At 31.3% G+C, this 227,093-nt stretch overlaps 8 protein-coding genes across 14 annotated transcripts in view; 5 read left to right on the top strand and 3 right to left on the bottom strand.

Annotated features, from left to right (window-relative positions):
• The window catches only part of LOC108911534 (G1/S-specific cyclin-D2-like), a 28,605-nt gene extending 20,433 nt beyond the window's left edge, over nucleotides 1-8,172 (top strand). Inside the window, exon 4 of the mRNA XM_018716506.1 lies at nucleotides 7,819-8,172. Coding sequence (XP_018572022.1) covers nucleotides 7,819-8,087 — 269 coding nt within the window. The 3' untranslated portion in view covers nucleotides 8,088-8,172. The remainder of the gene's footprint in view (nucleotides 1-7,818) is intronic.
• Nucleotides 8,173-11,031: 2,859 nt separating this feature from the next.
• Nucleotides 11,032-13,985, top strand: LOC108911303 (neuronal membrane glycoprotein M6-a). Of its 2 annotated transcripts, none has more exons than XM_018716219.2 (6): nucleotides 11,032-11,185; nucleotides 11,567-11,723; nucleotides 11,775-11,934; nucleotides 12,226-12,376; nucleotides 12,434-12,582; nucleotides 12,874-13,984. In XM_018716219.2, exons 1-6 carry the CDS (start codon nucleotides 11,182-11,184, stop codon nucleotides 12,997-12,999), a joined length of 747 nt encoding a protein of 248 aa, XP_018571735.1. In that variant the 5' UTR covers nucleotides 11,032-11,181; the 3' UTR covers nucleotides 13,000-13,984. The 2 variants fall into 2 exon arrangements, with proteins under 2 accessions (XP_018571735.1, XP_018571727.1); XM_018716211.2 differs by lacking the exon at nucleotides 11,032-11,185 and adding an exon at nucleotides 11,282-11,503 and having other exon boundaries at nucleotides 12,874-13,985.
• A 3,996-nt stretch (nucleotides 13,986-17,981) lies between these two features.
• LOC108911320 (integrator complex subunit 6) lies at nucleotides 17,982-23,628 on the bottom strand. 2 transcript variants are annotated; one of them, XM_018716239.1, is made up of 15 exons: nucleotides 23,486-23,628; nucleotides 23,270-23,418; nucleotides 22,996-23,211; nucleotides 22,817-22,936; nucleotides 22,593-22,738; nucleotides 22,236-22,452; nucleotides 21,977-22,182; nucleotides 21,771-21,917; nucleotides 21,552-21,660; nucleotides 21,347-21,498; nucleotides 21,028-21,258; nucleotides 19,934-20,134; nucleotides 19,544-19,752; nucleotides 18,946-19,306; nucleotides 17,982-18,257 (listed from the first exon to the last, which is right to left on the bottom strand). In XM_018716239.1, exons 1-15 carry the CDS (start codon nucleotides 23,533-23,535, stop codon nucleotides 17,994-17,996), a joined length of 2,778 nt encoding a protein of 925 aa, XP_018571755.1. In that variant the 5' UTR covers nucleotides 23,536-23,628; the 3' UTR covers nucleotides 17,982-17,993. The 2 variants fall into 2 exon arrangements, with proteins under 2 accessions (XP_018571755.1, XP_018571747.1); XM_018716231.1 differs by having other exon boundaries at nucleotides 21,971-22,182.
• Nucleotides 23,629-24,715: 1,087 nt separating this feature from the next.
• Nucleotides 24,716-38,049, top strand: LOC108912041 (eukaryotic translation initiation factor 5B). The gene is made up of 14 exons (XM_018717191.1): nucleotides 24,716-24,875; nucleotides 24,927-24,995; nucleotides 27,091-27,863; nucleotides 27,962-28,333; nucleotides 29,009-29,191; nucleotides 29,352-29,530; nucleotides 29,616-29,834; nucleotides 29,992-30,334; nucleotides 30,917-31,260; nucleotides 31,530-31,793; nucleotides 31,875-31,951; nucleotides 34,032-34,335; nucleotides 36,612-36,773; nucleotides 37,021-38,049. The coding sequence occupies exons 1-14, from the start codon at nucleotides 24,832-24,834 to the stop codon at nucleotides 37,126-37,128; spliced, it is 3,441 nt and encodes a 1,146-aa protein (XP_018572707.1). The 5' UTR covers nucleotides 24,716-24,831; the 3' UTR covers nucleotides 37,129-38,049.
• Nucleotides 38,050-47,161: 9,112 nt separating this feature from the next.
• Nucleotides 47,162-116,048, top strand: LOC108912155 (protein sprouty). Of its 3 annotated transcripts, none has more exons than XM_018717336.1 (3): nucleotides 47,162-47,530; nucleotides 69,978-70,065; nucleotides 113,290-116,048. In XM_018717336.1, exon 3 carries the CDS (start codon nucleotides 113,353-113,355, stop codon nucleotides 114,106-114,108), a length of 756 nt encoding a protein of 251 aa, XP_018572852.1. In that variant the 5' UTR covers nucleotides 47,162-47,530; nucleotides 69,978-70,065; nucleotides 113,290-113,352; the 3' UTR covers nucleotides 114,109-116,048. The 3 variants fall into 3 exon arrangements, with proteins under 3 accessions (XP_018572852.1, XP_018572861.1, XP_018572845.1); XM_018717345.1 differs by having other exon boundaries at nucleotides 69,981-70,065; XM_018717329.1 differs by lacking the exons at nucleotides 47,162-47,530; nucleotides 69,978-70,065 and adding an exon at nucleotides 106,780-107,014.
• Nucleotides 116,049-127,405: 11,357 nt separating this feature from the next.
• LOC108912199 (cytosolic carboxypeptidase Nna1-like) lies at nucleotides 127,406-150,602 on the bottom strand. Of its 2 annotated transcripts, none has more exons than XM_023455404.1 (17): nucleotides 150,559-150,602; nucleotides 147,005-147,268; nucleotides 145,265-145,482; nucleotides 143,293-143,445; nucleotides 142,675-142,904; nucleotides 141,900-142,046; nucleotides 141,152-141,407; nucleotides 138,312-138,584; nucleotides 135,842-136,009; nucleotides 135,230-135,457; nucleotides 135,014-135,105; nucleotides 133,224-133,401; nucleotides 130,874-131,014; nucleotides 128,331-128,461; nucleotides 128,101-128,247; nucleotides 127,891-128,044; nucleotides 127,406-127,786 (listed from the first exon to the last, which is right to left on the bottom strand). In XM_023455404.1, the coding sequence occupies exons 2-17, from the start codon at nucleotides 147,033-147,035 to the stop codon at nucleotides 127,745-127,747; spliced, it is 2,589 nt and encodes an 862-aa protein (XP_023311172.1). In that variant the 5' UTR covers nucleotides 147,036-147,268; nucleotides 150,559-150,602; the 3' UTR covers nucleotides 127,406-127,744. The 2 variants fall into 2 exon arrangements, with proteins under 2 accessions (XP_023311172.1, XP_018572898.2); XM_018717382.2 differs by having other exon boundaries at nucleotides 135,842-136,001; nucleotides 138,304-138,584.
• A 1,934-nt stretch (nucleotides 150,603-152,536) lies between these two features.
• Nucleotides 152,537-160,263, top strand: LOC108912174 (probable glutamine-dependent NAD(+) synthetase). The gene is made up of 11 exons (XM_018717357.2): nucleotides 152,537-152,682; nucleotides 153,032-153,287; nucleotides 153,439-153,547; nucleotides 153,943-154,229; nucleotides 154,464-154,667; nucleotides 155,186-155,336; nucleotides 155,636-155,804; nucleotides 155,973-156,299; nucleotides 157,120-157,395; nucleotides 158,242-158,389; nucleotides 158,553-160,263. The coding sequence occupies exons 1-11, from the start codon at nucleotides 152,537-152,539 to the stop codon at nucleotides 158,658-158,660; spliced, it is 2,181 nt and encodes a 726-aa protein (XP_018572873.1). The 3' UTR covers nucleotides 158,661-160,263.
• Nucleotides 160,264-161,101: 838 nt separating this feature from the next.
• Nucleotides 161,102-183,258, bottom strand: LOC108912210 (transcriptional regulator ovo-like). Of its 2 annotated transcripts, none has more exons than XM_018717398.1 (5): nucleotides 182,893-183,258; nucleotides 167,339-168,109; nucleotides 166,135-166,940; nucleotides 165,374-165,683; nucleotides 161,102-162,529 (listed from the first exon to the last, which is right to left on the bottom strand). In XM_018717398.1, exons 1-5 carry the CDS (start codon nucleotides 183,038-183,040, stop codon nucleotides 162,234-162,236), a joined length of 2,331 nt encoding a protein of 776 aa, XP_018572914.1. In that variant the 5' UTR covers nucleotides 183,041-183,258; the 3' UTR covers nucleotides 161,102-162,233. The 2 variants fall into 2 exon arrangements, with proteins under 2 accessions (XP_018572914.1, XP_018572909.1); XM_018717393.1 differs by having other exon boundaries at nucleotides 166,063-166,940.
• Between the last annotated feature and the right edge of the window lie 43,835 nt (nucleotides 183,259-227,093).

Genomic DNA, 227,093 nt, shown 5'->3' on the forward strand with positions numbered 1-227,093 from the left:
CTTACCCTTTTTGAGTTATCTTGAAAAAGCCCTTTGTTTTATCTTTTTCCACCCTTGGCCGGGGGTTGAACAAAAAATTACTCTCACTTATTGTTATAATATACCTTAAACTAACTCATATCAAAAATTCAGCCAAGTTGTCAAAATTTCGATTTAAAGGCTTAGTTAATTGGACTATATCTGGCATTTTGCATTTCAATTAGAAATGCGTGTATAAACACATACAAATGCCAGACAAGTGTGCTGTTCGAAAATGTATAAATGAATTAAAAAATTACAAAAAAAATAACGAAAACTTGTTGGAGTTCTAATACAATTGAAGTTCTAATACAATCTTGTAGTTTTAATAAAGTACCAACACCATTAATCTATTATTTCACATTTAACAATCACAGGAACACTTATTTCATATAAATTAAAATTAGTACTTTATCTATAAAGCAATAAAAACCACCGAATTTCTGTTTTCAAATTTCAAATTTAATTGGTGATTACAACAGCATAAGTTGCAACATAACAGAAAATATGTGCAAGAAAATGTCAGACACACATTTTATGAAAATATTTTGCACGCCTATGAATTATTTCGAGAAATCGATTTTTGAAAATTATTTTTACCAGTACCAACTCACGTTCAAAAATCCACAAATGTGTAGATGTATTTTCCAATAAATTGTAAAATCAACCATGTTGTCTTGGGCCTGGTATCAAATAAAAGAATATTGCAGCTGTTCCTTATCAAAGTAGACCCTGTGATTAATCGTGAGACAAACATACCGAGTACCGCCGTATATTTTCTTGTCCCACTACATTCTCATTTAGGTATAAGGTTTCCTTCTTTCGCCTTTCATAAAGTCTTAGGGTACATCAGAAATTTCAAAGTAACGTTCTGCCACGAACGGCATTGTTATTTCTTCTATTGTGCCTTTCGACCTACCGACAAATGATTTATTTCCCTTGAAGGGCTCGAAGCCAGTGCCTAAAATCAGTGCAATAACTGAATACACACTTTTACTTATTTTATTAATAATATTTGAATTTGAACGAACACAGATTATAGTAAAAAATGGGAAGATTATATCGAAAGGGGGAATTTGAGAAATTTGCTGTCACACTTGGGAAAACGGTTATATTTGAGGCTCGACCAAAATTTTACAAGAGAATATAATACGATTAAAAGAAAATATTTGTTTATTTGTTTTTTTTAGATGGTACTAACTTTAATTCAAATATTCCTAAACTAAACAACTGTTCCATCTCTGTTTATTTCACTTACATCCGCTTTCTATTGTCCTTTGGATCTTACAAACTAAATGAGTATTAGCTTCTGGTTAAAATTATTTAACGTCATGAGACATATATTCTAATAAACCAGTCTGAATTGGTGTTTCACACCTGCTGATTTAAGGCTGTAGATATTTATCGTACATTGATACTGATACTAAATATATTACTAAAATAATTGTTCAGTTCGAGGAACTGACCTGTAACATAACCCCTAGATTAGAAAACGATAAGAAGGGACATGCTTTTCCTCAAATTCGTCCTGCCTTAAACCCCGTCCAGGTGCTTACGACTTAATTGTTGATGTCATTGTACCCCCATATGCAATTGTTTTCTAATCGGGTTCCTTAACTCCAAGGAGCTTCACAGTAAACATAAAGGTGAAGAAACTGCCCGGGAGCACATATGCCGCTGTTTTATGGTGTTTTGTGTCCAAGTGCATCGTCCTGTTAGAGGCAGGTGGCTGTAAATTCGCTTCTAAACCTGCTAGAACAACCCCCTGAACTATGATCTAACATTTTTTACTCTTATTATTTCTTTGACGTCCCCGGTTGCATCGTTAAGTATTTTTTAATTCCTGCCTGCATGTCGGTCAATCCCCCTAGTTTCAAACTAGTTTTTTGTTGAGAAAAAAATCGCCGCACCTAATGGTGCAATTTAACGGATTTGTGTTTGAGGAACTGATTAATTTCTAACAAAGGGGGGGAAAGGAAAAGTACGTTATTCTACGCAGATTTCACGCGTGTGATTAAAGCGTAAAATCTCTTAAATCGTAGGTATCTATTTATCTTTAGATTATACAGGGTGATTAAGAATTTATAAAAAAAAAATTTTAGAATGTACAGGGGACTCTTACAAAGATAATTTTGTAAAAAAAAACAAAAAGGGCAATTCCAAAATGATTTCAAATACATTTCTGCGCGGCGCTGGAAATTGATACACTGTAAAACTTGATCTTACGCAAGGTAAAGCTTAAAAAAAGAACGGAGAAAAAATTTTAAGAATTTCTTTCCCAAGGAAAGGAGTAAATACAATTTTATGTCAGCAAATTCAACTGCTTTTGCCGCTGTTGTTATTATTAATTAATAAAATTAATTTATGGTTTTAATTAATAAAATAATTTGACATACCGGATGTTACAATTGTTCAAAATTTTGTCCACTGACGTGTAAACACATTTGGGCCCGTCTTACCCCCAGTTTCTACGAACTAACACAAATGTTCTTGCTTCCTCATAACACAAATGCTTCACCATAACAAAAATGTTGTCTTGCTTCACCATAAATTAAAATATATTCATCAACTCACGTTGGGCACGTGGGCGAATGACGTTAGAGACTACAGTAGCCCAGCGATGTAAAGATTGAAAATACTGCAACTTTAGTATTTTTTTCTCGGAAACTATAAGGATTTTACAAAATTTTTTTTACGACATTGACTATATTCTTCATGACGTATCTATTCCTAATTTTTTTTTGATAAGTTGTGAATCACCCTGTTTACAATACATTGTAGAGGTAAATACAATGAAGATACAATTTAAATTGGAAATAAAATTTCTGCTAGAGGGCATCATAGAACAATTGATTTTTTCAAAATCTATCAAAACAAATGCTTTTTTGTAGTGATCATAAACTGTATGTTTGTTAACTGAAATTTGAAACGCTGATATTTCTAGATAGATGTCGCTTTCTGCTTTCTGAAGTGTTATTTTTGCAAACTTCAGTATTCTGTAGCAGCTAAACTAAGTTTAATGAAATCGTTGTTTGATTGTTTCTGGCATCTGTTTAATAAAATTAATTTATATACAATTATTATAATTAACTATTGTTACGTCGTCGCAGACATTGTAATAATATTCTCTAAATAAGTACTGTAGGATATAAAACTCTGTGACCCATTAATATAATAATACATCTGACCTACTATATTTCGTGTTCAAGGTTAGGCTGCTACAAGACCCAAGAACAGTTGTCACAACGTATTTCTTTTTCTGTTGCCCCAGGGTAAGTCGTGCAATGTGAAATTACATTGACAGGATATTTAACGTTCTAATGAGACAGAATTAAGTGGGGTTGGTTGTTACTAACTTTTGTATTCGTGTTCATAAAGTTGATCAATCGATGATCAACTTTACTGATTCAGAAAATTCAGTCAGTTAAAATCCAATCATGAAAATCCACTTACGAAGTTGCTATCGACAGGTTGTTGCAAATTATTTAAATTTATTTGACAGTTATTAAGATTTATTTCGATAGTACTACTTTAGTAGCTGCGATTTGCGAAAAAGTAATTATTAACATTTGTCAACTTCGTCAGGAAGTTAGTTGAATTTTCGATCCAAATCTCTTCCAAAATCAAAATTTGAATACTTTGGTCCACCGACGAGACTGGCTTTCCTCGACCTGCGGCGTCCCGGCCGACAGATGTTCACCGGCTGAAGATTTAATGTGGCTTAATCGGCTGCTCCATCTCGCGAGCCTGTGCAAGGTGCACCATCGAATGACGGACGTGGTACTGCGCAGCGCTACCTGCCTTATGTCTGCCACCTGCTCTGACGCAATTACCACCGTGCCTGAAATTACCTTTGACATGAACTTTCCATTAAAAGACTGAAGGACCACGCGCGCTGAATCCGCTCGCCTGGGAACCTCCCGGCTCCTGGTTCAGTCACTTTTCATGTGCTACATGAAACGGCGGATATAGGCACGGGGATGTAAAATGGCTTGCAAAACTGAAACCGAGCAGGGATCGTACCACTAGCGAAGGCGGTAGTTGCAAATTTTGAGTAATACCCTTGTTAATATATAATATAGTTAGACAGCCAATCAAAGTTAGATAGGGAAATATTATATGGCGACTCTACCATAAAATCCCTGTAAATTTAACTTTGTAATGCCTCCTTAGAGGCCTTGTGTATGGAAGCTTTATGAGCTTGTGTTTGTGAGGCCTCCGTAAAGTGGAATGGTATGGAAGCTTTAGAAGCTTGTGTATGGAAGCTTTAGGCGCTTGTGTATGGAAGCTTATCCCTTAGGATTTTCACCTCACGTTAGGACAGTGCCTGGGTGGTAGATGCTACGTGAGCTATGGGAGATTTGATTGAAAATTTTTATCTCGGTTTTGAATTATGATTTTTTTGTGTAATTTATTGTAACTTTTGTATTAATTTACTATAAATGGAACGATCTAACATATGCATATAAGACAGAAGTATAACAATTTGGAGCTATTTGGTTATTGACGTGTATGGTACATGGGTGGACGTCCGAACAAACTGCGCTGGCTTTGCAAGGATTCTAAGGTCTTGCTTTGTTTCGAAGTTCGTAAAATTTGGATCAGCATCATCTGCTTGCTGCAAGTTTTCTTGGCAATCTAAACTTCATAGGGGGATTTTCCGGAAATTTTGGAAACATGCGTGAAACTCCGTTGTTCCTCGCTATGCCTTCCTATAGACTTCATAGATCGTCTTCGACGTTCTATCTACGGTTTTGTAGTCTTGGAAGGATTTGTGCCCCGTTAAATGCTTTTAGGTGTTTTCTTCAATGAATTTCAAAACATGGGTGAAATTTGAACAAACAAATTCTCTCAATTAAAAATGTATATGATCTTTTTTTTAGGTTTTTTTTCTTCTTCATAATGCCTGCATTTTGGAGTATTTTAGAATTTTTTTTGTCTTGGTGATAATACTTGAAAATGTATTTATGACGATAGTTTTTTTAGATAAGTTTATATTATAAAAAAAGTAACTAATCTTTTTCCGTTGGAACAAAATTAGGAATCAATTACAGATCGAATTTTTAAAATAATCGATTTCTTTTCAAAATGATGAAAAAAAATCACCTCCTGACATTTATATGAACTTAGTTACATCCAAGTACAAGGCAAACTTGAATCCACCTATGACCAAGTACGCTACCAATATTTCCGGAACACTCTGTATGTCAAGTAAAGAAAGAAAAATTGACATATTCGCATATTGTAGATATTACTCCATTACCTGTATAATCTAAAATAATTTTTATTTCCTACCGTGGTATTTCGTCTTTATCTTGTACATATATTATTAGTTTTAACAAGGAAGGAACAGGTGCTGGTACGGCATAGAACAAGCGTATTTTCCCCACTACTGGCTGTTCAGGAAGAAATTACAATTATAAAAACTATGACCAACTGACGTGGCACAGAGGGTGAATTTTGTTATAGTTAATAACGACGCAGGTGAATAACACATTTAAATATTTATTTAATCGAACCAGAAAATAAGTAACATGTGGTCGGCTTATCTGGGCGATGAAATTTTTATACCACGAATCCGAAAATTATTTCATGTCGAAGAATTATAATTTTGTTTAATTTTGACTTCGACATGACAGAGTTGCGACGTTAATGTAAGTGCTACCGTACTATGGATTCCACACTCAGAAAATACATATGCCGGGTGAAAGTAAACCTTGATGCGAAGGCCGTAACTAACTGTGTTTAAGAATTCTCTGGATTGAAGAAATCGAAATATCAAGTTTCATCTCTATCTGACGAATAGAAGTGTAAAAACAAGTACACGAAGTAAACGTTAAATATATAATTATTTCTCTAGTTATAACGGGTTTCAATATTAGTAAGAATTCTACGTTAGGGTTACGCCCTGTTGACTTTCTTCGCAACCTATCGTTTACAATTTCTAGACATTCATATAATTTTCAAGAAGCGGCAGTTATTTTTACCGTCAAAGGAATATGCCAAACGGACTGCAACCGTTTGTTTATTCAGTGTCAAAAAATTTCTAAATTAATATTAATTAAGACAGTATGTAGTAAATATTATTTTAAATTAATAAATTTTAATTTTGTACTTCAGGTTTTATATTCTAAATATTGCAGTTTGTGCTTTATTATCTGTTTTTTTCGACGTCACGGTTAGATCGCACTCTGCGAAGGAAATGCAAACGATTATTTTTGTTTTAAATGACATTTTCTACAATATGGTGTAGTTCCAATTTTTTAAATGCAAAAATAATGTTTTTCATAAAATTCTAAGAATCGTAAAAACATATTTTAAAGAAAAATTAATTTTTCCCATATACCCGAAGATATTAACATTTTTGCCTTTTTGTTAATATATCCTTTGTTTTTAATTATCAAATGAGATATTTGATATCTCCACCTGATTTCAAATTACAGAGCGATATTCATTTTTGTGATATGTCCAACCACTTTGTGTGACTAGTACATATAAAAATCAAACATATTACGTATTTACAGTAAACATGCTAGTCTATTCCATGTATTACATGCTGTATAGTTATCATTTTAACATTTCTAATCTAATCACCTAGTTAAATACCTATGCTTTTTATATCTACTATGCGCCAGAATTAATTAACATTGTCACAGAGGTAATCTGTGACATTATGATCATTGTGAGATATGACTTCCTTTTTAGTGTATCCTACAGGGAAGTTCCGCAGTTTTTTTCCATATTTTTACTAAACACTGAATTATATTGTCTATTATAAAATGTGCAACTACTTCCTTTACTATCGAAGTACTGTAATGTGTAAAAATAAAGCTTTTCAATTTGAATATGGATAAGATTTGAAACATTTAAAAATAGTATCAGGTATATTGCAAACATTATACTTTATAAATAATGGTTCAATTTTTTATTAAACATATGCGTAGTGAAATTTTAATGGCAGATTTTATGTCACAAATTAAATATTCCTTTATGTATAACGTTGTTCGACTTAAAAAAGTTTTTTCTACTTAAATTAAAAAATGACACTGCTCCAGCTCCAGCAATTGTAATCAAGTTTGTAATAAAATAAATAATGCAGCTTTCAGTCGTCTACAAACGTATTATAAGTTATTCGCTATTATAATAGAGCACAAAAAGGTTCTTGCAATCGAAAATATTTTTGTTAGTTTTTCAGATTCTTATTTTTTTTTTGAAGAATATGAATTTTCAAGACGTCAGTCATACCACAATTATTAGATAACCTCAAATTATTGATTTTCTAGGCAAACAACTTTTATTTTTCAAAGGCAAATAAAAGGAATAAAATCACAAATTCAATTGCTTTAGGATACATTCATTGTGTGTTAGTAAAATTATAGTATTTTAGAATGAAGCTGGACAAGCATGAGTAAATAAATTAAAATATTAAATTACTTACCTACTACAAGTAATGATTATTTAATATTGAAGAGAAGGAATCTAATAACGGTTACAGACGATGGCAACATTTATTTGTCAAATAAATGTTTGACAATCATGCTTACGAATGTATCGATTCACACGATATAGCATTTGTTGTATGTATGTATGTTTGGCAAATATTTGACAAAAAAACGCATCATCTAGAGCCGGCTTAATAGTGCAAAAATATTAACTGGTTTGAATTAAAAAAAAATTAAACCCATCATTGCCGCTAGAGTTAAAACTGACACTGGAAATCTGGTTCTATTTTCTAATAAATATTCCCTCAAAGTTCGTGCACTTCTACATACACTAAATGTACTTTTATTTTTATTACAGAACCGCGCTTGATAGAAACATTTCCTTCCCTCATTGCAGCAGCCTGCATCTGTTCTGCAGTCAGAGGGTTGAAATTGCCATCTTCTGATAGGGCTATCGTGGATATCTGCACGATGCTGAAAACTCGACCTGCGAGGATGGAAGTTCTGGCCGCTATCATCGACAATAAAGTAATAAAACTTTCCTCGAATAGCAAAGATTCAGAGTCTCTCAGTCCGCAGTATCTCCAGACTGAGACTCCTACAGAGGTGGAGAATATCCTCTTTTAACCCTTGTTGCCAAATTTAGATTGTACGGGGTGGATCAATCTTAACACTTGGCAGATTTCTGGTAAAATTCAATGGTGAAAATCATATCCTGATACCTTGTTTCGTTTAACAGATACAGAGCATTTTTAATTTTGGCCAATTAATTAATCATGAAACTGCTGTTGAATTGCAATAAAAAAAAATATGTTGATATCTTAATGGAACGTTTTGTGTAAATATGTATATACATTATTTGAAAGCAAATTTTATGCAGATTCAAAAAACTATATATTTGTGTTGTAACTGAAAAACCGGAAATCTTAGAGAAATATCACGAACGTCACTGGGTTCTACGCAAAAAAACTGTAGGATCCACTAAAATAAAAAAATTCTCGATAAGTTTTTTGACTCCACAAAAATGTATCTTTTAAACAAGCAACACATGAAATGAGGTTTTCACCAGGTTTTTTTTTTTTTTTTCAGGCCTTATAGCTACTTTTTATCTTGACACCAATATTAGAATTCTGTGTCAGAAAAGAGATTGACTCACTCGGTACATATTTATTTATCGTTGATCTTTGCGACCAGCAAAATTGTTATTCATTTTATGGATTAATTTATTAATGGAAGTTGAATGTTTATAGTTACAAATTGCTTAACCAAAAATTAATTCTTAAATGTCAGTATGGTTTTCATATCATAAATGATCTCTTACCATTTAGTATTGTACTTAGTTTTTGCCTCTTGAAACAGTGATTTTCACTTTATAATTTTCTCGTGCGATAACTTAATTTGAAATTGTATTAATAGAATACAAAATTGAGTAAAAGTGAAGTGCACTGTATATCAAGATATGATCATGATCTCAATCACTTCTGTACATTAATGTATGTATTTTATATAAGTGGAAATTTCACATAAACTGAGGAAGTGGAAGTGATATTGATTACATCACAGTTTAGTGATATATTGTATTTTAGTTTATAACAAAAAAATTCTGTGATCTTAAACCTCTCAAAATTTGAAATTTCAATGATTTCGGTTAATTATTTATGAAATTTGTCTTTGGAATATTTTTGGTTATTATTGGTTTGTTATCTAGTCTTTAGTTTGGTGTTTGTAATAGTTTAATTTTATGTAGATCTTCGAGCAGTAAAACATTTTACGCGTATTTTGTCTTAATTTTTTGAGTCTGTATTTATTACTCGAGGATTTTATAATTTATTTTATATATATATACATAATTATAAGACCAAAGTTATTAAGGAACAGCAGTGTTCATGTACCTATTTATTTTTATATATTTGACATTGTCAATAGACTGTATATACATATTACATATACATACTACGTTTAAATATAAATTATTTTAATATTCGGTATTTTATTATTTTCAAAAAAAAAATTAATATAAACAGTCCAGTCATGAAAATTTTTAGGTGCTAATTTATTGAAAAATTGTATCATCGATATTTTTATGCCCCTTACTTAAAATACTACATTTTTTCTTTCAATTGTTTCATTGTGTAAAAAGAACAAATAAAAAGTAAAATAATTGAAATAAATTTTATATCTAAAAAAATTAAAAAGATAAACCACTACTGAAATTAAGTCATTTTAAAGATAATCCCTATATATTACATATTTTTATATGAATAAAGCTGTACAGTTGTACAGGGTGACCCAGAACTGTAAGTAGGTAGTAATTGTTTTAAACACTAGATATTGTGATTCACGTATATTTAAAATTTTTACACTAGGTAATATTATTGGACGTTATTCGTTATAGTAAGTCAGTTATATTAATAGGTAAACAATGAGAAAGCATCCACGAAACATACAACAGAGATAAATACTATGTAGTATAAACGTAGAATGAATGAATCCTGAAAATGGCTTCACGCTAAAATACTGTTAAGCTGTATTATGGTTTGTGCGCTAAACCATAGATTAAAGGTATGTTCACATGTCTCAATATAGTCACTAGCAATGATCGCAGCGTCACAGTTACCAATATTAGTCGCCCCGAAGATAACGTACCTTAAAATATGCACGTCTGGAGCCCGCCACATGCATGAGTGATCACGGATCCGTTGTCACCACTTAATCATTAAAATCCAATTGTCCATCAGTAAAGCGACTTTAGACTACCATCAAGGTCAAAACGGAAGAAAGTTAATGGTTAATATACGTATGTGGTAGAATGACAGAGATAGTACAAACTATCACGGACATTTCACGTGGATGGACCTAATTTCTGAATTTCGCACATATATGTGATCACGAATGCACGCGGATCTAGGCGCGCCGTTATTTTTGGCTTCCCGTCCATCGTTTACCCCGACCACAAGCATGGCCGGTGTAGGCGCTTTGTAGGACCTCCTCTTGCCCTGGCTGACCGCCGGCAGGGGAGCCTCTTCTGGCGCTCTTCGTATCTTGATTTTTCTTTCTTCGCTGACTTATTTAGTCCTCCGGGGGTAGTCGTCGTGAGGAGTGTGTTTTTGGGAATAGCTTGTAGCTAGGGAATGCATGCGGCCTTTGAGTTGGAGACTCGCGAGCTGGTGCGGGGATAGGGTACTTCAGGCTCTCTTGAATTCAGGCTTATAAGTATTTAGTTAGAGTTGTGTTTTGGTTTTGACAGAGAACGGTTTTGGGACTGTTCAACATAGGTGACCATTTCAGTCATAAGAACATCTAAGGCAAGATATATATTTGGGTAACTATTCTAAACTGTTTTAAAACTGTCCGCTAACAGAACCTAAACAAGCCTTTAGAGTTCACAGTTTACGTCACAGATCATGTTTAAGTTTACGTTGTTTCGTTGTAGTCTACTCCAACTAGAACTTGTTTTTAGAAATAGAACATGAATAGGGAGCTTTAGGAGATGTCACAAAACCATAGACCTTACAAACCACTAAACATATAATAGTTTTTAAACCATAAAACATATAAACTATAAGGTCTATGCATAAAACAGATTTATTTGTAATGGTAACATAGCACGGAAGTTTCTATGATAATTACTGTATGTTTTGTAGTTAATTCATTGAAATGAACGGTTTATAATTATTTAAACAACTCCCAACTTCTAAAAGACTGAAATTATCGAATCAAAATGGGTAAGTACTTATTAAAGGTGTTACTAATCTATTGTTTGTAAATAATCTTTTATCTTATCTCAAGGTGTGGCTTATCTATAATAATTTATTGAAACCTTAATCACTTCGCCAAGTACCTACCTACATATATCATTAGTCACACGAATTAGTTTCTCTTATTAATTTCATGGGTGTTAAATAATCAGTTAATAAATATGACTAGAAATCAACGTGATGTGCCACTAAGACTTTTAGAAACTAATTTAGATCATGAATTTTCTAAATCTAAGGAAAGTGTATATTCCATGCAGTCAATGTTAGAATCATTAGATGAAAGAGGTAGAGTCTACCACTAATAAGCAAATTAATAAGATGTGGATAATCATGAAACCGTCTTTCCAGGTTGCTGTGACAGGTGCCTTACACGAATTCCATATGCTACTCTCATTGCAACGATTATGTGTGCCTTAGGTGTTGTCGTATTCTGTGGTACTATGTACAGAGGTGCGACACTTGCCGTATTAATGTTTAGTGAAGTGTTTAGTATGCAGCTATTTTGGTAACATTGCTATAATAATAAAAAGTTACATTGTACATCGATTGTTTTTAGGGTAGATGCAGTTAAAATGACATTTGTCTTAATTGGTGCCTGTATGGGAGCATTAGGATTGATGATTTTAACAGTGGGATTTTTAGCTACTGGTGCCACCAGACATAAGGTCTATAGAGGCTGGGGATCAAGAGTTAGTGGACGGCTTAGTTGCGCTACGGTAAGTAGTCGCGAGATCGAATTCTAATTTGAATTGTTATCAACTTCTTAAAAAATTTTCAGTGTTCGGGTAATTTTGTTTCAGTTTCAATTTTCAAATTAATCTAAAACTTATAGAAAATGTCACTGTTGTAACTCATTGTAAGAGGAAAACATGCAATCAGCTATTTTGGAGTTATTTAAAAACAATGCCTTTTTAACTTCTTTCGTTTTGCTTAAAATATTTCCTGTCCCCTCTTTGTTTGGCATCATGTTTTAGAAACGGCCTGTTACAAGTAATTTTTTTTTTCAGTTCATGTGTATCACTTACGTTTTGCAAATAGCCTGGCTGCTGATGTTCTGCTTCTTAGTAATTGTAACTTTTGTTTTTACAATATTTTGGAAAATGTGCGAAAATCCCAGAGTTGCTTCATTACAAGATGACATCGATTTAACACAATTTTGTAAGTCTTTTTTCATTATCCTGTTAAAAACAAAATAAAATTATGTTCCTTTTCTAGATTTCATGTTCCCTGCTGGTACCAGACAAGAGCATATGAAAGTGTCTGGAGAGAGCAATGTAAAAGCATTCTGTAAAGATTATGTAGAAAAAGTTGAGTTAATGTTTATATTGGCAACTGTTGCTTCTGTACTGGTCATTCTAAGTTTGGTAAGTCAAGTTATTTCAAGAGTATGTACTGGTTTATTATTTTAAAAAATATCAAGAAGCGGTTTTGTAGAGCAGGCAGGGAAAGCTAAGCCTACTAAAAACATTTCAAGAAATGCATTTTTGATGTATAACTTTTACATTTTTTGTACACTTAATCCCTTAATATTTTGAAAAATAATTTTTTTATCAAAATCTGTTAGTGGCAGTTTTATGTAATAAGTTTGTACAATTTCAAGTTCAGTAATTGATGTGTCAGTTTCGTCATTCTTTTATTTAATTTTTTTGTTATAGGTACATTACCTTATGTGCCTTTCTGCGAATTATGCACATATCCGCGATCAGGAAAAATTTCTACAGTTCCAAGATCTCCAAATGTTGAATGATAATGACATGCTTACTGGGAAGGATAGATTCTAGGATACAGCCCAGGAAATTCACATGCCTGAAATAAGGTGGCAACATGTAACATGACATCTACACCTGCACCTACAACTATGTTGGACAAAATGTTGCAGTCGATAATTCTCAAAATTATTTTAGATTGAATCTTATCGAAGCGTTAAAAAAATCTTTATAACAAATCAAATTTTTAAATCTACTTACTAAATAGTTTTTTGTAATAAACACTAAAAAAAAATGTTTCTTCAATTATAAAGGTTTCTTATTTTTGTCCAACATAGTGCTCAGGTTTCTGTATTTCCTGGGAACTTTTTGCACATACACATTTAGAAAAATACGTACTATTTCCGTCCAAGGGTTTTTTTAGTAAAAACTTCTTTCCGATTATATTTATTATATTATTTCAGTTGAAGAAATTATTTAATTGCTTTATGCAGGATAGAAAACTTTTTTGTTAAATTGGCACAAAAAATTCATGTTTTACTTACATCTCTTGAAAATGATTCTGTTTTGCATTTGAAACATTAAAATTCTATTCTTTATTTTGAATTTTTTTGCCAAGAGAATTCTCTACGTGAGCTTTGAAATCAGCCCCTAAAAACCAGTTGAGGGTAAAGTGTAAAATTTAACTTCACAATGTCTATGTCAACAATCAGTTTTAACATAAACTAGCCTATTTTTGAACAGTAGGCGATTAATGCTCCGTGTTATACATAATATTGCTTGAGTAGAGCTCAAGTAATTAATATCAGTATTTATTTAGAGAAATAGAAAATGGAGACAAGGACTCTAGGAACGAATGTTTGTTTAAATTCTAAAATATTTAAAATTTATAAAGAATGTACTCCTTGAGTAAATAAATACTATTTTACTAAGTACCCTTTATACAAGCATCTAGTTATATTATAGTAATAAGTTAAATGTACAACTTTAGATACAATTTTTTTGTTAATCTACTCACATTTTTATTTTATATTGCACAGATTATTGATATAAGTACTTTTATATTGTGTATTAATATTAATATATTTTCATAAATTGTCCTTTTTTTACCCCTTCACATAATTAATTAGTATTAAAATATTTGAAAACGTATTAACTAATGATATTTTGGAAACAATTACATTGTTCTAGTAGTAATATAGAGCTAAAATCAGTCGATTTTCTAGATGACATAAACGATTTAGATATTTGGATGTCTATCTATGAATCTACAAAGTGTCATATTTACTCAACGCCTATTGACGTGAAACATTTGTACCTACTGTCAGGGAGCAACCTGCTAATCTATAGGTACTATTAAAGTACTACTTGTTTCCTACTAGGCAAAATAAGCTATACAGGATGTTCGAGAATAACGTGTACAACGGAAGACCACAGATTCTTGTAGACTCAAAATAGGCAGATTTAGGCTAATTCACCCATATCCGAAAACGCTTCGTTTTGCCGCTAGATGGCCTCAAAGTTCGTGAGAATTTTTTGAGTTTTGTAAATAACTCGAATACGTATTAATCGATTTTAATTATTTTTGGAGTGTGGACGTTTGAGTTAAACAGACACATTTTGATGTTATAGTGTTTTTTAATAGTGACCTGGAATACCGGGAAGTTATGGAATTCATTATTCTTCATAAAAAACATGGAATAGTCAGGGAATTATTCACAAAAGTCAGGGAATTTAATGTTTGCAACTGGAAATTTTGTGAAAACCGGCTCTGGGTTCTTAAAAAAGAAAACTATTTGTGATTTTGAAACTTTCATAAGAGGTATAAAAAAGATTATGGAGTCCAATCTAGAAAAAGTGTAATGCATAAACACCAAAAATGACCTGAATTTTCTTTTATAAGAGAAAACCTGGAAAAGTCAGGGAATTTTATATTAATTTTGAACTATGAACCCTGTAATATTCGTTCATAACTTTTTCTTCTTTTGGGCAATAATGACAACTATTTTTTATTTGATAAGTGATACCATTTGGAAGTTTTTGGGCCTCTTATAGAATTTTGATTAGATGGGTGGTTTGTGTACAAAAAAATATTTTTTATATGTCTACATTATCTTGCCACCCATATTACAATCCTTAACAAAGTGCTAATAGTCATTGATTTTGTAGGTTGACTGTAATTTCAGTTTGATCGTTGATATGATATTTCTTTTCCAAGCAGACGACATATTAGAGAAATTAAAACAAATTAAACAATAGCTTACCTATTAACACGTTGACTGCGGTACATACCTCGGAGGGTATGTACTCTTTATAAGAAATATGCGAATCTCAATAATCACATTTTTACTGTATCTTGTGGAAGTTGCAAAATCTGTAGTTTTTATAAATAATGATTTTTTTATTATTTTCTTTTCAAAACTCTGCGAATGAAAACGTTAGTATCCTAGGATATATAGTTACAGATACATGCAAATTTATAGCAATAATTGTGTTATTTTTAATTTTATAGGGTCAAATATAAATAAAATTACATATCCCCAGGGATATGTACCGCACACAGAAGAAATTTTGTTACATATCCCCGAAGATATGTATTGCAGTCACGGACAAAGTACATTGAGGTTATCTCGCAGTCAACGTGTTAATTACTAGTAAAATTATTGTGCATCCCATACTGACAATAAGAATGGAAGCTGTATACATATTTATATAATTATTTGTTTTTTCGTCATATCTGGCTATTTCTATTTTTTTTTTAATTTGTATTTTAATAAATGCGAATGAGTCATTACTTAAATTGATGAATGTAGCCCGACAATCGCAGATCAGCTATATTCTTAGAGGAATTAAGGTAGGGTAGAAGAATGTTGGTTTAGATCGATGATTGATACCAATCGGTGTTTGATCATCTCTCTACTTAATGAGGTTTTCCAGTTTTTCCTCATGCCTTCACCGAATGGTGATTAGGGGTTACCAACATAAGTTGTTCCTAAGTGCAAATGTGGCCTATCGAGTAATATGCCTCCCCCTCTCCTGTAGTAATATCTGATTTCTGGGATTTCTGGGAATCCTTGCAATTAAAATAAGGTATATCCTAAGACATATCATAAGAATATTTGTTCTTTTTATGATTTTAGACGGAGCATAACATACATATATTTTCCACAAATGTAATATAGAATTTATAATTTAAAAATGATCTTTTAAGCATTTATGCATAAAAGTAATGTTTCTGAATATAATTAAAGCCCCAAGTTTTAAAATATAAATAAAATATCTCAGAAGAATTTTAACACATCACAGAAACCATGTTTATTTTGAGAAAAGAATGATAAAACTTGAAATTAAATAAGGTTTTTCGAATAAATATTTTGCCGTAAGAGCCTCCCTCTTCATGATGCAGGATCATAAAGTTAAAATAAAAATAGAAATCTACTGCTTTAATTTGTGATATCAAGTCTCCTAAAGAATTGTTTTAATTCAGTTTAAAATATAGAACAGTCCAGCTAGGGCTGGCTACAAAGGAGGCTACCAGGGGCGCAAACTACAATTGGGCGCACTCGCAAAACCCGCAGCCTGCTATTGTATTGTTCCTCTTCCTACAATACAAATTTTGCGGGGCGCCAAATTAAAATCTTGCCCAGGGCGCTTACGACTTAGCTACAATACTGGTGGTAGAACATGTTATACTTTCTTATTGAATCGTGTTAGTCATGTAAAAACAATGTCAAAAATCTGCAAATTTTTGTTTGCCAAGAAAATATAGATTCAAAAGTATATTTTCAAAATTTTTTCTCGTGTCTCAAAATTGGAGCATTTTTTGAAAAATGTTTACATAAAAAAACTCCTATTTATTTTCAAACATACTGTTACATATTGGTCCTGACTTTAAATCCGAGTTATTCTGTATAAAAAAAGAAAAAGGACCATACCTTTACTTTTTAATGTTCCGAAAATATTGGGAGAAAACTTAAGACCACTCTGTATATGTGTCGCACTTTTATGTGCTTGTTGAAGATTTTCAAGTTAGGTGCTTCTTCTCGGATTTGCTATTAAATCAGCTGTTTTGGGTACTGACTATTGCATACTATGTTACTTATGTAAAGAATGACCGCAAAAATCGCCCGTTTTTTCAGAATTCGCAGAGAACTAAAGAAAATAGATAAAAATATGTTTTTGGTCTCATATTACTCGTTGTAAAAAATTAAGATGAGCTGAGAAGATGATTTAGGGGTTGAAAGGACACCCAAAATGAAGAATTGAATATTACCAATAAATATAAAAACTAATAGCATGTGAATTTTTCTATCGAATGATTCTTGATACAAAGATAGATTTGCATGTTGAATTAGAAAATCCAGCCTTAAGCGCGCTCAGGGGGTGGAATCAAATAGACAATCAAACCAAAAATAGAGAATATCAGAAATAATTGTAAAAATTCCAAAAAAAATATATATTAAAATAATTCACATGCTAATAGTTTTTATATCAATTGGTAATATTCAAATTCTTCATTTTTGGCATTTTTTCAACCCCTAAATAGGGCTGATTTTTTAAATTTTCAAAATACTAAAAGCTATGCTCATTTCAGTTGTTCATGACAAGTAATTTGCAACCAAAAACATATTTTTATGTATTTTGTTTTTAATACTCTGCGAATTGTGAACAAACAGGTGAAAATCACAGGTTTTTTGCGATCACTCTTTGTCTAAACAATAATCTTTAAAACCTATTTTCCTAAAGGAATAAGGGAAGTAGGATAGGAGGAATTACAGTTGCAGAAAACCTGTTGAATTTAAGTGCCAAAAAAAAAAGAGTTCCCATCAACTAATAGTGTTAGTTAACACTCAGTGTGGAAAGTAATAACTTTTACATTGAATTTAAAACTTGCAGAAATCCAAATAATAAAAAGCTGTTGTAATTTCAAAATCTGTTCTCAACATAATTTTCTCAATATACAAATAGTTAAAAAAGTAAAATGCACAACTTTATCCATATAAATTTTAAATAAATATTAAAATACGTAAATAATAGCGGAAAAATTACCTACTTAATAAAAAAGTTAATCATTTATTCTCAATATTCAATAAATTTTGTATGTGTTCCTCAAGTAAACTTGCTAGATGATGTCTTTTGAACCTCAGCGACTCCTTAATGATCAGTTTAATTACCTGCACTTGAATATCGGCTTCACCTTTCAACGTTTTTATGGTACCGAAAAGTTCTGTAAAATTTTTTCCCGGTCTACGCACTAGTCTATTTAAATTTTTCCTAATTTCAAAGTTCTGATGTTCAATTTCCTTTTCATCTTCTTCATCTTCCGCTTCAACCTATACAAACAAAGCGATTTTATATTAGACTGTAATCAGTAAACAATACAGGGCATTCCAGTATTCCGTGTAGATGCAACATAATAAATTCTTAAAGTTAAAGATGATTTTAATTACTTACCTTTATCCAAAGCCACCTTGCTTAGCCTTTAAAGGGTGTCAACATTGGAGAAAATATGTTGTTTTTAAATAACTTTTCAGAAATGTGAAAAATACAAAAAAAAAATTAAAAAATCTTATGAAATGAAGTGGAATGAATGGATGTGGCCATGTCCAAAGCTTCTGAACTGTCGATTCAAAATGTAATTTCATTGTAACAGCTACCTTTAAACTGGTGCGAGAATGGAATGAGTTACTTGTCACTTATCCTGTTCTTGCACCACATATGTCCTGATTTTTTGAACACGTCATTTGTTCTTGACAGTTTTTGGATTTATTTATGTTAATAAATCATAAGTATAAACCCAGCTAATAATTTTGTATACGTAAAAATTGAAAGTTACACTTATTTAGCCAAATGGTTTGCTAAATTTGACACTCTCTAATGAGTGAACAGAGCAACCTTGGATAGAGTTAAAAGTTAAATCGTTTTAATTTGACTTCAACAATCTACGGCTGGTCCTTGTACATGAAATATTGGAACATCGTGAATCATTAAGAAATACAGTAGAAATAGTTTCACACTTACCTTAACTACCCCCTCTTCTATATTACGATTATTTACCGAAACACTATTATGATTTATGTTCGCTTCTTTAAGTATCTGAGATATTTGTTTATCGTCGGGTGCGGAAAGACTCGGATAAAAGTCATTTAATGAGTTAGGTTCTATGGTGTTCAACATACTGTAGGTAAAACTGTTTGCATTAGCCCGAACATTATAGATGACGTCACTGATACCGTACGATGGCACTTCTTGAAACTGTTGTGTTGGTGAAGGAGATCTCGACCTTTCACTTAAAGGACTCGCAGAAGGGCTTTCTAAACCATTAACAATTAAGTTGGGAGGTTCATCAAACCTTGGCAGTTCTTTCTCAATGGCATTTAACCTGAAATTGTATCATTATTATTATTTGTTAAACCTTTCATTGCGGGAACTGCAAAAAAAAATTATTATCGACAACCATGAATATTAATTTTAACGGATTTATTGAAATGTAGGGAAAAATCGGTCGTTTAAAATATTCGAATATTATTCTTGATTGGGACTGGTCACTTACGGTTATTCACTTTGCAGTCGCAATGAAAGTTTTAATGGGTACAGAATATCGATTAAATTTACTTACCATGGTACAGGGGACGGAAGCGGTGAAGATGTAGGACTTTGAAGAGGTGTTGAATCGGTGCTAGGCCTAGTATACCTGAATGTCTTTGGAAGAGGACCAGGTTTCTTTTTAGTGGGCAGGCGCGATAAATTATCACTGGGATTTGGTCTTTTATTGTTTCTGTTTGTCCCAGTTGGAGACCCTACCAAATCTATATCGGCTTCATCGACCTAAATAGTACAGTTATTAATACAAATTTATACCATTATTTAAGATTTTCTTCGTTCAGGTGACTAAATAAACCACCTTTCATTTCCATTATTTTAACTCTTTAATCTTATAGAAATTTTTTAGCATTCCCGAATATTGATAAAAATTTTAAATATGAAACAAAAAAATTATTATTCCTACCATCATCCTCTTGTCAATTTTGAATGGATTTCCAAACATGTGCTGTCGTACTGGCGTTGATTCGATCTCCCGCAGTTGCGGAGTTTGTTTCTTGAGGTACTCCTGGTAATTGCCCATCTGAGATATTGGCAGTGAATGGGCACTATCTTGGTCTAATGTTGTGCAGTCTGGTTGTAAGAAATTATTCCTCATTGTAATAACCTAGAGGTTGGATAAGAAAAGTAAAACAAAACTGAATTATGCAACTTGTACTTTTTCCATTGTACAATTCAATTACCATTAATAAAAATTAAACAAACCAAAATATATGTGGTTCTACATAATAGTTCCAAGAATTTGAATATAAAAAAATTATTGATTACAAGTCTGAACTTTCAGCATCAGTTTGAGCTTTTATGAAATGTAGACAGTAATTTTTCAATGATTGTAAGCACCATAGAAAATCTCCTGGTGTTTATATGTTATTGTGCTTTCATCTCTTCAAGCCAAATAAGCCAAAATGACACCTTTTTCATTGAATTTTCATATTGGAGAAGAGAAAGAAGTTGCAGGGAGAAATGTCTATGGGGGTGAGAAACAGTAAACATGTTGTTCTTTGTTTAAAAACTGTAGCACTATGAGAAGGTGTTATCAACAACATGTTTTTGATAGTTTTCTTTTGATACCTAAATAATGCACAAATAGTTTATTCCACTCGGTACGATTGTCAACGAGAAGTTTTTGAATGTGATTTAAAAAGGATTCAGAGAAAATTTGAGGTGTGGGACCTGAGATTTGGATAAACGAATGAATGTTGCACCATGACAATGCACTTGCGCAGACTTGGCTCGTAATGAGAGTTTTAAAATAATCACTGTGGGATACTCTTTATTTGCCAGATCTTGCCTTTTGCAACTTTATCCTCTTCAACAAAATGAGGCTTGTTTTGATTCTATTGAAGAGATCAAAGCAGATTTGCAACACAAACACATTCATACTTATGCTAAATTAAAAAAAAATATATATAATGGTTAATTTAAAATCAAACGTTAACCAAGGACTGAAAAACCTGTCTCAAGAGATGTAAATTTTATAGTACATATTTTTATACTTACTTGATGAATTAGTTTATGCCTGGGTATGTCAAACGGATTTTTAAAGCTTACATTTTGTCGTTCCTTGTCTAGCGTACATGTCCAACTATTACCTTGCTCTAAAATTTGATCCCTATGGGAAGCAAATTTATCGACTAACAGCGGGTGACTTATCAAATCTTTATTTAAGGTCACTTTTGGAATTACTCTAATTTGCTCAGGGTTGTTGAAATTTATTTTTAAACCATTCATCTAATAAAAAAAGGGATAAAAATAATTTTAGAAACTGATTGATTTCCATCTTTAATAAATATACTGAACGGGAGAAGCTAAAACTCACATTTGTTTGTCTCTGTATAATTTCACTACACATTTTATCATATTCTACTTTTGCCTGATTTTTTAATCTCTTCAAATAATTTGAAACAGAATAACTTAGGCCATTTTCAGAGTTTTCAGGTATCAAAGTTTGAGCCAAAGCCACAGGTGTACCTAAAATTACGATAGTAACTTCTTCGTTCAATAAAACTGTTATAATAACAAACCCATTTTGGTTAAAGCTCTCCTCAATGGTACCGCATAGTAAGCTGGTAACGTCCTAATATAATTTTGAAATTGGGCTCGCCATTCATTAGTTGGTTTCCATCTGTGAATCTAAATTTGTTTTCATGAATTTTTACTGAAATTTCAGACTGACGAAATGATAAAAATGATTTTTTCCCATTTTTAGATTGATTAATAAACAATTTGATCTTAATGCTTACCTTAAAAAGTTCGTCTAATAAAGGAAGAAGAACTGGATAATTATAAGGCATGACAAATAGATTGACGCAGGTTAAATTCGTACTGGCTTTCAGATAACCGAATGGGTGTCCCACTTCAGAATTTTTATAACTATTTGCAACGAATACCTAAAAGCTTTAATTATGTAAACTATATTTGAAAATTCAAATTAGAATCTTACACTTACTTGCCAACAAGTTTTAGGTTGCTTTCTGGACAAAATGTATTGCGTTAGTGGAGACGGTTCTAGCTCGTACTTATCAAAAGGTAAATTTTCAATAACTAGCGGCTCAGAATTTGAACAAGCAAATTTTATATTTGGATGTGCAGATCGAGGCGGTAAAACTGAAATTGTTACTTCAGGCCAAAATGACTCCGGAATAGGCCAGTAACCTAAATGAAACATGTTTAGACTTAATTAGCCTCATATGTAGATATATACATACCGACACAATATGCTTTATTTGTTTTAGGTACATAAATCATTTTTCGACAATTGTACCAAGAAGTATTTATCGGAACATTTAGAATTCCAATTCTCTCATTGCTTTCATTATATTCCCCTTCTTTCAATACCTCTTCTTTGCCATCTTCTTTTTCGAACTGAGGAGGAGGAGGATCAGGACCAATTTTTTCAAAATTAATCACAACACCATTTTGCACCTAAATTAAATCTGTCAATTATATCTGAAGTTTAAATTGTTTCTATTTATGTAACTTGTTAAATGACTTCCTAGGCAAATAATGAAAAACTAACAAGGCCTTATTTCATAAATTGCAGTAGGATCCAGTAATTAACTTACCTTTTGAACTAAACTATCAATGCACTGATTTAACATCCGATGTGAAGTAATACAATAAGAACGACCACCGGTTACTTCACACATTGCATCTATAGGACTACTATCACTAGGAACTAAGCCTGTGTCCCTTTCAACAGCTGGTGTACCTGTAAATATAAGATTAGAATATCTTATTAAGCACAATTGAAAATATAAACTATTATTTATATTTATTTCTTAACAACCTGTTAGCCTTAAAACTAAAGCAAATAATCTTTGATCCCATCGAAATGGTTCCCGAGTCATTTCAGAGCCAGGTATAGGAGAATTCATAGGTAAATTAAATTCTTCTTGTACACCTCCAACTATAAAAAATATGTTTCACCTCCACATCAAATAATTAAATACATGTTTAAGATATTACCTGTAGTCAGTTTACCACCGTCAGTTATTAATACAATAACAGCTGTCTCTAAGAAAAAAGGACACCTTCCTTGCCCATAGGTATCAATTCCAGAAGTCATTCTGTTGATATTTAAAATATCAAAAGCTTGTTTTACAGCTACACCCATTGTTGTTAATGAATAGGCCTGTAAATTTTTTAATTCATTCATAAATGTGGCTAAATTTTCTTTCCATCCTAAAATATAGTAAATAGTTTTGAACAAAATTAATCACCGTTATTCAGAAAATATAACCTGCTTTGATATTATTAGGTGATTCTTCGAATGTTAACAACATGTATCTATCAATTCGACTATCTATACTTCTTTGCCTAATTTTAACAAAAGTTTCTACTGCAGACTTGGCGACGTCTAATAGTGTAGTTCGACCACCTATGTAAGTTCTACAAAAATACATTAAAAGATAACCTTTTTATTGAAACGTTTCATAGAAGCAAAAATATATTTTACCTTTGTAACATAGACGCCGAAGTATCTATTAGGAACACAATTATAGTCATTTTGAACTAAACTATCAATTTTTACAATTTCTTAAAACTATATGCATAACATAATCTTAACTAACATATAAGTAATAATTTATACAACACCTATATGCCTGTCTGTGGCCCAAGCTGTCAGCACAACCACAGAACCAGGAACCAGGGGCTGCTCACTCTCTCTTCTTTAACAAGTCTGTGTCCTGGTACAGCAACGCGTCGTAAGGCACGCTGATGATGTTATTACAATTTAATTTTCGTCGTTTAAATCTGTGTATTCGTGTGAATGGTAGATGTTTTCATAAAATCTGTCTCCGAATTATTAAAATACAGATAATAATATAACCACGATAGTAATCTAATCTTATTAATACATACTATCTTTTTTTGTAGTAGATAAGTTACTTAATCATTTTATACCTACAGCTCTTTTCGTACATTGCTGTAAAGTTTGAAATACAAAATAAGAAATTTCCCCGCTCTACGCAGTTTTGTTTGACGTACACCAACTTAATTGGAGTATTTCATCGGCGTTCGTTTGAAGCCGAGCACAAAATCTATGTTCTTATGCAGGAGTATTTCACTCTGATCAATAAGATCATTGCTCTGGTTACTCTGTCATTTGTGCTGGAGCAAAGGGAGTAGAGTAACCAGAGCAAGCAGCTGATTTTATTTTTATTGGTTGATATATCTGACGTATGCCGGTAAATATGGGAATACCCTGTCGATTACTTAATACAAAATCTTTATGACATATTCACAGTCTTCGTCTAAACATGTTGATACATTTTCCAATCCACTTTCTCCTTCTTCCACTAATAATTCCGCTAATAAACCTAATAAGTTTTCTTTCATGGTGGATAACAAATTTACTTTTTGTATACCTAGACAGAAGAAAAACTGCTATATACCCTAGATAAAGTAAACTTAAAACACACACGTATACAACAAATCAAAGCATAGGTTATCATAGAAAATTTTCTATGATAGATTATGTTCAAGTCGTCTTAACGAACACAGGCAAATTACTCCAAGATCTGATTGCTCTACTTTGTGATCCAAAAGGATCTGGTGGCGTCACTGCTCAGTACTCTTCATGATCCAAGATCTCTTGAAGCCACTAGGTTTAGCTTCTAACGAACAGGGTTATAATAACTCTATGGGTCAAAAATAAAGAATTGCCAGATGACATATCCAATGATGTGAAATGTGTGTAGGGTGCCTGTCTTTTAATAACAGATTGTGAAAAGTAAAGAAGTTAATGATATATTTTAAACTAATATCTACAAATATTTACTGTAATTTTCTAAATACAAGATGGGAAAGTCAAGAAAAATACGAAAAGGGAAAGGCGATGAAAGGTAAATATGGAAAGAAAATAATTTACGAAGCTAATTCTAATTATTTTCTAGTGAATCCGAAAATGAGTTGAATACTGAACAGTTAATAGAAAAATCAAATAAAAAATCTAAATCGCTCAAGTAAGTATGACAAAAATTCAAAAAAATAGGTTATATCAGAAACATTTGGCTAACCGCCAGAAAGTATATATAAGGCTTCTTTAACAAACTTACCAACATGCCAGGGAAATTAGTAATCGAATCAAGAGAGAAAAATTATGCCATAGATGATACAAAAAATTCTAGTAGACAAATTTTATTAACATGTCAAAAAGAAAATGTCTGGAGTAGCTACTAATGATTAGTGGTGAAATGAGTAAATTTTAGTATGTTATATTTTTAGCAAGGTTTGGTATGAAAAAATAAACAGTTGTCGTTTTATAAGTGGGGTGTTGGCTACCTTTTCAGATATTGTCGTAAAATAATGTGGATTTTACCCGTATTTCTTATTCTTGCAAGATATCGTTATTTAAAAGGCAATTTAAAAAACATGTAAATGTGAATCGAAATTGACAGACAGTTGTGACTTGCTGCACCATGCTTTAATTGTGCCTTCTGTTAATAGGAAGCTCAACTAAATCCTCCATTCTTTTATTTAGTAATAGAGAAGCAGAGACGAGTTGCACAAATAAGAAGTTTTCTGTAATAAAATGTCTATAGTCTAATCTAGACTAGAGCAAAAATATCTAAAATATTCAGGTTTAGCTTTAAGGATTTCTGCCAATTTCTATGTGAATTCCTTCTACTGATTTGACTATGATTTTCTGTGGCTTCCCCTGAATTCCCTTCGCCTGTTTTATAGAAGAATCTTTAATTTTTCTGTGTTATAAATACGATTAAAACGTGTATTCAGTAACTACACAATTATTGGTGTATTTCAACTAACCAAGTAGAATAAACTCTTAATTATTGGTCTATTTGCCAATGATATTAGCACACTTGCCTTTTGTCCAAATAAACTGCTCATATGATTTATATATTTATCAAATTCATATTTGAAATTGTTCTGCATTACCTCTTTTTTTTCTATTTTCTCTCTTGTATCTCTCTTTATCTCTACATTTCACAAATGTAGTGACCACTGGATAGCCATTGCGCTGAAAACTTTATGGCTTCCACTGCATTCATGATTATAGCTTGGTGTTACTTGAAGATATTATATTTAAAAATGTATATTAATTAATACTTAATAATGCATTAAATATAAACAATACGATAATAAGGTGAAAGTTGTACTTATTTCTTTGTATAAATGTGAAACTATAGAGAGAAAATAAGATACTCTCTCATGAATTTGCGAAAATGTCTGAACTGAACTGAACTAATATTAGACATCGTTTAATAATTTTTAATAATTATTTACATGACATAATATTGTATGCGTGACTACAGTTTTCTCTTCAACTGAAGATATGATGGACGTTAAAATATCTGCAAGAGTTACAGAAACACGACATTTTTTGTAATTAAAATATACAACGTAAATTGCAATATCAAAACAATATGATATACAAATTACTACCATAACGTTCGCATAACTCACATGAACAATCATCAGTTAATTTGTTTTGCCTATAGATTTGCCAGTTCTCGCTATAAAAATATAGACGTGTTGTCTTCTTTTTTTAATTACTATTTAAACTTTTTATAAATGAGGAATTATAACAAAATTAAAAATATTAAAATGACAATTGTTATTTATGGTTTTATTAAATTTAAATGATGGTGTATTAAAGGTATTGGCCATGTTTTTGGCCACATTCTTAGTCCTTATACAAAAATTCTTTTAGGACGTGTTTAAATCATATAGTTACTAAACTACGATTTGTGTAATAATTTTTTTTTTAAAATACAATTGGGAATGCACTGATCAAATTTGCTAAATACTTAGTAGTGTCGAGATTCTGGGATGGTTAGTGGCAATGTATCCTGAATTTGCTAGTTTAGATTTTATCACAATTTTTTATTTTAGCATTTCTTGGGTTTATTTGAATAGCTACACGGAAATACAAATTGCATTTTTAAGGACATTTTTGCTCCATTTGAATATGTAGTTAGATTTTCAATGCGATATTATTGCTATAACCTGGTGTTCGAATTCTTTTTGCATTTGGTATAAATAATCTTGTCAAAATTTTATAATAAATAAGTAAATTTATTTATATTGTGTTTTAAGAACTAAACCAGCCGATGTTGAATCAGAAGAACAAAAGGATGAAAGTAAAAAGCCGAAGGGGAAGAAAGAGAAAAAGCCTGCTGCGACTGATGAAAGTGATAATGATGTAGGTGTAACAAATGTTAAAAAGTCGTTTTCCTTATTACAAGTTGAAGATAGTGGTTCTGAGAATGACAAAATGCTTGAAGATAATAGTGAGAGTGAATCTAAATCATTAAAAAAAGACACTAAAAAGAAATCTAATAGTGAGGAAAATAGGACTAAAGATCAAGGTGGTAAAAAAGGTAAAAAAAATCGAAGGAAACGAGATGAGAGTGATGAAGATATAGAAAAAGTATTAGCCGAATTAGAAATGGAATATTCAGGTGTTAAGAAAGAGGGTGTGCCGATTTCAGAAATTACCGCTCCTGCAGCAGTTCAGGTAGATGAAGAAAAAGGAAAAAAAAGTAAGAATAAAAAATTAGAGAAGGAATCTCTTGAAAAACTGCCAGAAGTAGAAGAAGAATCTAAAACGGAAAATTCTGGAACAGTGAAGACTGCAGCGCAAAAGAAAAAAGAAAAAAAAGATAGAGATAAGCAAAAGAAGTTAACTTCAAAGAGCCAAGATGACGTCAAAAAGCAGAGTAGCCTGGATGAAGTATCTACAGAAGAAAAAAATGAAAAGGAGAAAATTGAAGAAGACAAGGTGCTCCCTGAGGGAGACAAAAAGAGTAAAAAGAAAAAGAAAGGTGCTAAAGATGAAGAAGACAAAGAAGCGAAAGAAACCAAGAAAGGTATTAATTTTCCTTTTGTATTTTAACCAGAAATTTAAAATTGTTATACATATATTTTAAGAATCTTTTTAGTTATTTATTATTGTATTTATTGGTAGGTCCTGGAAAGAAAACAATTGCGGCGATGCAAGAAGCACTTAGAAAATTAAAAGAAGAAGAAGAACGCCTCAAGCGTCAAGAAGAAGAACAGATCAAGAAAGAAGAAGAAGCTGAGAAAGCAAGATTGGAAGCACTTAGGTTAGAGCAGGAGCGCAAAGAAAGAAAGAAGCAAAAGGAAAAGGAAAGAAAAGAAAGACTTAAAGCAGAAGGAAAATTGCTCACTGCAAAACAAAAGGCTGATAGAGCAAGAGCCCAGGCTCTAATAGATAGTTTGAAAGCACAGGGTGTTGAGTTGCCAGATGTGGGCGAAAGAAAACCTAGACCTGGTACCAGGGTGAAGCCAAGCAGGCAGAAAAAGGAACAGAATGAAGGCAAGTAGTATTTAAATTTTACATAAAATTTTGAAAAATGGTAATTTTTTTCTGAAACTTATGTCAGTGTAGTCACAGGAATAATGGGAAGGTTTGAATAATATGAAATGATGAGCTCTACAATATTTAGTCTGTAAGATCTGTGATGCAATTTTTGTTTAACTTTAGCAAGAACTCAGTTGTGAACAAAAAATAAAACAATTAATCGTGGTTACTTAAAATTAAAATATGCTCTTTCAAATTTCAGTCTGATTGGGGAAATAAATGCTTCTGTTCTAATTTAAAATTAGATTTTTTTTATATTTTAATTTCTAATTTTTATAAGACAAGAAACAGTTATAGTGGATAATGTCTTTGTAGCCAAAAATAATAATTAGTAAAGATTTCGTTAAATGTTTGTGTCGAGAATTTTAGAAATTTTCTTTTACTTAATTTGAATTAGCTTAGTACCTTTTAAAATAGAGTAGGAGTTATGTTAATAATGTATAATTAAAATAAATTAGAATTTTTTTGAAAAAAGTAGTTTTTAAGCTGGTAAAAACTGTTTTTAATTTATGTATCAACATAAAAATACATGTATGAATTAATTCGTATTAGGTTAAAACTATTACACTATTATGAAACTGTTTGATATAATAATTTTCCAAATAATTAATTTATGTTATACTTTCTCAGCTACTACAGATAATATAAGTACTAATAAACAGGAAGAACAGAAACCAGAAGATACTGTTCCTGTTAAAGTTGAAATTACGGAACAAAGCCAAGAAAAAGATGAAGAATCGGGAGATGATGTTAAAGATGCCTGGGACGCTTCTTCTGAAGATGAGGATTCTGAAGAAACCAAGCCTGCATCAGGTGAGCACCTTTTAAAAGGAATATTTGTTTACGTATATTTTTTTCAATTAAGAACCAGGCTTTGTGTTTCCTGTTAAGGCTAATTGATCATAACAAATAAACAAATTTCATGAAAGTTTGGTATGTTTCAGACGGTCCTTACAATTTATTTTTTTTTCAGAATCTAAAACTGATGCAAGCGGACGACAGAAAACCTCTCTACTAAAAGAGGAAGAAGAAGATGAGAGTAGTTCCGAGGAAGAATCTGAAGAAGAAGAAAGTGATTCAGAATCGGAAGATGAAACCGACGCCAAATCCTTAGTGGAGAAAGCCCGAGACAAAGCATTACAAAGAATAAAGGTACGCTTTTTAATTATTACAATTTTACAGCACAGTATTTGGAATGATTTCTTATTTATTTCTGGATAAAATATTTAATTTACAGGCAAGGAAAGAAGAAGCTGTAAAGAATAGAACCACCGATAATCTTAGAGCTGCAATTGTATGCGTATTGGGTCATGTAGACACTGGGAAAACTAAAATATTAGATAAATTAAGGAGAACTAATGTTCAAGACGGCGAAGCTGGTGGAATCACTCAACAAATAGGAGCAACGAATGTACCTATTGATGCTATTAAAGAGCAAATTAAGATTGTAAAGGAGGTACGTATTTTTTTTATATACAAATTCATAAAACCTCATTTATCTGTACTGTTCAGGTACGGAATGAGGCACAAATTATTCTACAATAAATTGAAAAGTTTTGTAATCAACGTAGATCTAGACCTATTTTTTGTAACATCCTGTAAATATTTTTAAGGTGAACGAACTGGAACTGAAAATTCCCGGATTGCTCATCATAGATACGCCTGGTCACGAGTCTTTTAGCAATTTGAGAAATCGCGGTTCATCTTTATGTGATATAGCGATTCTAGTTGTTGATATTATGCACGGATTGGAACCTCAAACCATCGAGTCGATAAACTTGTTGAAGAGTAAAAAGACACCTTTCATAGTTGCTCTCAACAAAATTGACAGACTTTACGATTGGCAAACAATTAGTAGAAAGGACGTCAGAGATATTCTCAAGAGTCAGGCGCAAAATACTCAACTGGAATTTGAGCAAAGGACTAAAGAAGTTATCGTGCAATTTGCAGAACAAGGTCAGTAATTTTTTAAATATCTTTTTGACTCATCTAAAAAATAATCATTAAAATTACTTTTTATACAGGGTGTAACTTTAAGTGGGGGTCATATTTACACAGAGGCTACCTTTGATTGTTAGAAACACGTATCAATAGTTTATTTTTTCAAATTCCATCGTAAAAACTAAATTTTGTTTTTAAACCTTTTTTAATAATTTTCCTATCCCGTCTTGGGACAAGTTCGTGTGATCTCAAACAACAGCATATGTTAATCGCAGCGCATGCACAATTGACAACTGAGCTGTGCATCGTTTCCAAATCTCATAATTTAAAGAAAAGATTATTAAAAAGCAAATTTCACATCACCTGTCGTGAGATACTGTTCTGGTGCTGTCAATTGAAAATCCCTAAATCTAACGTTAATGATTCATTTACAATGAACAGTAACAAACTGTTGCGTCTTCGTTCAATGGGACATACTCTCGATATGCACGAAATCTATCTCCAAGTAAAATTAATCGAGCGCCTAGTGCTTAAACAAAACGTAGATTTCTAATTTATTTCCCAAGTTCCTTGATAATAAATAGAGTTACTCCTTAGGTTTAAATGCTGCCTTGTTCCATGAAAATCCTGACATTCGGAGCTATGTTTCCCTTGTGCCAACTAGTGCCATCACTGGAGAAGGTATGGGGAATCTTTTGGCTTTAATAGTTGAATTTTGTCAGACGAAACTGGGACCCCGGCTTATGTACTCGGACGAGCTTCAAGCTACTGTACTGGAAGTAAAAGCTATTTCTGGTCTTGGGACGACCATAGACGTAATATTGGTTAATGGGACGCTTAGAGAGGGCGATACTATGCTATGTGCCGGCACTGACGGCCCTATCGTCACACAAATTAGGTCATTACTTATGCCACAACCCCTTAGGGAGCTTAGAGTTAAGGTGAGTAAATAGCTTATAAAAAATTAAATAAGGCTTGTAATTAAACGCCCAATATTTAATGACTATCTGCAAAATAAATATAGATTTCCGATTTCATTATAATGTGGGTTAAGCACTTTTAAGACGTTTCTGGAAATATTTTCATATTTTTGTCATAGACGTCAGCGTGTAAAATTTCCACCGAATTATATTATCGAATTTAAAACTTTATATAATTTTTATTTGCTATAAACGTTTTCTTTCTTTTAAAAATTTATTTTTTTTGCTAGAATGCATATGTAGAATATAAGGAAATCAAAGCAGCTCAAGGTGTAAAAATAGCGGCAAAAGAGCTGGAGAAGGCAATAGCGGGTCTAAATTTATATATAGCTCAAAAACCTGATGAGGTTGAAATCCTAAAAGAAGAGGTAGCAAGGGAATTGCGATCGGCACTTTCTAATATAAAATTGGCAGAAAGAGGGGTATACGTTCAGGCCTCGACTTTGGGATCCTTAGAGGCACTTTTGGAGTTCTTACGTACTAGTAAAATACCCGTAAGTAATAAATTATAATCAAATTTAAGAAAATTAAATCATTTTGGTGTTGGTAATTTCAAATTCTTTCTCTTGTTTTAGTATTGTGGGATTAGGATCGGTCCAGTTGTTAAAAAGGATGTAATGAAAGCATCTATTATGTTGGAACATGAAAGTCAGTAAGTAATTTATGTTATTATTATTTTTTTTAGTCTTTTGTTCCCCCCCCCCACAATTTTTTTTTGTTGGTAGAGAGAATGGATGGTTTTTAAAATGCTACTGTAAAAAAGATTTATCTAGTGCTACAACGATAGTTTCTGATATAAATTCGTTGTAGTGAGCGACAGGCGAATTCTAGTGTAAATAAACTTCACTTTTACACCAAATTTGCACTAAATTATTTATTTACAATTTTGACGAACTTATCACTATTCAAAGGTTAACATCTGTCAAGATATAGCTCTGTATGAATGCGGTTTTGCAGTATTATAACGAGCGTTCAAATAAAAACGTGGTCGAAGTTGGCTCTGACACATTGGACGTAGGGAGTAGCTTATAGCAACCAACTTAACCTCATTTCTCAACGAGCTGTATAGCAGCTGTCAGTTTCAATAACGTTAATGACTATATAACTTTATTTTAAAGAATAATCGTGATAACAATAACAAACAATTAAAGGAGCTGCGGAAAGTGTCCCCCTCCTTGTTATAACAATAAATTAAAGCAGCTGCTGAAAGTGTCCCCCTCCTTGTTCCAAGCACTTTTCACACCTGTTCCTCAAAGAATTAAAGACATTTTCTAAGATGCTCGGGGTATTGTTAATTTCACGAATCTTGTCTATAAGTCGAGCCTGCAGATGGTTTAAATCAGGAATAGGCAGTTCAAAAATAGTGTTTTTAAGGTAAGGCCACAAAAAGAAATCACACGGCGTAATATCACATGACCTCGGTGGAAATTCATGTTCAGCATTGAGACTTATTAGTCGATTTTGGAAAACTTCCCTCAACATATTCATCGTCTCGCCTGCCGTATGTGCCCTTGCGCCATCTTGTTGAAAGTAAAAGTTTGTAATTTCGTTTTCTTCCAGCTGGTTAACAAAAGGAGCGATAATTTCTTCTCTATACCTTTGCGCAGTAAGAGTACCATTAAAAAAAATAGGTCCATAAATCCTCCTTCGATTGAGAGCACACCAAACTCCAATTTTTTGAGCGTGTAGAGGGCCCTCGACAAAAAAGTTATCTGGTTTTTCAGAAGACCACATTCTCATATTCTGTGAGTTTACGTAACCACTTAAATGAAACCAGGCTTCATCAGAAAAAAAGGTGATATTATGAAGTTCACCGTAGTTGTTTAAAAACCATTCACAAAATACAGCCCGTCGCGGAAAATCAACTTCATGAAGTTCTTGCTGACAAGTTAAACGATAGGAGAACAAACGCAAATCTTTTTTTAACACTGTGTGGCAGGTACCGACTGATACTCCCACCATTTGTGATAAAACACGTACAGAAGTTCTTGGCGCATTTTCCATTATTTGTTGGACATTTTCTTTTAATTCTTCAGTCCGCTTTTTAGGTCGGCCGCTTCCTTCTTTTCTTGTTACACTGCCCGTTTCACGAAAAACATTAACACAACGCTGAACTGCACTTTGAAAAATTTTGTACTCAACAACGCCGGGAAATTGATTTTGAAATTCTATGAAACATTCCTCAATAGAATACTTCCATATTCCATCAATCTTGCGTCCATTTCTAAAGTAGGACTCTATGATAAACACTTTTTGTTCTTGAGAAAACACCATTTTAAAAGCTTTTTAAAACGAAAATATTCAAATTGATAGCGGCGATATAGCGCTTTGACAGATGACGTTTAAGTTCATTTGCTATACGCAACACCCTACGTCCAAATTTTCAGAACCAACTTGACCACGTTTTTATTTGAACGCTCGTTATAATTTTTTACACTATTTTAAAGGTAAAGGTAACCATAATATGTGTTGCTATACTTATGCACCTGGTTACCACCTACTTATCAGACTTATATAGTACTTCCTTAGCTAGGAATCTTTGACTTGCCCTTGTTGTTCTCGGGATAGGTTCTGTGGGGGCCAACCATTATCAGAGCTTCTAGGCTGGCCCTGATGTTCATTCCTTACATAATAGAGGAAAGAGCCTCATTTACAACATAATGATAAAATAAATAATTATTCAAATAAAATATTGTGATACAAGTTTTCATTTAACAGCAACATTATTTTAGGTATGCCACGATATTGGCGTTTGACGTAAAGGTGGAACGTGATGCTCAAGAACTTGCAGACAGTTTAGGCGTCAAAATATTTCAGGCTGATATAATTTACCATCTGTTTGATAAATTTATGGCCTACAGGGAAGAATTAAAACAGAAGAAAAGAGAGGAGTTCAAACATATTGCCGTATTTCCGTGTAAACTTAAAATACTACCACAATTTGTTTTTAATTCACGTGACCCTATAGTGTGTGGTGTAATGGTAGAGGCTGGGATTATCAAAGAAGGCACGCCTATTTGTGTTCCAAGTAAAGAGGTACATAAATATTTTTACTACTGATTTCAAACTGTGTATGTAAAATATAAAGGTACTGTTTTTTTTTAATGAAATGAAAATTATTCAAATAATAGTTATTATTAGCAATATGAAAAATCATATACATTGTTTTTTTAGTGGATTTTTAATGAAATATAAAAAACATTTTCCTTAAAGGTAATACTATTAAAATATCTTCGGAAATAAATTAAAGATATTGTAACTTGTTTTCATAGTAATATATAGGGTGTCTAGATATTTCATCTACATTATTTCTATGGGCTAAAAATGCTAAAATTAAGACGTTTTAACTAAATATATTTCTATCTACAGTTGCTTCGTTTAACCGCTAGAGGACATCAAAGTCGTCAAAAACTTTAGTTTTTAAGGGCAATCATTTATCGAAAATCCTTACGTTATTTTAAAAATATTGTCAAAATTTGGAGTGAATAGAATGAAAATTGTTATAATTTAGTCTAACCAAATTACACTTGGAGAAAAAAATTTGTTACCTGGACTTTTTTAAGTGGAAATGGTAAAAGGGCTTATAAGAAACCTAAAAAAAATTAATGCGTGAGCAGGGGTGGTGGAGGGTTGATTTTGGGGGGTTGAAAAGTTGTGAAAAATTGTATCATTGGGATTTCTGGCGAAAGTTGATGTCAAATAAAAAAGTATCCAATGCAAAAGTTGTAGATCATGCAAAAATCTACAACTTTTGTAGAGGTCACTTTTTACGATAACCTCAAAATTTCCGAGAAAAATGCGAAAAACGGTTTTTTTTCTGATTTTTCATTTTTTATTTCTCATTTCTGCAAAAATAACTTAATTTTGACGAAACTTGGTGAAAGTATACCTTTCTGTGTCTTCTTCTACTTCTACTTCTAGTGGTTGGTCCTAATAAGTCCCATAGCACTGCGGCCTGATTAGGCCTATTGTGCGTCCCACTACTAGCCCTATTCAGCAAGTACATTTGTCCTTTTTACAAAGTCCAAAAGCTTCCTTGCTGACACTTCTCTCAGTTCCTTGGGTTCTAAGTAGGGTCTCCCAAGGAGCGCCATTCTGCTATGTGCAAATCTCGGGCACTCGCCCAGGATATGCAGAGAAGTTTCATCCGCCGATTCACATCCTCGGCAGACCGAACTGTCTACAAGCTTTAGCTTATGTAGATGTTTCCTAAAGCGACAGTGTCCCGTTATGAGCCCTGTCACTCTCCTGAGCCGTATTCTGTTCAAGCTCAGTGTCTTAAATAACTGTACATTTTTTTTTTTGATATAAACAAGATTTTCAAGGAAAAATTCTACTTAGGAAAATCATCGTACAGAGTTCTGCCGGTGATAATTTTTTCGTTTTGACATACTTTTTGGTGAAATAAAAAAATCACAGTTCAAAAAAATGCTCAAAAATGCAAAAAAAAATAAAAAATGACGCAAAAATTAATTTTTCAGTAATTGTTGATAATTTGTTTAAATTATAAAAAATTCAAAAACTACTTACACCATTCAATTGTACGGAAAAAATACAAAAAAAAAACTGTCATTGTTTGACCCAAAACTTTATTTTTGTACAGAATTGCTATAAACATATTATGTTGAATAGTGAATAAATAAAATAAATAATATTTTTTTCTGTAGGATTAGTATATTTATTTTTTTTAGAAAGTTTTAAAATTCCAGGTAGTTCCGGAGGCATCCGGAAAATCCCGTAATTTTGCAAAATTGTTTAATTTTCTTTCTGGCTTTATTTGAAAACTAATTTTAAAAATAAATAAATTATAAATTATAAATTGCATATTTACAATGTCACTTTTTTCACTCTATACAATGGCTTCAACATTTTTGCAATCCGACGTTTCATCTTCGAGGGGCCATCATCAGGTACATTTTTTAAAATATGTCACTGCTTGTTTTATGACCAAATCTAGTCATTTTTAATGTCAAAACGAAAAAAAGAACTCTGTACGATGATTTTTCTAAGTAGAATTTTTCTTTGAAAAAAAAGTGTTTCATACTGGAAAAAATTAATATCTCGTAAACTTCTTGATTTTTTTTATCTAAAAAAATTTGCGGTTATTGAAAACAGAAAGGTATACTTTTACCAAGTTTCGTCAAAATTAAATTATTTTTGCGGAAATCAGAAATAAAAAACGAGAAATAAGAAAAAACCTGTTTTTCACATTTTTCTCGGAAATTTTGAGGTTATCGTAAAAAGTGATATTGCGTATATAGAAATTTCTACAAAAATATATATTAAATGCAAATAAAGATATATTTTTTCAGTTTGTTGATTTGGGAGTGGTAACTAGTATAGAAAATAATCATAAACCTGTCGAAAGTGCCAGAAAAGGAATGGAAATCTGCATAAAAATTGAACCAGTGCCTGGAGAATCTCCTAAGATGTTCGGGAGACATTTTGATGAAACTGATTTTCTTGTTAGTAAGGTAAATATATTTCAACAAAAAAAATCTATGTCCTTATTTCTTTTATTTCATTCATTTTCTCCTATTTTATAAAAGTGGACTATAAGTTTCTTAAGTTTTGCTTACAGAAAAATTGCAAGAAAATCGCTAAAACTGATTACATAAATTAAAAATCCGCGGTTACTAAATAATAAATACCTATGATATGAACATTTTTAGGAAAAATTAAAAAAAAACGCAGAAGAATCAATTATTGTTTTTTTTGCAGATATCACGTCAATCTATAGATGCATGCAAGGATTACTTCAGAGATGACCTTCTGAAAACTGATTGGCAACTTATGGTTGAATTAAAAAAACTCTTCCAGATTTTGTAGCTATATTTATATTTTTTAATAATATTTTCTATATATATATATATATATATGTATACACACATTATTTCCATATATTTATACCATGCCTTAATTCTCATTTAGTAAATAAATCAAAGCAGAAACAAAAAAAAATTAATTATCGATACTGTTGATTTTTACTATCAACCAGCTTTTACAATTAATTATACCCAAATAAACGGATGGTGGAATAAGGTCGTTTTAATTTTTTTACTACTTTAGTATTTTACAAATATTCCGTCACTTTTTGATTTCCTATCTTTTTGTGCACAAAAATTGGGTACAAAATATTTAATTTCCGATTATCGTTTCAGGTGACAGTTTGTGAAAGTTTGTGCATGGAAACTATTTTTCTCGCAACTGCAAAGAAAAATACACAATCGATCCTATGATTCCAAAAAAGTGAGATACTTGCATTGACAATTTGTTTCAGTTACATCCAGTACATCCGAACTTTCACTAAAAATGTCATCATTCTCGAGCATCAATATTATTTTGAGTAATTTCAATTATAATACTATATTGACTTAATTTTACTCTTTAATACATTTTATACAGAATTTTACTTACGGAAATCAACTGTGAAGGCCAATAGTTTAAGCTTTAAAAATTTAGACAATTCGTGGATTTAAAGTGTTGTTTTAGTTTTATATTTTAATTTTTGTGGGTGTACTGTTATTTGAACCCTTTCATTGCGGGAAACCGATTCATAAGCAAAATGAACCGATATCTAGGCAGGCCGGGAGTCAAGGTTTGTTGCGAGAACTGTTCTTATTTCTATACAGGGTGTCCACAAATTTCACCAACAATGTTTGACTGCATCTTCACGGCGATAAATAAATACGATCTATGGAAAAAAATTAAATAAAACTTTTTGGTTTTTGAATTACAGGCCATCAAAGTTGTCAAAAATAAAACTAATTTAATTAATAACTTCATAACCCTTTTACCGATCACGTTAAAATTTGGCACATTTGTTTGGACTAATATGGCATATTATTTCTTGAAGCTTTAGTCAAATTGATATACTAGGTGATAGTTTTCTCCAGTTACCTCTCTCTTTTTGCGGTCAAAACTTATGCAGTGGTCGTATTTTTTTAATACGGGCAGCTACATTGAAAAGGCTGTTTCATTTAAAGAAAATATTGCCTCTTGAGAAAATCGCGTACAGAAAGCCATTCTTGAGAAAAATAGCATTATTTGCAGGTCTACTGCTACATAAACCGAAATGCACAGACCTGCAAATAATGCTATTTTTCTCAAGAATGGTTTTCTGTAGGCAATTTTCTCAAGAGAAAAATAAAATGACCTTTTCAATGTTGCTGGCGGTTTTAAAAAAATACAACCACTGTAAAAGTTTTGACCGCTAAAAGCTATTACCCAGTATATCGATTTGACTAAAACTTTAATAATAGTCCAAATAAATATGGCAAATTATAATGCGATCGGTAAAAGGGTTATGAAGTTATTAATTAAATTAGTTTTATTTTTGACAACTTTGAAGGCTTATAATTCAAAAACCAAAACTTCTTTAACTTTTTTTTTGTAGATCGTGTTTATTTATCGTCGTGAATATGCAGTCAAACGTTGTCGATGAAATTTGTGGACACCCTGTATATAAAAATTTGTCATTTAGACATTTTATGCCATGCCTCCAAAGTTTGTGCATAAAGAATCAATATCAAATTTTGTAACCAATGTACATAGTGTGACAAAACTGCAAATATGGAATTCTTAGAATATGAGCCTAATAAAAAATAACTGTGGACTCTGTATATTGAATACTAAATTTGATATTCATTTACATAAACTTTTATTGGGAATAAAATTTTATGAGAGATCAATAAAAAAATTCAATGTCAAGCATAATTATTGCATACACTCTGTATGTGGTTTAGTTATATTTTCGAAAAAAAAAAAGAAAATTTGTTACGTGCATAATTTATTATGTGGCATGACTTAAATGACAAATTTTTGTATAAAAATTATATAATTATATCAAATTTTGTAACCAGTTTAACAACTGCGTAAAAGGAACAAATATGAGGTTATTAGAATATCAACTTAAATAATAACAGTTACTGTTTATTAAAATTTTTCAAATGAAGTAATTCTAAACCAGAAATTATTGAACTTAAAAAAAAATAAAAAAACATCGTGTGCAAATTTATTTGTACAATTTTTTTAAAACATGATTTTTATAACGAAAATGTTATTAGAGAATGTGTTGTTTCATTGGAACACAGTTATCCTGTCTAGTGTGGGAAGTAGCCACATCTGTGATATAAATATTTTATTTGGGAAGTTATGTACCCGCGCATCCTGCCCGTTTCATCACAGCGGAACTGTCATTTGAAAAGGTACTGCAGTGAAAGGGTTAAGGGATTAAATTTACTTTTAACTGTCAAATTAAAAAAAATTGTTTATAGAGGTAAACAGCCGTAATTCCATTTTTTTACAATTTATTGTCAAACTGTTTTTACTCAGCAACTATTAAGATCTTCCTATCAGATAATCATACTTTTTCATAAATATTTAATTGTTGAATATATCCTTACTATAACAAAAAAAATATATAAACTTTATTTGCTTGCTTTGAAAGTTTTGACAAAATGGAAATACGATCATCTACTTCTGGTATAGAAATACAAGTTAAATTGTTACCACCGCAAGTTTCATCCTACGTGTGACTGATCACTCTTTAGGAAGGATGTACTTTTAGTGTATACATAATAAATGATTTTTGATACATATCTTTTGATTTTTCACTTTTCAGTAAAGTACATATTTTTTGAAGCACTAAAAGTCAATGACGGCTTGTGAAAAATGAAGTGGTCATGTTTTCATAAATAGGCATTATGACACACCTTTTCAGGTAATGATTTCTAGGCCCATAAAGAGACCTTTTGTGATGGAAAGCTTTTGAGCAAAATTTCTGAAATAATATATTAAAATAGGGGATGCTACCGCAAAGGGTTGCAAATTAATGTAAATCATAATCAACTAATAAATCCAATTAAGTGTTTTATATTTTGCGCAAAATTTTCATATAGGTATAACTACGAAAAAAAATTATTTTTTTTAAAAATAAAAAAGAAAACTAATTTAACTATTTTGAAAAACAAATTTTTCCATGTGTACGTTCAATCCTTTTGAGATCCCGGCAAATGCACTCCTGTTTTAATTTCTTATTTCAAAAATTGCAGTTGAAATATGTAGTTTTAGCATGAAAGTCCTTTTTGTTGGCGTCTCGTAAAAAACAGTATGGCCTCATGCTTCTTGATACGAATATTGTCACTCCTTTTTTCACCAGCTCTCACTGCTAAAATAGCTATTAAAAATAGACTTTTTTGTAAAAACCAAGAAAGAAATTTAATTTATATAAATTTAACTTATTTTATTAAATAAAATACTTGGACAAATGTTAAACATTGTTTTATTTAAAAGAGTTTACCCAAAATTTACACCTAATCAATAGGAGGAATTCAAACCTTTTGAATGTGTGTTGAATGTTACAAAAAGGTAGGTAGGTCAAATTTTTCACCACAATACTCTCAATTTGACATGTCTAATAGTTAATATTATGTAATAAAGGGGACGTAGTAGAAGAAATTTCTGAAATTGTGGGGCAGAAGTTAAAATTGTGCAACTCCTTGTAATGTTTCCCATGGTTTTCTGTTTACTCCAGATCGGAAGGATCAACAACATTTCTGCTTCCAACTATAGTCACAAACTTAAACAGTTTCTAATTAAACTGGTGAATTTATTGGTTACGTATCCATCAGATTCATTTTGGTTTCTCTGATGAATTGATGGAGGGGGAATCACATATTAAACTAAAGTGACTATTCCATTATGATGGATATTTCAATTATCATTTATGCTGTTTAGTATTAGTTCATTTTAAGAATGTTTTTAAATAATTTTATTAGATAAAATAAGACATAAATGTCATTGCTACTTCATCTCTACTAGCACATGTACCTATTGACGTACTAACATGTTAGGTGCTTTGAACACATGGCTATAGTACCGAACTAGCGTGAATAAATTTTTCGAATAATGTTAATAATCTCACATTAGAAGCAGCAAAAGTAACAAAACTAATATTAAAAATTAAATTATTTGTTAACTAATGATATGAGGAATAACCTCCTCACGGGCTGTATGCCTCAACTGGCATTGAATTACATCCCAAATATCTAGTAAATTGTTAAGATCGTTCATCAGCAGAATCACAAGTTCGAAACCAGTCTATGTCTTCTTCTAACATTGCTTTCCAACAATTAATATACAAAGGTTTCAGACACCATACACCCGCCCTCTCCATCTATTTTAAGGTAATATTTTAATCAGTTGGACTGATATGTCACCTAAGTTGATCAATGTCAGAAATAGTTGACACTGGGATTTACAAACTAAACAAAGTGCTTTAAAAATATGAATAGCATTAAAAACTTGAAATGATCTTAAAAAACATTTCAAACTATCAGATTAGTAATTTTATTTATATTTGTCATGTGCGTTTTATAGAACAGCAACAATAATTATTTTAAAACATAAATAAGTTTTCCTTATTACAAAGTAATATAATTTTTAATATTTTACGCTTCCTCCACATTATTATCATATAAATATACGGTGACTTTAAAATAATATCCAAAAGTCATACAAAAGCAATTTGTTGCTACAAAATTATTTCCCATAGCAGTTTCGCTCTTTCCACTCCGATAGTTTTACAAAGTTGATTTAAACTGGTACCAACAGGCGGCACTGATAAGCGAGCGTACATTACCGAATTCGGGTGCTGCTCAATGACGGCGTAGATAAGAGTTTAAGTGCAGCTTGAAAAACAAATTAGAACTGAAATAATTATTAAAAAAAAACTTAAAAGTTAACACACAATTAAAGTTACACCCTGTAAACACTATTTCACCAGACTACACTTGGAGACATCGATCTATAGGCCTTTTTGAATTCAGATATGAAAGCTGTTGCAATAAATGTACTTATATATTTGTGTTGATATAAAATGTCCAAATGTCTGCGAATTTTTAGTAGGAAATTGTTAACTTCATACCTATATGTCACAATCACGGCGATGTCTATAAGCTGTGTCTCTAATGTGTATATCATTACAGTGAGTCTATACATTTGTGCGACACGGTATTCAGATGATTGTGAACCTTCAATATTTACCAGCTATCGAAAAAAACCTTTATACATATTTTTATAAAATTCTCTACCCACTGTAATGGATTTTTAAAACCTTATTAATTACGTAGATACGATACCTTGTTACTAACTTATTTTTAAAATCAAAATTAAAATATTCTTCCACGAAATTTAAATGGAAAAAAATCTTTTTCCTCGAACAATGATTTAAATTATAATTTATTAATTTAGATTAACAACTCACTCCTACGCAAAGACGTCACAGCGGAAGTTCAAGCCACAAAGATTTAAAGCGGAACGCTAACTGCGTGGGTTATTTTCCAATTTCCTCACTCAACATCTACATTTCTACAGTTCCCCCGAGTTATAATATTTGATATAGAGAAATGAAAAAGTCTATATAAGCATAAAAATACTGACCTTGTAGAAAAATTGGGTATAATAGAGTCTTCTAGTTAAAATAAACAATTTATTCAACAACTCAATTGAAAATCGCCAAATATTCACGAAATATTTTTTTAAGTGGAAAAAAATGTAAGGTACTTTGAAATGCATAAACGAAACTATTTCTAGTGGCAGACAATAGATGCTTAATTTTTGAAATATAGGGTATTCAAGTCGGAATTTCTGAAAATGCTTTATTGAATACGGGGTGTCTTAAATTATCTCCCGAGATTTTTACAACGGATAGTACCTACCTTTTTACATAATTTTTTTAAAGTTAAAATATGGATGTTTGATCTGTTACCCCTTATACCTACATTTCTCATGTTTACGCAGTGGAAAGAGTACGAATGGGATTTTTTAATTATTTAGCTCTAAAGGTTGATGGTGAATATCCTGTAAGACAAGTTGATTATAATAATCATTTAACAAATAGTTTTAAAGTTGATTCTTTAGAGTTAAGAAAATGTATTTATTTAAAGTTTTTGTATAAACTTGGGGAAATGAGATGGATTGTCCTGAACTTTTAGGGGAAGTTGCTTTTAAAATTACTAAAAATCACTCCACTTTATTACTTTCCATACTTTTAGAGCGAGAACTAATATTCTTCTGATGTTCTGCGTAGCTAGGATTTTTGCCTAGAGTGGGCCCAGGGCAATATTAATCTATGGTGAGGACTAAGGCTGCAAGCTCTATGGAGGCCTCTAAATAAAAAAAACACAATCAGTGACTTGCCGATGTAAAATTTCAAACGCTAAACACTTTTTGCTTTCATTCTAAAAAGAAAAGAAAGGCTCACGCAATCAGTGACTTATCAATATAAACATTATAAAAAAAAGATCGCGCAGTCGGCGCTGTAAGAAAAATGACCCTTGTGCCCTTCTAACTACGCCCATGATGCTTAGTAGTTGTTCTCATGTTCTCATAGTCGGACTGGTTGGGCTTGCTTTTACTCGAGATCCAGAGGGTCTCTGCTAGAAGAATAAAATTTTTGGAAAAAATGGTCGGGAAAAATAAGTACCAAGAGGTTTGTGTCCAATTTTATTTTATATATATTTTTTTCAGAATATGAACATTCACACCTTATAACTTCCTTATTGTCTTTATTACGTCAATAAAGAAGTTATAGACTTTTGATAAAATATTTTAAATTTTTTTAGGTAATTCAAATAAATTCAAATCTAAAATTCCTATCAAACGAAGTTAAACAATGTCCTTGATACCATTCTGACGATTCTGAGAGGAACAACTATTCTATAAGCTACATATGCTTCGACTAGCAATATCTAGAAAAAGCTAGTAATTAATATTTATTTAAAACAAGCATTAAAAATGTCTAAATGGTATTAACACAAAAGCAAAAGCACATACTTCTCAATTGATAGTTTTAACTATAATCTTTGAAATAAATATCTTGTAGGGATTATTGTTGTTCTAATATTATACTCGCAAAAATCATTGAAATCTTATCTATCGTGGCTATTTTTATTTTGTTTTAAGATTAAAATTCTATTTATATTTTATTGTAACTTGTGATGGTAATAGTTTAACTAACTAGGTAGATTTCACATGGTCTAACGGCATTTAGAGTGTACGATAATTCAAGAAACAGAAATCTTAAAAAAATATATTTAAAGGAAAGAATACAATGAAGATAAAGTTTTAGAGACAAAACCTCTGAATTTGGTTCGAACTGAAGCAGTACAGTATTGGGGGTCATGAAGGCTTGCAAAAAAGTATTAAAATTTCCAGGGTCGTATTTAAAAAAAATTAAGTTAGGTGGTCCTGGAGAGACGAAACGTTTCATATAAAAATTGATTATGCCAATCGATAGAGGGTAAAAAGTTGCCATGAGAATGTGTTCTTCTTTTTTCAATATCACCTCAAACAAGGCTGAAATGAAACAAAAACGGATTTCCAAAATTTTGTTTTTTTGCAAATATTTCAAAAACTAATCATGTTATTCTTGATTTTTTACAGGCATAATGGTCCCGTGATTATGTAACTTTGCCCCCATTTAAGCTACTTCGTATCTCTTACCGTTTCCGAGATCTCTGTAGTGAGAAGCGAATTTGTAACAGCCTGTATGTATATTCTATTATTAATTTTAGAATTTTTACTTTATTTTAAAGGCCAAATCGAATAAATTCATTTTTTTTTCTAAAAATTCTATCAAAAGTTAGCGTCCTGTTTAGAAAAGTAAAACAAAAAATGGCTTTTATCTCGAAAACAGATCTTTTTTATTTTACATCGTTTTTACTTTAATTAATCGATTTTTGATATAACTTGTAAAGGCTACAAATTAAAGATCATGTATATAACTTATTTTTATGTAACTTTAGGGCAAAAACTATTTAAAAAAATAATAATTTGGACTTTACTGGAAATTCCCATACCTTGGGAAATTACTCTTTAACTTTTAGATTTACAGAAGCTGTCGATTGGATGAATTAAATTCAATTTAACTAATTTAAACAAAAAGGAATGTTCACAATATGTTTTCCAAATTGTTGGCTAAGTGGAGGAAATGATTGCGTTGATTTTGTATTCACAAATGTCTCAATTTTTTTTATTGTTGAGTCAATAGGTAGAGGAAATGACATGGTCTGATCACCACGTTCCTCCGACCTAAATCCACTTAATTTCTGTTTCTGAGTATCTATTAATATTTGCGCTGAGTTGTAGCAAATAATTCAAAATGCAGTTACCTTCCTAGAGTTAAACAAACCTTTTATAAAGGAATAAACTTATGTATTGAATGAAATGGTAATCGTAATGGCATAAAAAAATAATAACTGATTTAATTTGTTCCCAGAAATAAAAATTAAGAGGATTCAGGTCAGAGGAACGTGGTGATCAGACCATGTCATTTCCTCTACCTATTGACTCAACAATAAAAAAAATTGAGACATTTGTGAATACAAAATGAAATGCAAAACTACAATAACTACACAAACTGCCAGTTTTATTTCCTTAATTTTGTTTTAGTCACTAATATACTTATTCAAATTAGATAAAGTATATTTGCTTTACCCTTTTCACAGTCTATTTGATAAAAATTACATAATAATAATATAAAATCTGGTTTGATTTTTTTAAATTCACGTATTTCGATAACGGTTGTTCAAGGCGCATATTACAGCTAAGTATATTCTTGCTGATAACAAGTTACACGTTCACATTACGTACTTTAACATCAATGTATTTTTTTTCATTCAACGCCTTAAAGATGTCCCTGCCCCCTTTCAACATAAAACCCTATTCATGTTCTGCTTCTGCTATATGCAGTGGGGCCTACAGTCGAATGAATAAAGTATAAAACGTAGTTCCGTTTGGAAATATCTATACCCAGATGTTTCGTCTGTACTTCCGGTTAGTTTGGGTCTTTATTAAGTGAAGTGTGTAAATGTGAGTCTTCCATTCATTCATTCATTCATTTGTGAGCTTCTAATTCCGTATATGTTAGCGGGGCTCGTTTTGAACATGAATGAGAATGAATGGCGGGCTGTACCATACCATCCCGTGCAGGGTGCGTAATTTCATTTTGTCTTCCAGCAGTTAGCAGTTATAATTTTTGTCTGGTAGGCGAATAGTAGTATATGAAGATATCTTTTATACTACATTTAATAATGTTCAATAGTAATTAATAAACACAGCACCTGTTTATGTTATCTTTTCAGCAGAATTACCCTACTTACGTCACACAGTGACATACCTACTGTGAATGCAGTAAATATTTACTTATTTTGTCACAAATGGGTGACTGAAAATAGCAGCAGTTCAAAGTTGAAATACCCACGAATTATTGAATCCCGTGAAAACCTCTTACTAAAGTAACATAGCATGCGTTTTTCTAATAATGAAATTTAAATTCGTTTTAATTTAGCATCTAAATTCTATTATATTCTTATATTCTTATATATTATATTCTTTACCTTACTATTATGGGAATAATTTACATTATCCTACGTTAGGGATATAGATCTAATACTATAGTTCTATGATTTGAGAATAGGAATAGATGACAGTTATGACATGCATAATACCTACGTATCTACATTCTACTTACTATTAATTGAAAAGAAATTGTGCTATCGTATCGTGGCAATTTGAAATAAATTCTACACCGCAAAAAGAAATGTGGAATAACTAGAAACACAGAATAATTTGAACAATTTGATGCCCACACAATTTATCAGTTATGGTTTTACTCGGCAATGTTTAGCAAAAAGGGGAAACACATACTGTATATTAGGCTGACATAGGATAATGAAAATACGCATACCAGGAATTCGAGAGAGGCAAAAGCATCTCAACCAAGCGAGGTTGATAGCTGGCGCATGCGTCCTAGGGTATTGGCATCAACTCTGTTCTATGCAGAAAGGTTTAAGATTCATTGAAAAGAGCATCCTCGTGAATTTTTTTTTGTTTCAAAGTGCAATAAAACTCCCATTAATAGTATAATATTATAAGAATATCACAGTGTAGGAAAGGAGGATTCTCTAAAGCATAAGTTTCGGTCATAAAAAACCGAAAACATAGGTTAAAAGGCCGTCGACACTAGCTGACATGGCCGCCAAGTAAACTCTTGTGTTCGTGACTGACTGTGCGCAACAGGCGGCCTTGCGTTTCTTCACCCTCTAAATATATACAGTGCCACCCTTGATGTGCAGTGTCAATTCAGAGCCAATGCGACCCTTTCGGCAAGGATTAATGAATGCCTGCATCCGAACGGACGTTATCCCGGTAGATTACGGTAGCCGAGGTAAGTGTACTTTATTTATATTTATAGTGTCTTCGGTGTCTTGGCATGAGTGTGGTAAACAAATAATTTACGTTTGTCGGGGTCAGTATGCATTCAGATATGCAACGTAAATTGGCGAGGGACGTATCTAGTAAAAAAGCATTCATTTTTATTTAGTGAATATCTAATTCATTTCTGGTGACCCGAATATATTTTTAGTTTATCTTTGGGAAAATGAAATGTAAATTGCGCCTTTATTACGAAATAGATACGTACTACCGAGAAATATAAATACATTCAGAATCGGTGAAAAATACTAATTAAAAATACTTATTCTTAAGAATCAAGAATGTTTAAACAAATTGGTTTTAATTTTCATAAACATACTTATCTTATTGTTACGTCATCTCCATTTTTTTAAATGAATGATTTTTTTAATCAGAATTGTAATAAACAAGTCCGTCGTATTAACTCATTGAAATATTCATATGCACTCATCTTATAGTAGGTCTACTAATACTTAATTAGCTTAACTTAAATTTCTTCCTCATCAAAGTAGGTAACTAATTAGACCACTAAAAAATGAGACTTGAATATTGCCTACCTAAAGCCCAAAGCTAAACGTATATATACATACCTACTTACCTAACATAAGTGTTCAATGGAATATTTAGAAGATACACGATTTCTTGGAAGATCTTATTCAAAATTAAACGGTTATTTACTAGGTACCTACTTAGTTAAATATATCTACAATTATTATAGTTTTGAATCATAAAAAAGAGGGTATGTTCTCTAAATGTACAGGAATGATTACCTAACTTCTTAATTTGTAGTCACAAATTCAAGGGAATGATGTATATATGTCTCCAATAATTCATTCATTTATTATCAAATAGTTGAATTAGTTTGATGTCTTTTGAGGGCTTTCCAAACATATTAATGTTTTTCATCTAATATTTTGCGACAAAATTACAATAGTTACCTTACAGGAACTATATTGACTTTATATTTATTTTCGAATCCACCGCCAAGTTTGTATTTGATTTGATGCCTCACGGTATATTTTATTGATAAAAATGGGTTTCTACTTTCCTCTATACATGCGCTCATCGTAAATGTAGCATAAATAACACTTTCAATTGTCGAAGAATTACTCAAATAGTACTCAATATTAAGTACTCGAGGTATTACTTAAGATGTACTCCAAATTATTCTTGCGGTTTCTCCTTCAGGTATAAGGTTAAGATTGATTTTAAGATGTCCTCTCTTTAACGGGGAAAATGTCCCATTTTAGGATAAAGTTGAAAGTCAGAATGTCAAAGACAAAATACTTACATATACCTACCTATTTAAATATTGATTCCTTTTTTTATGTATGTTAAAAAACAGTTGGTATGTCTTTACAGTAAGATCTGACAAGTGGCATATTGAATTTCTGAGAAGAATAGGTATGTTGTATTAAAGAAATGGGAAATTATTGCGCTCCAAAAAATTGAAGTTGCTGTAATCTCGGAAATATAGATGGAAAAGTTATTTTTTGATATTTGCTGTAATTAAACAAAAACTCATACATAATCACTTGTTTTCTCCATGTTTTTTTAATAGTCAAATGTAACATGTTATTAATTTGGCAAGGAATTATCTGTGATTTAATGATGACCTGCTGGAAGTATTGCTGTTGTACTATCTACAAGCATATCTGATTATATCTAAAAAATTTACAACAAAACTTTTTTTAACTAATTAAAACGAAAATTTGAACATTTTGCTAAGATATAAATACAAATTTTCTGCATTGTATTCTAACTGTATGTCGTAGTAAGTGCGCTAAAGGTGCTCCCTGGGGTGCCGCAACATTTTGTCTACATTCATTATCTATCAATAATATATTGACCGATTCGTGATAATTGTATTATCCCTCTTTTTAATAAAACACGAACTCATCTCATTTAATTGCAACAATTTTACCAATGGTAGACTAATACTGAAACATGAGTGATGCGCAAGGATGACAGTTAAGAAATAAGAGCTAACATCTTCTTCACCCTAATAAATTATGTTTCTTCTTCATCTTCAATATTTACGAAGTTAGAATTTCTAAAATTTATGGAGTTTGAAGTTGGGTTGGATCGTATGGGTATAGTTGTTAAAGAGTAAATTACATTGTTGCGACTAATGGGCTAGGTAATTTAATAATTAACAATTTGGTTGAGATTAGAAAAAAAATGTTGATTGTCATTTAGTTAATTGTCATCATTGATAATTGATATTGGTTCTTTTTTATTTTTTGCTTCATTTGTCATAAAATTATGCCTTTAATTATATTGCATATTGCATCGGTAGTACCTACCACCGTTTCAGTTAGGGAATATCAACGACGATATCCAAACCACCCTCTTCCAGACAAGTAAACGTTCAATAGAACCTTCACAACTCTTCGATTAACAGGTGCGTTTCCTAAATCGACTTGTGAAAGACAAAGTAGGATGGATGTACAAGACACTTTGCGAGAAAACAGACTGCATCCCTATCGTTATCAACTGGTACAAGAATTTCTCCCAACGGATCACCCCAAAGAGTCCACCTTTATGAATGGTGGAGCAATCTACTGGATACTCTTTTAAGAACCCTTTTCTGCGACAGAGCTACATTTACGAGAGATGCAACAATTTCCACAACGATCATGGTAGACAATCGAAAACCCTCATGCTATTAGGAAAACGCATTTTAAGAGAAGTATCGGTATACGTTTGGGCTGGAATAATTAATAATGAAGTTATCGGACCACATTTCTTCAATGGAAATTTGAACAGCGAGATGTACCGGGTTTTTTTGGAGAACAATCTACCTCTACTACTTCCGGACATTCCTCTTCAGATGAGAAGAATGATATTACATGATAATGCTCCGTCCTACTATGAAAAATGAAAAGTATCCACTCTTTTTTAAGCCCTCTAGTCTAGCTTTAAACCCCGATATTTCAAGAACTGTCGGGAATTCGGGAAAAGTGGATAGAATCATTTTTGCTTAAAATTAGTCAAATAATTCATATACGAAGTAACTCGGATACCTCAGCTGCCAATTTTGAGAACGAATACTGATAGTTTTTCGAAATTTTATCTTCAGTAAACAACATATAGTAATATACCTAATAATGTGTTCATTGCCTTTTATTAATTATCTGCATTTTTGAATAGCTCATAAAAAATTGATTGATAATTTCGGCGCAATGATTTAAGACGTTTTTCCAGACGAGACTAATACACAACTAGGGAATAATTCTGTTTTTAAATCATAACAGAAACTGATAGATATAAAAATTATCAGATACAGAAAAGTGCAGGTATGTTAGTTTTGCGTAGCAGAACACCACTTCTTACAGACAATCCTAGAGAAGATTTTTTAAATAACACTTTATTTTTACTCTTTACAATATTCTATGTTCCAAATTAGTGAAATTAGTATATCAGTAGTTAATATGGGTGGGTACCATTATTTTTTGGGTTGTGTGGGTGACTTACAATGCACTTCCTTAGCAGGAATCCTTGACCTGCCCTTGTTGTTCTCAGGCCAGGCTATGTGGAGGCAACCCGCTATCAGAACTTCTAGGCTTACTCTGATATTGATTTAGTAACCTCTGTAACTGGCGCATCAAATATTTCCATATATTTCGCCGTTCGTCATTGTCAGCATCTTCAGCTGTGACTTTGCCGTTTACTTGCGGTCTGCTATAAGCTCAACGTGTTAGAAAGAGATTCATATCTATTTAAATTGAAAAATAAAATACAATTTGCAGTGTTGACTGGCGGAAACTAGTTATTAAAGAAGGGTAAAAATTTGATTTTGGCAAAATAAATATTCATCCAAATACTTTAAATTTAAAAAATGCGTAAATTATAACCACATATCATTGTTGATATTCAAACTCGGGACACACTGTATGTAACGGTTCTAAACGAAAATAAAACGTAATCTGGCGATTTCTAAATGTGTAGTTCAATAAAAAATAAAATCTGTTTACGTCGTGTAAAATGGCATCTAAATATAAAGATAGTAAGACATACATATCTTCGAGAAAAAGTTCCCCCACTGAACGGAAACGGACTATTTAATATTGAGTTTTTGTTGCTGGCTGGAGTTGAATGAACTTATAACTAAATGACTTGAACAAATGGCTGACATCCTACGTTGATATATTATTATTCAGAAAACACCAAGAGGGCTTACTTTAATTTTTTGCAATGTACATATAAGCTTTATATAGGTATTTGCAAGAATAGAAGTATGTAGTTATAAATAGAAAGTTTTGCTTGTATAAAGTACACAAACATGTATGGCTCCAGCCAGTATTTCAAAATGTTAGTGTAGAAAACTAGTTGAGCTTGTTTTTTTTTTGCATTTACTGTGGGTTGTAATATTTATGGGATATTAGGTATTATTCTATACAACGTTGGTGTGGGTCAACGGATGTAAAATTCATTCATAGCATTTGTTTTTAACAATACTAGATATATTCTGCCCCTCATGTACTAATTTTATTTCAAAAACGCATTTTTTAATTTTTCATAATAGAGTCAAAAAACGTAACAATTTACTTAGTTTTTCTGTCTCGATTGCTGGTTTTAAAAATCATATATTTTATTATTAGCTCTCTTCTTTCTTTTACTTTATTGAAAAGGTATTGAGTTAATTCACTCATTTTTTTTTTGAGAAATCTTATCAAATGAAGTCAAATAAAATGTTCTTCGATAACAGAAATCTAGGTATACAAAAGATATTTATCCTAACGTATGACTCCTTACTACTGAAATTGCGAGAAACAACTAAATAATAATAAAATTAAAAAATATAATTAATTAAAAATATATACCTATCAGCTATGAATCTTGAAATTGTGAAATAACGCTCACATTCAAAGAAATATCCTGTATTTTTGCAGTACTAGTGTCGCCCTTTGACAAAGACTAATCACGTAAAAAACAGTTACAAAGATATATCTTTTCATATTTTACTTGGGATTATTTCATCAGCTCCCTTCTCTTATAAAATTATAAATATTGAAAAAAATCATATAACTATAATTCATGGTCAATATATAATATACAAGGTCGGAAAGTCCCCATGGTTCATCGGCTGTTACGTGAGAGCGATAAAGAAAGTAATAGAAATCCGTGCGATAAAGATGGCTATAATGAAGTTGTCTAATAGTCACCGCCCAAGAAGTGGATCTTATTTGCGGAAGGGCGAAATGGGCGGTGACTATTAGACACCTTCAATATAGCCATCTTTCTCTATCGCACGGATTTCTATGACTTACTTTATCGCTCTCACGTAGCGGCCGATGAACCATGGGGACTTTCCGACCCTGTATAAACAGCAAACAGTAAAAGCTAGAAGTGGAGGGGAGGTTGCAGGCCAGTAGGGGGTTCGGAGCATCATGGGATCGAAGTTATGAATTAAAAAATTTCACTGACGCCAAAACCATTCATCAAGAATGTCAAAATTCGGATCTGGAATTACTAGAGACTAAAATATGACTATGCTTTAAAAAAATGTGAACGGTTTAAGAAATACACTATGTAGAAAATTAATTTATTTTGACATTCAGTAATTTTGAAATTTTTAACAGTATCAACTTAAAAAATTTAGGATTTTTTGGCAGAGCAAATAATCATTTCCGACATAGGAGGTGCCAGTTGTATTCTATGACTTAGCTAAATGTATAATTGTTGGAATATAAAAGAAGGATTTTTGCAGCTGCCAAATAAAATTAGTCTATTAAATCTATTTTTGTCACTTATGAAGGCAGATATAATTGGACAGCTAGGTATAGATTTTATTGACAAATAAATTTATTAGGAGGTAGAATCATTCATTCAAATCTTTAGTGTCTGTTCGATGATAAGATAACCGTTTTTATATTCAACAGTTCACGCATCTGAAATATTAGCAGTATTTTAAAAGTTAACTGCTTTCAGTATGTTATATAGATATATTTATTACAAAATTTATTCTGAACAAGCTATGCAAAAAAAACTGTTACTCGTGTATATCCTATAAATATAAATGATGTTTGTCATGTTATTATACACGTAGACGAATTTTTAGTTTATTTTGATAAATGAACTGTTTTCTCTGTTTTGTTTGTCGCTTCCGTTAATCGTATCTTACTTCTCTTATATACCTAAAGAAATTTATTACACCCAAATAGCATTAAACAACTGTACTATACAGGGCTATTTATTTAAATATGGCAAAAGTAAAATGAAGGATATTTCCTCTAAGAAACGTTTATAAGTGGAACTTGTAATCATTTATGAAGGCTTCGTACTTAGTGTAATACATCCACTAAATTTGACAAAAACTACTCGCAGAAGGATTTTAGGATTTATTAATACGAAAATTCATTAATTATTTCTCACAGGGATCATCAATTTAGTATTTATTTTGGAACACCTTGTATGTATTCAAATTTTTTGTTTATTTATACAACAGACAGGGAGGCAGACGTACTGCTGCGTTCATTCAGTTTACTTTCATTTATTATTATTTTATATCTTGTTTTTGTTTATAATTCTCTGAATTTAAATGATAAAGTTTAAAATTTCATCAGTGTTCTGCTTGCTACTTTAATAGATTAATTATACTTTCAATTATTTAAAGGCGTCACGTATTTTTAAACAGCATACCTACATAACATGTTTATTGTAGACATTCATTAAAATATTTAGTGGCTTATGAACAGCATGTGTGTGGAATCAGTTTCCGGCAATTTAGACGTAGATGGTAAGATCTTCCTGTTCTTTAGGTTAAATATAAGGCCACATCCGGTTCTGACATCCTTAGACTATCCGGTGGCCTTTTGCATATAGATTATGTTACTTCCTTTCTGGTATGGTGTGATTACTGAAAAAAAAACTCCTTGGAATAAATATATAAGGAGAGGAAAAATGATATGGTGTGCAATGTTAATTATTGTTTAACGCAATTAATTGTTTAGTTGCTGCTATTTTATTTGTACTTGCCATATTGTTTTTCTTATAAACTTTCATGTTGTCCTAAAATTGTTAGGACTGTGGAGCACGAAGAAAACTTACTTAACTACTTAACATAATTACAGAAAACTGAAACAGTAGTCTAGAAAAATTTGCGTTGAGATAAAAATGGGACATGCTTGGAGAGCACTTCTCGAGGAACAGTTCTTTCCGTTTTATGTTCAAAAAGCGCATGCTCTTTACGAAGATAATCGGCCAAGGCATCTTGGAAAAATATCAGCACTCGCGACGGAATTATATGAATTTGCATAATATGCACACATCTGCTTATGAAAATCCACAAACGATTATTGAAACAAAACATCAGCGTAGNTATGTCATCGCTGCCGTAAGTGGATTATCGAAAAAAAATTTTTTCCACATAACAAGGTGCCCTGGATCAAATAAAAGTCGACGGGTCTCACCGTTTTTCGAAAAAAAAATTGTTTAACGAAAATATGAATTTTATGCAGAACTTTTTTACCACGCTGTATATCTTCCGAAAAATGATTGAGAGTGACTATTAAAGAGATGACAGTATAAAAAAATCTTAGGGGAAAAATTTTTAATCTTTTTAAGTTTTTAATATAAAAAGACTTGAAAATAATAATAATTGTTGGTGGGGTCATTCTCTGTTTCAGCAATTCTGGAAAATAACATCCTTTGGGTAAAACGGACTTTATTTCTATCACGAGTTAAGCCTTGTAATTTTTTGATGTTTAAAGCATCTTATACATTTCATAATTTAGAGGATATCGTAGAAATTTAAACCAAAATTTTTTAGCATGACTTCATTTATAATGAGAATAATGAGTCAGAACCTAAGTTTAAACCCTCATTCAAATCTTTAGTGTCTGTTCGATGATAAGATAACCGTTTTTATATTCAACAGTTCACGCATCTGAAATATTAGCAGTATTTTAAAAGTTAACTGCTTTCAGTATGTTATATAGATATATTTATTACAAAATTTATTCTGAACAAGCTATGCAAAAAAAACTGTTACTCGTGTATATCCTATAAATATAAATGATGTTTGTCATGTTATTATACACGTAGACGAATTTTTAGTTTATTTTGATAAATGNATAGCCATCTTTCTCTATCGCACGGATTTCTATGACTTACTTTATCGCTCTCACGTAGCGGCCGATGAACCATGGGGACTTTCCGACCCTGTATAAACAGCAAACAGTAAAAGCTAGAAGTGGAGGGGAGGTTGCAGGCCAGTAGGGGGTTCGGAGCATCATGGGATCGAAGTTATGAATTAAAAAATTTCACTGACGCCAAAACCATTCATCAAGAATGTCAAAATTCGGATCTGGAATTACTAGAGACTAAAATATGACTATGCTTTAAAAAAATGTGAACGGTTTAAGAAATACACTATGTAGAAAATTAATTTATTTTGACATTCAGTAATTTTGAAATTTTTAACAGTATCAACTTAAAAAATTTAGGATTTTTTGGCAGAGCAAATAATCATTTCCGACATAGGAGGTGCCAGTTGTATTCTATGACTTAGCTAAATGTATAATTGTTGGAATATAAAAGAAGGATTTTTGCAGCTGCCAAATAAAATTAGTCTATTAAATCTATTTTTGTCACTTATGAAGGCAGATATAATTGGACAGCTAGGTATAGATTTTATTGACAAATAAATTTATTAGGAGGTAGAATCATTCATTCAAATCTTTAGTGTCTGTTCGATGATAAGATAACCGTTTTTATATTCAACAGTTCACGCATCTGAAATATTAGCAGTATTTTAAAAGTTAACTGCTTTCAGTATGTTATATAGATATATTTATTACAAAATTTATTCTGAACAAGCTATGCAAAAAAAACTGTTACTCGTGTATATCCTATAAATATAAATGATGTTTGTCATGTTATTATACACGTAGACGAATTTTTAGTTTATTTTGATAAATGAACTGTTTTCTCTGTTTTGTTTGTCGCTTCCGTTAATCGTATCTTACTTCTCTTATATACCTAAAGAAATTTATTACACCCAAATAGCATTAAACAACTGTACTATACAGGGCTATTTATTTAAATATGGCAAAAATAAAATGAAGGATATTTCCTCTAAGAAACGTTTATAAGTGGAACTTGTAATCATTTATGAAGGCTTCGTACTTAGTGTAATACATCCACTAAATTTGACAAAAACTACTCGCAGAAGGATTTTAGGATTTATTAATACGAAAATTCATTAATTATTTCTCACAGGGATCATCAATTTAGTATTTATTTTGGAACACCTTGTATGTATTCAAATTTTTTGTTTATTTATACAACAGACAGGGAGGCAGACGTACTGCTGCGTTCATTCAGTTTACTTTCATTTATTATTATTTTATATCTTGTTTTTGTTTATAATTCTCTGAATTTAAATGATAAAGTTTAAAATTTCATCAGTGTTCTGCTTGCTACTTTAATAGATTAATTATACTTTCAATTATTTAAAGGCGTCACGTATTTTTAAACAGCATACCTACATAACATGTTTATTGTAGACATTCATTAAAATATTTAGTGGCTTATGAACAGCATGTGTGTGGAATCAGTTTCCGGCAATTTAGACGTAGATGGTAAGATCTTCCTGTTCTTTAGGTTAAATATAAGGCCACATCCGGTTCTGACATCCTTAGACTATCCGGTGGCCTTTTGCATATAGATTATGTTACTTCCTTTCTGGTATGGTGTGATTACTGAAAAAAAAACTCCTTGGAATAAATATATAAGGAGAGGAAAAATGATATGGTGTGCAATGTTAATTATTGTTTAACGCAATTAATTGTTTAGTTGCTGCTATTTTATTTGTACTTGCCATATTGTTTTTCTTATAAACTTTCATGTTGTCCTAAAATTGTTAGGACTGTGGAGCACGAAGAAAACTTACTTAACTACTTAACATAATTACAGAAAACTGAAACAGTAGTCTAGAAAAATTTGCGTTGAGATAAAAATGGGACATGCTTGGAGAGCACTTCTCGAGGAACAGTTCTTTCCGTTTTATGTTCAAAAAGCGCATGCTCTTTACGAAGATAATCGGCCAAGGCATCTTGGAAAAATATCAGCACTCGCGACGGAATTATATGAATTTGCATAATATGCACACATCTGCTTATGAAAATCCACAAACGATTATTGAAACAAAACATCAGCGTAGGTCTTCTGTTAATGTGTGGGCTGGAATAATAGGGGATTACCTTATTGGCCCTAATTTTTTTGATGACCTATTAAATGACGATTTATACCTACATTTTCTCCAAAATCAACTTCCTCTTTCTTCGAACATAAAACAGATATGTGGATGTGCCTCAAGACGGCACACTGTGACACTTTAGTGTAGCTGTTCGCGAACATCTGAATGCTGGATAGATGGATAGATCGAAGCGGACCTTACTGTGGACACTTCGGTCAACCGATTTAAATTATATGGTTTTCTTCTTCTGGGGCCGCTTAAATTAGTTCATACTATCGGATATCTTCAATTTCATTGAATTGAAAATAATACAGGGCTGCCAAACTTTTTGGGAAGTAGCGGGAATTTTCATCGAGTTAGGAGGCATTTTTTAAAAAGCTTTATTTGAGAAAATGGAAAACAACTTTTTTACTTTTAGTGTTTGTTAATGTGTTATTTAGTTATTTAATTAATTTAGGTTCGATTTCCTGCCAAACGGTTAGATTTAGCGACTTATACAGGGTGTGGCGTGTATAATACATAAAAATTAAACTACAGCTTCCTGATGATATTTGTAATAGAAAAGTCTTATAAAAGTTATATTTTTGCGTTTTTTTTTGTAAATTAAAGTTCAATTATAGATCAAAATATTTTCTCTGGAACGGTCCTGTCCGTGTGCTGTACGATGAGTTACGTGCTGTAGACCAGCCGCGTAAACAAATTGTTGTTGAAAGATAGAAAGATACTTCTCTATTTTTGGGGAATTTTTCAATGCAAAAGTATAAATTAAGAAAATTAGATATTTAAAAAAAATGATATTTTCTAATAATAATAATTAATAGTAATTACTATCTTAAATGCATTGTTGTTACTGCAAGAGTTCGCAAACAAAACCACATCCGTAAGCATCTGTAGTTGCCAACTGCGTGCACTAAACAAACTCCATTAAAATATGGAACAAAATGAAATAAAACTTACCATTTCTAGAGAAAATGTTGAAATTGATCCCCATTAGCGCGGATACAGGCATGGCACCGACGCACCCAATTTTGGCGAATATTTTCCCAAATTCCAGGTATTCCCCTAATTGTGTCAGCAGCTTCAAGTATACGGTTTCGCAATTCTTCCACCGTAGCAATTGGAGTATTGTAAACCAATGACTTCAAGTGACTCCAAAGATAAAAGTCCATTGGAGTTAGATCGGGTGACCGAGGTGGCCACGGTACAGGACCAAAGCGTCCAATCCATCGCTGAGGAAACATTTCATTTAAAAGTGTCGTTACTTCTCGAGTACTGTGTGGAGGAGCCCCATCTTGAAGATAAAACATTCGTGCCCGAATCCACATCGTCCAATAATTCAGGCAACCGGTTCTTCAAAAAATCAGCATATGTTGCTCCATTTAGTCGTCCTTCAAAGAAATAGGGACCCACAAGTACATCGCCTATTATGCCAGCCCAAACATTTACCAAGAACCGATGTTGAAAATGAGTTTTCCTAATCGTAAGGATTTTCATCGGCCCATATGTGCATATTATGGAAATTCACTTCATCACGGGTAAATGTCGCCTCATCTGTTACACAAACATAAGCAGGAAAGTCTATTTGATTGGCACATTGCCGTAAAAACCATCTACAAAAACGCATTCGTTGATCACAATCCGGGGATAAAATCTGTTGAACTGGTTGCAGATGATAGGGGTGCAATAGCTGGCCCCTTAAGATGTGACGTACGGTACGATATAAGGTTCCTACTTGCTGTGCGAGTCGTCGAGTACTAATTGTGGGGTCTTCGTCAAGATTTTCCAATACTGCATCTTCAACATTAAGGTTCACTTGCTGACCACGTCCTTCTCCTCGAGGATAAACACTTCCCGTATCTCGCAGCCGCTGAACGCAACATAGGATTGTATTTGCACATGGGGGGTAACGTGGCCATCGTTCCCGGTACAACCTAGCGGCCACGAGCACATTTTCTCCAGCTGCACCATACACTAACACCATATCGACACGTTCGGAAATAGTAAATGCATTGTTTGTGCACAAACTAAAAAAATTAAGCAAAAGCAAGAAATAAGAACCTCGTTTTTAATGTAATCGGCACGCTATTCTTATGTTTTACTTCTATATAAAAATTGCACTGTCACTAACGTGGAATTACAAAATAAAAACTTTTGTCTGGAATCTTTCACTTTTTAACACTGACGGGTCGTTGAACGATGCTTAATATTTAATAATTAAGTGAATAATGAATTCAATACAAATACCAAATCAGTTGATGCACACATTTTCTGACAATGTAATCTAACCTTCCTTTAGTATTACTAGTATTAGATTATACCGACTTAAATTATAAGGTTGCATCTCGGGTCGCCTAAAAACATTTCCAAAGTTTTTAATAAATAACACAGAGTCGGCCTTCATTTTCGTTGAATAAATGAAGCTGTAGTTTAATTTTTATAGATTATACACGCTACCCCCTGTATAAACAGTACCTTTTTTAAAGTTTTCTTTATTACATTTCAAATAATATCAAGATCAGCAATAACCACTAACGCTAAAAGGTTATGGCAAATTTTCCTCTTTTCGATTGTTGCTAAACTGCTTTCTAGCGGCGCTTAATGAAATTTTTCTCCAATTAGCACAACAGTGCTCAATCTTCGTAGTGTACGTGCTAAATATGAGCTATAACTATTAAATTAAATCAATTATTAATATTATATGTATATAGATTACAAAATATGCTTTTTGGATGTTACAAATAACACGTTTCAATTCTGCAAGTGGATGCTGCGATCACCGCAATACTAAGTCCTCTTCTACTCAAGCTGGCCATATCCGGCCCCCACTCAAGCATTTCCTGTGTTGCAAGCACGAATATAAAAAGTAAAGACAGTGAACACGCCGTTTAAACCTTAACATAGAACGTTGACTCGCTATATTTTTATTCCTGTAGGTTTCTCTGCGGCATAAGCGTACTACACATTCGTTTATAGCTGTAGTTTTGAAAGTCATAATTTCGTGTGAAAATAAAAAAGCAGTTTACTTTTATTTATTTAATCAATAATAAACAAATTGGTCCAAAAAGGATTTTAAAGTATTATTTTCCAATTAAAAAACAAGAACAAGAAGTTAAAAACTAAATGAATATAATTACCTAAACTAACTAAGGATTGAAATTTTTAAGAAGCGGCAATAGATACCTACATGAGATATATGAGAAATTTTCAACAGATATACTTACGGAAATTGGTTTAAATATCCATTTCCTATCAGTAATCATTTATATTTTTCCAAATTATGGCCAGTTTGTGAATGTTTTATTCAAACTGTATTATCTGAATTTAGTGTACGAAAATTTTATTTGTATGCAAGTTTCTGCCAAGTATCGGACATTAAAAAACTAGAATAAAAATTGAAAAAAAAAATAGTTTTCAGTGTGTTGCCTTGTAGAAGATTACAAACATTTTTCTCAAACAGAAGACATTTTTCCGAATGTTATTTTGCAAATCCAACAAGTTCATAATAATTATTTGACATTTGACGTACATTTTTAGTCTCTAAAATTATTTTATATGCGTATTTTCGACAGTACAAATTCAGTTGCGTTGTTACGGAAATTAAAATGTTTTTACTTGCATACTTACTTTCAATTTACATTTATTAAATTTCCAGGTATTTTTTTATTTCTAACCAATACCGTAGGAAAAAGTATACAGGGTGTTAATGATAAGTTTTGACAAACTTGAATGGCGTATTCTACCAATAAAATAATCAAGTTTTTCCCTATAAAAATGTTTGATAGGTCGCTTCCCTACGGACATACAGGGTGTTAAAAAGTTTCAAATATTTATATTATTTTTCCTGCAACTTCACTGGCATAAAATATTGAGTGATAACATTTGGGGGATGACATTTTTTTAGTAGAGACTATTTTTTTCATGGATAACTTATGTCATCCTGCAAATTTTAACACTCAATCTTTTTTGCCAGTAAAGTTACAGGAAAAATCATATAAGTATTTGAAACTTTTAAAACCCTGTATCTCTGTAGGGAAGCGTCTTATCAAAAATTTTAAGGCAAAAGTTGATTATTTTCATCGGTAGAATACGCCGTTAAAGTTTGGCAAAACTTATCATTAACACCCTGTATAACTAAGGAAACCATAGTATGTAAGGTAGGACTGTCTGTGCATTAGTTTGTTGCTAATTGGAATTGAAGATTTGTAAGGAAATTATGTTATATATACATTTTTAAATATTTAGGACAATCCCTCTTTTTTTAATAACAATCTTTTCTTTTAATATATTTTTAAGGACCGCCACAGACATGCAGAAAAGTAATGCTAAATGATGGAACTTAAAATTCTACCAATCAAAAGACCTTTTATTATTTATAAGTTGTACTAAATTTCATTCAAATCCGTGTACACAAGAGACATACATAATTTACACGGTTTTTCTTTGTAAACTTTGAAATGTACCAAACATTAGCCTCTATTATAAAGACAATAGTCTTGCATATTTCAGGCCAAGCAATAGTTTCAAGTGTTTTTTTTAATATAGACATATACGTGCACATACTCTTATACGAGATGGCAGTTAATTCCCGGGAAACAGTCTATTACAAATAAGTAGGATGTCCGCCATTGTCGCCTCATTGTTGGTACGAGGGATATGAATACGCTTTTTGTAAAAAATGTCGCTATAAATGTATCAATATATTTTAATATCTGTAAATGTAAATCGTTATATTTACTATATTTACATTAATACGCATAAAGGGCAACACAAAATATATCCAAAAATATGTTATATTACCAAAATAATTAAATACTTATACATGCATATATGTCAAGTCGTCAGTAATAAAAAAATTAAACTATTTAGTTGGTATTATTGCATATTAATTTACTGTTGTACAGGGTGAGTCTGATTTAATGTCGGACAGGGAGTTAAGTAATAGTGCTTTTATCTGAAAATTTTTTCAATGTTCCCTCTTAGAGATAAAAAAAAAATGTTTATATTTTTCGGAGTATCGAAGGAAATAATCAAATTATATTTTGTACATGTCATACCTGAATAGATTGTTGTAAAGTTCCCCAAACAACCAGTGGCTGAGATATGGACAATCATTTCATTAATTTAATTTTAAAAAAGTATTAGGAAGCTTACAGTTTTAAATGAAAAATGTTCCTTGAAAGTGTTTGCTTCTTATCACGTCACAAGTTCAATTTTTTTATTTTTTATTAAAAGAACTGTAATTTTGATAGAAAGTGTTAGATAAATGTTATTTGATATATTTTTTCGGGATAAATCCAAGTGTATTTTGAAGAGTAAGTATAGTACTTTAGAACCCCATTAATGGTTTCAACAAAAAATTTACCTTTCCATGTGACATAACCTCAAATATGTCAAAAAATCGCAATTTTGGCACTTTTAGGTTAGGATATCTAGAAAACCAGAGCCAATTGAGAAATTTGGACCTCGGATTCGAATTCAGCGCACCAAAATCCTTTGGGAAAGTATATTCGTGTTGTTCGGTTAAAATTTTATCGGCCTGTGTAATCATTTGACGAGGTTATTGAGAATCTTGGAAAATGTAAGCTTTCAAATCAACAGATAATTTGTTTGTGATATTTCAGAAGAGGAATTATTGTATTCAACCACACAACTGATTATAGGAAGGAGTATAGTAGGTATTATGAATGAACTATTATTTTACGTAATGATACTTTCTATTTTAACTTAAGTGCTCATTCTTAGGCGTGTCAAGTATTTACTATACTGTGATGTTACCGCCTACCTAAAAACACAAATTCAAATAAATATCTAATACAACAAATAATAACACCACGAAATATTCAAAGGAAGTGATTATTTTTAGATTGTTTTGAACATGTGACGTTGTCGAAAACATACTTCAAATATCCGGTGAAAAGTTATTTATAAATTCTACAAATTTAGATCACTCTCCTTGCAATTCAAAGACTTACTACTTTTCAGAAAGTGCTATTCTCGACATTAAATTTGTTACGGAGATCAACTTTTTTTTTGTATCATGGAACAGCTTTGAAATCAAATATAAAAATATTTCATTATTTTCACCATATTTTTTCTTCATTTAACTTTGGTACAAAGTATAGTAATAAATACCGATTCGCGCTTTTTCTTAGTTCTTTTAATTTTTGAAATAGCTACGTGTTGCAGATATATATTAAAAGTAGTTTTAGGTAGCATTTCACTTTTAATCCTTCATTCAGGACAAACAAGTTAATTTAAATCGATACCGTTATTATTTTTTATTCTATTTTAAAGATAAGCTTTGAATAAAGGTTTGGATTGGAAGTTATTTATAAATGTAAACAATGTTTCCATTACGGATTTTTTAGAAATTGTACCACTAACTGTATTTTTCTTTTTAAAAGTCTTAAGATGTAGAACTAAAGATGAAGGTTGTAAAGCATTGTAGAACTATTGAAGTACATTTTAGAAGAAAAAAAAATATAAATTGAAGTTTGTTTTTGGGGAGGGGGGCAACTTGAAAGACAGATGCAGCTATATCATCCGATTCAGTTCTTTCAGCAAGTCGAATATACAATAAACACGCATACCGTGTGATTTTGTTAAAAAATGTTCGGTGTGTTGGTCTGTGCGCGCACGACGCTTTCAGTTCGTTCGGAGTAAAATGCTCAAGTCAACAAGTCAATACCTGCATTTAATCGACTTTTGTTTTTTTTTTACAATATATTTCGTTCTTGTTTGAACTTGAAACCATTTCACCTCTCAAAAGTTAGTATGGTACACGCAAAAAAGTAGTAAAAATAGTATTCACTATGCTCCGAATAAGCAGAACAAACTGAATTGGTTTTATTCTTATAAGAAATCAGTACGATAACGATATTAAGGGAATTAAACCTTGATGTGTCAAAAATATATTGCAGCTGCTCTTCATCCACCTAATTTCAACAATAATAAACAACTGTTCAACTGCGATCCCCGATGTCCTAAAAATATCTAACGATATATAGTTTTAAGAAGGCGAGAGCTGTTCTAAACGACCCACTCACTTCGTAGATACATGTAATGTTAAATGTAAGGTGTATATCAAACTGTAGTAGGCAGAATGTGATTAGGCCCGTGGGTTGGATATTAGGTGTAAACTTCATTCACTGGTTGTTGTTTAACGTAAAAAAGAAATTAGTCCGAGAAATATGTAAACACCAGCTGTTGTGTTAAGGGGCTGAATGTTACTAAGTAACGTAAATAATTCTTCGGATTCGTCTCAAATTATTGTTTTCCTAGTATAATGTAAAATCCCCTCAGTGTTGTAACCATTTCGCTGGGAACAATTTTACCCGACAGGTGAAAACGTCAAGGATGAACGACGTGTATAGTTTCAGAAAACAGGCCTTTCTGTTGCTTAACAACTCTTGGGTACTGTAAGCTGTAGAGGCTTTACTCTTTCTCGATTATTTTGCCCTTCGAGTATTGTTCTGATCAAAATCGTTACGAAACTGAGATGTATTGGCGAAAATCGACATGTTCGCCTGTAGTTTTCGCCCATACGTTTCAGTTTTTGAACTAGCGAGGAGTTTAAGGCTGGTATTTATAGACAAGAAATCGCGCTTTTAGTAAGACAGTGACAGAACTTGTTACTAAAATTACCATCTGAAACAGCTAAAATATGCCAGGTTAATTAAAAATAAAGTAAAGATTAAACTAATGTCCTATCAAATCGAAAGTTAAAAATTAATTAAACATTTTTAATACGAAATCTGTTCAGAAAATAACCGAACTTTTTGAATTACGCGCGATATTTAGTGATTGGCAGCATTGTGCTGCCATAACCTCCTCTGCAACCACATGTTGATATCTCATTTAGTTCTCGTGTAATCGTTATTTGAGTGTAACCTGTTTAAGTGTTACTGATAATTTTTGAAATGTGCGATTTTCTGGAACAACGTAAAACTTTGCGTAAAATTAGGAAAAACTTTCTTTCGCGGAAACGTTTCAGTTTTTGAAAAAAGCTTGCGGATGGTTTTCACGAAAGTGGTCGTCAGTCAATTGAAGATGATTTTCGACCAGGAAGACTTTCGACTTAAAACGAATAACACCCTCACGATTAGAAAGTCAAAGATTTGGCGCGTGCAAATTGCAGATTGCCTGACAGAGAAATTGCAGAAGAAATCAGCATCTCAATTCGGTCATGCCGTGAAATTATGATTGAAAAATTGAACATGCATCAGATTGTAGCAAAATTTATTCCTCGTTTGATGACCGAACAAAAAGAAAATCGTGTGGACATATGTCGGCAACTCCTTGAACATTCCAATGACGATGAAACATTCATTTGAAGGATCACAATGGATTGACAAAGGATCTCCACGCTCCAAGAAAGCACGTCAGTCTCGATCCAGCGCCAAAGTGATGCTCACTGTTTTTTAATGAAATTGTACATTTTGAATTCTTGCCTCAAGGTAAAACAGTGAATCGTGTGCACTAACAAAGCGTTTTATAACGGTTACGTGAAAAAAAAAATCGTGAAAAGAGACCAGAGTTGCGCGAGACAACTCATTCTCTCACCATGCCAATACGTTAGTTTTATGCTATAAATCAAATTATATCCTCCGTCACCCTCCTCACTCGCCAGATCTGACTCCTTTCGATTTTTTCTTATTTCCGAAATTAAGATCAGTGTGAAAGGTCTCCGTTTTCAGACTATTGATGACATCAAAGCATATTCGTCACAAACTTCAAATGCCATTTCAAATTCATATCCAGGAAACACCGCTGGGAAAAGTGTATGGACAGGGGAGCGTTTAAAAAAATAAAGGTCGGTTATTTTCTGAACAGACATCGCATGCTCGTATGTCACTTTCTGTAAAAGTGCTTTTATGTTAGAAAATACATTTTTGACACTCGTATCGTTTTTACATCGATGTGTGTTTTTCTGATTGTATATTCTGATCCAAAGGGACTTTTTACGTGTTACTGTATTTTTATCTCAATTAATGTATTAATAAAAAAGAAGTAAACCCAAGTAAAAGACTAATTATGGATCAACGTGTACAGGAAACAGGAACGTTATAGTACAGTAAGTACTATGATGAAGACTTCCGTAGATACTTATGAAAGAAATATGCAACAAGAAATTATAATTATTGTCAGTACTAGTTATTTTTTTATACTCGATGGTTAGGTACTATAAATTAATCTTATTTAAAAAACTAAGGAGTAGGCCTAATATATCTATAATTTATATTTTTTACTTTCAGAAACGAGTTTTTTAAAATTCTTACTTGATCAAAACATGTTTTTGCTGTTTATAAACAGTTAGCATTAACGAATTTTATTAGCATTTGAAATTGGATGCCTTTATATTCAGATACATAGATACATGATTCTTATTTTTATTATATTTTTGAATTTATTTTCTTAAAAGTTCCTCAGTAGTGCATTTTGAAGTGCATATATTTTATTTTAAGTCTAACATTAATTTTAATTTTAAAACAAAACTATTTACTTAATTCTTGCAACTTATCGGCGTTTACTTTGCATAACTGATTAATCGTTTACTAAATAAAAAAATGTATTAAAAGCAATGCGGTTTGTTTTCACGATTGCTTGATTTACACTTTTTCCGCTGCACACATTCCCGTAATCATCTCTTCAAATAAATAGGAATGTTGCTGTTTCAGTAAATCTGGTTACGTCGTTGATTCCTCATTGTACGTTACAACTATGAATTATTAGAAACACAAACGGATGGACATTTGTTTCAGTAACAGTTTAAAAATCCACTATGCCTAGCTTTATTTCGTTTGCCCCGCGGCATGATACTGGATTGACCGCATGTCCCCCTCGCGTACCGGGGCCCACATCCGTGCCTTGCGTAGCGCGGTAGCCGAACCGGTAGGTAACAGGTCACTATGTTTTTCTCTCTCCACGAGGATCGTCCTCTGTCTTCTCTTTCTAGAATCTGAATTTTATCTCACCTCTTGCTACAGTAGCGTAACCTTGGGCAGGGAAATACTCGGCGAATTCCGATATGCCATACTAATAAATTTGCGGGAGGATGATGTTATTCCACAATTTAATCATTAATGTGTAATTAGGTATCCAGGTACTCTACCGACATACGTCAACGGCTTTTTGCTTTCTTAAAAAATTGTGAGAGCTCAAATAATATTTTTTTATCTCAATAACAATAACAATTGAAATAACTTAAACTCTGCAGTCTGGTGAACGTTCAAATAGAAGTTGCTAATGTTTACAAGGTAAATTTTGAAAAACATTATTTGAGCGCGTCTTTGATAATAAACTCCGTAAAATATTAGTTGGCTAAAAAACTGTTCTAATGTTACATTTGTTACCTATTTTCCTTAATTTTTCCGACAGTACAGGTATATATATGAAATTTTTGTGTGAATGTAATTTCTCTTTGTTATCTAATAGAATTTGTGTTATTTTCAATATTCCTAAAGACTGTTTCAACAAAATTCTCAGGGTATTGATTATTTATTAGTACATTCTCTATGAATTTTAACTCATTATTAAAACTTTGGTATTTAGAGGAAATCAATTTGGCTCTATCATACAAACATTTAACTACGCCTTTTTTTATATCAGTATGATGCTTTGAATTAAAATTTAGATATATCTTAGTGTGGTTTTCTATAAACACTTGTTTGACATTCTTTAAAATACTTAAAAATATTTGTATCTCAATGAAACTTGATATGGGGAAGTTTTTGAGGTCGCCGGATGTGAATGTAAGCTATGTTTTTCTGTAAAACACAGTATTTTGTTGATACATATTTTGAGAACCATTTTTTGCTATATGACAAGATCTTATACATGCGTTTGTTATTAATATAAATTTGTTATATTTTGTATAATAATGAATAATAAATGTTTATACGTTTTCTTTCATAATTGCTATCTCCTGTATTTAAATGTTAAAAATTGATATTTTAGTAATACTTGCGTTATGTATCCAGTTAAATCTACGACACTGGTAGAGTATAATGTTTTGGGTTTGTCTCTTTTATACACAAACATATAACAGAGCGCAAACGTTATTAGTTAAGGTGTGGTTTTAAATTGTGAAAAATGTAATTTATAATTTACGTATCTATATAATTATAAATTCATACTTATTTGGTAAGAAATAGTGATGTGGTATTCGTAATATTTCAATCAGACGGAATGTATTTAAACTGTATACTGCTAAATAGTTGATATATAAATGAAAGCTATTTGTGTAGGAGGAAAATAAAAAAAAACAAATTAAAATAATAATCTAGTCCTATATTATTATAAAACCGTAAAATTTGGCAAAACATTCTTAAATATTTGGTCAATAATTTAGCAATAATTTGTTAATTTGGCTTTCAGTTGAAAGAATAAGATTGAGAAGAAAAACGGCACTTCTGCTAATCTAGGTTTTATGGTTTAGAGACTTTGCAATATATGACTCTAATCACGAATTTGGCCTACATATTCAGTACAGTAAGATAAAAAGAGTAATATTTAACTAGAATGAGAAAAATATTAAATATAATTACTTACATTATACAATATGGAGAATAAACAGTATCGAGATAACTTACATACATTATTTTCACTTGAAAAAGTAGGATGGTGTCCCAAATCGGTTAATTTAATAAATTTATTATAATAATAACAAATAACATAGTTTTTATCCAAAACTATCCAAATTTAATGCTAAATGAAAACGGAAAATAGATGGTGGTGCAGCTTATGTCGTATGTCAATGGTAATAGTAGTTTCAGGAAGATACCGTTTTGTAAATATTATAACTACCTACTAACTGTCAATGAATGAAGAATTGCTAAGAAAAATATAATTGAATTTGTTACAACAGGATATCGGTTATTGATTAGTTAGACCTAAAATGAGATTGCGTTTGGAGATATTATTCTATAAAAAAAAGTCTAAAACACAAGCAAGTAGTGCATTTCTTTCTAAAGATCAATGACCATTTTTTTAAATTTGAAAAAAAATGGCTATCACTTTAGTCTGTTAAATAAAAACATTTGCCTATCAAATAGTAATCATTTATTTCTAAGGCATGTTTATGGCGCATTTTTTGGTCATGTTATAACTCCTGTACTATCAGAAATAGACTCTTACAATAAATGTTTTAAAAATATTTACTATATTTTTTATATTTGTTTCTCTTTACAGTCATTTGATTAGTTATATTTTGTTTCAGAAGATATTTTCCAGGAATTTAAAAAACGTTCGATCTTCAAAAGCAAGAGGGACATTTATTTCCAACACTTTTCAGGAATGTGAAACAAGTAAGTGATGCCTTTGTGTAACCATATAATCTACATATTTTTAGGTTTAACCCTCAATATTCAAGATGCATTACATTGATATGCAAGTCGATAAAAGTAGTAAATTACATTTTTATTATAGCAACATAGCAACGTTTAAAATGAAATTAGAAAAATAATAATATTAGTTGCTAAATTTTAATTTTGTATTTTTAATACACACCAATAAAAATTATTAAAAAACTGCAATGTCTGAGGGATAGAGAGAAATTATTTTCTTAATTTTTGTATCTAGGAAAAAATAATAAGGTCTAAAGATATAACTTACTTATACTACTACTTTATTATAAAGGTATTAATCTATTTTTTTTCCTAAAAAATCCAAATGAAGTCAAACAAGATTTTTTAGCATTTTTTTTATTTTGATTGCTTAGATATGCAAAAGCTAATAATAGAATATATGTTCTTCAAAAGTAATTACAAACATAAAGTTTGAGGAATCTGTTTCTAGTAGTAAAGGAATACTCGCAGTTAAAATTTATTCACCCTGTATCGATGAATTGAATTTGAATAATACCCCTAGTAGCACAAGATATGGTCCCAATATTGGGGTCATTTAGTCCCAATATTTGGAAGATTTAGCCAGTATTGGTATCATATTGATAAAAGATGTATACAGTCAATATAATTCCTATAAAGGTCCAATAGCTTACAACCAGTAGATTTAAAAAATATTCTGGTAATGTCGGATAATGGGGTTTATATTTTCTATAATATATATGATTCATAACCAGTATTATATCAAAATCTGTCGCTTACAATATTTGGCCAATTGTAGAAAAAATATTTTTCTAATATGGATGAAATTGTTGAACAATTAAGTAAAATAGGAACAGGCTTTTGTCGACGGTCCTGCAATATTCTGAACATCTACTAAAACTAACAACACAAAAGTTTTTGTAGAAATGTCTATTCGAATACGTATGCTTTTGATGTCATATAGTTTTTTTTCTAACATTAAAGATTATATTTCAAAATTACATAGTCTTTTAAAGGACTGTAAAATCCTTAGGGATTATTTGGGAAAGCCGATTACTAGGCGAAAAAATGTTTGAAATGTTTATATTGTTTGAAATTATTTATTTATGGTACACATATAATTTTTTTTTCTGTGAACAAAAATATTTGAAAAAGAAACTTCAATGTAGTGTTGAAAACGAAAATAAGTATTTCGATTCTCGTAACTAAAGTGAAGTGCGTGATATAGTGGGCATATTTTTTTATTTGTTTGTTGTTTTCACAGACTTTTAAAATAACTTTTGACTAATCCTTTTGGCTCAATAGTTTACTTAATAGTGTTTTAATTTTCACTGGATCAAAATTACATCTAGAATATTTTACTTATGCGAGCAATAAATGACTTGTTACCAGAATTTTCGGTGTAAATTTTATGTGTTATTGACTTACTGATATCAAATTTTTAATCATGATTGCTATGAGATCATCACTTGCGTTCCTGTTAATGTATCTGCTTTCATGAAAACTTTATATTACTATAGGGAATTATAAACTCGACAATTTTTATTTTAAATTTAAATTTAATAATAATTTTTAAATTATTTTTAATCAATACTTTTTATATAACTTGAAATATTTGCATTCGCATTCGTATTACATTGTAAAATATTAATGTTGTCATGTAAAATTGTAATTCTACAACTTAAAATTGTAATTTTAATATGTAAAATTTTTGTTGTACACACCATTTTTACAATGGTGTTGTAAAACTATTTTGTGTTTTTTAGGTTCACACAGTAAAATTGTATTATTTAGGCCCGGTACTTTGAGTCTCGGTTAAAGCTGGATTAACTCATCAGACTGATTAGACTTTACATATACTGATTTANGTTTACTTAATAGTGTTTTAATTTTCACTGGATCAAAATTACATCTAGAATATTTTACTTATGCGAGCAATAAATGACTTGTTACCAGAATTTTCGGTGTAAATTTTATGTGTTATTGACTTACTGATATCAAATTTTTAATCATGATTGCTATGAGATCATCACTTGCGTTCCTGTTAATGTATCTGCTTTCATGAAAACTTTATATTACTATAGGGAATTATAAACTCGACAATTTTTATTTTAAATTTAAATTTAATAATAATTTTTAAATTTAATCAATACTTTTTATATAACTTGAAATATTTGCATTCGTATTCGTATTAGCGAATATCGAAGACAAGAACAAGAGAAGAGAAGACTAATAACTTGGCCATTTTTGGATCAAAGATGGGCGTTAATTGCTCTAACTATACCACAATCTATCAGTCTAACTTAATAGACTGATGTATTGTTTTTTGTAAATATTATTTTTTCTTAATCCAACGATTTACGACAACCTGATTTTCGCAAAAAGATTACTGAAAAAATACACCAAACATTAATATTAATTTGACCGCTCTAACAAAATTGTCAAGTGTGTCATGAAAACAATCAAGTCATCATAGAGATAAATGCCATTAAAGTAAGAAAACACATTATCATGACGTCACATGACAACACGTAACCGTGCCAACGATGTGTTTTTGTTTTTAAGTTTCCAATTTAAATTGTCATATATCGTTGGATTCAGAAAAGAATTCTCAATTAAAATAAGTAGAGCAACATACATATTTAAAAAATAGCAATCGCTAGGTGTTATAAGCGTTGAAAAAAATACATTCTCAGTTTGTAGAATAATTATTAGAGTCATTAAGACCAATCGTGTTTTTGGTACCAAAAATTGCGGAATATTGCGGCGTTTTATCAGGTATGTGTCACATACTGTTTTGACCAACTCTGTGCGAGTAATAAAAAACACAGTTGGGTGGGCCCTTATTGTATGACTATGGTGCTGCCTGATGTTTTTAGATCGTCTGTACGTACGGCCTCCGAAAGGTCAGTCAAAGTGTAATGTTGAGCATGTCGACGGGTAGGAGGAGGTCGGTTATAAAGTCAGTGGCCACGTTCTTACTAATAGTGCATCCTGTCGTCCAGGATCGTATTTGGAGAATCACGGCAACTGCTTATTGTAGTCAAATGTTTACTCTTATTATTATCTTTAAAAATGCATCCTAGAATGTCTTTAGAAAGTAGTTGTATTGCAAGTGTTTTAAAAGTTCTGAATTGTTGTATGAAGTAACCAAATTTGTTCCAAATCATTTTAAATGCCATTTTAATTGGAAATTTAAACGAATATATCTCCAACAATAACCAACTTAGCAATAGTGCTACTTAGTTTGAAACACCCTGTAGATGTAATGTATTTTTTATTTATTTATTTATTTATCAATACAATATCCAACGAGCGATAAAGCCCAGTTACAGGATAAGGAGAAGAAGCAAGAAGTCAGTCATCAAAATGATGTAAAACAAAAGAAACAACAAAGAAGAGTGTCAAAGATACATACATAAAAGTTAAAAAACATTAAAAAAGAAAAAATAACAGTCACTAATTAAAAACAGACAATAGACAAAACTAAAGTACAATAAAAGTCACAAAATAAAATCAGTTGCGTACATTATAAACCTGCTTAATACAACTGATGGTAGAACAGAATAAATCTAACCGTGATTCAACTTCTAGGTAGCTGGCACACATCTGATGAACAGGCGCTGCTTTGTACAAATTGGTTCGACCTTTTTTTAATTCCAAAAGATGCCTATTTCTAGCATTCACTCGAGGAACATGAAAATCTACTAGCCTCAACAAGTTCTCACATTTTATTAAATTATTGAGCAATTTAAACAAAAATATAACAGAATACATTTTTCGGCGTTCTGCGAGACTGCACATGTTGAAGCGTTCGAAAAATGCCTCCTGCGGAAAGCCCCTCGGCGGGTAGTGACCATCAAGCGCGAACACCGCTAGTTTAAAAAATCGACGTTGAACTCTTTCTAAGCATGACACATGAATAGAATAAATAGGAGTCCAAACCAAAGACGCATACTCCAGTCTAGATCTGACCAGTGCACCGTATAGCAGTTTAAAAGTGTTGGGATTCCGAAAACCCGCCATATTCCGCACGACAAAACCCAGGTTCTTGTAGGCACATTTAACTATAAAATCCATATGCTGCCTGAAAGAAAGTTTTGGATCGAAATAGACTCCTAGGTCTTTAATAACATTTGGCCGAACTAGGCTGGACCCGTGTAATCGGTAGTCATACGAAATTTGCCTCAACTGCCGACTGAAGGACATGACATTACATTTTGCCACATTAAGAGGTAATCTATTGTCAGCGCACCAGGAGTTTACCAAATCCAAATTTCTCTGCAGATTACGTGCATCACGTTCATTGGCTATGGGACAAAATATCTTCATATCATCCGCATATAATAGGAAACGCACATCCAGATCCAATGCTATATCATTAATAAAAATCGCAAACAACAAGGGCCCCAGGACAGAACCTTGTGGAACCCCTGAGGATTGAGCAAATTCCATTGACCTTTCTCCCATAATCTGGACAAACTGAGTTCTGTCAGATAAGTAAGAGGCCATGAGCTCCAACAATGAAGAACCCAACCCCGCGGAATCTAGTTTCGACAATAATAAACCGTGGTCAAGACGGTCGAAAGCCTTCGAAAAATCCGTGTACAAGACATCCACCTGACCTCCCCTATCAATCACCTCATGGATATACTGCGCCATGCACGCCAAATTGGTAACCGTGGAACGCCCTTCAACAAAACCATGCTGCTCTGGTAGGATAATATTTCTAAGGTGAAATGACAAAATATTATGTAGGGCTATTTCAAAAATTTTGCCGAAATTACATAGTATTGCAATTGGTCTATAATTTTTTATGTCATTCCTGTTATCTTTTTTATATATGGGACAGATTTTCGAAGTTTTCCAACGATCGGGAAATGTATGAGTGGACAGTATTCGGTTGAATATTATAAGAAGAGGCTTGGCAAACACAGTAGCACAATCTTTGATAAGAAAGGCAGGTATGAGATCGGGACCCATGGTCATTTTAGGTTTTAGTTTTTTTATGGAATTAAGTACATCGTTGTATGAGAAAATTACATCCGAAATAGCATTGGTATTAATATTAAAATTGGTGCTTCTCAAAGGATCACTATTGTCCCTGTTTACGAATGAGGAAGCAAAGTAGTCAGCAAAAGAATCGGCAATTTGTTTAGTATCATTTAAGGACATGTTGTCGTATGTCATAATATTTGGAATGGTTGCATTACCTTTCTTAGCGTTAACAAAAGTCCAGAATTTATTTGGACTGTGTTTTAATTGATGTTCAATATCAGCGATATATGTGTTGTAGGCCAGTTTACTTTAGCTTTTTACAGCTGATCGCAAACGTTGGAAATTTATATGATCCTCAGCATTTGAAGTGGAACGGTACTTCTTCCATGCCCTCGCTTTTTCATTAATGGCAACAATTAGGTCTCTGTTAAACCAGGGTGGGTAGGATCTTTTTGAATGTATCTTTTTGGGAACATATTTCAGAAGAATGGAGTTTGTTTCATAAAAAAAAAATATTTTTTTAGTCCATGTCCATTTTAGAATTAAAATTTAATATAAATTTATTCATTTCACAATTATTTATTTCAAAATAAGTTTTTTAGGGAAAGAAAAATTGGAAAGGTTACCTGGAAAATAGGAAAATTCGGGAAAAAAGTGCCTTTTTCTATGGGATTTTTGTATGTACTCAAGATCATAACTCACGATTCGAACGATAGATATGTGTAATTATTTTTTGTTTTGTTCGTTATCGTCCCGGAAAAGTGTTCAGGAAAAAAAAAATTCGTAACAATTACAACGGAAAATTCAGAAAAATGCAGAAACCATAATTTTTGTACGCACTCTCGATCATAATAATTGGCGATAGGAACACATATTTGGTTGATTCCTTTTTTGTTTTGTTCGTTATGCTCCCGGGATGGAAATAACTCAATTGAATGTTTTCAATCGAAAAAAAAAATCTGGAGAAAACGTAACCTAACGCATGAAAAATTTTCCATTGGCGTACTTCTGAATGTACTCCTCCTCAAATTGAATATCCATGACCACAATCGTGAATAGACACAATGATCACTCAGAAATGCGTTTTTTTTTTCTCATTTTTACTTTGTTTACACATTTCCATTAGCTTTTCACAAACTCACAAAACGATCACAAACAAATTTATTGAAATTTGGACAGGAGAACGTCTGTCAGGTCAGTTAAAAAGTAGACTTGACAAAGGGTTTATTTTGAAGGTATCTTCTCAAATTCTCAAAATACACAGTGACATCGAAATTCTAAGGTTTTTAGTGATAGTGTCTTCCAGGGTCCTCACCTTTTATTGATGCATTTGTAAACTAATTTTTATTTTATTTATTTTGTTATTGCTTTTTATTTTTTTTATTTTGTTTTTATTTTAGCTTAATTCTGTCGAAATATACTACATATACTGTGTATACTACCCTTTTTAAAAAAAGGTGCGTCTGTTTAAAGTGGAACACTACGTTTGTAAATATTTTAATACAGAGGTTTCCTTTCCGAAATTTCTTTTAAAGTTACGAAACCACTACTTCCGTTGTGGTGTAACAGTGATGTGCCACATTCGATATTTTTTTATTATATCTAATATTGCGGCAATCTACATCGTCGATAAAATGGACGGAAGTCAAACTGTGTCACTAGTTTATTTTAGATAACCATCATTAAATGCTGTATTATTATATAACGAAGGGAAGTGTAACAAGTCCGATAATAAATAATTTATCACACTTAGATAAAACTAATTTTGTAGCACACAGTATTTATTCGTTTATGCTAATACAAACAAAAATGGTTTTATATTTTTTTTTCTCTAAATCTCATCAAGTGAAGCCATATATTTATTGAAACTAAATGTCTAGGTATGCTAGAATCAGAAATTACTACATACATAAGTTAGTAAATAATTATCTTAAAATAAATTAGTATATTTCATCCAAATTGTACTAATGAGAGCCATATTTTTTAATTATTTTTTTTTAAATATTAAGTCATATTTTTATTTTAATATATTAAAAAAATTAAAATTAATTCTAAAAGTTTTTTTGGATATAGCACCATATAATATTGTTAAATACCAAATACGTATCTCTAGGTCTAAAGAATCTAAAGGTCTAGTATCTAAAGAAAAACAATATACGAAATTCGCGGACACGGACTGTGAGATCATATTAAGCTAGATAAGGCGATAAAAAAGTGTATATGATTCTTCAGACCAGTATTTTTTGGGATATAGCAGTATCAAATATACAAAATAATAAAAATAGATATCTATAAATTTCAATTTTCAATCATTAGATAAACAATTACGACAAACGAGTTACAACATTTTTCAAAATTTCCACCGTCTGCTGTTAAACATGCTTCAGCACGTGCTACTGCTCGAATGGAGTAGCGTATAATCTCTGGTGTTATTTGTTGTGTTGATTGAAATAGGGGGTTCTGCAATTCATTCAAATTTGCCACTGGTTTTAGGAAACCCCCAAAAAAATCACATGGCGTTAGGTCTGAGGAACGAGGTGGCCAAGCAAATGGACCGCCTCTGCCAAGCCCACGTCCATGGAAAGTATTATTTAGGGAATCACGTACAATTAATGCGAAATGGTCTCCTGTGCCATCGTGAATAAAAATCATATTTTGATGCACATTATAGACACACACTACAAAGTCGTCCATTTCAAACAATACAACAAATAACGCCAGAGATGGTACGCAAATCCGTTCGAGCAGTAGCACAAAGCGTTGAAGCATGTTTAGCAGCACACGATGAAAATTTTGAACAATTTGTGTGTCATAATTGTTTATCAAATGATAGAAAATTGAAAATTTTATTATTTTTAGATATTTAAAACTGCCTTATCTCAAAAAATATCGGTCTGATTGAAAAATAATAAAGACGTTTTTATAACCTTATCTAGCTTAACATGATCCCACAGTCCGTATCCGCGAATTTCGTAACACCCTGTATAATCTAAATAAATAGTACAAGGGAGAAACCAAGTACTACTGTATTAAAAAAAGTTATCTAAAATTGCGAATATTTTCTATAATATTAGAGATATACCCAAATCCTTAATAAAATAGAAAAACAGAAAGATAAATGGTGATATCTAAATAATGAAAAAGGTATGTCTATTTCAACCTCGATTTAAACTTAAAAGAACAGCGAAAAAAGCAGTAGATATTCTACATGTTCTTGAAATTACTTTATCACATTTTCCATAAATAAAAAATAAATTAAAATAATCCTCATTATAATTTAAACGACGATCCCCAGGCATTTTTATTTAAATATTTCGGGAAAAACTATTCAGACACAACAATAATTTGACAACTAACTTGACAAATGTCATGTTATTTCAATTGTTTTTGGAATGTCTCTGGTCATGGCCAATTTGACAACAGATCTAATACGAGAAAAACTCCAAAAAATAGAAAATTGCAAATATCTCTAAAAGTAGTAACGGCAACCTTAACAATGATTATGGCTTGAACGGAAATTTCAATCTACATACGACGGAGTAAAAAATATAGTGTGTTCCATTTAAGTTAACAAAGTGTTTAAAGTTATCAGAATGTAACAGCAAAAATGAAACAACTAGTATTAAATGTTTTAGTTTGTTAGTATACCATAATGTAGTGTTATCTATGCCCTTTACAGGTATCAAAAATCCCCTTGACATCACGCTCCTGAAAAGAGTTAGTAGCATCTCCGCGGACACTGTCATCTGCCAAATTTTTTCTTTCAAAATTAATATCCCAAAATCTATAACTCCTAGGTATAGGGAATATTTAATAAAGTTACCCTCAGATTTCACGTAGAATACGAAAATGCAATAATATATAGGGTGTCCTTTTTAAAATAACGAAGTTACAGGGACATTGCCATGTTGCCAAATTTTCAAATTTTTCGGATCAGTACTTTCCTCGATATCGATCGACGCAGTTCCCGCTCGGACACCCTGTATACATACTTGTATATGTATAAAAACGTTTAAAATATTCATATTCATAAACATAAAGTAATAGTATTAAACAGTGCACAACACACGTATAAAAAAAACTGGCGAAAACCAGAAGGCTCAATTTAACCTACCATTTGATAAAGTAAATAATAAAACATTTCATTTCTACTGGAATAAATAACGGATTCCATCCAGATTGTGGAACCTATGGCAACGATGCTAAAACAATTTACGTGTTTTCCAATGATACAATGAATAAATCTTATAATCACGTTCATATTCACTTTATTTTATGCTGATGATCCGCACGCCTTTGGTACGCGGCCAATTATGACAGCTCTAATCATCACTACACATTTTTTTACCTTAGACATTTCGTTTCAAAAAAGGGAAGTTAGGTAACTTCCAGAAATAATGTCACAACTGTATAATTGGAAATATTGTAAACTTGTGGATAATTTGACAGTGCGATATTTTTTATAAAACCATAAGTTGAATTTTAATGGGAAATTAGTCACGCTGTGTACGCGTATTTAAAAAACTATTAACTTTGAAATTTTGGGACAGGTTATAATACATATATGAGAAGTATACATATACAATTTTGTGTGGGATGTGAATTTGTGTTTCATTGTAGGCAAATTAATATCTAACTCTTCAAATGTAATCTTTGGAGTACTTCCGGCTGAATCGTAAATGACGTCATCTCAATATCAATAACTCCTAAAATTAGTTGGAATTGCTTCTCTAAATCATTATTTTTAATCCTTATTTGTTTTATGTCAAAGCAGCATAACTAGATTTTTTGATGAAGATTAAATCAGACTCGTATCAAAGATGCGTTGGTTATGATTAATAAATAGTTACGAGAAACACATTTAGAAAAGAAAATTATAGGAGAAAAAATTTGGAAAATGCCCGTGTCTGACTGGCCATTCTACAGGACTTTCGACTATCTTAAAACTAAATTGGGTAAAATGAAGAGCTGTCCAATCTTGTTGGAAGAAAATAGTTGATTGTTGTTAAAAACAAACTATGTATGGAACACGGTTGGTTACTGTGAACATTTCATTTAATTTTGTAACTCATTTCTTTTTTCAACTTTAGAGTAAAAAATCTGTCAAAGAAAATTTAAAAAATATATAATTGTGTGACCGAAAGACGCTTTGTGGGTTTGTCCATTGATTCCATTGTCATTTAAAACTCTTAATAGGGTAATTGGAGGGTAGGGGTAAAGCGAGATTTTTCAGTACATATTCAATTAAAATGTTTCTGTTTTTAGCTATACTTGACGCATTAGTTGCTTGTTACATTTTTGCATAAATAGAAAAACAATGTTTTTCTAATTTCTACGCCACTGGATTTTTAACGAATTTGATGTTATCGTTGATTTATGTTAATATTTTTAACTGAGTTGTTTATAAATAATTTGCAATTATGTATTAATATAAAACAGGTAAATTTTTCAGAAAAATAGTGCCTTTTACCGGAATTATGTAAAAAACGAGTATACGTAAGTGATGGAATTAGAATAAAAATGATCATAAATTAATATAATTATTATAGAATATATTAAACAACTTATATTGTTAACAATTTAGTAATCACCAGTCCTGTTACGAGTAAAGTTAATTTGTCGGAAACGGTTTTACGATTCGCGCGTTTTAACAATTTGCTGTTCATTTAATTTTTGACATATCGTATAAAAAGGAAGTGTAATGCAAAATATATGCAATTATGCAGGAATTGCAAAATAGTTTCAGATAGGCAATTAATTCTGTCGACAATGGCACTATTTTGACGGCGACACATTCTATCACGGAAGTACGTACAGCGGAAAATGGAAATATGTCCAGATGTGTTTTTAATTTTAAATACATAGTAATGTATTCTGTTGCACTTATTTTATTTTGGAGGTCACTAAATATACTCGAAACAGTCTATCGTTTTAGTTTCAGCTAAAAATATATTTATATCATCTTTAGCCCTGACAATCAGTTTTCTCAAATGCCGGTATGTTTTATGCAGGGCCGGCGCCAGGGTATTTGGTACCTGAAGCAAATATTTGCTTGCCGCCCTAAGAAAAAATATGTACAAGTTACTGCTGGAACATATAACAAATTTATTAATAAAAAGTTATCAAAAATTAAAAAAAAACATTTCAATAAACAAAAACAAATAAAAAATATTTTAGCAAAAAAACAAACTGAAATTATAAGAAACATCCTATAAAAAATAAAACAGATATTCCAATAAAACCAAAAATAAAAAATAGTTAATAAATACAGAAAATAAACTGAATACTATCAAAACGGGATCTTTACACAATCATATAACATATCAACTTTTTTAAATTTTTCATTAACAAAGTCTTCAATAATATCCTCGTAAACCAAATTATTTGTTATATCTTTCTCGATAGCAAGAATGGTTAAGTCTGTTAACCGTTCTCGGCCATTATGTATGTTAGAAACAATATAGAGTCATTCAACTGTAATCATGAAATTCACACTTATAATATCCACAATAGGAACTACCTCTCAAATAAACATCTACGACTAACTAGAACACGAAATGGTACAGGATATTGGGGTTTAAAATTCTTTTAATACTTTCCCTGACTATGTAAGGATTTTAAATATAAATATAAATACATACTTTCAAAAAAAGAATTAAGAATTATTTATTGAGAAACGCTTTTTACGATTTTAATCAGTTTTTATCAAGTGACTTAAACAATATTTAATTTGTTAGTTTTAACTATTTGTTTGTTCTTATCATCTGTACCTATCTACATGTATTGTTTTGTATGTTTGTAGTATTTTTAATGATATTGTTAGTCTGTAACTATTTTATATTGATTGTACCTATCTTTGTATATTTTTTATATAGTAAGTGATCTCAGCATACTAAGTTATGTTCTTTTCCTTTTCTTTTGACGTGTGTAAACACTGGTGTGTATTGACATGAATTGAAATAAATAAATAAATAAATGGTCGATCATAAATAATTTTTTATAATTTTTAATTTTGAAAAAGAACGTTCTCCACTGGCCAGAGACACAGGAATGGTTAACAAAATTCTTAAAGATACTAGGATGTTAGGGACATGTTAGCGTTGACATGTTTAGTGCGAGTAAACCGAGTAAACGAATAAATACGAAGTATGTATTAAACTATGTGACGTTTCACAATAAAGCACAAAGCATTCGGGGTCAAAAAATGTTTTTTTTTCGGATTTTTGTGCAATTTTCAATTTCTGAAATTTATAAAAAGTTAATAATCAAGTCTTAAAATGCCGCCCTTAAAAAATGTCGCCTGAAGCATCTGCTGTTTAACCCCTTCCGCCGGCCCTGGTTTTATGGGCTTCTGAATGTATGATGCTTTTTCTCAAAACTCATATTATTATTACTTCAATGTTTTTTTTAAAGTTGCTTTCATAGCAACACATTCACTCATTTCAAAAAGCTTGCTATTGTTACATTCACATAGACACATAGAAAATAACTACCTATTTTCAAACGAAATCGTATCAATTTATTTTAGTTTTTTAAATATTGTTCAATAATTGTACCATTAAAATTAAATTAATTGATAAGAAGGTCCATGCAAAAGTTTTATTTATTAAAGTTAAAACGATTTTATGGAATTGAAATAGAGATGACTATGCCGTCATATTGAAAGAACTCTGGCACGTAACTTTATTTTATATATTTTTTTAATCTTAATCCGAGGCTGAAGAGGATAAATAGATTTATTGTTTGTTTTTATTAATAATCTATGCAATCCTTGACATGAAACCTAAACTAGGAATCCCATTTTCATTTAATCTTGAATTATAAGATATACATTTTTTTCATTCAGCTTTAAAATTATCAAGTAAAATTATTACATTAAATACTAATAATATTCATAATAATTCTTAAAATATTATTTAATTAAAGCAAATATTCAATATATTATACTTAAAAATTCGTTGTAAAAGCTTAAAATTAAATTTTAATTCCGTAAACAGATTTTGTTTTGTAAAACAAATAATTTTAAAGTTATTTTGGATTTCTTAAATATGTGGTAAGATCACTTCAAAAAACTGTTGGAACCTTAAAACGGATAGTTCTTCGAACAAAATGTAGGGAATATTTTTTTTATGATTGTTTACATCTTTTCAACTCATTCATTATAGGAAAAACCAATTCAAAAAAAAAATTAGATTTTATCTACTTCTATCATCAAAATAAACTTATTATTTACCCAGAATTATTCTGTTGGTATATATTCTTGTAAATACATCGAAAAATCCCTGCTTACATTATAGCAGATTTACACAGTCAAAGAAATTGTTCATTTTTTTGGCCTTGAATTAATTGTTATGTGTAATATACATAGAATTGGCTCTAATTTTTAGGTTTTTCTCTCCTTATCATTCTCAATTTCGTTCATGTAAAACAAGAAGGTACAGTACTACACTGAATAACCTCAATTATTAGCACTTAGTATGAAATAAACTTTCAAAATTGGACTAATTACAGTAATAAATTTGACTGTATAATTCGCTTACATAAATTCACTAATTAATTCATGAATTTCTTTGATTGTGTAAAACCGCTATTAGACATGTATAATCTATTATTTGTCTACCTTGAACTATTACATTATATTTATTATCAAATGGAATCTCGTAATATTACCTAGAAGTATTTAAATGTACATATATGTTTATATCACTAATCAATTTGTGGTCAAGGCCATTATCTAGCTTTATATATATCATTATTTTATTATGTTACGTAAATTTATGGAAAATAAAATAGTATTAGAACTAGGAATACTGGATACTGGCGATTGAAAAATATTGTATCAGTTATACGAATCATATGTTTTATAATTATTTGTTTATAGTGGTTCTGACTGCATTCCTTACAATTTAGTATAAATAAACATTGAAGTAAGTCCGGAATAAACAACAAGGATTTTCGTCAACTAACCAAAAGCCATGGTTACTGACTGACTTAAATGATTTAGAAAATGAAAATATTGAATTCCTATTTCAGTACCATGATTTTGCTCTACAGAGGCTTATTGTGTTTGACCTATTTATAATGTACACGATTACTTTACAAGAATGAAACCATTCAACCACTTCCTCTCGTCATTGAGTGTTGCAGGCGTAGGTGAACGATAAATTTGCAATTGTGATATATTAGAAAATAATAATTACCATCATTAGTATAAAAGAAAAAACGACACTCGATACCAACATTTTTAAAACTGTAAAACTGATGTTTTATTTTCCACACCTTTGTCCACCTCATAACTTTTTTATGCGTATGTCAATGGCTATCCAATTTACATTTTTTTTTATTCTTCCTAAAGAACTTTTGTCTCACATAAATTTTGTTTTTTTCCTACGGATTTCGAGTAAAACAGACTATGAATGTGTAAATATATAAACGGTGTTCGAGTATTTTATTTTGGCCGAATATAGAAGACATAGAAGTCCTTAAGATCCTTTAAACAGTTTCTTTTGCCATATTTTTTATGTTAAAGTTTGGAAAAACATTTTTTTTATTTTGTCATATATATCATATATCTTTTTAACGAAACGTCCTAGATAATAACTTTATACGAAAGGCTCCCCTTAAAATTCACCAAACAATTCTGGGTTTCATTCATTTTTGTTGCCGTTTGTGAATCACCCTGTATAATACTACAAGAGTATAACAGTTTAATAAAATAACACACTGGATCATAGAATGGCACTAAGTTATTTATATAGAAGTTTATTTTTAAAAGATTGACGGTGTTGATAGATTTCACTCCTTTTTATAACATTTTATTTTTAATCACCGTAACCAACCACAATCTCAATAAACCGTGAATTAATACAGCCGTCGATGAAATTGACCTGTAAATTGATAAAAGTTGCAACAACCTTTCTGCACGTCCTCTTTCGAAATAAAAACGAGGTATCCAAGTATCATTCGTTGAATAGGAACGTTAAACAAGACGTCACTCAAACATTTTATCACATGAACGCTTAAATGTGTACTAGTGAACTTAGTTTTCGGGGAATTTAGAGAAACAGAGGTTCTGTATTCGAGAATACAGAATTCCGTTGATCCAGGTTCTTTGTCGGTTTTATTTTGATAACAGTTATCAATGACAAAATAATTTCGAAGAGTCCAAAATAGTGTCAAAAGCATATTTGTCAGCTCAGGACACATGTTTATTTAATTAAAAAAATGATCTAATAGTCCAATTATTAAATGGCCCTTTAAATCGCAATTTTGGTCAACTTGCCTGATTTTTTTTTATATAAGTTAGTTTGAGGTGACAATAAGTGACAGTATTTTTTTTAACCCCCGGCCAGGGGTGAAAAAAGATAAAATAAAGGGGTTTTTCAAGATAACTCAAAAGGGGTAAGAGCTAGAAAAATTAATCGTAGAGAATTCTACATAAAAATGGTCTATTGACTTTTTCTTGTACTATTAAAATAGACAGAATTAGGGAGACTAGAAGTTAATGGATGATTTTAGAAATTTAAAAAATCGCAACATGCAGAAAAATGAATGAATTTTATAATTTTTATTTTCAATCTGCTCTAAAACATGTAAACTTTCTTTTTAGAGAAATAGATATATTTTTTAATTTTTAATAAAAAAGTTATAACAATTTCAATTTTTTAATCGTTAATTTTTATAATTTAACACAACAATTTTTTTCTATGTCATTCGATTGATTATTTAAAATAATGAAAAGTTGCTTTCGAAATTTTATTTTACGACAAAGATAAAATAAAAGATATAAAATTCATTAATTTTTCTGCTTGTTTTTTAAATTTTTGAAATCATCCTTTAATTTCTAGTATCCTTAACTGTTAAGTTTAGGTAATAGTGGAAGAAAAAGTCATTATTATGTAGAATTTTATGCTTTTATAAGAAACTTTTTTTCTAGCTCTTACCCCGGTTCAATTATCTTGAAAAACCCCTTTATTATTTATATATTTTCTCACTCCTGGCCGGGGTTGAAAAAAAATTACTGTCACTTATTGTTTATATAAATACCTCAAACTAATTTATATCAAAAATGCATGCAAGTTGGCCAAAATTGCGATTTAAAGGTCCATTTAATATAAACTGTGAGAAATAAATTCTTATTTTAACATTTTATCCGCAAGTTTGTTAAAAAAAATCTTTAATTTAGTGCGATACAAATTTTTAAAATTGAATTATTACCCATCTTTGATAATCATGATCGATTTCCTCCTGGAAAATATTCAAGGGTGTTTTTTCATCCCGAACAAACTTTATCTTCAATAACAACAATTTTCAAAATAGGGCGATTACAAACTTACCTTTAAGTGTAGGATGGTTGTAGACCTATGTGTTCGGAAATAGTGGTACTTCATTTTGAGGGTAGATTTGCGACTCAAAATAAGACAAAAATTTCATATAAACGTGGATCCACAAATTCATCCTACGGGGAGGTAGACGCGTTTGAAGATGACTTTAAATAAATGGGTTTTTGCCAAATTTGCTAGGTAGTACAGAACATTTTTTTTGATAATGTGGCTCTAAAACAGCTTTTACGTATTTTATGAACAATTTTACAAGCTGTTCCACGTCTAACGTGGTAAATACTCTGTCAGACTTAAAATATAATTATTGTTATTATTTATAGAGCAATTTCAAGTATTCTCTGCTCTAGATAGTAAACGTCGACCCCTCAGTATAAATTAAATAAAATTTATCCATTTATCGGCATTCTATTATACATTAAATAACGAAATATTTGTCTCTGTTGACCCGAGATCACCATAACACAAGATTGTTAATTATCACGATCGAATAGTTCCGATTCCAACCGAATCAGATCCATTCATAATTTTGCCTATTTATTTTACGACTCGCCGCAGTAATTCAACCGAAACAGTTATTTTGTCAAAAATCGTGTTTACTATCCGTACTTCCTGTTGGTGCTAAGTGCAATTTTTCTTCGTGGTTCTTGTTTTTCAGTTGAAAGAGGATATTTATTGTGGAAATAAGAACGGGCGGTAAGTCCATCCACGTTATTTCATATAAAATGGCAGTTCGTGTTACGACGATCTGTTTCTAATTTCTCTAAGTTGTTTACATATATGTAAATATTTTTCGCGGTACTGATATTTCTTTTCACGTACACACCATAATCTCTAAATAATAGTCTTACCTGAAATTCGTGAGATTTTTACGAGGAATATTCAATTGAAATGCGAAACAATGCTGAGCTTCAAGGAATTCTTTTGCAGTTTTGGGACATTATAAAATCCTCTATTATACATAATTAGGTAATTTAATTCTACGTTGAGGCATCTTGTGTGATATAAGTTTATTATTAACTTTAAAAATATAACGTTGAGAAATTAACTGTGCGTGTAAATTAGTAAAATTTTATTTTTCGATTTATTTTTTAAGTGCTTTATTTATATCTTGGCAAATGTACCTAAAACAAAACACTTGATAATTAGTGATAATATAGTAATACTCAACTAACGCGAAAAGTAGTAATATGCATTTACAAGGTGTCTAACTTAAGATGGATATTTCCTTAGCGTTAACATCAATTATTATTAATTAGCATTAATTAGTAATTAGTATCAATAGTACAAAAAAACGTCCTGAATTAAAGTTACCCCAAAATAATTTCTTTAAATTTGAAAATTATATTCGGTTATGTAGGGTCATAAGTCATTTAAGAAATATTTTGACAAAAAATATTTGGTGTAAGTACTATCATTTCGGTGCTTTTAAACTAAACATTAACTATGTTGTTTTTTATTTCAGGTTAAAAAATAGATACCAAACTAATAGCATATTTCTCGGAGTTTTTAAAGTCAAAATTGACGATTAATTAATTTATAATTTAAATTAGTTAAAACGTTAGATAAATATTTTAAATATTTTATCGGAAGTATGTAAAATGTGAAATTTTTGCACTAATGATTTCTTTTTTACTTCATTTTAATCAATTAACTGTCTTTCAGACGTCAGTTGAACATGTATTAAAACGTCTAGCAATAAAATTTAATGAGTTTCATAGGTGTCCCTAATAAGTTTTCTGCTAAAGGTAAAAAATTATATTAATTTGTATATAATGTGTAGAAAATTTCTATTATATGTTCATTTGGCCAACAACATATTTTAATTATTTATGTCCTCAAACCTTATTATATCCTTATTATATTGATGGTAAATTTTGGTTATGACATATCAAAAAACATTTGCCAGGAAAGCATGAGGAAAGGTTGTTAGTTTAAGTTAGAAATGTTATTAAATAAAAATAATCAACAATAAAATAATTCCGTATTGCTGCACTGCACTGCTAGGTAATTTGTCAACAACTGAAATTTTTGGTCCAGTCGCCCAGTGCGACTGTGTTTGTGCGGCGTTTGCCCGCTCGCGCATTTTTCAACTGGTCATATACATTTCTACCACCTCCACGTTTAATTCGACCAGACGTGTATTATGACTAAATAAATATGGAAACAATTTTTTCAAATATTTCAGTGCCGAGTTGCTGTGTAGCGACCGGACCTGGCACATACTGCCTAGCTCTTTGGTTTTAAATTGAGATTGAGAAATTACCTTGGTACTTGTTTTCTTTTTTGTAGAATCAGGAGAGAAGTGAAATAAAATTTATTTGGCCAATTGTCAAATTTGAAAGATAAAGCCTACTACTGACTTTTTGATTATTTTCTAATAAACACTGTTAAATCCTTGTGTCAGTTAATACGGTTTTTCTTGAAAACAATAAAGTATAAAGTTTCTTAAAATTTAGGAGTAAAAAAATTAAAATAAATTCTGCTGTGAATTAATATTACTATTTTTCAATTCGGTCAATGAAAAAGAAGTTCTGTACAATTTTAGGAGTGAGTCATCCCTAATATAAACACCTTGTTGTGCTTTAATGAACTTTAAATCATAGTCAAAGAAGACCAGTAATAAACCTAAATCATGTATCAAATTTGGTTCTTCTACGGTAAAGTTTTGCAGATATTAATTTTTTTTTCGAAATTTAGGACCCCACTTTGGGGGCTAATAATTCCTCAGGGATGCAACTTTGTATATAGGTAAGTTGGGTTCAATTACAATATTTTGGACACACCTACATGCACCTGCCCTGTGTCGGACCTTATGCGGGACACCCTGTATATTTCCACCACTGGTTAACGTATCTATATTTTCCCAAAACTTTTTGAAACAATTTTACCATTTACTATTATTTGTAAATTTTTTGAAATATAACTTAAACTTAAATAAGTGTAAAAAACAGTAAAATTAATCTTGAACAGGTTTTTAATAATTTTTTAAAAAATACATATACTACTACTTATTGTACTGGTTCAAAAACATTAACTTTACAACCATAAGTTTTTTAAATAGGTTCTTAATATTGTAGGTCTGGTCTTAAACTGAATATACATATTATTATAAAATATCTTTGTTTGATATGACTACGAATTTCATTAAAAAAAAATATTTTTTACTAATGAAATTGCCTAAAGGAATTTACATACCACTTTGATAAATAAATTCTAGTTGACCTTCATTTTTTCTTGTGTATCTATAAAAAATGTACTTAATAAACTTGAATTTGTATAATTAGAAGTAACTTAATTTTTGTTCCATTTTATAAAAATACCTACCCATTAACAAGTATGATACTAAAGTAAGTGCGACATGATACTAAAGTAAGTGCGACAAGACAATATATCAATTCACTAGATGTAAAAATTCAAGTACCTAGCTATCAAGTGTGTTCATTTATTAAAATTTAAAATTTCATTTGTCAGTAAAAGGTTATTTAATTACACCATCGAATAATAAACCCCATCAGGTGAGAATAAGAAATCTAATGGAACGGCGTTTTGGGGTTTGGAAGATTAGATTTCCTATGTTTGCTTTAAGTATAAGGAAAATTGAAGAGATTGTAATAACTTCAGTTGTATAATATGGCAAGAAATATGAACGATGAAGTACCAGAACTAGATGAAGTTGAGGTCGCACTAGTGATGGTCATTATTGATGATATTATTTTATAACAAAGAATTGCTCTTACAGAAATATTCGTGACAAAATTATTTTTTTTTTCTAATAATAAAACTAAAACTATTTAGTTCATCTTATTGGTTTCCTGCAAACAAGGCGAGCGACGTGATGTGCCTTGCATTACTAAACCTCATAACAATTTTTAAATACTTTCCGTGTAATTAGAAATCCGAAAATTTACAGTCAAAACGACCTCTTAAACTCAAAGGAATAATGTTATTCCTCTAAGACCCTTCTGCATTTTAAAGTAAAATTCCCGTTTATATTTATTTCTCCTTATTACAGTAAAATAATCAATTACCGATACAATAATCGATAAAGTTTATCATCCTACGTACTTCCTCTTTTGGAGGATAAAAATTATTTAAATAACTAATACCGGAGTTCTCAAAAACAATACCATAAAATTATGAATTATCTTATCTCACAGATTACATCAATCTGAACACGAACAGGAAACACGAAACAATATATAATTTCAGTATTTAGATTTTTCACATGATAAGAACGGTTAATATCATTTGTTTTATTTGTGTTTTCGTAAGTGTCCGCCAGTTATCAGTATCGTATTAAATATGTAAAGGATAAATAATTATTGTCACAATTTGTATAACACAATTAAAAATTAAATAAAATAGAGAACTGAAATTATCAACTTATAGAAATTAATATCGTTGTCTCTGTTGACGTAGGTAACATAAGTGAGTTAATAAATAATTATAATGATGTGTTCACTGTCGTACATTATCTTAATAAAAATATAGGCAGCTATTAGAAAGTTGTATATTTAGAAATAATCATTAATAAGTTTCTAGTTTAATACCTGTAGGTATTGAATGGGTAATAATTTCTCGTGGCATATTTTGAATGAAACAAAATTTTGTATATGTATTTTACAATTTTTTTTTTAATAATACATAGTTGTTTTAAGTTTAAATTTATTCTTAGGCCAGGAAAAAGAACTGGGAAATACCATTTCGCGACTTTTTGTTTCGACAAGCTGAATTTATCACTATAGATGCTAAATATTATTACATATTAGTTTCCACAGTCATAAAAATGGGGGAAAGATTGTTTACAGAGTAGTTAATTGTATAATTTTTACGTAAATTCACGTTTTTCGCTTATAACTTTTTTCCGTTCATTTCCACGAGAAAACAGTAAAACACCTTTTTTTTCATCTTCAAAAGACCTAAAAAATAGCCCTCGAGCGTCAAAAAATATTGATTAGATCAAAAGTTATAAACAGAAGAAGTTTATTTATGACTTTTGAATTAAACATTTATAAACTGCGTTATTATTACAAGAACGTTTTGGCATCGCATCCTCTCATTCCTTATCACTGTCTAATAACTCACACGAAATCTGGAATCGGTAAGATGAATAGTTATGGCATATAAACAAATTAACTAATTATTAGTCTGGACGATTCCACAATCGCACTGATTTTTTTCATGGTAGATTTCATAATAATACATTGAAATCTATAATTTTTTTTTTAATTTCAAATTTGCAACCTGGATTTTTTTTTATTTTGTAGCCTTAGTTGCAAAATGAAATATACGACGCACGCGCGTGATATAGTTATATATTATTACATATTCGGAAAGCTTATGAAAAGAGCTTTAAGTTAAAAAATCGTCAATTCGTTGAAAAACAATGGAATAAAACAGGCTTTAAAGGTTATTTCAAATGAATCTGTCTGCTCTGACTGCTTTGACCGCTGGGAAAAGTGTGTGATTAAACAAGGGGGGTACTTTGAAAGAGACAATGACTAATAATGTTTAAATATAAATAATAGTCTTAAAAAAATAAATTTCGGTTATTTTCTGAACAGACCTCGTACACTTTAATTTTTTTACAACTTAGACTTACTCGGACCGTTTTCATAGTGAACTTTTTCCTAAAATAACGTCTCCTACCACCTGTTTCAGTTTGGCACCATATTTTAGGAATAACATGTCTACATTATTTGGGTTATTTTTGGAAGCGATAACAGCCTTTAAATAAACTAATAAATAGGACACACTGTATAGACGTCTTATTGGCCTATTTAGTAGATACAGCTGTATTTGAAAAGAGAAGATAAGTACCCACGTCTCGACATCAAAATTATGCTGATAAAATTGGTTAAGTAGCATCTATTACCTTGGGGAATCAACTAAAACATAATACCTTCAATTTTTTTAGTAACTGTAATGATAACACTTAATAGAGTTGATTTCAGTATGGTATTTAATCTCGTATTTAATAGACCGTCGTATTTTCTCAATTTTTTTTTCACAATAATTTGCTTTATTAGTGTATATTGTGTCTTTCTGGGAATTTTAGTAGTTTCCATAAGTAAAATTCTACGCACATGTGGTTTCAAATGGATGAGGCACCGCCACATTTCGGAATTGCTGTCCAAAATTGGATTACCGTCAATTATCCAAGATGGATTGGTCTAGGTGGTCGTGTTACCTGGTCACCTAAATCACTCGATCACAATTCCCTTGATTTTTGTTTATGAGAACACATGAAATATTTAGTCTACGCGCAAGTTTCAAATACAAGAGAAGAATTAGTAGAACGTATGCAGCAAGCTGCGCAACAAATACAACAAAATAAGCGCCAAATACGGGATAATTTCGTGATCTTTGACTTACGAGCATAAGCCTGCATTAAACAAGGAGATGAACATTTTGAAAATATAATTAATTGACTTTTTCTTAAATAAAATCATTTCTTATTTACTTTAAGAATGAATTTTCATTAGGTATTTATTATCTGCCAATTAATAGGCCTGTACTTTGAAACAAATAAACATGGAAATACAAGTTTTGCGGTTTTTTTACTTGAAAAGAAGTGTACTTTACGCTCCCAAAATTTGAACATAACGATACGGAACACCTTGTATAGCTACCTAAAATGTTAGATACTTAAACATAAAATACTAGTGAACTACTTATTTTTGTTTATCATGTTTCGCTCTTAATATTAAAGTGGGTAAATTATGACGGTTTTTACTAACAATAAAACCTTCAGAATTAGGAATTGTGTTAATGTATTATTATGTTGCTAGGTTAGCAGTGCCAACAACAACCAATAGTGACTAGAAGCAATGCTATAAAACTATATTTAAATCCTTAAAAATTTAACCATGTTCTGAGTATTTACTAGATTTAAGATTTAATCGCAAAGAAATGCAATGCAAATATCTTACTCTTGGCGAATTGTAAGCTGAAGCCATTTAGAAATTCAGGACAATATTAATGATATTAATTAGAAGAGTCCATATTAAAAAATTCAATTTTTATGAGATTTTTTTAAATGTAACGGAATTTTAAAACTAAACGAATGGTTAATGAAAACTGTCTATGACATGTTTCTCAAACTTTTGTTATTTTTTTAAGTACCTTATGAATTTTGACTAAAACTGAAAATTTAGTTCAAAATAATAAATTTTACTAGAAATTGTGAAATATTATAATTGAAGCAAGATCTTTTGCAGTTAAAAAAGTATTTGCTTTTAATAGTTACATTGAATGTTAAATTTACAGTTTTTGTGTCAAAATTCAACAAAAGTAACAAAAATCTCAAACACATAGGTTTCATCCTTTTCTCTAATTTTAAAATTTCAATTTGCATAAAAAACTTGCATGGTGAACTTTTTCTTCTAATGAAATTTTTTAAGACCAGTCCTGAAATTTGTAAACATTTGAGAATGTCAGTCGAATACCAGCCAACAGTGTACAAACCCTTCAATTGAAGCAAAATTTGTAAGACATTATATGAAGTATTTCCGACTTCCTTTAGACAATTTTACAATAATCTCGCGGATAGGACTTTTTCGAGTTTCTCTTTTATTTTCGCTAATTTTCCTGGTGTATCGTGGCTTTAACTGATTACGATGCATATGTTGACAATACATACATATTTGTGTGGCTATTTTTTTTATAGTAAGATTAACTTAAAAAATCAGTGGTAGTCTAAAAATAAAACACGTATTCTGTAATAATGACATTTCTAATTAAGAGTACAAAAAGCTCTTAATGAAAAGTTATCATACATTGTTGGCGACATCAGTAGATTATTATTAATATATTTTTTGTTTTGATTGTCTACAACTCTTTACCCACTTATATTTTTAATCCAGATTAAACCAAACATAATACCGAGATTTGAAATTTGAAGTATAGTGACGTGCTTACATTGCGTAGTATTAATTAATAATTATGTGAATAAGGATAGCACCTATAGCACCACTTTTAGGAAGTTCAGAACAGCATCATTATAAACAGAACCTTTTCTAGGACAAAGTGTTCATGAAGTTTAATGGAAAATATGCCTTAATAGGCCATTTTCAGTTTACAATATATTTTTTTTTTAATACAGAGTTTCATAAATGATTACAAGCCACCTGACTAGTAATTTTGTTTAGAACAGTAATTTTATTTCCTTGATGTTGGCAATTCAATTTCGATAAAATTAAAAATTATTAGAACCAAAAGATCAAGATTACATTAAAACAGAACATTCTGATTCAACGGCTGTGGTTGGTGTAAAATTATACGAGAATCTGATCAACTAATCAGCGATCGCATTATTTTGCGCGTAGACGTAACCGTTTGTCATTGTTCATTGTAAACGAATCAATAATATCGGTGACGCCAAAATTTGTGAACTTGTTATTTATTTTTAGCTCAGCCTCATGCGAAATACATATTCGTTGTCCCTCTGGTATTCTTAAGAAAGTGTTCCTTTAGTCAACTGAGTGTGTGGTAAACTTACTTTAAATTAAACTATTATTCGTGAATACTTCGTTTTTCAGATAAAATAAAATACATTAAATATATTTATCGAATTTGAAAATAGTCGGTGGCATCGAAATTCTGGGGTTTTAATGACAGTATCTAATATCACCTCTGCCACTGTTTAACATGTACCAGTTCCGCTGTTAATTAGTTGTAAGTCTTTAGCCCATTAGTTTGATCAACTTATGCAACATATCTCCTGACGTATTTAGGTAGATGTGGTATATATTTTTTTAATATTCGACACCCTCCTTCTCGCACACCAGTGCCTTTTGAACTCAATACACCAAAGCTTTTTGGTCTAAAAAAAATCCAAGGACCAACTTCTTGACGTTGTAACATGAACATGAAAAACGTCTTGTATGTAATGTGTAGCTTCTAACTTCAAAGAAAAACAAAAAATATTCTCCAAAAAGGATGAACATAGAAAATCTAACATGTCTTGTTCTTTGTTCTTGTTCTTGTTCTTGTTCATTGAAATCATTTTATTTAATCAAAACTGGGTGAAATAAACGATATACATGTAATAATAAAATACGTATTTTATATTAGGCGTTTTACCGCTGTACGGTATCGTATCCGTATTTCTGTTGAATCCATTAGTTACAGCGGAACCGGAAATGTGCTTTTATTTTGATGAAAGTAGGCTGTCACTAAAAGAGTCTAATCCGGAAGTAGTAAAGGTATAAAATGTACAAAAATAGGCCAGCACAAACATCTCATGAACCTGAAATTTTTACCCACTAGCAACAGATGTTGAACATTCACGCTTGTAGTAGAATGAGCTTATAGAATATATTTTTACGTCAATATGGTATGTATGTAGTGTGGACTAGACGCGCATAGAAATAGAATAGATATAACTGTATGCAAGTGTATTTATGTGCCCAAGTATATTTTTGTGTATGCTATTATAAAAACTTGTATTATATGTATGTTGTGTACTACCACTGGAGATAGAGTAACATGGGTATATTCAACAATGTCACTACTGATTATAGACATTGTTCAAAGCGGTAGAATATCAGAACTTTCGAAAAAACAGTTGAATTTGGATTGGTTCATTTTAAAAATGAGAAAAAATAAAAAATTATTGAAATCATTTCGAAGTGGTTTCCAATGGTTGTAGTTAATTATTTTTTATATAGATAATATTTTCTGAGCAAATTTATTTTTTTAAACGTTAAAAAACTTGTTCTAGCACAGCTTCACTATTTTACCAAAAAACGAAAAAAAAATATCGACCTCCGGTTTGTGTATTTGGTTTCCTTAATAAATGGTCTATCAAGCAATGGAAAAACTATATCGTTGCATTTAATTGTTTTAGTAAACGGAGACAATTACAAAACTTGTCTAATTAGCAGCGTCTACCGTTGCGCAGAAAAATAATATTTTTATTCCCATATCATAAATATAAATTTTATTAATAGTTCTTTAAAATGAGCCATCATTAATTCAAATCGATTAAGGCATTTAGAAGCTATGACAATTTAAAAATTTCAAGATGGCGTCCTCCATACTGGCGTTGCTGTGGTAATAACAAAAAAAAGTTCAAACAAAATTTGTGAAAATATTTTAAATCAATTTCTTTTACCCCATCATCGTAGCACGTTTAGTTTCCTATATACAGCCGCTCCGTACCATTAATGGATCACCCTGTATATTTTTGCTGCTATTTCATTTAACATATTTTTTTCGATTTATGAATTAAAAATTAGATTCTGATAACCACACTTACTTTTTTAATCAGTTTTTCAATATTTTTTGGCTATGAAAAGAATTAGAGCTAATATTGGGAACATTTTTATTCATATTTATTGGAAAAGTTTCTCCTTTATATTTTTCCCGAAATTTTTTTGATTTTTAATTAGTTTAAAAAAAATGAGGAAAAAGATGTTGCCACTTTAAAAGTGTCTTATTCTTCCTATTTGAACCTTCAAAACCTGTGAGAGTACAATAAGAGGGTGTGGTACTATTGAGACTGATTTGAAGTATGAAATTAGCTGTTTTTCTTAAAATAATGTGTTGATTAAAAATAAATATTACCAAAATTTCATTGTTAATGTAAAAGTTTAGCAATGGGTGACAATAAAATCATATGCATGGTTTTTCATATATTTTCAGGTCCTGAAATTTTAGAATTCTGGCTTCAAGTTTCTGTTAGCTTCCGGTTATGCGTGTTGTGTAACAAAATTAATTGTATTTTACTTTTACTGGCATAAAAAAATTAAAGAAATAAAAATGTGAATATCTAACTTTCGTATTATTCCATTATTGTGCTTTTTCATAACTGTTTCTTTGCTCCTTAAGTTTTCACTCAATTATTAATATAAAATAAACCCAGATATATCTTTCATGAAGTAGAACAACTTCGTTAACCTGTTACTTGTGGTCTATGAGCACATTGTTAATTTTTACATCTTCATATTTTTGTGGATTAAATGTACGAATATGTCTTATCGAATTGTTTTCTAAGTCAAACCTTGGGTTATCTATAAAGTAACTTTTAAATATTTTTAACCGATAAAATATTCGAGACTTCGCGTTGAACGTCCCAAACATTGGGCAATTTGAACACATAACTCGTGTGAAAGAACTTATCAGTTAAGAAGTACATAGAAACTAGTATTTTTAGTGACTAATAATTTCCCTTTCAAGCCGGTAACTAGGCATTTCAAATAAAACACGAACTCTGGTTTTTAATTACCTTTTAGCTATATGTACTTGAATCTTACAATTAGACATTCCGGATACGCCGAGACTGCAGTTTTTTTTTAATAAACCTTCATCAAAGGCATCAACTAATTTTGCATATGTCGAATATTTGAAAAATGGCCTAAAAAATTCGGGGATTCAACGTCTTTGACTATTTCTAAGACCTTTCTGTCTCTTGAATTTTCCGAGAAAATCCGCCTTTTTCGAGTAAAGCCGTTGTAAAATAAGGTTCAGTCGCCATTTTGGTTCATCTAAATCGACTGAATAGATACCACACATCATGAATTCTTTATGTTGAGCGATTTGATGCACCTTTCCATTGGTTTTAGGAACGTACCTTACCAATAAAGTCCAAACACGATATTGAAATTGAAAATTGGAAAAAAATGCGGTGTTTTTCAATTTGGAAGTGCGTTTTCGTGGTCCGAATGATTTTTTCTATGGGCACTATCTGAAATAGCATCCCCAAAAATATAAAGTGTAGTAGGTTTGATTTTATATCTCGTCTGGTTGATGGTGCTCGTGGTTCTCGAAAATCCGATTATTCTTAAAAAACGCAAATTTCTAGAGCCTTTCAATACTGGACAAAAAGTGTCTAGTGGTATTATTTCATTGAAATTTAGTCTAAAAGGAAAACACGATTTTAAAAAAATATGACATGATAATGACAAGGATAATTCTAATCAAGAAAATAAAATATCTTGTAATTGTTAGACCTCTTTCAGGCACTTCTGCCTTTTTTCCAATTACGTAAGGATTTACAGATTTAGGTGTAATATATTTTGACATATCGGGCATCGATATGGTCCAAAATGCGTATAGGTATTCTAACTAAATCTCACTAATTAGGCCTAATTACTCATGAATAATGTTATATGGTAGGCCGTGATATTGACAGGTAATGTCATGATAACATTGTTATTGATTGACAGTTTATATTATTATTTAATTAAAATTGGTTATACAGAAGTATAAAATTGAAATATTAAGAATTAAAATAGAGTATTAAGAAGATCTTTACGCTATTTTAATTCCTAAAATATTGTACCTTCAAAAACTTACTTGAACCAAATTTTAAGTCAATATATTTTTTTTAATTCAAAATTTGATTTAAAAGAAATAATCTGATGACATTGATGTCAAGAATAGGTCATAGAAGGAGATCGCTTTATTTTATGTTCTACAGCCTATGGCATATTTTTCAAAAACACCCCGTATAATTTGTTTACACATTGTCTTTGATGATTGTAACATTCCTTTCAGGAGATCATAGGTCTATTTGATTTAATAACTTACATTTTTTTTTATTAAATATGATACAAGCAGGTGTATTTTCGACTATGTATATTCGTAGAGAAAAATTTATTTGCCAATTTATACTAAATACGACTAATTGCTATTTAATCACTTGAAATTGTTATCAAATATTTACAAAGAGTTTTTAATCTTTGGATTTTATAAAAATGTAGGAAAATACGTATATATTACATATTCATTTACGATTACCTATAGATAAGAGTTATTATCTACATATTGATTATTTCTCAATGGTTTAGAAGTAATTGATTTAGTTTATTGGAGCTCAACTGAAGATACGTAATACTGATAGGCGGAATTCATAAATTTATGTTATTAATATCTTTATGATTACCGCACTTGTCCTTTTTCCTGTGCGATAGATAAAAGAGCATACGTCCGGTGATCAAAGTCATCGCTAATAAAGCTTACATATACAGGGTGATTCATTAAGAACGGGCAGTCTCTACAAGAGATACTAGACACCAAAATATGATGATTGATGCCTTATACAAATGTTGCATGTTTATGAGATACATGGTATTCAAAGTTAGAATTATAATTTGAAATTTCTCAATAATTGTGAAATTCTTAGCAAAATCAACTCGAAAATTGGTAGTTTTTTTGGTATGAGAATTACGAATTCGATGCTGAACATTTGTATAAGGCATATTGAGCTCAAGTATCAAATTTTGGTGTGTAGTGTCCTCAGTTTAGAGATTGCCCATTCTTAATTAAACACTCTGTACATTCGAAATTTATATACGTGCATATACATGTCGGGCGTTTCACGTCAACGGGCACAGTGGGCTGCCCAGAACAAAAATGCATCAAAATTGACGCTCGACGTGTCAAAAGCTTCGTATTTAAAAACTCTATCGAAAGCCGTCTGGTGATTTTAAAATTGATTGAAAAAGCATAATGGCGGTTCTAATATGGCGTCCGCAATCATGGAAAATTCTGTTTTCCTGTAGCTATAACTATTATAGCTTTTGAGGTTAGGTACGACTAATGACTAGTTGGATTCAAACGGATGTAGGAATTCGATTCAGTGACTCCAAAAATATAAAGATATTTGGTTACACTTCATTCCTAAACGGAGAAAAATGTAATCTTAGCAATTTGCGCTACTTTTTTGAGGTTAGGCACGAACTCTGACTAGTTGAAGTTGTATTGATATCAGAATTGGTTTCAGCGATCCCGAAAACATAAATTGTGGTGGTTAGACTGTGTTACTCATCGTAGAAACGTATTATTTCAACGATTTGAAGTATTTTTAAGGTTAGGGACGAACAGTGACCAGATGGGGTTTAATGAATATTGAATTCGAAATCAGCAACCCCAAAAACGTATAGATATGGTGATTCAGTCTACAATACAGTATTTTTATGTTTCTTATCTAAAAATATTGCTCATTAAACAGAATTTTCCATGATTGCGGACGCCATATTGGAACCGCCATGATGTTTTTTTAAAATCACCAGACGGCTTTCGTTAGAGTTTTTAAATACGAAGCTTTTGACATGTCGAACGTCAATATTGATGCATTTTCATTCTGGGCAGCCCACTGTGCCCGTTGACGTGAAACGCCCGACATACATAATCTTTTGCAAGAAATATCCTGTTTTCTTATCTAATATCACCCTTGACAAAAAACAACACTCAAAAATAGCCACGATAGGTAAAATCTTACTATTTCTGTATTTTACTTAAGGATTGCTTTTTCAAAGGGCCTTCTTGCAAATGGTCTGCTATACACAGTACCTAACTGATTTGTCAGGGATGATTTGATTAAGCACTTGTTTATTTAATTGTAAGTAAATAGGATAAGTAAGTAGCGTTACTTTGTGCCTATAACTAACAGAGAGTCAGTGGAATATACAGGATTTTAATGAGATACTCTGCATTTGTGTTAAATTTCTTAAAGCCGAAACGACATATCAGCCCACGATCTAAATACCAGCAAGAGCTAATTTTCACAGATCCATTCTCTTCCCACGTATTTCATAGATATCGATTTTATACGCTCTACTATGTGCGGTTTAACCTTCTGCCACATATCTGTATAAAGAGATGTAATTTCCTGGTGTTATATTGATCTTTACTGCAGTGGCGGCGCTAAAGGTGGGCGTGCGTAGGAAGGAGCCCAACATAGCCTGCCCACCTGTTCGCCCACTCGCTTTGCTTTTAGAAATTGTTTCCTTTTTTTTTAAATGCACGGTAATCAAGAAGCCCATGACAATTGAACGAATATTTAATTAAATCAGAGAGAAAAAGAGAAAAGAAAGAGCTTTCAAAACTTTATATTTATCTGCTTATTATAATTATGTTAATTTTTTTAATTAAACATTTTCTGAAAAATTCAATTTTTTTCATAAAAAGACTGTCATACATCTGCAACCTGTGAAAATTAATTTGTAACATTTTAAATTTGCGTTGGTCTTTTCTTAACGAAGATAATGGCAGATTTTTTTTTAATGGCGATAAAAGACAATAATTTAAATTGATAAAGTAGTACTTTTAGGGAATAAAAATTTAAAAAATGTGGAAAATCATCCAAGACATGTATCCACACTAGAAAATATCTCCATATTTGTTCCCTAATTCTGAACATAAAAACTTGAGTTCAGTAATATTCCTTAATGCACTCTTTTTAAGGGTGTTAATGTTACTAGGCTAGGCACAAATGTATTTCTAAATTAGTTTAAATCTTTATGCAGCAAAAATGTTCTTTTTCTACATTTTTTAACAGTTTTTATTTTTAATAAAATTTTTGTTGTACTTAGATCAGACAGTTTCATACAGTTGTGTTTTGAAGTAATTAGTCTAAATTTCGTGTATCTTGAAAACTAAAACATCCTGACACTGACATGCAGTTATTAAAATAGGAATTATCAATTATTTTTCTACGTTAGTGCAGTGATTTTACTGAATTTGCAACAACTCGTTTGAGTTCGACATTAATATGCACAAATCTCAAATATACAATTATTTGAAATCGCCAGTAATAAATAATTGTACTAGTACAACACAAACACAGCATGGCAAGTATGCCCAAGTGAAAAATAAAGCCAAGTCGTTTGGGTTTAGCTTTATAATCATGGCACTGTTTTTCTTTGGTCTATACAAAGTGGCCAAATGAAAACGAAACAGCCATTTTCAGGAACTGCTTCAAGATTGTAGAAAAACGCTCAGATCCGTCGATTTTAGATTAAAGGGGGACATTCTTTGCTGGTATTTTTGAATCCGCCACTTTCACCCCCCAAGCAAGGGTAAACATCACCCCAAAATATTTAAATGGCATTGGGGGTTGAGTAATATTTCTTTTGAAAGCTCTTACAATTCTCTTTACAACAGACTTTAAATTTTATAATTCCGCCCAATACTTTGAAAAAAATTTACATTTTAAAATTTAAATTATGTTTAGTTGCTTACTTACTACTTAGTTGATTAAATGTTCAAACTGATGACCGCCCGCTTCCATACAAGAATAAAGATTTTGTTCGAAACGTTCGCGCACATTCCGAAGCATTTCCGGAGTGATTCGACGGCATTCGTCGACGATTCTTTGACGCAAATCTTCCAGCGACGCTGGCTGTGTTTTATAGATTTTACTTTTTAGGTATCCCCACAAAAAGAAATCAAGGGGCGATAAATCCGGTGATCGTGGAGGCCACTCAATGCTGCCTCTTCTCCCAATCCAATTCCGTAGAAAACGTTGGTCCAAATACTGACGGACAATTAACGCATAATGCGGAGGAGCACCGTCCTGTTGAAAAATCAAATGATCTTCATCATACTCTGGAACATTTTCAATAATATCAGTCAAGGCAGGGTCAATAGCGTCTTCCAGTAATTGCAAATACATTTGGCCAGTCAAATTACCAGGTAGAAAAAAAGGACCCACCAGCCGGTCACCGAAAATTCCAGCCCATACATTTAATTTTTCCGGTTGCTGTGTATGCACCTCGTGAAAAACTCTTGGGTTTGAATCGGACCAATAGCGGCAATTGTGACGATTTACCGTCCCGTTCAAGAAAAAACTGCATTCATCAGAAAAACAGATGTTAAAAAGGAACTGTGGATCGTTCCCTGCTCGCTCACTCATTATTTCGCAAAATTGCAAACGGCGGTCATAATCATCCTCATGAAGTTCCTGGACTAAATGTATTTTGTATGGATGGAATTTATTCTTCTTCAAAATGGTTTTTATGCTAGTTCGATTGATCCCAGATGCCTCGTACTTAATGTAGGATCAAGATGAACCTGTTCCAAAACTGCAACTTCACTAGTTTCTAAAATCGACGGGTCTGATTGTGAGCGTTTTTCTACAATCTTAACGCAGTTCCTAAAAATGGCTCTGTTTCGTTTTCATTTGGCCACCCTGTATATGTAACGTGTTATAATTTTAAACAAATTTGATATAAGATTCTTATGATACAGATAATGAATCTCCCACAGCAATTTTAAATAGATAGTTAATGTTTAGCTAGACTATCATAAAAATTCAGTCATATATTTTAATTGTATTATTCAATCGCTGCACTTATTCTCTGTTATTTAGTATCATTTTCAGTAACTAGGTGTAACCTGTTGCGAATAAATGCCATTAAGTATTACTATTATTATTTTTTATGAGTATTATTATTATTCTTGTTGTCATAGTAAGAAATTTAAGCGCTATAAATAAGCTTGTAGGTAGTTTCTGTTATGGTCAGCAAAATTTCCACTAGTAGTTTTGATGATTTAAGCAATCTATGTCTGGTTTCCAATAAGTCTGTCACTTTAGAAATAAGTTTTGGTATTCAAGTCATTGATTATTTCAAAACTTACTTTCATATGATGATTCTGGTTGTTAATTTTTTTTGAAGAAATAAAGTTAAATTTGTTTTATTTCTTATGGGTTAGAGCTAATTTTAATAATCGTCAAATTTTGAAAATATATATTTCGCCATTAATAGAGGAAGTAAAAAAAAATATTTTTTGGTTTGCGAATTTATTTGAGGGGCAGATAAATGACGTCGAATTTTTCTTTCATAATTAATGATTTGTTGATTGTGGATACAATTATTGTTGTCAAGTAAATTTTCCTAAAATTAGTTATTATATAAGCAACAAATGAGCTTAATAACGTAAATAAACTTACATTCATTACGAAATATAGTTTATATTTTGTATAGGTACTAAAAAAAAAAAATAGTTTAATAATTTTTCATGGAAACAATCAACCCACCATAGACATAAACGCAATTTAAGATTAAGAACACATCATATCACGTGACCTACCAACATGTATTTCTGTGAAATTCAATTTTATAAAATCACCAAAATAATTCTGTCTATGCAGTGTCGTACCGAGGTATTTATCGATTCCATATTAATATATTTAATAATTCGTAATAATATTAAATTTCATGTAGAAACATTTTGTTGGCACGTCACATGTTGTCACATGACGTGAAATGTGAAATAATGTTTTGTACCTTAAATGAGATTTATCTGTATAAGTATTTAGTTGTGTTCATGGTGCATTTGATAATTTTTGTTGAACGCTCAAATTAATATTAAGGATTTTGCGATTTTTCTCGTCAATCTTACGCATAAATGAAGTTATCCTAAATCATTGGATTCCGGAAAAAAATAGACTACATAAAAATATAGATATACAGGGTGTATCTAAAGGATCTGTACAACGCTCCACCAGATAGAGTACGGTTTAAAATAAGTCGAAACTTGCCTTAGTCCAAAAATTGATAATAACAATAACGGAGCTATAGCGTGACAAAGTTAAAAAAATAAATAACATTTTTCTCAATATCTTTCGACTACTCCGAGCTAATTTCGTGAAATTTCGTATCCGGAGGTTCTTTGGAAGAAATTCGAATTTGTCGACGATTTATTTAATCTTCCAGAGGGCGCCAGAAGCACCATTAGGACGCATTTGAACTGCCAAAACTTTTTTGTGTCACGGTGTATTTCACTCGAATAATCTTTTCCCCCAACTTTTTTGCTTTAAAAATTTACCTATACTTTGAAATTGACGAAAATTAGAACATGCTCTATTTCGTCAATAACTTGATGAATAAATTCATGAACTTATTTGACAGCAGCTTTGGTACATTACACTTGTCCAATTTTTTGATGAAGCGATTTCATGAATTAATTGATCAATAAATTGTCAATGTAAAATAGCTATAACACGATTTACATCTTTAGATATACCTAATTGTATACTTCATCAATGCGCAAAGGGTGCAGGATATGTTTTTCCATTGAAAAACACATCTTTTAAGACGGGTAAATAATAATAATAATAATAATAATAATAATAATAATAATAATAATAATAATAATAATAATAATAATAATAATAATAATAATAATAATAATAATAATAATGGTTACATTGTTTAGATTGTATTAGATGGATTAAATTGTTTTTAGAAAGAGTATTTTTCACTCTTGTCAATTCTGTTTGCAGTAAAATTGTTAAATAAATGAAATTTAAAATTGGAATTGCGTTGTTTCCTTTAAGGGCATATTTCTACATTTTAGGCACCTCTGTTCTATGCATTGACTGATTATATCGTTTTCCATTTATGCATCGTTCAGTTGAAAATTTTAGATTAAACATTTAATATCTCAAAAACTCCGAACTTTGGGTATAGGGAAGTGTTCATAAAAATGATTCGAAATTGCTTGTAGAATACGAATTCTCAATTAGTTGTAGGGCATTCCATAAAAATTATTGCAGTTACTTGCTATTAAAGATGACTTCCGGTATTTTCCGGATTTGCCGGAAGTGCGACACTTTTATGATATCAGACTTTAGTACTTCTAAAATAAGTTAAAGATATCATAATAATGACTTTGTCCCTTTCTTCGTTTCTTTTCTTTCAAAAGGATTTTATAAATGACACATTTGACATTTTAAAGTGCGATTTTCTCGGAAACTGTCAAAGATAGGTATAGGACATAATACATATTTTAGTGTTGGTTTCTTCAGCAGAATTGAAAACAAAAATAACATACAGGGTGTTCCATATGAAATAACAAAGTTTAGGGCATTTCCGGTCAAACAGGAAGTGACAGTCAGTTGTTTTTATGATTAAATTTTGCATCAAATTCAATGATACGCATGCCCAAAATTTAAATCGATATCTTTTTTCGTGCCTAAGCTAGAGCCTGGGTAGTAATCTCGTGGTCACCCGGTAGATAATTTGTTTTTAACGCGTTGTTTTGCAGTAGCGTGTGAAGTTGGTACCTGGGTAGTTGGTATTAGATATAATGTCATATCATAAGGGACTGCTTTTTAGTACCACCACGAATCTTATTATCCAGATCATTACTTCACGCGGCCCAATTTGACCATCTGCGAACGTTCATGAGATCCATGTAAGGAAAATGTATGTTGAATGGATAGTGGGCCGATTGTCTGGGTGTACATTGCGTTGGAGGTAAAAAACAGTGATATAGCATTTAGACTTTCGTTTCTATAAATAAAATACAATTTCATTGCTTTCCTTAATATGCAGCAGTGTACAAATATTTCATGAAATTAATTCAATCCCAACGGATTGTATAACTTACTACTTTCACCATGAATGGGGCTCACTAAATCTACGAGCTACTCACATAAAGCATACACGTCGTTCGCGAATAGTTCGCTCGTTTCCTTGAATGTACGTCGTTTCATTCATGATGGCGACCTCTCATTCATAAAAAGCTATGTTAACGTTCGCGGTTTCTCCGTTAGGCGCGCCACCATCGTCCATTCCGTTCTCTTCAACCCGCGCGCCTTCAGTATTTCTCGTCATGTCGTTTGGAGTAGATGTTGCGCTTGTGTTTTGTTTGTGGCTTTCTAGGATTACTTACGTAAATGTTGTATAAAATCTAAAGTGTATAAAACCAGTGATAAATACAGTGTGGGAAAGTCTGCAGTTCCATTTGAATGAAATACAAACGGGAAAAATGTTAATATATAAATTTGAAAGTGGAATTGTGCTTATACGGACTCTTCGACCCAACTTCCGCTCCTCGACAGTGCATACATCAAAGTGAGTTTTTCAAGACCATATTGAGACCCTATTCTTTACCTGTACATAGAAATATATGCCGCGTCCTCGGAGCGCGACCTCAGTCCAGCGTCCACCTGTATGCGTGTGACATTGAAGTGTGTGGGTGTGTTTTCCATTCACTAACATGTTTCCAACAATCTGCGACTACACTATTTAACACATTTCTACGAGTGCTGCGTTGCCCATTTGAGCACATTATTAGCTTTCTTTAATATTACGTAGGCTGTCGATGTAGTCGGCTGTGCGGAAAAGCTATGATATTGCCGCGTGTACCTTTTTTATTATTTAATGCGTAACTGTTATTCCACGGCCTACGTTTTTTTTTTATGTTTTGGGCCGCCATTCGAACATGTTATCCAGTTCGCATCCTCACACTTTACAATAAAAGGTTATCTGTCTTATTCATGGCTAATATATATTCTATCAAAACACAATTTGTTTTTAAAATCTCTTATTTAATAAATAGATACATTGTTTGCTCTTCCTCCCCTTGACAAAACAAGGGATCCTTTAACTGTTATATCAGAGTGATAAAACTCTGTTCACTTCCGGTGACTTATTAACAAACAACTTATACCGTATATACTAAGTGTTCACGTTCTATGTAAATATATACTATATTTTTATGTTTATAAAATATACCTATAGGTAGGTACCTATATATAAAATTAGATATACACGCCTATTTGTATGTGCATATTATATATTTATTTACGTATATGTTTAATAATACCTAGTATAATAAAACAACGGGTAAAGGACAGAACAGAAGGAACATGGGCGAACGAACACCAGGTGCGTGCTGTCGATTCAGGCCCCGGCGCACCCACTCGCCGCGTGGGACGCTGCCCACTTGCTCCAACCACAGCCAACTCAAATGTACATGCATATTTAATGAGGTTATACGTGGTGAAGCTGCAATAAACACCATGTGTAGGGCGGCCATCGTACTGCCGCCCATGTTATACCTACTCCACCATGTGAGAAGTACCTACCATAGGCAATTAGATCGTTCTAGTCATTCATAGAAATATCAATAAAATCTAGTCGCAGTGGCGTCCTACAGGTATCGGCGGCTAATTAATAAGGTGGTGATTATTCCATCGAGCCATCGTCGGCCGTTAAAAATCGTAATGTTTTCTGTTTCACATAAATTAAGCAAACAGCACATTAAAGACAATCGGTTGTTAAGGGGAGTTTCTCATCAATCGACTGAAAAATAATGTGAAATCTCGGTTGAATTTCATGAATTTTTTTTTCCGTAGACCAAAGTAAATAAACGACTCAACGTTTTTGACACTTATTTAATAAGTCTTAAGGTACAGAAAAAAAATAGGAAAAAATTGAGGCATATAAACCCATATCAATAAATAGTCAAAAATAATAAAAAATTGAATGACATTTGAATTGTCGGCAGCGTTGTTTTCGCATTTTTTTTTTCGCTCTTGAAAGAAAGTACTATAAAGAAAAAACAACAAATATCACATAAGTTCATCATTGGGAAACTTGGTCGGCTTCTTTCGAGGATGCAGCTGCTCTTGCGCAGTCTGTCATATTGACGTAAAACACGCGCTACCGCGCGAACTCAATTTTCCCTTCTGATGTTATACCTAGGTGTCTTTTTTATAAAAATATTTTCGGTAAAACCGTTTTGGGAACATATTCTACATAAAAGTTACCAAACATTTTTTTGCTCAACCTTGATTCCCTGAAATATTTTTTATCTGTAACTTTAAACGCCTCCTTGATTTTGGTAAGTACTTGATGTGGTTCAAAATTGAATATTTGTAAGAGTTACTCAAGTACATACCTACTGTGTTTACCGCGTTGTAAATTGTGATTTGTTTTTTTTTTGTACGAATTCAATCATTTAAATCGAGGAGAATGAAAAAAAATCGAGGTGAAAGCACTTTTTTAAATGTACCTAGCTTAAATTAACAAACTTTGCAATTTAAAGCGGCTTTGAAAATTTTTGTTTTTAGATTCCTTTTTCGTTTGAAGACTCTCTTTGGCGATACATAAAATATTACATATAGGGTATTTCAAAATAAGGGGTCTTAAAGTAATTAAATAAATAAGAAGAGGTATGTTTAAATTTTATAAATTATAAAATAATATGGGCTATTAAATTAATTATTATCAGAACTAAGTAATCTATTCACACATTTTTATTATTCAATCAGTGCAGAAGGTGTACGAAACAAAAATTTAGTAAATGGATGTTAAAAATTGATCATTTAACAATAAACGAAGTAAAACCAGTTACAGCAGATGTTTAAAATAACTAGGTACTATTTTTGCGAATGAATAAATTCTTTTTTTTTTCGTAAGAAAACATCTTGTTCATTGGCCCTGGATAATTTTAAAATTTATTAAAAACATGAACAAATCAATCATCTACAATATTTACACATACTTCTTGTGAGTAATTTTTTTTTTCTTGTAATGTAATTTACATTGTGTTGCACAAATATTACTCAAGCTTGTATACCAAATTACTCCTACGGTTTCCTCCTCGATTAAATGGCACTAGATATGTATTCTCATAAAAAGAAACGCATTGAAAAATAAAACTGCAGCATGTTTAAAAAAATATAACTAGGACTTCATAAATAATTAGTATTATTGTGTAATGAGATAAAGTATGTTTCATCAAATTTAAGCAACTGCGATCTATATCGATTTTTGAAATTATTAGACTTACGTATTTAATTATTGCAGAATGGCAATTTTATTTAAGCTAATAAAATTATAATCATTTTTGATTAACATTGTTTCTGATTTTGGCATTTCGCTGTAATTTAATTTTACAGCAGCGTAGTGTGTTTCGCTAAGAATAAATTCTCTTCTTTCTTTGCGGAGTGGTTTAAATATTGATTCCGTTGAGGACCAGACCCCTGCTTTAGACTAACACCACATATTTCCTGGAAGTTCCGAATGGGCTATTCACCCGCGCAGTTTGCACGGCCTTTCGAAAGCAGTGTTCAAAAATGTCCATTTAAAAGAAAACGTTAATCAATTACGATTGTTCCTTATGAAAAGGATACAATGGATATTTGTGAATAGAGTGGTCAGTGAGATTTTTCGTACCTTTCTAAAGAGACGTGGAGATATAGACACAGAAATAATACCTAGTTAACAAAATTTTGTTTGCATTCGACAGACATTTTTTGTTATTGAAACAAACAATAAAAGTTATTCCCATCATTTATTGGCACGACTTTATTTCTTTGGAAGAAACAAGTACCTACCTACCTACCAAAAGTAAATTTTTTCACAATATTTAAAAGGTAAAACACGAGCGTGAACTAAAATGCTTGGTGAATCTTTAGTAGTGGATTCTACATCACAAATTAAACAAAAATCACATTAAAGTTGAATTTAACATAAAGTTTTTTTATACACATTGTAACATATTGCTGTGACAATGCTTTAAGTGGAGCTCCATTAAATATAAACAATATTTTAGTTTATAATGAAATCGGCTCTTAACTATCTAAAATAGCTTCATTTCTCAGATCCTTTTTTAAATAAACTGAAAAGTTATTGCTTTATCGATTTTTTACGAATATGATTATTTCAAAATGTTTTAAAATTTTCTATAACGTTTTGAATTCTGTGCTATAAGTGCAGTACAATTTGTCTAAATTCATATTATATTTAAATATATAATATAAAAACATCATTAAATAACTAAAAAAATTTGCACAGAAGGTACCTGCCCTACTATTGAAGTCCCCTCTCTTTGTCACTCCTATCGCATCCATGAAAAAGATGAGTTTGGTTAGCTTCTAAATTAAATTGACTGACTCAACACTATTTTAGAACAAAGTGCTATAATGTGCTATGATTTTTAAAGGATAGTAGTAAGTTGTAAAAATATGTATGTTACCGAACAGAAATATCGCACGATTTTAATAAATCAAAAAAGTAATTTTCAAAATGTGTTAAATTTAGAACTTGAAAACTAAATATAGAACTTTATTTAAAACTTTAATTGTGAGAGGCTGAATATGACATTAGTTTGAACAAAATAAAATTGTAATTTGATTTGAATTGACTTTTGGGACAAATTTATAAATGACGTAATGGAGTATTTTTGATTAAATATAGACAATATTTTTCAGAATCCGAAATTCAAATTATTTTCACTGGTGTAAAAGTTACAGCATGAAATTAATATAAATTTCTCACATCGAAAAGTGTAATTTAATGGCCGTAATTACGTGACCAGTTTGTTTTCTTTTAACACCATGTAATTTCTAAACAATTAATAAATTGTCATGGATTTATAAGGTATATTTGTAGTATCTAGATACCCTATCTGATTTTTTCTACTTATTGCGAATCGTCTTGTATATTAGTGACACAACAAATGTAATTTTTGCTTCTTTACCAACACGTCTCTAGAGAGAGCTCAACTTATTATAAATATGAATACCTAAAGCAAAAAAAAAAAATACATTTTTCCTCGATTTTTACTAGTTTTTATGCTGAGAAAAAAGAGGAATTAAAATCAAGTCAAACTGATTCAAAAGAAAGTTAGAGGAATTCAAGGGAAAGTCAAACGAAGTTGGAAGAATATAAGGGGAAATCAGACGAAGTTAAAGGAATTTGAAGGAATTCATGTAGAGAATCTCTTGAATGGGGGAATTACTAACATTAAATTTAATTATTTTTTTAATTTAAGTAGTATTCAGTTTTATTTTTGATTATCCTTGAGAATAACTAACTTGGAAATATATTTGTCTGATCGGTGAAAAAATAGTTGGATAAAAGTTAAAACAGTCTATAATTTTATACTGATTAAAGATTAGATACTTAATACAGTGACCCAATATTTCGCGTGTCTTCATAAAAATATGAAAAATTACACATTATATTAGTTATTTTGAAGTCAAGTTAAAGTAAAATTATCTTTTTTGAAAAAGGAAATTGTACAATAACCTTTTTTTGATGTGTAATTTTTCTTCCAATTTTAAAAGGTGCTACATTTTTTTAAGATCAAAATAAGCGTGCTTAGCCTTATCAAAGTTGGTAAAAAGAATTCTCCTTGTGAGTATATAACTCTAAATCTAGTTCGATTTAAATGAAATTTAGTATGCTAGTACTTGTGCAGATGTTACTTTTTTCATCGATTGGCAACAAACAGGTTTTTTCACACTTGTATTTTTTTTTTGTATTTCTAATGGTTGTCAAGGGGGTTTTTGCATAATTAATTAATTATTTTATTAATTAGTATCAATGCATTTTCTATGGAATCCTGATTTAATTGTCATCAGTAATAATTTATTTGGCAATAAAAAGGAAGGACAGAAATTTGTAATTAAATGTTCTTTCTTCGGTTCTTTAACTTTTACACTGTAAAAATGAAGTAGAAAAATTTATATGACGAGCGTTCAAATAAAAACGTGGTCGAAGTTGGCTCTGACACATTGGACGTAGGGCGTAGCTTATAGCGACCAACTTAACCTCATTTCTCAACGAGCTGTATAGCAGCTGTCAGTTTCAATAACAAAGCGGCGATACAGCGCTTTGACAGACGACGTTTAAGTTCATTTGCTATACGCTACGCCCTACGTCCAAATTTTCAGAACCAACTTGACCACGTTTTTATTTGAACGCTCGTTATATTATGTTCTCATTCTCTAGCACTAGATTTCTGTTCCTTAAAGTATATAATTTTCTGTAAACTTAAAAATCATTTTCCCCTATTAATTTCTAAGAAAATAGTTATTTCATCTTCACCTATCAACAATAATGTGCAAATAGAGATAAAGATATAGGTATTTGTGAATTGATCATTAAAACTACGTTTAATCATTATCTGTAATGATTACGTGGAACGCACCTCAGTCATGGCATCATTCTGTATCGTCACTAATTTATCAATTAATTATTTGTAGGAATGTAGTCAGTAGGTGTTTTACCCGATGTTCAATGGGATATGTAAATATTTTATAAGTGAATTGTTTCTTTTAAAAAAAATATACGGAGATACCACGAAACGGCTTTATTAACATCAAAATTTCTTGATTTAGCGACATGTTCCTTAGACTAAAACACATGGACAATTTTGCGTCAGATCAGATCTGTTAATCGGCGGTGACGGATCCGTGACGGATTCTAGAACTTCGCGCATATGCCACCATATGCGTCGATCGAACGCAAACTTACCCTGATGTAGCCTAGCATTATTTGCCGAATGGTTACCGGAAATATTTGGAAGTAATATTTTGGAATTTGTGTTTCAGTTGGAGACGATGACGGACCAAGGTGGAGCCTGGTGCGGCCCAGGCCGCTAGCTACCTAGCCATATGGCTAGTCATGGAGGCCCCACATCCTTGCCGCGCACCCACCGTCCGCGGCCGCCTATCATGAATGTTCCCCCCATCACGGCCCCCCTGGCTCCGTTGCGGCCTGCGCCACCCGTAACCCTCACACTTCCTAGACCTGAGAATGAACGTGCCACCAATGAATACGTCGAGACACCCTTCAGGGCCGCTCCGCCGTCTCCGCCGCCCCTGCAGCCTCCTAGGACGCAGAGGCCCACGCGGTTGGTGCTGCCTCCTCCGCCTCCTGTACCCGTCACCAAGCAGCCCGCCGCCGCAGCCAGTTTCAGTAAACAACCGCTTCCAGAGTGCGCGACGAGGCCTTCGATCATGTGCCCGGAGTGCGGGAGATGCCGTTGCGAGTCATGTCAAAAACCTAGGCCGTTGCCGCAAAAGTGGGTCTGCAACAATTCGTGTTTGGTGTCCGCGGACAGTGTCATTGACTATGCGTCCTGTTTGTGTTGTGTCAAGGGACTCTTCTACCATTGTTCGGAATCAGACGGGGGCGAGAGTTGTGCGGACGATCCGTGCGGCTGCGGACCAGACCGAAGAGCCGCACGCTGGGGGTGCCTCACGGCACTGTCGTGCGTTTTGCCCTGTTTGTGGCTGTACTGGCCTCTCCGAGGATGTAAAAGAGCAATCGAGGCATGCTACGCCCGACATTCGAGGACTGGATGCCGTTGCGGACCACCCCTACCCACTCCCGAGAAGAGATTGTTGGACTCGAGTCCTGATTTTTAGAACGCGAGTGCGCTCGACTGCCTTTGTGTACCTATTATTATAACTATATTAATTTATTTTTTGTAAATAAGTGTAATTTCTAACTGTTCATAATAGTGATATTCCGAGCTTCTTTACTGAGTGCCCTCGTCTTGGAATTCGGTATGGACTGCGAAGATGGACTTGCGACGCGTGATGTGCTGTTGTAAATAGTTGCGCTTTGTTTGGGGGCACCAGTGACCGCAGCGGGTCTCCAGTATTATCTAGTCCAGCGTTGAGAAATGGCCATTTTCAGTTGGTCCCTATGTGAACATAAAATATAGCTATTTTCTTAATTATCACACTTAGACTTCCGAGATTATGACTGTTGCACGTAGACCAATTGGAAGTGACTACATCTGTATGACTGAGGAGTATGAATGAATGATAATGTAGGAATGTGTATATACATATATAAGCCTATTTCCTCTGATATTGTATGGTTGTTGTTTTCCATTCATTACCGTTATCTGAACCAGAAACATGAAAACTATTCGAAATGTTAAAATAAATAAAAGCAAACCCAAAAGTATGTAATGATTTTTAAATCCCTTTTTTTCAGTTCCTTCAATTTTATATTTACTTTTAGAGCGTCGCTCTTCAAGCGGTGCAGAATAATAGAAGTATAAGCAATTACTGCACCTGTTCCCGGCGAATCTTGCACACTGGCTCTAGTACTGACATATACTTCAGTTTTAAGTACATGACGTATCTATAATGAGAAAATTGAACACGTCATGATGATTTCAGAGGAAACTAGGTAGCATTTTTATATAAAAGGTTTTAGTCGCGCTATATCTCTATATATATTACTTACAAAACGTACATGAAACATCTATCGTATAATAATCAACGCGGATGGAAATCATAAAGTTAATTCACATCGTAAAGAGCCAAGTTTATCATTTCAATGAAATATAAAAGTACATATTAATAAAACCAGACTGTAAACGTTAGATTCGTAATATAAAAATTGGATTGTATTATAATTTGTCTGGTTATGTGATAAGAAAACGGCGATAAACTTGCCTTGTCAATGTGATCTTTATTGACGCAATCTATTCAAATTCTCAGGCATTCGTTCATAAAATTATCGTTCGACGATCTTGATTTAAAAAAAAAAATATGTTTTTACTATCAGTTTAAATAATGGAAGGGCTGTATTTATATATCTATACACACCGTGACTTTAGAGCCCCAAGGTCAAATTTCATATTAAACTGATTTCAAAATTCATCCTAAGCTCCTCTTTATTTACTCGTATAAAATTTCGTATATTTCAAATTGTACATCATAAACGTTATCGAGTTTTATGTGAAAACATTTTCGCAGTTATTGTGGAGTACCTAAATTAATAATTTGACATACAAGTTTATATCGCAGTTTTTATTTTTTTCCATATTGGTACCATTTGGTCTGACTTATACATACAAACATACACACACATATATATCATTATCTTATAAGCATTCTTTATTATATAGTTAAATATATATGATATTATATGGTGAATATTTTCAACCCATTTAAAGTGTATATGTTAGAAATACAATTTTAACGGAATTTCAAACATTTCTATCTAAATTTAATCTACATTTGTTTCATTGAAAGTAGTAATTAAAATTTGGCATGCTGTTGTAATTTTCAAATGTGTCATCTCTATTCTCGAATAGATTGCTCTTTTTGTAAGTATGTATATTAGTCTGCAGATTTTACGATAACAAAGTTTTTAAATTCTATTTTCTAGTTACGCATTAAATGCCAAGGAAAGTAGGCGCCCACTTGAAATTTTGTTACCGTAAGTCTTGTGTGAAAATGGAGGGTAGTACTCTCATGAGTGCCAAACGGCGCTAGCTATATAGCAATTGTATACATGTACATATAAATTCTGTAATATTATTATCTAATATTAATAACAAAGACCAACAAATTTTTTATAGTGTTTTTATTCCCTACCTTTTTCTTTAAATATTACACTGGACATTTTCTAATTTAAATTTTATTGAATTAGTAAAATAAAGAGCTGAGTGTAATACTGCAACTTCTTAACTGAAAACCTGATTTATCTAAAAATATTTACTATACTTTTATCTCTAAACGTTCAGCTCAACATTTTGTAACAGATCAAATGAAGAAATCCACATATTTAAAAAAAAATTAGAGCTTTACAAATAATATGTTTCCTATCTCGCACAGAACATGGCTTTTAGGATTTATACAAATTTCATAACTAATCCTACATTTTGCCACAATCTTTTTACATAATTCTGAAGGAAAAACGAATGTAGTGTTCAGTACAAGCACATTTTGTAGAAAAAGAAATATGAATATTGTTATATTTGGTTTTGTTTGATTTTCTTTAAAACTAAAACAAATCTTATTCAGATCCATATTATACCTATCAGACGTATAAAAAATGAGCTAAAAATGCGAACAATTTTTAAAGTTCAAATTTTTTATTGTAAATTTGTGCTGCTTTCAATTTGGCAAAATAAAATTAGTTCTTGAAACGTGAACTATTTAAAAATTTATAACGTTTTTAATTTGTTTTAAAAAACGTATTAGAGTAATAAATTATTCCCACATCTCGAGTAAATATGAAATAAATGAAAGGAATTTTAAATAAGAAAAAAAATACTAAAATTCCATCCATTATTTTTCTACCTATACGCTTGACCCCTTTGGCACGGGACGGCACTGTTTTGTAGATGAGTTAGAAAGGAATCGGCTTGGAGGACCACGTGTTCCATCGGAAACGTCAGTTATAAAGCAGGATGACTTCCATCTGGCTACATGCTACATCCTCATTTGAATTTTAAAAGAATTTTTAACTGACAAAAAAACTATGGTTCGGCCACACGTTTAACTTAGCTGTTGATACATGGTGAAATTAACTCCTGGAGAATTATTTTATTTTAAAATTAAATTAAATGTATATTAATTTATTCCGTATGTTAATAACACACCAGAAAGTTAATTGCTGAATTAAATTACGTGCCTATTACGGGAGGAATATAAAAATATAAGTATAATTTTGACATGTTTTTCAACCATTTTTTGTTGCTATTAACGTAAAGCTTGAATTAAAATTTTGAAAGTGCCTCTCGATGTCAAATTATTTGTGTTTCGCCTGGCCATTTAGAATTATCTCCTAATCAGTAATTTTATTAACGCGTTTCCTGTCATAATCATATCAGTTTTCTAAAATAAAACGTGCTTTGTCAGTTTATATATAGCATAATAAATTTTTTACGCTATAGATTAAGAAAAAAATGTCCTATGGAAGTGATTCTCGATTCGTTGTTGTTAAAATGCTGCAATTTTACAAAATGTTTCCTTTGTTGTAATGTTAACTGTTTAAGAAAGGTTTTTGGAGTGTGTTTGGTGTGTTTCATGACAAAATTTGAGAACATTTCAAACTATTATTTCAACCTTCGAAGGTTTAAAACATATACTTTTTTTTCTTATTTTGACTACTATAACTTAAGTTTATTCGTTTATAGCAGTATTTTTTAAGCACCCGGAATATTGTAAATTTAATATCTTTACACTCGTCTTTCTTTGCACAAACCACGTCATACAGTTTTTTTTTTGGAAATTCAATTTACTGATTTCTGGAATATGTAATTTTAATGCTGTTACTTGCATAGGTTTCTCAATTTCTGATACACCAATTTCCGTTTATTAAAACTGCTTACTGGGAAAATAATTCTTTCAAATTTTATTTTTGTTAACTTTGATCCTATTGGCGCAAAGGGTCATTCATTCTTTTTCGTGGGGCAGGAATACCAATTAAATAAAAAAAAGGAATTGGAAATGCCAGGAACAAACAATTACAGATAATAGGAAGAGAAGGTAACTTTACACTATTATTTCCAAATATTTAGGTGTTAAGAAAAATCTTTATTTTCGCACGGGAGAAAACTATAGCCTGGGCCTGGGAAAAAGTGGAAACCGATTGCAAATCCATTACTGCTGACGGTTGCTACAGAGATGCTGCAATTTCAAAAAAGTTTTATGTTGCGTTTTATTCCTTATACACCTTTATCTTATTTTTATGTGCAGAATCACTCATCCAAAAATAAAAAGAGAATTATTGAATATCCTGTGTTTCAGTATATGTAACGCCAATGATTTATCTGTTTACTTGAATTCCATAGGTAGGTATCTATCAAAATTTCACCAGTTACAAAAAATCTTGTAAAATAGTTATCTAGTGGTTATAGGTAAATGGTCTCAAAAAAAACATACCCTACATACTACTCGTACTGTCTTATACCTATATTCAAAAAATATGTTACATTTGAGATAAGTAACATGTACCAAATAAGAGGTCTCTAACTAAAACAGTTTTAGAAGGGTATTTTCTGGTCATCCTCTAGAGGTAAATTTAGTTTTAGGAACTCATTTCCGGTAGAAAAGTGTCACTTTTTAGATGTTGCATTGTTTTACTTGGCCTCGGTACATAAATAACTATTGTTGACTCCATTGTTTCTAATACATTCAGATGAAATTTATTTTATTTTGTCAAAGAAATTTAACGTGCAGAGGAAAGAGGGGTTGCATAGGAGCTGCTGTTTGGATAACCATATGGTCCAAATGTATTGATCTTTCTTACTTTTACCACTTTCGACATGTGATATTGACTCGCTGTTATTTAATCAGATGTTTATGTAATGGGAGTTTTCTGCAATCTGCAACATTCAAAACTGCATCCATACTCCATACTAAAGTCATTTCTAGTACAATAGGGACCAGATGGCTCGAAAGGGAGGCAGGTATAATTCACAGGTACGCACTGTTAAAAAGCGTTAACTGTTGATTGCCTACGTTGAATGAAAGGTGAAGAGAACGGACGATATTGGTGGGTGGTACAGATTACTGATTCTGGGCTATTCCGAGAAACTCCCCTTGTGCCTCTTGTACCCACCGAGTTATTTCGGGAAAGTCGCGACTCCACATGTCTCAATGTTTGCTTCCTACTTCACGAAATTGGATTTTGGACCATAACTTAAATATCAGTTAAGGCTTCGGGTGGATAGATTGTGATTGATTGTATAAAAATATGGGGTGTTTCGGAATAACGTACCATAAATTCTAGGGACTGTCAAGAATTAAATTTATTTTTTCCTGTGAATTACGGACTTATCTTTCATTTTCGAGCGTAAAAACATTTTCTTAAAGAATTTCGCCAGTCCAAAAGTAAGCAATGTATTGTATTGTATTGTATTGAAAAGTAGATACATTTATTTTCAAACTAGCCCTAAATAAGTTGTATTTACTAGTTTTTTAATAAATATTTGTTATGCTGCAAACCAGGAATATTTTAGTCACAAATTTTGTAGTTTTGTAATGATTTTCTTATGTAGTTTATAATTCTACACAAAAAGTGTATTACCTATTGTCATTGTCAAAATACAACAGGTTCGTTCCCCTAAGTTTAATTTTTTCACTTAATGATTAATTTAATAATAAAACATCTTTATAATGTACATACTGTATATAATATATAGGTAAATTCGCAATTTAATTATTGCAGTGGTTAAAAAAATGGTTTAACCAGTACTCAAACTAATAATTCTGGATAATATTTTATTAAATTAGCAAGACTGCATTGTTAAAGTAGTAGACTATCCCAAAAATCATAAGATATATCGTAAACACACAATTTGTAATGGCTAATCAATTTAAAAAAAAACAATGTGTTTGAATATTGTTCATATTCAGTATGGAATACAGAAAACAATGTCTTTGACTTATCCTTTTTTTTATGAAAGAAAATATAGTAATAAAATTTAGTCGACATTAAAAATAGTCACTTTAATAAAATTTTCAAAATATGCGATGATCACAACGTAATATTTACTTCGACTAAAGTAGTGACTAAATCAATATGAAACTTTATTCTCGTATATATGAAAATCCTTATCTATATCACGTTAAAAACAAATAACAAATATACATAACCTCTATAAAAAATTAAAATATGTAATAAGTTATGCAATCAGTCTATAATAATTCAACGATAACAAAGTTAACACCGATATTTTTAAGTCTTCGCACATTAATATCTAAATTGAGAAAATTACGAACTGCTCCCATTGATTATTGTGCAATTCATTCATAGTTTTACCTTCCATGCGCATGCACAGTTAAAAATATGAGCAATTTATTCCAGCCGGTAAAGCTTTCCATACACTATAAATATTGCTATTTTTCAGAAATTTGTATACAGAAATTCGAATCATATTTTGTTAAGCTAGAATAGTACTTATATCGCGCTAGTACACAGTTTATTATAATATATTTTTTTTTTAATCAATCTCATAGAGGTTTTTTATTTTTGGATCCACTAACACCTATTTTATTTTAATTGGAGTTTATTTATGTTTTAATAGAATGGTTTCCTACGATTGCAGACCAGATGGGTATGTCTCTAATAGCATCTAATATAACCAAAAGAGCATACCATAAGTGTCATATATCAGAAAGACACTACTTTAGTTGTAAGGCAGCCCGGTCTTTGTCTGGTCCATCAAAAATATTTTTTATTATAGATCTTAGATTTATTTCTAGGTGTACTTGTACAATACTCTGGTTGGCAATCCATGGCCTGCTGAGAGTTTTTTTGAGAAACGATTTTTCAGAAAATCACTAAAGATTCTTATTTAATATCTGGCGGCGTCGGCGTCGTCGTCTTCAGCATCGTTCATTTTTCTTATATCGTTATTTGTTAACTAACGACAAGCAGTCAAATAAAAAGAAAAATATTATAAATTCTTATTTTTCTTCACCGTTTTAAATGCAAATGTAAAGTTTAATACATTAATGTTTCGCTATAGTTCCCAATTATAACACTTTTATTTTTCGTTTTATCTATAAATTCATATTTTAGCAATCGAAATTTTTTATTAAATTGAAAAATGTCCCTACGTTTTATTGAGACTTAAAGAGACGTAAAACGTAACATATATTGTTATTTATCTCACACCAGTTTTTTATTGAAGATCAATATTAAATATCTTCCTGCCTCCACAGCTTTAAACATTCCTAGAATTAATATGTTTTACTACTTTCGTATAAGAAATACGTCAACTTATAACTCTTATAAGACATTTAGTTTCACGTTTATAAACTCTCAATATGATTTCCAAACATCCTCTCGTTTATATTGTTCTAAAAATAAGAATTGTTTAGTAAATTATCTGCTAGATTCTAAACACCAGATTCCTGTTAAAAGTTTTTTATCTCAGCCGTTAACATGTTTTAAAACATTTATCCATTTACCTGTTAATCATTCAAGAGTATCAAAATAAAATAATCAGAGCTACGTCATAGAAGGTCACATTGTAGATTGTAGGCCATCTAAAGCAAGCCCGTTACTACACGTTTTAAATCTTTAATGATTCCAATTATCGGAAAGCAGCGGGTATTAATTTTTCTATGACAATATTACCTCTGTTGCGCGTAGTGAAAATATTTGGTCATCCTTTTGCACTTTATTACGTTCTTATAAAGGCGTACGGGTTTTGGACAAAATATCGGAAGTGGTAAAGTAAAACATGTAACAATCTCGCTTTTATAACAAATGTTTATCAAAACATTCTCTTCATTCTGTGTCGTTTTCTTGACAAGAATAACACTCAATTTTTATAATATTAAATTGTCATATTCGAGCAGCAAGTAGAAGGCGTGGTTCGAAAAATAACATTTTCAACTAAGTGTCAAAAATTTGTGTCGAACTTCTTTACGAAGATCACATCCACCCGCAAACACCAAAGTTGCAGCAGACATTGCTAGAGGCCGATGCTATCAGCAGAACAGACGCCGAGGACACTGCAGAAAATAGAAAATTCACCTCAGTTTCGAATTTCGGAAAATAAAAACTTCTCTGAAATATGCGAAATTCTAACTGGGGAATCGCAATGCAGAATCACAGTACTACCTTAGACTACTATCCGGTCCAGGCGACTAGAATACAAATATGGGAAAAATCCAGAGAGGCCAATTGTCTAAATCTAAAGCGGACTTCGTTACAGGATCTCTGAGGACCCATCAAATAATGGGATCGAACGTCGACCCTAATACCTTGTAGTTCAGTATTCAGGCCAGTACGTATAGTACACTCTAAATTATTGACATTTTGCATTGTATAATCTACCTGGCCTCCGGCCAGGGCGACGTTCAGTGTACGTTAAGGTTGGCGTGATGAGGGAAACGTCGGAACATCCTATTCGTCTCTTTGTCGGCGAGCAGGATACGAGAATCCCAACAGCGCATGCAATACAGGGGTATCTCAGTAAAAACGCCAGTAGTATTAGCGGTAATTTACTCAGTTAACGATAGAGTATAACATGGCGCCCAACGTGGGGCGCGAACGTCCGAAACTCCAAGGGAATTTGGTATATTTTACAACTTTTTTCACTACTTTTACTAGAGTTTTTTCGGACATAATATTTTGCAAAGTTAATCGCTATAGACATGGCATCATGCAGCGATAGACTTGGAGTATGTGCAAGTGATTCACACAGCCCTTTCTTAAATTTGCTCTGTTTTGCGGCACCTTTGCGGCTGCTTTACGGTACTAGTCTCAAAAAAGATAACAATACCAGCCGGAACGCGAGGAACAAAGCATACTTTTCCTATATTTATTGTATAATAGTTGGAGATGTTTCGTTGGTAAGGCATAATATTTAGAAAAATAAGTAAGTACTAAAAATTATGTAGTAAATATTTTATATAGCAATAAAGTTGCACAAAATATTTTTATATTTTGCGTCTATAATAAATTACGTGCCCAATAAATTGAAAGATATTTGTAATTTTTATTTTAATTATACATCGATTTCTTTTCTATTTGTTACTTAAATAATTGAGATCGAAACGGATCTTCAAATGTTTTCTGCATATTTATAAGTTAATAATTAATAAATAAATACAAATTCATATTTAGGAGAGGACAGAGGTAATAACGTGGGTGAGTGGTGGGTGGGTGCGTGTGTGTGTCTATGCATGCGTACGTGTGCGTTGCGATATAATATACAGTATGAGTACCTATACGTAAAAATGAGGGTGTTACAATACGTCACCTTCTGAGGGAGTCGACAGAGGAGTGAGAAAGAATAGGGATGGATTTCTGGCTATGAGGAAATTTATAATAAAGTTACTGTTTTGAAAACGTGTAACTTTCTTATTTTTTATACTTTAGTTCAGTTTCAGCTTCAATATATTTACAAGGAAATGGGAACAATACAACCGATTCTAATTTATTGGCCAATTTTGGGAACTTTTAATGGCTCTTATTAATTTTTGTTCAATAGAAACAATAATTACATTTATAAATTTTACCTTCTACACAATTCTTTATGTTATATTAGGTTAAAGAAAATTGTGCAAATTGGATCCTTATTGCCCTCAGCCTGTGGCTAATATCGATTTAAATTATGACTTTTAGTTACTAAGGAATGGATGGAAGGAAATATTAAAAGACACATCCTGTATACAATCTTAGCACTGCTGACTGTGGATTATGTAAAAAATACTAGTAGTCGCAATTTGTGTGATTTGAAAAGTTATATGTATTTAAATTTAATACAAATATGTGAAAGACATAAATTCTACTTTCTATTTTAGTAAAAGATACACATAATTATGTCAAATAAATATTACTAAAACCTTAAAATGTCATAGATTTTGTATGACAATTTCTACATACATATTCTAGATTTTACTATCACATTGGTATAGAAATTTTTATTTCTGTAAGTGTTTAAAAACTGAAAAGAGGTAGTTTCGGGATATTGACACACCATTGTTGCACGTATCAAATATAATTTAAAAAAATGTAGTCGCAAACGGTACAAATAGTACGCACTAAATAAAGTTAGATTAAGACATACCTTATGGGTTATATAAATAAGTAACAAAAATACTCTTAATTTTAAAATCAAATCTACTCCGTCCTACCGCTTCCGCTTTAATCGGAAGTGGTCACAATTCTTGAAATATAAATGGAAGGTAGATTCTACATTTTTCTACATATCTCGGTTAAAAATTGTATTTAAAATACATATATGTTGTTTTAGTTAAAAAGATATCAAGGTTAAAACTTTTGAATATGGATATTGGGCATAAATCGATTTGGAAAAACTAATTTAGTTAACTTATTGGTCATAAACCATCCGTTTGTTAGGGAAAACGTCATCTGCTTAGATTTCATTTTTCTGACAAGTAACTGATAAAAAAACAGTTTCAAATATTAAATTTCTTTTGCCTTATTATTTTTTAAAATGTCATATCTAATTGTAAGGTTAGTATTAATAATAAATTATTTGGTATTCATATAAATAAAATACCTATGCAACTGTTATAACTTTGCGATTTATATTCATTATAAAAATTAAAATTCAAGCAATACTTTTATGCAAGCGACAAACGTTCGAATCTTAGATAATGATGAGTCAATCCCGTGCATAGAAAGGATGCAACATGAATAGACCGGAAGTTAGCTATCCAGACATCGCCCCCCAACGGAAGTCGGTATTACCAGATAAAATTATAAATAAGATCTCATTTATTCATGGAACAAGTCGTAAGCATTTTTTATTAGAAAACCGTCTTGCCTAAATTAGAATTTAACACCTAAACTACCTCTGGATTCGATTTCATATCTAGTCCATGCTTATTCATATTTTACAAATTTTAATAGAACTAATATTTAAGAAAAACGTAATATAAACATTCTAAAAATTGGTGTCGCAATAAAATGTTATTTAATATTTAAAAATGATGATGTCAAATGTTTTAACGAAAAAATACAAAAACGTACAGGGAAGCAAAAAAAGATATACAAACTCTGCTCCGTGTATGCTCAATTTTTGTGATATGGCATCTATTTTTTTTTTTTGAAAAAAATAAATCAAATTATTTAAATATGAAAGGTATCGAGTCCATTAACAAAGAGAGAATAAAAAATACACCGGTTTTATTTAAACAAACTTGATGCTGTGACATTGTATGATACATGAATACATGATGTATGAAAACTATAATGCTGAGTAAGATTATAGTACGACTAATGTTTAAGCTGTAACCTGTAACAACAATATTTTATTCCTTTCAATCCTTCTAAGTGTATCGAACTGTGAAAACGTGAAATAAATTCAATGACTACAGAGTGTTTCCTTTTTGTATCCAATGCTTAATAGGTTATGGGCGCAGGGAAATGCGAACTGATATTAAACAACGCGTGTGGTATGGTGATTGTTTCAAGTGAACTAATTTACTTATGTTAAAGAAAATAGACATATTTGTAGAAGCATAATCTTATACATAACAGCGACATGTAGGTAAAGAATATGATTATTTTTTATCGATAATTAAAAAATCAGGTGTTCCTTGAAATCCCTGATGCTTTATTCAAATAAATTAAAAATGTTGCTTAGAGTTTCTTTGCTACAGCGCAAAGGCACAGTTTATATATTGGCCGTGGCAAAGGTGTATCAATGATATCTTTAATGATTTAAAATATACCTACTTTATGGTTTTATTTGTAGTGTAGGAACATCAATTTTGTTTATTTAAAATTAATTTTTCGTGATTTTTCGTGAATGAAAATTTAACCCTTGAACTCTTAATTTTCTTTAACTCTGCAAGTAATAAGTAAATATTACTGTCTAGTAATGTAATAGTATTTATTTGACACATTTCTATTTTTTCATTTTTTTATTTACGATGCGATAAAATAGAAAACAGAAAAAATATTCATATTCATATTCTATATTACAAATCGCCAATTATAATATTTGATTTCTTATTTCCTTATACACTGAAACAAATCTTATTACTAAAATTGAACTATGTTGCTAAAAATGAATTACCTACCATAAATGTTTTTTTTTACTGTAAAGCGTTTTATTGAATTTTCAAATTCACTTCCAGGAAGTCATTAGATTACTTTTTACTATTTACTTTGTGGTTTTCAATAAGATTATTAAAACTTATTGTCACAACATGCAATAGTATTGACGGCTAGCACAAGTAAACATGTTACTGTATTAATGGCCAATTCCACCAACTTTCGATTAGACAAAGAAAAGGTAAGATTTGTTTAACTAGGGAATGAATAAACATTAGAATCTTTCGCATTTACTGTACAAATGTAGCCCTTGTTGAACCTAATAAATACATACATATAAGACTAATGGGAAATTTAAGGTCATCAAAATCATCTTTAGGCAACCAGTTAAACATGTCAGAGAAGTTTAATATAGGTAAAAGCAGTGACTATATTTATAGTCACTGGTAATAGAGTAATTTTTTCTTAAGTCTGTATTAGTAAATAAATCCGAAAGAAAATTAAACTATTTTTGTGAGCTAAACATATTTGTCTTTAATTATGTTTTATAGTTTTTAGTTTAAATTATAGCGACAAAATATAAGTATAATAGGTACTGTTGTTGCTGCAGTTACACGTACATGATATTTCAAAAAATATATATACTTACCACCAGTCGTGAGGATATTCCTCTATCAAGAATATTTATTATTGGTAGAAGATATGAATGACAGAATTTAATGAAATTTATTGAGCTTGTATCTATTTTAACTTTTCCAAATGTTTTTGTCATTATACTCAGCTGAAACAACTTCGGTCTTGGTAGGTACTGTCTATGATTACTAATACTCCTAAAAAAGAGCCCCCATTTACGCAGTAGGTAGAAAAACATTTCCCAATATTTTCTTTTGTAAACTAGAAATTACAAGTTTTAGAGGCAGAAGAAGAAAAAGAAGAAAAACGAGTTCAGAAAAACGTCTGGACACATTCAAAGGGAAAGTTCAAACAGTTAAGCCTTTAAACTCTTTCGACATCTATATTGTCCTTAAATAATATCCACACGTTGTACCTTGAAGGAAACTGCGAATACAATTTTTGCCAGCTGCTGTTGGAGCTCGGTAAGTTGCTCGGGTAGGACATGGTCATATGTAGGCAAAACTTACTATAGTTTCATTGTGCAAATCATTCTCCCATTAACTGTTGGTTTAAGGTTCACTGTGGTGAAATAAAAAGTAGACGAAACACTGTGTGGCGAGCAACACAACTATTTGAGCTAGCGATGGTGCCAATTGTTGTATCATGTAGGTCTCAAAAAATTAATTTTGCTAGAAAGTGTTAAAATTGCAATGAGTTTCCGATGAATTAATACAGAAATGCCATTTTTCGATGAAGGTTTTATATAAATAATGATCAACACAGTTTCAACGCTAAAATGGTTTATATTACTGCAACGTTTTGTTATTTGTAAACAATATAAAATATATATAAACAAATAATCGGTTAGACTACATTATCACATCTAAGGCAGTACTGTTGATTTTGTTAAAACTAGAACAAAATGAAACCAACTAATCCGATATGCATTTAAAGAGTCAGTCTTTCCGAGTAAACTGCTTAGCATTACTAATAACTTTTGCTTTTTTAACGAACTTCCCACGTTTTTTCTTTTTCTTTTTGTCTTGCTTTTCTTCGTCACCACTAACTGCAGTTTTGCTTTTACATTGCACCAATTCGTCGCTTGGAGTTTCAGGAAGGCTTTTAGATTTTCTTATTGATAATTTTTTACCTTGAGTTGGATAATCGACAGCAATCTGTCGTCTTAATCTGGAAAGGAAGATTTTAGAGTTACGGTTTTTTAAATAAAGTTTTTATTTTTGCGTAAAATTTCAGATTATCTAAAGATCCAATTGCATTATTTTTAAACTAACTTGAGCAACAGAAGCGAATGTTATAGTGATAATGTTATACCCATTTTGGTTTTTCGTAGATTTTTCAGTTTGATCTATTTTTGATTTTGTTTCCTTGTTATTGACCTTTTCTACTTTTTCTTGTCTCTTCTTCTTCTTCACAATGCACTTTTTCCTAAATGAAATTGTATTATGCCTTTTGTTAAATTTGAAATATTACTAGTTACATACTTTTTAGGTGATGTTGAACAATTACCCCACGATATAGGCGAGTCTCCATTTCCAGTGCCAAACCACAGCTTATTTTTCAAAGTAAACAATTTTGCTTGTACTTCGGTGAGTTGTCTGGTGGTCTGACATTTTTTGTCAGTAATAATCCTGTAACGTTTTTATAGATTAATAATATGGTTTGAGATAGCAAAAACCATTTGTAATAAATAATAAAATAATGGACTACTTACTTTGGTTGAGCTTTAGGTCTTCCTGCGCATAGATCGGATCGTAAATTGTCTCCTGGTATTAAATCGAAAACAGTAATCACCCTTCTTGATTCATGAGTTTGAATTTCACTATCGGAATAATCTTGAAGAGGCTGGAAAAAAGAATCTTATTAATTCTCCAAATACTAGTAAAACTCCGTGTTTGTTACTATCTCCAACATATAGTTTTACCACTTTTCAAAAAAAAATTAAGAAGAATAAACGAACTGCAGCCAAGAAGATATAATATGATTTATTTATTTACTTTTAACTCATTATTAAATAAAAACCGACGCTGTGCAAATTCATGACACATAAATCTAGAAACAATTCGTATCGGCACACTAAGTAAGGAGCATCGGCTTCTTGCACCTGCAAATGTTTATAAAAACAAGTAGAAAACATTATTTTGCTGTTTCCTGGACTTAGGTATTATTGATGATTTTTATTCTAAAGCTTAAAAAATTGTTGTAACATTTTTCAATTCACATGTCAATAAATTATTCTCTAAAATCAGATTCTACTCATTTGTTGAGCCAAAATAACATTCTTTTCTAAGAGTAACACATATTTCTCTAGAATCAGCTAATGGGGAAGCCTTTATTTTACTTACTTTTCAGCTTGTCTTTATGTTTAAATAAAAATTTGAAAATCTCGCTACAGGGGGTGATTCACAACTTATCCAAAAAAATTTGGGAATAAAATGCGTCATGACAAATGGAGTCAACATAGGAAAAAAAATTGTAAAATCTTTATAGTGTCTGAAAAAAAAATATTGAAATTGTACCTAGTATTTGCAACCCTTACAACGGTGAGCTACTGTAGTCTATAGCACTAGAGATAAAAGACAGCAGACTCATCCGTCATTTTGGAGCCCACTTCGTCATGTCATCATAATCATAGATCTATTGTAAACTCGCTAGTGAACGGTTTTCAGCGGTTGTTTCCTATGGTTTCAATTAGAATATTGTATTAAAAATGAATGGGTATTCGGCTGTATCATTAATTTATTCCTGATGTCGAATATGCGTAGTCAAATATACAATCTCTCCTTGAACATTTCCATGAGTTGTATTTTTGATGATTTAAAAAATGTCAAAAAAATGGCAAAACGATACACTTATATAGGTAACACCATCGTAACCCTCACGTTCACATATTTTTTATAACTAAATAATAATTAGGTACATTTTGTTTTGTAATTCATAAAATGTGTACACAATGTACCTACACTTAATTAAGATGTAGTAATATTCTGGTGTCTATTTTATTTGAATATTCAGAAAAATTTAACGTGAAGCTTTAATAAACAAACGGTGTAAAATCGGCGGTTATTTTCAAGGGGGCTCCAAAATGGCGGACGAGTCGGCTGCCTTTTATATATAGTGCTTCGTGCTGTATTGTAGTCTCTAGCGTCATTCGCATTGTACGCTGTACGCAGTGCGCTCTCTCTCTCTCTCCACGTGACCCGGCAATTTCGAATACTGAAATTCGATTTAGTATCAACGTTTTTGCGATAGTGTTTACATTAGTTTTAGTTCATTAGTTCTACATCATTCATCATCAACATCTACACTACATCATCAAGTCATTAGTTTTACATTAGTTTTTCAATGGCAAATATTGAGAAAGAACTTTCAATTTTTTGTCCGTTCATTTTTTATTAGAGTAGTTTCAAAATCTCATGAGCCGCGAAATGCGCGAAAGGCGTGGCGTATCCACACAATTCTTCTAATAAGCATGTTGTGAAAACATTGACTCAGAATTAGACCACGTGGCTCATTACAACCAGAAATGAACTAAGGAGCTCGGGCATCAATAAAGTCAACTGGCGAACGTTCGTTATATATATTTTTATTGCTTAAATTAAAATAATAATAATAATAATAATAATAATAATAATAATAATAATAATAATAATAATAATAATAATTTTATTGTCCATAAGATAAATGCAATGACGTGGGACACGTCAAAAATGGCAAATTACAAATATAAATGTACCTAAAGACTTATAAAAATATAACATGCATACAGAAGAAAATGACAATAAAATACAAATAAGATGTAGATAAAGAATAGGGCATTTTATTATGATATTTGTAATCGGACCTTAGGCTTGTTTACGCTACGAGAGCTCGAGATAGACTGAATAATGGATGTAATGTTTTTAGGACGTAGAATAATTTAGCCGACGGTCGGAATTATGTTTCTGCGCATATGAAGGTCAAAGCTCATAAGATTTTGAAACAACTCTACCATTTGCGGTCGTGCCAGTCGCCTACTCCATATTTTGCCTTACGCAAGGTAAGCTTTTACAGTGAACCAGTTTCCAGTGCCGTATAAAAGTGTATTTTAAAATCATTTTCGAACTGCCCATTTTGATTTTTTTGTAAGAGTCCCCGTATATTAATTTTTTTTGGATAAGTTTTGCATCACCTTGTATTAAGAATACGATATTTACATACAGTAATGGTTGAATGATGTAATAAATTGAAAATCGTGTATAAAACTCTCATATCTACCTTTTTATTTTTTTTGGAAATCTGCTTGCGCCGCCGGCGTAAAGCAGCAATTTTTTCAATTTCCGTTTCACTGCACGAGGAGCTATCACTGTCTGTACATTCCTTTTCTGAGAGGGACAATTTCAGAGTTGCTTTACATATCTAAAAAAGATTGTTGATGAATTTGACATAATAAAATAAGTAAAAATAATTAAATTAAATATGCAAACGACTCAAACTGAAAAGATTGGCTAAAATAAAAGCATTTGTTAGCAGCAATTATCCTAGTTTATATTTCCTCTAATTATCTTATATTTAATTTGATCGCTTATTATTTTAAAGCAAAAATAAAAAACTTATGAAACAAATAGGTAGACAAAAAATACTATTGCCTTCCTTAAAAATAATTGATGGTTATTAGGTTAAGTCGCTAGCTCAAGTTTGCTTAATCTACGTCAGATATATTTGGAGATATATAATTGGTCTTTTTTGATATTTTTCAAACATGTTGTTACCCCGTACATCGAAAACTAGACCGGTTAAAATATAAGTTCATGAGACCAAGATAAAAGCAAATGTTAGAATCAATCTTAAATCACATAATATCACATCCTGATTTGAACATTCCAGTTACGATTTTTGAAAAAGCTTTTGTTAATTCAATTTGTTAGCTATGAAATGTGCTTTCGAAAATGTTAAAATAACAACCATTAGAAAGCTGTTATGTAAACAACTTATATATAAAATACCTGTTACATCTCTCTGTGATCCGTTGTTAAAAGCAGTGACGCACAAATAATGTTGCCAGGGGGGAGAGGTAAGGCTTTAAAACTCGTAAAGCTTCAAATTTATATTATTATATTTGATTTTGCAAATAAAAAAGGGTTATGGGAATCACTTGTAATGGTGGTTCTCATCTTCCAACCCACCTTGCGTAGGTCAGTTATACTATTAGATCAAACTACATAATGTTTGTTTGTACACACGTCATATATATTATATATTAATAATTTTTAAACGGCAATACATTATGTTTGTATTTTTTTGCAAATCTTTTATTTTATTAATTTAAATAAAATATAAAAATCATATGTAAGAAATCATTATTCTCTTTAAAAGAGATAATCAATGAAGTAATGAATTAAAATTATTTGTAATTCGTATTCGGTAAATAACAATTCACGTAAAAGCAATGTCGTGTTACATATAACATCTAACGCTGAAGAATGATTGAAAAAGTGATTATATCTTAAATTAATATTAAAACATCCCAAACAAAATTACAATACACCATTAAACCATTTTCACATTTGGATCATGTTCTACTAATGAACATTTTACTTAAAGTAGGATTTTAAAATTTGGTGTTAGCAAACAAGAAAGAAAAGGAATTCATTTTCGATCATTAAAGCAAATTAATAATTATGTAAATAAAATAAAATATACAGCAGATATGTCGAACACATGCTTTTCAAAATACTGATGTATTAAGGTGTGAACAGCTCGCGATCATTCAATAGTCTGTTCGCAAAATGTATGTGATGAGATTGCGAACAGCTGATACAACAGCATCTTTTTGTTCACCTCCAACTTGTGCTTCACCGGCAAACGTAAAACGAGCAATTCATACACAGTTACAAGGCTTGCGCGCGATCAGCTCGCGTACGCTTCGCAAACAAGTCGCGAACAGCTACATACCGACATCATCGTTCGAAACAGATCAGATTCTCGCTTGCGCCGACCATATTGTTTATCTTCTAGACTATCTAGTCTAGACGACAACAGGGTCATCCGAGGAACTGCAAAAGCCAGCCTTGAAAACAGACCAGGAGATGTAAGTAGATATACATATAATGCTTTTGTCGTATGCCAGTTTTCGACTTTGGATAATCTAATTCTTCCACACACCATTCTTTTTGTTTTATTTTTACATTTAGTTAAGTCAACATTCTACAAATCTTTCTTTTCCTAATATTTTTTCTGTAAGCATAAGTAGCTACAACTTTTTCATATGTTACTCCATAAATGGGACAAAATAAACAACATTTCAACCGTCTATGCCAAACCGAGATTCGGCGAACATATCTTTTAAAAATACAGACGTTTGGCGAGCTCCACGTAAATAGAGATAAATGACGCTAACATTACAAGAACTGTTCGCGATCTCAATATTTTGCAAAAAGACTGTTGCACGTTCTGATCGCGAGTAGAGCTTATAACTGCTTACTGTTACACAATATGTTTGCCGGCCGATACGCAGGTTATACAAAAAAAGTAATTTAACATCAATTAAATTATGTTGATTCCACTAATTTTAACTACAATACTACTCAACAAAATATAATTTTGAACTAATAATTCAGTTATTTACGGGTAAAGGTTTTCTCTTGGCAGACGAACTCTTGGTTAGTTTCGATTTTGGAACTGACGACAGTTTCGGTTTTAATTTTTTACTATCGATCGCTGGCGAAGGAGGTGGCACATTTGGAATAACGATGTCATCGTCACGTCCTACTTCATCGCTTGTACTTGACGACGCCCCTTCGTCACTGAAAAATAAAATCACATATTATTCATATAAAAATGAAAATTTGACTACATTACTATATAGGATGTTACTTCATAACATCCTGATCAAAATCCTTCATGGGTCCAACGTCTGAAAATGGTCAGTTTTAGAGATAGATATTATCTCGAGCGTAGACGTAATGGTTTGTCATTGTTCATTGTAAACGAATCATTAATACTGGTGACGCCGCGATTTAGGGAATTTCCGTTACCAGCACCGCCGTGCGATGTTGGGTTGCCTAAACTCCGCGGTCACGTGACTTGTAAACATTGATGAAGACTCTGTACACACGTATGTGTGAGTGAGAGTGTGTTTATATGTCCGAATACATTAGAAAAATAACTTTGCTTGCTCTATTTTAATTTATGACACTAAATTTTCGTTGATAATAGCGGTAATAGCGTTCTAAGAAAAAAATGTCACATTTAAATTTGTTTTTGGCAACATCCCACATTGCCAACTTAATGCAGTTGTTTAGATTACCTTGATTGCGCGAGGGTTGAGTATAATAAAATAGATGTATGAAGAAAAAAATAAGTTGTTTCTTTTTAATAGATTTAGTTAAATATTTACGCGAGAGGTAAGAATGATTCACATAAAACTCGCCGGCTCAGTAGATCGTACTGCTTTTCCTAACTAAACATTTATTTATTAATTTCAAGTGTATTTAAAATATACAGGATGATTCACATAAAACTCGCTGGCTCAGTAGCTCATAATGCTTTTCCTAACGTAACATTTATTTATTTCAAGTGTATTTAAAATATATAGGATAATTCACATAAAAGTCACCGGCCCGATAGCTTGATAATGGAAAGAGATTTTTTCATTCTGAAAAATGCAATTTATAGACTCTTAGACCTCTTTTATGCACGCGTTTTTCTCCTCTCAACGCGAAATTGAGAAAAACGCGGTATATTTCTGCTCCATTTTATGCACGCGTATTCTATCAGTTGTCGCCAGTTTCATGCCACACAGTAGTCAGTGAAGTACATGAAAATGGATCCGTGTATATTGTATTTGTGCTATAAAAAAATATGTAATAGAAAAAATAAGAGGCGATGGGCAGTACATCCAATTAATAGAAATAGAATTCAATTGCGTCCATTGCATCCATGTCCCGCTTGATCAATAGCTAAACTAAAACTAAAACAAACTGTGCTAAAACTATTCTTGACAGACAGAGCCACTGGACTTGCGACAAAGAGCGCTTTGCATAAAAACGCCGATATACTTTCGTGCTTTTTCCGAACGCGTGTCGCTAAGCGTTCTGTAAAGCCATCGCGACAGAATTGAAAACGCGAGAAGAAAATAGAAAATTTATTCGAAGAGCGAAATCGCTGTTCTTCCGGATAAATCACGTCATAGGTATGTGCCAAAATCTTGAAGATAGTAATGCTGCACCCTTTATGACGTTACAAGATCAATGACCACCATAAAGATCAGTAATCGCTGTCTGCTGTGGCAGATCGCGGTTTGTGTGCTGAAACCTTTAATGTCCAAAGCATTTTCATAAATGTGTTTTTTAGGCAGTATTTGTGAAAAATAAGGTTGTCACTTTCAAACTTTTACCAAATTGCAACGGTACTTACCTCGAATAATCACTTAGCCTTATATTTGTGGGTTCATCGGCATTTGAACCTTCTTTAGTTAACCTGTCGATTATTTTGATCCTCAATTTCTCCTAAGAAAAACACAGAATCAGTTAAAACATGTATTTTTAACTACATTAGAGTATTATGAAAAAAAAGGCAAAATGCAATGACAATTAATGTAGTAAATGCATATAAGAGATGTTTTCGATGTACCTTTCTTGGATCGTCATCATAAAAATCTAACAGAGTTTGACAAAACGATTTTCCCATCTGTTCATAATCTTGAGTGGTAAAATGGGTTTCCGTTCTATTTCCAAGTGTCGATCCTGCAAATGAAGCTTCTATCGTATAACTGTTAGCAATGCCCATCATCCACATTACCACTCGACCGGTTCCCTCTTTCGATTTCTGAACCCGAAATTTACAACTTTCAAATGAAAACTAAAAAAATATATATGATTCAGCATCTGTCAAAGCAGATAGCACAGACATATTTCCCAATTTACTACTATAAATAGATTAAAATTTTTCTAAACAGTTAAACAGAAAAAACTAGAATATGCCACAATTTCAGAGAGTAGGAAAGTTTTTTTAAGTGTCTTGTGAAAGAGCAGTTCCTACTGGAAATGAGCTTGAATATGAATATGTTTCAGTAGTTTTATTTGAATAACGTTTTTAATTAATAAAATTAAATGGCAGAAACTGAAAAACTCTGAATGTGTTTGTGTTTGTTACTTTTTTTAGGTTCCTTGGCCTAAGATCATTTGCTAGTAATTTTAATTGTCGTTTTCTAAATACGTATAATACATTTAAAAAAATATTTACCTTATCAGCTGTATTTTTGTGCAGCATTAATGGAAAAACTTGTTCTTGCAACCTTCTGTCCCCACCACGCCGATTTTCGCAGCCATATATAAATATGTTATGTTTTCTCGAATGCGCATGCAAGTCGCAATACATGGCAACCCCGCATTCTTCTAAAAGCCTAAAAAGCTGATGATCACTAACAAATATACATTAAAATTCATGCATAAAAATAATTAACAATTGATTTTATGAGATTGGAAACTACTAGAAAAATTTTCCAAGAAATTTTATATATGAGTATATTTAAATATAAATTCTGAGAATTTGTATAAAGTTATCGGAACATGGGGTACCTACTGAAAGGACACAGCAACTAGCTTCATGCGAATTCAAATTTATTTCATTTTCGAATTTTACTAAAATTTGCTAAAACTGATCGTTTACTTTTCTATGCTGTATGTATGTATGTACTAAATTATTTTTCAATATTTTCATAGTGGGTAGTAGATTAAAAAATGAGAATCCCTGACCAGAATTTGGTTTTTATAATATAGCATCCTGTATATACATATTCAGGTGGAACACCTTTTCGCAATTACAGAGATATAAGGTTTGATGGGTCTATCTCTAATAGTAATGGAGATGTGGTTAATGATTGTGCCATATAGATATTAGGCCTTTTAACTGTATCTCTATTAGAAAAGATCCCACTAAACTTTATGAAAATGCAATAGAAATAAAGTACCTATCCATTTACATATATAAATACAAGTCGTTTCTCACAATCCTTTGGACATATCTTCCATATTATTAGAAATACAACCGTCATCCAACAACATCAATACAATGCAATACAATCAACACCATAGAGGTTGTCTCAAACTCGATAGGATACTGTTAGAATACAAAAAAAATAAATAAAATTTGGGACACGTGGTGTTAAATGGGATGAGGATGAAACAGACTTAATTTTACAGCTCAAATTGTAGTAAATGTTGATCATAACCTTTTACGGCACGTTATTTGGACGGACGAAAGTCGGTTTGTCAGTAATGGTTTGACAAACAGGCGCAACGAACACTACTGGTCCATTGAAAATCCCCACATTGTAAATCCAGTTCAAAACCAAGGCCATTTTAGAGTAAATGTATGGTGCGACATCATCGGTAGGCACTTAATTGGGCCCTATTTTTAAAAATATACATCGAACAGCGTTAGTTACCTTTTCTTACAAGAAGAACTTCCTGCACTTCTGGAGAATGTGTCTTTGCAGCTAATGAGATACCTATGGTTTCAGCACGACAAGGCCAGGATTGTGCAGCAATATTTAGATAAAACTTTTCCAGAAAAATGGATTGAGCTTAATGTACCTATTCAGTGGCCCGGAAAGTCACCAGATCAAACACCCCTCCATTTTTATGGGGGGGGGGGGTGGGGGAATTATAAAACAAGGCTTGCACAACACCTTAGCGAGATATTAATCATTTGAAAGAAAAAATCACAAACGGCGAAATGTTAATAAACTCAGCTCACAGTTTATTAAAAAAAAGGAGAACTTTTTAATAGGAAAAACATTTGGATATGTTTCTGGAAAAAATATAATAGATCACGTTATTAGTCGTTTCTGACAAATCCCAAAGATAACACTCGATTAAAAATGAAGCTTATCTCATCCCAATTAACACCACGTGTCCCAAATTTTATTTAATATTTTTGTATCCTCACATGCACAGTAGGCCCGTACTATCGAGTTTGAGACACCCTCTACATACCACTATAATCGCAAGGTCTTGTAGGTATCTAAATATGTCCAAATATACAAGGTGTTCTATTTACAAAATAAAGGTCTTTGCAATGTTCATTTGTTTGATATGAAAATTTACGCGCATACCATATTTTTTTATCATACAGACTATAGTCACAAAGGTGGACCTTCATTTGTCACAATATAAATACATTTCTGGTATATCTTGCTAGTATGGCAATGTTTTTGGGATAAATTACCGCAATGAAAAGGTGGCCAAAATCTTGTTTTAATTTTGGCCTTTACAATGGAATCCTTTGAAATTTGGTACAGGTAAGTTTTTGAGAATGCTCACTGAATACGTGAATATCCTTTTCAAGGTTAAGTTCTTTACAGAACATGTATATTACAATGTAAAATTTTGTTGTGCATAAAAACAGTTTTTCAAAAATATTACAGGAGTTACTCTTACTAATTTTTGGAAATTTCAGCTTATACGGAGCTAGAGCGATGACGACGTATAAAATAGCAAGATATGTCGAGTTTTGGTATAACCAGAGCTGAAGTCGTCCTGAATATGTTTTTATTTACGCTGAAATTTTCAGAAAAAAATAATGAGTGGGATTTCTAATACCGCAATAAATCACTCTATGTGAAAGAATTATTGTAATTACAACAACCAAAAAAATAAAAATCATGCAAAATATCACCTAAGAGTAATACAACTATGCCAAACCTTCTAACCATTAGCTTGGTATACCAAATGGACGGGTAAGCATCTCGCATCACCGTTCGATATTGGCGATTCAGATCTTTGGCCGAAAGTGAGCATCGATTGTTTCCAACAATTACACCATCCGGGTTTAACATTGGCACTATTTTAAAAATAAATTTATCACGTAATTCTTTGGCAGGTGCGGAGTCACTAGTCAAGAAATCTAAAAAGCCTTTCATCATCCAAGACGACGGCGTTTCTCCTGGATGGACTCTAGCCGTTATTACAACAGCTCTTTTTTTCTGAAATTTAAAATGGCATTAATTATTTATGTAAATCATATGTACAGTGTGACCTACTTTACAGGGACACTTTAACTTCAAAAAACTCTATTACATTACATGACATCTGAATATATTTTCAGTTACCAAAAAATCTGACTACACCACTGAATTTTGCACTTCCTGAATTGCATTTGTACCAAATTTGATGAAAATATATTTCCCACTGATTGTACAATTTCACTTATTTTTGTTCTTCCTAAACGAGGTGCGCAATGAAATTAGAAAATAAGGGAAGTAAATATTCACTAATTTGCTCTTTTTGAATGTTAAGGCTCGTCTCTGTTAAATCAAAAGTAGGTATACAAAAAACAACAAAGGGGAGCAATAACTAAGGTTTGTAAGGAAACTACTACCCAAACGTTTAGGAATTTTTATGAAAAATTTTCTAAAGCGAAGTAACAAATGCATAGATTAAAACGGAAGATAATCCAGTGGTGTAGTCAGCATTAAATAAAAATATGACCAATTCACAGCCACGCAAAAAAAAAGAAAAATTGTCTGTACTTTTCATGCGACATATGTTATCCGTAGTATTTTTGCCTCCTGATCACGAATTCGGGTGTCAGAATTGAGAAATCACATCACAGGAATTTCCTAACCTCAAAAAACAGGTCAAAAATAGCAAAAATTACACGAAAAAATGCAAGGAAAAATACAATTTTTTTTTTCTATATTCAAATGTTCATTTACATGGATAAGACCCTGTCGAATGTGAATCCGCAGAATTGATGGTTCTTTTTCTAACCTAAAAAAAACGAGTCCGTCAGATATCACGAATTTTCAAAAAATAACACACCCCAAATTTGGAATACGGGGGTTTTCGGGGTCGCTGATCACGGATTTGAGGTCAATTTTGCAAAATTCAAGATGGCGGATATAACATGGCCGATCAAATTTTCAAAAAATAACACATTCGCGACAAATTTGGTATACGGGGGTTTTCGGGGTCACTGATCACGAATCCGTGAAAATTCGGGATATCTGACCTTAATTGATCCGTTTTTTTGAGGTTAGAAAAAGAACCATCAATTCTGACCGTGGATTCACGTTCGGCGGGGTCTTAACCATATAAATGAACATTTGAATATAGAAAAAAAATTTGTTTGTATTTTTCCTAGCACTTTTTCGTGAATTTTTGCTATTTTTGACCTGTTTTTTTCAGGGTTAGAAAATTCCTGTGATGTGATAGCTCAATTCTGACACCGGATTCGTGATCAGGAAGCAAAAATACTGCAGATAACATATGTCGCATGAAAAGTACAGACAGCTTTTTATTTTCTGTGTGGCTGTGTTATTTAACAACCAAAAAATGGTAAGTAGGTTTCGATAATTGAAAATAAATTCAAATGTCACTTTTTAAGCTCCCTCTTTCAAGAATAACTGTATTAAATTGAACAATAAATATCTTTTTTTTTTTAGGATATTTTCATTTAAGATGGGTTAAATTATGTAAGTATAAATTGTTACCACAAAATTTTGTTACCTTAACATCATTTTTAAAAAAGTATGTACATAAGTATTACATTGTACCTATAGATTGTCACATTTTCGATGAAACCCAAGGGTATCCCAGAAACTATTACAGATAGGCAAAACACCGTTCATATTTTCTCAAATTATTTATATTTTTCTCTATTTGAGTATTTTACCACCTGTAAGCTATGGAAGCAGATAAACCAAATGTTTACAGGGTGCTAAACTTCTCTGTGTTCTCTGTTGTGAAAATGTTAAGAAAATATATTTGTTTCTTTAATCCTGCTCGAAAATGAGTCAATTTTCCTATATCTCTAATAATTTCGGAAATATAATGGATTCTCAGAGAAACTTAGACTGTCTGAAAAAATTAAAGTCTACATTCTTCCTTCACATCCAATGAAATAACTTCTATATAGTATATTTCTTCCCTACATTTTCCACTCCACCTACAGTTGTTATTTTAGGAGATAGGAAAAAATGTTAAAAATAAAAGCTGTATTTCTGTATCAGATCAAAAAAATAAACATCACAAAGATGTCAAAACAACCGCCTTTTGTTTTTCTAAATAGAACGTTCCATATATCTTTATGTCTATTTCTAGTAAACAACATATGGCTGCCTGCCCAGGACCGTAGCCGGGAGGTAGGGTAGTGTACAGGTCAGGATTTTGACCACCTGACAAAAGTTTTGCACCCACTCTATCTTAATGCAACTAAAAATTGCCTATGATAGATCCTACTAACATTACATATCCCTTATATGCCCTGATATGAAAATAGTTCGTTAATTGAATGTTGTCCTGGCTGCGGTCCTACCATAAACTCAATGTTTTTTCAGCAACCGACTATTTGATAAACATATATTTACACTGTGTTGTCTAACTATATACATCGGGATCCATAAAAATCTATTTATTCTGACATTTCTGCGATATCTATATGCTTAATTTTTTATCCGATATATTTTTTTTCAAAATCAATAGCCGTAGTTGGGATGCAAAATATAGGAAAACAAGCTGTGCGTTATTTGGAAAGTACCCTATGACTTACTTTATTTTCTCCAGAAATAGCTGGCGAAGTGATTGTCACATAATAAATGTTATTCCCAGCTAGACTTTTACACAACAATCTGACTGAGCTGAAAGTGGATTTAATAGGATGTGTGGCAATTTCAGACAAATAATCCTGTAAGTCTGAATACGTATATGGATAACACTGAGCAAGATACACTTCATCATCGTCATGAGGGAATTTTACTGTAAAAGACAATGTATATGTCATCTGTTGATCGGGATCATCTGGAACCCTGTAAAATTAATACCTGGAAATACTTTTTAACTATAGATAAAAGTTGGTATAATAAGGTGCGATATTCAAAAACGCAGATCACGACAATCATATCATAGGTTATTAAAATCAGGATACCACCCATCAATATTATGAATACAACATGATACGCCAGTAGCCAAAACTACAATCAATAATTTTGCTGCAAATTAACATTGTAAAATCAATCTAAAGTATGGAATTAAATTATTATAAATTAAGAAAACAATAAAAAATTTACATGTTACAACTTATAACGTATTTTCAATCCCCTTTGTTCCCCGGTGGTACCACTCTTTCTTATAAATGTAATTTAGGTCAGCGGCGTAGCAATTTTTATTTTGACCAAGAGTTTTGTAATGGTACTTTACTGGAACTACAAATTTGAAAATAATGAGGTCGTTTCCCATCTTTTCTATTTATCTATTAATTTTTTCTTTCATTTAAACATGGTACGTATTAAAAAACTTACACATTGTCGTTGCTGAAATATGTTATATTTTGCCCGCATCTTCTCCATCCTATAGAATGTAACTGAGAGTCTTTGGTAGAATACATTAATGGCTTCATTCCTTCATTGTACAAACTACTTTCTTTTGAACAATTTGTAATAGAGAATCTAAAAATAATAAACAGTACCTAAGTAAAAAAATACCTTCAAAAATAAACTCATTTGCATATTAAAAACAGTTTGAAGTGCAGAAATTTTGAAATATAAATAATTCTAAGTAATGAACCTGGCATTTTTCTTGCAAATGCATTGTTGCCAGGTTGCCATTTTTTTCAAGTACAATAGAAAACTTTATTTTTTAAATACAGCCTTTATATTTTTAGTTATGTGAGTAGAATACCTTCTTATCACTATAGAGATATAAAGTTTGACAGATCTACTCCTAATACATAGTAAGAGATATCCGTAAAGTTTGACATCAATTAGACAATCCGGAAAAAGATACATACATATGTGTGTTGTGAGTTGGATGCAGTTTAAAAGAAGGAAAACATATTTTCCATTTTATGAAAAAGGCATTATTTTAAATAAAAATCTTCCTTTGTTTAAATGTAGAAAAATTTGGTTTTAAGTATGTCAATACTTAGAGGATGTCCTTTAGAAAGAAGTGATTTAGTTTATCCTTAGGCCAATAGATGGTCTCACTAGAAATACCTATTTCTGAAAAGTCCTGTTTACCTTGAAACGCACCTTCTATATTTATCTTTAGATTTAAATGTTTGATTATTGAACTTACCTGTATAAAAAACCTTTCTTGGTATTGGTGATCCTAAAATAGAACCACTGCATATGCCTGCTGGTATACATATCAGCCCTAAGGTGCAGTTCATAAAAATTTGGCGTTATCATAATAGCTCTTGCTAAATTTGCCGATTCAAATCTTGACTCAAACTTAAGAGTGTCTTGTTCCGGGCATAAATTTGTAGATAATAAATAGTTGCTGCCACCAACACTGGATCTACTAAACTAAAAAAAAATACAAATCTTGTAATATAATATTTGGTGGTATTCATGATTACAAATAACCTAGCAAGATTTGAACATAAAAGAAAGTTATGTTTTATAAAATAAATGTAGCTATGTAGATCATCTTTAATTTCGCTTAATGACAAAAATTTGTATTATTAATAAAATAAAATTAAAATGTTAATAATAAAATAATGATGTTATGTAACTCCCTTAACGTTGAGTTTTGAAAAAGTGTCATATGATTTTTGTAATAATTTCTTGACACCCTAGATGCTCTTCTGTATAGTGAAAGTTATGAAGGCATCGTAGCCTTTTCACGTGCGTTTTCACATGGCAAAAGTACCAAGGTATACAAAAATAAAGTAAATTACACACATTAACTTACATAGTTAACTGCACTTATTGGGGTATACTGATAGACTATAATTCCACACTCATCTCCTGTTGGTTTCGGTTGGCATTCATTCCCAGTTGCTATGTAATACGGTTCCAAAGACGGAGGGACATAACTAATGTGTTTAACCCTCTCTTCTAACACCTTGAGGAAGAGATATTCAAATATGTAATTCCAACATATTAAAATTGTTTCACGTATTTAGTCACGTATTGCGTCTCGTCGTTTTCGTTTTGGCCAAATTTTAATGGCGAAAGACATAAATTAAGGAAAAAGTTGAGTTAAGCAAAGGTTATTTCAATTTGCAGAATACAGGCAAGTGTGGCTATGAACAGAAAAGACGATTATTTTAATTATTGTCTCTTTATTTTTGTCAAAACATGTTTCACAAGTTGATTTGAATTTTTCTGCAATTTTCCTTAATTTGAATTACATTGCAATCATAACAAATGAATTCCGATCACTACTACATTTTTGGTGAATTATGTTTTTAAGAACCATAAAAAAATCATCACCCCACACGTTAGGGATCCGGTTACGATCGTGAGTTCGCCGTTTTAGGGGTAATAACCCTTATACCTCCCTAGGTCCAAGTATGGGGGCTTTATTTGACTTTGACGAGGAACAATTTAATTACTCGTTGAACACAATACCACTACTACACCGGAAAGGGTTGAATATTACAAAAATAATGTTCTGGTATCGACTTAATTTTCCAGTTCATTTTTTATAAAATCTCCTAAACAATTAAAAGCTTCTTTATTAATATTAATGCAAAACAAAAAGCCTGCAAAACAAAAAATTGTACAAGCATATGATTCATCTATAGACGAATATCTATTTTTATGATTTGCCGTGACGTATCGATTCAGTTATTTATGTGATGACTGGCAGAAAGTACTAGGCAGAATGATATTTGGTGGTACACAACATGAAAATTTTATGAATATTGAAAAAAAATACTAATATGCATTTCCAGAATAAAAATATGAAATAATGAAAGAAAGAAGTATTTTTCTGTATATTTATTTAGTCCTTTGGTTATTAACAATTGGATATATATTTAAAATTACAATTACATTACTATAACAATTCCAGAACATGTCTTGTGTTTTTTTAGATGGATACAGCGTAACTTATCAAGGAGTTACAAAAAAGTAGGTCAAGCTGTTAATCACAAATACTTCGAAAATAATAGAGCTTTTCTTAATGAAGGCTTAAGTTTGTCATTAGACTTTTTTATTTATTTTTTTTAGAATTAAATAATCCTAATCCTGTTCTGTTCCAAACATAAAATGACTAAATAAGAAATAAATTTTAAACATACATATTTTTTGTTGTCCTCAAAACCATCTTAAATATTGATCTTGCATAATGAACTTTTTTAATAGATGAACAAGCCTAGACTGTATTATCTATGTTTTCGTATGTAACATTATATATTTCAATATAGAGCCAAAATTGTAAGAGAGAAAGCAATGGAGTTCTGGCATAATTAAGAATTAAACTCAATCCCTGTTGTGTGGTTGAGGCCGACTTCAGATGATACGGGCGCTTTCCAAATATTTGTCAAACGTAAACAAATGTCGTATTGTGTGGATGCTGCATATCGGCACATTCAAAAGCATGTCTTCACTCGCCAAATATTCGACAAAGCTATTTAAATTTATGTTTGAAGGAATATTTGTCATGAGGCTATAGATTTTAGCCAAATTATCTGCAAATATTTAACACATTATTTGTGTTTGACGAATGTTTGGCGAGGGACCGTTTTATATGGAGCTGGTTTAATAATCTTATGGAATGCTTAATATTCTAAGGTAGGTAACTAAAAGCTGTCATAAGCGTGAACCAGACATTTTTACAATTATAAATAAAATTTGTTTTTTATGTGAAACATCCTCCTATACTGATTTCTTCAATTTATGAGACTAGATTAGTATATCTGACATTCTAACTTTACCTGACATTCTGTTGGCCATCTAGGTGGTTGCAAAGTAAAACTTATGTCTTTGTTAACAGTACACCAGTCTTTAGAAGAAGTTTCTTTAACTTTGTACTTTGATTCGTCTTCTTCTTCATATTGACATTTTAACAAAAAATTTGAAAAATAGCTACCAGAACATGTGAGCTGTGGAGGAAACAATGCCGCTTGCAGAGACTTTACAGTTGAATCCGTGTCTGAAACAAAAATGTCTCATACTGTTATGTGCAGTGGAGTGTTATACAAATAGAAATACAAAGAATATAATATAACTAAATAGGTTGCAAACGAACGAAGATATTATAAAAATAGCAATAAATAAAGATGAATCAAATGACTAAAAATATTGAGCGAATAACACTATGAGAGTCTAATAAAAATAAATATCTAATGAAATGGATAATATATACAAAATGTATTGATATGTAACCAAAAAGATACAGGAAATATTATTTAATTAGAGTTTTGTCCCGTTGGAATGGAATTTTGAATAAAATTTGAAAATAAATGAAATTTTGAAACTGACTTGTAACTTATTTGCTTCTTCAATGATATGACTTTGTTGCTAGGAATTCATTTTAATTAAGAATCTCTCATTAAAATATTCATTCGTTTAGAATATGAAATTGTAAAGGAGGTGATAATAATGTATTTTTTAAGGATTTTTTTTTATGGTCTTAAACATATTTATCGCGAAATACCATTGTCTGCATTGGGACATGATGTCATTGAAATTTACTAGAAATACCTTTTTATATCAATCAACAAACTTCGTTATTATAATTATGATTGACAGGAAATTAATTTTGAATATTGTTAGTATAGTTTACTAGAATAGATTTGTTGATTGTTAAAATAACTACCTATACATAGGAAGGATATAACTTTAATAAGGTTTTTTTTATTGACACTACTTTAAATAGCAGTAGAATTTCAAATATTATCTGATTTATTTCTTTGTTTTAAATATAAAGATGATCTACTTTCATGTTTTTCGTACAAACTTAAAAAAAATGAAAATTGGCATAATTTTAGTTCAAATAGAACTTATAACAAATATTTTACATCCGATATCGATAAAATATTTCTTTGTTTAAAGGTCGCCTAGAACTAAATTTGACTTATTAATTTATTAGATCAATATATATTTCTCTGCAATTCCTGGATTCAGCAAGTCTGCATTGACTGTAATATTACAGCAATAAATAATTCATTATGGTTTGTAACATGAAATATGCAAATAAGGAAATATCGACAATGTTTCTAAATCATGAAATTTTAATTTGAAAAAAGATATTGTTATTATCACTGTTTAAATATTAACAGAACAAAAGAAAACGTTATTTATATATTTACACAATTAAATTATTTGAATGGTTTAGAATGAAAATCAATTAATTATATTTATCAATAATCCACCACTAATTTATCTTTATAAAAATGTAATTTTAACGGTATATAGCATTGCTATTAAAATTATTTTGGAATACTAATTTATCAAGGGTTGTTTTAAAAACTATTGTTTGAATATTTCTGATAATACCGTTTATGCTTGTAGATATTGATACATTTTATGATAAATGTTACTGTAATATATCAGCAAAAATAAATCAGAGTTTCAGTTTTTCATTATAAACTGAAATACTTCCAAATGTAAATTAACAGCCATTTAAAATCTAAATAGTTGTGAATCTTAACTAACAAAGTAACTTTACTCACCTTTTATTTTACTTTCACTGTCCGATTCCATTGTGCTGTATCCCTTTCTTTTATATAATTAGATGTTATCTGCACCTGCATTCCATATTTTATTTCTACAATTTCTGGCAACCCTACAGTCACTTATGACAGTCCCTATTTTTATGCCCAGCAACCCAACTACATTTCCATGGGGATGGCAATCAATAATAGTGAAACCAGTAAGGCATTTACCTATCTCGGGCTTTCGCTTTTTCCCACCACTGAAGTCGTATGCAAATTTCGCTGAAATGCAAACAAATAATTCATTACCTTCCAACGTGACACATGAATTAATGTACTTAAAATAAATTTAGTTTATGTCTGTATTGTATGTTACTTTATACCTACGTATATATGAATGTATTTGAATTATTTCGTATTTTATCAATTGCTGTGAATAAAGTTTTTAACAGACACTCTAGGAAGTAAATATTATAATTATAGTTTTAATATAAAAATAGGTGTTGCTAAAAGCAATATTGTGCAAAGATCTTTTTCGACTAGGTAACAGATAAAACTTAAAAATATCTAACCATAATACTGTAGGTAACAAATTGTCAACAAGAATAATTAATCATATTTTATAGACGATTCATTTAGGTAAAATCTACATAATGTACACAGCACCATAATTTCAAAAATAAATTAAAATATAGTTCGCCATTACGCAACTTGCTTCCATAAATAGCTATTTGATATATTTTGTATCATTTAACTTAATATTATTAAAAAATAATATAAATTAATATAAGTTTTAAGTTCTCCTCAAAGCAGATGATTTATTTTGATTTTGATCTTTTTTTAATTTTAATTTATGCATAAAGCTGTAACCATAAATAATAAAGTATGTCGGTAAGTATATGAAAAATCAAGTGGACTAAAAATACATACAGATTGAAATTAAGATACTTACGAGTATATTAAACGATGCATAGATTATAATATTTTTCACACAAGATGAACACATTTCTTTCAGTTTTCTATATCTTTATTGCTACAATAATATAAATATAAGTTATAGTTTCTAACGTAGTACAAACGATTGTCCATATTGATATACATATATCTAAACCTAATAAATGCATGCTTCTTGCCTATATGTCATGTATATAACTATGATTTTTAATTGCTTATAATGTTAATGAAGAACAAAGCAACCATGAATAAGTCATCCTTTTCTCTTCTAATAATTTTATACGCCTACGTATAAGGATATAAAGAGGGATAACATGATATAACAAAAAAAAAACCTTAACAGGAATCCTTAGGTACTACTTATACGAATTCGTTTCGCTGTTTAGAAGTTCAATAACTTCTGATTTCTGAGCATTCAGGACTAAGTACATGGGCGCCGTTCGAGGATGGGCAACAGGGAGACAGTTGCCCCCTAGATAGTTAACTAAATGCACAATATCAGATACACGAGACACATATACAGGGTAGGAAAGTCCCCATGGTTCATCGGCCGTTAAGTGAGAGCGATAAAGAAAGTCACAGAAATCCGTGCGATAGAGAAAGATGGCTATAATGAAGGCGTCTAAAAGTCACCGCCTATTTCGCCCTTCCACAAATAAGATCCACTTCTTATTTGTGGAAGGGCGAAATGGGCGGCGACTATTAGACGCCTTCATTATAGTCATCTTTCTCTATCGCACGGATTTCTATGACTTACTTTATCCCTCTCACGTAACGGCAGATGAACCATGGGGACTTTCCGACCCTGTATATACAAATATAGCAGGACACTATTACACGGATTACGCCGGATTAAATATTCCCCGTCGTTTAAAAACGTACATATCTCGCGCAAGTCTTTTCTATGCTTTTGCATCTATAAAACCAGTATTATTCATTAGATAAGTGTATTCTATAAGTTTTTTGTTCCTGTTGTTTAAAAGTTCAAATAAATTGTCATGTTATAAAAATAAAAAGTATATAGGTTTGTACGGATTTCTAATATCGCCTAATAATTTGTATAAGTAAATTTCCTTTACATTGGCAATTAAATTTCGGTAAAATTAGAATTAGTAAGATTAAGATTACATTAAAACACAACATTCTGTTTCACCTGTGTAATTTTTCTATTAAAACATTTTGGACATTCTTTAAAACGTTTAAGAGTACCCACTGGTACTTTTTATGTCCGTTAGAGAGTTATAACTCTGGCAGACAAAATTCACAACCTAAATGTTGTTATATGCAGTGTGGTTTATTTATCCTGATTCCAACGATCTTCATTATAAATTATTATCACGCACGTAATCTCCTAAATTTGTTATAGTTATCTTTACAAATATAGGAAATATACCTAGTTTATAATTATAATGTATTTTTATATTTTGATATAAATAGTTGGCCATGATAACAGCATATTTTTATACAAGTTTCCTTGTACGATGAAAAATTAGCACAGGGCAGAGCAGATTTTAGTTATTAAGCCATAGACATAGACACCACTTGGTCGAAAATGCCACGAAAATAAAACTGCAAATGAAGATCTGAAATTCGTAATTTTAGTTGAATAAATTGTTGAAGTTGAAGAATTGTTGTTCGGCTGAATAAAAGGTATGGGAGGGTATAAAAATTAAGAATTTCGAGAAAATATTTGGCAAAATAAATAAAATTTGTAGGAAACAACCACTCCGCTTGCTACAACCATCCAGAAGGTGTCAAGAAAAAATTATCTCCAATTTTTCTTTTTTGCTTTCATCCTCAGAAATAACGTACCTTCCTTTCAGATTATTCCTATACGTTGAAACAAGCTTTTTATGTCATTCCATTGTTTATACTTATTCAGTTTGATAGAATAATACATTTTTTGTATTCATCTTCAGAAACATCGTACATCCTCTAGTTAAGGTTGTTGCTAATGGCCTTTTCTAATGGTATATACAAGCTTTTTATGTCTCATTTCATTATGCTGAGGATGAAGACAAAAAAAGAAACTACTGTTTTGTCAAACTTAATAAATACATATCTCATTTGATTCGAAATACAGACCATTTGCGATGTACTTATTATTTTTTAAATTACATTACCTTTATCTTTTCGACATTGCGATACATAAAAATGGTAGGAATAATTGTGTGAGTAGAATATTTGAAAAACTTGAAAACGTGTTATCAGAAAAAATAACGGTTAAATTAAAGTAAAATATATGATTTTATAAATAAACTAAGAGATTAAGATTGAAATGTTATATTTTAGAGATACATATTATTTAGGTATTTTATTTTACATCATCTAGAAACCCAAACTCCAGCATATATATTTTTAGCCTCAATTAATCATAAGTTTGTTGTTATTAATACAACTTGCTACTTGCCAAATACATGTAAAATAAGTATTAAAATATGTGTATTGTGCATGTACGAGAATACACATGCATATATGTATATAAATAAACCGTTTTAAGCTGCACAAAAGAACTATAAACTGTAAAAATAAGCTTAGCAATGAACTCACATTTTAATAGTGCTTACATTCTAATTTGAAGGACAAATATTTTTTAAAACATGTAAACAATACGTTACCTTGAAGCAACAGGTATCAACACCACTATTCACCTCTAAATTGCAATTTGCAATGAACTAATATTCTACAAAAATCCATAAATTAAAAACTTGGCAAGGGAAACGTACCTGTTCTTGGACTGTAACCAAATTTTCATAAACATGAACGTATTGTGAATATTTAGCGACCGTTGAAATTTTTGAATGCCAAAAAAAAACAGGACGTGTGTTTAATTAATGTTGGTTATTTTCCTTTCACATAAATATACATACATATAATTATAGCTGGAGGTTGGCAGTTAAACAGCACAAAATATAGGATGCTTTCATGGATTTTGATTGGTTGTTAGCCGATCATCATTATCTCTAAGCATATTAAGGGGATCATACATCCTCATTTTGGAATAGTATTGAGCGACGATTCTGGATCAAGGCTTCATTTTTGCCTACGGTGCTGGGAGGTTAGTTGTCTGCTCGCCTGCAAAAGGATTTCCAGGATGCTCAGGCGTCTCCCCCTTCACGCCAACCTGCACGCTTGTGAGGTCTCCTTTAGAGAACCTGTATGCGAAGCTTTAGAAGCTTGAGTTGATTTCCCTCTTTGGAGGGTGTGTGTATGGTAGCTTTACGAGCTGTATATCCCTACGGATCTTCACCGATAATAGTTTACAGTTGTATTTCAAATAGCACTAACATTTTCAAAAATTGAAAGTGCTTTTCTGAAGGCGGTTCCGTATACATCTGGAGTAGCTAAACACGCTGAGATAGTCGATTTTTGAGCACGAGTTTCCGTCGAGAAAAAAAAATAAAAAATGTCGAAAACTGGAGGAGTTAGAAAGAAACTGAATGCAGTTTTGGATTGGACAGCGCCGTTACAGTCCACCGTAATTTTTTCAAATTTCAGTCCTAAAACTGTTTGAGACAATCGATAGACATCAAAATTGGCAAAAAATTAAAATGCTTATCTCAAAGTGGTGCCATACACAACTGGGGTCGTTTTGTCTCAATTTTTTCTTGTAAATACAATATTGTAATTTACACTATTATCATAGTGTAAGTTTGGTTGCCTAAGATTTTCAATCATTTTTAGTCCATGAAAATTTTCAAAAAATTAGAGAGTTCATCCATTTGAGTAACTAAATATTTATTTACTCATATGAGTTCATCTCAAGATGGTACCGTACTCAACTGGGGTCGCCAAACACGCTGGGATGGTCGATTTTTATGCAAATGCCTCCGTTAAGGAAATATATCGAACATCTCGGAAACTGGAGGGATAAGAGAGGAACTGTCTGCAGTTTTGGATTGATCAAGGAGTTTATGGTTCACAGATTTTTCTGAATCTTAAAACTTTTCGAGAAAATCGATGTCCATGAAAATTGTCAGAAATTTAAAGTGGTTATCTCAAGGCGGCGTCGTGCCAACTGGAGTCGCCGAACGCGCTGGGTTAGTCGGTATTTTTGCAAGTGACCCGTTAAGAAGAAAAATCTTTATTAATTTAATAGTTGATTGAAATAATAATACTTCAGTCAACGGTTTATATAATATCCAGTTCAATTTATTGGAAACGAGGCGGCGCCATCTATACATTAAATTCACCATTGAATATGAGATTGTTACAGTTAGCTACCTCCGAACGAATTCTTCCACAGTTTAGTGTAGCTTTTGTGCGACAGATGGTGCCGTGAAAATTTAGGACCATTTAATGCAACTTGATTGGTTACACAAGTGAAAAGTGAGCGTTAAGTGAGTGAGGTTATGTAATCATATGTAAACAACGAATCCATTATCACAGTAATATGATTAGAATATTATTTTATGGTGATAAGGGACTTGAAACTATATAATCTTATTTCAAATTTAAAATCTAATGTAAATTGTTATTTAATTCTCGATAAAAGTTATCTCGCGACTTGCTGAAGTAATAATAATTTTACTTATACCTTAACATTTGAGTTCCTAATCATAATAGCAAAAGTTGATATAGGCATTCAGATTCACAATGGGTCGAAAAGTAACTATTGCTGCTTCGACATTAAATCAGTGGGCTTTGGATTTTGAAGGAAACAGAGATAGAATATTGCAATCAATTTTGGAGGCTAAAGAATTGGGTGCTACTTTTCGAACTGGCCCTGAACTTGAAATTTGGTTAGTATTGAACTGTAATACCTAAGAGGTTGTTTAATTCACCAAATATACGAAGCTATGTTTTAATTTTATATTGCTATTCTTTATTTATGGCAGTACTATAATATATTGTTAGACGACCATAATTTTTATACAATGGTTAACTGCTTAGATACGTGTGCGTCAAATAAGGGTAGATTTTCCCAACGTCTACAGCTCAAGTTGACAATTGTGTACAAATTTAGTGAACCTTGCTTAGTTAAGTCTGTTAAATATCTTTAGAAATATTTGTGTAAATGTTCCATATTTGAAATTACACCATGTATATTTTTTTCCATTTATTTGGACAAATACTTTTTGTTTATTTCAGTGGTTACAGTTGTGAAGATCACTTTTATGAAAGTGATACGTTTTTACATTCATGGGAGGTTTTAGCAGAGTTGTTAACTGCTCAGCTATGTAAAGATATTTTGATAGACGTAGGAATGCCAGTGATGCATAGAAATGTTGCTTATAACTGCAGAGTAGTATTCCTAAATAAAAAAATTCTTCTTATACGACCTAAAAGAATACTTTGCGATAGTGGTAATTACAGGGAAAGTAGATGGTTTTCCAGTTGGAAAAAGGTCAGTATCTTTGTTAGAAATATGTAAAAGAATGTTAAAATTTATGTGAGGAGAAAACTAATTTATTATATGATCTTGAATAATGTTTGAATAATGTTGAGTAAAACAATAAAACGGTACAATTTATTTATTTTTATTTACTCTTCTACAGGATAGGGAAACTGAAGATTTCCATTTACCCAGGATGATTTCTAACATTACAGGTCAAAAATTAGTTCCTTTCGGGGATGCTGTAATATCCACTCTGGATACTTGTATAGGTAAGAAAATAAAAAAATAAATTAACCCAATATTTAGCATAGAACATTACAATTTAGATATTAGTCTATGATGTTGATTATCAATAAGTACGGATCAGTGTTGTGGAGAATAATGTACTACATTCAAGATAGAGGTGTTCTATAAAGCGGATGATTCTTATGCAATGGCAAGGCAACGTTTTTGTAGTTGCGTAATATTCGCCTTTATGACATATATTTACCAAAAGTACGTTTGAAAACTGAAATTAACTCTAAATTATCCTGGTATATGATTTTCAAATTTTAAGTTTCTAAATATTTAGTGCTGTATAATTAACTACTACCTTACATTCTTTATCATGAAAACCACGTGAGAATCTCCATATAACACCTTTTATTATATTGAAAATTTGCAGGCTTTGAAATTTGTGAAGAATTATGGTGCGCTCAAAGCACTCATGTGCCTCTAGCTCTAGATGGTGTTGAAATTATTTGTAACGGATCTGGAAGTCACAGTGAATTAAGAAAAGGTTATGTGATAGTAGACTTAGTGAAAAACGCAACTATGAAATGTGGTGGTTGTTACATTTTCAGTAACTTGCGGGGCTGTGACGGCCAAAGAGTATATTTCGATGGAGTTTCATCGATAACTTTAAATGGTCATATTTTAAGCAGAGCAAAACAATTTGCATTAGAAGAAGTTGTAAGTTTTTTAAATTTTATTATTATTTCTTGTAAGAAATGATTTCATTGTGGTTTACACTTTTTTTATAAAATAAATTTGTTTCAATAGTAGTAATGTTTAAATATTTTTTCTTAACGCGGCAAAAAATATTTTCTCATCATCCTGAATCTGGTCTAGAATGAGATTGAGCTGATATAAAGAAAATGTATATTTTTTCACATATCACACTTCATAATATAGGTACTGTTGTAGGAAGTAATCACAGCTACAATCGATTTAGAAGATATTCGGTCTTATAGAAATATGATGCGTTCTAATGCAAATTTAGCTTCATCTGGTCCAGGGTATCCCAGGATTCTAGTTGACTATTCCCTTTCGCCAGAAAACGATACAACTCTTCCTACGGCACAACCACTCAATTGGACGTTTCTATCTGCTGAAGAAGAAATAGCACAAGTACGTAAATAGCAGCATTAATCATATTTTAATAATGAAGTAGATTTTTTATTATTCCCAGACTCATATAGATAATTTTTATGATGGAAAAATTTTAAAAGGCAAAAAGAAATTGGGGAGGGTATTTTACTAATTCAATTTTTCAAGATAGAAATAAGTTACGTCTTATGAGAAGCTGTACTTTATTTTCTTCGCTAACTGATACCCGGATACATATAAGGTTGTGTTAAGTGAACGGTTAGATTAGTTAAAGCCGTTTTGTGAATATATAAATTACCTAGTCTGACCGATCGGTTGATTGCGCAACACTATCGGATTATCAGACATTTGAAGCCAATTATACTAATTTCATAACAACGCGCCTTTTCTGTTTCGATTTTCAAAGTGAGTTGCAGCACCCAAACATAAATAAAAAATCATAAAATCAAGCTTAATGATTTCGACTCTACACATATGAATTATAAAAATATCAGTCAATTAAATTTTCCATCAATTGAATGTAAATATACATATTTTAGGGTCCAGCCTGTTGGTTGTGGGATTATCTTAGACGATCTGGTCAAGGAGGATTTTTTTTGCCACTTAGTGGAGGAATAGACTCTTCAAGCACAGCACTAATAGTTTATTCAATGTGCAAACTAATTATGGACACCATACAACAAGGTGGAGGTACTTATATGTATTTCCAAATATAATAGGGATCATCGATATCGATAAATCAATCTTTCGTCCCTGGTCTCACAAATCGGCATAAACAGCTTAATTAAAGTCATTTTTAGATTAATTTTTAAATTGCCTTCTTAAAAAATTGTTCAAAAACCTCTTAGAGCACTTACAACTCTTTGTGTTATTGACAATAATATGTTCTTTATTATAAAAAGAAAAATAGATCAAATTTTGAAATTTCCCTCTTCTTTCACTAAAATCAATATTATTAGATGTCATAGAAAGTATCTCCCGAATTTTAGATCCAAAAGTTTTGACGGACCTCAGGAGAATAACAGGTGATCAGGAATATCTACCGAAAAGTGCCTCAGAATTATGTAACAGGTTCTTGGTCACATGTTATATGGGAACTGAGAACTCTTCCAAAGAAACCAAACAAAGAGCCTCTGCATTGGCAGCAGCAATAGGAAGGTTTGTAATGTCCAGATATTTAAAAGAAATATATTACATTTCTCATATTAGAAGAATATACGTTATGAAAAAAAATTTCAAATTTTACTATATTGTACGACACGATTATGGACCATACTGTATAATTTTCTCTTATTTCTTACAACTAAAAATTTTAATTTGTTTCAGTTATCACATGAATATAGTAATCGATAAGGCAATAAGTGCAGTTTTGGAAATATTCAGCACAGTAACTGGGCTTTTCCCGAAGTTTGCAGTAAATGGCGGTTGCCCGAGACAAAATCTAGCGCTTCAAAATATACAGGCTAGGGTCCGAATGGTACTATCCTATTTATTTGCCCAATTAATGCTTTGGGCTAGAGGAAGGCCTGGCGGGTTACTTGTTTTGGGATCGGCCAATGTGGATGAAGCTCTTAGAGGCTATATGACCAAGTATGATTGTTCAAGTGCCGATATTAACCCTATTGGTGGGATATCGAAGACCGATCTTCGGAGGTAAGTATATAAGGGTGTAACTTCTTAAATTCTGTCGTGAAAATTGATTTTTTTTTTTGTAAATTACATACTCTGCCACTGGACAGGCTCATGTCACCCTCCCATCTTATCATAATTCAGGTGTAAAGTCAACTTACGTTCCTTTGTAAACAATGATCATGCACGTGGCTACAAAACTATTGGTCAATGAAATGGATCGAACAGTGCAGTCTTTGCCAAAGACACATTTTCATATAGAACCATACTTTACAACATATAACAGTTTTTACTTCATGTGTATCATTCGCGGTATAATTTTGTTTCTGTTGTATGTTGTTTTGGATTAATTTAAGATTGAAACAGTTGATGAAATTTCCAAATCAGAAAAAAGAATAAAAACTTTTAGTATTTTGTTTAGAATTTTACAACTGTGTACTTTTATGAATGCCATTTTTTTTAAATATTATCATTGGTTGTTGCAGGGAAATAATCAATAATTATCTTACCACAATAAAATTATGATAAAGTTAGTAAATGAGAAAATAGTTATATTTTATTGAGTAAATTTAAAAAAAAAATTGTATACATTACACGCAAAAAACAGATCTTTTCCTTTGTGTTGCTTGAAACAGAGTATCTGCCCTGACACAAATAAACAGCATTTTTGTGCTTTTACGCCTTAGATCTTCTAGCAACACTAACGAATAAACCCATTGATATCATTGTTTTCAAGCTTTTGAGCAATAACATATCACTTTCTGCCCTTAATACAGAAATACTGTCTCTGGTACTGTTAAAACTGTCACTCATGGAAGAAGATTTACATACTCTTTTTCCTTAGATTTATGGTATTCGCTAAAGACAAATTCAACTTGCCCATTATTGGAGATATAATTGATGCTCCACCTACCGCTGAATTAGAACCGTTAAAGCAAGGCGCACTGACTCAAACCGATGAAGAAGACATGGGTATGACTTATGCAGAATTGAGTCAGTTTGGGAGACTCAGGAAGATAGACAGCTGTGGACCGTATTCAATGTATTGTAAATTAGTACATACATGGTCGAATTCATGTACACCTAAAGAAGTTGCAGATAAAGTAAAGCACTTTTTCAGGTAAGTGCAAAACAAATTCGTCACACAGTGTTACTGCTATTCAATACCGCCACACGGGCAGAGAGCAACCTGCAATTTTCCAAGACATATCGCCAACTAGGCGAACTGATTGCAGGATGATACTGCAGGAAACAACTACTTTGCAGATTACATGCCTCGACCAGCGATGAGTTGTATAGTTTTTACGATCTCAATTGAAGAACGGTGAATATACCAGGTTCGGTCGCTGACGCAGCAACTCGGCATTGAAATATTTGAAAAACTTGTTTCGATTTTTATTTAGCCATACCCATATACACGTCTAGTCACCTAGTTGAAAAACGAGCGCGCGGGCAGACGCAGCACAATCACAGCCGCACTGGGCCACCTGGTCATAAATTCGGTTGTCAACAAATGAACTGGCAGTGCAGTGCAGCAATGCGGGATTTGGTGTGATTCAGGTAATTTTAATTTATTATAGGCACCTTCTATTAATCATTCATATTACAATTGCGAAAGGGAGAAATAATGGGGATATTTTGTTTACTAATATTATCACAACATGGCATTTTGGAGACCTTTTGAAACAGAACAAAACGGAATTTACCATCAATATAATAAAATTGTTTGAGGACATAAATAATTAAAATATGTTGTTATATATATATTGGTTTTGGATTGTTGGTATAATTCAATGCTGGACGGGGCATATAGCCTGGACAAAAATGTGAATTTTTGAAAAAAATATACAGAAGCTATACTTTTGATGAGTGGTTAAAATTTTGTCATTTATTTTTATTGGTACACCCTATAAAAAGTTATTATTCATTTATTTATGTATATCGAATTTTATGCATTTTGTTACAGATGTTATGCGATTAATAGACATAAGATGACCGTGTTAACACCATCATATCATGCCGAATCCTATAGTCCCGATGATAATAGATTTGACCTACGTCCATTTTTATATAGGGCCAATTGGTCATGGCAGTTTAGAGCAATCGACAAACAGGTTAGTAGAAACATAATCGACAAAGCTTGAATGTATATAGTCTAATTTTTATAAAATGGTTACTAATTAATATAATAGATTCTTTATTCTCGTGAGTAAGGACAATAATAGCTATAAGTATAATAACTAATTTTGGATTTTGTATATTTTTTTTCTATTTCAGGTTGAATATATCACTAATACAAAAAGAAGTGGGACAAATTTACCAATCGAACCCAACAAAAAATCAAATACAAATAATTCTAAATTACGTTCAGGGGTAACCGTTTAGAAACATTTTTTGACGACATTGATAAAATATTCTGGTATAATTAAATTGGTTGATTAGATATTAGTAGGGATACGTAATTTTCGCAAAAAAAAACAATCAAATTCCCCAAAAACAAATATCCAAATTTTCGCATTTATTTGCTAAAACCAAAAACAAATCATCAAGTTAGCAACAGGATAATAAAAGTAAAATAAAAGAAATTCTCACTTTAAAAAAATATTGGCAGAATATTTTTAAATTTAACTTAATTATATGTGTATCAGATAGTCTTACTGTTAGTTGAAAGTCAACATTGCTGTCCTTTCTACATTTTCTTCCAACAGCTTGGTCCTTCTGTCCGTGATAACAATGTTGTGAATATTGAAAAATTGCTCCGCATCAACACTATTACTTACATGACTCCATAATTTAGATGAATATATTTAGGTGCCCATAAAGCTTGAAGAACAACAGGAGTGTTTTTTTTTATCTTCTGCAGCTTCAAGAGTTATGAATGAATGTGATTATATCCATCAACAAACTCATCTCGCAGGATATTAAAAAAAACGGATTTTTGGAAAAACGACTACGAAATCTTTCCTAAGTGACTCTGAGTCAATAATAGATGGACAAAATGGTGTACCAATGTATTAGTAGGCGTCGTTCATTTCATTAGATTTCATGTGAACAATTAATTTATTCAAGCTCTCAGATTTTATCAGAATATCATCGCTTCGCATTTGTTTCTATATTTCACATTTTTTTCGTAATTTCGCATTTATTCGCAGTTATTTCGTAAATGCGAAAATTACGTATCCCTAGATATTAGTTCTCTCAAATATGTATTTAAGGGCCTATAGTTCCAGAAATGCAAAAATATGTGGTTACGAACCATATAATCATACGATTTATTTTTAAAAACGGCTTGCCTTTTAACTTTAGAATTACTAGTAGTAAGCGCACACTCATATTATTGCATGTCAAAATCATTTCTTAGGGTACAAATATGCCGGAGCAGCGTTTCATGTATTAAGCGTCACTTCAAATCACGATTCGTTAGTTATAAAACAGATCATTACATCCAAGTAGCGGTGGATGAAAAACACTGTTCCAACATATTTATACCCTTCCACCTCAATTTTTTTTTTACATTTATTTATTTTTTAAATATTTTTTATTACAAATGTTTACTTAAGTTTTACTCGTATTTATATTCTTACATATCAGTGCTTGTTTTAAAATGCAGTGATTCTTACATCAGTTGAGCAGCAAGGTAGCACAATGCAGCAAAATTGAATGTTTGTAATATTCCATTTGAAAGTTAAACAAACTTTTAAAGTGCCTGTGCTGATATGTAAGAAATGGCCTATGCCTTTTACAATATAAAAAGTGTACATTTACTGAAAATGTCTATTTATAATAAATTATTCCATATTCCATTTTTAATAAAATAAATATTTGCTTTAAAATATATGGACAATGTAAAACTAGAGATTATTTGACTCAAGATAAGTAAGTTTAGACTAATAAATGAAAATAATAAATACGAATGATTTTTTTAGGCATTAATTTTTGTAAAAATTGTATTAGCGGTACATATTGGAAATAAAGTCGTATTATTAGATTTTGAATAAAACAATTAAAAAAAAATTGTTCTTAAAAAAATCACAGCAGCCTTAATTAAGGTTTGGAATTTTGAGGAAGTAAGTTATATGCCTGTTTTTACTCCTATTTAATAAGAACAATTTGGCATTAATCTATTTTTTTAATTATTGCGTTAATAACTAGAAACACCCTATACAGGCTGTTACAAATTCACTTCTCACTACAGGGATCTCGGAAATGGTAAGAGATACGAAGTAGCTTAAATGGAGGACTAACATTATGCCTCTAAAAAATCAAGGCTAACATGATTAGTTTTCGAAATATTTGAAAAAAACTGAAATTTTGGAAATCCGTTTTTGTTTCATATCAGCCTTGTTTGAGGTGATATTGAAAAAAGAAGAACACTTTCTCAAGGCCACTTTTTCCCCTCTATCAAATGGCATAATCAATTTTTATATGTAACGTTTTGTCTCTCCAGGACCATCATCAACTTCATTTTTTTAATTACGATCCTAGAAATTTGATTACATTTCTTGCAAGCCTTCATGACCCCCCAATACTGTACTGCCTCAGCACAAACCAGATTCAGACGTTTCGTCTCAAAAAATTGTTGATGGTCCTGGAGAGACAGCCATGAGAAAGTGTTCTTTTTTCAATATCACCTCAAACAAGGCTGATATGAAACAAAAACTGATTTTCAAAATTTCGTTTTTTTTTTCAAATATTTCGAAAACTAATCATGTTAGCCTTGATTTTTTAGAGGCATAAAGTTGGTCCCCTAATTATGCAACTTTGCCCCCATTTAAGCTACTTCGTATCTCTTACCGTTTCCGAGATCCCTGTAGTGAGAAGCAAATTTGTAACAGCCTGTATTGTGTTCGATAAAAAATGCAAAAGTTTTTTATGCATATAGTTTATTTTAAAACAACATTAGGGAAGTACATATTTTGTTCTAGTTTGCATTGCGGTACAATATATTGTCAAAAAAATACTTTTTTTTGTGTATATAATTTATTTTATAACAACATTAGGAAAATACATATTTTGTTCTATATTAAGTAATATCTGAAGTGTGAAGTTATAAATACAAATTAAGTTACATATACATATGAAAAAATTAAAGCTAATTTTTTAAATAAGAAAAGCTAATAATTTTTTATTTCAGATAAACTCAGTTCCATTAAATAATATAAATCTAGAGGTCATGAATACTGTGATGTAAAAAGAAATATAAATAACATTAATTTAAATCAACATTTATAGGTACACTGGCAAACATTTAACTAGTACATATTAACACGTCAAACTGAGTAGTTCAACTATAAGATAAAAAGGTACTTATAGTAGATAAACTAAATATTTCTATGTACAAACATTAGTATCAACACACAAACTTTATTTAATAACAACAAGTTCTCACTCTAACAAGACTAAAGTATTGCAGATTTTGTTCGTTGTAAGAGAAAAAGAAAACTAATCACAACGCTTGAAATATTATAAATTCTGTAGCACCATAGTTTTGAACTTGTCTATGAAGCACCAGAACAGAGATAGGAACGTGTTAAAGTTCAGAAATATTTTAACTACTGTACCCAAAACCTCGCTTGTGAATTTCATATTTATTAGAAAAGGTATAAACTGTGCTTTTATATAATCCCATCGTTCTTTCTAAATTCTAACAACGTTCCAATGCTATACAGTTCAACTAAGCTACACTTACTTAATTAACCCAGTTCCTTCCACCTGATTGCACAAAAAACCCGATTTTTATTATAGTCTCTGCTTTATTTATTATGTGCGGTCTTGTTAGGCCTGTTTCCTCATTTTATTTTCCATTTCCTGAAGATAACTGTATCGTTATCGATTGTCGTAAAGGTTTAAATTTATATTATCACAGAAGAAAATTAAAAGAATTTTTCCTTCCAATGTGTAAAGAAATTAATTTTCTACATTGGATGGATTGCAAATAAATATAAATATTATAAATATTTAGGTACGTACTTGCAAGAGCATGTTAGCAAAATTTGAATTTGTAAACTTAAAGTGCCTTTTATCATAAAATTTGAGCAAAGCAGGGCTGTATGGGTGTTTATCTTTTAAATGTAAGTAATGAACTTCCGGTTCATTAGTCGTGTGTCCACACTCTTCGCAGACGTATACCTTAGTTCTTCTTTCTTTATAAGCATATTGATGTTGTACACCATGTACTTTGAGGCAGTGGGACTCTAAAGAACATCTCTGAGTAAACGACTTTTCACAAAGGCTGCATTTATAAGGCCGTACTCCTAGAAAACATTTTATAATAAATTTAAAACATTCTGACGGTTTGTTTTAACTTTTTAAAATAATATACAGTGCTGGCCATACAACACAGAGAAAATAGTGCATAAGATGAGAACAGTGTTAGACAAAGAGCTAAATTTCTGCTGCCAAATTACGTCACTGGAATGGCGAGAACAGAGTCCGTTTTTTTCTGAAACTCGGAAACAGTGCAACGTTATTTCTCTCTTCTCATTAAAGAAAATTTCGTAATTGAGCATGGCCACCACTGTGTGTGTAAAAACATACTTGTTAATTTGTTAGAAAGTAGCCATTATTTTACAGGATTAAAATGTATTTACATGTACAGAGTGACTTGTTAATTTGTTAGAAAGTAGCCATTATTTTACAGGATTAAAATGTATTTACATGTACAGAGTGTCCCGAATTTTAACCATGAAAATTCAAGAAATATAAAAAGTTCATATAATGGCACTTTGCTCTATAAACATATTTTTTAAACCCCACAGTTTCCAAGGTACAGAATGTTAAATGTTAAAATGTTACAATTTACTCAAAAATCTTTAAAATTTCTGCATTTTGTCAATGAATCCACTGACAGCTTTTTTCAAAAACTTTGGCACCCATATCTTCGCAATCTTTGTTTAGAAGAAATTTAGAAATTCTTTTTTTGGTGAGGTTTCGAAAATAGCTTATTACAGCAAAGTGCCATTATTTAGACCTTCTTTATAGATTTTTGTGTGGTTAAAATTTTTAATGTCTATAAAATAATGGCTTTATTTTAATTTGATATTTCTAATTTGTTAATTTAATGTTTCTAATCTTATGTAAACTGTAAGTTTTAAAGTGAATGTGTTTGTTTTCTATATAAAAAATATTATATGCAATAATATTATAGGCCAACCAATAAAGATTTTTTGGCACACTTAAATATTACAACAAATTTCATGTATTTCCTTTTGAGAAATACTAGTAAATGAAAACCCAAGTGATTTCCAGAGCAAAGTCGTGAACAATTTTTTTTTAACAATAAAAACTGCAAAAAATGAAATTGTTTTGGTGTTTTTATGATATCTCAAAAAATAATGATTGAATCGTCTTGCTCTCAATAGGACCTTTGTAGAGAATAAAAAACCTATAAAATGGTTTTCTGTGCAACCCCATCGGTTCATTTTTTACAGAGAAAATACGGAAAAACCTCTAAAATAGACCTTTTTTCAAAAATTCATAACCCAGTCAAATTTGAAGATGGAAAAACAATCTTGCGGAAAATTACAGATAATAATATGTATTTTAATCGTGTGCAAGATGGTTTCTGTCCGATACATAGTTTTTGCACTATAAACAAATTTGGGTATTTTTTTACACACGGTGGCGATTGATCAAAAATGGTCCGATTTAAATTCTGAAAACGGCATCTGAAAATAGACGACAAAATCTCCAATTTGTATATCTCGGATTTTCACCTGGATGATGGGAAATATGCTAAAAATACCATTGAAAGTCGCCCGAAACGATCAAAAACAACTCGACTTACGAGCGTACTTTCGATCGTTTCGGGCAACTTTCAAGGGCATTTTTAGCATATTTCCCATCACCCAAGTGAAAATCCGAGATATACAAATTGGAGAATTTAAATCGGACCATTTTTGATAATGCAATTGTGCAAAAACTATGCATCGGACAGAAACCATCTTGCGTACGATTAAATTACATATTATTTCAGTCATTTTTCGTAAGATTGTATTTCCAGCTTTAAATTTGATGGAGGTATGAATTTTTGAAAAAAGGTCTATTTTAGAGGTTTTTCCGGATTTTCTCTGTAAAAAATTAACCGATCGGGTCACACAAAAAACCATTTTATAGGTTTTTTAATTCTCTACAAAAGTCCTATAGAGAATAAGACGATTCCACCATTATTTTTCAAGATATAAAAAAATAATAAAAATGTAATTTTTTGCAGTTTTTATTTGCTGTAGTATTTGAGTGTAAAAAGAGCCTCGTTTTTTGCTCTATTGGTTGGCCTATTAGGTAATAAGCAGTGACGGCTTTCAAAAATTAAAGTGATAATATTTTGATAATGAAGCGCCAGGCCTATATCGTTTTCTATGACATGATTTCTAGGCCTGCATAGAGAACTTCCATGATGAATAAATTTTGAACCAAGCAAATAAATTAAATTATGGGTAGCCCATATGGGGTAGCCTCAAAAAGAATTGCACCTATTTTTGCAAAATATTTTTTTTCATAATCAGCTGATTGATACAGTTGGTTTTTCACAAAATTTTAAGTTTTCATAAAGTTACAGTATTAGGGAGTTTGAAAAATGGAATATTAATATCAACTTGAAATTTAAATACCTGGATATCCCCATGAACATAAATAAGTTACGTTAAAAATATAAAAATCACCTATTTGCATCTATCAGTTGATTATGAAGAAAATATATATAATTTGCAAATATATGGGTGACCCTTTTCAAGATCTCAAGGTTGGCTACCCCTAATTTAATTTTTTATTTAGCAAATTTTGCTCACAATTTTTTATCATGGAAGATCGAACCATCACTGGAAATAAGTATATTACATTAAAAAATACTTTTTTCAGCAATAAGTAACAATATTTACCATAAAAGGTATTCATTTAAAATCTGCTAAAAGAAAGAGGAATTTTTTTAAATTCTTTCGTCTGCATGATAACATTTTCAACTCATTAGCACGTCAGGTATTATAGTATACATATCTGAAATTCTGTTGAATTCTGAAATTAGTATTGAAATTTTAAGTAATACATCTGAACTGTATAGTATCAAAAGAAATAATTTCATTTCATATACAATAATATATTACCTGTATGTGTTCTTGTGTGCCTCTTTAAGTCAAATGTGTCATTAAATCCTTTTCCGCAAAAGGTGCAAAGATATCTTTTCACATCCGAATGACATTTCATATGCCTGTTAAGGAGACGTTGCAAGGCAAATGTTTTGTTACAAATTCGACATGCAAAATTTGTCTGGCCATCTTCTGTCGTTATAGATGCTACCTTGCTTTTTTCATCTGACCTGCTCCCAGTTCGTACAGTCTCCTGGTTGGCCAGAGGATTTTTAATACCATGACCTCCATTAACGAATTCTAACTGTACTTCTGCCGGTAGCCCCAACTGTAAAAGAAACTGAAAATATAACAAATGACTTTGATGTTCAGGAAAGCAACATATTGATTCGGGCAGTGCTATAAGACATAAGTTTTTGTTAATACAGATAATATAAATATATACAAGTAAATAGAGCAAAAAGCACTACATACCTCTAAAGTAATATATTTAAGGTTATATTAACTATAAATCAAGTCAGTAGGTACTTGGTTTTTATGTTAAATGAAAGGGATTATTATTCAATTTTAGTACTCTATGTATCGATTTAAAAAAAATACTGACTAGATTTAGAGGTATATAACCTCTGTACATAAAAAAGGAAATTTGACTATCTATCACTATTTAATTTTTTAGTCTTGCTTGCCATAATCAACTTGATGCTTACCCTATGCAAAACATTTACCCTGCCCTGCAGGGTTGGCGGATCGCTGCTTGTACTATCACGGCGACCACTCACATTTGCTGGTGGGCTAATAGATGCTCTATCATTATGAGCTCCATCCAGGGAACAGCTTGTTGCTCCGGGCGACGGCAAAGACATAGTTGTTGGAGAATCTAAATCTAATGCGCTTCCATTGAAAGAGAGAGTGGGTGACAACATCTGCTGCTGATGCATTTGGGTCTGCAAGGTGTCATTATTTATCGATGATTGATAGGAGGGCAATGACTCTTGATACATCTTTGAAAATTGACTTTGGTTAAAGTTACCTCGATTCTCATAATTTCTATTTAACATTTGTTCGCTAAAGCCATCGATATTTTGATCAACTTGTTGCAATTGAGATTCTGGTGTGATAGCAGGTGACTGAATATTGCTTGTGATTATGTCTTCGTTATCATTTTCTTCGGTAGGAAGCCTTTGGAGAAATGTTGAAAGATCCGCCGCGTCTGATAGACTTTCCAATAAAGCATGTTCTGCCGAAGTGGAAAATGTTAATGTAGCTGTAAATTGTAGAGGATCCACAACTGAACCAGATACCATGTCGACCATCATTGATTCGTCATATCCAGAATAGCCTCCGGGGAGTAACTGATTCATAGGATCCATTTTAGACTCGTATAACTCTAAATCATTTTCATCTTTCATAACAATGCCGTAAGAAGCATTTTGTAGTGTGGAATATTGTTTTGGTGGACTCTGACCTCCATTCATACCTAGATTCGCCAAGTCCTGCCCTGTATCACAATCCATATGCTGATTTGATAAGATATAGTTTGAAGAAAAATTGCTGTTTGCATTGAAGTTGCTCCCATTATTGCCCCCTAAAATAGAAGGAACATTTGTATTTTCAAGTCATTATACTTATTCTAATTAATTAAACATATTTTACAATCTGCCACATAAATAATTTTAAAATGTGCTATACTAGGTGATCACTTTAGTGATGCATATTCTTCAATTAATTAAAAATTCTGGGCCATCACATGTTTTTACAATTTAACGCAATAATTTCAAAACTTGTTATACTTAAAAACCATAGCAAATAGAAAGACGGTTAAATGGGAAAAACTGTAAAATATTCTATTGCTAATTTGATTATGTTCACTGACAAGTTCACAGGTAAGTTTCAAAATTTAAACCAATCAATATTAATGATAAGATTTTGATGTCAATATTCAATATTTTTGTGATATATATCTGTATAAAATTATTGTATTACCTTTGAGCGATTCATAAAAAGGAGGCAAACTACCAGTAGGTGGACTACTAGGCCCATAATTTTGCCTTCCGTCTCTCCCTGGATTCATACCACCACCACCAGTTCCACTACCTATTGCTCCCCCTCCTCCACCTGAAGAACCAGCTGAAAAATTTATGGAACTTCCGCCACCAGAAGAAGTATTATTGGTCTGATTGCTTCCAGCTTGCCCTCCAGAAGAACCCCTGCCATGACCTGCAGCTGCCGACATAGTCACAGGGAATTTTCCTACAATAGATCTAACAGATATTAGAGGCTTATTGATTTTGGAGCAGTGACTTCTCCTTTGTTCTCGAATTCGCCTCTCTTCATCTTCATTCTCTGTTTCACCTTTCCTCTTAGGTATGTGATAATCGATAGGTTGGTCCTGCTCAGGTTCTTGTATAACCAACGGTGCAGGCAATCTTGTGTCTGTATCTTCATCTCTCTTTGTAGTTTTTGGAGTACGCTGTATGACTGAAAAGTGACGGACCGGTGCCAAATTTTGTGGTTTTGGTACATCATTTGAAGGTTTTTGAGCTGCAGGGATGGTGACTTTGTCTTGAGAAAATGCAGGGGGGTATTCTTTCCTTTCTGCCCTTGTCAACACATGGCCTCGACTTCCGTACGGAACGTCTCCACCAAGAATGGAGGATATAAAACGGCGTGGAAGGGTGTTGTCTTTTGACTTATTCGAGTCCTCAGGTGGCGGTGATTTTGATTTCAATAGATCTTCCGCTTTCTTTTCATTCTCTAAAAAAGAAACATAACATGAAATCGAGCTACTAATTGTATTACTTTGTATTACTTGTAGAATTGAACATGTCTCTTATATAAAGAGCTTTTATGTTCACTTTTTTATTCGCTATCGAAGATGTTTAAAATTTTATGGAGATGGTTAAATTTGTGAAATTTACGTTTCAAAGAGAAGTAAAAAATAACTTTATCAGTGTGAGACCATAATAATAATTAGTTTTCTTTATTACAAAAGAACTATGAGAAGTCCAATAATTTTACTTTAAAAAAAATAATGTTGGTGGAAAATTCACTGGCAAGACAATAAAAAATATGCTCTTAAGAATGTATTTTCTATTAGTTATCATTTCTATTTCTTGAAATAAATTAATATAAGCAATAACAAAGTTTTAAAGTTAGTTATAGTTGTATTTTTTTTATTTTAGAATCCAATAATTAATAAAATTTGTTATATTTATTACGATTTTACTAAATTCTCCAGCATACACCAATAGATGTTAAATTAACATATAATTTGGGATTCATAATCATTTGCCCACATAGAAATTCAAGGATGTACAATGAACTTGTTTTTTTAGCATGGGTAACGTTTGTGAATCTAAATGTTATAATGACGTTATATTGTATAAAAATACGTAGATGTATTTCTACAGACTGTTATTAAATGATTTTACTAATGAATTATAACTTTGTTACATACAACTAATACGTGGGACCAAATAAATGATTGATTAAATTTACTTTGACACAGAAGTGGTCTATTAAGATATAATCTCAAAAAAATTTAACAAAAAATTGGAATCATGTAGGAAATTAAAAAATTAACTGCAGCAAAAGTTAGTTCATATGGAAAGAGATATTTTTAGGATAAATTATTTTTTTTTTTTGGATTAAGAAAAACAATTCTTGTTTTATAAATGTAGGCATTATTACTCGTTTCTTAAAACCAATAATAGACTATCAAATACCCATAACAATAATTTTTTAGATTTAGATCTGCAATTTTGGCTAAAATGAAATTGAATAATCAGTGTAGTATATGAGTTAATCTTTAAAAGGTAAAATTAAGAAAACATTTTGATGGGTAAGAGATTGCCAAAAGGGACAAAAGAACCACCAGATCGACTACACCTATTTCTACAAAAAGAAAAAAAAAGTCCCCCACAGATAAAAATCCGCTTTATGTCTGCCGAAGCGTTTAAATGTTGTTTTATACCAAAACAACAAATGTATAACAAAAATCAATAATTTATGAGACGGTTTAAATAAAACCATTTGGAAAAAAAATTAAGGTAGACACATTTTTATTCAGTGATAATTGATGAACGACAAACATGTTAGGGTTAACGATCTTAATTATCTTTCACAATTAATTAAATTAGTCGAAATTTATATTTGGAATTCAAGGTAATATCAAAAAAGTAAAGGGTAAGCCAAATAACTTTCAACCTTATTACCTCGCTTATTTATAATTATATAAATTTATTACTTTTTATTTATTTCGACAATTAGAGGTAAATAGGACAAAAAGTTTGTTTTAAATCAGTCCTCCTTTACCGAGATACAGGGTGTTAAATGTACGCCTGAAAAACCTCATTTTATTTTATAACTTTGGAAAGCTGTAGTTGGTTTGCATAAAATTTGGTAACATGCTCAAGTTCATTATCTGCAACATACTGGTTATGAAAAATCTAATGAGCGTAGCTAAAGGATTATCTGCCTTTAAAAAATATATGTGTCATCTTCTCAATGCTAAATTCTAAAAAAAAACAACATAAAAAGGTACTCTGATCTCATTTCGATTTAACTAACCAGTTTTAAGATAAATTCGTCACATCTTCATAGTATTACTACCTGAAAACAATATTTGTTTATTTTTTTGCGAAATCGATGATAATCACTAATTTTAGCATAATATTGTATTTAAAATGCTGCAAATATAAAACGATAGAAGCAGTGGCAATATCTTATAATACTGGAAGCATTTACAATCTGTCTGATTAAAACAACTTGCTGTGAGTTATACTTCTCGTAGAACTAAATTTACTATAGTTGGCTATGAAAAAACATTCAAAGATTCATTAATAGTACTTGGTACATTACAACAAATTATTTGTCTATCATTTATTATTTCTAAAGTATTACTAATCTTTTCTTCGTTTCATTGCTAACAAAAAAAATAGCATTAATAGTGTGATAACTAGGTGTCAAAAATGAGCTTCCTCTTCTTAATTTAATATTTTCTTATTTATTTTATTTGTTCCACAGTTTATTTAAATAACAAATACAGAATGGGAACAATAATAAATTTTAAATTAAAATCCCCAAAAAAGTACCAATACAATGAAAAAAATCAGCAAATCTAAATTACATACAATGAAATATAATGTAAGAACAGATGGTTTTAAGGTCTCCAATTGTAGAGTAAAATACATATTATATCAAGCTGGTTCTGCACAAGATATATGCTCACAGATAAAATGTGAAGGTGAACATTTCAAAACGTTTGTTTATGGTGCCGGCAAATAAAAAACATTAAAATTACGCGTATTACGTTTAGAAAATTTACAATGTTTAAAGTATTAGGGGCATCTATAAGGTTCTAAATTGTTTTGAGATCTTGTAGATTATTAAAAGAAAATTTATTCCTGTTGTACCTACTATTCCAACCGTAGGATATGCCGTATTTAATCTAAAAGATGGAAATTTTAAGTAACAAACGACTGCAGTTATACAAACACTTGGCCTTGAAACTTTTGTTTTTAAGATGCAGAATGTTGATGTTAAAATAATGTCTCTAAATATATTCTAAACAAATCATATACAATATAAAGTGAAAAAATTAAGTTTCAGTTCAAATCAATGGCGAAGGTAAAATAATTCTAAATATGGACATATAGCTTGGTGTCTACGTTTAAAAAATATATACACCTGCAGTTTGATCACCATATCTTCTACCTTTCATTTGTGTTTCTGTTGAAGCAATTGAACCATTGGATGTACCTACGTTTTACTTTCTCGGTATCTCTTCAAATAAGCTAGGCTATGAATTGTAAGACAGTTACTTGGCTCACCCTATATATGTATGAAAATATTTATATGGCGACTGCCTGTCTCCCCCTGAGGTCGATCCTGCTTTTTATTGTTCACGAATCGTTGAGATCCGGCCATTAATTACAACTTATTCAAAATTTTTGTCGCGCTTGTCGCTGAATACACACGATGCAATGGTTAGTTTAAACGATATTATAATTCGTTCGATGACCCAGGAAAAAGTAGTTGTTTTTAATCAGGTAAACCTTGAAAATATAATCTGAATTGCTGTATATTTTACAGAATCCGTTACCAAATTTACATTTAATATTAATTGATTGGACAAATAAATTCATGAATACGCTGGAAACACCTGATGACATAATGTCGGACAGATTTTTGAAGGTAAATAATGGGTGACATTAACTTATAAAACTAGAAATGAAATCATAAAATCATAACGAGGTGTTCACGAAATACCAGTGAAGTCGTTTGAATATTCATGTTTAATAGGAACATTTTTTAAGTAAGTTCAACATTCAGAATAAATTCAATATCATTTGGAAAGTATAAATTTTATTTGTGATAGGTACTTATTACTGTTAATCTCAAAATATCTTTCTCGTGTGAGATTATCTATGTTTATGGCAAATAAGGCACACCTACAAATATTCTAAGATTCAAATACTTCGGGTTATTCTTATTTCGTCTCTTCTCATAGTCTAGTGTTTAAAGATAGTTTTTTGGAAATGAAGGCAGAGAGGAGGTAAAATGTAAATCATGTCTCCAAATTAAATCTTATATCAATTTTACCGCATTCATAAAGTGTTTCTATTCTTTCCCACAAAAAAATTATAGATCTATAGAAATTTCCATCGTAATTGATTCAATGGTTGTAGAAACATTACAAAATTCATGATTAGTGAATGAAAAAAAATAAATGTGATGTTCTCATTTTTATGAATAGATACGTATTATGCAGTTTATATAAAAATATATGTCTGCAGTCTGTGTATACGAATAGCAGATAATTTAAAAAAATAACTAGGAGAAAAGGCATTTTCACATTGACCTTGACCTGGAAGCCGTATGAGATAACTAAAGTGGATAACTCTGTCATAACAAAGTAGAGAAAGCTTTAAGAATGAACACTTTCTATTTATAATTGCGTAAAGTTTTATTACGCAATTGTACCCTTGAACTTGTAACAATCTATGTACAGAGTGGATCAGTTTCAATAGAATTTCATGGTATTTCAAAATCTACCAAAGACAGAAAGAAACAGGTGACATGTTCTCGAGCTCGATTTTGAAACAAATTCAGCTGCTGAAGCTGATGATTTGATGTCTTCATTTGTTTTCAAATTATAGAATGATATTCTTTCTCTTAACATTTTCGCCTACTTTTGTATTACTGCTATTAAATAAGTTAGAATTAAAGTATAAACTTCCCCATATTTCGACATAGAATCAATTGATACTACTTTTTAAATAAATTTTATGGTTATGGATTTATTATTATTTTTTTTTTATGGGAATCATTGTTGGCTATGGTTTAGATATTGTATTGAGATTTGGTTTTGCTCCAGTTAGTAGCATATATTCTATCGTAGCCTTACTGTTAGTCCAGCCCCTAGATAAATGATACTGGTCCAGCCACACTGGAACTAAATCGTTTAATTTTGCGTCAAAAGGATCAGTTAGAGTGTTGAACTCAAACTTGTTTTTGTCTAATCAGAAGTATTTTGGAATTGACAGAGTATGCCCTTTTGTCGTTCTTATAAACTTGTGATGTCTATGCAAAGACAATAAACCTAACGTAAACCAAAGGCATAAAAAGAAACTATACTCCAAATTAAGTAACTGCAAACAAACAGGTCACACGGGACAAATTGTTGTATTCAGGAATATTTCAAGGCAAACTGTATTTGGATACACAGTCGGACTATAAACACAGACAACGGCTATCTGTCTAGAATATCTTATACTTTATATGTGTATATAAAAAAAAAACAGAGAATGATCTTTTTAATAAAATATTGAACGAATTTATATCCATTATCAATGAGGTGGTATTAAAGTATTATAAAACACCTTTTATAATAAGATATTAGGAATATTGAAGGATCATAGATCTTAGCAAAAGTTTTAGACAAAAATGTTACCTTTGTTTTTTTTATTATGAAGAGGAAACAGTTTGTGACAATGTCGCTATTTCACCTTGTAGAAAAGATTAAAGAATTGTGTGCAAACTGCAATTCAAAAAATATATTTTCATGTAAAATCTATAATTATTTTCATTTTCTTTTATATTACGTATAACTCAGGATTATAAAAAATTGATAAACATGGACAGTGATTGACAATTCTTCCTAGGATGTACATAGAAGTACCTAGACTACCCGAATTAATATTAGGCAAAAAAAATAATAACATGCCTCTGAAACAAATTAATACAGGGTGATTCACAACTTATCCAAAAAAAAATTGGGAATAGATGCGACATGAGAAATGGAGTCAATATTGTAAAAAGGTGGACAAAATTTTGAATAGTTGTTGTTACATCAGGTATGTCAAATTATTTTATTATTTAAAACCACAAATAAATTTGAACAAAATCAGTTGAGTTTGCTGATATAAAATAAGTGCTATAAAATTTATTCTTTTCCTTGCGAAATTCTTTCAAGTTTTTGCCTGTTTTTATCACTGTCGCTGTGACGGTCGCATTGCGCCAGGTCAGGTTTTACAGTGGACCAGTTTCCAGTGCCGTGCAGAAGTGTATTTTTAAATAATTTTCGAATTGCCCTTTTTGATATTTTCTTTACAAAATTGTATTTGTAAGAGTCCCCTGTACATCCAGAATTTTTTTTGGATAAGTTCTGAATCACCCTGTGTATTGTATAATGATTATGGTGTACAAAATCTGGATAAATAAAATCATAAGCTCCCTTAAACCTATGTCAAATGAAGTGGAAAATTATATATTACCTCCTCATAAATGAATTAGGCTTTCTATTACCACATTTAGCTTAGTAACAGTTTAACTTTGACTTAAATGTTAACAAAAACATTTATATAGCCTGTACACTTAGTATTAGTAACAAATTGCACGTTACAATCATGTAGGTATGTCATATTCTACAACTTGAATCGTGTAACGTCTATTGTCCTCAATTATTACTGTGTGTTTAAATATTTTAAAATATATACGGTATTCCTAAATTATCTTTCAATATTTTCAAGGTCACTATCATCATTATAAATTAAGTTCTATATAAACTTTTATTAAGACAGATTAGTTATCATATCACATAAGGATAAGGTAGATATCTCTTTTAATTATCTTAAAAGTCTTTTGAGATATCTAAATTTAAGAAAATCAAACACCTGTCTATGGTAATTAAATTTGAAAAATATTTACAATTGTATTTATTACCTAAAGAAAATTTAAAATAAATTGATGGTGAATACTGAAAGAACAAATTTAAATCAAGAGGTTGCTTTATTCAAAAGCAACACTGACTAAAAAAAATATAGAAAATTGTCAACATATTGATTTTTTTTTTTCATTTAATACTATTAGAATAAATTATAAAAATTGATAAAAATGAAATGAAATAATTACTACAAGCAGATGTTCGGATTTTTTCGCACTTAATGTTATTAAGCAATATAATTTTGTCTAAAAAATTTATTATGCAAAAATATTGCGGTTTATACAAGCAAATAATGAAAACAGGTCTGCATCTAATCTATGCCAGTATTACCTACTTATTGTTAGACAAATTTAAAAAGCAAATAAGAGTAGGTATTGTTTGATTTGGACACTCGTCATTGAAGAATAATTGTTTTTAATAGAAATGTAACTGTGTCAATCAATAATTCAGTTCCATGTTAATGTTCTATTATTAATATCCCATATGTGGTAGGTAGGTGCTATCTTATCGAGGATTACTTAAATATTCTGTTAATACTGCATATGCAGATGAATAAGTGAGGTTACCAAAAGTTTATTTGAATTTGATTTTGCCGTCAGAATATCATAAACCATATTGTTCCGAATATACAGGGTGCTGCAAAGTTGCACCGACAGAATTGTACAGATGATGAATTTAAGTCCACAATTTAGGTTCTGAAATTCAAGATGCTCGCAAAATTAATTTGAAAAACTATGAATACCTGGGCTCCTCGTAGCTCGCTCCTATACACCTGTAAAGTGTTTGCAGCGGTGGTCATGGTTACCGTCGCGCAGTAGTGAAAGATGGAGTGGGAGTAGCATATATATACTATGCAGTTCGGGAACCAAATACCTAGTAGCTATTCACTACTTTTTTTCTTATTAAACGTAATTTGTTACTTACGTATTACTTCTTGTGTGTTTTTTTAAAAGATTGTAGAAGTTTAAACTGATCGGAAAGACAGACTAACAGTAATGCTATCTATTGAAAATCAATGGTGCGAGAAATACCAAACTTTAATGGAAAAGTAATTGCAAAGTTTATTTCGAACAAAAGCAGAAGAATGGACTTTCAGTATTAAAAATAATGTTGAACACATTTCTCTATATTTAAATGGTACTTAAAACAAAACAGCCAAATTATATTTAATTTTTTTTTTTTTCAATACTTTGTACCTAAATTTTTCCGCCCTCCTTGCTATGGAAGTGAAGAGCCGCCACTGCCTTCTAATCTTCAAATCATTCAAAGAATCGTTACTAAAAGTGTCGATATACTTAATTAACACCCTGTACAATGTATCCTTCCATTACATATTCTTGATGCATGAGGAAACCTTGACTGAACGTTGTCCATTTCTGTCTCGCAAAAAAAACTCTTCCAAGCATTACGATTCCAAGGTTAGCTTTTAATTTAGAAGGAACAATGCCCTATTATACTCACCCGTCATTTACCTGTATTTAATACGGTTCCTCAAGATCTGACAAGGCTTAGAATCCTCCAATAGGCAACATCACATCGCAATACGCAATTTTAAACCGATGTCGGAGCGTTAGCCAATTCAAGGCTAAACTTGTTAGTATATTGAAGAGTGTGAAACTTAAAAATTCGTAACTGTAACTATGATGTCATGTGTCTACCTACGTATTCTGTTGAAATGTTCCGATATTCGTACGTTTTGACTATCAGACCGCACTAAATGACCAGAACAAGAACAAGTTGCTTGACAATTTAAAACTGATCACTTAAATTCGTAAAATTATGACAAGTGCAATAATTAAAATTTTTATAACGCCAAACTGTTGATTTCCTAAGGAAAACTTTTACCTATAAAATCAGGTGTTTTTGAAATTACCATATACTTCTTGAGACGATTTTATTCAAGAATTTCGAAAAATTGAATTAATAGGTAGTGAAAAATGTTACTTGATTACCGTGGAATTGAATGTTATGTCAAAAGAAATAATAATTAAAAGTCAAAATTTATTTATTACATTTCTAAACGGTTCTGTAAACTCTAAAGGATAATACAAAAAAAGGTATACTTGTCGAAACTCGGTAGCATGTACCATTTTCGAGAAAAATGAAGTTGCATTTTGTAAACTACTACACTACCATTACTAAAATAAACAATTGTTGAATGGACTGAATTGTTGATGGACAAAAATGCTTAAAAAAAGTGATAAAAACAGAAAAATATTAGGAAAGAGACTCGGAGACATACAGAACAAAACAGCTCCACAATTAAATAAATGTGCAAACTCGAAATACTACAGTAGATACTGAAATTGTCCCCCATTTCCTTCTATGCAACTTCATTTTTCTCGAAAATGGTACATGCTACCGAATTTCGACAAGTATACCTTTTTTTTGTAGTATGCTTTGAAGTTTACAGACTCGTTTAGAAATGTAATAAATTTTGATTTTTAACATATTTTTTCTTCGATTGTTCCCCTCCAATTACCTGTATCGGCGACACATGCTTTTCAAAAAAAAACTGTTGGCACATTATTCTTAACGCACATTTGATGTTTACTCGTGTACAAATTTTGACATTTTTATCTTTAGCCAATTTAAAAATAATTAAGGAAAACCATTTGGAAAGTAACAACTTCAACACACTGTATCTCGAAAACAGGGCGTCTAAGAAAAAAACTTTACATGAACTACCCCTATTATTTTTCAATGAGGAACTTGCACACAATTTTTTTTAAAACATGAACGGGACACCCTGTATTTATAAATGAATTTTATTTAATAGGTTAATACAACGAAATAACTAAGTCTGGGCAAGATTCATATACGAAATATAATAAAAAAAAAGACGAATAAAATTTTAAAAATATATGGACATAATGTAACATCATCATAAGACATGAGTAAATAAAAATAACAGAAAATCTTGAAGTTAAGTTTAACGAAGCTTTACGTAAAATATTAATTTTTAAATAAGAAAAAGGGTTGTTTCTCTAAAAGGAAGTGTACGGTTATGTTTGCAATTTAATGGCACTTCAAAAACTAATTTCTAAGATTTTCGTTATTTTTTGTAATTCTGCAACAATGTTAAATTATATTTACATATTTTTTTATATTTAATTTGTATTTATTTGTTAATATTTTTATACATCAAACTTATTCAAAATCAGTTAAGTATTTCTTTCTGATCATTCATACAATTCTATTGAAAAACTGAAGTTTCTGTTGTGAAAATTTACATCAAAATCTCTAAATTCATGAAAACTTTAAAGAAATAAAACATTTTTATTAATATGTGGCTGGTATACAGTGTGTCCAAGGTAAGGATGGGATAGCATTAGGATCTAGGAAACGGTAAGAGATACAGGGTGACTCAAATTAGAAAAAGGTTTTTTTAAACCTAACAATATGCCGGTTAGAAAGTTTTAAAATTCCAGAGATATCCGGAAAACCCCGATATTTTGTGCTGTATTGACTTTTACACTGTTATGACTTCCACCAATAGATATTTTGAAAGCGTTCAGAACCGTAGTCAGGAAAAATTTTAAATGATAGCTAACAAACTAAAAACCTTTTTAAGCGATTACAATAGGTAGTAATATCATCTAATTCAGAATTAAAAATGACTTTAAATTTTGTCATAAAAATTGCAGCGACGTATTTAAAAAAATTAACCTGATAATGGCCCCTCGAAGACGAAACGTCGGATTGCAAAAATGTTGACACCATTGGATAGATCGTCAAAGTGGCACTGTAAATATGCAATTTATTTTAAAATTCGTTTTCATATAGTCAGAAAAAAATAAAACGATTTTACAAAATTTCGGGGTTTTACGGATATCTCCGCAACTACCCGGAATTTTAAAACTTTCTAAACGGTATATTGTTAGGTATAAAAAACATGACTTTTTCTAATTTGTGTCACCCCGTATCTCTTACCGTTTCTTACCGTAGATCCTAATGCTATCCCAGCAGTATCTTGGACACACTGTATAGATATTGCTGTATCAAATTTCGTGAAGCTATCGTTATACGTTCTTGAAATTTTAAGAAAATGTTTTTTTTATTGAATTACCATATCCCGAAAACAGGACGTTTTCTGGCCAAAGTTAATGTAAACTTAGTAAAACTAAGCAGAAAATTTTGTGGGCACCCACGAAGAAGTGCATAATTTTTATTTTATAGAAAATTATGTCAATGTAAAAAATAGTAGGTACCTAAGTCTATTAAGAGTGTCGATTATATCATAACTTGGACACCGATGACGTCACAATAAATTGAGGTATCAAAAACAGGTTCTAAATCCATTGATAGATTCCCGTTTACTAACGTTTCGTAAACAATTCTAAATCTTATATCTTCTATCGAAAATTTAAAAAATTTTTACCAAGCTAAGGTAAAATGTATAAAATCAAATTAAAACGTTATTTTTATACACATTCAAATACAACAGCTGTCAAATACCACAATGACAGCACAATAATGATGGCTCCTTTCAAACAACACAATTTTTGTTTAATTTCCAAGACCTACTATTGCAATGTCTTTTAATTCCTGCCGACTGCAGATTATTTTCATTGCTTTTGCTGATTGTTCTAAAACGGCTACTCCATTTTATTTAGAATTTGAAAATTTGTCAAACTATGTTAAAAAAATACGGTGTTGCCATTTAAAAAAATATTGTTTTAGTAGCTACTGAAAAAATCTGGCAACACCGGAAAACATTTGTAAATTTTTATTAGTCAGGTTATTTGCTGCAACTTTGCATTGGAAGTACTAGTCTATCACTTCAAAAAAGTTGGCCTATGTCAGGTTTTAAAATTACACTGTATATTAAATAAAATAAATTAAACAAAATATGATAAATGCCATGTTACACTAATGGGCCATTGTCCATAGTTCTAAAACACCCTCTTGCCCATTCTGGTATGTATCTATGCGTTAAACTAAATTATGTAAGCTTTATTATAAAACATACTTTAACTAAAAGGTTAATTACGGTAAATGTTCAATTCCTGCTAAATGTAAATGTACTTTAAAAGCCAAGGTTAAAATCGTTTAATTAATAAATCATATAAACAAGTTATGCATGTTTGTAAGATATATAAAATGCAAAATGCAGGATAAGTGTTCTGACTTTTCCTGCAGCAAGAAGCAAGAGTAAACTTCTATTTATATAAATGAATTTTTGACGTTGTTTTCCTTCAAAACCACACATACATGGCGTTACTGAAATTATATAATTCGATACATGTGCTTTTAGTTAAGTATGTATTTTTTACTTTAATGGAGTTCTAGACACATATACAGTGTGTGCCTGTTTTGTTAATCAGACTTTGGGAGCGGATAGAACAACCAAAAACAATGGCGCTTTATTCTAAAAATATTTAGTGTAATAAAGATATTTGAACTAAATTTGCTTTTTGTTATATTGGGTCAAGTGTCCATAAAATACTAGAATATCAAAACCCTTGCGTAACCAGTGGTGACGATAGTAGGAGACAACGTTATTAAAACATCATAGTTTCGATGTCACTAAATATTTTATAAATTCGATAGTTCGTTTAATTCCCAATTGTATTTCAAATAAAAAATATTCCTTCATTATATTCGAAAAATTAATTATTTCCCATTTATATATTTTCTTATCTTAAAAAGTTTTCTACATAGTTTAATAAATCGAAAATAATGCTAAAACTGATTCACAAAAAAGAATATTGGATTTTTTAATTACAAATACAATTTTAAATACAAGTAATCATTAAGTCCAGAAAATTCGGTCGTGTAGAAAGTTCTTACACTTTGAAAATTTTAAAATATTTTTAAAATAATATCTGGAAAAAAACATATACATGATGTATATGTTTTTTGTGGAACTAACAGTTTTAAAATTTATTCATATATGCGGCAGGCTTATTTTGGACAAAAAAAAATAAAATGAAGGTGATACGTTTTCTTTAAAATACAATTATAGCGTCGAAATCCGGACATTCTTAATGACGGTATGTCCCAGTATCTCCGCCACTGATACGCAAGAGACTTGCATCATTTTAATTAATCTTCTATTATTTCACCTAAATAAAATTTTTGAAAATAACGCGGAATTTAAACAATCTTTTCGAGACATAGGAAAAGGTTGATACATCGAAATTAATTTATAAGACAAAGTATCATAATTTTTTAGTGTCCTGTATGTTCCTAAAGCATGATAGCTCAAAAATGGGACATCCTGTATACCTTCCTACCCGATTTATGACAGTCTAAGCTATCATGTTAACAGTATTCCGAAAGAAATGAGTTTTAAAGAATTAACGTCTCTAAGTATATTATATAATTGGAAAACGATAAATTTTTTATACTACGTCCCGATAAATATTTTCGAATTTGTTGCATTATAAAAACACTACTGAATAATTATTGTGCCCACCATATATTGTTTTATTTCAACACGTCTTCTGACGGTACCTACTGATTTATTGGCAGCTACCAAACTTGTATAGCTCCAAAACAATAACTGGAAACTGAATCAGCTCATACTTGCAACCATTTTTGATAACCTGTAGTGGTTTGTAACGTGGAATTTTTAGTTCCGGGCAACAACAATAGTGGCGCCACTTTAGAAGTCATCACGTCAGCGCTCTGAAAATGTCGGTATGCTTGAATGCTATTTTGTAAGCGAAAAAATAAAGGAGGTAACTTTAATATGGTCAATTCTCAAAATTTATCTTTGAGTCTATGTGTGACATCTTTCATTTTTTAAATTCATTCAAGAAGATTGTAGCTGCACTTTTAACAAGTGTGGATATCGTTTAAAAACATCTTTGAACGTGGTTTCATTTTCAAACTATGACTACATATGTTAGTAATGTCACTGTTATAATATTATTTAGTTGATCACATAATAGAGATAGGTAGTTTCTTTTTCTGAATTATTACTTATATCTGGATTCTCAATACTCAGCCAGTATTTGTCTTTTCCTACATTTGATGTTTTCAGTTAAATTCGTCTGTTGAAGTTGTCATAGTCATTTATTTCATTATGATTTGTTGTTGCGTCTGATTTGTAATAATAGTACATTTTTCTCTAAACTTTATTTATACAGAAACAGAATATTCATGGTACAAATTTAGGATATAATTGTTATCGATGGAAAGAACAAGATTTTATTTATATCAATGCTTTCAAGAGCAAATCGACTTCTGACTAAAATATTTTCTAGAAAAATCATTTAACTGATAATTATCGCTAATACTATTATTTATTATAAACGCTTGCAAATCACCTACTTTTATTTAATCCAAATAAGTTGTTAACATCACTTTTAAACGTTATTATATCAGTTTTCTTTAATAAATACGAACTTTGTCTATATATCTCATAAAACAGTTTTTAAGTAGCTATTGTAGATAAGTATTGCGGAAAGATAAATTCTGATACCGATTTAAAATTTATATTATTTATAGGTAGGTGTATTTTTCAAATTTATAAAAAAATATAAGTAGGTATCTATTTTTGATAGAGCATTTAAGTTAATAAGTGCAACCATCGTAAAATAGCACACTATGAGTAATATGTTTGTCATTAGGAGATGTTAGAAAGGTACCGTTACTTTACAGGCAGTTAACGTTTCATATTTCATAGTGTCTTGACAAAAACTAAATTCGTTTATAATATTTTTTACATTAGGAAGAGTTACTGTCATTAATTATAAGTACCTGTATGCAGGATACATTCTCTGGTATAGTTAAATACAGCAACAAAAAAAAAAGCAAAACAATTATCCGTATCTTATATCAATTTGACAAAAACTGTGTATGCACTTTGATCGTTTATTTGGGTTACTTGTCTATCCGCTAGTTCAAGTCTCCACACCACAACGAAAAATGTAAAGATTAAAGAATTAAGAGAAATAAAATCTCTTTATTTTTGTTTTGCTACGTACGTACCTACCTACGTTTATATTAATATTGTTTTTATACACCACCCGATCTCCATTCCTAAAACGTAAAAACCGTACAGCCTGTGGGTATAAACAAAGACTGCGATAAATAACATACACGAGCTTTGAAAAATAAATGGACAGACAACCCACACAATGAATTGGATTTCAAATAACTGCAAATTTGGAAATGTGTCATATTTCTGTAGTTTGAGTACTATTTTTAAAAATAGTAAATGATTTTTGTTTAAGTATTTTTTATTTGGATTTGGATAAGATACGTAAACGGTTTGCATTGTCTTGCACAATTTAGGAACAGTATTGAGGATATATCTGAAGCTTCTCTTAATATACGCATGTATTAATTATGTCCTTACCGTCTTTTTTCTGTACGATCAGCGACAAGGGTTGTGAATCCCCAAGAATGCATCCGAGTTCGCTTTTCGCGTTTGTTGCGTTCTGGGACTCGTTAAGCCTTAGCTGCTGTTGATGTAGACGGTTTTTGATCAGGAATATTTTTGGCATTTTGGTTTAACGAATTGTCAAATACCACTGATACACTGAATCCTTTCATGTAAAGTGTCACTGTGTCACTTCACTAACATCACGTGGGTGAACAAATACACAGTTCCATTAGTTTTCAACACTGTCGAGTTTAGTTAAGTCCTTAGAGGATGTAATTTTATGTACAGTACTGTTAATTCACGTGTCTGCTCCAATGAAGTCCTTGTGAAGACTGATGACCGCTAGAAGTTCCAACGATGTGAACCGTTGTGTGTACCCCTGACCCCCCTGGCCCCTTCACCGTTGTGAACTTGTGGAGGTTACCTATTCGAACTCGCTTGGCATTGGATAATAGTGGGGGTACCTGTGTGTGTTTGCAATACCAAATGAACACCATGGAGTACCTGTCTGTACACTGTTTTCATGCTTTTGACTGATCATTTTGTTGCTCGAATCTGATTTGCTTATGCGGAGTTATTGTTGGCCGGCGTTAAATACGTGTAGGTTATGGTTTGATGCTAAAGGACAATGAATATAGGCATCACTGGGAATAATATCGGTAACATATTTCCCATCGTAAAATAAAGAATAGACGAAAAGAGTTTAAACATTAGGCACTCTTCTATAATTTTTCAAATATTTTCTACTACACTGAAAGAAATGCGTTTTATTCTTTATTAGAATTCTATATACCATTATAAGACCATTGTATACTATATGTGACAGTTAAACAGATGAATATTGGATATAAAACGCGTATTGCTAGCACAGTTGTATAGTGACTATAAACCTTATTCTTTATTAAATTATTGTATAACTAGTATACAACGTTTTTTATACCCTTTACGAAATAATAGCAATAACTGTTATTAAAGTGTTCCATATCGTTATTAGAACATCTAGTACTGGTTATAAGTTTTATAATAATAAATGTATTAAACTGTTGTATACTCTGTATGAGTTAAAAACATATGTCATTAAGTTTTCAGAAATTTTATTGGATAACTGTAATTACAAGCTAAGGTTCTAATGTAAACATACATAAAACATACTTTTAAGCATTAAAAATGATGACAAATCGCTCCCAAAACTGTCCAGTTTATTTTCTTAGCAACGATGCACCCGTATTTTCTTGTATTACATGAGAATTTGCACTATAACTCTTCCACCTTAAGAATGAAGCATCCCCAGAAAGGTTGAGCTTCTTTCCATATAATTTTATTTCCTCTGGTTGATTGACTTTATACCCATGCTCTTCTTTGTCACCGTTAACCTTCTGTTCCTCCATCTTATGTAAAACTTAACATCAGCGATTTCTAATAGGACCTACAAAATAATAATTTTTAAGATTTAGACAAGATTTACATTTGAAAAAACAAAACAATTACAAGCCATAAAACAGTTAGATACTTACATAATAATTTTCCATTTCACACAACGCGATATGATCATGTATCCCACAAAACATGTGCATATACTGTCCATTTTCATCAAACTAGACGTGTGTAAGTCGATGCACAGCGGACTGTCGGAAATTTTACGATTGTTGTATTTTCTCTTCTTGAGTAAAGATAATAAAGACGTTGTGGTTTTGTGTGTTTATTTTGACAATGATTGAACATGTATGGACAATAAAAGTGGACTGTATAAGATAGTTGAGTACCGTTCTGCTTCATGCATAGCATGCTACTGAAATCTTAGAAGGGATGAGCTCGTGCGGCGAACCCTAAATCAGCGGCTGGAATAGCCAGGTTTCTTATTGAGTCGGCGCACTTCGCTCTCGGGTCTGACATATGATTATTATTACAAGACTATGAATATAACTTAACAACGATCATAACCGATTATGCACCGAGAGGTGACGATCACTTAACCATTATAAGATGCGTTTTACACGTTAAAAACGGAAACATATTCAGTATAAGAACGAATAATTCTGTTAATACAATTGTTATATACAAATTCGGATACTGGTCTTTATACAACAAATCTTCCCTACTATACAACTGGAGTATAAAGTCTATAACACCTAATAATGTATAAGTAATTCATTATAACCTTTATTTCATAGATGCATAAGGTGTATTAAGCACCTTCCAGTTAAACTGATTGAATAATGGAGATGATTGCTCTTTTTTAATAAAAGTTGTATATTGGTTTTATAAAAGTTTTAATATGCGCTATACACATTATTCTAGATAAACAGTTTAATAAGCCCATTTCCTTCAGTGTAGAGTAATGAAAGTAATCAAATTATTTTACACAAAAATGTAGTATTTAAAATTTTGATATTGGTACACTGTAAATAAATCGGCCTGAGTGAAAGCTGTGTGTGAATCCATTGATAAAATTATTGAGTACATTTTCAGTCAATACTAGGCATTTTGATAATTTTTTACACATTTTTGATAATATTTGAACTACAACTGATAGTTTTGGGTACCTACCTACTCATACTAATAGAGAAAATTTCATTCAATCGAGTGGACAAAAATTGATACATTATTGAGTGAAATTGAGTGAAAATAAGTTTTCTTCCAGTGTACAGCAAAGAAGTGTTGTGATTTTGAAACGAAAGCAGGAAATACAGGTTATCCCAATTACAGTCGTACGATATTTCTTGACATAGAATTCCAAGAAGACCCCTGCGTCACTTTCTTGGAATTAACCGCATTCGACACACAAGGTAGAAAGACATTGGCGGCGTGGCGTTCACCGTAACAGCTTGCAGTCCATACTGTGTTTTACAGTTACGGAGGCCTGTTTCTTCGTAAGTGTATCGTCCTATGCATTTTCAGTGTAATTTCTTATTAAAATAAATCAATGGGGGTTAAAATATTTTAATCCAAAAAATCTACTTTATGTCCTTATATACAGGGTGTCCACTTTTTTTTATTTAGAAAAGTACTGCATTTCCGGTTAAATCAAAAGGGGCAGAAAAAGTTTCCCTTATGAAATTATTCCATTTGGTACCATTAATAAACTAGCGATAAGGGGGAATCTTATGGTTTATAAAAAATCTGATAGTACCAGATGATGTTAACAAAATGAAAGAATAGTTATAGTTATCCAAAAAAAGAAAAAAAAATGAGTTTTCACGCTACAGATTACAAAAACTAAAGACATCATGCTAAACTGTTATCCTTGCGCAACTTTTTAGTAATTTCACGAGTTTTGTACCTAGCTAGATTCCATGATGAGTCAGAATCAAATATTTAATCTAGTAATAGGGCCAGGTATTCTTTTTCCAATTTATTTACATTTAATATTTTACAATTATATTATGCTCTCAATGATAAACAAAATTTACATAAAATTCCAAATTAACAACTTCAACTACTTATTTGTCATGGTTATAATTATGCGAAGAATAACGTTATCATTCTTACAATGAAAATCTAAACGATAAGAGTTTTTCCTAGAACAACAATACACGAGAATCTTTAAATATTTATTATCTTCACGCACGATTATCTGGAATAACTACTGATTTTTAATAATTTGACTACGCATTGTAACTTAAGAGATATATAGATATTAATTTACCTTTTTATTGACAAGAAATAGATAGCCAAATATACAGGGTGTTTGAGAAATATATGCACTTAACTCATCCAAAACAATAACTTTTGTCTAATATTTTTTTTCTAAAACCTCTTAGTTTTCCAGATAGTATAGTAAATTGTGAATATTTGTTGACTGCCATTGACGCATAAATCGAAATGCTTTAAACAAACAAAAGGTAGGTACCTACATTAATTAAAGTTAGAAAAGCAACACAAATAAAAGAAGAATATAAGGCAATCTTAGCATAAAATACAAAATTCAAGTCTAAAAGCTAATTTGGAAAATACTATTAAATATAATTACATCTTCTTATGCCTTTTGTCACTTTATAGATATTTTTCAATTTTTCAAGCAAATGATATTGATTTTCTAAATAAACAATGAAGTAATTTACCTGTCTTTCATTTTTCAAAGTTGTTAATTTCTTGTTATAATATAAAAGGGTATTTTTAAACGAGATTTGTACTGAATAAATTTCCATCAACCCCCTAATATAAGAAACGTCAACTAAAATGCTGACTAGGTAGGTTTACCTTTATCAATAAACTGTATGATAAATATTACATAAAACTACAACAATGTTTAATAGCGGTTAATATAATTCGAGCAGATTTACGGAACAGAGTCTGTATTTTTAAAAGCAATTTACATAAAGGCAATACGTGACGTGTGTGTTCCTGCACCTGTTGTCCTAATGGTCCACGTATAACATATAGTACAGGTGTAACAACAAAGCTGCACTACTAGTGTGCATTGTTGCCAACTTTCGTTTAAAAATAAACAGATTTTATGGCATTACGAATAAATTAATAGAACTGATAAATGTCAGCAGCTTGTAAAATAGTATTATAGCTCCTATTTTGTTAGACATAAATTATTTATGTTACTTGATTTTAAATTATATTCTTTAAAAATCACGTATATGCAATTCTAATAAAATGAGCAGTTCTGTAAATAGAGCTAAACATAAAATAGTTTTAGATAAATATACCTTTTTTTTTGTGGAAAAAATATTATTTAATAAGAAGGCACTTCCGTATTGCGGACAATGACTTAAAGGTTTTTAAAAATAATAAATTTTAGAGAAAAAAATTTAGACATTATTAAAACGAAGAAATCTGGGGAAAAGTATTATCTTGGATATAACACACGCACAGGTATAGTTGTATTTAGAATAAACCAACTGCGACTATTTCTATATTCTCAAAATTTGATTTTGTATTGAAAATTTAACACTAGTATGTTAATTAGTTAAAAAAAGATCAATATTTAAAGTATGTAAAACAACACCAACTTAAAAAAAATGGAATTAAAATATAGAAAAACATTAAGCAATTGCACAATAATTACAAACAAATTTTAAAATTTAATTATACATATTTATGTACCTATTTCAAATGTAGGAAAACAAATTCCAAAGGTAAGCTTTTGAGAGTCATGACTTTAACGGACTATTTAACAAACTTTAGAAATTTTAAAAGGGCTATTTATTTTCCTATAGTTTAATTTAATTTTGACAAAGTTGCACTTATGGGCGTAGCCAAGATTTTTATAGCAGTGGGAGCAACGAAACTATTTTCCCTTAACCTCAAAAAACAGCTCAAATTCAAAGAAAATCGATTTTTTCTTAAAATAGTTAAGACTTTAAAATTAAAGTACACAGTGTTTTACGGTCATTTAGGAGGTATTTTATTGAAGAAAGTGCAAAACTAAAAAGTTTTTATTTTGACCCTGTTAACAAGTATATGTACTTTAATGTCAAAATCTTTTTAACAAAAAATTTCCACTGATTTTGAGCTATGCGGGTCAAAATACAGGGGGTGTCATACTCTGTTAAAAAGTATCCGACATTCTTTGTTATTTGAGGGGTTGTGTAATTTTTAATGTTCTCTTCAAGGGCCTGTAGGTCTTGTGCAACTCACTGTAAATGTTCCTAAGAACATTATTTCTTATTTCAACAGGTACCTACTACTAGCCCCCAACGCGTATTACGCTCTATTTTGACACTCCGTGTATATAAAATTTATTCGCAAGAATAAGCTATTTGTAATGAAGTATACCTGGGAATTGTTCTTGTCTTCGCTTAAGGTAAGAATGCCAAGATCATGGTCTACGGTGAGCAACGTTGTCAGATTACAAAGTTATTTGTTACGTTACTGCTATATCCTTACTGGTTGGAAAGTAATCGTGACAACCTCGTGCATTAGGTTTTGCTCTTGACAGTAATAATGTTACAGCATAATAATAGTTTGCATGTTTGAAACCGTTTCTAAAACAACGCGTATTAAAATACATGTTGTTTAACAGAGAATTCCTCGAAAAGTATACAAAATAACTAGTTTACAGACGAATTCTGCATTCTGATTGCTCTAAAATTTTATAATAAATATATATATCGTCCTATCTTAGCCATCTTTGAGATACTTTTGAAAATTACAATTACATTAAGGGTTACAATTTTAATTACCAGGTAAATAAAATATACGTAATCATTCGCAGTCTAATGGTCTAATTAGTTAACCAAGATTGAACGGGAATTCAAAATATTGGCCCTAAGAAGCAGCGTAGTTAATTAAGTTATACGAGGTCTGTTAAAAAAATAACTGAACTTTTTAAATTACTCGCTAATGGAGATATTTAGTGGCATGCAGTTAGTAGCATTGCGTTGCTCCTAAGCTCTATAACCACATGTTCTTGGATTGTTGATATCTCATTTAGTTTTGTTGATATTTTGTTTAAGCGTCAGTGACGATTTTTGAAAAGTGCGATTTTGTGGAGCAACGATGCAATGTAAAATTTTGCGTGAACCTGGGGACAGGCTTCACGGAAATGTTTCAACTTTTAAAAAGATGATGTTCTGGGTCTATTTTCATTTCATGAATGGAATACGCATCGAGTTGTAGTAAAATTTGTTCCACGTTTGATGAAAATCTTGTGAATGTTTGTCGGCGACTCTTTGAACAATCTAATGACGATGTAACATCCATTCAAAGGATCATAATGGAAGACGAAAGTTGGGTTTACGGCTACGACATTGAGACAAAAGTTCAATCAGTACAACGGATTGACAAAGCATCTCTCCGACCCAAGAAAGCACGTCAGTCTCGATCCAAAGTCAAAGTGATGTCTTTTTCGACTTTAATGGAATTGTGCATTTTGAATTCTTGCCTTGAGATGAAACAGTGAACCCTGTTTACTATCAAGGTGTTTTACGTGAAAAAATCCGCGATGAAACCAGAGTTGTGGTAAGAAACTCAAGGTTCTTGCATCTCCCTCACCCTCTTTACTGGCCAGACCTAGCACCTTGAGGTTTCTTCTTATTTCCGAAATTAAAAAATCAAAACTGGAAGAATGCCGTTTTCAGACTATTAATGACATTAAAGAGAATTTCTCACACTATCCAGAACTACTTCGTTAAATGGAAACACCGCTGGTGAAAGAGTGTGAATAGTAGAGAGGACTACTTTGAAGGAGATAAGGACCAATACAAGACGATATTAGTAGATTCTACTGTTTTTTCGTAGAGTCACATTATCGAGCTATGTATTGTATTTAGATACTGTTTTTATAAAAAAAAATGAAAATATATTTACCTGCATTTATCATGCATTAAGGTATAATGAAATTTATTTAATCTATCTCAAATAACTAAAACTAAGATTTTCATTTAAAAAATATGTTTGCTTTATAGCTCTGTAACCTTGAGATCTACAAAAAAACTAATATCACCAACAGATTCAAAGTTAACAAACTCTTACGTAGCTGTTTTTACTTTAATTTTAACTCCTTTAGTGGCAGAGACAGACGTGGTCTAAAACGTTAAAGAAGTGAATATAGCCCTGTAATTCGAAAAGAATATCAATATCAAATATATGATTGGACAGATATGTAAGATTGATTTGAAAATTATCCTCGAAAAGTGTCCTATCTCTAGTAGTTTCTGCATGAGAAAGCCATCGAAAATGGGACAATCTGTATACTGTACAAGGTGGCCCAAATTCGCAATTTGGGGGGAAAAGAATTTGTATGTTTTTATAAAAACTTTTCCCGAAAATGGAAAGGGAGGTCCTTAAGGCATCAGGGTATTAATAAAAATCAAATACGCAAGGAGCAGTTTTATGGGATGATTATCACTATTTAATTCTCAACTTTTGAACATACTTTTAAAAATCACAATCAACCTATTAAACTCCTCCTTGCGCATGACATCGGATTGAATAACACTATATACTACAAAAATTAGCATGAAAGTGTAAATTATAAATTGATATAAGCAAAAAAATCTAGAATTTCCCACTTAAGTTTTCCTTAAACCAGAATTAATAGATAATTGTTTGAACGTCATGTAACTAGACCATTATTTGTCTTACTCATGTCCAATATGATGTCGCTAACACAATACTCTTTTATTGTGACGTCACATATTTAGGCAACCCGCAACAAATTGTCATAGTTGAAATTGTACATACCAAATCTGACAATTGTGTTCTATTTACATATAGATACTATAGAAATGAACAACTTCAAATTAATTTATTTTTACAAGGATTCAGAAATATTTAAGAACAACCAACACGTGTTTCATAATATAGATACACGAATGTGCTTAAAAATTATAAAAAACGATATAAAAAATATTCCTAAATTTAAATAAAATAAAACGTTTATTTGGTATGGCTGGATTCGGTTTTCTATAAGCTTTTCAACGAGCCCCCTCATGCTTTATGTTTCCATTTGAAAAAAAAGTAGGGGTAGCTGGGGGTTAGGGGGTTGAAGAAAAATTAATTATTATATAACCGAAAGATGGGAAAAAATCAAAATCGGTTAACGTGTTTCGACGTTTTAAAAAAAATTAACTCATTCAAAAGATATGAATTTTATTCCGTACTTCTGGCCATCCCTGTATTTTCACTGTGATGTAATAAATTGCACCGTTTATGTTTGCCGTCTCCGAAAAGGTAAAGCTGTTAATGAGTTCCTTCTTAAGCGTCTTTCAAAAAAAAATTATCTATGCATTTTTGTTTTTTCTTTTCTGTAAAAAAATGTACTTAAGACGGAATTTAGCCATTAAAAGTTATTTGGCGTATGACTTTAGTAATAATAAAGAATACTACATAGATTTGTTTACATTCCATTAAAATTAAAAACTAATTAGGTTAAACAAGTATTAAGAAAAAATAAACGTAAAAGATATGAAGGTCTGTAAGAACATTTTTTTAAATTATAAGAATGAAGCCGTTTTTTGGAGAAACAAATAAAATATATTGCTTTTTGTTACGTGATTTAGCATTATTTTTTAAGAAGACTTTTCAAAAATCGGTTAATAAAATGTAGGTACATTCTAAAACAGAATGGTGTAACTACTGTTTCCCAGAACTGACCTTCTGGTTAGCGCAACCATCTGCAGAGTAATAGCAGAGCGACGACATCAAAGGGCAATATACTGTTTAAGGCAATATTACATAATAAATATTACGACAAATAGTAAAAGTAAAAGTGAGGACCTCTTCCCTTTTAAATTTTCTACCTGAACGGCTCGAGTTTATTATTTTGAAAGCGAAGGTTACTTTGGCATTTTTGAACCCAATTTCAGTTTCAGTAATAGGCACCATAAAATCTTAAAAATTAAATTTAACCCTTCATTGCCGACAATCTAATAATAAACATTCAAACACAATATGGATTCAAAAGGTTTGTCGTAAAACAGTGAAATACTTTTTTCCATGAGGTCATAAACTTGCGCTTACTACCTCTTTCCATAATAGTATCTCAGTAACGAATCCGCAGGTTATATTTATTTACAGAGTGTTGCAGTTTAGACATAGCTCTGTTAATATCAAAAATATCTCCCCAAAGATGGACTTAAACCATTTTCAATAATTATACCTTTTTTGTTCAAAAATAAAATCCAATATTTCATATTTTGTTACTAAAAGCTGTATACGAGGGCTGACAAAAAAGTTAATAAATATTTAATGCATAACATTGCCTGCAGAGGGCACCCCGCAGGCGACAGCCAAAAATTATATTATTTTTTCCACCCTGAAAAAATCTCTTGCTAGAAAAATTGAACCATGTTAAATTAACTTATTTTTAGTTAAGGAATCTTTGGTATCATTTGTGCCCCTTCATTTAAATACACCCTGTATAATTGTGATTATTAGTTAAATATTTTCAGTCACTTATTTTCTAGCGATTTAATTTAAAATTAGAGTAGACGTAACATGTGGATATGGAATAAATATTATGAAAGTACTTACATAATTAATTATTCATAAATCACCAACGTGTGTAACCAAGCACAGAAGTATAAGCATACCTAGGTATGTATCGTTGGATCAAAGACCTTTCTCATCGTTTCTTGTGTGAATTGAGTCTGTAGAAGATAAGTGGTAATTAAAACGAATTCAAACATTTACTGTTAACGTTAGAACAGCATAAAAAATATGTTTTTAATACAATAACTTTTACGTTACTTCCAATACCATGAGCTAATTCTAATCAATTTAATACACTTTTATCAAATCCTACAAAGACGTAGAAGGATTGCCCTAACTTTTTTTATCAAGCAAGAATACCTACGGACTTTTATTCGAAATTCTTTAAGGGCGAATAATATGTAGTGTGGTTTTAGAATTGTATTAAACAGGGTTGCGTTAGATTTTTTTGGACTAAGGACAAAAAATTATACCACAATTTTGACACTCATAACATTAGGTATGTANGGGTTACCAAAGGGAATATTAGATACACCTATGACCAAATTCTTAGAGATCTCAATTTAAATTAATTGGAACATAGGCGTTTACATATTGATTAACGTTTTCTAAATATAATACTCACGCGACACATTCAATCGTCACAGTTTTTAAATTTAGTTATTTTAATGTTACTGAAAGAAGAAATAGAAACTCAGAAATTTTTCATATTCCATTTTCCCATACTAATTATGCACAGAATGAACCATGTACTAGAATCCTTCGTAATGCTAATTTAGCCAACAGTAAATTAGATCTATTTAATTGCTCCTGCTTTAATTGCTCAAGAGATCTGTAAAAAATTTCAAGTAAAACTGTCATCTTCTTAAATGTCATTGTCATCTGCTTTGTGTTTGTTTTTATTGTGTTTTTATTGTAAGTCGTCTTATATTTTAGTCCACAGTACAGGCCCCCTCTAGAAAGTTGATTACCACACCTAACTTTTTTTATCAAGCAAGAATACCTACGGACTTTTATTCGAAATTCTTTAAGGGCGAATAATATGTAGTGTGGTTTTAGAATTGTATTAAACAGGGTTGCGTTACATTTTTTTGGACTAAGGACAAAAAATTATACCACAATTTTGACACTCATAACATTAGATATGTAGTAAATAGTCATACCTATCAATTCTAAGTCAGAATACAACTGGTATTAATATAAATTTAAGCCAATATGACATTATTATTAAGACAATGAAAGGTAGAGTTATATTATAAAATACAGTAACGCAGTAATAGGGGTTGTGGTAATCGAAGTGCCAAATGTGTGATTCTAGAATTAGATCGGATTAATCTAGGTATTCAGCTGTTGATTCGAATGACGTTGCATTAGAAGATCAGTCTCTTGGATGTCTGTATGCGTCCATCAGAGGGTTGTAGAATAATCCAAGGAGTTACGGATACTCCTCTTGGTATACCCTCGAGAGGGGTTTGTAAGACTTAATCTCAATAAAAAAAAGAAAAAAGGAAAAACATCGCCCATCCTACCTCAATTCAACAAAGTTCTAACGAACATGTCGTAAACATGTCACTCATAGATGTATGTAAGGAACTTCGGACAAAAATTACCAACTTTCTTTAGGCTACGCCGTTTTTTTCTCATTTGTTAAGTATTAATACTAACTTTAGCAGTAACCTGTAAAATAGGGGAATTGTGACATTAAGGAAGTGTTACTATTTGTAACAGGTAGGTACCTTAGTAAGAAAACTTTTGAAATTTCCCAATATTGTTGAATGTGGTATATATTCAACTTTAAATGGTAGAAACATTTCCATTTTAAAGAATCTAGATCTTCATCTCTTTAAAAAAAATTGTAACTCCAACTTTCAACATTGTTGGATACAGTTATGTTAAAATTTATGGTTGTAGGTACCAAGAAAATTATAAATGTAGGTACCATGTTTTGTGTAAATCTAATTGTAAATACACTGAATCTTAATTGTAACTTATATGATGTTTTTTTGCTCAACAACAACAGCGATAGCGAACAAGCTTATTTTAAGTCTATGTTAATTAATTGTATTTAAATTGTACTTAAAATAATATAATATTTATTAAATTATTGAACAAACGATAAATATTAATTGCATTAAATAATTCTTTTTCTGATTATACCTAGTTTATAATAGTGACAGTAAAAATAATTAAAAATTGTTTCAAATATATTTAAAGAATACTCATCCGCTTTAAGTAAATAAAATATAAGATTCAATTTTAAATTTTTATCCTCATAATGGCCTGCGTAATAGTCCTTCTAATTTGCGCCAGATGCGTATTAAGACACTTCTTCGCTGTTTGTAGCTAAGGGAACAAAGAGGGGACTCGTGTGCCACAGGGCAAGTCCTGGCCTTGACATTGACTGTTTACATTCTACGAGAGAGGCCCTGGTGAGGCTACTAGTATGTTTGGCCAGCGCCCACTTGAATGCTCTTCAAATTACTCATGGCGTGATCATTATTATATTGCAGATCTAAACATTATATGGGTATAAAATGTTGCTAAACTATTCATGGAAATGGAGAATTGTCAAGTGTAGCTACCGGTTAATAACATTTAACAAGTAGCCGTTAATACCTACGCTTTACTTGATTTCTTGCTCAACCGATTTTGACGTGAAGCACCGATGGAAATTTTTCTTGCTCTGCTTTGTTTTCTTTATTAAGATAGATTAACTTTATTATTTTATTAGGATAATTGGATACAATTTATTAAATTTGTTGAAAAACTTATTATTTAAGATTTTCGCTGTAAATTTTGTTATAATACACGTTTTAATTATTTATTGTTATACTGTTTTACGAGTTTAAAACCCCAGTACGAAATTGAGGGTGTGCAGAAAAAATATTGTATAGAGAAATGTATAAATAATAATTATGGATATAAATAAAATACTAAATTTATTTCCTAATAAACTGCAACAGTTACATTTCGTGTAAGTAGGAAAATTCACCATTTTTGTTTTCTTTTCGTGGATTAACTGTATTGTGGGGAAAACTGGCATTTTTATCGAGATCCCCTTGTATTGCCAGGGGTGCTGGTCTCCTACTCGCCGGCAAAGGGGCAAACGGGATTTTCTAACGCCTTCCTCATCATGCCAACCTCAAAAGACGTTTGGAGATGTCACCGTCGCGCTTTTTCATTGCCCTCCATCGATGGCGATATATATTCAGGAAACTAATTTATTTCATTGCCTTCTTCCACTCTGGAATATACTCGGGAAGGCAGAGATTTTTTGGAGGTTTTCAACTAAGCGCAATAAATGTTTCCATGCAACTCTTCGGGTATGGTTATTATGGTCTATATCACTTTTTTCAGGCTTTGCCTTGTCTAGTATTGGTTTTAAAGTCTCCTCTAAGTACTTGAAAGCTTCCTGGAGCTTGTGTAGATCTTCTATAAACACCTATGAATTTGGACAGCTTCAAAGAGCTTATTTTATACCCTGGGATCTTCATCGCAGGATTGGAAAATGCCTGGGTGAATGGGACGCTAAAACTGACGTGAAAATGAAAATTTTAACTATGTTTTGAACTGTAAAATTTTGAAATTTATTGATAAAATATGTATTTACAATAAATATTTGATTTGTAAAGAGCTATATTAACTTATCAGTTCATAGTCTCAAAATATTGTACTGTTCTTTAGTCAGATCCATTTTAGAATATTGCGGTATTATCTGGTGTCCGACCGAAGTATAATACTGATATTAATTTGATTGAAAATGTTTCAGAAGAGATTTTTAAGACATTGTGCATTTAAGCTGGGTTACCAAAGGGAATATTAGATACACCTATGACCAAATTCTTAGAGATCTCAATTTAAATTAATTGGAACATAGGCGTTTACATATTGATTAACGTTTTCTAAATATAATACTCACGCGACACATTCAATCGTCACAGTTTTTAAATTTAGTTATTTTAATGTTACTGAAAGAAGAAATAGAAACTCAGAAATTTTTCATATTCCATTTTCCCATACTAATTATGCACAGAATGAACCATGTACTAGAATCCTTCGTAATGCTAATTTAGCCAACAGTAAATTAGATCTATTTAATTGCTCCTGCTTTAATTGCTCAAGAGATCTGTAAAAAATTTCAAGTAAATCTGTCATCTTAAATGTCATTGTCATCTGCTTTGTGTTTGTTTTTATTGTGTTTTTATTTTAAGTCGTCTTATATTTACTTTAATCATATTTGATGGGTTCAGAGAGGTATGTAGTGAAATCCTGTAGGCTTGGACAATTGGCCTTTCAGGATTTTACCCATCTTTGGAATGTCAAAAAATATCTGAACTGAAATGAAGTTTCCTACGTTATACTGTGATAGTCTATAAATATGAACAACCTGTTGAAAAATAAGTTAATTTTCATAAGGTATCAAAATAATGGATATTCTTAATTATTTAATAACCCTCGTATCAAGTAAAAAAAGAATAGCAACAAAGTTTCATTTACTTTAATTTATCCAAGGGATGTAAAAAACATTGTAATGGACTATTATAATCCTTTAACTTTATATATTTGTTTCACATAATTTAAAATTTTAATTTCGCATGGTTTATTTTCCGAAAAATATTCCACAATCCTCAAATATTACAACCAACACCTTATGCGACGTAAAATGTGTTTGACAGTCCTGCAACGCAATATGTTGTACATAGGCATTTATTACAAGTAGGTACTACCTAAAAGAAACAAAATTATACCCTTGCCTACTTTTATAAGCGAATGCACATTCCGTATGTCATGTAAACAGTCAGCGTGTAAGTGCTAGCTATGGTTTTTCCCTTGGTACACTATTTGTTCTGTTGGAAGAACATGACTAATAAAATGGCACAAGACTGAGGTTAAAGTCCTTATTCTAGTAGGCTTTGAAAACGACGATGAACTTCCGGTCTCGCATTTACCGTTAGTTTCTTTGCTTGCTGCAAACGACGATTATAGCCTTCCTACTCAAACATTAAAGTATTCCCATATACCAAATTACTGAAATATTGTATAATCCAGATCTTGAGTTACTATGACTGATTGTGTTTTAATCGCTAAATGTCTGGAGAAGTTATTAAAAAATAATTTTACTTTCGTTAATAATTGATGAAAATATGAATATGTGTTTTTTATTGTAGCTAACGGTAAGATCACATCTAAAAAATATGTATATTTCGATGGCATGGCACACATTTAAAGTACGTTGATGTTAGTTAAAAAAAAACACAAAAAGTTTTTGTACACATATAATAGCAGTTAACGTTGTGTTTTTATTCCAACAAAAAGTAGAAATAATTGTTACACATTTTTTGCATGTGGCTGTTTTTTACATTTCTGAAATTTGTTTTGCAATAAATCTGGTTAACATGTGAAAAAATTATAGACAAGTATAGACTATTGCTATTGCTGCTATTGGGAACTATTAAGGAGAGTGCGGCATTTTGAGGGGTTACATAATGTTTTAAAACAATATAAACGTCTCTAATTACATATTTAATTAATTTTGGGACTTCAGGTATATTTGAATGTTATAAACTTTATTTAATTTTGTTATTCGTAGCAACAAAATGTCAATTATTTTAGTGAGAAAATTATTATCTATGAAGTAAATGATCATTTCTCTCAATATTTATTCCACAAGGAAGTGTTGTTCGTCTTAGAATGAATTTAATTTAAGTAAGCCTCAAATTACAGATGTGGCTTTTAATTTGGCCGCATTGGATGTCCAATGAAGATTATGTGAAGCTTACTTTTTAGATGATTTTTTTTACCAAAGATTATATCATCCGTAACTTAAAATATAAAAGAATAAGACAAAGATGCTAGAATTCGACCGTAGCAAATTGCGATAAGATTTTTGTCGCTCTTCTGCAAAAAGTAAGAAGCTAAATATCAGTTAATTTATAAATTTCGATATAGTTTCGACATCAAATCAAGCAACATTTTTGTAAAGATTATAAATTTCATAATTAATTTAGAACTACCTACGTCAATGCTTTTCTTATATTCTAAGCAAGGTTATTCTTCACTGTCATGAACACTGTTTTTATATAAAAAGTACTAGTCGGTAGATATAAATATTTCAGAAGAAATTGCTTCATTTTAAAAAGAGCCATAGATCTATTTTATTCTAATGATCAGATCATAAAAAAAACAGAAATGGTGAGATAAATATTATCTCAAAAACAACAATATTCATTTGTGATATTCTATGACCTTATATTTTTTATGGATAGAAAAAAGATTGCCACTGCTAATTTTGTCAAACGGACACAATTTCCTTTGTTTCCTTAATTTAATTTATTATCTATGAAATTGACCTCTTGAAAAATTTTGATAAGTTCAGCTATTTCTAAGTAAAACCTGTAATTTCATAAGTTCTATTTTATTTGCATTTATTTTAGTTCCTCATATTAGGCAAACACGGTGGTTCGTTTTTCATGACTCACCATTGGCATCTGGGAAACCGTAAGATATACAGAGTGGCCCAAATTAGAAAAAAGTTGTGCCTTTTCAGGGTCATTAAAATAAACCAAACAGATCAAAGATATCTGCTGCCGATCCTGAAATATTGCGAAAAAACTGAAAATGGCGATTTTAGAAAAGGCGCAACTATTTTCTAATTTGAGTCACCCTGTATATCGTACGGTTTCCCAGATGCCAATGGTGAGCCATGAAAAACGGACCACCCTGTATGCTATTAAAAATAAAAATGAAATTGTATTGTGCCCATTTGACAAAAGCAACAGTAGTTTAAAAAACATTTTTAAAAAAGTATCACGTTGCCCGCGCCTCTACGCCACAGTTGTCCGTAAAATATTGAGTAGTACATTGGTCTTTACGTGCTATCTAAACGTGGAAAATTTGAAATAGAAATGCTAAGGCGTTTCTTTTTAAATTTCTTGAATCATATTAATTAGTAACAAGTGAAGTCAATAATCCTATTGATAAAAAATCAAGTTAAGTCAAATAATAAACTTTTAAATAATTTCTGAAATTATCAAACTACTTGAATTGATAAATATAAGTGGTCTGAAAAATGTTTAAAAATGTTTTTATTGAAAAAAAAAACTAGGAAACGACAAAATCGAAATATGAATTTTCTTTATTTTTAAAGAACTCTCGGAACTGTAAATATATTTTTAATTTCTCCTTAAGAAGAAGTTATTATTCATTAAATTATGCAAATTAATCACCCCTCTAAAAAAAATTTCACTGTTACTTGAGTATAAATAAAGGCTGAAAAAACAATCTCGAAGAAATAATTTAAAAAATAATAAATTATCCTCTTAGTTTCTTATCACTGTAAAAAAATCGGTGTGAGTGAGAGCAATAAAGTGAATTCATTGAGTGAAATGACTGAGTACATTTCCTCTCAATATTGAGCATTTTTCTCTCAATATTGAATATTTTAATAATTTCACTCACTTGTGATAATATTTGAACTAAAACTGAGTACATTCACTCATATAAAAGTACCGGTTAAATAAATTATCCAGATAAACTTGTATTTCGTACACCTGTACCTAAATCATAGTAAATATCCCCATTCTATGGTTGTCGTGCGTTGTCTTTGTCTATTCCCATCGTCCCCATTAGGTCATCTGGTGGCGTGGTGTATGACTGGACAAGTATCCGTTTATCCGGTTATTTTGATGGCAATTATGTTTAAATGCAGTGGTTTGATTACAATAATTAAAATAAGTAATAAAATATTGAGTCTCAATTAATATTTGGTTAAATAATTGGATAATTAGATCGTTACCTATACTTACTTACGTATCTGTAACATACAATATAGGTTATGGCAATCTATACATCCGATCAGTTTTTTTTTTTTCGAGACCTAAAATATTGTCTCTAAAACAGATCTGTGTAGAAACCACTGTGACAGCTTAATAGATAATTAATACGATGATATTTGAATTAAAATTTAAAAAGAAAACAAGTCTGAGTAAAAAAATACCCAATAATAGTTAAATTTAGAGAGAGTCAACTCATAATTGATTTTACATACTCAGAATAGAATCAACAGTCACTCACTTGATAGCAGAAACTCGGATTTGAGTAAAATTCACTCACATCTGTTGCAATAGTGTCACTCAAAAAATTTTAGTTGTACTCATACTAGTAGAGTGAATTTTTCGCTCAATTGGGTGTGGGTAGATATTTTAACATTATTGAGTAAAATTGACTGAAATTCAGTGATATTCAGTGATTTTTTTGTACAGTGTAGCTGCGGAATCTCAGAAATCACTAACAAAAATATCGTCGTCGATTCTACGCGAATGGTCGAAAATGTAATCAAAATGAATATCGCCCTGTAACTCAAGCATAAATGGAGATACATATTTCGGATTTGAACGTGGTCTTTGTCACAGAAATGAATATTGTATTGTCCTATAACTCAAACACATGGAGATATAAAATTTCTGTTTTGACAGTTGAATTTATATTTAAACGACTTCTAGAAGTTTGTGGAATATCCCAGATTCCCTTAAAGAATAGGACAGATTCTATGCTTTACAGAAATTTTAATGTTATCCCAACAGCGGTAGCGTTCTACGAATTTTGTTATTTAACGTGGAAGAGTTTGAACAGCAGTCGATAGTTATGAACTGGCGGGACCTTGGCGGAACTATGGTCACGGGCGGGCAGAGAGGAGGTCTCGCGGACACGCGGATCGAAGTACAGGTTCAACGCACCTGACGGAATGGCGAGCCGGCCATACCGTTAATCCACACTAATGGGTTCCGCTAACATTACAGCGGAACTTATTCTGCATCTGGTGCTCCTTGCCTTCAAATTAGACTTAGGATGAGTTGATTTGGAATTACAATGCACTCGTAATGAGAGTACTCTGCTCAGTATTATGGTTAGATTGTGGGTATAATTACTTTAATAACTCCATAGTGGTAAGACGATCATTACAGCTTTGTGTGCAATCATTTAATATACGGTTTTCAGAAACTGGCTAGGGCTGTCTGCGATCCGAAATAAAGATTCAGATAAAACAGTATCCGCATTACCAATTCGAAATTCACCCATGTTTCGAAAAGAATTCGATAAGCCGCAGTCTTGCCAAAGCTACCGGAACCTTGGACCCGCAGTTGGAAAAGCGCAGGGCTGGAAAACACATCTTCACCACAGTTTTGAAAATGTCTAGAGTTTCCCATCGCAAAGCCATAATTGCCGCCTAAAACTATCAGTCGTACCAAACGATACTGACAGTGCATATGAGGAAGCAAATGCAAACCGCGTAGGAAGTCGCGAAAAATTATCATGTATGTTTCGAAGATATTCCGCCATTTGACTACAAGCCATGATTGCCGCTAAAATTCATCAGCCATGTTAAGCAACGTTGACCACGCGTGCCCCTCATTACCTAGAATGCATGAAAATTTTCACCTCTCTTTCGAATGTTGACAAAATTTAGATACCTACCTAAGTCCAAAAAATTAGAAACTTGAACTAAAACACGTCCTTAGGGCCACAATGAGTCAAAATTATTTACAGACTCACAACCCTTTGGAGGTGCCCACAATCTACAAAGGAGCGTAATTCCAAAGCACCATTCCAATCTGACGCAGATCTTATTACAGGAACCTCTGCGAAGCCAACGTACTCTGCGATCGAACGTCAACCTAGAGACCATGCAGCTTAATAACCAGTGTCGGATCCTGGCCAGTACTAGTAGTACGCTCCATTACTTCACATATGCAAACTGTTACGTTCATTTATTGTCAATTATGCAAGAAATATTAATAAATGACACAAATTTAAAACATTCAAAATTGAGTTGAATTTCCCCCAAAAAAATTAAACCGAGCTCAACGTTCCCATTGCTCACGTAGCACATGCCACCCCTGGCGTGATACAAACCCTCAAGCTGCTAAATCTTCCATACGCAAGCTCTGCAATGAGGCACCATAGACTCAAGCTCTAAAGCTTCCAAACAAAACTCAAGTTAGTAAAGCTTCCACACAAGCTCCCAAAGCTTCTATACAGGCCACACATAAACTTTAGCGCCCTACCCTAGCGTTCAAAGACAGTGATAAAGAGACACAAGAGCTTCATACTCGACAGTGTCCCCATAACATAAAGTGTTTGGTGTAAAAGAAGGTTAAGCCGGAAACCTCACATAAATAAAACACAAAAGCGCAAATAAAACATATAGCCATGTCAATTCGTCTTTAGCTACAAAAGTATGGGCCATTATTCCAAGGCCAAGAAATCTTGTCAGTGAGGACGCTCGAGCATCCTGATAGCCCCTTCGTAGGTGAGCAGGTGACTAGCGCGCAAATTCAAAAATATATGTAAAACAGGAATAAGAAAAAAGAAATAGGAAATTAATGTTTTCACTGTAATTGTTGAAGATAATGTACTCATGCCATTGAAGGGTTTTATTTCAGAAATATCTATGCGGAAGTCACTTAAATAATTAAAATTTACTATGATTATAGTAAATACGATACTGCCCCTATAATGCAAACACGCGACCAATTTTGATAACGTAAATTACATTATCAACTGCGTATGCTTGGCGGCTAGGATACAAACACAAGCAATATTATGCAGTTAATATATTATTTTTTCTTCTTCTAAATAAAGTCCAAAATATAATATTATAATTCATATAATTTGATCGAAAATATTAATATTAGTACTTAAAATATGTTTCATACTTACGAGTTTAATTTATTTGAAAAAGAATAACATGCACTCACTTAAATTTTACTATATACAGCATTGATGTAGTCGATGCAGAGAAAAGTACAATTAGAAATTTTGAAAATTTGATTAGCAACTGAATTGGCTCGTCGTAGAATACAAGAATGATTCCAACAATTTAGTAGACTGAGCAAAAATGTGGCTAGATGGATGCTATTCTCTATAAGGGATCAATTTTATGAACAATGAGTTCACTCTAGTCTCCAACAAAGGCGAATATCTACATGGAAGCTTTCGAGTCAGCAAATTTAAAGCCGAGGTATTGGTTCAGACATGTGGACGATAGTCTCACAGATATAATAACTTACAAGAATTTCTGAAACACGTGAATGGAATACATACGGATATAAGCTTCACCATGGAGTTGGAACAAAACGGTACCCTTCCGTTCCTTGATCACATTGTCAAGAGAAATTTGGATGGTATCCTAGGGCGATTACAGAAAGCACGGATAGGTATCTGAATGCCGAAAGTTCGTCAGAAAGTATCGGCAACACTTTAATACACCAACCACTTATTATCTGCGAACCGGAACCACTTGGACTAGGAAGTAGGTACATCTTCTACGATTAGCTCTTGGAGGAAATTAATTTAGGTACTAGCGGAAATATTGATTAAGCCATCATTAAGACTCCTAAGAACAAGGTAAAAGAGACATATCTGGCAATAACCTGTCTCCCATTACAAGTATTCACAGATAAATAAAGAAACAACCAAATAACCAAAAAAAATAACAGTGGGCCACAGAGCAGGTAGCAGGTATACCAAAATTCTATTAAAAAAGAACATATTTTAATCGAGATCCTAGAAAATAGTGATAGAAATCCAGAAAAATCAGAATTTTCAAGCTACCTGGAATTTTGAAACCACCCATTCGTAAAATCCGAAGACAGAAACAAGATCAGCGACTTCAAACCGTGCATCAGAACATCATGACCACTGCACACCAACACACTATAAATACCAGTCTTGTCTTTCTTCATTTTCAAAGTTCCTTGTGAAGAAGGAAGCGATATATTTCTCGAAACGTCAAGAACTCTAAACCAACAACGTGGCAAATTGCCCAAAAATTGTTCAACTAAAATATTTAAGTATTTTTCTACTTACATTTTCATGCAAAAACATTAAAGGGACTTAGGTATCTATAAAACGAATATTATATTTGCGATTTTAAAATCTGACATTTGTTCTAATGATACATCTTGAACAATTGAAGAACAATCTTTGATTAGTAGGTATTCAAGTACTGACCTTTTTGTACTTAAATATTTTGAATGTATTTTCTATATTTTATAAAACCACAGCTACATATACTCACTTACCTATAAACAAAATGGGATTATAATTATTTGAAGTAAACACATAATTGTACTTTAACTATTTCCAATAATATACCTACCTACTTGTTCAATTAATTAAAATCATTTTTAATGATAACTTTAATTATGGGTCACGAAACGAACCTAGTAAGTATGGTTACCTGCATAGATGTAGGAAGAGGTGGATAACATATACCACTACACATCATGTCAATTTCTCATTTCTTTCACCCACCACCACAATGCTAATTTATGGCTGAATCGTTGTGCAGTTAAGTTTTAAGTCCGTTTTAAAGTAATAATTCCCCCACTTAAATCACCCAGTTACAAAAAAAACGGTCTTTGTGGAGATAAATTTCTGTCTTTGTTTACCCTATCCTTTCCGCAACCTCTTTGGTTACCTGGGGTTACATTTATCTACACAAGATCCTATTTAAATAAACAGATATTTTTTCGTAATCGAATACAACTTTTTTCTCCCATTATGATCGTTGTTTGGAAACAGTTTGGAATCGCTGTCCGCCGTCCGAAATTACAAAGACTTTTTCATTATCAAAAAATATTCGGTTAAAATATTTCATACATAACACCAATGAAAATAGATATCTAAAACTGGATTTTAAAAATTGAATGAAGTTCGCTGCGTAATCTACTATTGAAGTCGCCACCAGCTCCAACTAATGAAGTACCTTTATTCATAATGTAATAAATACAACGACGCGACGTGTCGAAAAGGGAGCGTTTTCCTTGTCCATATGTAATAATGTTTACTGATAGGTATAAACATTTGCCCTATTTTATGAGATACAAAATGTTAAAGCTTTCAAAGAAATTGTTATCAGTAAATGAATATATTGAAACGAAATTTTGTATGCATGAATAAAATGACATTTAATGTGAAAAAATTCAATTTCTACTGCACATAGTAGCGTAGATATTAAATTTACTAGTTATATTTTCCTCAAATAAATATGCAACTGTAAAAAAATCGGTGTGAGTGACAGCAATAAAGGTTCGAAGTGAACCCATTCAGTGAAATTATTGAGTACATTTTCACTGAATATTGGGCATTTTGATCATTTTACTCATTTGTGATTATATTTAAACTAAAACTGAGTACTTTCACTCAAATATATGTACTCCTTAAATAAATTCTTCACGTAAACTCGTATTTGGTGCACTTATACCTAAATCAGAGTAAATGTCCTCAGTGAGTGTGTTTAAATGTATTTTATTTCGAGTAATTTGAATGGCGGCGTGAAGGTGGCACCGCTTACATAGCTATTGCTTCTGAAATCTCGACCACAGTTGATAGGGGCCCGTTAGATGCTCCAGAAAAATGTGATCGCCAGAAAACAGGCCTTAGCCGGAGGCGGCGGGTCTCAGCTGGCGGGTCTCAACCAGGACAGGAGAAGGCCCCGCGAAGTGAATTAATTTCAACATTGTATATCCTAATTAATCATTTATGAGTGATTTATTTTTGCACTCAATATTTAGTTAATTAAAAACCAAGTCTGAGTAAAAAATTACTCAATAATAGTTAAATATAAAACATATTAGAGAAAAAGTCAACTCTACATTCAATTAGCTTTATATATTCAGAATAGAGTTAAAAGTCGCTCAATTGATATCTAGCAGTAACTCTGATTTGAGTAAAACTCACTCATTTCTGATGCAATAGTTGTACTACTCATACTCAGTTGTACTCATACTAATATAGTGAAACTTTCACTCGATCGGGTGTGGACAGAAATTGATTCATTATTGAGAGAAATTGAGTGAAATTTGAGTGAATTTTTTTTACAGTGTGGTACACAACTGGAAAGGAATTGCCATCAAGTAGAATTTTTATTTGGAACAAAACTACTCTCACGACTTTCTGCCCAGTTTTTACAGTTTTGGTACATTATAGTAATTTGTCAAGATGATATATTTAGGCAAAGTAAAGAAATTAACTGGTTCGGAGCAACGACTTTATTCTTTTTTAAAATTGCCATTTGGAGACTCTGCCGTTTGTGCCTTTCTCAAGCTTAGTATTGAAAAAAATATAATAAAGATGTCAAAATAGCGTCCTTGTAGATACATACATCTTTCTATTTGAAAAATGACAAAAAAGCATTGGAAATATAAAATCCATTCAGGACAATGCTACTGATAGGAAAGTAAGCAATTTTTCTTTAAACTTTAATATTTACAATATAGGTACCTATCTCTTATAAATGAATACGCGTATGAGGCGTTCGAGGGGAAATGTTTATATAACAAATTGTTTTTAAATTTAGACCAGGAATTGTTCTTCATTTTTAATATGCCGCTGTTTGTCATTATGTGTTACAGATCTCTGAATATGCTTAACAAACAAAAAATTACAAAAGTTAGTTACAGAAGTAGGTACCGTAGTTTCATTAATTAATAGCAAAAAAAATGCTCAATGAACAATATGGCAAAAATATAGGTATATAGTCGTAATTTAAGACATAATTATATTTTCAGTTAAAAAATATCGAGTGATTAATAATAATTAAATGTGATTTTTAGGCTATGCAAACTATGATTTTGTGAATATTTCTCTGATATTTTATGATACCTATAATATAATTTATAAAAAAGAGATTCACTTTTCATTTTTGGCAAAGCATAAGCTGTTGTGTGATATTATACTAAAATATAAGTTCAAAAATGTTATTAGATGTACGATATACCAGTTTCACGGTTACAAAACTCCAAAAATCTACAAAGTTTTAACCTAAAACAAAAAATACACAAAATAATACAATAATAATACAAAAAATAATATGTAACAAAAATATAGGATATTATCTTCAAAATAAAAAAAAATCATAATTTGAAATCGACAAAAAATGTTAAGAATGGAACACTTGGTATAACATTGTAACTGGTGTCACTAAATGATTTTGTTTAGTTTCTCACCAAATAAAAATGAATATAAAAGTTCAATTATCATTTTTATATGAACAATGATATTGACTGTAATGCATATTTTTTTCATATGTCACATTAGAATTGATTATATTATTCTTAGATATTTACTATTACATAACTAACTTGTTGCTATGCAAACTGATTTCGTTCGAATGAATTATAAGTATATGAAAATTAAATGCAATAAATGGAAAGAAATATGCTGAAAAATAATTCAGAGAAACGTATTTTTTCAACAGGTACAACTATTTTTACTTTTTCTGTGGTGGAACAACGGCGTTGTATCATATACAAAATGATATTCATCGTCAAAATAAACATAAAAAACAAAAGTAACTGTTTACATAAAACGATTGATATTGAGTGCATCTGTTTATTGTATGTTTCACTCAATAACAAAGAGGGTTTAGTATTCCTGCGATTTGAAAGATGCTATGTTTTTCGGAGTGAAATAATGGGCGTCAAGAATAGATACCAAATTGGTAAAGCACATTGATTTAGGGAAAATGTATAGGATATATAAAATACGAATAAATAAATCCAATACAATCCTGTCAAAAAAAAAAAACAAAATTAGATACCAAATCTTTTATACGGTGCTTTTATCATAAACTGTACAAAAGTTTACCACAAATTTGCTCTTACTAATATGAAAGTACCTAACAAAATAAAACACAAAACTTGCAAAATGTTTGTACAAACGTCATATTTTTTAAGAATTGTGAAGCAAAAACTGTTTTGAGAAAGAAAAATTTTGTTTTATTTTCCCTTTTTTTTTCACATGTGAAACCAAATAATAATATCACTCGATTCTTTACCTACTGATATGTAATACAAACAAAATGCTATGTAAATTTATTAAAAGTAATCTGTACAGGATGTTCCACAAATAAATACCTTCTGACAAAATCTTTTGTTTTGTTTTATCTAATTGTAGTATATTTTTTGTTTTTAAGAACAGATCAAAGTGCAAAACCACAAAAACACATCGAGCAATGAAAAGCGACCATACTACAAAAAAATTTAAGATATGTATCTATTTCAAAAAATATTTATAAAGGGTAAATAGGTATTGGTTAGGTAAAAAATTATTCACATTAATATAGTCATATTGTCAACAGTTTTGACATTATCTTTCCAATATTAATTTTTTTCTAAAAGTATTCCATTTGCAATGACGCCACTTGAAAATACAACCCAAAGTACCTAAAATGTAGAAATAATAACATCTTATCTATACCTAGTGGCTATTTTTACAAGCTTTTATTTAATCACAAGCTTTCATTTAACTTACCTTGTTAGTATGGGTCAAATCTTGCGACTGAATTTTAAAACAATTACCTCCAACCGATTGAGCTGAAATTTTCATAGACGTTTAGTTTGGATGACAATGCATGGTGGCACTAAAAGCCTGTTTAAAAAAAAATTATACATGAAATTACTACTTGTATTGTTGGTCTTTGTCAAAGGTGAACATCAGGGCGTGACATAGCAACATAATTATTTAAAAAATGAATAAAAAAAATATTTTTGAAAGCCCGTTCATTTCCCGGCACCCTCTATCCAAATGTATTTACCAATCCTATGAGTCAAACTAATTTTAAAATAAAATGCATATATACGACATGCAATTTGTTAAGAGTTAAGTTTGCATCGTCGCGACCATCTGGCGACAAAATACATACCTATATCGCATGTGTTACCATGGAGCCTCTTACAATTCAGTCGCCATTATTTAGTCGCGACAACAGTAGTTCTCGATCCAACTTAGCTTATGAAATTTACCTATACAAGGTATTACCAATTAAATCCCTGCTATTACTAAATCAATTACAGTACCAAGTAACGATTTTTTGTGGAATTGACTAATTTTTTTTAATGGAATATTCTGTATACCAAGTAATATTTGAGTAGGATTTCTTCAAGGTAGAACCGAAATGAATTATAGAGAAAATTGCATTAGATTCTCAACTATTGTAATATTTACTTTACAAATATTTCATCGGACTAAATGCAGAAATTTGTTAAATAAAATCCAATTTATTACGTGCCTAGATCATGCTTAATAGAATAGATGTATGTATTGTAGCCCAACCAAACCACAGCTCAGGTCTTGTGTTGTGACCCATTGTGCATGCCGCTAGTAAGGGTTTAAAACAGGCCTGTGCTACGTGCGAAGGCAAATATTTGCTGTGTCTGTCAAACATCCTGGACTGACAAAAGTGTGTGTGCAGCCTTCGTCTTCACGTCTAAACAATTTGTTCCTCATCTTGGTTCTCAGAGCTATTCCACTCAGATGTTGGTTAACACATTCATGACCTGTTAAAAGTCCCAATACTAAAATTGCATCTGCTTAGTAATCCGATTTTGTGATTTACGTCAGTCTATGTGTATAGAGAAACAGTCAACAAAGGATATTATCTGGGCGTTATGAAACGTTTAAGAGAGAGTATCCGCCGTAAAAGACCAAATTTATGGAAGGACAATTCTTGGATTTTGCACCACGATAATGCACCATCACACAGAGTGATAATTGTGTAAGAATTTTTTTTACTAAAACTCAACAAATGTCATCGAACAACCACCGTATTCGCCTGATATGGTCCCTGCAGAGTTTTCCTCTTTCTCCAAGTCATGGATCGTTTGAGTCGATAAAAGCCATAAAACAAAAATCGCTGAAGGAGTTGAAGTCTGTACCGGAATATGCGTTTAAATAGTGCTTTGAGGACTGAGTTGCTCGTCGAAAAAGTGTATTGCTTCAAATGGAGCCCATTTTGAAGGACATAAAATAAATTTTAATGATTAATTGAATATATTGCGTTTTATTGACAAATTCCAGATACTTTTCTTATAGAATTTTTTTGAATTTTATAAATTTCCTCTGGTATCATATGTATGTATAACAATAATTTATATTTAACTTAGTTTTATTCCAGGAATGTAATTATCGTTCTAACGGTACAGTTATGTGTTCGACAGATTGCCACAACTTTATAATTAAAAAGCAATCTACCAACCTGTTGGAATAAATTATCCAAGTTATGCAACCGTCATCTGGTAGGTAAGAGCTAAGTAAATTGCTCTATGTATAGTTGCCATTTACGATTATAATTTTATCTTTGATAAGAAAATATAAACAATATGGTGACTGCAGTTAACTGAGGTATACAAAAAACTCACTCTTTAGTCGTTATTATAATTAACGGAAAATAGGAGAATTAAACCTTATTTGAAAGATCATAGCGTAATTACTCAATATCTCATGTGCGCTCATGTTTGAGTAAGCTATCTTAGAGAAAAAAGTAATATGATAATAAATTTGATAATTCCCTAAGTCTCTATTAATTAGTAAAGGGCGCACCGAATCTAAACAACAATCTCAGGGTGTGGTATTGAACAAGAAAAGATTTTTTCAAATAACTAAACGCATGTGTTTGTTATTATGTAATTTATATAGGTAGGTAAATGTATACAACTTTCATGCTTTATTAAAATGGTAATTGAAATCTAAATATCTCTTAGGGCTGTATAAAGTTTTAAGCTTGACATCATGTAATATGTATCCAAGTTTCTATAACAATTATGTAATACTAATTTCAATAAAAATAACATAATCGCCATCAAAACAGTTATGATATACAAGTTTTATTAATATTGCATGTTTACCTACGAGAAATTATATAAAACCAAAGATAATTTCCATATGTAGGTATGGGTATGTACAGAACATACAATTTGTATTTTATGCAATGTAAATGACACATCAAGTAAAAATATATATAGCCATGAACGCACCAGAAAAAAATATGTATAAGTATGACTTGGTTGTTGCAAGATAGACTGGGAATGGTTTTAAGAAAATAAACATATTTCGAGTCCACGAACATAAAAATTAATACAACTACTTGTAATATTAAGTAATAATAATAAGGGGAAAAATCAATCAGTTAAGATCTATTATGATCTCAACGCAACTGCAATACAAGAAAACTTTAGCTTAAAAGGTGTTATCCTAAATATTGTTAATGACCAAACATCACAAATATAATTAAGTGGCCAAAAATAATTGGCAGAGTTTGGTTTGACTGCAGGTAAAAATATTCGCAAAGTGGTAACGTACGTTTAGAACGAAAATTCCAAAAGGAAGAAAAAACTATTCCAAAATAGGTACTTATCAGTCTCCAACGCACAGCTGACACGATCTCCTGGGCGCCATACCGGTACTCGACCGATTCTCGAGACGTTGGTAGTCGAACTTATAACAGTAGGGTTCCGTTATGGGGTTCCAATTTTGTGGTAGAAGCACAGCCTAGGCTGTGGTAAAAGTACGGATATAGCCACTCAAATGGTCTGCAAGCAAACAGCCACTAATAGTTATAGTTAGCTTTTCTATGAACAATTAATTGTAAAATCCAAACCTTGTAAGCCTTCTACTTTCAAGATTTTTAAGATAATGAAGCAATTTTAAACTGTAATGGCCGTGAAATGTACGCCTTCGATAAAAGCGCAACTCCTTCACGCTGAAAACCACTGCCAAGCATTGTAATTCGGCCTTACTGAACTTTGTTTCATGAGCTGTTGGTGCTCGGCTTTCATACGCTATTACTTTCCTGTCTCAGAATGCAGCCAATTCCTACCTGAGAAGCATCTGTCTGGATAGTAAACGGTTGAGAAAAATCAGGGCATGTCAAAATCGGTGCTGATTACTGATTACATTACTTAATATCTATAAATACATACTTTTTCAGCAGCTTTATCCCAAAGAAAAGGTTAATTTTTTTATTAAACATGTTAATGGAGCATTCGAGTAGCAAAATTTTGAACAAATCCCCGATACTACAAAATTAAAACAATAAACTACCATGAAATTAAACAAATAAACCTACGAACCTCTTTTACTGTATTTAGAGTAGGAAAATTAACCACTGTTTCATTTTTTCTTGGATCTGGTCTGAAACTCTATAATATACTTCATCGCAATTCTTACAAACTCACGATTTTCCTTGTCTACAGTCAAACCAGCGATCAAAAATCGATAAAGAATTTTAAATAGTAATTAGAGATGAATACTGAAGTCTGGGATAATCACAATATAGATATAGATCACGGTATAGATCTAAATTTGCTAACAGCTGAAGACATGCTGGGGCATTTTGCAGTCCAAAAGGCATTCGACTGAAATGGTAGAGGCCCCGACAGGGAACTGTAAATACTGTTTTTTCCTTGGACTTCTACTCAAGTGGTATTTGCCAATATGCACTTTTTAAGTCTATAGATGACAACACCTTGGCATTCCTTAATCGAATAAAATCACATTCATATATGGCATCGGATAAGCATTTCTCTTAGTCACTTTCCTGAAGTCTACACAGAAACGATATTCACAGTTCAATTTCTTAACAACTTGAGAGGATCATATTATCTGAAAAAGTTTACAGAAAAAGTTAGTCAGCAGTTCTATTAAAATCATAATACAGAATATGTGGATGGATCCCTATCCTCACCAAAACTGTATGTATTGTTTAAGATACCTCCCAGAAGTCTATCCCAAGAATAACCTAAAACCACTACAGTCTTAATAAGTCTAATTCTACTATCTAAAACAATAGATAGTTGAATTTCACCTAAAACTTGAGAATTAGACCCATCCGCAACAGTAATTGTCGCCCAGGAATCCGTCGACATTCCAGGAGACAACTCTTAGGGACGGTCCACTACTCCTGTAACAGAGATGGCATTTTATTGAAGACAGCCGATATGGACTGCAGGATTGTATAATGTCTGAGTGGTTGGGGCTCTAGAATTGAGGTCTAGGCCGGGAGCAATATACTAGCAAATATTTGTAAAAATTCTTAACAATGTTTTGAACTGCACAAATTTGGGAATTATAGAAAAAAGTTTTGTTTACAATAAGTCACTATTTCATTCGTAATTGATTGTATGACATGCAATTAGAAACTTTGGGTCGTACTACACGTACATGCCATATTCCAATCCTGGTCATTGCATCAGGGTCGACGTTCAATCACAGTCTTTGATGGGTCCGCAAAAGTCCTCCTTAAATTAAGACAATTGGCTTCTCTAGATTTTGCTTATCTTTGGATTGTAGTCCCTTAGAACTGATAATGGATTTGTAGTCGGATTTGGTACGGTATTTTGTAGCGCGGTTTCTCAGTTCGAATCTTGCATTGTTTGGAGAAGCTTTGGTTTTCCGAAATCTGAAACTCGGACAGTTTTTTGCTGACAACGTCGACCTCCAGCGGTATCGCCTACTGCGGCATTGATGTTTGAAGGCGGCTGAGACCTTCTTAAGAACTTCGGCGAAAATTTTGAAAATATAGTTAAGTGTTAATATTGCCAGAGGCAACGATTAAATGCATTACAACAACCAACAACCTCTGAGGTTCTTCGATTCATTATTCCCTTTCAAATGTCGCAAGTTAACAAACAGATAAAACTCTACAAATAAACAATTTCAGAAAATGTAAAGGATTTAATGTGAACATTATGCATTTATTTAATCGAAACAGCCAATGAGTCAAGCACGATTAAATATACCAATAAACACCGAAAATGCTTCCACATGTTGGTTGGTGAATGTTAAATACAAGATAAAAAGTGGAATTGCGCAATAAAAGTGACTGAGTGCAATGCCAGAAGCGGCTATGGCCATAGTATCAACGACCTCTGATTGCCTAGTGAACCAAACCCGTTCCTTGTAACCGCGCCACCACCTCACCTCGCTCTTGAGCTTCTTTAGCGTGGTTCTTCGTTCGTATTCACCTCGACATTGCGACTTTGCAGGTGTGGAACTTGAAATATTCCCACAGCAACTTCGCCGTAACCATATAAATACTAAAACCGATTCCCATTGTTTTGTATAAATAAACACATATATTTCAACTAATTTTACATTTATATTTTTTCCTATATGCATATATTGAGGAAAACATCACAAATTACCATGAATTCTTTTAATAAAACGTAAAGAGAGTAATTAAAAATGTATATCTCGTAAAAATAAAAATAAATCCGTAAATGTGTCCTTTCAACATTGTGTAAAAGGACAAATAGCTCCGAGGATAACATTACAGTTTTGTTCAAACAAAAAAAAAAGATTGTGAACATTTTCATTCGTCAAAAATGAAAATGAAAATTACCAAATCAAAATATTTTACTCTCTTATCTGAATAGAAGTGTAAATAATAAAAATTTAAAAAACAGATCAATATTGTCTTAAACAAACATGGATAAATTTAAAAAATAATGCGATTTTGTATACAAAGACAAACTGAAAAGGGATACAGAAAATATCACTTTTAGCAAGAGTTCCTATGGGTGTTGGTCCAAAAACTCAAAAAAATGCTATAAGGTGCCTGTCACTGACAGTTTTTTTAGATAATTCCTTGTAATCGGATCAAACTCAAACTCAGTTTTCAGACAGTTTTTTTTTATCTTCAAACATTGCCGGTGGTATTTTCGATAATCTCAAAAAACTCCTGTTAGATTTTGATAATCTGCCTTATTTTCGAGAAAATTAACATTAAACATTGTTTTCAGACTTTATTGAAACTATAACAAAACTAAAATATGACAATAAAGAATTCTACAACATTTTTTTTTTAATTTATCATATAACTAGTATGTATCATTAAAGTGCATAAAAATAAATAGTAGTAAAAATGTATTTCCCCGCAAGGTTACTACATTTGATAATATAAAAAATATTTAAAAAATTTTGTTTTTTACTAAGCGTTTGTGGATCCATACTCATAAGAAAATTTCCTCATTCTCCAAATTCAGTCTGGCACCATGTTTGGAAACGCTCTGTATAAATATGTTCCTTTACATTAGACAGTTTGGAGACGTCATTGTGACGTCATAAAACCGCCAAACTAACAAATTCATTTTATTAATGATTGTCTGTTTTCAGATTAAATGAAATATGGCAGAAAATGAAATATATTGTTCGAAAACTAAATTGACAGCTTTCGAAAATTCTTATAGTAAGTTTTATGTATTGCAATTTTGACCAAATGGATTTGATCAAAATAATTTCGTGGTAAGAAAGTGAATTTGCCATGAACAAATTTTCGTCAAAGTTTAATCAAATTCATTTTGGTCAAATTGATTTGGTCAAATTCATAAAATAATAAATAAAAGTGAAATCAGCAATAGCCAAGAAAGTTGCCATATTTTGAAAGTTGAAACTTTATATCTAGAGTTAGGATATTTGGTAAATTTTCAAATTCCACATTTTACGTAAGGGGTAGTTTAGGTATAGGTAGATGTCGATTGTCACTATTTCATCCCCAACTTTTATATTATTATTTTATATTTTTTTATTATCATTATAATTATGAATTATTTATTTAATTATTAAAATATAGATCTCTAAACTATTATAGAAACAAAATGTTTGTTTAATTTTGACTTACTTTCTTCAAAAAATTTAGTTTATATAGAGTAATGCATTTGTAGCTTAATAACAAATTTCTCAACATCGAATGTCACACATTTTGAATAATTTCCATAAAACAAATATTTTAATGGTTTATCGTTCAAAAATTTTAAATTTACACAAGATAATGTACTTCAATCTTCGTAAATCCTGTTCAAAATTCTGCCGCATTTATCTTCTCCACCAAAAATAAATTTAAAATTGCGAAATTATTATGGCATATGCGATCGATGTTATGAAATTTTACAAAACACCCTTACATTCTTATATAACCCTGAATTTCTCAAAAACAGATTTATCAAAATTAAACAAGGTATCCTTATTCTTTAAAGTTTAGAGATCAATATTTCTCAAAAAATTTTTAGAATGGGAAATAGGAAATTGTGACAATCACTCCCTAAACGTACATCCTACGCAACATGTGGAATTTGAATAAGTCTACGAAAATTAGTTCCAGATGCCGTAACTCTTAAGTTTAAAAGATAAATAAATTATTTCAAAAGACTTTTAAAATATTGCAAAACTATGATATCTTCCATAGCAATAAAGAAGTATATCACCTTGTATAACAAAGTCAGTTTTTTATATCGACACATATTTTGAAGAAAAACCGATATAATTTATTTTCCTTCTTCAAATCTTAATTATAGAATACAAGTAAAGCTAAAATTATGTTTAAATATAAAATTTATACAAAAGTAAATGAAACTAATATCATGGTAAAACTCTTCATCTATCTTTAGATTAAAGAAATCTCAATTATAGGAGAATAGTTACGAGAAAAACAATATTTAGAACAAGTTGATTATTGATTAATAGTTCTGTTTCTACCGAGTACAAGAAAATAATACATGGTGTATTTCTATGATCGAAACAAAAGAGGATAACTGGAAAATATTCTTTTTAAATAATTATTAAATTCACAATGAATTTGGATAAATACTTGGTACTTTTACCAAGGTACATAATTTAACATTATGTGCTTATAAACAAAATAGGTACAACACAAGATAACAAATAGAGTACTTATGTATATTCCAGAAAATTTTTAGACAAGACTAAATCTATACTATGAAGAAATATTGAAAATAAAAGAAACTAACATTTTCTATAAAAAATATTGCAGGAAAAACTGTAGAATTAGGTACAATAAATCAGCTCTTCTTTTTTGTTGAAGGTGTTTGTACGTAGGTGCTACTCTAGTAACAATAGTAACATCAGCGTCTTAGAAACCATCCTCACATATTTCAATAAGTACTAAGTAGGTACCAATGTATGGTACAAAAGAATGGAAACTATATTCAAAGAATAAAACACATTTATTTTATATTCCAGGTAAAAGTGTCCCAAGAATTATATTAAAATGGTAATACTTCACATATTTTATAGAATTCTGTTATGAATTTCAAGAACATCCCTCTCTTTTCAGTTGTTTGCACTTCTATTAATATAATGATTTTTCGTTTCTATACACATTTCCTTCCTGTTTATTTGAATCAACTGCGCCAAGAGGTGCTTATAGATTACCTGAGACTTAAAAGAATGAATATAGGTTCCCAGCCTCTACTTGTACCACCTGTGTAATTTTCCCACACCCCACCGTACATCTGACATAACCCTTCCGCCTCCTACATACCTTCAAACAAGTAACACATAAGGTGCTCTAGCCGACTGTTACCTCTATGAGATATTTAAGGCAACATATGATACGCCAGTCTGTTCCTTAGTGACTATAGGTAAGTAAAAACCTTTTCACATGAAAGTTTTTCAGATACGCTCCTTTATGTACCACGAGATTAGTTAATTTCGATTTTTAATAGATCCTTTTTCAAATAACGTATAAAATCAGTTTTTTTTATACTGCAGCTTTCTTCTCAATACTTTTAAATACAGGGCGATTTCGATATACACTGCGTTATATAAAGCATTTGAAAATTTGTTTAAAGAACATTTTCTTTGTTTAAAAACGGTTTCACATAAATGACTTTCTAATTATCTTATTTTTCCTTGATAGTACTTAATTGTCTAACTATGTGTCAAAATGAAATTTATTTTTCAATACACATAGATAGGTACAGGCTTAGTCACTATAATCTGGCAACTTATTGTGAGTTTATTATTGAAATTACAAAAAAGTTTTTAATACAAAAACAGTATTAGAAAAAAACAATTGAGTAATGGAAATCACTAAATTAAAGAACATTTTTTTTTAATGGAACAACCTATATATTAGTGCATACTTAACTTCGTTAAATTTTTCTCTTTTCAAAAATATATGATATATTACTGTTTGATTCAGGACTTTTCGACATATTTCAGTTTAAAACTATTTTTGAAAAAATAGAAGGAAATTTATGTCTGACGGATCGCAGTGGCTATGGACGAGGCACGCGGAACAAACAAATGACTTTGACAGAAGTTAATTAATTTATTTTGTATAACAAACTATTTTAACAAACAAATAATGTTTACTTAGTGAAAACGAAAAATTTAAAGTTAGCCATTTATTTTACAATAATAATAATAATAATGTGAATGCAGTGCACGCCGAGTATATTTCATCTCGAGCTGCATTTTACGACATTGAGCGACGCTTTAGAGAAACAAAATCTCTTGGAAGACAGAAACGAAGAATTATTCCAAATGAAGAATTAGAACTAACTATACTACTATATTTTTAAGGTAAGCAAATATTCATTCGAGGTTTACCATGGTAAATTCAAATATTATATTATTGTAGAAAGACCACAAGAGTCCACTGTAAATGCTTCAAGACACTTAGAAATAAGCCAAAGTAAAATTATTAGAACGTTACATAAATATAAATACCGCCCCTGTAAAACTATGCCGGTCCAAAAACTCACTCAAAATAAAAAAATTTAGTAATTAGAGTACTGCAGAGAAATTCTGCGCTTGGAAAATGGCGACCTAAACTATTTTGAAAAGATTTTATGGACTGATTAGGCGACTTTTACAACAGCTGGCATTTATAATAGAAAAAATACTCATACCTGAGCAAATGAAAATCCTCTTTGAGAAATAAAATTATTAGCCTACTATTTTATGAAGGTGCTTTGGCTGGGGAAAGATACCTGCATTTTCTTGAAAATCAAAAGAAAATAAATTGGAAGACCTGCCGCTGATCGACTATACCAATTTAATTTGGCACCAAGACGGAGCGCCTCCGCATAGAAACAGAGCAGTACGAAATTATTTAAATAATAGTTTTGATTTGTGGATTGGTAATGGAGGAAATATTCAATGGCCTTCAAATAGCCCAGACCTTACACCCTTGAACAGTTTTCTGTGGGGTTACTTAAAAAACGAGGTTTATAAGAAAACTAGTGTAAACATACATGAATTAAGACATAAAGTGATCAATGTATACAAAATTTAAGTGAAATTTAATTCCCATTTCATACTAAATGCAGTTCTGAAAATTAATGAGGTGTATACGAAGTGCATCAATAATAACGGCGGTCACATTGAGCATCTGTGACCATTTGTGTTTTAGTTGGTTTTTATTAATTAGGTATTCAAATTCTGTTAAAGTTAAGCTTTGTTAAATTTAGGAATGATTTTTATTATTATCATAAAATAAACGGATAACTTCAAATTGTTCGTTCTCACTAAACATTATTTCTTTGTTAAAATAGTTTGTTATAGGAAATAAATTAATGATGATAAATAAACTTCTGTCAAAGTCATTTGTTTGTTCCGAGTGCCTCGTCCATAGCCACTGCGATCCCTCAGACATAAATTTCCCTCCTGTTTTTTCAAAAATTGTTTTAAACTAAGATATTTCGAAAAGTAACATATTATATATTTTTGAAAAGAAAAAAAATTAACGAAGCCAAGCATGCACTAATATATAAGGTGATCCAATTAAAAAAAATCTTTAATTTACTAATTTCCATTATTCAATTGTTTTTTGTAATACTGTATTATAAAAATTCATAAAAGAAGCTAAAACTTTTGTATTAAAAACTTTTTTGTAATTTCAATAATAAACTCACAATAAGTTGTCAGATTATAGTGACTAACCCTGTAGATAAACCATTACAATTTTAATAAACGCAATTGTACTTTCGTCTCTGCGTACTGTAAAACATATTTAAGGATTAATACATTGTCCTGATAGCTTAACGTTAAAATGAAACACTTCGGAGGCAAATAAATAATTGTACATCCACGTTCTACTGTCGGTCATCTTCGTTAATAATAAACCTATTTATAGGTTTTTGCCGTGACGTTATTCTTGTTTGTGTAAAGATGTGAAAGGAATGGGACAAAAGTTCATTGACCACATCGCATTTCGTTTGACCGATTCTTTTGGAATTTCAGAACCAGTGTGGAGTACCTACTCTGCAAAGCAGAAATAGCGTGGGTATCGAAAATCGATAAAATTATTGTCATATGGGGACCATTAAATAACATTCGTATACTTTTGATGTTCATGAAAATTAGTACGAATAACTGCAGATAGATATGATAATAATAAATAAACGCCAGATAATAATGTTAATACTTTTTGGAAATCGGCTGTCGTGGCAATTTTTTTGTTTTGGACCAGGGCCGCATTAAGGAGCTCCATTTTAAATCTTTACATACACAAAAAATAATTTAGAATATAGTGTTGTTTAAAAAACACTAATTTCTGTACTTGGAAGGTTGAATTTTTATACTGACTGGCAGTTTTTCCTTCCACACCACTCATTTGCAAGATTGAGAGCTCTAATACAACGCTGTTGTACTTCCTGACCACCAGGACAATTATATCGTCCCCGTAACACTGGGAATATATAATTTTTGTATCATGTTTAAGATATCCAGTGCACCATCTACAACTAAACCTCACAAAAAGGTTAACAGCACCCCCTTGCAGACAGTTGCCTCATCAACCAATGTTGCTTTCACAACTTGACTCCTCATTATGGTACAACATGTCATTTAGTCCCCTTCCACAAAATGCTGATATTTATGAAATCAAAAAGGATACTGTCCAAAGCTCCCTCTATATCCAAAAATACAGGATTAGGAATAAACGTCACGTTTACCGATCTGCGTGACAGGAGTGTGTAACCGAGAGCGATGCTGTCTTCGCAGACATTGCTTAAAATGGGGACCAAGGTTTCTATGCTCATCTGCAGCAATACCGGGAGTATAGCATCAACTCTTGGAGACATGAATGAAAATATGCTAATTGCTCATTTTATCCGAGTCTCTAGAGATATATTCTTCTCATGATAAAGACAAGCTGAGCAGATCACCAACTATCTATTTCCCCTCCCGTATATATTTCTGTGGCTACGACGTCATCAGTGTAGAACTCTATAAGAGGAAATAAATTAATATTATTTTTATAATAAATACAATATCTCTCCTCCACTGGAGCCTCTTGATTTGGCATACATAGACCCAAGGCTCCTGGACTAAAGTCAGTACTGTATGCTGTATCCTAGCACATAATGCATCACGTAAAAGATTTTTTCCACAAGACAATGAATATTGCAAATTCATACATCAACATTAATTTTGGTATGTTTTCTTTATGTACTTCCAAAATCGTTCTGAACTAATATTGCTACAAATTTTTAAATTAATAGCATTTTTCTGTTTACTATAAAATTGAAATTACAATCCTTAATGGTTTTTTTCATGGCATCCTTTTGCGGAGTTGATAATTTACGATTGAAGAAATTCCATTTAAAAACTTGTCTCACTTAGAAACTTGTTTTTTTTCTAAAACATTTTTTTTAGTCAAAAAAAATAATAAGTATATACAGGTATGCATTACAAAAAAAGACATTTAACATAGCCAATTAGTTTTTCTTTTAGAGAGATAATAATTACATAATGTCTTTTTTATCGCATTATTTTCTTTTCTAAAAATTGCTCATCAAGGATTTGCGAAAATCAACAGTTGTGCATCTCTCATTTAATACTCGTACAACAGGTGTTTTCGTGTACAATTTACGGCCTTTAAAATGGTAAGCTACACAAATAGTGAAATGTGCGATATGCACTACGTTTATGGTCATGCTGGCGGCAATGTATTAGCAGTCAGGCGCCTTCATGAAGAACGTTATCCAGACTTGTTATCCCGCAACATACAATGTTTAGTCTAACTTCAACGTCTTAGTGAATCCTGGAGTTTTAAAAAACGTACCACTGGAACTGAACACCCTTAAACAGTTACTCTTCACATTGAAAAACAGATGCTTAACGAAATCGAAAATGGCTCTACAGCAAGTATTAGGAAAATTGCTTAAACATTAGGAGACGTTCAGTAGTTTGTAGGATTATTAAAAAGGATCTTTTATATCCCTATCACATTTAGCGTGTACATCTTCTTTTAGTAGATGATTTTCCAAGTAGAGTGGCTCTGTATCTATGGAGTGGCTCTGTGGCAAGAAAGAATAGGACACAATCCTTGATTTTTTGCACAATTACTCTTTACTAACTTTTTAATGAGAAAGCTGTCATCAACACAAGATTTCTCTCAATGGGTGAGTGAACATTGTGAGACTTTCTGACTGCCAAATTATTTCTTCCAGGCGTATTGACTGCAGAAATTTTTCGTAGATTTCGTGAAGATGGTTTTGGACACATTTTTTCTAGACTGGAGAAATTTATGGTAGATTTCTTGAAGAGGATTTACCAACACTGCTTGAAGGAGTCCCTATTTTGTTAAGACAACAAACGTTGTTTATGCATGGTGCTCCAGCCCATTTCAGTGTGATTGCTCGACAGTATGTACATATTGCATACACAAATCTTTAGATAGGTAGAGGAGGAGCACAACCCTGGCCTTCACGGTCCCCAGACTTAAACCGTCTTAGTTTATTTCTCTGGGGACTTCTCAATTAGTTTATACGACTCCAATTGAAAACTTGGGGAAATTACGAAATTTCGTTATGAAACTATTTTACAGAACAGACTCTAGTTAGTTTTGGACGTTGCCAATCAATGCGTCGCAATGAATTTGAAGGTCGCCATTTCCCAGAGTTTTTGTAAATATACTTGGTATTTTTTAAATAAATTGCATAAAAGGAGATTTTATATTTTAAAAACTATAAAAACTTTTATCGTTAATACCAGCAAAAAATAATGGAGGTAAATTTTATTATATACAGGGTGTCTCATAATTAGTGTCCAATAATTTACCACTTGATTGTATTGCCAAAAATAAGAATATAAACATCAAAAAATTATTTTCTTTTAAATATTTCCGAAATGGGTTGAAGGAAAATTATGAATTTTGACACCAAGATTGCTCATTAAGAGTCGAAATAGGTCATCATAAAATTTTTCAAAAATTTTTATTTGCCCCAATTTTTTTGCTTGTCAAAATTTTCAAATTCAGAGGCCAACATATTAAAGACCTTCATTTCCTCTACAAAAAAGGTACCTACTTTTTATATCTCGATAAAATGCTCCATTTCCAAGAAAAACGGATTTAAGTGCTTAGAAAAGCACACTTTGGAAAGTGTGAACATATTTAAATCGATTTTTCTCGAAAACGGATTACTTTATAAAACAACATTACCATTTTAAAAGAAAACTCAGAAACTCAGATCTATCAAATTTTAATGTTTAAATTTGAAAATGGAAAATGAAAAAATGTGGGGCAAATTTTACCCGAGACCCCCCCCCTGGTTGGGACGCCCATAACAAACGTTGTTTATTACAATGTATAAATGATATGATGACATATTTAAATTCATAATGGTACATGTACCCATTTTAGCTATTTAAGAAATCTTTTTTTAATTTTATTAATGTATGCAATGAAATGCTTACATCCGTTTTTGGAAATGGAGCATTTTATCGAAAGAAATAAAGAGTACCTTTTTTGTAGAGGAAATGGGGGTCTATCATATGTTGGCATCTGAATTTGAAAAAATATTCTTATTTTTGGTAACAGAATCAAATGGTAAATTGTAAATTATTGGACACTAATTATGAGACACCCTGTATAACAGAATTTTTTTCTACGAAGTATTATCTTGCAGCCATAAAATTGGCAAGTAGTGGAACAAAATTATGATTTTATGTATTTGTAAAAATACGTTTCTATACAATCAAAATCATTTTTCAAAATATGAGTAGGTATTTATTGATGTTTTTTTTAAGCAAACACTAAACAATTATAATTTACTTTTATAAGAAAAAAAAATACATGTACCTACTTAATAACTTATGGGATGTTATGCTTAATTAAAGACTTAAAATATGTCAATTTTTATTATTAATATATATTTTTTTGCTTTTGCTTCAGAACCTTCCTCATAAAGTAATTTTGTGAATGCCAATAGCTCTTCTACGTGGAATTAAGGCATCCAGACCAGGACTTCTGTCCACTCTGTAGAATACTGATAATCGCCCACATACCAACCATGTCCACATACCCACTACCTGTGGCCAGCAGTGACGGGGCTTGTTTAGCGGCGTGGTCAGGTAACACATATATACAGAAACCACAAACCTTTTTGATATCTGAATAATATAACGGCATTCAGAAAGTAATCGCGTTCAAGGAACTGTTAACTGTTGTGTTGTGAAGTTACTTTTAATAAAATTTTGATTTCGTTTTGCATATCTTATCTCGGTTAGGTCATACGCATCGGAAATTTAAACCAAGCGTCTTCTATTCACGTCTCAATTTGCGCGTCTTAAGCTAAAACATATTTATAACACGTTATAATTTGTAAAATAGGAGTACTCCTGACGGTTCGTTCACAATAAATGGACTACATCAGCAATTCGCAATATATTTCAGGTTACCGGGCCTATTTGCTATAAACTATTCCAAATTTCGTCGATACCATCCATTTTCCCTAATATCATGTGAGGAGAGTGTCCAACTTAAACGTCTTTGTAACTATTTTAAACTAAGAGGATATCTTTGTTTGTACAGTGGAGTTGCAGATGTTAATAATTTGTAATTTGGTACTTAAACACCACAAAAAAAATATCTCTTTATTTGAATTTTTTTTTATATTATTGTTAAACAACTTTAGCTATTAACCAGTTGAGTACGATTATTTTAAACAATTTCGAATCTAACAATGTTGTCAGTGGAAATTTTTACGATTTTACTAAGGCATTTGACTGTGTATTCCACAGAATTCTCTTAAAACTAAAATTTTACAATTTTGATGACAATAGCGTGTCCCTTATTGAGTCTTATCTATCGAACAGAACTCAGTATGTTTTTTATAATTCTTGTTCTTCACGCCTAACGGAAATAATTCATGGAGTTCCCCAAGACTCAGTATTGGGCCCTATTTTATTTCTTATCTATATCAATGATTTTCAAAATTGTGATATAACTACTGATTTTATTTTATTTACCGATGATCCTACGGCTTTAAAGTCAAATAATAACAACTAAACTCACAGAGTATTCAGTGGATACGATGCCGCTAATAAAATTGTGGTTTATTGCTAATAAATTGAACTTAAATGTTGACAAAACTCAATCTTTGCTTTTTACACTTCGCCATATCAATACTTGTGATAACTCAAATAGCATTAAATTTCTTTGAGTTCACCTTGACACTAAATTGAGTTGGGAAAAACATGTCAATGATTTATCCGCACGTTTGTCTAAGAATATTTTCCTGCTGCGTAATTTGGATCGTGTAGTCTCTAAGCCTGTACTCATGTCTGCATATTTTGGTACTATTGTATGCCACCATGACTTTATGCAATTTTGAACTGGGGTCATTCGTCTGACAGTGATAAAATTTTTGGTTTACAACGTAAAATGTATTAGAATTATTAAAATACAGAGATGATTGTCGGGGGCACTTCAAACTGCTAAATATTCTTACAATGCAGTCAGTTTACATACTTGAATGCCTCATTTATATAAAAATAATCAGTATAGAATTGTTCGACAAGAAAATTTTCATTTCCACCTTACAAGAGAGAGACACAATATTAGGCCAAAATTTCATAGATTAGCGAAATCCAGAGATGGCACAAATTATTTTGGCATTAAATTCTTAAATAGACTTCCATCTGAGATTCGATCACTAAATTCAGACTTATTAGAAAATATTCTAAGAGAAAAGCGTTTTACAATTTTTATGAGTTCTTGGCTGACCATTTTTTAGATATATGAATGTTCGTAATATTTACTTTTTTATGCTGTTTACGTTATATTTATCTGAATGTGTTTTTTAGCTTTAGTGTAGTATTGCTTATATGTTGTATCTTCCGTGTTTTTCTTTCTTTGACTTGTGCACCTAAACATTTTAATGTATCGACACCAATAAGTGAAAAAAAATGTGTAAAACGTTTACTGAATTATTGCACTTTTAATTTTATTTTAAATGACAATTATAATAAATTATAATAACCTAGATTTTTGGTATTAAAAATAATTATTTGATTTCATTTGATATGAATTTATATATTTTAAATTTTCTCTTAGGAATTCGTTTGAAGTCAATCGCTAGAGTAAGCAGTTAATTCGCCACACCCTGTATAAGCCTCCATGAAACGAGTCAACAAAGTTAAAGGAATATGTGACTAAATAAAAATACCGTTATTATACCTTCCAAGTAAAGTATGGTCAACTGCTGCAAATTATTAGTTAAAATATTATAAAGTCAAATATTTATACATTCAACTCATATCTGACCCATTTAAAGTATTTACGTCTTGAGCAATCCAACTAAATTAAACAGCGGCGGCGGAGTGGGTAGCACGTAGGCCGCATGTGGATTATTGACAAAATTATTCTGTAGAATTAGACGTACCTATAGTTGCAAAAAGTATTTTTTTATTATTAA

This window comes from Anoplophora glabripennis, unplaced genomic scaffold, assembly GCF_000390285.2.
Source record: "Anoplophora glabripennis isolate ALB-LARVAE unplaced genomic scaffold, Agla_2.0 scaffold6, whole genome shotgun sequence".
Lineage (NCBI taxonomy): Eukaryota > Metazoa > Arthropoda > Insecta > Coleoptera > Cerambycidae > Anoplophora > Anoplophora glabripennis.

Excerpts from the sequence above, each read along its gene's own strand:
- LOC108911303 (XM_018716211.2), top strand. The coding sequence starts at position 11,380 with ATGACTAGAAATCAACGTGATGTGCCACTAAGACTTTTAGAAACTAAT. Across the intron at positions 11,504-11,566 it reads AGAATCATTAGATGAAAGAG|GTTGCTGTGACAGGTGCCTT; the intron begins GTAGAGTCTACC and ends CCGTCTTTCCAG. Across the intron at positions 11,935-12,225 it reads GACGGCTTAGTTGCGCTACG|TTCATGTGTATCACTTACGT; the intron begins GTAAGTAGTCGC and ends TTTTTTTTTCAG.
- LOC108911320 (XM_018716231.1), bottom strand. The coding sequence starts at position 23,535 with ATGACTATAATTGTGTTCCTAATAGATACTTCGGCGTCTATGTTACAA. Across the intron at positions 23,419-23,485 it reads TCGGCGTCTATGTTACAAAG|AACTTACATAGGTGGTCGAA; the intron begins GTAAAATATATT and ends GTATTTTTGTAG. Across the intron at positions 23,212-23,269 it reads ACCTAATAATATCAAAGCAG|GATGGAAAGAAAATTTAGCC; the intron begins GTTATATTTTCT and ends ACTATATTTTAG.
- LOC108912041 (XM_018717191.1), top strand. The coding sequence starts at position 24,832 with ATGGGAAAGTCAAGAAAAATACGAAAAGGGAAAGGCGATGAAAG. Across the intron at positions 27,864-27,961 it reads AGCGAAAGAAACCAAGAAAG|GTCCTGGAAAGAAAACAATT; the intron begins GTATTAATTTTC and ends ATTTATTGGTAG. Across the intron at positions 34,336-36,611 it reads TTTGTGTTCCAAGTAAAGAG|TTTGTTGATTTGGGAGTGGT; the intron begins GTACATAAATAT and ends ATATTTTTTCAG.
- LOC108912155 (XM_018717336.1), top strand. The coding sequence starts at position 113,353 with ATGGCTAGTCATGGAGGCCCCACATCCTTGCCGCGCACCCACCGTCCG.
- LOC108912199 (XM_023455404.1), bottom strand. The coding sequence starts at position 147,035 with ATGGAATCGGACAGTGAAAGTAAAATAAAAG. Across the intron at positions 128,248-128,330 it reads AGACCTAAAGCTCAACCAAA|GATTATTACTGACAAAAAAT; the intron begins GTAAGTAGTCCA and ends AAAACGTTACAG. Across the intron at positions 128,045-128,100 it reads TGTTCAACATCACCTAAAAA|GAAAAAGTGCATTGTGAAGA; the intron begins GTATGTAACTAG and ends AATTTCATTTAG.
- LOC108912174 (XM_018717357.2), top strand. The coding sequence starts at position 152,537 with ATGGGTCGAAAAGTAACTATTGCTGCTTCGACATTAAATCAGTGGGCT. Across the intron at positions 152,683-153,031 it reads GGCCCTGAACTTGAAATTTG|TGGTTACAGTTGTGAAGATC; the intron begins GTTAGTATTGAA and ends TGTTTATTTCAG. Across the intron at positions 157,396-158,241 it reads AAAGTAAAGCACTTTTTCAG|ATGTTATGCGATTAATAGAC; the intron begins GTAAGTGCAAAA and ends ATTTTGTTACAG.
- LOC108912210 (XM_018717393.1), bottom strand. The coding sequence starts at position 183,040 with ATGCCAAAAATATTCCTGATCAAAAACCGTCTACATCAACAGCAGCTA. Across the intron at positions 168,110-182,892 it reads GATCGTACAGAAAAAAGACG|AGAATGAAAAGAAAGCGGAA; the intron begins GTAAGGACATAA and ends TTTCTTTTTTAG. Across the intron at positions 165,684-166,062 it reads GGGTAAATGTTTTGCATAGG|TTGGGGCTACCGGCAGAAGT; the intron begins GTAAGCATCAAG and ends TTTCTTTTACAG.